The following is a 230,776-nucleotide window of genomic DNA, read 5'->3' as shown; positions in this document are numbered from 1 at the left end:
GCAGCCTGCTAATCACTGGCTAGCCTTTATAACAAGTGTACTGTGCTGATTTTTAAAATGAAAGATTGTTTGAAAGACCTAGGCCAGAACTAGTTCACTCCTCTGATTTGAGATTTGGTGTGAACTGACAAATGTATTTGCATGAGTGTTTCCTACTAACAAAGATTAAACTGCATCTAAATTTTTAGGATGGGAAATTGACATCTGCAGTACTGGGTAAAGATTTGGTTTTGATTCTATCATTTGGGAATTGAAACTGTGATGCTGTTTGCCTTTCTCCACCTGGATGGTCACAGCTGGCCAAGTTTGGGCCAGATGTTAGATCTGTGCATGATATAACAAATATGAATCTAACCACATGTCAGTTACTAGAGACATGGGAACATGCATATCTAGTACAGTATGTGAAACGCCCTATCTAGGATTCCTTGTAGGCTTTTAGCTACTAGTCCAAGTCAGCCCTGTGATGGAAATCTCCTGATTAGCTTCACCTTGTTGCTTCTGAAATGATTAATATTGATGCTACAAAGATTATGCTGAAATGATTGACTCTACCAGGATTAATGCTGCTGCTGATTAGCCTTTGTAGAGTGTTTTTTAAATAATTTTAGTGTGTTGTTATACGATATATATAACTTTGATCTTAGCTGAAAGACAGAGTTAAAATAAAGAAATATGAGGAGTAGCTGAGAAGCTGCATAACTAGCAACCAGATGCAATCATGCATCTGCCTTGACATTGTCCATTGTTTGCACTGATAAATATGTGTACACAACTTTCCCAGCAGTACTGTGATTTATTAATCAGAACGTCAAATCACAACCTAGAGAGGCGTTCCTGTTTCGTGATTCTGACAGCTCCATCTCGTACTATCTGCTTTTCCACATTTAGGTTGAGTTTCCTACCATGCTCCCACCAGAAGGTGGGATTGTTTGCTATGAAACACATATCACATTGACAAACATGTAAACAGAGATATTCTTTCAAAAGTATGAAATCTATGGTGATTTTTTAAGGCAACGTTATGATAATCAAATCTGTCAAATTACCAGTGTGTGTGGATGCAGCCTTAATTTTAAGCATCCAGAAAATAAATCTAGAGGCCACAATTCAGCAGAAATTTGGGTTCACAAACACTTTGATTTCATGTTTTTAGATATGTTGTAAGCCGCGCAGAGTGGCTGGGGAAACCAGCCAGATGGGTGGAGTATAAATATTATTATTATTATTATTATTATTATTATTATTATGAACATAAGAAGATCCCTGGTGGATCAAACTGAGGGTCCATCTAGTATAATATTCTGTGCATAGTGGCCCATGGAAAGCCCACAAGGAGGGTGTGAGCGCTACAGAACTCTCCTCACTTATATTCCTAAACAAAGTTGGTGGCCATTACTAAAACTCATGGTAGAAAATTCTATCATTTTAGTGTGGGTTGCCAAATTAAACATGACACTATATTGCATTAATGCAATTAATGTGTCTAGGTTTTGACCCTTTGGGAGGCTTAACCCTTTCCTCACATGTTTAAATCCCAATGAAAATCATCCCTCATCCCACCCTTTCCAGTGAAGTGGCTATTATTCATAGGAGGGAAATGCAATGCTATTGCCAATTCAGTGCAGCAAATAGCATTCTTCAGTCCCTATAGAACAAACTAGATGCATGAACACAGGAGATGCATGAATAGTTTCCCAACACTGGTGATTGCCAGCAGTAACAACCAGTGGCTTCGATCTGGAACAAATGGCCTTCCAAATGGTATTGGACTACTGTTCCCATGACCCTGACCATTGACATGCTGGCTGGGGCTAATGGGAATTGTGGAGTAACAACAGCTGGTGGGTCCCTGGCTTAGACAGAGATCATATATACAGTATTCACGTTGGAATAGATTTTTCAAGAGCTTTTAGCCATGATAGCTAAATGGAACTTCTGTGTTCAAAGGCAATGTGTTTCATAATATTAGGGGTTCCCCCCCAAGCAAGGAGCTCACCCACCACTTGCCCCCCCCCCCATTTCTGAACTCTTGTCACGAATATATGCTGTTCTTCTTCACCCAGCTAGAAAGATACTTTGCCCCTCTGTTTCCAACCCCCTGCCCAAATTTCCCCATTATGCCACTGATTATTTCCCATGCTCTGTGACGTTGTAAAATAAGAGGAAATCCAAATATACCAGAGATGTGGCAATCCCATGCACAGGGAAATTTCTCAGCTTCACGGAACTGCAAAACCATACATCACTTGACAGTGAGAAAAAAATGAGAACCACAGCAGTTAACTAGCTCTTAGCCAACACCCAGCTTTCCGAGTTGTCACATCTGAGTTCCTCCATGGCTTGTGATTGTGGTTTCCTTCTTAATTGTGTGATTGGCTGAACCTCCTTGCGAGTGGGTAAAGGAGGGGGGAGTTGTAAGTGGTGAAAGCCTAGTGTGACAGTGAATGGCTTTGAAAAAATATATACTTTGCAAGGGTCTAGTCTGAAGGAGAGAGTGAGGCTGGTCATGTGTCATGGAACTCCATCATAGTTTTACTTCGTAAATTCTGCAAGGACGAGATCTAGTAAAGAGGAGCACGTCACCTCTCTTTTCCAGCCCAATCTGCTACCAGAGGTATGTGGTTAATGTTTGCTTATGATTAATGAACATTAGGCAGAATGGGTAAGACCTGCAATAAAAGGCTGCAATACAAAATGATCCTGCCAAGTGCTCTAGCCAGTGGGAATGGGGGAGAGATTCAAAATAGTTAGCATAACCTACATAATTCACCCTTTCCAAAATATGTGGGCCAAAACATCCTTCAAAATTTGCACTTTTCCGAAATTTGCACTGCAGTTCTCCAGTTAAGCAACAGGTACAAAATGCATATACTAGGATAAAGTGCGCATTAAAAAAATGAAGATATTGGTGAAAATAACATACAAAAACACAGTATATTACAGAGAATTGCCATGCAAAAATGTATATGTAATGCAAAACTGCATACAAATGCGTAAGTTAGGCTACATTCATGTTAAAATGCTGATGAATTTTCATGAGGTCTTAAAAAAAAAATACAGACTGATGTGGAAATGTGGAGAATTGAACATAAGATTGGACAAACGAGAAACTGGTAGATATTGAAATTGACAGATTTGTCCTTCTCTACTAGCCAGCCATGTTTTATTTCAGGATATTCCATTCCATTCTGCCTCTCCCACCAAAGTTTTCTATTTCTTTCTCCCCCACCCCCTACATTCCCTGGGTGCTGAACATGCTCAGTCCTCACTTGGATTTTTTTTTGGGGGGAGGGGGGTCCCCCTGGGTTTACATTTCCAAACAATTCCTGCCCCCACTTCTGCAAACCTTGGGGTTTGCATGTTGATAGCTGCCTATTGTGTCCATTTTGGCTACATTCCTAATTCCAGATCTGAGCCACGCTGTTAGGGTCGAAGCAGATGTGATACTTGTCACATAGCTTACCACTGCAAAGTTAGATTTTATTTAACAAATAGCTGGTCTTAGGGCAGGGTGGGGGATGTGTGTGTATGTGTGTGCACCACGACCAGATCAGGACTATGAGTTGAGAGATGGGGGGGTGTAACTCTCTGCCGCTTCCACAGTCCTAATCAGAATCCTCCCCCCACCCCCAGCAGCTGCTATGCTGCAAATGAGAGCTTGCACTTGTTGCAGACGACAGGTGCAATGGCTCCTGATTCAGACTGAGACTGTGGTGGCACAAGGGTTAAAACCCCACTCCCCGCACAGTCTCAATCTGACACCCACCACTACCGCCAGCTGAACCTAAAAGCTAAGCCAGCAGCTTGTCCTTGTGCTGCTGTTTTGTTAAATAAAATAAAGCAAGACAGCAGCACAAGGGCAAGCGACTGGTTCAGCCCTTAGGGTATAGGCAGGAAAATACATAGAAGAAAGTTAGGCAATGTAGAAGAGAATCCAGCTTCAAACCAGCACCAAGTAACCTTAGCCCTGGAAAGCTTTTCAGCTGTACATGTGGGGATAGTTTGGTCTGGGTCATAAATTGACCAAATGACTTTGTATTTGCACTTAGGGCAAAGGGAAGACAAATGGGCTGTTGAGACTTGGTCCCCAAACAAACATAATTAGTTCTTTGAAAGTCATTCTCAAATTTCAAAGCACATTATACCTAAGGGAGGCAACTGCACCAGGATGTGGCATGCTGTGAAATTAGGTCAGGGGTGGCTCACCTGTGGCTCTCCAGGTGTTGTTGAACCCCAGTTCCCATCAGATCCAATGGTCAGGGATGACGGGGTGTGTGGTGTAGCAATATCTGGAAGGCACAGGTTAGCCACTGCTGCAGCAGAGTATCTGCCGTGCGGAAACTTCATTCTAACCCCCCACCCTGCCCTGCTGTCTTCTGCTGGTTTTGCACAGTATGAGAAGTTGGTTTGGTTCTTTATTTATCTTCCCTTGTACAACAAACTGTTGCTCTTTCAATGGGACAGCTGTTCAAAGCAGATGAGGGGATCACTGTCAGGTTTATAGTTCATCCCTTCTTATTGTTGTACTTTGGAACGGCTTTTTTCAACTTGTTGAATCGGCTGGAATGATTCCTGCATTGCCTGGGGTTGGACTAGATTCCCCTTGGGGTACCTTCCTGTTCTATGATTCTAAGTGAGATGAAAGATGCCGCACACACAATGTCATTTTTATGCTAGTGTGATATTCCCAATATTATGCATTATTGGAGTGGAAATAACAGTTTGTGTTGGATTAGAGCTCCTTGGATGACCCACCTTCTTGCCTACATTCTCATCACTCTTTATTTTTTGAAAAAGAAAAAAAATCGGGGGAGTGTGATTTTATTTTCCTGTGTATTTTTTATTTTTGCTGCTCTTCTAATTTAACTTCTTGAATCACCGGGTGGATCACTCTGTTACTTGTGTTCCATCTCTCTCTCCCCCCCCCCCCCAATCTCCATTATCTTCAATTGGTTCAATTTACAGTTCTGGGTTATTGCTATTTTTTGACAGAGTAAATTTAATCCTCTCCCATTCAGACCATTTTCTCCTTGTGGCAATGGGGCCATCCCAGAAATTAGCTAGCTGACTTAAGAGGCAGCAGAGTGCCATCAAACACAGGAAGCTGTAGCCAAAGCCCCATGATCCACCTGGAACAAAAAGGTCTGACGCAGTGTCAACTGCATGAGATTCCCATTCAGGCATTAATTTTCTCTCACTACCTTCAAAAATGCAATCTCCGGTGTAGGTAATTGCTGAAAGATGGCCTCAGTAATGCCAAGAGCTTTGGCTGTTCACTATTATTAGCTCCCATCAAATCTGCAGGGTCCTAAGTTGTTACACCTGTTGTGATTATTGCTACTTCTCACCTTCCCCCTTCTGGGCTTCCTTTCAGTTTAAAATGCCGCCCCCCTTGTAGTAACCCAACTTTGACTGTCAATGCAGGTCATTGTCTGTCAATTCACCTGACTAGATGCCAACAAATGAGCTCACAGATGGCTTTAGGTCAGGAGTCCCCAACCTTTTGGGACCTGCCAGGCACATTTGGAAATTGGTTGAGGGAATTGTGAAATACAGTGGTACCTCGGGTTACATACGCTTCAGGTTACATACGCTTCAGGTTACAGACTCCGCTAACCCAGAAATAGTACCTCAGGTTAAGAACTTTGCTTCAGGATGAGAACAGAAATCATGCTCCGGCGGCGCAGCAGCAGCAGGAAGCCCCATTAGCTAAAGTGGTGCTTCAGGTTAAGAACAGTTTCAGGTTAAGAACGGACCTCTGGAACGAATTAAGTACTTAACGTGAGGTACCACTGTACCTTTTTTTGCAGAAGAAAATCAAGCAATACTCAGAACACCCACACACACCTAAAGAAACAGACAAAACAACTATTGGCCCCAACAATTAAAACACAGACAAAAGCAGACAACATCCCCCCCCCAAAAGGCACACCCATCAAATAACAAAAAAACCTATTTAATTTTAAAAATGGGATGGGCAGGTGCTAAGAGTGTGAGGGGGTGCTTAAGGGCACTGTTGTTCTTATTTGAATTTATATACTGCCCTCTACCTGAAGGTTCACAGCACAAAATCAAAATATAAAACCACAAAATAAATAATGCACACAGGTGCCACATTGGGGACCCCAACCTTAAACGCCTGCCTCTTCCAGTCACTCAACAACACACACACTTTTATTTAGCATTTTTTCAAAGCCATTTAGAATTTAAATTACTAAAAAAATGATACAAAATCAAAACAATAAAGGAAGAATTTTTAAAACATTCCTTGTGATTTGGTGTATTTTTCAAGATCACCCTGGCTTGGCCTTCTCTTCCCTAGTAATAGTTCACATAATTCCAGCAAAGGGAAGAAGGAAGGCTTTATTACTTTTGCTTTAATTGCCCATGAGTCCTGTAAACTTGCATTCTCATTATCATGATCCATTAGCCTGGGTGGATTAAAATGAATAAATAAGCCGAATGTTGTTATTCTTCAGGTGCGCATGTTGAGGCATTATTAAGAAGTGATATGACAGAATCGTACAGCAGTGGTTCTCAAATGTTTTTCTCTGAGCCACACTTCCAAAATAAAAATTTGCTCCCTCAACACCCAATTTTTTATTGATAAATACATTGGAAAACAAAAAGAAACAACTCCTTGCAATGCTTGATTTATAACATAGAACACAGCTACTTTATAATATGATCAGGGGACAGCCAGAAAGTATAAAACAATGTAGCTACACAAGAACATGAATCATTTCCAAAATATAATTATAAACAAGCCTTTTACATACTATATGTGCTTTAAGTATTATACAAACTCAGTGAGAGGTGTGAGCTTGCTTTGCTGGGTAATCTCATTTACATTAGGTCTAATTTGAGAAAAATTCATCTCCTCAATAACACAAAGAAGCCTTTCTCTTTTCTGATCTTGAAAATACCTGTTCACAACAATATGTCATTAAGAACTGTAGAAGTAGCCAGTACTCTTGAAAAGAGGCATGGATACTGTTTCTGGTTGTATATCCAAAATGAGTTTAGTCACTAGAGCAGGCTTCCTCAACCTCGGCCCTCCAGATGTTTTTGGCCTACAACTCCCATGATTGCTAGCTAGCAGGACCAGTGGTCAGGATGATGGGAATTGTAGTCTCAAAACATCTGGAGGGCTGAGGCTGAGGAAGCCTGCACTAGAGGCTTAAACTGGGCTGCAATTGACTTCTAGCTGTTGTGGCCATTGGTTGACGAAGATATCATTCCATATTCTGCAAATAAAATAAAAAAATACTATACTATACTATACTATACTATACTATACTATACTATACTATACTATACTATACTACGGTGAAATGTTTAAATATTTCTTTGGTTGTCCTTGAATCTTCCTGTCACACTTGTCATCCTCTCCTGCCACACCCTTTGAGAACCGCTGTCATGCAGCAAAAAGGCTTGAGCATAAATTCCAATCGATTTCAATCTGCCAGATAGTGCTGCTGTTGCTGTTTATACATGTGCTACATATGTTGGCATCTTTCAAAACCAATCTGATATTATATGACCTTCTGACTTGACTAGGGATGGGGAAACTTTGGCCTCTTGAATGAAGTTGTTGGGGGAGTGGTGCTGCCCAGAAGACTTGCATTCCGCTCCCAGCTTCGCTTGGCGGGCTTCTTCCCCCTGGGATCCTGCTCTCACTTTGCATGCCCTCGAAATAAATTAAAAAATTGTCCAGTGGCACCTTAGAGACCAACTAATTTTGTTCTGGGTATAAGCTTTTGTCTGCATGCACACTTCTTCATGCAAGCTTATACCCAGAACTAACTTAGTTGGTCTCTAAGGTGCTACTGGACAATTTTAAATTTTTTTAATTAATTTTATTTATTTATTTTGACTGCGTCAGACAAACATGGCTACCTACCTGAATCTTTGCATGCCCTACCCTTTTAATCTGCTCTCCCATCTTCCACACCCTAGCCATGACTGGGTCCTCTGATAGCAAGTTCTTCTCCTTTGCCCTTTCTCTTTTGCCCCGCCACACACATCAGATCTGATGGGACTCTTGCTAGTTTGAAATAAAAGCATACAAACATAGGAAACTCTCTTACACTGAGTCTGGCCACTAGTCCATATAGCTCAGTATCATCCATGTTGACATGCAGTGGCTCACCAGGACTTCAGGCAAGGGATTCCTCATCCTTCCTGGAGATGCAGCAGATTGGATCTGGGATCTTCTGCATGCAAGACAGTTGCTCTACCTCTGAGCTACATCCCTTCCCCAACCTGTACAGCGAAGTACCGTACAACACTGGCTGAAACTAGATAATAAAATAGTTGCATTGGTTAATGGCTTTCAGCCTTCAGGATATTATCCCTGCAGTATAAGAAAGGATGTGTGGCCTTATTCAAATGCTTCCAGCATTGACTTCTGGCTAGATGAGCTACATGGAGCCTGCTAATTAAAGCAGCCATGGTTTTGTCCTTGTCATGGGAAAATGATCATTATCATCAAAGCTAGAGTCAGTGGAATACTGTTCTCCTGCAAAAAAAAAGAGTCAAATCTCTAAGGAAGCGATTGCCTTTGCATTTGAGCCCTCTTTGAAAATGTAATTGTTATCATCAGATTAGGCAGGCCTTTTCAGAACCATTTAAATATAGCAGCAGAAGAGATTAACTTCAGAGGCTTGTTGAGAAATATACATTATTACGCCTCTGAGATCACAGGTCAGCTATGCAGAAATAAAAAAACAGAGAGAATGTTAGCAGCCTGCCTCAATTCCAAAGCTAGCATTGGTGGTGTGAACAGGGAAACATCATTTATTCTCTTGGTGGCAAGCACCCATTATTTGCAAATAACCTTTAACCTTTAACATTGCAGAAATGCTAACACCTAATAGTAAGACTAATAGCTGGATGCCACCTATTTCCCCACCTTTCCTGCTCTTGTTTCACAGTTGTCTAAATGTATTTACCGCCACAGCTTCATTTAAAATAAGGCACAAGCGACTTGTCTTTGTTTTCAAATATACTTTGAATTCATTACCATTGTAGCAAGATGTTCTTCGCGTAATTTTCAAACAGAAAAAGCAGAAGTTTAACAAGTGCAGCAGGAGACAAATTTGTTAATGCTGCCTTGTATAAATCCTAACATACTTTGAGCAAATTGCTCATCGGGGAAATCCAATGGTTTTATACTTGTAAACTACATTTTTCCTCGGAAGCATGTGCATGGTGTCTTCCACTATCAATCCTTCAAACTGAGGCCATTAGCATGATATTTACTCATCTACATTTCCTCCAGACCACCGTGATGAATATACTAAACAGAGAGACATTTCCAGAAAAATCAGTATGCAATTGTTTTCCTGTGGAACTATCAACTGGTGTTAGGCTTCAAGAAAAGAAAAGAAAAGCTAACTGTCAAAACAAAACTCACAAATACCCTCTAGCTATTCAAAATTATATCTGTAAACAGCTTAGGTGTCTATCTTGGTATTAAGCAGTATATAGAATTATTATTACTATTAGTAGTAGTAGTGTTGGTAGTAGTATCTTAAATTACTTGCCACAAAAAGTGCCACTATGCTACCTACTCCTACTGCGGTAACTACCCTTTATATTAACAAATGTGTGCTTTGCGCTTGAATTTCTGTGTTTGGGGTTCCCCTCGTACTTTGGTGCTGCTGCTTTTGTGGTGTGCTTTGTTGCATTTTTATTAAGGCTAGCATGAGCACTTGGTATTCTAGCGCAGCTGCCAGGCCCCAGGTCTATGGCACAGTCTAGCGCTAATACTTTCCCTGAGATCACCTTTAAAACAACATTTCCAGCTCCCACCCACTATTTTGATTCCCCTAAATGCCCTGGTGGCTAGACTCAGCTGGTTTGCACTGCTCAGAAGGCTGCATCTCCTTCCTAGCACTTCCTGCCAATGTTACCAGGTAAGCCACAAGTACTTAGCAATGGAGGAGGGAGACCACCAGGTTGGTCTTTACTCAAATCCACATCCAGCCATGTATTTTTAAGAGCTTGAGCCTAAAGTTCTGCATAGCTTGGCCAACACACTAAACACTGTGTGCTGACCGTACTGGGGAGGAATCATGTGCCAAGGTAGGGAAGGGTGTGGCAAGGTATCTCTATGTCAGCTCCGATGCCTTTGTAACTTATCATCACTTTACAGGTAACCAGCCAATGGCTTGTGAGGCAGTTCCCTGGAGGGTTGCCCTGCTGAATACCACTGTGTGGTGGAGGGTACCCAGCACTCTAACAGTAGGGCATTGCAAAGCGCCATTCGAAGCACTATTGAATGTGTTCATCTTTCAAAGGATTCAATATGCCCATGCAAAACCTCGAGCGTTGCAGTTGTTTAACTTTTCCCCAAGACTGAATAACAGGGGGGGGGCACAGGGGGAGTGGTGGATTCTCCCCCACAGCTGCAGCCCTGCCAGCTGCTGAAGCTCAGGAGGGAACAGTATTCCCACCAATATTCTCTGCACCAACTTCAGGCTTGTGCAGTTCAGGGGTTCACACTGGGCCCCTTTCCGATAAAGGGACCAGCTTTGGATTCAAAGTCTGCATCATCAACCCCCCTCCTCCCTTGTGACACCCCATTATAATTGTTCATTAGCACCAGTAGTGTGCCCCCCCATTGCACTTTCAGCAGGCAGAGTAGGGATTTCTGCAGAGTGTGGCCAAGCATGGCAGAAGGAGACTGCCCACCACATCCTAGCTGCCAGCAGCTGCATTGATCTGAAGTCGCAATTGCTCTGCTGTTTATTATACTGCTGTTTGGCATGAAGGGTTGATTGGATACTTACAAGGTGTTTATTTTGCTTTATTTTGCAATGTTGTCCAGTTTCATTTTATATTTGCTGTCTTTTCTTTAGTATAGTGAGATTTTTCTACTATCCCCCCCCACCTTTTAAAAATGAATTCAGTACCCAGGCACTTTCTATACCTTATTATGGTTGCACATTATGTGAGCATGGAGGTTTTATATATTGTTGACATCATTACATCAAGTAATTTTAGGGATTCATTAATTTATTGGCCCGGATGAAGAGCATGTTGTTTAACGTTTTGCAGCAGCACCTGCAGCTTTCATGTTCCTCTGTCAAATATGGGTAATGCATAAATTGCCTTAGAAATTAGTGCTTGTTTTGATTACAACATAGAAAGTTACTGTGGTGTGTGTGCGTGTGTGTCAGGTGTGGTGGTCCTTTTGAAAGCTTGGCCCACTTTTGTATCATAAAAAGGCTGCCTTTCCCAAAAATATCTCGGCTGACAAAGAAAGTCAGAAGGGATTCATCTTTCCCCCAAAGTACAAGAGAAACAGAATGATAAAGGCTCGAAAAAATGACAGTGGGTTGAGAATAGCTAGGAGACCAATGAAGCAGCTACACCTTATTAGATGAAGCTTGTAGGTAATAATATAAAATATTTCAGAATGTTGAGGGAAAGGCAAAGTTCATCCAGGTTATTAGTTCCTGAGAGGGCAAGTCGCTCCATAATTGGATGTGGGAAATGACTTGCATTTTAGATATTGGACTTCCAAGTCAGCCAAAAGGAAGGACAGCAGAAGTCCCCCAATTTTTCCAATTTCTGATATGAAAAGCCTGAAAAAAGAGATGCCATCAGATGGAAACTGAATCTGAACCTTGTCCAAGTTCAGTGCCTAATCTTCTGTATCATTATTCTCTCTGTGTCCTATTAAGGACTATACTTTTCCAGGAAGCATAATTATTCTGCAGAATAATAGCTGACATTATAGCCTTTTGTATTGCATAAGGCAGCACATTCCTCATAAGCTTTTATTGCACACACCTATACGAAAATCTAGCTTCTTCATTCAGTGCACAGGGGTTATGAAATCCATCATGTATTGGACCCTTTCAGAAAACCAGATCACCCTTGATTCCATTCACCCAATGACTGGGAATGCCAACATACAGAAAGGAAATTTTCATCTTCCAGGCAAAGAATGAAAAGTGCTGGTGGAAAGCTTGGTTCCACGCCAGCAGTTTATTCTGGAATTGGCATTCCTTCCCGCCTCCTTTAGTTTTAGCAGAACATCTAGATGACGTGCAGTTGCAGCACTAGCCTTACAGTGTCGACTGGCAAGGTGCTAATGAGACTTTCCTGGACAGAAAGTGTTTGTAGGATGTTGTACCTACCTGTTGTAAGATACTGTCTTCGTGGTTTTAAAAAATAATTGCCCCTCTGCTGCTGCTGAATATGGGCCACTGTTGGTCTCACAATAAATTATCTCAGCCTGGAAATGGCTGCCAGACCAGTTAGATGACAGCCCAGCCTTTGCCAACTTGGCTCCTTCCAGATATTTTAAACAACTTCGCTGACTGGGGCTGATGGGAGTTGAAGCCCAAAACATCGGGAGGGTGCCAGGTTGCCAATAACTGTGTTAGTCCTGCAGTGGGCAGGGCTTCCTCGCCAGGACTGATGTCCCCTGCAGCTCCTGGCTCCTGGGAGCAGACATAAGAAGCGCTGAGGGCAAAGGTACTTACTTTATACTGATCTCAGTTGTTTCATCATCCCCCTGGTGTAAATACAAGGGCAAATCATGCACATCCACCCACCACCATTTCCTTAAAGAGTCCTGCTTTCATATCTTATTACTGCTGACCAAGAAGCTGTTTTACATTATGCTGCATCTGAAAATAGTAAATGGTCGTATGTTTTAAAATGATTTTGATGTAGTTAAGCTTTTACCTATTATTCCAAAGCATTTCCTATTGCATTAATAAATGTAATTTTCGTGGTAAGCCACACAGCCGGATCCTTTCTAATTAGTACTAGCTATGTAGCAAAGCAGAAAATGTAACTAGGGTGTGGGTGGGGGGGTGGGGGTGTTCTCCAAGATTCTGTATTGGGACTTCCATTATTTAATGCATTGATGAGCAATGTGAGCAGGAAGGTGAACTGCAAGCCAGTAACACTTGTAGGGTTTGCAAAATTAATGAAATAGTCAAGTCAGAAGCAGAGTATCATGAATTACTAGAGGGTTTTGCAAAACTAGGTGAGTGGGCAATAAAATGATGAAATTCAGTGTTGATGAGTGTAAAGTAATTTACATTAGGAAAAAGTAACTATACATATAAAATGCTGAGTCCTCAGTTTGCTGTTACCATCAAGCAAGAAACTGTAGGCCTCATTATAAATTGTTCACTGAAAATGTCAGCTCAGTGCACAGCAACATTAATGAAATAAGAGCAGGGAATGAACAGTATTAGGGAGTACTACAAAGTTGGCTGGAAAATATTACAACAACAAAAAATCACAGTGCTAATCAGTGGCGTAGCGTGGGGGGTGCAGGGGGGGCCGGCCGCACCGGGCGCAACATCTGGGGGGGCGCTTTCGCACTCGCAGCTCTCTGCCCCCTGCTAAAATCCACGGGTTAGGGGGCGCAAATTACTTGCCTTGCCCCGGGTGCTGACAACCCACGCTACGCCACTGGTGCTAATGCATCCACCCACCATGTACACATATTTGTAATACAATTCAGAATTCAACATTTTAACTTAGGATTTTGCCATTCAGATTTCCACATGAATAGTTTAATTTGGGAACAATGTCCAGGTGTCATCCATAGTGTGTGTAAAAATATATATAATTCTTCAAGCCTACGCCTTGTTCTTATCTTTCTATATGTCAGGATGGTTCCCTGGTGTGTGTTCACTTTCATGGCACCATTGATGATCTTATTTTACTTGTTTTTCTCCAAGGACATCCCAACCATCATATTAAGGCAGACTGAGAGACAGTAATCTGACCATAGACACCTAGTGGCCTCCATAGCTGTGATAGAATCTGAAGCCTGGCCTCTCATGTGCAAACCCCTAATAATCCAGCCAATGCACAGTAGTTAGTCTCTTATATGTTCTAGCAAGTTCAGCAAGGGCACGTGTCAGGTGTTCCATATGAAATTTGTAAAAGAAAAATCTGTCCATTCTCAGCCAAAACAATTAGGGCCATCTAAAGATTTTCTGTCATCCTATGTGGGATGCAGAAGCACAAGGAAATCCTTATGTAAACTGACACTGCAATGCTATGCACAGAGAGAGTAAGCCTAGTTGAACTAAGTAGACGTGGATAGGCTTGCATTGCGAATGTGCCTGGTAACCATTGTACAGTGGTACCTTGGGTTACAGACGCTTCAGGTTACAGACTCCGCTAACCCAGAAATAGTACCTCAGGTTAAGAACTTTGCTTCAGGATGAGAACAGAAATCACGCGGCAGCGGGAGGCCCCATTAGCTAAAGTGGTACCTCAGGTCAAGAACAGTTTCAGGTTAAGAATGGACCTCCAGAACAAATTAAGTTCTTAACCCAAGGTACCACTGTATATGCTTTAGGCACACCTACCCTGTGCTGCACTTGTGTACACTCCCACAAATTACAAAAATGGCAGGCAATTAACTGGTATATAGCTAGGTTCATATACTGTGTTTGCAACCTGGTGCCCTCATAAGCTTTGGGTTACATCTCCCAGCATTCCCAGCAGCACAACTGCTGGCTGGGGTTTATGGGAGTTGTAATCCAAACTCATGCTGGCTGGAGATGATGGGAGTTGTAGTCCAAAACATCTGGAAGGCTCCAGGTTGGCAAAGGTTGTCATAGGCAACATGAAACCAGTGTGGCATAGTGGTTAGGTTGCTGGAGTCAAATCCTACTCCAGGGTTCAAATCCCTGCTCAGCCATGAAGCCTAACATACCTCACAGGGTTGTTGCTGTGTGGATAATAGGGAGAGCAGGAGATCCATAGGCACTACCTTGAGTTCCTTGGATGTAAAAGCAAATAAATGAATGAATCTGTATGCTCATCCTTACTGCTGCAGACAAATGACCTGGTTAATTTTGACACCCTCACTCAAAATACATGCATGCAGGGCTGGCCCCACACATTGAACAAACTGAGCATCTGTCCTTGGTATCAGCCATGGAGGAGACGCTTTTTGTTGTCCTTCACATGCTTCTTAGCAATCTATTATAACTCTGCAATGGCACTTGAAAGCTAGCTGCGTAAAATTCTGCTTCTTATACCTTTGTGCTGCTGCTACTACTACTACTACTTCTCTTAACATCTATGTCACTAGTAACATTTCAAGAGGAGGGTTGCTGCTTATCCCTCCCCTTCTTTGGTCCTGGGGCTGAAGTGACAGCAGCTGGTCCAAGGTGGGATGGTGAAACAATAGGAGGGGCACAGAGTCACAGGGGAGGAAGGGAAGATATGTAGAGGCAAATCCTCATCCAGACCAGTTCAAGGTCTAGAGCTTGTCCTTTATGCTTGCAAGCACTTGCTCCCACATGTACAGAGCATCATGCTTTAACTCGCATCACCTTGAATTTTTGCATCTATGCAGCATGCAGAATAATTTCTTCGTACCGGCTGAAAGTATAAGCGTGGATAGTGTATTGAGATTAGAATTAAAGGTAAGCACTGTCTTCAGTCAAGCTGAAAATGTCAGATGAGTCATCATGCACTTTGCACAAAGTTCCAATTTTTGCCACACACATTCTAACAAAGAGGCTTGAAGACCTTGTGGTTCCCTGCTGCAGATCCTCATCAGATAAGATCTCAGAGAAGTGGTAGATTGCTGATTACTTTTGCAATGTGTGCCTCAGCTGCACAGTGAGGCTGCAGCTAACCTAAACTGGTGAACAGGCTGCAACATCATTGTCTTCACTGTTGTCATGGGAATGAAAAACATGCCATGAATACTAAGAAAAGGGCATCTATGCTTATCTTCTTGGCTAACAAGAAACTGGGTAATTCATTGATTTTGTGGCTATGGCCACAACCTGTCATAAGCTAGTGGGTAGGGCTGCCATACATCTGGATTTCCTGGACATTACTGGGATTTCAAAGGCAGAAGGGGGAATTTCTGGAAGGCAGCAGTTTGCCCTGGATCTTCGGCAAGTAAACCAAAAATTTGCACTGCACTTTTGCTCTCATTCACCTTCTGCGACTAGAAGCCGCTCTGAGAAACCTAACTGGGATTATCATGCAGAATTACAGGCATTTAGGCACCAGTTACATGAGAAATTTTCACCAAAAAACCATGGGTTTTGGGGCATTATTGGGGTCCTTTTTAAAAAGCTCAACAATTTTCAGGGTGTCCTCATTTTTCTTTTTGAAACAAGGCAACCCTACTAGTGGGTGACCTGGAGAGGAGCCCACTGTTGTTCATAGCACTGGTCCATTACCTAGCTATAGATTAAAAGCCATGGTGCAGTTAAAGGAAAAGGAAAGAAGATACTCTGAATGGCAGGCATAAGAAACAGAAGTAGCAAACCAGATGACTGGATGTGTTTCTGAACAGAGTCAGTTGCAATCTAAGTGCATAGCAACAAGACTTCATGAGATGAAACCAAACAATGGAGCTAAACTCCTGCAAAGCCTGCTTTCGTCCTGTATCACTGGATAGCTTTTGCAGTTCCTATACTTACTTCCCTGCTTTGCTCATCTGGATTTAAGGCCCAGAAACCATTACTCTTGCTACAGAAACAATTAATTTAATATTGATAAAATTGCTTAGTCGGCAGATATTAAATCTCAGTGCATCTCCTCTGCCCAGAAGCTACTTTCACTAAGCTCGTTTAATTTGTTTTGGCACTAGAGTTCATTTAGGAAAAGAAAAAGTCCCCAAAGAGGGTCAAGTTGTAGGCTTTCTATGGTAACTGAAACAGCTACCAGCCCTACTTCCCTTTCCCCCCACCCACTCCCTCATCCTGCTCAAGGCTCACCCACCGCCACTGCCGGCTGCAATGTGCACCGCTGCCCTTTTAAGCCTATGCACACACCCTCTGCTTCTGACTCCCAGCAGTGCCCTGGCAAATGACATCATCAAGCTGTGCCACCAAGTTTGGAGTTGGCCACCATGTTGCACAAGGCAGAGAGGCAGGATCCACAGCCAAGGTGGCGCTGGGGGGCAGAGACAAAACCTCAAAATCACAACACCTCACTTTCAGATCAGAAACTGTGGTGGCTTTATCAATTCAGGGACTGTCCTGGCAGAATCAAGGCAGTTGAGGGGTAGTTTAGAGGAAGAAAAGAAAGATGTTTTAAGCACATTTCTTATTTCAAATGATGCATTTTTCAGTTGCTGACTTTTAAGTAGCAAGTGTGAAGCAGAGTGGGGTCCACTACATAACAAATAGTTAATGGGAGGGAGCATATTAACTTTGCACTCCACATAATAGATAAAAGGTTAATCTCAGTAATGCCAGAACCCAGATCATGGTAGATTAGTGGTGTATTGTTTGTCTTATGAAGAACATTAGAATAAATTTATCATGATTAAAGCCACATGAGAGAAAGAGATCAGCAGGTGGGGAGGGAAAAGGAATATCATCCTTTTCTGGTGCAAAGATGAAGGCTTAGCAGACACCACAGTCACAGACCACTCATCAGAGGGATAATTTACATTCTGGAAAAGAATCTTTGGTTGAGTGAATCAGGCTAGAATTGCAGAGCAGTAGCGAAAAGTCTCTCTATCTCCCTCTCTCTCCTGCCGACTAGCAGAAAAGAAAATCAGCCACCCATGCAGCACATTTTAATTTTGTTCTGGTGACTATGCTACCCCTGCTCAGTTTAACAACAGCTCAAACTGTTATCAGGGAATACTGAGAAGGCAGGATCGACCATTATCATTGTTGCTCAGGTCTATGGACCTGCCAGTGATAGGAATATCATGATTATTTTCATCTGCAAGCATTGATTTCCCCCTCACCTTGCAGCTGAATTTTCCTGTTTGTGAACATTTTCCTCCACCCTGTCCTGCAAAGAGAGTGATGCATGACTGATGGGTGGCCAGTTGTGTTACGTTCCTTCTCTACCATCCATCCACTACTGGAATTTGGAATTTTATGTGCAATCCTTACTAAAGTCAGCTTACAATCCATATATAAATTCATGAAAGATCATTCTGTCAACAGCTATAAGCCACAATAGTTAAATGATACCTCCATGCTCAGAGGTGATATAACTCTTATTACCACTAGTGATGGCCACCAACTTGGATGAGACAAATTCATGGAGATGGCTACTAGCCATGATGGCTGTGCTTTGACTCCACAGCGGGAGGCAGTAGTGCTTCAGAATACCAGTTGCTGGAAACCACAGGAGGAGAGAATATTCTTGTGCTCAGGTTCTGCTTGAGGGTTTCCCACAGGGGAAACAGACTAAAGGGGCCACTGGCTTGATCCAGAAGATGCTTCTTATGTATTTATGTTCTTACCAGTTGCTGGAGTGCAGGAGTGGGAAAATGGAAGAAAAGGCATTTGTCTTCATGCCCTGCCTGTGGGCTTCCCTGAAGTACATGAAAACCAGCATACAGGCCATAGTTCTAAATAAACCCTTAATAAAGACTTGGATTGATTACTTTCTAAACCCCATAATAACCATAGCAATATTCTCAACCCAGAAAGCATGCAGTGCAAGTAGATAAAGAGGTACTGCTCCAGCGGGAAGGTAAATGGTGTTTCCATGCGCTGCTCTGGTTCACCAGAAGCGGCTTAGTCATGCTGGCCGCATGACCAGGAAGCTTTATGCCAGCTCCCTCGGCCAGTAAAGTGGGATGAGCGCCACAACCCCAGAGTCATCCGCAACTGGACCTAATGGTCAGGGGTCCCTTTACCTTTAGCTTTAATCCCATTTAATGATTTTAATACATAGTCACTCAGGGAGAAAGCTAGGTGTTCCTCCTGAGTATCACCTATGATCTGTAGCAGCAGCAGCAGCAACAACAATTTTATTATTTATATACTGCCCATCTGACTAGGTTGCCTCAGCCACTCTGGGCAGCTTCCAGCAAAATATAAAAACACAACAAAACATCAAACATTAAAAACTTCCTTATGCAGGGATAATAGTAGTAGTAATAATAATAATAATAATAATAATAATAATAATAATAATAATTCCATTATTTATATACGAGAGGACTCCCCCACCACCCCTCTAAATGATTCCAATATTTCTATGGGGCTAAGGTCATTATTCTTTGAATTTTACAGAGGAGAAATTGAAGTGCATGAGCCAGCAATTAAATTAGCAGTCTGTAATTGGAGTGGGGTGGGCTAGGGTTAATAAGAAGCAGCCCATGGTGGAATGTGCTTACAGGTTTGCAATGAAGTGACTGGCACAAATGAATCCATTAGACCAGATGTGAGTAGGGCAGCCGAAGCATCACATTCCGAGATTTGAGGGCAGAATCCAGAAAGCAGGCGCTGCAGTCGGCCTTGACAAAGATATATTGGTAACGCTCTGCACAGACACACATGCCTGCCCTGTGTACTTGATCCTTCTCTGAAGCAATAACTGCCCGTTAATGACTTGCCATTACACATGTCCTAAACCAGCTGTCCTTAGTCAGAGATGCTACAAGGAAGAGGATGAATTGCTGTATGTGGGACATATCTGTGGGACAGGAATAGATGGAAGATGAAGAAAAGCTGGACAGCTCCCATTCATAACCCTCCACTAGTTGTGAATTTGCAGTCCAACACTCTTTTATCCGTTGGCTGATGAATTGTTGCTCACTACAAAACATGACAACTGAAAATCCTCCCACTTCCAAGATCACACCTTCTTAGGCTTTGCCTCCTCACTTCTTGACAGTATTACTTTCCTGAGCCAAACTAATTAAGAAATGGCTGGGCCAGTTTAGATCTTAAAAAGAGAGCCTGAGGACCAATTAACCTCAAATGTTAACTAAAGCAACCTGAGCTGGGGGAAACTTACACTCTTGTTCCTCTCAAAATTTACTTTAATTTTTTTATAGCTATTTTACATTTCAAGACAGAAAACCAAAAGGGTTAAAAAGATACACACAAATGACTTTACCTCCTGACACAAAGAATTTGTCAAGAAATCAAAGACTGTAGAATCGTTACTCAGAAAGTGCTACCTTAGTGAGATATTTCTGTTCCTGTTTTGTATATAATATTCTTTTTTAAAAAAAGAAACTCAGTTGTGTAACGGGAGTCTCAACCATTTCAAAATGGTGTGTGTGTGTGTGTGTGTGTGTGTGTGTGTGTGTGTGATGAACTGACAGGATGGCAGGGAGGAGGAAGAGAAATCCTACTAAAGGGTGTAGCTGGGACTGGGACATACTGGGGCAAGCTGGGGATGGGGGAGGAGAGATTGGTGTAGGAAGTGCTCATAGGGTGACAGAGGGTGGTGAGGGGATGGGGGTCAATGCACAGGAACCAGAGCAGCAGGACCCAGAGCCAGAGGGGCCCCTGTCTCCACGAACATGGTGGGTTCTGATGCATAGGGAGCAGCGGGAGGGGCGTTCTAGGAAGCTGAGGCAGGCAGGGCCTAGAGCCCAGTTCCCTAGCTAGCCAGGTGGGGCTTGTTAGCTTTGGGTGAAGGTATGTGATTCCTCAGCTGAAGTAGGCTCAAAACAGGTGAGGGTCACCTGCCTCGTCAAGCCCAGATGCTGCAATCAGCAGGCAAAGTACAAAAGGGGAGCCGAGCTGAGGGGCTGTGCTTGCTCAACTGCCCAGGTTGATTGGACCATGGCTTGGATGTTCCAGAGAGCTGTTTGGGGCTGTGTGTGTGCAGGACTGACCTCCAGATGCCCTAACCCTTGGATCATAGTTGTAGAGATGGGAATTTGCCTGCTGGGGCTTTGGACTTGTTCGCCTGCCGGACTGTGTGCTACCATCTGCTATAGAATTGTGCACTCAGCGGGACTTGCTGCCAGGTACCCTGTGGTTCAGGATGGTGTGTGTGTGTTGGAGTTCTGATTTCTGGGGATCTGAGCCAGCGTTGCTGTATTGGTAACAATCGTCTGTGCAAGTCCTCTTTATCAGACACAAGTCTGGATCTCATCTCCAAGCATCTTTGGGTCTGTTTGTTTTTTAAAGTATAATCACGAAATGAAAGGCCTTGTAAATACTCATACATGTCTACTGGTTTAATTGTTTAATTTTGTTTGTTGAAATTAATCTGAGTAAGCCACTCTTAAATTCAAAAGTGTATGGCCATCCCTTGTTCTCAGTCGCATAAGTGTAAATTTGCTCCCCTTGTTAAACAAAAGTAGCTCAAGCACTAATTGGATGTGATGGTGGCAGATCCTATATTAGGAGGCAGGTTGCTGGTGAATTTCTATAAAATCGGAAGGGTGTTAATACTTAATGCTGGAAGAAAGAGGGTACAGAATTCTTTCTCTGCCCTCACTTTCCCTTTGAAATCTCTCCCCCATATGTTTTTTCCCCAGTGTGTTTCTGAGTAGTAATCTAAGAGAAAGTAGACTTGGGGGGAGGTAGTTTGGGAGGAAAAGTACGGGTGCCTGTTGCATATATGCTTTCAAACCCTCCCACCCTTAGGTTATAGAATTTCAACACAACCTAGATACTGACACATTGTGCCACCATAAAGTGTAGCGAGCCTGTAATATAGTTGCAGGTGTGGTATAAAACTGATGGTATAAAACTGCACAAACCTATATGAAAGGTGAACTTTAAAATTTTTAAAATAGTGGGGGGTTTGCCCACAATGCATTACTGGTTGTTTTCATTTGTATATATGAAACAGAAATCAATTTTGCTTCATGGATTAAATAAAGGGGGCTTTGTCGTGAGATGGTGCTTGCAGCTGTATAGGAAATTATCCAGCTTATTACATTGCCAGATGGCTGGGCTAATGGGCAGTTCACAGTACCTCTCTCATTGGAATGCTCAGTAGGCAATAGATCCAATCACTGGAACCATACAGTAAAGAGCTCGTTTGGGTCTGGTAGGAGGTGCTCTATTCCAGATAATTCCCAGGTCATGAAAATTAATGTAGCTTCAGACTGATAATACATTGAGAACATGTATCAAACTGACCTGGCAAAATGCTGGTGCTTTTAATGATGCATAGAACAGCCCCTGACATGGCCTTTTGCTCTGTGCAATAGACGGGCTGGCATGGACGTCAGTTAACCAGATATGCAAGTATTTGGTGGTGCTATCTCTCAATTGACCTTTAAGACTCTCCTTTTAATGAAACTTGGAATTTGTTTGGTTGCAACATATAGAATTTTGGGAAAGGTTGGACTCAGCCATGCAAAACATGGTTGCTCCCTCAGCTGGTGTAAAGCTACTGCTTTGTGGGAGGGGGGCAACAATTGCTGCATCAGTAGACCTTTATCTTGATATTGGACATTAGTATCACATTCTCCCATACCTTTATGCCATAGCTGTCTTGCCAATACGCTTGTCCAGCTCAGTGTTGATGGAGAGGTTTCTTGATTATGGTGGAGCCCAGGTAGACAAAATTGCCTACTACCTCAGGAGTGTGGGTCACCAATGCTGATGCATGGAGTACTGGTGATGTCTTGACCAAGGATGTTGGTCTTCATTAGGCTGATGGTAAGAACCAACTCCTTGGAGTGTGGTATCAAGGCTGCATCATCTGCAAACAACATCTCTCAGATAAGGACCCACCACGCTTTTGTACAGGCATGGAGACGGCTAGATTGACCAGACCCCCATCACTTCTTGGAAGACACTCTCTTCAGTTGAGCTGAAGGCATAGGAGAGCAACAGGGAGGAGAATATGCCAAGGGGAATTGGGGTGAGAACATAGCCCTGTTTCACACCACTCTTTATAGGGAAGCCATCCAAGGATGACCTGTCATACAGGACAGCGCTAGGCATGTTCTCATGGAAGGACACTATCTTGTGGAGCTGAGGTGGGCATCCTATTTTATGGAGAAAAATCATTTTTGGCTGACAAGGTCAAAGGCCTTTGTCAGGTCTGTGAAAGGAATGTACAAGGGGTATATCAGCATTTCTCCTGCAGCTGACACAGTGAGAAAATCATGTCAACTGTTGATCTCTGAGCTCTAAAGCCTCATTGTGACTTGGGATACACTGTCAGCGAGTGACTGTAATCTGTTGAGAACTACACCGGCAAAGGTTTTCCCCACAGTACTCAGCAGGGAGATAGGTAATTGACTATTGTAAATTATGGCTGGGTGTGTATAATAATAACAGCAGCTTCCTTTACAGAGCTATATATTGTATAGAATCAAACAGTTAACTTTGATAGGTTGCAAAAATGTATGTGAGACTCAGCATAGGAAAAGGCAGGATTTCATTCACAGTGTGAAAGGGCCTTTGATATCATCTTGGATAAAAGGTCCTTGAGGAACGTAAGTAAAGACGAAAGCAAGAGGAAAGGAACCCTCACAAATGTCAGGGTGGGGAACTGTTGCATATGCATAGAGAAGAACAAACCATTAACCGGAGGGGGGGGGGTCAAAAAGAATCCAGTACTGCTCTTTGAGATCCACAAGGAAATATTTAGGGGTTGCTTTAAGTTCATTTGATGAAAAGTGTTATGCAGGTTTCAAAGGCAAAAATACTAGTCAGGAGCAGTGAAGTAAGCTGAAGAAGAGCTTTAGGTGCTGGTATTAGCACAATTTTTCAGGCCAAGCTGAATAGCATATATGATGTTTCAGCCACTTGTAAATCCAGCCCCTGGCAATAAAAAATAACAGCAACCACATTTAATCCATCTGTTCGGTTGTTTCAAGAGGGCTCTGTCTCAGTCTCTCACTGAAGTTGGAATCGGTGAAAATGAAAACAAGCAAGAGTGGTCCTTTTACGCTTCCTAAATGCTGCTCCTTTTAAGGGATCCTGCCTCAACTATCATTAATGTCTTTTTGGAGGTTGGAGTTTTAAACCATCTTTCCAAAATGCATCTTTAAAACCTGTAATCCCTACTGGGAGTTATTTTTCAAACTTATTTTTATTCAAGAAGGGTTAGTTACTGCCACTAGAATCTGCAGATAAAAGATTCTACTTATGCTAAGGCTGTGTTTTCATAGAATTGTAGAGTTGGAAGGGACCAACAAGGCTCATCTAGTCCAACCCCCCTGCAATGCAGGAATCTTTTGCCCAAAGTGGGGCTGGAACCCATGGCCCTGAGATTAAGAGTCTCATGCTGTTCACATTAATGACAGCTAGGTCATTCTTGTTCTCAATACCGGTTGTAGCTGGTTTGGAAGAAAGCACATGAAAACACATTATTTTGCAAGAAATTGCAGGAAAGATGCGGATTGTGGCTAATGTTGCATGTAATGGCTTAAAATGCAGGAGGATGGCTGCTCTACCCCACTGTTTCAAGTCTCATCTGCAGTTGCTGTACACACCAGAGAATAGGTGGGGATGTCTTCACCCAATGCACATTATCTGTTTGGTTTCTCTGCACCTGCAAGCCCCCTCCCCCGCAAACCCGTATTCATGAAGCTGTCATCTGTGCATGTGCAATGGCTATCTCAAATGTACACACCTCAGCTTAACAGCAGCATATGTTTTCAAATCACATGGAAATTGCTTTGAAGAAAGATCCATTGGCTAATATCATATGAGCAGGGCCTTCAACCAACTTAGTGGGAGCACACACTGGAATGGGAAGGATTGTTAATGCATACATAGTTTTAGTTAAAGCAAGTCAGCAGTACTTTTGCAATGTTACTGTCTCTGCCACAGTGACCACCTTTCAAGCAAACAACTCATCCATGGGTATATATGCTCCTCATCTTCCCCTTGATCACTCGGAGAACGCTGCACATGATTTCGTACACTCGCATGCACTCATGCATACAGAGTGTCCCAGTGCACCTGAAGAGTCAGTCATGATCAAAGAAATCACTAGACCAGGCATAGACAAACTCCGGCCCTCCAGATGTTTAGAACAACAGGGATGATGGGAATTGTAGTCCCAAACATCTGGAAGGCTGGAGTTTGCCTATGCCTGCACTAGACAATGGTGTTCTTGACTCATTCATCAGCCAGCAAGCCAACACATGCCTATCCTGAGAACTGCCTTTTCAACAAGTTTATGATAGCTCTTTTAGCCTGCAAAGGGTTTTTGAATATATAGCCAGCTCCTCAAGATGTAATAAAAATCCTTTCTTTCTGACTGTGTAATTGTCTTAAACTATAAGCCGTTAAGCCATTTTACAGGCAAGAGATGAAGGATAAATTACCAGACACATATCTTCATGGGAGTTTCCCATGTGCCTGTTTTGATGCCTTAGCAAAACTTTCCTCCACCAGGTGCTCTCCAGATGATTTGGACTATAACTCCCATCAGGTGTTGCAGTCCAATGCAACAGGAGACTATCTTGGCATATGAGCTTCTTGATAGATAATGAATGATGTGGCATGGGAAAGCCAGACAAGGGTGTTGCTTCAAGCATATCGGTCTGTGACCCATACATGCCCCCACCATCTCCTGTGCCTGCGGTACAGAATCTCCAAGTGTCCCTATTTTCCTGGGACGTCCCTGATTTAGACAAGCCATCCTGGTTTCTGATTTAATCCTGGAATGTCCCACTTTTCCTTAGGACGTCCCTATTTTCATCTGAGAAATGTTGGAGGGTATGCAAATAGGTGGGCAGAGGCTGTAACCGTGCAGGGATAAACTTGTCTGCAGTGCAGTTTGCAGGGACCAATAACATAACCATATTCCTGCTTGGCAGGGGGTTGGACTCGATGGCCCTTGTGGTCTCTTCCAACTCTATGATTCTATATACAAGCACATGTGCATGAGCTACTGGTTTATAATTAGGCACAGAAAATAAGTATCGTACACAAAAAGTGCAATTGCAGTAAGAAGGGAGGGTAGATTTATATTCATACATTATTCGTTTCATTTAAGATACATCCATGCAAAGAGATTTCTCATAAAGCTGTAAATTTCCAATATGCTTTCTATCATTAGGAATGTTACGAGATTATGTGAAGATTCTATAGCATTTTATTTATTCACCCCAGCAGGGAATTTAATTTAAGACCAGGATTTTGGGGCTATCAGAAACCAGGATAGCCCATACCTCTAAGAGATGCAGCATAAGGACAGTTAGCTATTTAGGGAGCCATCCAACCCCCCAGGGGGACGCGGGTGGTGCTGTGGTCTAGGGCTTGCTAATCAGAAGGTCGGCGGTTCAAATCCCCGCGACAGGGTGAGCTCCAGTTGCTTGCTCCCTGCTCCTGCCCACCTAGCAGTTCGAAAGCATGTCAAAATACAAGTAGATAAATAGGTACTGCTCCAGTGGGAAGGTAAACGGCATTTCCGTGCGCTGCTCTGGTTCGCCAGAAGCGGCTTAGTCATGCTGGCCACATGACCCGGAAGCTGTCTGCGGACAAATGCTGGCTCCCTCGGCCAGTAAAGCGAGATGAGCGCCGCAACCCCAGAGTCGTCCGCAACTGGACTTAACACTCAGGGTTAAGCACAACGATTGAGCTTGGATTGTTCCTGATGCTGTCATGTGATCACATCAGGGTTAGCTTGGGATCCAGTGTATCCCAGGCCAGCTCAGACTTCTGCCTGACTGCACGTGTGGTGGGCAGAAGGGAACTCTGTGCCAATGGAGTGAAGCTGCCTCCCTCTGCAGGCAGAGACCAGCAGGGTCTTAGGGAGGCCAGGAGGGGCTGGGTGAAGGATGCAAAAGCAGGTTGAATTGCTCTGTTAATACTGTAGTGTCCACAGGGCCGTCTTTAGCATATGCGCTGCCGGGGTGCAAAGATCGGCCCAGAGCCTCCAAATTTAGTTTAGCCACCCCCAGATTTTGGGGGGGGCGAACTCAAAGTTATTGAGCTTTTTGGGGAAGGGGGCAGCCAAAGTTGTTGACCTTTTTGGGGGAGGAGAATTGCAATTGCTCACCTGTAACAACGACGCAGCGGAAATAACTGCTTTCATTTTCCTGACTCGGCAGGAATATTTGATGCTACAATATTTGACGCTACAGAATAACAGAGTGACAGAAGGGGGGGGGGACTTTCGCTCCATTGCTTTTCACTGCCGCCAATCGAGAGGGACCGGATTACAGTAGGTATACAGTGGTACCTTGGGTTAAGTACTTAATTTGTTCCGGAAGTCCGTTCTTAACCTGAAACTGTTCTTAACCTGAAGCACCACTTTAGCTAATGGGGCCTCCTGCTGCCGCCGCGCCGCCAAAACACGATTTCTGTTCTCACCCTGAAGCAGTTTTTAACCTGAGGTACTATTTCTGGGTTAGCGGGGTCTGTAACCTGAAGCATATGTAACCCGAGGTACCACTGTACATTTGGCGCCTCCCAGAATTTGGCGCCCGGGTGCACCACACCCCTTGCACCCCTGGGTAAAGACGGCCCTGAGTGTCCAACATGAAATTGCGGGGTTATAATTTATCAGGAAGTTCAACTATGCAGCTATATACAGGGTGAGTCTTTTAAAAGAGACCCTGCAGAACATGTGTACTCTGCATCCACAGGGCCTCTTTTAAAGGACTCATCCTGTATTACTGTTTTCATGGTGCTGCAAGGCATTTTTGCCACACCAGATTAACACAGCTACTCTTCTGGAAATTGTTATTTAATGGAGAAAACACTTAATGGTGGATTGTGGTAAGATACATCATTGCCAATTGTAAGCTATGTTTACATTTTCTGTACAAAATGAGTAAGTGTACTGGCATCCATGATGAAATAAAAGTTTCCAGAATGATATAAAAACAGGTCCTATGCATGGTATGATTCTAATCATTGACAGAATTTAATAAATCTCCATTTTGCCGATATAAAATTTTAAAACTCCCAGCCCTCCAAGCTTGTTGCCGCTTCTGTGTACAGTGCTTCTTTTATTTGACTGATAGTAAATCAACATCTGTAACTACTTTATTCTGCATAGCTCTTAGCTTTCGAATCTCTCCAGTCTGCACTCTTTGCTGGCAGCGTTGGATTTCATGGGCTAATCAGGGAGGGAGCGAGGAAACTGGCAGTGACAGCTGAAGCACTGGATTGAGCTAAATAGCCTCCCAACTCTCTGGATCTGCCTTACTGGCAAATTCTTAAGAGGCTGCAGGAGCTACTGCCATTCAAGGCAGACCAAGCTGTAAGGCTGTACAGCAACACGGCATGTGCATCCCAGTAACTGCAGCCTAAACAGAATGCTGAACAACAAGGTCACATTGTGCCAGCTAATCTGGGTGTCGGCTGCCAGACGCCTGGCCTCCATTCTGCCTGTCTCGTGTTCAGTCACATGAATTCAAATTCATCTAAAATAAGCAACAAGGAAACAGAAAGTGCCGAAAGACACCCAGGAGGAAGTGTGCGAAGAAGATCCTTTTTCTATTTAGGAATGACAGGTGATAACTCTCAGTGATGCGTCTCCAGTGGACCATTACCTTAAAAGTGATGAGGTTCCCCCCCCTTCACATAACACTTGTGCCTTCCTCACTAGCATATTTTACTTCTGCTGTGAGAGGAACTTGTTGCCATGGAAGTAGCCAGGATTTATTGGGGGGGGGGGGCAGGACACCTACCTGTCCTGTTCCAGAACCTGCAACGTGATAGGTCAGTTTGCGGAAGCCATACCTGTCACTCAATCGGGTTGCATCGCTAGAATGCACCACAACCTCATCCAAGTGACCTCAGAGAACATTTCTGTTTCAAATATTCTAATTGTTTCTACTTTTAGTTACGTCTTTTTTTTTATTTACTTAGGGGGGTGCAGCTGCCCCCCGGCTACGCCCTCACTTCTTGCTAAGGGACTTTGGGCTGGTTCATAAATGGCCTTGACATGTAGCTTCTACATGTGGTAGAGCACAGGCGTATGCCTCTGACTCATGCACGGGGATGTGTCAGTGCACACACACAAATGCACACAAAGCAACTTTAATATGCTTTGAGGTCTACGAGTCCCACACACTGACACCCTTTCTTCTCCGCAGATAGATCTCGTGAGTTGGGTTTATGGTGTTCATGTAATTTAGCAGCAGTTGGAGGGGGCCGCTCCTTGAGGTTTCTTTACTGTAAAAACAAAACTTCAAGGCAGCTTATACTGGTAAAAACGATGTAATAAGTAAAAAGCAAATTTTAAGCAACAACCGGCAAGATGGGAGCAGAGCAGGAAGATAAAACAATGTAAGCTGAAGACAGAAAGATAAAAACAGCAGCTAATACTAATGCAGTTCTCTCCATGTGTACTCAGAAGTAAGACCCACTGAGTTCAATGGGACTCACTCCAGGTAAGCATATATAGGACTGCAGCCTTAAAGGTGTTTTTCTTTTGTTTTTGTTTTTGCAAATGTCATTTATTGATAAATGTCATTTATTTATTATTGCATAATAAATATTCATCAACCTACAACAGAACAAATAGCGAGGTTCCTGTATGGTGCTCTCATCCTAGGTGGGTGTTCTGTTTTAATTTTAGTAAATCTCTCCAGAATGGATGTCTTGGAGGCCCAGTATTTTCCATTCTTCTATTATATATCACAAAAATGGGCCCCAAACTTCTTCAAAATTGTCATGCCTCATCACACATGCACCTCACCTCACAAGCCTGCTATGGTGTTTTGTCTCATGCATGTTGGTTCTTATAATTTACAGCACATTATAAATGGCTGTCGACCCCTTTCAGTGTTCCCATATTTAGGTATGAGTCATGTATCCTAAGGCAAGTTGGTTCATCTGTATGTAAATTTCCCATGCTCTATCATGTTTAGAACCTACACAAGGGGGGTTGCAAAGAGGAGTGAGATGGCAGAAAATGAACAAATGAATCCATGAATGATTTCCAGACTCTAATTATTCTCCTACTGCAGATGATGTACAAGACTCGAAGTTGGATGTAAAATTGTCAAGTTTGTGGCGTATCAGTTACAATTTTAGGCATTTGATAAGACTGTTTTAGAGCAGGGATGGCTAACATTTGTTCCTGTTCTTCTAATTATTTTATTTATTAATTGCTTTGCAAGAGGCATCCCAAAGCAATTTGCAGTATTTTTGGAATATTCTAACTTTATGGAAATGCTGTGTTTTTGGAATATGGTTTTTTGGAAAATTTATATTACCCCGATCATTGGCCATTCTGACTTGGGCTGTTCAGAGTTGTAATCCAACAACATTTGGAGAATGAACACAATGCGCCAGTCGTGTGTTCTCTCATTTGTTCTCTCTCTACTTGCGCATCTGTATCATCATAAATATCTGGAAAACCAGCTTTATTATTCTTGTGAATGTAACATACCACGCCAACCTTAGCTTGGTTTGTTTTAGTTTTTATGTGTTTGTTTCATGAAGTTCTATTTTTAAAAAAAGAAAAAGTATGAGCACAATGCGATAACAAAGAATTATGGGTAATGAAGCACATTCTGTAGATTTTTGCAAGGGCCATGTTATCTATTTCTCAGCTGCTGTTCATGGTACAGCCTCTCACATGCACTATAAAGTGAGCCACTTCCTGCCTTGCTCTTGGCAGCTTGAGCAGGGAAGAGCAGCAGATTGAGGTAAAGGGACTGTTACATCGATAGTCCTTTCAGATCATATCACAACCCTGCTAGCAGGAAATGGTAAGAGGAGCTTTCCTGTCCTTTATCCTAGCATCATCGCTTGCAAACGTAAAAACAAGCCTTTTTGTCTGCAGCACAATCAGACCCCAGTGCATTCATCTGAGGTACGTTCAAGTTCTGTATATTTGATCCATCTGAACGCATTATTAGAAGACAGAAACACAATAGTGTACAGTGATACCTTGGTTCTCAAATGCCTTGGTACTCAAACAACTTGGAACCCAAATACTGCAAACCCGGAAGTAAGTGTTCCGGTTTGCGAACTTTTTCAGAAGCAGAACGTGCTCCATTTTGAGTGTTACGCTGACGATTTGAGTGCCACGCTTCCGTTTTGAGTGTTACGCTGAGGTCTGCCTGGTTTTGCTATTTATTTAGCATTTTTGTTTTTGAGGCTCTTTTTCTTTTTTGTTTCTGTGACTGTGTGGAACCCAGTTCAGCTACTGATGGATTGATTGTGTAACTGCAGTACATTGTTTATTGCTTTCATTTTATGGATTCAATGGTCTTGTTAGGTAGTAAAATTCATCTTAGATTGCTGATTTAGGGGTTGTTTTTAAAAGTCTGGAATGGATTAATCCATTTTGCATTACTTTCTATGGGAAAGCGCACCTTGGTTTTGGAACGCTTTAGTTTTGGAACAGACTTACAGAACGGATTTAAGTTTGAGAACCAAGGTACAACTGTATTCATAATGGTGTCTTCTTTCACAATGGAAACTCTGGGGAACTTCTGACCAGCCAGATATTGTTAGACTCCAACTTCCATCTTTCCCAGCCAGCATTGTCAATGATCAGAGCTGATGGGAGCTGGAGTCCAGCAACATCTGGAGGTCCACAGGTTCAACACCATTGCACTATGTAAATATCTCTATTTGGTGCCAAAATGGAGTTCTTGTAGAGCTCATGTGCACCTGCAGGTATTTTGACATCATTGCAGCAGGGATGGGAAACCTGTGATTCTCCAGACGTGATTGAACCTCATTTCTGACCATTGGCCATGCTGGCTGTGGAGGGTGGGAGTTGTAGTACAACATCATCTGCAGGGTCATAGGCTTTTCCATCTCTGATTCTGACATTTGTGAGAATTGATAACCTGCCCCTTGTCTTTATTTATATTTCTCAACAATTTTTTAATCCCAGAGGATATCAAAGCCATTTTCTCACTGTGGTCTGGGCTGCCTCTTTCTGGTTCAGCTGAAACCCCAGCTGATCCTTCTCATGGAGACATGTGTTTTAAGCATGTACAGGCAACGTCACAACTAACCTATTGTAATGCAAGGTTCAGAAAGTTGCTGCCCTTGAAGACCATTTGTAAACTGCATCCTGCGCATTCTTATGGAAATTCTCGTGTGGAGGCACTGCTCCTTCAGCAAGCCTGAAACCCTCCTTTTGAGAAGCATATGGTTTCTCCATATGCAACACTATGTACATAGTGTCTCTGTACTGGTGTCTCTTTCTGGCCACTTGTTTGTGCATTTTGCAGAGGGTGTGTGTATTTGTATACTAGGCTGGAAGACGTAAATGGAATTATCTGGCCATTGGTGCATGTTGACTGATAGTACCTTTCCTGCAAGGATGATGATGCCGCCCAAGATAATGATTGATTTGATGATGGGGAAGGCTGTGGGAATGTATTTCAGTGTGACGATGCTTAGCTTTTCTGACTTTGGCCAATTGTACTATTGACCCTGTTACAGGTTGAGTTGAATTTAGGATTGTGACTCGATTATGCTAGTGTCCGTAGTGGCATAACAGTCTAGTCAGACCTGTCCAAGTGGGGAAATACTTATAGAACAATCTCGTCCAAAGATCCCCTGAGTAAAAGGGCCATAACAAGCTTTCCTGTGTTCAGTACAGTTCCACAAAACAGATATTAATACTATACTAAGCTTTACCATTGATCCCTTCACAGGAGACAGTATGGAAGCTACTGCAAAGTTTGACTTCAATGCAACAGGAGAGGATGAACTGAGTTTCCGGGCTGGGGATGTTCTGAAGGTAAGTGCAAACCAAGGTTTCACCCAAGTATTTTCTCTTTTAACACTGTAAGTTCTGCTCAATGCTTATGAGCTTGTATTAACAATCCATCCCATAAGACAGCAAACCCACAACTGGCACTGGTAGATTAGTGGTTCACTGATAATTCCCAGGTTGCATAGTAAAAAGAAAATCCTTCTTAGTCCAAAATTTAAATCTGCATTTCAAAGATGAACAAGAAGAACAAAGACTCAAAGTAGCACCTTCTACAAGGACATTAAGCAATCACAAACAATGGGAGAGTTATGCACAAGGAAATCATTTGGGACAATGTGGGCACGGGGGGGGGGGTGTCTTGTTTACCAATGTTCTTTAAATCCTATGACTGCCTTCCCCAACCTAATCCCCCCAAATGTTTTGTACTACAACTCCCATCCCCTCTGACCCTTGGCAATGCTGGCTGGGGCTAATGGGATATATAATCCAGCCAGGTTGTGGGAAGGCTGTCCTCTGGAACAGTAACCTAACTGTGAAATATCTCTATTTCACACAAAATGTACATACCAAGTATCAGGCTGTTTTTGAAAAGTGATATGGGTCGCAGCCCTGATGTGGAAAAGATGAAAGAGGCAGGAAGTGTGAGGCCCACTGACAGGAGGAAAGCTATCTCCTCACTTCAACCCCTTCTTTAGAAAAATGATCAGAAGCCAGCCCTCCATGCACCAGGGAAATTGATTGCTCCAGATACCTCTTTCCAGGAAAGTAAGCATTAGACAGAGGTCGCCTTTAGTATTTTTACCGTTTGAGCATTGGCCCATGGGAAGATAAACAGCTGCATTTATTTTAAGTGATATTTAGTTCAGCCACTGGCATAGCTAATCTAGCTGGTTCCTAGCCACACATATTTTTGGTAGTTTGGCATGAGGTGCCATCACTAAGGTTCACCAGATGATTACGTTGTAGTTATTTCTGTGAAGAGCAAAAATAAAGCGAGATTTTCTACGATGAATGCAGATATATTCATTTACAAAAAATTCTAGCCTGCTTAATGGTTTAAAAGTCTTTGTGTGGTTTACGCTATGTACAGTGCAGCACAACATAACAGGAATTATCCTCTGTCTAGGCATTTATACCTGTGTGTGTAAGGAAGTCAAAGTGCTACCAAATTCAGGAAAGGATTGGTGCATGAAGAGGTAGAGCCAAAACACAATGGCCACAATTCAATGTAGGCATCTAGACATTGAAATCAATGCATTTCTCTACATTGACTTGAGCTTGGTAAATCCATGGGCAGTGGAAAACATTAAATTTCTATTGCCTATAGTGGGCACAAGTTTACAATTCTTTGAATTCTTGTTGGTCCAACCAGCCTTTGGGACTTTTTTGATTCCGTGCCTCAGCTGCTTTAGTGCAAGGTCAGCACAAGTAAAGCTGCCATCTTGCACACACTTACCTTGGGGAGTAAGTCCCATTTAAGTCTGTGGGACGTCCTTCCACATAAACATCTATAGGATCTAATGCAGGCATTGCTCTATGGATCAGGGGGCTTTTTTTGGCCGCTCTCCACCCTGTTAGTTAAATGGAAGGATTTGTATTTTCCTGGTGCAGACCACTAAAACCAAAGCAACCCATTAAAAAAACTCTCACACAGTTCCTTAAGCCCCCTGTAAGATCTTCAAAGCAGAACTCTTTCATCACAGACATATTAGAAATACACATCCAGATCCCTCCACCATCTGAACAAGTCTGCAGGAATTTGGGCAAAACTAACGAGCACTTCCTCTAATACCTCTGTGTCCTCCTCGTAGTTTTACTTCTTCCAAATGCATGTTTTGCTCCCACAGTGGCTGCTTTTCTGCAAGAGCCCTTGATACCTATCCCGTCTATGATTGTCTTTTCAAATTACTTGCTTTGTTTCCTTTTTTCTTGCGACGGCATTGCCTACCTTTGAAGTCTGGTTCATTTGCTACAGGGATGGATTAATTATTATGCTAACTACATTGCAGAGCAGGATACTACTTGCCAAGTGGGCACCTTTGCAAAGTGGTTTTGCAGTGTGAGAAATGAACCTATTCTGCTCCCTCTCTCTCTCTTTTATGGTTCCCTGCAGGCAGCAGGCAGTGACTAGGGAGTAGCTGTGTGCCCCTACGCACCCACCCAACCTCGTGGCAGCCTTAAAATCCCTGGGCCTGCACCACTTGCAGATCAGAAAATTCTGTCTGCTGTACTGTCGTGTGAAATTACCACTTCAGAACAGAGGAGGGTCGCTTGTCTCTGTGGCTGAGTGACCATATCTGTGTGCAGACTGAAAAAGCTGTGTTATCAGGCAGGACTGAAGTAGCACTGTAATTAGTCACTAACAAACAGCAGCAACTGTTAAACAAGGAAACCAATTTACTGAGATAGCAAAGTCCAGTGCAGCTGATGAGTCTTGCAGAAGTCTTCCACGCTGGCCAAGTATCTGTATGTGTTTGTGTGTTTGACTCCTAAAGATGTCTGTATTCTCCCAAGGTGAAGCATTGTTAAGGCATCAAATGAAGCATAAACTGAAAGTCCTACAAGTCTAAGACCCTATACATACCACTTTAAGGAGAAGGGTTATCGCCCCTTGAACCATTTTTTCCGGTAACCAATCAGTGTCTGGGAAAGGTTTCACAGCCTGCTTCCTAATTTGGATAGGTTCCAGCTAGGACATGTTTTGAGGACATGTCCTCAACACCCCCACTCTGCCTTTATTTTGGGAACCTTGCTTCTATTACTGGAGTTGCATCCTTGTATCTTGTGAACACTTCAGCACCCTTCATACATTTTATTGTGTTATACAAGGGGCAGCAGGGTTACACCATTGCTGCTACCACCATCCATGGACATCTGCAAGAGCAGAGCCTGAGCATTTATACCTCTACATGGGTAGGTTCCTGTAGGAGCCGGAATCCTGTGCAGTCAGGGTTCCATCTCCTAGGGAAGCCCAGGTATGTAGAGCTCTAAGTGCATGGGCTTTCCACCTGCAGACATTCACACCGAATGTGTAAACACTGAGGATGGGAGATGTCATGCATCCTCTGCAGCAGGGACAATAGTGCATCTCCACTGTCCCTTGACTGGGTAGAGCACCCTTCGCATGCAAACTGCATGAATTGGGCTCTCAGTCAGGCACAGTGGCTTTGCCATATCATTTCTATAAGGCAGGTATGGTGAACCTTTTGGTCCTTGGGTGCTGCTGAACTACAACTTCCATCAGCCTCAGCAAGAATAGCCATGGATGGTAGGAGTTGTAATTCAGCAACACCTGGAGGGCCAGTTTTCCCACACCTGCTCTAAGGAGAGAAAATTGAGGTTTTTCCCAAAGAACTGCTGAAGCTTGGTTCAGAACCTTGTGGGCAAGTTGACAAATGTCTAACAGTGGGGCGTGTGCCAGGAGGGGGACATGGGACATTTAAAACCCGGGTAGCATAAGACCTATATGTCCTTTAAACTAATACTGACTCTCCTTTTGGTGCATAGATTTTAAGCTCTAAGGAAGAGTGGTACAAGGCTGAGCTGAATAGTTATGAAGGATATGTCCCAAAGAATTTCATAGATTTTCACAGACCCAGGTAAGTATGTCAACTCTTCTAGGTGTTTAGCTTGAGTGTGTCCTTGTACACTGCGGTCCTGATGAAAGTCAGGGGTGAGGGTGTTCCTAGAATTAACATTTTGAAAACTTCTGCTAGACACGCAATTAAAGCGATGTTTATTTTGATCTTCAGCCCTGTGCACCTGCTCCATTGTAAAAAGAGGATTTATTGTGTGCATGAGGCAGAGAGGGACATCTCAGTCATTTGTTAAGTGCAGGATCCTGCTTTAGCAGTCCTTAAGTAAATTATGGTTTGCACCAAAGCTGCTAATTAAACCACGTTCACAGTGCCCAGGCATAAACTTCTCAGCCTCTTGTGCTCATATGCTGTGGTACCATATGCAAGTTTATTATCCTTCTCTGCAGATTTAAAGACAACAGCGACAATCAAACTACTTTGCATCCTTTTTATATAAAAAAGCTTTCCCCCCCTAAAGTACTGTGTTGTAGCACAGAGTACACCTGGTGGCTTGACTTCAGTAGACTACATGCGTGGCAGTGCAGACTTCTAAATAATTATTGGCATATTATTAACCTGGAGCAGGTGTGCGAGGAACAATGTTTGTAGGCTCTGGGGGATTGTCGTTGGCTTGTATGTGTTGCACCACTGGCCCCTGCTGGATGGAACCAAAAGGAACTTTTTGTATAGAGCAATTTCATCTGCTGGCAGCTGAAGGGTAAGAACTCAAAAAACAAAGTGCAGGCCTATATTTTATTTCATTTTTAGACAAAATTCATCCATTTTTCTCTTGCAAGTACCTGTGCCTTGGGTTGTACGTTAGGGTGATATAAGCTCAGTTCTATGAGCCTTCTGAACTGTGAGTCTCTACACGTGAATCTAAGGATCTGATATAGAGGGGCATACTACATATAGTCATGACATTTAACAATAGGAATGGCATACTTCCATTTTCTGAGCTTTGAAACACTGTGAATATAGAGGGACATACTACATATAGTCATGACATTTAACAATAGGAATGGCATACTTCCATTTTCTGAGCTTCGAAACACTGTGAATATAGAGGGACATACTACATTTAGTCATGACATTTAACAATAGGAATGGCATACTTCCATTTTCTGAGCTTCGAAACACTGTGAATGTTGAAACCCTTGAATTCATGCCCCCCTCCCCCCTCTTTGGATGGTCATGTGTATAGCATATGCCAGCCCCACAACATACAGGGGCCCACCTGCTCATTCTGGTGAGTGGGGCCCTGGACTTCTGCCCCTGTGTCCTGCCCTGGTGTCATCACATTTCTTGATCTTTGTGAAAGCAGCACATGAAGGAGTTTGGGGTTTCCAAAATAGGGGTGCATTTACTTATTTTTACTCAGTTTTTCCTTTAGCAAATAGCTGGGCTGTTCTATTTCAGAATCAGTCATGTGGCATTTTCTACCACTGTACCCTCTTTTCTTTACTTGGCTCACTGTAAATTTTCTCTCCAATTTTTTCCCCTTTATCACTTCTTTCTTTACTTCTTTCTTTCTCTGTCTCTCTTTTTCACCACCTACATTCATCTCCATGAATGCAATCTGTTGCACTTTTCAGCTGGTTCCATGAAGACGTATCCCGCCATAAGGCAGAGAATATGCTCAGGGGCAACAAAGTGGGCTCCTTCATCGTCCGAGGTACTCAGAACCGTCCAGGCGACTTCTCCATCTCTGTCAGGTACTTGTGCTTTGTAGCCTTCTTACCTGCCTTTTAGGAAAGACTGGCGTTTGGGACTGAGGAGGTCTCCCTCCAGCTGGCATCTTTAAACAGGTCTGTTTTCTGTTTCTCTGTATGAAGATCTGTTTAATTACAAATCTGTTATCCTGCTATCTGCTTCCAATGAGGCCTGACAAAATAGCTTACAATATAAAAACATCAGCCAATAAAATATATAAACGATGCAATCCTTTACTTATTCAGAGAGCCAACCAGGGAGTCAGGCGACTGGTCTGGAGACCTCCAGTCCTGTGACTGAAATGTCTAGGTCTGAAGGTGTATCGGGGTCACTGGCAGTATGGTCTGTTGGGGGTCCTGCTTCTCCTCCTCCTCTTCCTCCAAGGTAGCCCTGTTTCCAGACCTGAGAAGGACTGAACCCTGACATGCAGCTGCCCACTGTAGCTCTAGTGCTCAAGCAGAGCTCAACCTATACCAGACCCACACCTTATTTCCCTTCCTATTTTTGTACCTGTTCTTACTTTTATGTTCACACAATGGCATCGACATCAAAACAGCAGCTTGTATTCCCCACCCCCTTTAATACAGATTTACACTTTGCAGGGGAAATCCAGTAAATTAAAAGTCCTGCTGCTAATGTTTGCGGAAATGAATCATTTGCAGTATTACGACTTGATGGGGAAGTATCCTATATTTCTGAGAGAACTTAGTTGGAGAAGGAGGCTCTCATGCTGGCTGCAAGTCATCTGTAGTTTGCTAAGGATGGTAGTATTTGCAGCTCAGCGAGGGGTAAACTTTCCTTATTTTTACTATTGTTTAGTAAATTTGTATACTATGCTTCACCTGAAGATCACAGGGCAGTTCGCAAATTAAAAATACAAAACGAGAGCACAGAATACACAATAAAGCAAAAAACAAACAAACCACCACTGCAAGGCCATCTTGCCCTGAGAGGGAGAGAAGCTACAACAGCCTGGAGAGCTCTCAGTAGTTTACCTGAGGTGGCCTCTCCCTCCCGCAGGATCACCACAAAGCTGCCTAAGGAACCATCTTGCCCTGGGAGAAAGAAAGATTTTGTGTTTGTTTTTTCCCAAAAAAAGAGCCCTCCACCCCACCGCAGCTCCCCAAGACACCTTGCCTTGGCTGTTTATATAGCTTTGAGTGATGCTTACTGTTTTACCTGTTCTACATAAACTGCTTTGCGAGATTCGGCTGCAAAGCAATATATAAATAAATGATAAATCAAAAAAGATCAGCAGCCTTCTTGCCCAGTATGGACCTTATAGTCCTGGCTTGCATGCTGAAATGTTTTTTTCTCTCAGCCTCCCTCCCTCCTTCCCCACTCCACCACAGCCATCCTTTTGTAATTGAAAACAGAGCACAGCATCTCTCAAAAGTGGCTGTGTGATGCTTCCTCTTTCCCAGGTAGATCATTATTCCATCTTTTCAAATGTTTATGAGTTGCCTCTTTGCCAAAGCACACAACATGACTTCCAACAATAAAACCAAAACGAAATGAAACATAAAACAATAACAGGTAAATAGCAACCATCTCTACAGTAGCAGCACGAAGCCCTCTTTGAAATAACAGCCAATCAATCAAGCTAACGACATACAAGCTGAAATAAACGTAATGTTATTTCAGCCTGTACAACATACAAATATATAACAAGCTGGGACATGGAGCAGAACCACCCCATTAAATCAGAGGTGGGAACCTTGAGTCCCTCCAGACATTGTTGGGGTATGTACACATTACCATTTATTTTGGCTCCAGTGGGCTCCCACTGCCAGTGTGTGAAGCTGAGGCATGTGACACTAGCCCCAAGCCATCTGTAGATTTTTGAGAAATACTGTTCACAGTATCAAATGATCACCCTAAGCAAGAAGACTCCCATAGCCGTTGCCTTTGGACAAATTATTTTAGTTATTGATTTACTATATTTATTCATTTGTTCAAGGAGCTTGAGGCATCATACTCCTCCATATGATCTTCACAGCAGCCTGTACGAAGCAGAGCCTGGATAGCTCAGTTGGTTAGAGCGTGGTGCTGATAACGCACCTGGATGGGACAGCTGCATATTCCTGCATTGCAGGGGGTTGGACTAGATGGTCCTCGGAATCCCTTCTATGATATTTCTGTGATTAGGTTGAGAGATAGTGACTGGCCCAAGGTCACCCACAAAGCTTCATGGCTTAGAGGAGATTTAAACCCTGGTCTCCCAGATCCTAGTCCAGCACTCTTAACCATACTGGTTCAGACACTGTCAGGCAGCAACTTAAAACAGGAAGAAAGCAATGTGGGTGGGAACCTGACTTTGCCTGCTGAGTTGCTGGAGGCAGGTAAACAAGCACAAGACAAAACTGGCAGCAATTCAAATGATAGGGAGCAGTTCAGTTGCTCCACTCGCTCTTAGGCTACTCCTTCAGCCGCTTTAGCAACAGGCATTGAGAGAAGCTTAAAACAGGGAGGAGCCCAGAGTGGTGTCCCACTAACAGCAAAGTATGGGTAGCCGGTGGGTGGTCCTGCCTCGGGCACTTTCATGCTGGCTTTGGCCTAACCTGCATGTGCTCTGCCACTGAGCTATGATTCCTCCAAGTGACCTACCTTATTCTCAAATATGACATAACCAAGGTAAGAGCAGGGACTTTCCTTCCTGTATTTGGCAACGCAGAAACCATGAAGATAGTTTCCTTCTGCCCTGACCTTTTATAACAGGGGTGGGGAAGCTCCTCCCGCCTCAAGGCTGCTTCTGGACAACCTTCTGAGGGTCAAATGCCAATGAGGAGGAGCACCAGAAGGTTGAAGCAGCAAATGGAAAGTTTAGCTTTGTACAGTCAGCTAGTTTGTACATGCACACACTCTATCTCTATCCTCCATCCCAACAAGCAAGAGGCATTATCAGAGTTCAAGGAGACATTCCAGGCAGGCAAAAGCACTTAAGGAATAATGCCTCAACAAATGAAACGGATTTGTAAAAATGTTACATGGGGGGAAAAATACGAGGCATTACACTTACACTGTAAAACAAGAAAACCCTTAATAATTTTTTTTATTAAAAAAAAGCACTCAAGGAGGGTATGAAGTAGGAGCCAGTGAGGGGCGTGGCCCGGGGGGGAGAGTCCTGAGGGCCAAACAAATAGAGTGCAAGGCTGCATTATCCACTGGGCCTGAAGTTCCCCATCCCTGTTTAGCGAGTACCCTTACACAAAAAGGCTGTGGTTTATCCTTCATCCTTCTCTGTTGGGCCAGGCATCATACATGCTATTCATGGGAGCACTGATGCTTGTGTTAGTGGGCTTCATATTGGCCATTGGTTTAGACTGACTTGTATTACATTGGTTTAGCTATATTAGAACAACAGATGCCTAGGAAGTTACTGCCCCGTCATGTCTCCTCTGGTGATAGATGTTAATTCAAAATTGCCTTGATGATTTGTGTGATTAAATATTTAGTAAGAGGGCCTGACTGACCATTTTCATTAATACAGCACCATTGCTCTTCATAAAGGCCTTTCACAGGCCTCTAAATGCTAAGGATTTTAAGCATAGCTTTAGTGCTCTATCCCATGCTGGTTTCTGCCAGCGCTGGAAGCATTTTCACAACTGCTCCAAAAACTGCTTTTCATCCAAAATGTTTCCTTTCTGAATGTCATTAAAGTAGGATACAAAGCAAAACAAAACCATTTACAAATTAAATGAGTGGGAATCCCAGACTGTTGTCAAATGTTTTGTTTTCTCCCTTTGGTACCCAGACATGAAGAGAACGTACAACACTTCAAAGTGATGAGGGACCCAAAGGGCAACTACTTTTTGTGGAGCGAAAAGTTCCTGTCACTAAATAAACTTGTGGAATTCTACAAGACTTCTTCCATCTCCAGACACGCACAGATCTTCCTGCAGGATGAGACCCAGAAAGAACAGCAGGTAAGAGCAGCAGGGAGCTGCATGGCCAGGGAAAAAACAATGCTATCCAGGGTTGTAAAGACTGCAGAGAGAATAATTGGGTGCACTCTTCCCAGCTTAGATCAAATCTATGCTGCCAGGTGCCATAAGAAAGCGGCAGAGATAGCGCAGGATAGTATGCACCCCGGAAATGATCTCTTTCAGCTTCTGCCCTCTGGAAGAAGGTATAGGGTTATAAATGCCAGGACTAGCCGCCTGAGAAACACTTTCTACGCAAATGCAATTCTGGTTCTAAACACAGCTTAAGGGGTCTCTATAGTATAGTGTATTTTAAAATGGGGTTTTAGAGTTTTTAGGGGTTTTTGAATGTTTTATGTAGTTTTGTGGTAGTTTTATGTAGTTTTTCAATTTCATTGTTCTATATGGGACAATGACAATAAAGATATCGTATTGTATGGTATGGTATCGTATCGTAAATCTCAAGGAGCTCTGTTTTTACCAAGCCAGGGTGAATGAGTACATATGAGGCAGAAGCATGTAATTAGGAGTCCTAATGGACTTTTTCCGTGAGACAAACTTGTGCCCAATCCCACCTTTTCTTTTCTTTTTTGTTAGTTTTAATGTTATAAAAATCAATTGATTTTTATGGAGACATTTATAAGTGAACCAGGAAGCAACCTTTCCAGACCAAGCAATGTAGTAAAATTCATGAAATTTGACAATGAGCACGACTGGGAATTGCCCCTCTGGGACGGCTTGCCTAAAAATAAAGGTCTTCAATGGAATAGAAGGTGGGGACTATGGTGGAACTATGGGAAGAGCATTCATGCTGGTTCATTGAAAGGATACGCTTTTTGTTGAAGATGAAAATCTCATTTCACTGCCGTCTTCTGTTTTGATTTATTTTACTCCTAACAGCAATCTACACAGAATGCAAAGGAGGCCTTGAGGTTGGAGACAAGAGGCATGGTTTAAGCATAGTGATAAAAAAACAAACCCAGAATGAATGGAGCACTGAAAGGAGGAGAGAAATGTCACATCCACACCACACATTGAATCACACTTATACCACCTTAATAATCAAGGAGAATCCTAGAAACTAGTTTGCTAAGGGTGCTTAAAATGTATGGTGTGGGTGTGACCTGAGCGCAAAAGGTAACCCTGGGATGTAGGTAGATCCCACGTTGCTGGCAGCTTGTTTCAGTCTGTGCCAGAAGAACAAAGAAATGACCATTACTCACAGTGCAGTACTGAGAAGGAGGAGGTACGGTAACTACAGTAACCAGAGAGCCCTGCTTAACCAGGATGTGGACTCTGATATTAAATTACCAGGATGTGAATGCTGAGGCAAAGCAGAAAATAGATTGTGCCCACAATAGTAAGGAAGTTTTGTAACCCACATTGTGCAGGGAGGAGCACTTCCTTATCCGCTTCGAAGAGAAGCAATGACACACCTGGCAGAGAGGATCATGTTGCTGACCTCTTTCCAGCAGTTACATCCATTTTTAAAAGACTGTCTTGGAAAGTAAAGAAGTGTGTTTGTGTGAAAGGACGGGTAAATGGCATCAAGTATTTGCATCAGGGATTATTCAATTAGAAAAGAAGCATGAAAGCATTTGACAGGGATCTTCTTTGGCGATCACTCGTCACTGAGTAGATTGTCTTCCATAAACACGGTTTTAACAATGAGTCCGTAAGTGACTGTGGAGGCCAATTCTGGATCCACACACCCTTCCACAGTGGGGACATTGGTTTCTGGGTGGGAGTTGATCACGGTGTGGATTTGCCAAGCATGCCTTCCTCTTAGCACGTTTCTCCCTTGCGTCCTGAGTTCGAATGTCGGAACTCATCCCAGACCACACGCTGCACCTGCCCTGCTTTGCAGTCTCCTCAAGTGTCTTTGCTTGGCTAGAATACATCCTTGAACTTTGAGAATGCTTCTTATTTGCCAGGATGGAGGACAGCAAGGGGTGTGTGAGTGGAAACAATCCTGGTGTACAATCCTAGCGCTACCTCTCTTTTAAATCAGAACCAGTGAAGGCGGTGATTGTCCTGTGTGAGTGTATGGAGGCAGTTGGAGGATGGATGGCGGCGAACAGAGTGAGGTTGAATCCTGACAAGACAGAAGTACTGTTTTTGCAGGACAGGGGGCGGGCAGGTGTGGAGGACTCCCTGGTCCTGAATGGGGTAACTGTGCCCCTGAAGGACCAGGTGCACAGCCTGGGAGTCATTTTGGACTCACAGGTGTCCATGGAGGCACAGGTCGATTCTTTGTCCAGGGCAGCTGTCTACCAGCTCCATCTGGTACACTGGCTATGACCCTACCTGCCCACAGACTGTCTCGACAGAGTGGTGCATGCTCTGGCTAACTCCCGCTTGGACTACTGCAACACGCTCTATGTGGGGCTACCTTTGAAGGTGACTCAGAAACTACAATTAATCCAGAATGCGGCAGCTAGACTGGTGACTAGAAATGTCCACCAAGACCATATAACACCATTTCTGAAAGACCTACATTGGCTCCCAGTACGTTTCTGAGCACAATTCAAAGTGTTGGTGCTGACCTTTAAAGCCCTAAACGGCTTCAGCTCAGTATACCTGAGGGAGTGTCTCCACCCCCATCATTCGGCCCAGACACTGAGGTCCAGCTCTGAGGGTCTTCTGGCGGTTCCCTCACTGCAAAAAGTGAGGTTACAGGAAACGAGGCAGAGGGCCTTCTTGGTAGCGGTGCCCGCCCTGTGGAACACCCTCCCATCAGATTTCAAGGAAATAAACAACTATCTGATGTTTAAAAGACATCTGAAGGCAACCCTGTTTAGAGAAATTTTTAATGTTTGATGTTTTATCGTGTTTTTAATATTATGTTGGGAGCAATCCAGAGTGGCTGGGCAAACCCAGCCAGATGGGCAGTGTATAAATAAATTATTATTATTATTATTATTATTATTATTATTATTAGTTTGTTTGTTTGTTTGTTTGTTTTAAAGGTAAAACTAACATTCATTGCTCTTCCCAGCACTGGCATGTGGCCCTCAGAAGGTTGGCCAGAAACGAATGTGGCCCTTGTTTACCCAGCTCTAGCCAGTAAGAGACAGTGTTGGGGCTGAGGGATTTTTTCATACCAAGAATACTCTAAAATGGAAAGGGTATGAAAAAATCTTAATTGAGGGAGGGAAAATTATAGGAAGACAGTGATTTGGGAGAGAATGTCATACGGACAACACAGGAAGCTTACTATCCACATTAGAACAGAGGATCTCTGTGCCTCCTTTTAGTACCTGGCAACCCCTCCTCCGCATTTGCCTTAAACCATTTTTGCTTCCTTCATTTTGTATTGCAAATAAAAAGCCTATGTGAATCTGAACTGCCAATTTGCATTACAAAAGCATCTTTATCCGCTATCTCTTCTGCATTGGCAAGGATCCCTGGCTAGCATAAGCAGAGCAAGAGAGGCTCAAAGGTGATTTAAACCTCAAGTGTGAAAACACCAGGAAGCAAAGCTGACAGCTGGCACAACCAACATATACAAAAATTAAAGGATAGGGGTCTTTCTTTCTGACTCCACTGTTGTATATGCTTGTTAGGATTGCAGGAGCTGTAGAAATATTGGCAGATCCAGTTTCAAAGACAAATTAAGCCTAAAAAGCTTAATTTTAAAACACAGTCAAATCACTAATGATTAAGATTAGACATTCCTGAAGCTCTCTGTGTGTGATTAAACCCTATGAAAAATGCCGGAGTTTTCCAAAGAGTTAAATATGCCACAACTTGCAAAAAAAGATGAGCGTAAAAACTATTATTAAAAAATTAAATCTAACAATTGACCATGGCTTTGTGGTGAATCTGTGCCATGTCTTTAGAGAAATGAGTCTCCTTTGCACATGTTTATTACATAAACTGCCTGCCATGTAAAATATTAAGTTTTATATATACACACACATAAACATACACATACGTTCATTGTATGTGTGTAGATTATTGGGGTTCTCCATCCAAGTTGCTGATCAGGTCTCCACCTCCTTAGCTTTAGTAAAGCAGTATTACCTATTGTTTCTAGTATCAAGGGGGCAGTAAAGGGTTTGAACATGTCAGATTTCTCAGCACAAGGTCTCAGATAAGCTGCAGCTATGAATGTTTTTGGACACTATCTCATGCTCTAGACACGACTATAAATGAGGTGAGGGACAAAAACAACAACAGCAGAATGAATACATTCCTTTGAGTGGTGCCCAATGGTGTCAATAGTAACTGTCAGGATAGTGATGAATATCCATGCCTTAAGAAAATGGAATGTGTGGAAGATAAGGTGCCAATCACACGCAAAGGGGATGGGAATGGTTCTGAGTTATCCCTTTGATATGAAGCCCTTATCTGGAAGCACTCTGGGAAAGAATACCTAGAAGGACGAACAAAACGTAACAGGATAAACCTCTTTCTTTCCAGGAAGCCGCTGTATGGAACCTGGCCAAAAAGACACAGGAAGTGCTTCACCTGAATGGAGGACATGGGAAAGAAGCAGGAGCATCAGGGCATAACAAAGATGTGGATCAATCAGCATCTTGGCAGCATAAGCAGGTAACAGAAAGAGATGGACCTGAGTTGCTCTGTCCTGCTTGCAGACTTCCCATAGACATCTGGCTAGGCACTCCAAGGCTGCATATGCACCGTAACTTTAAACAACATTCAAAACATATCCCCACTTCACAAACTAATCTGGGAACTGCAGTTTACCCATCACAGAACTACAACTTCCAGCACCCTTTAACAAATGACAGCTCCCATTATTCTTTTTTGGAGGAGAAATGTGCTTCTTAAGTGCTTTAAAGCTATAGTGTTTACATAGCCTGAAAACAAGATGCTAGACTAAGCTAGACCTTTGGTCTGATCCAACAGGATTCTTCTTATTTTATTACATGTCTTCCTGCATGATCTTGAGATTACACTCGGTCATGCTGAGCTGTGGTGGGAATTGATACACCTAGCCTCAAAATAAATTCCTTGCCAATCTTTTAGGCATAACTGTGCAGCTCAGGACATATAAAATATATTAAATAGTGTGCTTCCCCCCTGGCTCTTCTCCAGGTTGTCCATGTGGCAGCAATTAGAAGGATGCATGTAAAAGAAATATCTGAGAATCCTATCTGATCTGGGGGGAGGGGAGGAAAGTCACGTACTGGAGAAAGCTGGAAATACTGCAACTTAGAATGTTCCAAGGAAAGGCTGTTCTTATAACAGAGTAAACATGCCCTAAACTACGCTGTGTGTACACAAGACAAGAGTGGCCTCTATTAAAGGATGGAGGCTATATCTCATCAAAAACAACCATGCTAACTATATATGAGTCATATGTCTGACATCAAGCAGAAACGTGAACTACACACACACCTGGTTTAAAGTCAAACTGATTTTGACTCACTCTTAACATCTCTAGTGGGGAACAATTGACATACATATCTGCACTGAGTCGCACTGACCTTTTGTGCTGGCTGAAAGGCAGGTAAGACACCTTCAGGGGCAGTTTGAAATGTTACATTTAGTATGAGGAAATTGGAAAATACTTCCAGTGCTACAAACAATAATCTTAGCAGTTCTAAAGGGCAGTAGTTATTTTATGGACAATAGAGCCTGCCTGCCTGCCTGCATGCCTTCAGTACAGCTTTCATCAGCGTGGCGCTCCCCAGTTGTTTGGGGCTACAACTCCCATCAGCCACAGCCCAGCATAGTTGTGCTGGCTGCAGCTGATGGGAGTTATAGTCAAAAACATCTGGAAGGTGCTGGGTTGGTAAAAGCTGTTTCAGTGGATAGGTGTAAACAACAAACCTTCCTGACAAAAGCTTTACTCCAAATTGGCCAATACATTTGACACAGTAATGGATTTTGCCACACCTCTGATTGCCTCCCACATTGTGCAATAGTACAGGTATCTAATAAGTGGCATTTGATAAAGCTGATGTAAGACACTGCTCAGTGCTGGCCCAGGACATTTTTCTGCCTAAGGCAAAAGCAAATTGCAGTGAACTGCAGTGTAGGCAAGCATTTTGCACAGAGGTGGAAGTGTTTGCAGCCTCAAAGAAAAATAGGAACAGGATTTCCAGTTGTCCAGTTAAAAATAAAATAAAATAACCAGGCACAAAAACTCAATGCCAGTCACTACATATATATTCCATTGTGTGACAGAAATTGTAATAAATGCCTTGTACACATCACTGGTTACTCCAGTGCCCTCCCACTGCTGGTGTTTGAAGCTGAGTACGCATGACAGTACGCATGACATTGGCCACAATTCATACGTACACTACAGTCTCTTGAGAAATTCTCCTGCTTCCATCCAATTTGAAAACTTAAGACATATTCACTTTGAAATTAAGCTGAGGTGTGTACATTTGAGATAGCCATGGCACATGTGCAGATGACAGCTTCACAAAAGGAGTACATGGCAGGGGCAGAGAGTTGCAGATGCAGGGAAACCAAACAGGTAATGCACATCGGCTGAGGACTTTCTTTCCCTCTCTCTGTTGTGTGCAAAAAAGTGCTAATATGACTTGCAAAACAGCAGGAGGAAACAATCTCACTGTGTTTTAAGCCACCAGTGTGTACATAGCCAAAGTGTTTCCTGTTCAGCAGGTAACTATGAAAGTATCAGATCCCCAATAGAACAGATTCATCATTATCTTATTCTCTTCACATTCTAGGACCGACGTGGCAGGAGTCTGGACATTAAAGATACGTCTCAGAGCCAAAGACACCATGGAGAAGGGAGTGGGCCATCTGTGTTCCGGAGACACACCGATCCAGCACAGCAACCACAGGTATGGCAGGTCCCTGTCTTTCTTGAGAGGCAGAGTCTAGGTCTAGGGGAATGTGAGGCATGTTTCTATTCAAAGAGCAACACTACATGTATTATTCTGCATATGCCACTTTGAAATAAAAGTTATGCTAAACTTTTATGCAAGTTCAGGAACTTGGTTCTCTTGTTAGATCATTGGTGGGAAAGGAGTAGTAACATCACTTTATTTTTAGATATAGCTGTGACATTTTAAATAGTTTACACTGTACAAAGTTCCTTACATATTATTATTATTATTATTATTATTATTATTATTATTATTATTATTTTGTAAAAAGACAGCCTGAGTCCATGGTCAACCAAGAAAAAAGGGGGAAACCATAAGAAATACAAAGGTATCGGGGAACTGATGGCTATCTAGGACAAGTGTCTTATTTTCCCCAAAACAAAATATTTCATTTGCTGGGTATGTCTATGCAACAGATGTGCAACCTTGAAGGAGGATGTGCACTCTGTTCAACAAATGAGACTCAACCACACCCATACTTATTGTGCAAATATAGCTAGTTAGAAAGGCCATCAGTGGTTTGGTGGGGGCATGTTATGCTACAGCTGACACTTTCTTTTGTCTTCCTCTGTTATTAGCGAACACAATGGGTCCGTGCCTTGTATGACTTTGAGGCAGTGGAGCAAGATGAGCTAGGTTTCTACGCTGGAGATGTCATTGAAGTCCTGGACAACTCTGATGCATTCTGGTGGAAAGGCTCTTTACATGGAAAATTGGGTCTCTTTCCTGCCAACTATGTAGGGCCAATGTCCTGGTAAATTTACATGGTTTGTGACTGTCTCTGTTTTAATGAGAATGCACCATCTTATCAATACCTTTCATGCGCAATCATAGCACCAACTATTCAGCACTCAATATTAAAAGAGCTTATGCTCTTTTATTTTTTTGTTCTTAATGGTAGCAAGAGTCTTAGGTTGTCTAAAAGAGCTCACTTAACTTCCTATGAACTGTGTCTCATTTCACAGATCTACGTTAACATGCATCTTTCTTTCAGTGGCTATTTCTTAGGCAATTCTTCAGAGAAAGTTTTGGTTTCACCTCAAGTACCCTGTGCGCCATCCCAACTTCATAGCTGTTCTACTGCCACAGCTGAACTATGAAACTTCATGTCAATTGGGTACAGTTCTGTCTTCTAAGAATGCATGCAGATGTACATAATTTGAGCTTTTTATGTCACCATCTTGAGTTCAGAGACCAGGCAGTCATGTGTTTCATATGGAAAGTGCATCATGTACAACTCTGATTGTATCCTCCTTCGAACAGCTTTTCAACTATTTTATAATTTATTGTTTGCTTTCAATTTTTAAAAAGTGGATGAAGGTATGTTTAACTTTATAAGTGTACATACAGTGCTTGAATTTTATTTATTTTTTTAACTTCAGGCTGCTCACCTGAAACATAGGAAGAAGCCAGGCAAAAGAATGAATCGTTGTTCAGTTCACAGATCAGTACACCTGTCATTTGCATTTCAAATTCAGGAAAAAGCACGCCCAGTGGGGGGAAATGCAGTGCAACTCCTGTTTTTGTTTTGTTCTGGGTATGTATTTACATACCCTGATTCCCCTTTATTGTAAGATTATAGAATTCCCAAGTAAGAAATTTTTGCATTATTGTTCTCTAGTTTGGTTGCCCTTTCAGCCTGTTGCAAAGGTGTCTATGCATGCTTACTTTGTTCAGCAATTCAACATCTGAGAACACTGCAATTCTGTTGTCTTGGACTGGACTTGTGATTTGCTGTTGCTGTTTTGTGTTTACCAGTAATTTGGATTGGGCTTCGGCTTCCCTAGTACTAGCTAAAGAACAAAAAAAAGCTCTTCTTTACAGAGCTCTTCTCAGCAGTCAGCAGCAGGAGCCCCATTTCTGTGGAGCAATTTATATTGCAGGCATTTGGTTTAAGGCCATTTGATGTACCATCACCATTGTCTCAATAACCATGTGGATCCACATAAAGACATAGGGCCATTCCATGTGGCAAACGTGTATTGGTTTTCTACCAGTTGGTGGTGGCTTGATCCATTAGGGCTTCTCTTGGTTCATTTGTCATGCTAAGCCAAACCATGGTATGGTGCAAGCATGAGAGCTATGGGACATGATATTGTGGTTGCTTTGCTCTTCCCCAGTCATTCTACTGCTATGCTGAGCTAAACCACAGCTTGGTTTTGCATGTTGTCCAGATCATGAGTTCTGACAAAGGTTTTTCTTTTCTGGAAGGACTCATGCCCATGGCTGTTTGGGTTAGCATGGTGTACAAGCAATGCCATTATCTTTAGCTGTTGCCTGTTAGGTGGGGTTGCCGTATTTTGAGGAGCAAAAAAGAGGACGCTATGACGGCCATTCAAAGCAAATAAATGCAATTTGTCTTGAATTTTACCCCTGAAAAAGAGGGTGTGTCCTGGAAAAAGAAGACACATGGCAACCCTACTTAGGTGACAATAATCCAACTACATCCCAGAATCCATAGCCCTGCCTTTTTTTTTTGTGAAGACAAACTATGTACTTGCTGTCAAAAAAGATTTTAGTGTTATATTATTTCTATCTGTTGGAGTGCTGCAGAAGGGGCTACTCCATAATCCTGAGAATGTATAAAGTTATACTCATTAAAAATATATTGAGTTTCTATTACTTTGAATAAAGATGGTTATTTAGCAGTACCGAAACAAAGAGGCAAATATACAACCAAAGGGCAACTGGGGTTGTCATAAGTACAATAAAAAAATAAGTTTAAAAATCCTAAAACCTGAAGTACAGTAATTGTGCATCTTAGCTGAAATTTAGCTAATTGTGTTCACCCAATCATATCATTCAGTTCAGGAAGTAATAATTAAGTGTTAAGCTATTATTTCATTTGAAATTAAAAAATCAGCTAGCAAAACCATGCCAGTTCCTAATGAAATTGACATACCCATTGTCAGTCTAAGCAAACAGAAGTAAAATCAGGTGATTCCCACCCCACACCCAGCACTCACAACTAAAGCTTAAGTACATACTGCTATGGTCAGATTTGTAATGTTGCTTACCCTTCAGCAGCAAACATGAAAGAAATGTTTTGTTTATAGAACTTTCCTCCAATAGCGATGACAGTATGTGAGTTATATAAAGTAGATATCTTCAACCTCATCGTCCACGGGACTGAAGACCCACTTTAAACCCAAACATGCATTTTGGGACCTATTTCTCCATCTTTTACTATATATTTACATGGTTGCAACCCACCTTGGCTCAGGCCAGACTCACTAGTGAGTCACAACCCACCAATTGAAGACCAGTGACACACAATGTATAAGAGCTGAGGGAGTACATGGGAATGAAGGGGAATTTTCCTCACAGGAACGAGATAACAAAAGCTAGTAAGAAAGTGCTAATTCTTTTAATAGTAAGTGAAGGTTTGGTTAAAGCACAGGTTGTTAAGTATTGCTCTCAGCTGGGTTGTTCTTGAGACTACCTTTTTGCCCTTGGAATGATAGAAATCCATACTTTCATTTACAGGGTCCCTGTGGTTAATAAAAAGGAATTAAATGAAAGCTTTAATGTTAAAGGAGACTCCAACGCTATTGTGTGCTGCCAGTAGAGTAATACTTCTCTCACAGTCGGGCACAGGGGGGAAATGGAGTCCTTCTGCAGCTTGCTTGCGGTGCTACAGAGCCACAATGCAGGAATGCCAACTTAAATATAAAATATTGGGGGAGGGGAAGGTAGTGCTTTTTTTCTAAAAAAAAATATATGTTTAGGGATTATCTCATTTTGACTCAAGAAAATCACTATTTTATAGTTCAAATCGGGATAAATAAATACAGTAAATGGACAAAAGTACAAAAATTCACAAAATGTTTAGGGGTATGCGTACCCCTGCATACCCCCCAGAAAAAAAGCACTGGAGGTAGGTATGCCCTGTCCCGTATAAGCAATTACAAGACACAGTGCACACATACACCAGTTGAATGGTAATGCCCATCAACTTTGAGGGGCAGCAGGCCCCCTCAAATACTTTATGGGGGTGGTGAGGGGACCTCAGCCCCTAGGAGTTGGCTCCTATGCCACAAACTTGGGCGCTGTGTGCACTATTTATTTAAAGCAGTATCATACCACTTTAAATAGTTATGGATTCTCCCAAAGAATCCTGGTGCTGAGGGTTATTAGAAGGCCCCCATCACCCTTTACGGAGCTACAGTTCCCTAGGGAGAGGGATTGGTTGTAAAGAACTCTGAGAATGGAAGCGCTGTGAGGGGGAATAGGGGTCCCCTAACAACTCTCAGCACCCTTAACAAACTACAGTTCCCAAGATTCTTTGGGGGAAGAAGCCATAACTGTTTAGAATGGGATATTGCTGCTTTAAACGTGTAGTACAGATGGGGCCTAGGGCATGTCAGTAGTCTCTTCGTTCTGGGAGCTTTTTCAGTCTGAAGGATCTCATTACCTCAGAGGGGCAGAGATTATGGTGGGCAGGGTTGGAGCTAAACATGGATGGTTGCACTTCTTTCTCTTACAGCCCCACCCTTTCTTGTTCTGCTACCCCACCCGCTCCCACACACTCCTGCTCACTTGGGGCTGAGGCTAAGGAGGAACATCTGGGCTAGTCAGAGGATCTTGTGTGCCACATGGGCCTCCATGGGCCTCATCTGTCCTATAGGCCAGCAGTTCTCCCCCCACCTCTATGAAAGAACCTCTGGGCCCTTCCCGTTCCTCCTCAGTGCCGCTGCTGCTTGCTTACTCGCTCTGAGTAGCTGAACCATGAGAGAAATTTACAGAAGGAGCAGTAACTGTAACATAACTTGTCCTATCTGTCTGGAAGTTGGTGCAGTTTTGCAGTTTTGCCCCAGAGGAAGAATTACGTGAAAGGGCAATGGCAACAGTGTTGGTGAGATCTCACTCAGAGAAGGTGGTGACCATCTTAACCAAGGCCCCCCCCCCCGCCCAATCCAACTTGGAACCAGCACACAATAGCGTGCTTGATTATTTATTACAAATACACATTTGTTGTGCCAGAAACAGTGTGTTTGCTCTGTATTGCCTGAATCCTTCCACCTATAATTCATTTTGCACAGATGTTGTGTGTTTCACCTGTGGCCCTCCAGATTTTTGCAAAAGGAAACAGGTAGGGTATCACCATGTTATACAATATTTGTCAGAGTGGCAGAGCACTGCCAGCTACTTTCGCTTTCAGAGGAGTCTTTAATGTGACATTTTTGTGAAGTGGGTTAATTTGCATGAAACATGAAAGATGCCATTTACAGAAATAGAACTGACAACCGGAAAGGGCTGTATATGTAGCTGTCAGCTACTAGTCTGTGGGAAATAGACAAGTGAAGCAATAACTCATGATCAACCCAGTGCAAAGGAAATGTTCAAAGCACGTTGTATGTATTAGTGAGAAATCAAAGCCACAAACCTGACAAAGAATGTACTAGAAAAGACGCATAAAGTATTGCAGAAGACAAGTCATGACAACTCTCTGCCTAGTAAACCTTCTATGGTGCCCATCTAAAAGAAAGATGGAATTTTGCCAGTGTGAGACAAAAGAAGTGGAAGGAACAGGAGCTCTGGTCCAGATATACAGTACCAGTGTTTTTTAAACACTGAGCAAACTCTTCTGAATTTATTCTACCTGTTGCTTCCTTCCAACTAAAGACCAACGGATGATTTTGAGAAGATTCTCATGAGACGCTGTATACAGACAGACCTGCCATATGCAAGGATTTGTGGATTGAGGTACTACAAATTCAGTGTTTAAGGCCTAGTTGTTGGAGGGAGGTTGACACCATCTGTCTGAGGATCTTTGTTGTTGTTTAGTCGTTTAGTCGTTTTCAACTCTTCGTGACCCCACGGACCAGAGCACGCCAGGCACTCCTGTTTTCTACTGCCTCCCGCATCAAATTCATATTGGTAGTTTCAAGAACATTGTCCAACCATCTCGTCCTCTGTCGTCCCCTTCTCCTTGTGCCCTCAATCTTTCCCAACATCAGGGTCTTTTCCAGGGAGTCTTCTCTTCGCATGAGGTGGCCAAAGTATTGGAGTCTCAGCTTCAGGATCTGTCCTTCCAGTGAGCACTCAGGGCTGATTTCCTTAAGAATGGATAGGTTTGATCTTCCTGCAGTCCACTGGACTCTCAAGAGTCTCCTCCAGCACCATAATTCAAAAGTATCAATTCTTCGGTGATCAGCCTTCTTTATGGTCCAGCTGAGGATCTTACCCTTCCCTTAAACTCCCCCCCCCACCTTCATGTGCCCTGCATACATGCCACAAAGCAGGAGGGTGCTGCTCCACAGTTTGACAATTGCTATGCTCTGTGTGCATACATGTGGGAAGCCATTGTTCTGACAAATCTGTGTGAAATATTATGCTTACTGTTGCAGTAAAGATAATAAACTGAATGTCAGCGACCTGTACATCCTGATGATTGGATACTGACAAGCTGGAATTAGTTTGAACTAATCCCATGATCATGCAGTTAGCGGAATTTTGAAGGAACCATCAGGAAATGAGTGTATATGGTGCTGTGGGAGAGATGTTATCAGAGCCGTAGCTAGGTGATCTTGCGCCCCTGGCAGAACCATCCAGATTGTGCACCCTAGCCACGTACAAATTAGCGCTTCTTTCCGCCTCTCCTCCAACCCCTCAACCCCCTGCACCCATTCAATTCACCCTCTATAACCATTTCTAATGAGGCAATAATTGATATTTATATTTATGGATATATTTTTAGCTGATTTTGCACCACCCCTATTGCCTGCACCCCTGACGGGGGCCCACCTCACCACCCCGTAGCTACGGCCCTGGACATTATGGGGATAATGTTTTGGGGGGGCATTAGCACCAGGTGGCTTGGGGTTCTGCTAGAATGTCAACTGAACCCGTGGCCTTTGTTTCATATTGTAGGGAGGCATCTTTCACACAGTTGTTTACAAAGACATTTATCCATGTATCACATATCTCATGTAGCAATTATAGCATTTAACTAAGCAGTAGCAAAAGTAGCACAAAATTAGAATAATCATTAATTATTTTTAGCAGTAAATGTCATCAATTATTTTTAGTAAGAAAAGGAGGTGGAAGGAACCTTGCATGAAGAGGAGGAGGCATAAAAAGTGGGGAAAGACAAAGGAAGAGTTAAGTGGGAACAATCTAACACAATTAGCTTCTGTGGTCTTGGTTTAAAATGAGGTGACACTAATGGCACTAAAAAAAACACACCCTTGATTCCAGTGTCATCTGTCTGTCCTATGAGGTGAGGTCTTGTCCTGGTCTGACCAGAAGAGGTCTAGTCCTACCTGCAAGAGTGCCTCTCTCCCAACTGTCCAAGCGGTGCATCCAGCAGCAGAGGCCCTACTGGCTTCATGCACACCATACTTCAAAAGCGCATGATATCTCCCAAAGAATCCTGTGAACTGTAGTTTGTTAAAGGAATTGTAGCTGAGAATTGTAGCTCCATAGGAGGGGTAAACTACACTTCCCATAATTATTTGGGGGGAAGTAATGTGTTCATATTATTTTTCAGCTAACTTGACCTTCACATAATCCATTATTCTAGTTGCAGGTAGGTAGCCATGTTGGTCTGCCGTAGTCAAAACAAAATAAAAAAATTCCTTCCAGTAGCACCTTAGAGACCAACTAAGTTTGTTATTGGCATGAGCTTTCGTGTGCACACTTCTTCAGGTAACACTCTCTCTGCATGGAGAAGGAAGATCCCTGCCTTCCCCTGGCCTACGCCTTCTCTCCACCAATGAACAGGGGAGGGGGATTGGCCGGTGCTATGTGCCTCCCCTCCACCTGCAAAATACCCCACCTAGAAATGTGGCTGCCCCACATGTGATTGGTCTACATAACAAAGAAGGCTGGCTACAGGGCTGGACCCCTGGGTCAGCCCAGTTAAAGCTTGCATCCTATTTAAAACAGAAAATCAATCGAAGTCCTTTCATTACATAAAATATGATTGCACTCAGAATCTAAAATGTATAGCTTCTGCATCTCCGTACCCTCCAAATTCAGTTTGCCCAAAAGGTTGCTTGTTTGGGGGTGGGAGAGGGAATTAACAAATGCTCATTAAGATTTTCTGATTGTGCTCCAAACTAGTTCAACCAGAATGTCTTGTTGCTGATACCCTTTTGGGTTGGGTGCAGCAGCTATCTCTCCTGCTGATCAGTCAGTTAAACCCTCCAATGCTTACACATCAAAGTCTTGAACATAGCATGAGCAGAATTATAGCCGGAGCCTATCATCTGGAATCTGCATAGTTTTCATTATTCTAAAAGCATTGTTACAACAATGTTCTAATGCTGACTATGAACGTTTCACTATCACTTCTGATGTTAGGCCACAAAAAACAAGTTGTCAGCTATGGCTGCTTTCTGTTTAGATAAACCATTGAATTCACAAGATAGAAGGCTTCATTGGCTCTTATGGGACAAGAAGTAAACACTTTCTACTTGAACTAGGAAAAAAGAGGCGGAGGGAATTAATCTGATGAAAGCAAGTAACTGCTGGCCTAGGAAGTAGGCACTTGAGCATTGTGCAAAAGCATTTTGTAGCATAAACTGATTTTATATATGTTCCTGCATTTCTATTGTTGATTATATAGTATTCATTTAATTGTGAGTGCATATGGGGAAGTGGGTGTGTTCAAAGAATTATTCAGTTGTGCCTTGTACATTCCCCATCTGTTAAAAAAAAGTGGGATAATGATACTCAGTTACCTTCCTTGCAGGGATGTTACACAGGCAAATTAATGATTTGCAGATGAAGAAGATTCGGTATAATACTGTGTAAATACTGTGGTGGGAAAGTTGTCCTGATTTCACTCTCTCAACATTTGAAATGTAGCCACTTGTCCAAAAGGGCTAGTGGCTCTTGAGAAACACACACACACAGAGAGAGAGACACACAGAGACACACACACACCCCTAGTCCAATGTAAATAAAGACCGAGGGCGAGGGAATATCTGCTTGTTGGAAGAACAAGTTCTCCAACAGGTGCTGAGAAGATAATAGAGATTGCACCCATCTGATATGCAGTGAGAGGGTGTTCCAAAGGACATGTAGACAAGGGACAAAATATGCCACACTACTCCAGGTGATGAGCCATAATCTCAATATGGGTCAAACACTTCAGGTGTGTCAACTGACAAGAACTATATTAACTCATGCTCAGCAAGTGTTCTCTATTTCCCTGTTATGGTTATGCCATCAACCACATGCAGCAAAACCACATGCAGACCAATCCTGAACACCTAAAATGAGCACTTGTGTGTTTTAAAACCATTTGCAGTGCAGTGGTCACACAGGGATGCACAGTGACTGCTTCATTTCACAAAAGTTGCTAAGAAGGGTACCTGCACATTTTGCTTAATAACTTTTTTTTAGGTGGGCTAGATGATTTATTTTTATTTTTTAAAGAAAGTTTAGTGTATGGGGCCTGTGGCAACCTATATGTTCTGTTGCTGATGCTTTTGTTGATAATTTGCTTTGGGATGTTTCATGGGAAGTGATTCAGAAAATAAATGCCTAGTTGTTCCACATGTACACCTAAGGAACACAATTTGCATTGTTAGCTTAGGTCATGGTACGCCACAGCAAGAAGTGGTATTTCCTGGAGGGAGGATTAACAACAGGAAAGTCTCCTAGAGTTTGGATGGCATGCCAAGACAAAGCTTTTGGTTTGGTTACAGCTCATGGTTAGTAAGGAGAGAGCATAACCACAAATATTGTTTTCCAGACAGGGTAGTCATTGATTGTTCTTTTGTGTTTTCCCCTCTTCCTCTACACACACAGACACACACACACACACAGACACAGACACAGACACACACACTGTATGTACCTATTTGTTTGTGGGAATTTTTTTTTTAAGTTATTGTTCAGACTTAGGGTTGCCATATTTCAAAAAGTAAAAACCAGGACACCCCAAAATTGTTGAGCTTTTTAATTCCCTCCTCCCAGACATCAGTTCCGCCTTTGAAATCCTGGTAATGTATGACAGCCCTAGACAACATGCTAATCAAAATCTTGGCTTAGTCCATTGCAGTGTAGCACAAAGCATCAGAGAAGATCAAAGTGGATCTTCTCCAGAAGCCTTCATATTTGCACAATTTGGCTCAGTATCTTGTGTAAACCAGGTCAACAAATCGGAATATAGAGTCCTCAAATACAAGGTTTATTATATGAATATGTAAACAAAACACATGTGAAGCTAGACTGGCAATGAATGAGTCAGAATCATAGAGGAAGCCCATGCCTTGGCAGACCAGGCAGGAACAAATAACAGATGGGAAGTATATGAGATCAGGGCTTTCCTAGAAAAAATTGTCTTTTATTGAGAAAAATACAACGAAACAGCAATGAAACGGCTAACAAGGCAGCTTTTCAGATGGAGAGAAGGGTTGTTCCACAGGATGACATTAGGCTGCCAAGGAGTTGAAACAGAAAAAAGGGAGATTGCAGCATAAGTTGGGGGAAGAGGGCAAATGTAAGGTATGCATTTTTCAGTTAAATATCTGGCACATGGCCAGGTTTGGTTGCTACTTCATGCATGGTGCAGGCTTATAGTACGAAATAAAAAATGTCGTTTAGTCACTAGCTCAGCTCAGACAATGGAGCAGTGAATCAAGATGCAGGTACCAACTGCAACGCTAAAGCGTGTCCTCCCTAAAAGAGGGCATGTGTCTGGGTGAGACCTGCAGACCGACCTCCTGGTTTTGGATGGGTCTATTGGATAGCCACAACACCCGAATTGGTTGGTCCCTCGTTGCTGGGTGTAATCTGACCAATGGGGTGAAGCCTAAATGATTTGAGGGACCTATTTAATCCCTTGCATGTGACCCAGAGATTCTCTTTCGGCTCGTGCAAACACTTCTCCCTATATTTAGGGTATTTTGTGATTGACCTTGCTATGCCGTTGTGTGTCATCTGTTGTTGGGACAGGGGCATGGCAGGAATTTTCCCCACTTGGCTGATTGGCTGTTGCCATTTGGGTTTCACTTGCCGCGTAGCAAATCGTCACAACTTGTAAGGTTGCGGATAGGCACTGGTTCAGGTGATAGGGATGGGAGAACGGTCTCGCCATCCCTATGTGAAGGGTATTCCGTTAAAGGAATCTAGGGACTCAATTTGGTTTGGTCAACCCCCGAGAAGGGGTTGTGCCCGGGCCTGAGTCCAGGGGAGCATCTGGGAGAGTGGACAGAGTCTGTTCCCGGGCTTTCCACCTACCTCAGATGTTCACCCTTGGCTGATGTATCTTGGTGCCCTGGGTCAGCACTACCTGCAACGGTGTAGGGAGCTAGTCGAACCAGAGCCTATGCAACCACTCACTATTCTGTAATCAATAAAGTTGTGGCCTAAATTCTGCCAAAAACCAAAACTAAAATTTGAGTCAAGTGTGTTTTTATTTAGGGGGGAGGTCTCCGGGTCTGAACATGCAAAACAGGTCTGCTAGGAAAACTAACTTGTGGAGGCTGAAGAGAGACACAGGGCAGAGTGGAAGGAAACCCTATGCAGAGTATGAGGCAAGAATGGTGTTTCCATTCCAGGCACACACACGCAACAGAGAGAGTTGTTCTCAGAATGACTGACAAGCTGGTGGAGTGGCAGGTGGTTTTTTTCCTTATTTTTTATTTGACAGTGGCCTATTTTTAGGGTGCGGCTTTTCCTCGTACAAACTAAAAGTGAAAGGAATGTAGATGACAGTGGTGGAATTTCCCTCTGCAGGCAATGAGTGCAGAGTGCAAGAGGAGGTTGTGTATACCTTTTGGGTGGAGTCTCCAAGCTTGAATGGGTGTAATTGCTTTTAATGGAAGCTGCCAGACAACTTGTTTGTTGAGCATTCATTGTGATTTGTTTGCAGGGAGGCTAGCTGACATTTAAGTTAGTTCTTGGTATGAGCTTTCGTGTGTGCATGCACGAAGAAGTGTGCATGCACACGAAAGCTCATACCAAGAACTAACTTAGTTGGTCTTTAAGGTGCTACTGGAAGGAAAAATTTTTTTTTTTGTTTTGACTATGGCAGACCAACACGGCTACCTATCTGTAACTAGCTGACATTTATTTATTTCACAAAATTTATGTATCATTTGATGGCAATGAAATCTCAAAGTTGCTTACAATGAAAACCACTAAACAATAAAATTATCAACAGAAAGTTTAAAAACAATAAAGTGTTCAAAACATAATTTAAATCCACAATAAACTAAAAACCAGATTAAAACATGCTTTTTATCTACTGAAGAGCTTCAATAGCACATTTCAATCCTATAAATGCTGTTCCCTCCACATGCATACAATGCAGCTAGCACGTTTAAACAAAACAAGCAAAAGCCTTATGCTCTGGATCGCTGAAATAGCATCCACTGATTATGAAAGAAAGAAAAACACCACTGTGTACTACTATGTGTGACACATTCCTAGTATAATCATCATGCTATATTTGTTCTGCAGTTTATTCCTTAATAAAATGCTGACTCATTCAGGTACTGGTGCTATTTGTTCCAATTTGCCTGTTGCACAAATGTAATTTGCTCTGTAAGCAATTCCGATTGAGGTCAAATAAAAGCCATGTGGCCTATTTAGTTCCGCAACAAATAAAGAGCTTAGGAGAAGAAGGCAAGGCATGCCACATGACTTCCTGAGGTTGAAACCTGCATGAAACCCTGGTCCAGCAAGGCCAGGCCACCCAGGGGGCAAGGTGATCCCAGTATTTATCTTTATCTCCCCACCACCACCACCTTGTTCCTGATGTAGAATATGTACAGTGTTGGGATTGTACAGTTAAATATATGCTGTATCCAGTTGATTAGAGGAGCAGACTTTAATCAGTGTTGCTGAGAGTTCATGTTATTTTGCTTCTGGGAAGTTAGAGCAATAGAAAATGAGAAAGGAAATATTAATTAATGTGCATTCCTTTGTCAGTGAGTGGTAGCTTTCCCTTACTAAATTATAAATCAACCTAACCCTTCATTCAGTATCATAGAAGAGTACCCATATTGAGCTTTTTGATAAATCAGGGCAAATTAATTTAAATTTAATTGATTACAGCAATTAAAATGGCCATGAATGCATTATATGGGTGAAGAATTGGATTTTCCAGGTATAAGATAGTGAACTTTAATTGCTATGGAGATTGGGGAAGAGGAGGAGGAAATCAGATATCTCTACTATAATAATTCCATCAACATAAAGCCCTACAGGGTTGAGACATAACTAGCAGCTATAATCTACAAAAGTAAAATAACTGCTTTGCCCCAAGGGACAATGGCACCATCTGTACTATACATTTAAAGCAGTATCATACCACATTAAAGACTCACGGCGTCCCTCAAATAATTCCTGGAACTGTAGTTTAAGAGTGCCAAGAGTTGTTAGGTAACTCCTCTTCAGTTCATGGAGCAACAATTCTCAGAGAGATTGACTGTTAAACTACTCAGGAAGTTGTAAATCTGGGAGGGGAATAGGAGTCCCCTAACAACTTTCAGGGATGCGGGTGGCGCTGTGGGTTAAACCACAGAGCCTAGGACTTGCCGATCAGAAGGTTGGCGGTTCGAATCCCTACGACGGGGTGAGCTCCCGTTACTCGGTCCCTGCTCCTGCCAACCTAGCAGTTCGAAAGCACATCAAAGTGCAAGTAGATAAATAGGTACAGCTCCGGCGGGAAGGTAAACGGCGTTTCTGTGCGCTGCTCTGGTTCGCCAGAAGCGGCTTAGTCATGCTGGCCACATGACCCGGAAGCTGTAGGCCAGCTCTCTCGGCCAATAAAACGAGATGAACGCTGCAACCCCAGAGTCGGTCACGACTGGACCTAATGGTCAGGGGTCCCTTTACCTTTACATAACAACTTTCAGCCCTCTTAACAAACTACCGTTCCCAGGATTCTTTGGAGGAAGCCATTATTATTTAAAGTTGTGTGATACTGCTCTAAATGTATAGCACACATGGGATCCCTGCCAGCATTTCTAAACTGTATAGTGCCCTTCTCCAACCAGGTGCCCTCCAGATGTTTTGGATTACAAATCTTATTAGCCCCAGGCATGTTAGGAAACATTCCCAAATGCCAACAGCTGATATATCTCACAATTTAACAACAACTGAAACACTGCCATGAGGGAAAGAATGAAGACTTTGTGAAATAAATGAAAAACAAATGTGAATTTATTTATTAGCGCCATAAAGTAACAGTGATGCTTAAAGGGAAAAAAAGATGTTACCTTAATTACCTATACTGAAAACGCTAGAAGAACAAGCAAAAGACCACATACATTCAGACTTATTCCCTGTGGGCGCTATCTCCAATTTAAGAACCTCCAAGAAACATTTGGCTTGAAAGACCTTTTTGTTCTTTCTTGTTCCCATTAGAGGACTCCCCAGTCAGATCCACAACTCACCCCTTTGCATAGGAACAGGAGGTGAAGAAAGGGATGAAAAGCCTGGTTTTCCTGGGTTATAGATGGAAAGAGAGAGGTCATGTGAACACAATGTGACTCAACTAGAGCAATTTTCCAAATCAGCAGTTTGCTTTTTCTGCCAGGGGCTGAGCAGCAAGACAGGTAGAAAAACATCTGACACTTTTTCTTCCTTCAGTTAAGAACCTGTCAGCCTCTGTCTTGCCACATAACTATATCCCCTCCCCTTTTTGTTTAGATTAGACCTAGGAGTCTTGAGCTGGGGTGGTGGAAGCTCAGGCTTGGTGAGGACTGAATATGGCCCTCCAAACCACTCTATCTGCCTTAGGGACTCTAGCTATGCTCCCTCCCCAGGCCACACCTCCTGCACATCCTCCTGGAGGGCTATTGTCTGGCTGGGATGTTTTTATGCCTCTTACTTGCCTGGATGAAAGATAGAAGACTATGTGTATTTGTGTAGAAGCCTCCAACTTTTGCATGGGTGGAATGTAGCGTGTTGTACAAAGGAAAGTCACATCCCTTGTTCCACCCATTTTCCATTTCTGGTCCCAGCCAGTTGATGTCTCTTGCCCTGCTCACCACTGTCATGTGCCCCTTGGAGCATTGCAACAAGAGATTGTGTCTTTGGGGCAGAACATCTTGGGATACTGGTGGCAGAGTAGCAGTAGAGGACCTTTCGCACTTTCCCTTCACTATACAAATTATGCCTGATGGGACCAGCATTTCACAGTTGTTGTTTTTTACATAGTTACTGATTATGGCACACACACTCCTTTTTTAAGACGGGGACTACATTTGCCCACCTCCAATCTACAGGGACCTCACCTGTTCTTTAATAATTCTCAAAGACAGGGATCAGCAACCTTTTTCAGCTGTGGGCCGGTCCACCATCCCTCAGACCATGTGGTGGGCCAGACTATATTTTTTTTTGGGGGGGGGGGGGAATGAACAAATTTCTATGCCCCACAAATAACCCAGAGATGCATTTTAAATAAAAGCACACATTCTACTCATGTAAAAACACCAGGCAGGCCCCACAAATAACCCAGAGATGCATTTTAAATAAAAGGACACATTCTACTCATGTAAAAACACACAGATTCCTAGACTGTCCGCAGACCGGATATAGAAGGCTATTGGGCCACATCCAGCCCCCAGGCCTTAGGTTGCCTACCCCTGCTCAAAGATAAGGGCTCTGATATTACATCCGCAAGGTCCTTTAGTACCCTTGGATGCAGCTCATCAGGCCCTGGAGATTTAAATTCATTTAAAGTAGCTAGGTGTTCCCTTACTACCTCTTTTCCTATCTTGCGCTGCAGCTCCCTCCTTACATCATTTATTCTGTTATCACCAGGTTGGGCATCACGTTCCTTTTGGGTGAAGGCAGAGGCAAAGTAGGTGTTGAGTAGTTCTGCCTTCTCTGTGTCACCCAACAGCATTTCCCCGACTTCTCCACACAGAGGACCTACCGCTTGCTTGTTCTCCCTCTTGCTTTGGAATGGGATGTTAAAGCACAATTTCATCTATTAATGATTATATACAAGTTCTCTCATTTCATTGAGGGATTTGCTTTTAAAACACTGCAGGCTATTGTGTAAACAGCTGTGAAACTTCACTAAATACTGCTGTAAATGTGCTGACTGTTCAGCTATTGCATATGCAAAATCTTCTTAAGAGGCATCTGCCATACAACCAGTTTAATATATAAGCATCTTTTCGCTTTTGGACATAGCTAAGCACTTCAGTCTCTGTTGACCATTTAGCAGATCAAAGGCTTCATGCTGTAATAGGAATACCAACTAAGACACAGTAATGTCTCCACTTATTGGTAATTGCATGCCTGATCCAAAAATTAGACCCGCAAACACCTGCCAGACGGTAATAAAATGGAGTTTCCCTAGGACCAACCAGGCAACAGACTTCCAATGCTCTTAGTTTTCAGCTTGTGCAATAAAATTGAAAATGTAGGAAAAGGGAGCAAAGTGAGTATCATGAGGAAAATACTGGCACCTTTGGTTCCCAAGACACACATTTTTAAATCTATCAGTATACTAGAACAAGGGAACATAGAAGCAAAGCAATATAATAGCTATGTGTATTTTACATTCCTGACATAGGGTTGGTTGTATATTAACATAATTAGTCTGTATAACCTAGGTTTAAGCTTTGCCATTATACTGGCAGCTCCCACACTGCAGAGTGAGCTATCAATTTCCCACCCCTCTTAATTAGTATAAACAAAACGTACAAAATTGCACTAGTGTGCTGACATGCATTCTTTCATCATTGACATGCAAAATAAAAGGGAGCTAAACAGCCAAAAACTCCTCAGGCTTTCTGCAATTCTTTGGTGGCTAAACTGAACATTCTGACATCTGATTTTGGGGAGCTGGGTCTTGTGGTTGGCAACTGTGGGGAAACATGATGCAAAATTAGACAGGCTTCCACCAAATAATCACAAGAACTTCTTGACACTAAATCTCAGTCTGTGGGATGAGTGTCCCTCTTTTTACAACTACATGTTGATGCCTTTCAAGCAGGGCAGATTCTTTTTATGGTCTCTCAAGGTTAAATTAAAACGTGTATAGGGTTGGCAGCAGTGGATCAACTAATAGCTCCTTCATGGGCAGTTCATTTCCTCCCATCCACCTCACCTCACATGGAAGAAAATGACAAACCTTTTCCTTTGTTGTTCCAAGTTTGGCACAAGAAAATATAACATCCTTTCTTTCTCCTGTCATCTCTCTCCCTTTTTATCCATCATTTTAAGTGCCGGACAAGTGCACTTTGAATGTCATAATGCACAAAGTGGTCTGTCTTACTTTTGAGTCTGTCTCATTTGCAGGAGGCGAGATTAATGTTTGAGGGCAGTGGGTGGGGTCTGCTTAGGTTCAAGACTGCTGTGATTATGGGAGAAAGCAGAACCTCTTGGGGTATGAATGCTATGGACCCCATCATTATAGGCTCAGGTTGCTTATGTGTGAATAAACCATATATCATAAAGACACCACAGTCTTCACTGTGCCTCATTTTCCAAAGGAAGCAGACCCTGATGGGTAAGGTGCACCATGAACTCCCTGGAATCTCAAACCACTTGGAGACTGGGGGTGGCAGGTAACAATACTCTGTTGTTGCTTGCAGGGGTCAAGCAATGTTGTGCGTTGGCAGAGCTTAAATGAGACGGGGACTTATTGGCAACTCTGGTGGACTTGTCTAGACCCTTTGGGAAACAGGTGGTGAAAGAAATCGGGGAAAACTTGATATTGGTCCCCAAGTAATGTTTGTTGTCGGTGTTTGAGAAGAAGAATGTATATTGTGGAGAAAGAGCTAGTAATTTAACTGTTGCAGCTCAACTGGTCATTTCACAGAGCTGGAAAGATTCCTCATAAGTTACTTTGAATACAGGGTATTCAAAGGCAAGGTTATTGCCATTTTGGAGGCACTAACCCATCATTTAAAGACTCTCAGAGGCCAGGCACCCCCAGAGGATTTTGCAACAATTTGGTGTAAGTTTATTTCACACACGAACAAAGAACCATTTTGGATTTTCATTCCATCAAAGTATGAGTTTATCTGGCCCCTTTTGCCCGTCCTTCTTATCCTTGCCTCTGTTAGCTCAGTGGATACCCCTGTTGTTATCAGATGTATTGGAAGTATTTATTATGACAATTGTTTGGGTCACTCTCTCTATATTTATCATATGCACATGCTTTTCTTCCAAAATTAAAAGGGTTTAAAGAAAAGAAATATTTTTTAAAATAACATTTTTGAAATGAAATGAAATGACAATTAAACATACAAAGAAAAAAGGAGCTACACACTGAGGTTGTTGATTGCATTCACAGTCCGTGGGAAGAATAATAATTATTGGTACTGGAGGGTAATAACAGTTTTTTAAAAGTGTTTGTTGTCAACCACATGGCAAACCATTATTATATATATATAAATGATGACAACAATGTTCAAATGCCTCTGGTGAAATATGCTACTATTTGGAATTCTTAGTAATTCTCCGGCTTCAAAGAGATGGTATCACAAGACCTCAAGGGCAATACTGTGATACTCAGAAAAAGCAGGGCTCTTATGTTCTTAACCACAACCAAACATGTGACCATAAACTTTTGGGTTACTGCCAAAGCATGAGACCAAAGGTATGAACCTCACCGTTCTTCAGAGATTTGTATCTCATCCTAATCACTATTCACTTTCCTTCTCAAAGCTCGCTTTTATTTGGCATATTGCACTAGTTGTTTTTAGCATGGAAACTGTTTATTGGTACATTTGAAGTGGAGCGGGGAGCTAGCTGTTAAAGTGAAAAGGCAGCAAATGAGGATTTTGCATTTGAAGAACTGGGTATCAAAAGTTTTATAGCAAGAGTTTGTGACGGAAATTGCTACAAGGAGGAAAAGAAAAGAACCACTAGGGAATTTAACTAAGAATATATCATGAGGCAGGCTATTTAGGGACTAAAATTACACAGGAGAGACTGGCAAGGGACACATACACTAAAGACAAACACAGCTACAATTAAATGTTAAATATAAGGTGTCACATCTTTTATCTAGTAGTACACAACCTGCAAGCCGCTGCAAAGTGAAGTAATTAGGGCCAAGTAACCAGAATATACGTGGGAGGCATTTGGCAGAGGAAGGTTCAAAGCTAAGTAATGAGAAGATTTCAATGAGAGGCCATATTTCTTGAAAGGACATTTTAGTAGCTTTGGGAATTATCTGGAACCAGGCCAGGAACATAAGCATACAGCCAATAAGATTTGCCTGGGAGAAAACCAGCATATATAAAGGCATGAAATAGGCCTTCTTTTCTATTATTTACTCCATACATCTCCTGATCCCATTCCTGTTAAAGCCAATGTGATAAAAAGTAGATGGCATGTAAAGAAATGGATCCAATTAAAAATGTAGTAGGAGGGAACAGAATACATTATTTTGTACTTTTCGCATCTTCAGGTTTATTGCCTGCTGAAAAATAAGGTTTATCTCCATCCCTGTATTGTAGCAGATAACTCAGAACACATGGGTAGAGCCTTCCACTGAACAGAGGGTAAAGCAGAATTAGAAGCATTTTTGCCCGTAAGACTTTAATGGCCACTTCGGAGCCTCTCTCTCACTACTTATGTGCAGCTTTTGTTTATGTTAACATGGAATGAAGAGCAGAAGAGACATTTATAACTTAGATGTGCATTATTTTCCATGTACAGTGGTACCTCGCAAGACGAATGCCTCGTAAGACGAAAAACTCGCAAGACGAAAGAGTTTTTCGTTTTTTGAGTTGCTTCGCAAGACGAATTTCCCTATGGGCTTGCTTCGCAAGACGAAAACATCTTGCAAGTTTGTTTCCTTTTTCTTAAAACCGTTAATACCCAGGGTGCATTGCTTGAAGAGGTGCAGTTGCGACTTGACTTAGAAAATGTATGTACAGTACTGTACACTTTGGTGATTTTTAAACTTTTTTAAAAAAACTTTTTTTTTTGCTTCGCAAGACGAAAAATTCGCAAGACGAAAAAACTCACAGAACGAATTAATTTCGTCTTGCGAGGTACCACTGTACGTTTTACATTCAGATTACAAACTGATTTAGGCAAAAAAATGTTGAAGTCTTGTGCGTAAAAAGCCTTGTGCCATGGGAACAGCTCTTCTTCTTGCCACAGCGTTGTTTGGTGGGACTTGGCAAGTTTCATTCACAAAGACCCCGTAAGTCCCAGACCGATTACTGAGATCATCTATAGGGACTCCCTATTAGCGGTTCTCCCGCGGACCAGAAGCACAACTCATGTCAATGAGGAATCATGCCTTCATTATAGTGGGTCTAACTCTATGGGACTGTCTCCCATTAGAAATCAGGCAGGCACTGTGGTTTCTTGTGCGTGGTTAAAACAATTTTATTTCAGGAGGCTTTGGCACTATGAATGGTTTAATTTTATTTCCTGATGTTTTGAACTACCGTATGTTGCAAATTTCGTATGCCCTGTATTTTTTTCTTGTAAGCCTCTCTGAGACTGTAGTCCTGTACAGTGTGGCTCATGGGGAAATTGGGGATCGGAGGCAGGCTTCCAATCATCCACAGCTCAGTAGGGAAGCACATGCTGCACATGCAGGCGGTTTCCATTTCAATCCCTGGCAACTCTGGTTGGAGTACCAGGGCTGGGAAAAACACCTGTCTCAAACCAGACAGATAATACTGGCCTAGACAGTCCAATGCAGCTTTCATATATGTTCAAGCTGCCACACATCTGAAGCTTAATGGGACTACTTTTACAAGAAGTGGGAACAGGCCAGGTTTTGGCCTTCTGTCTCATTATTTGCATACAATTAATTTATGTGAACAATCCCTCTTAAGTCCCTGGGTCTAATTACCTGCAGGCGGTGAAGCACACCTGTATGGAAGACAGAAGCCCAAGGTTTCTGTGAACTTCAAACAACAAAATAGTTAAATTAGTATTGTTACTCAGTCAGAAGGGTGCCATTTTGGTTCATCTCCATTTATTTTTGTTTTAAATTATTAGGGCTTAACCAGATGACTCATTTAAAACATACTTCTGTGGCATCTTTATGGACAGTCCAGCAATCCTATATTACAGGGTGAGGTGCAATGTATGGAGCAAGAAGCAGAGAGTGTTGAAATGCTAGAAAAGGGGAGGAGGAAAAGGCCTATAAAACAAAGCACGGGGAAATCATGGTGTATTGAAGGGTGGCTTCTCTGGTTTAGGCAATGGTACAGCAGTCATCCTCTAAAATTTAACAGGAAAACATAGGAAATAGGCTATATAACTCACAAAATGCCATTAGACTTGGAGACAGGAAGAGTTGCATAGTTCATCACTAGCGACAGAGCAGACATTAGCCAACGAGTGACCTGATACTTGTGCAACTACATTCCACAATGTATTCACAATCCAAACAAAATATATTTCCATCACAAATGGGAAACGGGGAAATGCATTTTAACAATGAGTTAAACAATGAGTCTGCCTTGGGTTAATTACTGGAACGATTAGATTTCTGCTGTATGGAAACCCCTAAGTTACCGAGGGTTTGGCTACCCTCACCTGGTTTAGCTGGCAAGTTAAAGCTGTTTCCTGGGGTGTGGCCACTGTCACATGTGGACAGCTTCTAGGAGCCACAGGTGAGAGCTAAGTGTAGGGTGGACAAAGGTGGACAAACTACCCCAGGAGCACAGTGTGTCCCCCACCAGAGGTACCATGTCTCCCCTAACACCCCATACAACACCACAATACATTATATTTCAAGCAGATGACAACACAAATGTTTGTTTGCTTATTGGACAGTATAAAAGAAAATAGAACCATAAGAACAGTTAAAAGCAGCAGTTTTAAAGGCCTGGAGCACAAAAGTAAGGATCAAGGTATTGATCTCACTGGCTTTAGTAGAAGCAAAAGCTGTTTAAATGCATGCCCCCACCCCATCCTGTAGGTCCAATCCAGCATGGTTAAATTTGGAATTTCTCTTTTGCATTGGTACAGGCACATCTATTTTCTTTTAAAAGGCAGAGATACAAAGTGATGCTCTCTAGCGATCTTGCCACAAAAGTGGACTGTTACGAGATGGCCTAAGCGTACAATGAATGCACATGGCAAATAAGCACACACTGATGCACCAGTGCCATAGCAAACATATTTGACAAACTACAAATCTGTACTATAAATTGATTTATCAAGCACATTTGCCGCCTTACCAACCTTTGCCATGTAATTCATCTACCTCTCGATTTTTCCTCTCTACTGAGCAGCCTGTCAGACAGCTCGGCCATCTAGGTTGTTAAAAATAAAACAAATAAATCCTGCAAGCCAAAATGTTTGCTATTTTCCTCTCTCAATTTTTCATCATCTTCTCCCAAGAAATATTACTTGTCCAACACATGCAATGAGCAGTTCAGCTCAGACTCCAGTTTGACATGATACTACCCCATCAGAGCATTTTACACTGTAAGATAAAGATAGAATACCTTTTATCCACCCATAGAAGGCAATTCCTCCCACTTCTAGCAACTGTAGTGCCATTAAAAATCACAGAGCACTTGGGGTGGGGGGGCAGAGTGCAATCCATCAGGAACTGGGCTCTCCCACACAGCAATACATGCATGGCACTGCTGTACCAGGCAGTACTATTGACACAAGTGACCGAATTGTTCCCTTGTAACTGCAGAGAGACTTACATAGAGACTCCTATAGAATGGCTGCCATAAAAATAACAGGGCAGACATTGATCTATTGGACTGGAGTACTTTTAAAAGTAGTTTCTGCTGTTATGCATTTATTTAAAGAATTCATTAAAGGATGGAATCATAAACAAGAAAAATGTAATAAATAGTAATTATATAGGAGGCGTTATTGTTTTCATTTGTTGTTACGGTATGTATTTTTGTGTTTTTATATTGTAAACCGCCCTGTGATCTTTGGATGAAGGGCACTATAGAAATGTAATAAATAAATAAATAAATAAATAAATAAATAATAAAATAAATATACACTTCTATACATGTCTACTCACAAATTACTTCAAATGATTGGGACTTACTCTTGGGTAGGTGGGTGCAGGATTGCAGACTAAAGCAAATGTCAGAATATCACCCGCAAAAAGAATTTAAGTTGGGCCCTGGATTTGCTTTTCTCCCTTCCACATCCTTTTTTCCTTTCGTGCTGCGTCCTTTTGACTGCACTAAGCCTGCAGGCAGGGACTGTCTTTGTTTAACGGATTGTATGCCAGTTGCTCTGGGTGCCTTTTTGGCTGGCGAGCAGGTTAAAAACACTCTCGGGTCAACAAGTAAATAATAAAATATGAACTGCTTTCATGCGTAACACACCCACCCACCCCACCTCTTAGGACAGAGCTCTCCTGAATTGGCTTAACACAGAACACGTACAAATATAAAGTACAACTTCACATTACAAGAAAATCCTTTAAGAGAGCAGTAAAAGTAACAGGCCAGATAAGAATTGAATATATGAATTAAATTTTGATGGTGTGTGGATGTCAGCGTCCCTCTAGTTTTGGCCAAAATAAGAAGGGCCGAAGTCAGGCTAAAAAAAGCCCTGGAGCGCAGCGGGGCGCGCTTGGCTTCTCCTTCCCTTTTTGGGTCTTCCCACGCGGAGCATGAGACGCGCGCCTCAACCCGCGGCCCTTTGCTGACTTCGCGGCTCCCGCGCAGCGCGTTGCTGGAGGCGAGCGCCGGCCCAGGTGAGGCGAGGCGGGACATGCCGGCTCCTCCCCTCCTCGCTGGGCTCCAGGTGTCGTTGGCAGCTCGGCAGTTGAAGGAGCCGTGGCTGCGGCGGCGGGGCGGCGGGAGAATGGCGGACTCTCAGCTGCTGTGCCTGGACGACGCTCACGTGAACGAGCGGGTCAGCGAGCACCACCCGCGCTACTACTACAGCGAGGAGCAGCGGAGGGCGCTGGAAGTCCTGCTGGCCAAGGGGGAGAAGGCGTACAAGGAGCGCCTGAAGAAGGACCAGCTGCGAGACTTCCTCTCCAGCCGGGAGCTGCAGGCCTTGCGGGGCGGTTGGCGCGCCTACGATGCCCACCTCGAGGGGGGCAAGCCGGTGGTCGGCCCTTCGGGGAAGCCCCTGTCCTTGGCTTACTGGCCCGAGAGGTCCGACACCGAGATCCCACCGCTGGACATGGGCTGGACCAACACTTTCTACCGGGGAGTCAGCCGCCTCGGGCTGTATACGCACCCGCGCAAGGAAGACAACGCGCCTCACGTCAAGCAAGTGGCGCGCGAAATGATCCAGCAGGCGCAGAAGGTGGGTATCTCGCCTGAGAGACCCTCGCAGGCCGCGAGGGGAAGGCGCGCCTCTTCGGAGGCCTCCACAGCCGCCTGCTTCGTGCCTTTAGAAGCGCGGATTAAGGGGGCCGCGTCACTTCTAAGTGTTTTTAGGTGAAAGGGGACTGAGGCGTCAAGAGGAAACTTCTTACTTAGGGCAACGTTCGTTTTCAGCTCCTCAGGACCCAAGGCCGCTTCTCCTTCCGTAATAAACAAGCACTTTCTTCTGCTAACAGGCAACTTTTTAGTTTATTTTAAAGGGTTGCCTTTCTCATAGAATTGTAGAGTTGGAAGGAACCCTGAGGGTCATCTGGTCCAAGCCCCTGCAAGGCAACGCAGCCCAAGGGACCTCATAGATATGCCTTATTATGGAACGACCCAACTCCACAGGACAAGCCCCAACATGATTTTGTAGTGTCCTGTATTTTGAGTTTTTCATCCAAGAAGTTCCTCCATTATGCCATGTGGATTTCTCCTGCAGAATATAAGCTGCAATCACATGCCCTCTTCAGAGGAAGGGCACTTGATAATAACCATAAATCTACAATCTGTTGTGCTCTCCTCTTCAGGTCACGTTGAAATGAATTACAGGTGTACTAACCAGCCATTGTTGTGCCCTTCCTGCTTACTTTGTTTTATGGCACTTTTATCCCTTACTTCCTCTAATGGGTTTTCCCCATTTCCTTAATACCTCACAACACTTTGTTAGGGTGGGCCTAGAAGTGGCGAGTGGCTGAAGATTATTTAGTGAGCCTGGCTGCGTAGAGACTTGATATTAGGTCTTCTAAGTCCTCACATCCTCACCATACATTTAAAACACTCTTTACTATCAGACTATCACACAGTCATGGCTTTCCTGCAAAGAATCCTGGGAACTGTAGTTTATGGGTGCTGTGAAGTGTAGCTCTGTGAGGGGTAAAATATAGCTCCCAGGATTCTTTGGGGGAGAAACTGGATTATTTGGAGTAAATGATACTCCAGCCAATACACCAAGGACTGCTGGGATAAAGAAACAAATATTGGGTGAAAAAAAATTGAAAATATAAAATCCAGCAGCTACTCACACATATCTCCACTGCTTTCTCTGTGTTTTAGGATTGTGGTGCATGTATGTCAAGGCAGTGGCGTAGCGTGGGGGGTGCAGGGGGGCCGGCCGCACCGGGCGCAACATCTGGGGGTTAGGGGGCGCAAATCCACGGGTTAGGGGGCACAAATTACTTGCCTTGCCCCGGGTGCTGACAACCCACGCTACGCCACTGTGTCAAGGACTGCATCCTTACTTGTTAGTCTTCTATTGGGCCACAGTCTTAGACACACTTAAATACACTGAGTTTAGTGGACTTTATTTTCTTGTAAATAGGCCTAGCCATGAGCAGACTAAGTCATAAGACATTGGTCACAAAAGGCATTTTTTTATATAGGGAAAATCCTGGAAGTTTTGAAGAGCACTGAAGTAAAAGACAGTCTGAGGAAGTGTGAAATATAAAATAGGTTCTAGACAGGAAAACTGGCTGAAATGTCCTCTTTAATAGAGGGCAACTAACAACTTTAAGGGCACCCTGCAAATTACTCAGAAGTAAATATTCCTAGACAATTTGCTTATAGTATGTTTAAGAACTTCCTAAAATTATAATAACTGGTACTTAGAGGAGCCAATTTTAATCATTATGACCTCATTTGAAGGCTCTAGATTCTGTTTTGACTTGTATGGCGTTAAAATACCACAAATGAACTTATTATTTCTACTACATTTGTAGTGTTGTTGTTGTTGTTGTTGTTGTTGTTGTTCAGAATGTCATATGTGGTTCTCCCCACCACCTTTGATACTCTCACAAGAATCCCATGAACTCCACTAGACTGAGAGAATAAGTCTGCGACCCTGTGCACACTTACTTCAGTAGATGCTGTTGAATACGATAACACATACTTCCTTCCCTAGAGACACCTGAGTAGAGACTACTGCATTCTGTCAGAGATACTGTACAGTAGTTTCAATATTCCTTCATTAAGCAGGGAATTGAACTTTCTGATCTCCAAGGTCCTTCTATTTATTACAATTCTATTCTAAACACAGAGTGGATTGCACTGGGCCAGGGTCACCCATTGACATTCATGAGTCTGAGCAGGCATTCAAGTCCTGACCTTCTTGATACTAGGAACATAGGAAGCTGCCTTATACCAAGTCAGAACCATTGGACCATTTAGCCTGTACAGTATTGTCTATACTCACTGGCAGCTCCTCTGCCAAGATTTCAGGCAGGAGTCCTTCCAGCCCTACCTGGAGATGCCAGAGATTAAACCTGGGATCTTTTGTATGCAAGGCAGAGATCTACCACTGAGCTAACCCAATATTCTAACCACTACACTACATTTGTGCTACTCATATAGTTAAAATTAAACTGTATTCCATAAAAGTATGAGTACTCTGATGTATGTGTTTTGTGGATAGCAGTCTTAGGCCTAAATACTGAGCATGCACTGCTTACTCAGCTTCACATAAGACAGAGTAGTAACACCTCAGACATCCTTTTCCTGGAGACTGTCAGGATTGTGTAGTAAGTATTCTATTCTAATTACACAATTGTTAGTATAGAGTTCTAGATTAATTAATTCATATGAATTTTAAAGGTGTGATCCAATATGCAATTGTATATACAGTACATGAAAATTACTATTGTATCCACCCCTGGATGTGTAATCTTGTTTTGATTGGTTGGTAGCCAAGCCATATTCAGAGTAGACCCACTGAAATTAATGGACTCAATTTAATCTAATTCCATTTCATTAATCTAATTCCATAACAGAATAAGCAATGGAAGGAGAGAGTTACAGCCCAAGATGGGAAAAGAGGTGGTAAGGGAACACCTAAGTACTTTAAAGGAATTCAAATCTCCAGGGACTGATGGGCTGCACCCAAAGGTACTAAAGGAGCTTGCAGGTGTAATCTCAGAGCTTTTGTCTTTGAAAATTCTTGGAGAATTGGTAAGGCTTAAGAGATAAGTTATTTGCTTTTCAGATCCTGCTGTTTCCATACACAGGTTCAAAAGTGCCAGGTGGAAAGATGGAGCAATAATTTGTTTAGTTATCAAAGAGATCTCAGCAAACACCTTATTCGAAAAATCAGCCAGGCCACATGTGCTTATATGTGCCACCTGCACAGCAGCCCCTCCAACACTATGAATATGTACCTGGGTGCACAAAGGAGAGCTGTCGTTGAGTAAGGTACTAACCATGTACCAACCTGAAAGAGGGTTACTGAGTTTGTGACTACAAACTTCTGTATGTCCCAACTGGATTCCCACCATAACTTTTGACTCTGGGCCCCAAAAGAGACATTAATAAGGAATTTTATAAGTACAATATAGAGACCAGTGCCTGTGTCATGTCTTTAACTGATTGTTCAAAAGGAGTTCATTACCTAGTGTCATCTCTTTTAGTAGTGGGATGAGAAAGGACCTCAGTTGACAGCCCAGTAGCCATGGAAAGGTTTTATCACCTCTATATGGTTTCATATCAGCTATAGAAAGGGAACTGTTTCTGTATAATAACTCATTAAGCAACATAGTTTACAGGATTTCCATGACACAATATCCTAAGATATCCCTTTGATCCTAAAGACTGGATGATACTGTAGTGGTTTAAGCAAGGACAAGCCTGGTGCTAATTAATATCATTGCCCATTTAATCCAAACCTGAAAGGTCATTAGAGAAAACATGCTGGTTATCCATGTCAGGATCTAAATTTGTACAAACCTGGCAATGGATATACTATGTTCATGACTACAGTGTATTATTAACTAATTAACTAAGGCCAAAGTGGTGGGACCACCATTGAATCTGCAGTCGTGCCGCTCATTGTGGCCATGGCAGAGGGTAGGGTCGGGACCCAATTGCTGCACCAGCTCCTGGCTGGTGTGTGATGAGGCCTGATGCCATTGTGTAGCAGCACTAAGACAGTCTCAGGATCCAACAAACCCAAGGCTGGCTTAGCCCTGCCCCCTCCTCACTCTTGGAACATGACAGGGAGAGCAGGACTGGGAATTCTCAGTACCTTTCTCTCTGCCTCCTGATTATTTTGATCCTTGTTCAGATTTCCTGGCTTCCTTCTCAAGTGTCATTGGAGGCATTTCCAGAGAGCTTTCATTGTCAGGACCTGAGAGTATTGTTCCATACTTGTTTAGACAAGTGAGGTGCTTTAACTCTTGCTTGTCTCTGCTGGGTCTATACAGTGGACGGGTCAGTGTAGGCTGTGCCAGACATACTTTGGTTTCTCATGCTTGTTGTTGGCCAGGAGAGTGGAGTTACTTTGCCTTTCCCTAGGACACTGCATGCTTCCAGGGACCTTCTCTGATCTTATAATTGAGACTGAGGAGGCTAGAGTTCCGCTCTGAATGGAAATTCATTTATTGCAGCTAATGCAAAAATAAACTGTATGCCTCAGAAATTTTCAGAAGCCAGTAAATGCAAAGTAAAGTTCATGGAATGAGTTCTTTTCCATTAACTGTGCACCGATGAAGTTTAGTGTTATTAAACCGGTGCTCAGTGAAGCCTCTGTGTATCTCTTGCCACTTCATTAGTAATCAAAATAAACTCAAGATGTCTTACCGTGTCACGTAAGTGGTCTATCTGGCTCAGTTTCCTCTGCACTGATTGGTAGTAGCTCTCCAGGATTTGAGACCAGAAACTTTCCCTCCCCAATCCAGAGGTGCCAGGAGTTGAAGGTGGGACCTCATACATGCAAATCATGTACTTTACCGCTGACATATTTCCCTTCATTGAACTGTGCCATTGCATCTTAAAAATCTGCTTTGTAGCCATATACATAGGTTCCTGCCTGCACCTGAGATCTTAATCAGAGGATTTCTTGGTGTGTCTGCTTTCGAAGTCTGTGAGGTGGGCATTCACAAGAGAGATGGCCTTTTTCAAGGCTGGCCCACCCATGAGGCAAGGTGAGGCAACCACCTCAGGCAGCTGCATCCACGGGGGCAGCAGGTATAGCCTCCAAGGACTGTATTGCCCGTTCCTGCTGCTGGTTGGATCTTCTGTTCAGCAGCGCCCCCCTCCCATGCTGCCTCTACAGTGGCCTGTTGGTCAATAGGAGGTGTTGCTGGTCTTCTTCCATCCTTCTTCCTGACGTAGATCTTCACTTACTCCTTATTCCCTGACTGGGAGGAGGCACCATTTTGTGATTTGCTTCAGGAGCCAAAATGTCTTGGGCTGGCTCTGCCTTTTCTGCACTGGCTGCTTGCCTTTGGAACTCCCTTTCAGTAGAGCTGCAGTGGGCAGCTATACTTCAGGCTTTAGGGGAGGCCTTAAAGACTCATTTGTTATCATAAGTAAACCCCACCTGCGATCACTGGATGGAGACTGGAATATTATGTCTGAGTCTGTTTCCACCTTCTGTGAATGCTGTTTTATTGATGGCTTTAGTAAGAGTTTTTATATAGATGCTATGGAATTTTAAAATGGAACACATTAACTCTCAGTATACTAAAGGTTTCCTCTTCAGATTTTTCAGTTTCGGGTCTGCTCATCTGATGCATGACCTTTTGGCTACACAAGTCTCCTGGGAAGCAGACCAGTGGCAAAAAAATGTAGAGGATTTCATGTTACATGAATGTCAGATGCAGCTAATTTTTTCATGGCTTTAAGAATGGATGATTTGTAGATTACAGTCTTAGTGAAGTACTTGCAAAGCATTGGGAAACTGCCTAGAGTCAACCTGGATACCAGGAAAGGTTGCATCCTTCCTTCAACTCTATAATTTTTCCAACTCTTCTCAAATTGTCTTCTGTTGGAAATGGGGCTTAATATTTTCCTCTGAATATACCCTGTCATTTGAAAACCAAGCCCTCTTTCCATCCCCATATTGTTTCTGTCTCTTTCTGCCGCCTGCTCTCCCAGTGCTATATAATATCTACCACTGGAGTAATCATTCTTGCTTGAGCCATAGCAATGCTTTATATTTCAGCCACTGATACACTGGTTTACAGTGTGTTCATTTTAATAATTTCAATATTTTTTGCTGACTTTAAAAAATGGGAAAATCTCCACCCAGCATTCTGAAGGTGGTTACGTTTAAGAGAGTAATCAGCTTTCTTAATAGGTTGGCATCTGTTTGTCTCGTGAGACAATGGAAGAGTGCGCCTTCAGAAGTGAAGTCAAGCTGTTGGAGAGTTACAGCGCCTGCTCTGGCTGTAGAGACTAATACAGAAGAGACCTGTTTTGTTACAGCTGGGGCAAATGAAGGCGTCCAGTTGTGCTGATGCAGGAGTACTATGGCATTTCTTCTTTCTGCGCTCCTCCCAGCGTTTAAGAGAGCAATCAGCTTTTGTAATAACTGCTCATGTTACCACATCCTAAGGCTCTTCTTTACTCCTATAGAAGTGTTGAGATGTTCGCTGCCATTATCTGTGTTAAAGCGTGAGTCCTATGAGGAAGGTTTGGAGGAGTTGGGTGTGTTTAGCCTGGAGAAGAGATGATTAAGAGGTGATATGGTAGCTTTCTTCAAATTCATTTTCTGTTGCTCCAGAGGGTAGGAGCCAGCAGGTTCAAATTACAAGGGAATTTTAACTCAACATTAGGAAGAACTTCCTTAACAGTTTAAGCTGCCCTTTAGTGGAACAGATTGCCATAGAGAGAGGTGTACTCTCCCTCGTTAGGGAATTTTAAGCAGAGATGTTGTAGCATTGAATTTCCTTCATTGGCAGGGAGTTATGCTAGAAAACTTGTGAATCTCTTCTACCTCAATGGGTTGTAGCCAGTTCTGTGCAAGAGCATACGGAGTTTCACTCATGCAATGTGACTTCCATTTCGTCTCCTCCTATGCCTCTCCCCCAATCTGCTCTAGAGGGTCCACCAACCCCCTTGAGCTGATTTTGAGGAAGCGGGGAGGGGTTGGAGAGGATAGGACAGTAGTATGTTTTGCATTGTTGGAATACAGTTCTATGATTATCTTAAGTACAAATGTTACATCACAGAGTTTGTGGAGATAAAATAACTTGGTCTACACTTGTAGGCATATGCAAGTAATTTTTAATCTGAGCTGTTTTTGGGAATTGAGGTATGTTAAGGAATACCGTAACAACTGAATATCCTTAAAGAAAAACCTACTGCCATAAACTCACCACAAACAGTCAGGCAGGTGAGACAGAGACCTCCATTCAGATAATCTTCAAAATAATGTTTTGGAGAATTGGGATTCCATTTCCTCTGGTATAGTGCTAACATGCTGCAGAAGGGTACAGTTCTGCAGTGAAGGGAAAGCGGAGAGAGGGAGTGCTGGATTATTTTCATTTGAAATTTGTCTTCCTCCATTTGCTTTTGTTGATTTATCTTCCAGATTATCTGCCATCCTGTTAAACATACTGATTCTGTTATACCTCTTATGAGAGGTATCACCTTTACAAAATGTGTGCTGTTCCACCACCAAGCTCTAGTTAGAGTTGCACATAATCTAGAAAGGCTAAGTAATTTAGCTATGGCTACCTTGCAGAATAGTACATTGTTTCTCAGTCCTACGCCCAAATACATAAAAAGAGATGGTTGTCTTTGTTGTAAGAATCCAGTGATGCAGGGTACATCAAAACCCCCAGAGCAAAGAAAGAGGGATCCTATTTAATAAGCAGTGTCTGGGCTCTATGACGCTTTCAAGTTCCAAGGTAATGCATTTCCTCAACAGGTAGTGTATGTAGCAGTGCAGATTGGCCTCTAGGTCTGTAGAGCACCTCCCTGTTTCTCACTTGTTCTTGCTGGCCCTCTATTCTGCTTGTATGGTCCTGTCTTCATTAAGGGGAGTATTTAACAAGTTCCAACCTTTCTGAAACCCAGTTGACCTCCATCAGGATTGGCAGCCCTGCAAGATTTGCGCAGGCATGACTTCCAAAGAAAATGCCTCTAATTTAGAAGGAGAATGCAGCTAATGGCAATCTGCCCCAAAGCAGGACTAATAAGTAGTGTTGCTAGTATTTGAGTTCAAACAGTTTTTGTAACACAAACTTGTACAATGTATTTTAGATATTAAGGATGGGCCAATATAGCAAAATAGGTGCTCTTTCAAATAAGTATTACTAATCCAAAAATAGTGTAGTTTATCTGAAAAACAAGTGAGCTCATGTGCACTACACTTGGGTATAAGTCACATTGAATTCCACGGGACCTATGCGCACATGTATATAGAACTATAAAAATCCACTTAATGTTACATATCACTACCCAAAGATAGGAAAGAAGCAATTTAAAAACACTTTTTTTTGGCGGGGGAACATACTTTAAAATCTCCACTGCAGTATGGAACCAGCGGTATTCATTTTTGAGGCCTCCACAGGAAGTTCAGACTATCTGTCCATCTAGCCCAATATTGTTTGCTTTGATGAGTAGTGGCTCTCAGTCCAAGTTCTTTTGCATTACATGCTGTCTAATCCTAGGAATTGAACTTGGGATCTTCTACATGTCCAAGCATGTGCTCTACCACTCAGTTATGGACACCTGTATTGGTGGAGCTCATTATTACCATTAACTGCTAAAATGGTCAATTGTAACATTCCACCTCAATGAGAGGGTGAGGACTGTTAAAAAAAGTGGGGGATATTTTGACTAAATCCTGCACTAGGTGTTGACTAGGATTCCTATTAGGCGGATGAATACTAGATTGGGTTTTTGGGAGTGGGTGGGTACGTCACTTCCAGAAAACGGGTCAAATCATTGTGAGAAGTCAGGTCATGCAGTTTAGATGAGAGCAAATGCTGTGTTTTTCAGACACTACTCAACATGGAACACTCAATGAAAACCCTAGGGTGGCTCTGAACAAGAACTAACAAGCTTTCTTGTCTGTTCAGGCAGTAAAAACCACGCTGTCAAATAATGTACTCCTGAATATGCTGAAGCATATGTTTTTCATAGCGTGTAGCGTGTCATGGGTGTATGCGCTAAGCCCTGGTGGCATAAGGACAGAAATCTCTGCCTTATTGCAGTATTGCTTTTTAAAATAACTGCTTGTTCTCTTTCTGTTCGTGGCCAGATCATTGCAGTAGTCATGGACCAGTTCACTGACAGGGACATCTTCCGGGATATCGTAGATGCATCATACAAGCGCCGGATCCCCGTTTATATAATCTTGGATGAAGAAGGCTCTAAATTTTTCCTGGAAATGTGCAAAGGCATGGAGCTGAGTGATTTCTATATCCGGGTGAGCTGATGCTGTGCACTGTGATTAATGAGAATCCTAGCTGAGAGGTATCAAAGCACAGTTTTAATATAAATTTTGAGTAGATTGAAGAATTATTGTCTTGATAGAGGACTTGATTCTTTCTTCACCTTCTATTGCCACTGATCACCTAGCCAGGTGTCCCCTCCATCTTCTCTTTGTGCAGTTGGTTCTTCCTGTCTTAAGCGTAAAACCTTGCATTTGTCCCTATTGGGATTCATTATTAGTTTTGACCTGGTTCTCCAACTGTTAAGGTCATATTGAATCCCAATTCTGCCTTCTGTGGAATTAGCCATCCCTCCCAGTTTGGTGTCATCAGCAAATTGGATGAGCATCCCTTCAGTTCCTTCATCCAAGTCATTTATAAAGATGCTCGATAACAACAGGCCCAGGACAGAAGCCTGCACTTCCCCACTTGTCACTTTTCCATGATGATGAGGAACTATTAATGAGCAGTCTTTTTGTGTGGTTGTTTCACATTTCATGACTTTATGCACATCTTGTTGTTCATAAATTATTTATTTATTTATTTATTTATTTATTATGGAATCAGTCAGTGATTTATTGTATTGTCACAGACCCATTAAAATTATTATAGAATTGTTACGTGACTTACATTGTAAGCAGGGTTGAGCACAAGTCACTTCTCCACCTTTGTCCTCCAGTGTCCAAGTCACTGGAACCTTTGTCCTCCAGTGAAGACGCAGGGAGAATTGTTGTAATCTTAATGGGACTCGAGCAAAGGTTGCAACATTTTCAGATAGTGGAGTACCACTTTATGAGGCAGCTTTTCCATCTTTTCCTTTCCTTTTTAACATGAAAGAAAGGCAAGCTTCTATACTCAGCACCAGCTGCCAGTTGCTTCTAAAATTGTTTCAGAATGGCACTGGGAACAGTGCTAGATGATGGCAGAGTGTGGTTTCCAGCAATTTTGTATGAAAAGAAAGATGGAGGTCCATATGTGCATCAGGATTTATTGTCACTGGTTTCAGTGGCCATTGTTTCTGAATAATTTTCTCAGCATTGCAGCCTTAGCTGCAGTGCTCTGTAATGCTCTGGTATTTGCTTCATTCCCTCTGCAAAAAAAGGTGTGCGGATTCTTTCTTTCTTCAGTTTAAACATTCTCTGTAGATTCCCACAAGTTTTATTGCATGAAGAGGTGCTCTTGCTTTCTTCTAAGACTGAATAGCATCTTTGTTCACTGACTTCCACCTTTATAGATCTGGTCAGCCTTTTGCAATGCATGGTCTCTGATCCTCTGTTCCCCCAACTGTTACATTTGAATGTCCATTGTCTACTTTTGCAGAACTGTTCAGAGGAATGAAGTAAGAACTGTCAAGCACTTTTTATATTCAGCATACTATGGAAATTATTATTGTTGATAATTATCACCACTTTTTTCAGGTACAAAGAACCTTCCCTAAATTAGGGTGTTCCTAATCATGAAGGTTCTCATTCTTCACCAGACAACTACTTTTCCAGGCTCAAACAAGTTTACCTTCCTTCCTTTCTTTCTTTCTTTCTGAAGACGGTTAAGGAACTTCAGCTGGGTCAGAATTTGGCAGCCAGGTTGTTCACTGTTCGGCAAGATTGTTTGAGCGTATTATACCGATCCTGGCCCAATTGCACTGGCTGCCAATTAGTTTCTGGGCCCAATTCAAAATGCTGGTTTTGATCTATAAAACCTTAAAGGGATCAGGACCAAAACACTCCAAGGGGCAACTCTCGGCATATGAACCTACCCAGACCCTGAAATCATCATCTGAGGCCCTTCTTTGTGTGGCTCCCCGACAAAGGGTCCAGAGAGTGGCAACACATGAACAGGCTTTTTCTGCAGTGGCTCCCTTGTTGTGGAATGTGCCTTCATAACATATCTTTAGGCTCCAGGCAAAAACATTTATCTGTAACCAGGCCTTTGGCTAATTAACATTCTGTGACCTTTTACATGTGTTTGTGGGAGGGGAGGTTATTGGTTTATTTTAATTTTATTATGTATTTTGGGTTCTCATTTTGTCTTTGTATGTTGTGAACTGCTCTGTGATCTTCAGATGAAGGTACTATATAATAATAATAATAATAATAATAATAATAATAATAATAGTAATAATACTGTGCATTTTCTTTCTGTCAGAATATCCGTGTGCGTTGTGTGACTGGAGCTGGGTTCTACATGCCATCAGGGAAGATCCAAGGCAACTTGGCTACACGCTTCCTGATGGTGGATGGTGAAAAAGTTCTTACTGGATCATACAGGTCAGTTGCTAATTCAGGGTGGGCGTTCCTTTTACATATATAGCTACGCGTGTAACTTTCCCTCTGATAACTGGAACACAAAATGTGTCCTAATCCTTTCGTAACTTAGCTTAATCATTTGTTCCTAGTTTCACACATGAAGTCAGACCTTTGGTTCATCTAGCCCAGAATTGTTCTGACGTTGCCTATGTTTCTAAGTAAAAATGCACAAGATTGGGAAGAATGAGAGCAAAGCGGGATGTAGAAGGAATAAGAAACACAGAACAAAGGTAGAAAGGAAGAGAAGTATGTGAGCAATATGAAGCAGGATTAAGAGGGGAAGAAGGGACATAAGAGAAAAGATATACACAGAAATGACAAAAATGTTTGACTGTCACCTGTCTATCTTCCCAGTACTTTCTCTGCTATGTGCGCCTACAAATTAACAAATGTACTTGGATAATATATATGCTTCCTGATTACTACGACATGTTTTCCTAGATGGTATGAGCTTAGATGTGAGAGGGTAACTGTTTCTGATTGCAGTGCTTTTAACAACAATATCTCTTGTTTGATAGTTTCACATGGACCTCATCCCACATAGACAGAAACATGGTCTTGTACTTGACCGGGCAGCATGTAGAGATGTTTGATATTGAATTCCGTGAACTCTATGCTATTTCGGAGGAGGTCAACCTCTACAAGGAGCTGAACCTTCCATGCCCTTTCCGCCATGGTGTCGGGAGAATGGGATTTTCCTCTTCTACAGTGGCCCGGAAGGCCATCAGCCCAAAGTATGGACTGGTAGTGGCAGTTCCCCCAGGGGAAATGATGCGCTGGGCTTCCCGCCAGAGGCACGAGTCACAAGGGACTCAAGAAGCACAGGAAGAAGAAAGTGAGTCCAATAGGCGACTACAAACTTTTCTGAATGACCTTATCACGGTGGAGCAAGTGCTGCCAGATATTGAGCCTCCACTTGAGGACCTGAACAGAGGAAACCGGAGTCCTCAGAAACTATTTTCCCTATTAAAATCCAAATCCAAATCCAGGGAGTCCATCCGTGACCTCAGGAAAGATGATGTTGCCAATGGGGAAGCTGGTTCCAAACCAGTCAAGAGGTTTGGCAGTGGATTTTTCAGACGGGCCAAGCGGCCACCACCCTTCAATGCTGATGCCAGTTCTATTGCCAGTGATATTGCTGAAGACTTTGTGGTTGTGAAGACAGGAAAGGAAAGCCAGGCTAGCCCTAGCCCTGTCAGCGTCCGTAGTAGTGGGGCTAATTCAGGTAAATAATCCTGGGGAAGACTCTTTATTTTTTGTTTTTACCAACAAAATAGTTACTCTTTCAGGATTTTTTTCCCCAGAAAAGCTTGCCCTTCTCTATTCTGCTTTCAGATCCCCAAACTTCTATACTGGGTGATAGACCAGTCAGTGTATGGGCAGAGTGAAAGGAGGGCAGCTATATCAAGTATTAGTATAATCCTGAAGTCTGACACTAACATCATCTGATAGCTTTGTTTCTAGATGAGTTTAATTTAGGGGGCTAATGGGATAATTTCACATTTCTCTCTCTTTCATAAATTAGGTTCATAAATCAGGTATTTTGATTCCAAGAAGGAAGCTGATTGTCATTCTGTGTTGCGTGAGTGTAATGTAGGTTTATTAGCAAAACTGAGATGCCTCATGCCACTTAACTTTATATGACTGGGAAGAGAGTTGCTGTGACAATCATGGAAGGTATTTGTATTCAAAATGCGCCCCTGGATGCACCAGCCGAGGCTTAAATAGACTCCGCTTATGTTGTTTGACTCTTTCATAAGACACCTTGATACATTTAATCTGCTATCTTACACTGTTCAAGGGTGAAGGGTGAAATTCTGACGTCTTTGTTTTGTTAATAGCAAAATATTTTATCATGGGGTTGGGAATGAGACATGTCAGAGCAGACAGATCCACTCAGCATCTACCGTGTGTGTGTGTGTGTGTGTGTGTGTGTGTGTGTGTCTATGTATACACATGTGTCCCTATCCTCTGATGAACAGAACCCCAGGAGAACACACTTCCCTTCCCTGGAGCTCTCATTTGCAGTGTGGTTTGGAGAAGGAAACAAGTGTTTAAAAGAGACTCCAGGTGGTGTTTTTTTCTGCATTTTTCATAACCTCGCATAAATGAGGCAGTATCCTGCCTGTCCCCTAAGCCCGCTGTGCATTCTAGAGGGGGAAATGCTAGCAACAACCATTAAAAGGGTCTCTTGTAATAAGCTAAGCCAGCATTTGTGGAATCTTTATATGAGGCCTTTTGGAATTCCCTTATACCAATTCTTTATTGTTTATAATTACTGGCTACAGTATGGCTTGCAGTTGTTTAGTCTTCTTAACTTTGGGGGGAGGGAACTAACCTGTGGCCCTTCAGATGTTGATGGACTCCGGTTTCCATCCGCTCCAACCAATAAGGCCCAATGGTCAGAGATGGTGGAAGTTGCAGTGCAACAATTTGACTGATGGTCAGTTTTGTAGCTTTTAATGACTGAAGTCCTGTAGCTATTAACTACTTCCTCTAAAGCAGACATGGCTAACCCATGGGCAGCATCTGTCCCTCAAAACATTTTTGTGAGTCTCCAACAGCCCCCGCTCCACATCATATGCCAGTTTGGGGATGGAACTGGTTAGTGAAGTTTAAACAACAGCCTTGCTGTGTGTGCCAAGTTGATCCTTGCACAAGGAATGCAAGGATACCCGGAGCCTTCCCTACAATTTGGGTTTTCTGCAGATTGCCTTTTGCTCCAATTCAGCTTTGAAGAGTTAATTTTCGCAGGGAAGGCTCTGGAGCAATAAAAAAGTGTGCAGGAGCTTTAAAATGTGCACCATGCTTGGAAAGCGCATAGGAAAAGTAAGTGTGGATAAAGCCCTAAAAGTAAGCTGTTTTGTAGTCATATATCTCGAGAAGCAAAAGTTCTGTCCCATAGAATCCAGAAATTTGATTGACTTTTGAAAACAACATTCTTCTCTGCAAAGATTCAGGTATGAATTGTCTCAGTAATGTTCTCTCCACATGCATGGGAACATCCTCCATTTGCGTGGGTACAAAAATTTCTCATAGTAAAATAGCAAAAGTCTGCTTTTTGCCACCTTGCATCACAGGCCCAACTTGATGGTCTTCATGCTTCCTGTTAGCAAAACCCATTCACACACAAACTTCATGCATGCCTGTGGTTTCCAAGCAACTACTAAAGCTTGTCTATTGTCCTTGAGAAGTAACTACAGCTTCAAGGCTGAATATCTTACAAAAGCTAAGCTTCAAACTAGGTTACAAACACAGCTTTGCTAATAATGAAAGGATAGCATTGAATTTGAGAGGTTTTACACATTTTAAAAAAGTATTATATGTAATAAAGAAAGAATATATCATAAGCATAAATGTCTCTCGCCAGCATTAACTTCCTAGGTTACCAAATACACAAGTTGGCCCTAGTGCGTCTGCTTGTTAGGGCTACCAAGTTACTAAAACCATGTTTCAAGATGCATTTTAATCATGACACTCCCAATGAGTCATTTGTTTTTTTAAAAATGAGTTTAAAATTATTGTTGACTCCAGGGGGGTCTCCTGCTGTGATGGCATGATGCCAGAAGGTTTTTTTTGTGGGGCCCCCATATCCCCCTGAAATTTCCATTAAAATTAAATAATAGTCTTTTAGAATTAAATAAAAGATTTGCTGCCTGCTTCCATATAGTCTCCACAGGTGCTGCTTTGTCGAATTTAATATAGAACAATGAATGGTGATGAAATGTTTTCAAATAATGTAGAATGGCTGATGGTAGTGCTTGGGAAGGCAGTTCTTTGCCACGGCTGTTTTGACCCTTAGGGTTGACCCTGGGTCAGTGTGGCCCTCAGTCCAAAAAAGATTAGCTACCCCTGCTCTGAAGTTAAATCTGTTCACTGTCTAGCCTATCCTCTAACAGTGGCCGTGTAGGATGAAATAGAAGGAGCTGCAGAACCAGCACAAACTGTGGGAGAGGGGAGAGCTGTGCAGTAGTCAGAAGTTTCTATACACGCCCCGCTCCACATCTCACAATCTTTCCAGGCAAACAAGAGGCATAGTCACAGTTTAAGTACCCATTCCAGCCACACTTGTCCTCCAGGCCTGAGCTTTCCTTCTCCTGGATTAGAGACTTTGGTTTAATCTTTGTATTCTGCTTTTCCAACAACAAATGTTGAGCTCAAAGCAGCTCACAATAATCACAGCAGCATTTTAAAAACAAGCATTGCAATCACTAACACCGCAGTATATAAATAAAGCAAACAACAAATTCATCAGAGCAATACAATTCAATAAATGGAATCCCAGAGTTGATACAGTATGTGAAGTTGTCTCAAAATACAATATACACTAAGCCGAACAATTTCAGATACTTCAGTAGGAAGGAACCCACTTAAGGCTGTTGAAACTACTAATCACCACAGTTCAGAATTTGCTCCACTTGCCTTTGCATAAATGTTTTATACTTGCAGCCAGTGCAAGAAAGCACTTTGTGTTTCACTGCCAATGAAGTAATCTATGGCAGCCTGAGAGACCTATGGCACATAGCAAGCTAAAGTGAGAAGCCAGCCATATGTCATGTATAAATCATTAAGCTGGCTACCAGACCTGGATGGTATTTGAGAAGATGGGAAATTGGGTAACAGGGCCTAAGCTGTGCTAATATTTCTAGGTATACATCGAATGGTTATCACTCACAAGACATCATGTAACTAGAGTTTCCCCTATTGGAATATGCATGGGGAGGTTCCCAGCTGTTGAGGAAAGGAAATAGGAAGATGAGGAAACTCTGGTTGGATAGCTTGAGGTTTCTGCCATTCTAGTGTGGAAGCGATGGTCAGAAGCACCTCCCCCCTTTTTTTTACTGGGGTATAAATTGTAACACCGAAAGTTTATTTACATTTCATTTTATACATTTTGATATCCTTCTTGGAGATGGGCAGTCTGTTTCTTTTGCGTTGAAATCTGCATAACACAAAACATGCACAGATTCAAACATTGAGTTCACAGCAGAGGAAAAAAATCATTTATCATTTGTAACATTTTATTAAAGTTGACCAGAGGGCATGCAGCAACCCCTAGTGATAAAACTAGAAAATAGCAGAGGCCCGTATGGATATATAATCAAAAGTGAAGGTTATTAAAGCTTTCTGTATGTTGAAATTTTTCATTCTGTGTATGCAGTGAAAAAAGTTTTAGATTGTAGCAATTAGAGCACAAAAAGAACAGCTCAACTCAGGTGCCAAATGAGCAGGTTGATATAGTGTGTATGGAGGACCAGGGCTGAATCTAAAGCTTAAGTTTTGAACGTGGACCAGTGTCCTGGTACCTATCAGGACTATTCAAGTAAATAATGTCTAAATATAAGTTACATGAACGAAGTGGTGCATGTGTGCGCATGCAATGCCTGGTGGAGAGCGCTTCCTGGACTGGTTGCCTTTCTGGCTACTTACCCAGTTAGGGGATTCTCACTGGTATTGTCTGTGGCACACAGAGGGAGGGGGACTGGGGACTGCTTTTCCAGGGCACCAGCTAAAGAGGATGAGAACAGCAGGGGAAAGCTAGGTGGGAAAGCCAAGAGAGGCTACTTCCACCCTTAGCATCTGCTGCCTGAGGTGATTACCTCATTCTTCTTAACTACCCTTAATGTAGTTTGCAATTATCTAAATAATTTTACTTTGAACGAGATGCATTTTAAAAAACGTTTTTGTTAATGTTGCTTCTTATAATCCTGAAAAAAGGAATTGGCCTTCTCAATGGCCTTCATTTGATAACTGTATATATAATATGATGCTTAAATACTGCTTTATTTACAAGAACTGTTCAAATGCATACAAGTCTATAAAAGTATTAGTAATTAAACATGGTGCCTTGGTGGTATCTGCACCTCTGTTAATAATCTCAAAAGACCATATTTTGTGGCGTAACGAAATTTGTAAATTAACTGGGAATAAACAATCAAAATAGTTTGAAAAATGCCTTCACTATGGAAACATTTCTGGAATATGTTTCCTGTGGCTGTGGGTGGGGATCATGAGTTGCAGAAGGGAAAAGGAAAACTGAGAAGGTATGCCTGAATGTGTTAATTTTCTTTTTTAAAAGCACACTTGAAATCTTTTAATTGGAAACATTTGGTTCATTTTCTTTTTTCTGATACAGAAAGAATGAGACCAAGCTCCCCTTCAGGGGACAGAGCCAAACAGTCCAACTGTGTGGTGTCATGATCTGAGGAAAACAGCGACGGGAAAACTGAGAACCCAAAGAGACAAGTGTGGCTGTGGAATATACAGCTGTGGGCTGATTTCAAACCTACAGTCCCAAGTTCCTCACAATGGTCTGTATCAACACTCTACTGTCAAGGTCGGAGCTGGTACATCCATCTAAAGTGCACATGCAGAGTAAAACACATGACATGGAAGATTCCTATGTGGAGAGGTAGCAGCATGAATTAAATAACAGTGATAAGTGGAGTTTGGAGTTTAAATCTGTGTTGACATACATGTAGGGGTGCTTTCTATTTCTATGTGTTGCTTCTTAAATTTGGTTACAGGCTTAAGAAGAACACGGTTATATTGTTGATAATTGTACTGTACTGCTGTTGGTTTTGTGAGTCAGAAACACAAATCAGAGTTAAAAGGTAGAATCCAGAGAAGATGGTCAAAGCTGGGGATTTTGTATGTCTGAGGCAGCATTTCTCAAACATCCAAACATCTCCAATCATCTACACACCTTTAACATTTACTAGATCTTCTGCACCTTCCATAACCTTTTCTGTAATCCTAACGTATGGATAGCCACCATGTGGCAGTGACAAAGACAAGAAGGGGCTGTGGAATTGCTAGAGAAGGTCTGGTGGGCTCATGCTCCCGGCTGTGGCACAGAGTTGGGCCTATGCTCCTGCTTCCTTCTGCTGAGCTACACAACTCCCTACCTGGACTAAAACAGTTATGCTAAGGACCTGGGAGCTGCATGTATATTGTACAGTGGCACTAGTTCAGAACCTCAGGTTCATGGCCCATATGCAACCCTTCAGGCCTCTCCATCTGGGCCAGACCCCTTCACCAGCCACACCCCCTGCCAGACCTGCTTTGCCCCCTCCCTGGAGTGTTTTTGTCTGGTTGGAATGATGTGTCCTTGAAGCCTGCTGTAACAAACATAAAATTAACATTTGTTGCTGAGCCCACCAGTGACATGTGGCCTCTGGAAAGTTGCCCAGGAGGTAACGTGTCCCCCTGCCCATCACTAATCTAATGGGACTTGCACACTTACAAAAATGCACTAAATTATATGTGCTGCTCCCACTTCCTCTGATGACTCCTGATTTCCATTTGGGGGGTGGTGGCCTAAGGATTTCTGTACATGTTTGTTTCTCCTCTTCAGAAATCTATTAAGATTGCTCTAGGCAATGATGAAAGAGTCAGTGAAATTGATATCCAATTCCTCTTCATTCCATATAGAGCTTGACATTTAAACAAATTTTATGCCCTATAATGGTTATTTGGATGAAAGCATGGGTCATAATGCCACGTGATGCTTATTAAGGTGTGCAGGTGAGATTCTACATGGTCTCTATTAAAAAAACACAACTTAAAAGATGCACTAATAAGAGTAGCAGGTGGCAAAACAATGCAAGATTGGTATAAATGAAATCATTTAATCTTCCCTTGCATCTCGTTACTTTTGTCCAGATTTATAATGACAAATGATTAAAAGTACCTAATTCAGTTCCTTATTCCAGCGCTTTAAAAGTCAAGGTTGTCAGTGCAGAGTCACACAACATTATACAAGCCCAGTGGATTAATTCAATATACGGACATTTGTTTTCCAGACAGCTGTCCTATAGTCATTCTGTGGTTTTATGCTGCCTTAAACAGTAGCTTTCAGGCCCTACCAGAGGCTGTCTGCCTTTTTGTATCCAGCCTGTCTGTTACAGAATACTAATCAGCAGAGAGTGAGGTGCAGAGTTTGCCTTGTTTAACACACATGCTAGCTCTGTTTGAGAATGTTCAGTAAGAAATACATCCAAGAGAAAATGTCACACACACTGTGCTTTCGAATTGCCTGCTGTGTCAGCTTTTATAGCAAGGGGTCTTCCAGAAATTGGATTACGTTTGGATGGCTGAGGGGTTGCGGGTGGGGGAGCTCATGCCTAGCCAACCATCTATTTATTAGTGCTATTCAACATTGATTTAATGGTATGCGGGGCATGTGCTGTACTCTGCCTGGAAGCTGTTCATTACAGCGATTTCCCTTCTTCTGTACACATGGCTAGTTAAACTGGATTCCATGGAGATGAACGGTGTATTAAAACCGCAATGGTATTCACCCACTTCTCCATCTATATTCAGATGGCCAACTTTCAGCCAGACGTGGTATATGCACGCAGTACATTTAACTTCCAAGTGGGATGATTGTACTTCAAAAATATATCAATGCAACTATTGTTGTAATAGTCACAGCCTCTGCCTTCACTCTGCTGAACATAAGCAGTTCACTTGTGTCAAAACTGCCTTGAATCCCTTGAAAAAGGTAGTCTGCTTTGATTTGGAGTAGCTCCAATTGAAAAATATGTACATATTAAAACATCAGGGCAAATTTATATTTAAAATGTAATTTATTTTTAAAATCTAATTCTATATTTTAATTCCATGTGCACTTGTAAGTTTTTACAGGGCTCAATCATGCGTTCCAAAAACGATAAATCCAAGTAGGTTTTGGTTTTGGTTTTGTTTTTAGAACAAGTCCCATGAATTGTTTCCATTATCCCCAGGTACTTTTTTTGTGGCTCTTGTATTTGTTCATGACCTTAAAAAGCCACTTGATTTCAAAAGTGTTTCATGATTGTGGATATGTATTTTTAAATGTGATACTTTTGTTGTTGTTGAAATGCAGAAACCACAAAATGAAATGAAACTAAATCTTGAATATCATGTTTTTCTACAGCCACAGATAATTTGAAGGGACGGACTGATGTGTCTGAATGTTTTAACACCCAGATGAAATTAAAATTGATGTGGTACTGGAATTGTACTTTAGAATGATAGTAATACCCATTGCATTGCAATGCAATTCAAAATATGCTTAGGTGCATACAGATGTGCATGTAAACAAGGCCTGAATTGTTTCTATTTGACTGCTGAAGCCCAGTTTCCCCTATTTGATAGATGTATCAGTCAGCAAATCAATTTCTGATCTAATACTCCAGCGTTAGTCAACCCAGGGCCCTTCAAATGTTGGATTCCCCTCCCAGCATCACTGATGATTAGACATGTTGACTGGAGCTGGTGGGAGTTGGAATCCGACATCAACTGTGAACCACCCTGAGATCTTATGATGAAGGGTGGTATATAAATGTAATAAACCATCTGGATGGCACTACATAGCTACTGCTTCAATAGTCAGATCTTGGTTCCCATGTCCACCATTTTAAAATGTACATTTTTAAACTTTGAAATTGCTGCATCTACATGAGCATGCGTACATTCATTCACCCCATGAGCAATGTGTGTGTAAACATTGGCAAATTGTTTTGGGGGAGGGGGAGATGAGTTAGTGATGATACCTGTTTAGGGCCAATTAGTACTGCGCTTTTGCTGCAAACGCTAATGGTTTCCTCTGAACTTGACCCAGAAGATAAATTAGTATATTTTAATAAAAACATGAGTGTGTTTTGATGATGGGTTTACCACTCAGATTATGTTCATATGTGCACACCCTTCTTTATGGAAAGCTTCAACTGCAATTAAATTCTCTGACAATCAGATCTACACAAGGGGTTTGCACATTGACAGTGGTATTGGGAACAGAACTTTCATGAGGAAGATGTACAAGCACATATTGCACAAAAAACCCCAATGCTACACAAATTGCATTTTGGGATCTGTACAGATAACCATTTCAGAACACATTCTACCAGAGATGTGTAGCAAAGTTCTCCTTAACATTAAGTCAACTAAACTATGCCTGGGGTGAACAAAGTAGCCTGTCATCAGGTATTCTAGTCTAGGGTGGTTTAGTTGGGTCACTCTGCCCGAGTCATAACACCCACCATGAACTTTTGGGAAGGGATTGTGGCATGGTGTTGGGCTTTGCACCCAGAAGGTCTCAATTTCATTCCCTGGCATCACCAGTTAAAAGGATCTTCGGTAGCAAGTGATGAGATAGACCTCTGCCTGAGAAATTGTGGAGGTGCTGTCAGTCAGAGTGGACAATACTTGGCTAGAGGAACAAATAGTGTGACTTTATGGAGCAATTTTCTCTGTGTGAGAGAGAGGGAAGGAGGGTCTGGCTGACTTGGTGAGAGCACAGAACATCTACTTACTGAAGTTTTTAATGACGTCTCAAGCTGATCTATATTATGCTAGCAAGCAGACCTGGTCATTGCTGAGGCTTTGATATATGCAGGTTATAAATCTACACATAATAATACGCACCTAAGTTCCATTTAGGTTGGTGTGATTTAAGAGGGCATAAAAGAGATCAAGATTTCAGTCTGAGTTTGCAATTAATTGATGATCATCTTATAAACATTTTAGGACCCATTCGTTCTAGTCTCTCCCTGAAATCTGGTAGCATAGTGGAACTGAATTGGCCTAACTCACCCTTGTGAATGTTATGTAAATGATGTTTAGTGATTTTATTTGTGCAGTATACTTCTTCTGTAGCTTATGCTAAAAGTGTTGTGTATATTTGGAATTTATTTCATTACATTGCACAGGATTGAAGATAAGTGGATCTGGTCATAATTATAAAATAATGTCTTTGAAAATTCACCACTTTTCTTCAGTCCCATGAAACTTTTTGTTTCTCCATGATGAACAGATTTTGATTAAAAACTGGTCTCAGGAGTTTATTAGAAGATTCATCTCATAGCCTGTCGACTTATTGTATACCCATCTTCTGAGTAATTTTCATCAATATTTTTAAAGGTCTTCAATACTTCCTAGTTATCCAGAAATTATTTGCTGCATATTTCCCATTAAGGCTAGGCTTAAAAGGAAATCTTTCAGCTGACTTTCAGCTATTTAATTTAACCCTGTGCTCACATATAAAATTACTGAGTGCTTCCCTGATTATAAAACCTCTTGGTCCACTTCATATACAACATGAAAAAAGGATATGGATTATCAGCTGCCTTTCTATGGGGGTGGGGGGAGGAATACTAGTGCAGCCAATACCTATGGAGGGACACTTCTAAATAATTGGATATAGACATAGGTGGATCAATAGTTTGACGGTATAAAGCAGATTTGTAGGTTAATTTTTGAGGTGCAGTGTGGTCTGTTATGAATGCACAGACCTGCACACTTTGGTTACAAGCCTCAGTAAAATAGTTGTGCTGCAGCCTAGGTTCACCTTTTTCTTACACTGAGATGGGAAAATGTCATGTGGAAAGAGGACTGTACACTAGAGCAATTCCAACAGTGCAGATTTAACATGAAAATATGCTTTACTAGTCCTCTCCCATCCACTTCAGAATCTGTTCTTGAGTGCCTTAATCTTGAACCTCTTCCTAGAATGGATCTTTAGTGGATCTTGAAATTGGTTTCTCTGTGCCTAAGCTACGGCATTTAATCTCAGATCTTATTACACAGTGTTTAGCTTTTTAACATTCCTTTCTACACTTTATGGATTTTGTTTAACTTTCGCGACACTTGCTCTCTTATGCCCTAGTAGTCTTTAATACCAATTTTCTGCTTTGACAGCATCAGCTGAAACTTTTTCTGCTCGTGTTGAAAGCTTGGATTTACTTTTGACTTTCTAGTGTGAAGTTCAGGTCTTTGGAGCATGTAGAAATTTATTGACACATTAAAATAGTGCTGGCAGCTTCCGTGAGACCAGGGATGGGCAACGGTGGTGGTGATGGAAATAATTATGATTTATTTTGGCCAGTGCCATTTATCATGTGTCAGCACTTGAGAAATAATGTGGCAACGGGAAAGGAAAACGTAAGCCTCAGGGTACATCAGGTCTGCACAGAACACTTGCGGCGCTTCTTGCTGTGGGACTGTAGCACCAGGTTGGAGGCATGAAAAACAAGCGTGGTATGGCACAAGCAAGCCCTCAGCCTGCACCATAGGTCAGATCATGACAACTTCACATTCTCTGCTGGCTCTGGAAGCACTTTTCTGCAGTGCAAATAAGTGTGTATGTGGTGGTAGAGGAACATTCCAGGCTTGAAACTTTGATATATGTGAAGGTCTGATGTACATGACTCCTCAAAAGAAGCCCACCACGATCCAGCATGTTGCATTCCCAGCATTAATTTGCTGAGTTGTGGCTTTTGCTCAGGGAAACTATTTGAAGTGCCATTGGATAACAGTCCCTCCCCCCTTCTTCTTATATCCTTCCTTGGTGGAATAGACTGAGCACATTGCAAAGCAGCAATGTTGTTCACTTTCCATGGGCTAAGGAAGGGATCTGTAGTTCTTCAACCTCTTTCCCTTTTTTGGGCTTACAGTGCCCAAGTTGATCATGCCTTGTAGCTATACGGACTAGAATAATCTACACTGGCTGTTGCTGGCAACAGCAGACCCGGGTTTAGTGGGCAGCCTTTTGACAATATGCCATATTGTTGCGCGTAAACATACTTGTTTGGTGTGTACATGTGCCTTACTGTCATAACAAATGCATTTTATACAACAAATAAATTCAAAACTGTTTTAAGTAGCCTTGTGTTTATTGGCATGGTGTCATCTAACTGAATGTGATAAATTCTCTCTGATTTTGTAATGGATTATGGCTGAACATGTGGGGCACCTCTTGAAAGATAGGTATTTTGGTGAGCGATACACAGCTCTGCTTACAAAGAAATCAAGGAAAGGGCATCAGCCCTCGAGGGAAGTTCTCAAGAGGCCAGGCAGTGGCTGGGGATTAGCAGCTGATTAAACCAAAGTAATTATATAACTACCACATATGTCAGGATTATTGTATATTATAACTTAATAAGGTTTTTGAGTTTGGGAAGGGGCCTCAAGATTGTGGGCCCTCATGCACCACACCCCATACGACTGCCATTGTGGACAATAGTAAGGCTGCTCTGCATTGACTTTTATTTTTTACAATCAACCTTTAATCACAAGGAAAACAAAACTAACTAAGATACAGGGGGAGATAATAAAGGGGATTTCACATTACTAAGGAAGTATATATTATAGAAAGGTGTCCTTACTACTTGTTTAGCCTGCCTTAATTGCTGGGATAATTTTTTGTGCTGTTTTATCTTTCTGCTTTTCAGAGAAGAGGATGTAAAATGAGAGTGCAACATAGAGGCTATTTAAAATAAAAAAAATGGCCATTGAAGATTACCACCCTCTCTAGGGAAGTAATCTGCACACGCCCAAAGGCATTCATTATTAGTATTAGTATTTAGACCTATTTACTTCTTATCCGAAGATCTCCAGGCAAAATACAACAATTTTTACAGCACTGGGACCTGCCTGAACTTGTCCTAGGTGCAGGGGTCAGCAAACTTTTTCACCAGGCGGCCGGTCCACTGTCCCTCAGACCTTTTGGGGGGCTGGACTGTACAGTATTTTTTTTTTTTTTTGATTGGGGGGGAATGAATGAATTCCTATGCTCCACAAATAAACCAGAGATGCATTTTAAATAAAAGCACACATTCTACTCATGTAAAAACACCAGGCAGGGCCCACAAATAACCCAGAGATGCATTTTAAATAAAAGGACACATTCTACTCTGTAAAAACACGCTGATTCCCAGACCGCCCGCGGGCCGGATTTAGAAAGCGAGTGGGCCGCATCCGGCCCATGGGCCTTAGGTTGCCTACCCATGTCCTAGGGCTACCATCAAAAAGGATAGGCAAGCTTTTTGGGGGGAGAGACTTATTTGAGGCTTTCTACATGAATAGAGATTTTTATCGTCATGGAGGGTATATATACTTTCCTATATGTTTGACAAGAAAATTGCCCAGTCTTCAAAAAATATTGGCTTAGCTGTTAAAATATTTGACACGCTCTTGAATTCAAGAGAAACAAGCACTTTGTTATCTCCAACCTGCCAGGAACTCTCTCCCATCTGCCAACAATACTTGCACTGAGCACTTGCAATTGAAAGGCAGAGGTTGGGGGGGGGGAGCAAGTCTTAAAATGTGATCACTCTTAGCTGTCTTGCTAAGTATGCTGCATTTGTACAGAAAGATCAGTTCTGATTCAGCATGGACATTGCCGACATTGTACTGCTGCTTGAAAGAATGGGAAGATGGCTCTGCCTTAGTGCGCTGAGGAAGAACTGCAACAATCATAGGAGAGGGGAAAGCATGGGGGTCATCTTGTCCATTACTTTTCCCCAGTGCCATTATTCTCCTCAGTACATTTTCTGCCAATCTGTAAATGATTCAACCATTTGTATTTCTCAGAAGTCTATTCCCCGCTCTCTTGCCCTGTCAGAAAGTTACAAATAACATGGACTGAATTACTCAGTATGTAGAAGCTCTGATAGCTGAAGCAGTGAAAGAAAATGACTATTTCCCTCCTTCAGCTTACCAAAGTGTCTGCTTTTTATGTCTTCAAGATAGGAGCATACTAATAAATGCAAAGCAAGGGAAATGAATCCAAGCTAAGGAGCACTTCAACAAATCACAGGTTTTCTAGGAAGAAAGGCTGGATTTTTTTTTCTGGACTTTTCCAAACTTTAAATGGTGAAGTTTGGCCAAAATATATTCTTGCTTTCTATTTTTAAATGGACTTAAATAAAGTTCTTGAATAAAGATAACATGCAGTTGCATACATGGGAGCATATTTTCTCTCTTGTACAAAAGCTACATGCATTTTCTTGTTGCAGGGGCCATAACTTGAAACAGGTCTCAAATTTGTATATAAATAACACTCTCTGATAGGGAAGCATCTCTTCCCCTGCATTCTTATCGCTGATGTTTAGGAACTCTATAGCATAGTTAATTAGTAGTGAGATGAATGAATTTATTTATTTAGAGTATTAATATCCCACCCTTCAATTAATTCTTCTGAGATAGGGGGCAGATGAGGGGTTAGCTCCACAAGGAAAGAGATCCATAGGTGGGTCTGAGACCTCAACCCCCCCCCCATGCCCATTTATCCTAAGAGCTACTGGCATGAAGATATTCCCCTATCTCATTGCCCCTTCTTTTTATCTTTCGGCAGTCTTTGAATCCTTCAGCCATTACAGCTTGTGGTATGGGAATGATTTTTCTGTCCCAAAGCATGGAATTTAAAGACATGCCACTGTGTGGATGATGCCAATTTATGGATGTATTACTTGTATGTCTAGCCAACTTTTCACCAAAAGGTCCCAGGGAGAGTTATAAAAATAACACAATTTTTTAAAAAAACAAATTACATTAAAATAACAACATACACACACCAACAGTAGCGGAAACCTCTATATTCCCTCTGAATCGGAAGAGGCAGCTGAGGTGCTAGACCAGTGTTTGCAGCGAGTGGTGGGCTGGATGTGGGACAAGAAACTGAAACTGAATCCTGAAAAGAGGTGGGAAACTGAAACATCCTTTAATTGTGGACTTTGTTTGACTTGCGTCCATTTATTCTTTTGTACGGAATTACCGTACTTGTTGGTCTTAAGTGGACAGAAGAATGGCGTTGTTGACAGGTGCTGTAAGAAATTATTTTTAAAATACTAAGCGGTTTAGAAAGTGGATGTTCAAAATCTTAAGTGGTTTTTAAATGCTAGTAAATAAACAAAATGAGCACACTGAACAAACTCACGGGGCAGTCTTGGACATGTCTATTTATAAGTAAGCTCCAGTGTATTCAGTAGGGTTTACTCCCACATAAGTATGGGATATGGGATTCTCTTTTTAAAAAGTTTGGGGGCAGTGAGGGTTTACTCCCTATTTCCTCCTGCTATACTGCCCTTTAAAGCTTCTCCACCCACCCTTTGTGGTAGTTCAGTACAGGGGTAGCTAGACAGCACCTACTTGTCTCTCAGGTGTGAGGTAACTCAAGCCTGGGACTTGTGGGCCTTACATGTAGTACCTTACTTGCCTAATGGAACAACTATCTACTAGTATAATAGTGACACACAGTGGCTAAAGGAGGCAATGCATTTTCTTCACCTTTAACTAAAAGTAACAGCAAATGGGACGCGGGTGGCAATGTGGGTTAAACCACTGTGCCGCTTAGGCTTGCGATAGTCATGCTGGCCACATGACCCGGAAAAACTGTCTGCGGAAGCGGACAAACACCGCCTCCATCGGCCTTTAAAGCAAGATGAACGCCGCAACCCCAGAGTCGTTCACGACTGGACTTAATTGTCAGGGGTCCCTTTACCATTACTTTTAACAGCAAAGTTAATGAAACAACATTGGGAGTGGGGACATGTTCAGACTTACGTAGGCAATTAAGAATACATCTTTCCACAATAGTTACTTGATTTCTGATTTAAACTTTAAATACGATTTCGGGGTGGAATTTGGCCTTTCAAATTTTAGCGGTGCCCTGTGCAAAGCCAAAATTTGTCATGCGTCTCACCTTCTATTCTCAATTCACTACATCATAAATGTGACACCCTACGCCAACCCCTAAGCTCTGCGCCTAGTGTGGCAGAACCGATCGGCTGCCCTAAATCTGCCTCTGGTTATTTTTATTGTATGGTTTTATGTACAACTGTTGTAAACCACTCTCAATTTTTTAATGATTTGGAGATATATAAATATTTTCTATAAACAAACTACCACATGACTTTTCAGCTTATGACAAAATTCTATTTCTCCTTCCTTTTTTGAAGATTTCTGTCAATATTTTTCAAAAATGTGAGCCTCAAATCTATTCATACCTTAATCAGTAGGAAGACCATATGTTTATCTTCTGTTGGATAGTGCACTAGACTCTCATATGTGAAATCAGAAATCATCAAAGTTGAGCAGTATACACCTCTGTTCCATTGCACTGAACAGTATTCAAATATTGCAATGGGTTGTGATCTGAGAAACTGGCTTGTACTGCACATGGGTATGGTTAGGGTGTTTCATAATAGAGGAAAAGGAGGTGCAATTAACACTAGCACCACCGAAGTTTTAAAAATAAAGTTACTATAAATGAACTAATACATAGGTTGCCAATGTGGCTACACATACACCCACAGAGGCCTTCCTTGGTGACTTCAGGTTGCCTTCCTTTGCAGGTATTATGCTTGAATGAAGCATTCTGTGTTAGCCAATATAATTGGTTGTTGGCTATGTGTGGTGCCCACAACAGTTTCTCCCTAACCCAGTGGTTTTCAACCAGTGTGCTGTGGCGCCCTGGGGTGCCTTGAATTATGTTCAGGGGTGCCACAGGCAACACTGGCCTCCACCGCTCTTTCCTTCCCTCCTTCTTCTGATGCCCTCTTGCATTTCTGCCTCTCAAAGGCTTGCACAGCTGTTTGTTGCAGCAGCCCTGGTTACAAGCTCCCCAGGCAAATGGTGCCTCTGGGGCTGGCCGGGCTCCCATTTCCACCATGTAGGCCCATGGCGCCCACTGCTGCCTCCTAAGGTGAGTAGCATGGTTGGCCTCAGGTTTACCAGTCTTCTTCAGGCTGCTAAGACTGCGGCATCCTCTTCCCAGGCCCCTGTGGGACAGCGTGAGGCAGTGGCGTAGCGTGGGGGGTGCAGGGGGGGCCGGCCGCACCGGGCGCAACATCTAGAGGGGTCGCGTTCGCACTCACAGCTCTCTGCCCCTACTAAAATCCATGGGTTAGGGGGCGCAAATTACTTGCCTTGCCCCGGGTGCTGACAACCCACGCTACGCCACTGGCGTGAGGAGGCAGTTATGGGGGGGGTTCAGGGACTAGGGGTGGCTGTGGCGGCTCCCTGGAAGACTCCCAAGGAGAGGGGAGAGAAGAGGAAGCTGTGGGAACACAGGGAGGAGCTCTGCAAGCAAGGGGTAACATAACTGGGCTTCTGAGGCTTGGAGCATGTTGTTCCATGGGGGGGGGGGTAGAATGTGGTGGTCAAGGGAGCCATGGACTCAAAAAGGTTGGAAAGCTCTGCCCTAATGCTTTTCTTTTCTCAGAGTATTTTCCTTACATACTAGAGCCAAGCTGATGAGCCCAGCCTAATTCTTCCTGCCACTGTGAATGTATCTGACCCTCAGATCTCTCTCCAGTCCCCACCTCTCTCTCTCTCTCTCTCTCACACACACACACACACACTCCCCAGATCTCACTCCTCACTGGCCCTGCTTCACATAAGTGCTTTTGCCTGCCTGGACTATGTCCTTCAACTCTGATAATGCTCCTTGCTTGTCTGTCTGGAGGATAGGAGAGGTGTGTGTGTAGACATTAGTCTACTGTGAGAAGGTAAACTCTGCATTCATTGCTCTGCCCACTTTTGCCTCTTGCCTCTCCTATCATGGGTAAATGCTGCTGTGAATGTTGCCCAGAAGGGGATGCAGCACAATCCACATCCCCGAACCATAACACCAGGGGGATAGGGTGGTCCATCCTTGAACAATTCCACCAGCTTTTGCTCACAGAGCTGTTGACACAGAGCTTCCTGTTCTGCCCACTGAAAGTGTGTGTGGAGAGACGTATCACCTGTGGAACTGCCCCTTGTAGTATTATTATTATTTATTAAATGATTTGGTGATGATCTTTCTTTCTTTCTTTCTTGGGACAGAAATACAGATGAAACCATTGTGAATGAACAGTGAAATTCTCCTAAGCATACAGTTGGTGGAATATACAAATACCGTAATGTATAAGGTACAACATTTATTACAAAATTGTGAAGGGAGAAAATAACTATGACACATAATACAATAATAATAATTTATTATTTGCACCCCATCCACCTGGCTGGGTTTCCCCAGCCACTCTGGGCAGCTTCCAACAAAGATTAAAAATACATAAAAATCTAATACATTAAAAACTTCCCTAAACGGTGCTGTCTTCAGATGTCTTCTAAATGTCAGGTAGTTGTTTATCTCTTTGACATCTGGTGGGAGGGTGTTCCACAGGGAGGGCGCCACTACCAAGAAGGCCCTCTGTCTGGTTCCCTGTAACTTGGCTTCTCGTAGCGAGGAAACTGCCAGAAGGCCCTCGGTGCTGGACCTCAGTGTCCGGGCAGAATGATGGGGGTGGAAACACTTCTTCAGGTATACTGGGCCGAGGCCGTAATATTACAATGTATGCATGATTGTTTATTAAAAACATGGAAATAAATAAACATATACAACCAGGGACTTTTTACAGCATGGGTAGGCAAACTAAGGCCTGGGGACTGAATCCGGCCCAGTCGCTTTCTATATCCGGCCCATGAACAGTCTGGGAATCAGCGTGTTTTTACGTGAGTAGAATGCTTCCTTTTATTTAAAATGCATTTCTGGGTTATTTGTGGGGCATAAGAATTCGTTCATTTCCCCCCCAAAAAATATAGTCCGGCCCCCCTCAAGGTCTGAGGGTCAGTGGACCCGCTCCCTGCTGAAAAAGTTTGCTGACCCGTTTTACAGCATGTTAGATACAAATTGGCTAATGCCTGCCACCAACAATGAAAAGGAAAATGTCATTGGTATTTAACAGGTCCTTTAGCAGAGCGAATGAATGATACATTAATTAATGAGTGCCAACAATGTTCAATAGGACCTCAAAAGGGAAAAGAAATCTCCAGCTCTACTGGTATCTAGTAATTACCCTGTGTTTTGTTTATTCTTCTCCATGTGTTCATTATGACAATTCAGCTGGCATCCCCTGAGTGCCCTATGCATGCTTTCAAACATTTATTTATTCCAGAAATATATTTGAATAAATCTGAAGCCCCATAGCTCCCCTCTAAGTGAACTTCATTCAATTTTAGGGCAGGAGGGATGCTATACAATAATCAAGAGGACCTCTTTTTCTTCTCTTTTTTGCCATGGTAGTACCATGAAGCACTGGAGTTGTGATGTTTAGATCAGGGGTGGGCAGAATATAGATCTGGGTTGAGTTTTCAGAAGTTTGGGTGATTTTCAGAAGATTGGCAAGGATTTCTGAATCCCAGTGGTTTAATAATAAAAGCAAGAAATGACATGCACCCCTTTAATAACACTGCCAAAGTGAAGAATGCATGGGGGTACCCATGGGTAGATTTTAATGTGGCAGCACTTGAAGCTCCATTTACTTCTGATGTTTAAAAAGATATTCATGGTGTCAGAGCTACCCTAGGTCCCAGCTCACAAAGGACCAACGCTGCTTCGTTGTTAAGTATAAAAGTCTATATTGAAGTTCAGTTTCACTTCCAGAGCCGCAGCGCGCAGCCCCACGTCTAAAGTGTCAGACCACTGATGCTCCGTCTGAGTCTCCTCCCCCTTGACACCAATTTAAGATTCTAGCCTTGCTCCACCTTCTCCGCTGCTCCTTCCTCCTCTGGGTCCGCCTGCCCGCCGGGGTTCCGCCCTTTCTAGCCTCTTCTCCCGCTGATTCCCCTGAGCCTTCTCCCTCCCTCCGGCGGGCTTTAGGAGCTGGTTCCCCATCCGGGTCTCCTGCTGTTCCGCGCGCCTGCACATTTGAACTTGGCGCGCGCGCCCAGCCAGCAGCTTTCCTCCTGACCGTTCCACTGCTGCTGTCACTGCTTCCCCCATCGGGGGGGGGGGCTAGCTGCAACTGACCTCCCCTCCGTTGGAGGCGTGGTCAGCCCTGACTCCCTCTCTGGAGGAGACACTGCTCCTGACACATGTGACTCCTCCCCCCCACTACGCTCTGGTGGGGAAACTGGTCCCGATCCTCCACTGCTGCTTTGGGGTTCCCCTCTGGCTCCTTGTTTCTGGTGCGTCCCCCCTGGGACCCCCCTTGCCCTGACCATCGGCGCCCCCTTCTGGGAATCTTCTGATTCGCTGGAGAAGCTCATGGAATCTCTCGGGCCACTGTCATACTCCCCTACGCTGCCCTCGGATTCTTCCCCTTCGCTCTCCCAATCCTCTCTCCCTAGTGCTCCTGCTCCTGATTCCCTGACACATGGGAATTCTTTAATTCTAATTTATGAGTTTAGCCTCTGGTTGGCGGAACTTGGGGGTTGTAGTAAAACAAGCACACACATGTAGATCCTGCAAATCTGGTCTGCTCATCCAAATTAAATTGTGAACCCACTGGGAAGAGAAATTGTTATTGTAAGGAGCCACTGGCCATGGGTGGGGATTGTCCCCACAACCACAACACCCAGCTTTTTAAAGAGGAAGTTTCTTGTATTTGAGGCACTTGACATATGAACAAAACATACAGGCACTATTCTATTCTCAGAGAAAATCGCATGCTTCCTTTCAGTGCTTTACTGCCCTTTTAGGAAAATCTACCACCCAACTTTAAGACAGAACTCCTGCCTGTCATCTTGGTTCTTCATAAAGTGTCACATACTTTGATGGTTAATAAAATAATAATATACAAGCAAGTGTGCAGTGGTTTGTGTGTCAAACTAAGATTGGAGTGATTTATTGACAGTCATAACTGACTAGCCAAACCTTCCTCCCAGGTTGCTACCAGGATAAAAAAATGAGGGAAGAACCACATGTGGCCTCCAGCTAACTTGAGGAAAGGCAGGATAAAAATATAGTTAATAAACCAGGCCGGTTTTGGACACTGAGGTGTGATTGATCATATATTTGGCTGGTTAAGTAAAACCACATTAGAGTTGTTTAGTGACTGAGTGGTCTATAAATGTTGAATAAATAATTAAAAATTAAAATATCACGAGGATTTTTACTTCCTCTCCCATCATTGTTCAGCATTCTTAATTGTTGTCGCTGCAGGTTGTGTGCTAGTTTGGCAGGACTAAGTACCGCACTAAGTGAGGCTGTCCTATGGAGAGGGTGACCAGCACGTAGCTAGTCATCCCCGTGCCAAGGGAGAGCTCCACGGTTGGATACGGGGACTGAAAGGACCAAGCGGGCTGAGGCGCCTCAGAGATCCGCAGAAAGGCAGCGCGTCACCGCCACCCAAATGGACGCCGGCTGTCACCGTCACGTGGAGGCAGCCCAAGGCCACGTGCGAACACCAGACTCAAGGACTCACGTGGTACTCCAACTGCGCACAGCGCGGGGCACTGCGGCTGCGCAAACCTGGCTTGTTATTACAGTATTTGCCTCTACGGCCCTCCCTAATTCATAAGAAGGCGGGGCTGTTCATGGCAATCTGAGGGACCGTGGCCTATTACCCAATCGCAGGTCGCCTTCTGAGAAATTAGCCCCACCCCCGTCAAGCTGGTCGCCTAGGCGACCAATGACGTTTCCAGTCTTGAGGCCAGAGAGGTACGCGACTCGGCTGTACCGAAGGCTTCTAGATCTGCGATTAGCCGGTTTCAGGTTGATTGACATCTTCAGGAGCGAAGACCAAGCGCACGCGCTTTGAAATATTTATTATTATTTTCGGCTCCGTTTTTACGGCGATGCGAATTCGGTGCCCATGATTGGCCGGCTGTAATGACGAAATATGTAGCCAATAGCCTTGCAGTAAGGAACAATATGGGTGGGACAAATACGTGACTTAACCAGACGAGCTGTGGTTTTGTCCAATTGGAAAAAAGCTAGGGCGGAGAAAGCAGAGGAGTGCAAGTTAAAACAGCATAGGTAGCTGGTTTCACCAATAAGGAGTCGGGTGGTTTTCACGCTGCCCAATTATTATCATAAACTTATGAGGCGGAGCTTTGCTTGATATGCAGCCACTGTGACTAATGCATCTTGAGATGGTTGAAGAGTCGTCCAATGGGAAATGAGGAGGGGGATGGAAAAGGGGGCAGGTCGCCTTGAGACGGCCAGGTAACTTCGCCAATCAGTGATAACATTATTGCGGTGCTAGCCAATGGGCGGCCATTGAGGGCGGGTCCCGATGTGTTTGGGTTCGTGCTCCTCAGGGAGTGAGACGGCGGCGACGAGGAAAGTTTATTTTTTGGTGGCGGTTGACCCCCCCTCCCCCCGCCATTTGTTTTGATCTCTGTATCTGGCGGCTGGATTTCCCCGGCGGGTAAAACGGGCGGGAAAAGCGGCTCCCGCAGCAGCGCCCGTGGAAAGGAGGTGGGCTCTCCGTGTGCACCGCTGCGGGCGAAGAGGCGACGGCTGCGGCTCCTCGTAGGTGAGTGGCGAGGCAGGCCTCGGGGGCCCACTGCGCGCTTCTGCGAGGCTGCTGGAGCGGGTGAACGGCGAGGCCTCGTTGCTCTCCTCTCAGAAGACGCCGCAAATCCCCTCAGAGGGGCCGAACGGCTCCTTCGGGCCCCTCCAGCTGTCTCTCAGCGCCGAGGGTGTCATTGTTGTTAGTATTATTATCATAATAACATGTGTGTTGAGGTAATGATGGTTCCTGGGGATACCTCTCTGGTTCCAGTTTCGCGGCGGTAGCTGCAGGAGCTCCGTTGGGTAAATGAATTTGGGGCTGTTTAGGATCGGGGCGCCGGTGGGGGGGGGGGCGGCGGGAGGAGAGGGTTTTCCATCGCTTTCACTTGCGCGTGCGCAGTGGCGCTTCCTTCTCTGAGGGCATCGGCGGTGGAAGAGCAGAGGGGGAGTTTAGTATACAGTATTTGGAGTGGGACGTGAAACTCGCTCCTCGGATAATGACGACCTGAAAGGGTAACGGGGCTTGAGAGTTTTTCTTTCTCTCCGACCCCAACCCGAGCTAATGGTGAGATTTTTCTCTCTCCCTTCACACCGTCCAATAGCTCGGGATGGAAACTCAGGTTCTGTGGTGCAACCAGTCAAGATCGGGTGGAAACAGCCAAGTACCCCGAGTGTTGCCGTAAAGGCTTATTTATAGCAGCGCTGGTTGTAGCAAGCCCCAGCTCTACCCATGCAGGATGAAAAATGATCCTAAAAGATATAAATAAACACAGCCGACTGGCGGCCTCTTGCTTTCTGCTCTCCTTTGCTTCCGTGAGTGGGGCTCTCTTCCACCCAAGGGGCGATGACCACCTCGAGCGTAACTTGTTTGGCATAATAATATTTGAAGCGGATAAGAAATGTTAGAACTGTTGACTCGCGGTGTAGCGTTGGGTGCCCACTCCTTAGCAGGGTCAGAGCCTTTTAATTGAGAGAGGCCCGTGGGAATAGTTTAACATACAGTGGTACCTCGGGTTACATACGCTTCAGGTTACATACACTTCAGGTTACATACGCTTCAGGTTACAGACTCCGTTAACCCAGAAATAATGCTTCAGGTTAAGAACTTTGCTTCAGGGTGAGAACAGAAATTGTGCTCCGGCGGCAGCAGGAGGCCCCATTAGCTAAAGTGGTGCTTCAGGTTATGAACAGTTTCAGGTTAAGTACGGTCCTCCGGAACGAATCAAGTACGTAACCCGAGGTACCACTGTACGAGGTACTGTCAAGCTACATATTCTGGATTAACATTAGTGTGTAAATAGGTGGCAAGAGAAGGGGGTAGCAGAGTCAGAAATGTTTTTGTTTTTGGTACTAAGTGTTGTGAGGACAGCTCTTTCTAAAGATGAAGGAACAGCTGGTGTTATGCGCCTCTGAGAACCCCATTTCTGGTGCATAACATTTTGCTGTGTGTTTTGTGTTGTGTACTGATCAGGACTGAATTGGAGCTACTGGAAACTTGGAGGCAATGATCTCTTCCCATACCTCCTCTGCCTTTCCAATGCCATGGGTAGTAGAGTAAAACTGGCATTTATTTGCTCTTGTGAAATAACATCAGTGGTGGAACTTTGTTTCAAATCCACATTTCAGGGTTAAATCAGGCCATAACCTTTATTCACTGAAGTTATCTAAACTCTTAAGAACATGTTGTTGTGGACATAGAGTGGTAGGGTAGTCTTATTCTCTCATTACTCCAAAGTAATGCTAATTATTTACATTGAGCTTTGTTAGATTCTGTGCAGCACTCTTGTATTTCAGAAGTATTGTAGTGTTAAAAGGAAATGCCTATCTTAGTGTAATTGGGTTTCCTGTACAATTTCCTTCAGAGTCCATATAGCTGCATACCCTTGGTGGGATCCTATTATTTTTAATTAGGTGACCTAGGGATTTTATTATGAAGTAAAACCTTTTTATTTTTCTGTTCTGAATTGGGATAATACATTTGGGGTTCTTTTTTGAATATAAGAAGAGTTTTCTGCAGCATTTGTGCCGGCAATCCAAGCTTTAACTTTATAAAGAGTGCTTTCATCATGTTACTTATGCTTTAAAAATGACATTTCTACTATATCGAAACAAAATATATCATAGTTATTCATTTTAAAATTGTAATACAGTATTTATTACTTTGGTATATTATCAGCTACTTTGTAGACAATTTCCTCTAAGTGGATTATAAATCCCATAATTTTTCTTTTTTGCTTTTATATGTGTCATAATGCTACCAAAAAATCTTATTAGTTCAAACTTTTTTATTTGGATTGCTTGCAGTGTACACTATAGGGTAGCCAAGAGCAGTGTCTTCTCTCACCCTGCTAATTCTGATATGGGGTGGGGAGTGGCAGAATTAGTGGAGGCTGGAAAGGTGTTAATATACCCCCAAACCTTCAGAATTTTCTTCTCCTGCATGTCCATAAAGGCCAGATCAGAATTTTGTGGCTAAGTAATATGGAGTTGATTAGTAAGTTGCTTTTTTCAGATAGTGATGTTGATGTTATCAAGTTCTCTTAATCACAGAATTCTTTTTTGCCAACAAAGCACTTTCATTGCCTAGCATAAGTAGAGCATTGGCTAACAACAGTGCTGTGCCTGGTCATTCACAATGGAAGTGGGTTAGCCTCCTTAGTATGAGGGTTAGCCTCGTATGTAGGGGATGCAGTTTGCACTGAGGATAGCTCATAGCAATTCAGACAGGGGTCCTGTGAAATCAACATTGGTTAGTGTTAACCATGGTTACAATCCGTACCAAAACATTCCTTAATCATGGTAAAAGTTGGGGATGGACTTCTAGTTGACCTAAGTGCTTCATATTGCAGGTGGTAGGCTGGAGAAAGAGAAAAGATTGGATGTTCTTCATGTATCCACTTCTGGTGAGTGCACATAACCTCAGCTAAAAGCTGGTGTGGTATAGTAGTTAAAGTTCTGGATTAGGACTGGGAGACTAAGGTTGAGAACATCATTCAGCCATAAAGCTCATTTGGGTGACCTTGGGCCAGTAACAAGGTTGCTGTGAGGATAAAAGGGAGAGGAAGTGAATATTGTATGCTACATTGATCCGTTTGGAGAAAGGTAGGATATCAACACAGTATAAATAAATACAGGATAAAACTAGCATGTGGATAATGCATAGCCCATAGGCCTCCATACTGTATGACTTTGTAAGAAAGGTAGGTGCCTGGTAGCCATTATGTAGTACAGTGGTACCTCGGGTTACAGATGCTTCAGGTTGCAGACGCTTCAGGTTACAGGCTCCGCTAACCCAGAAATAGTACCTCGGGTTAAGAACTTTGCTTCAGGATGAGAACAGAAATTGTGCTTCGGCGGCGCGGCAGCAGCGGGAGGCCCCATTAGCTAAAGTGGTGCTTCAGGTTAAGAACAGTTTCAGGTTAAGAACGGACCTCCGGAACGAATTAAGTACTTAACCCGAGGTACCACTGTACTTGATTCCCTGAACCGAAGTTCAGACTGATCAATTTGTCCGAGTTTGGATATAATGATAGAATCATAGAACTGTAAAGTTGGAAGGAATACCAAGGGTCTTCTAGTTCAGCCCCCGGCAATGCAGGAATCTTCTGCCCAATGTGGGGCTCAAATCCACAACCCTGAGATTAAGAGTCTCAGGCTCTACTGACTCAACTGTCCCTTCAACATAAACTGTGGTTGGTTAAAAAGCTTCCAATTTCCCTGTGACACTGCCAGAGGAGAAGAGGCAGTACTTGAGCCTGAGCTGATCAGCCATTGTGCCTTCTACTCCAATTTCCCCCAATTGCTGTGGGGGGAAGGGAAAAGTGAAAAGGTGACTGCAAGCCAGATGGGGTGGTCCTACCTATCAACCAGCAGACAAAGGATTCCCCACCACTTTTTAAAAAATATAATTTGACTTACTCAGGGGGGAGTGCGTGATTTTTCATGTCTGGTGAGCATACCTAGTACTTCATATGGGAATGAAAATACTCACCTTAGCTTATCTGTGTGGATTTGCTGAAGAGGAGACTCAGAAGGATGGTGTGTGTGTGGAAGGGGAGTAATGGTGTGTGATTGTTTTTGTCTGGCTTCATCATATGCTGAAATGCCGCTCCCAACACCTTTACAACATGGAAATGTAACTTTGGGTCTGAAAAAAGTTCCCCATCTTTGGTTTAAATTTTAACCCCCTGTTACTTTGTATAAAGAATAGTGGCTACCATGAGAGAGTGTACCATTTTTTGTCATCAGCTCCAGTTATTTTGCTGTTTTTAGAGCAGTCATCTTACCAGCCTCTGTGTAAGTTCCTTAGGAAATGCAAAATTTATTTTTAAATATGCAAATACTTATTTGCATGTATGTTAGTAGATAGAAGGCATTTTGCTGTTCTGAAACAAGTTGTCACCTTGGAAAATATAGTGGCATATACCATAAAATTGATTCTGCATTCATCTGTGATAGTGACTACCTGTACAGGCTTGAAAACACTGGACAGTGCTGCAACCACTCTAGTTGCCTTCACTTATCTTTATGCTCCAGTGGCCAGAGGCGTAGGAAGGGGTGTGTGGTGGGTGCAGTCCGCCCCAGGTGTCATGACAGGGGGGTGACAAAATGGCAGGTGAGTGGGCAGCACACCTTGTGCCCGGCAGCAGCAGCCCTCCTCAGCCATGGCGAGGCACACCCAGCGGCGGCAGCTCTGTTGCCGGGTCATGTTTCACCCGACTGCAGAGAGCAGGAGGAGAGTGAGCAGCAGCTTCCCAGCCCCTCTCCTACCCTGAACTGTGGCACATGGGAGGGCACCTGCTGCGCCCCCTCAGGAGCCCGCCCGCCCTGGGCAGCACAGGTATATGCTTGGCCACTGCCAGTGACTAACAAAATGCTGCTGTTGCATTGTATTAGGCAAGAGTATTTGTTTTCCAAACTTTTCTGCAATCATTATAGCTGAACAATTTGCTGTTCTTCGAAAATTAAAATGTTCTAACTCATATGCTATGTTAACATATACCACATGTGCTTGATATTAGTGTGAATCTCATAAAGAAACTATTGCTAGTATGTAATAATGTTAATCTATGTCTGAGCATAATATACAGGTGAGAACATTCACCTTGCAATAGATCTCCATTTTCATTTCATATTTAAAATCAGAAATCAAGCCACCCAAACCAGCACTGTGGTAGTATGCCTGCATTCCTTTTTAATATGGGTTTAACTACACAGAAAGCTTGATTGATGGAAAATCTGAAATGCTTGTCAGCAGTACACCTCTTTGGTGTAGAGGTTTGAAGTGAGGTCTCTGAATATATATATTCTTTCCCCTGAAACATGTTAACGTTCTTTAATTTGCCATTTCCCTTAACTACCAGCTAACATGTTCCCTTATGCAAATATGTATTTAGTGCCAGTCCTCTTTGGAATCAAATGTATGTCAAGGTAACTTTTTGGGAAGAAAAATTTAAACTTACAACTTGATTGATGCTTTCCATTCATGTCAGGGTGCAAAACTGCATGTTAGTGGTTCCTACTATGACTTTCTGGTTACCATCTTTTGGATTCTTTTGGTGATTAGGTGCTGCAGGGTATAATTTAGTACACTACTGAGTATGTGGAAATGTTCGATCTTAACAGCCACAATGCATTTTGGCCAGTTCCATTATTATACAAATTTGTAAGACAGTGTTGGAATGCAATATTTCTTTTCAATTATCAAGTCTAACTACAGACTTTGAATTTCCTGTCATCTTTACCAGGTGTAAAAAAATACCAACTGCAAAAAAAGCAACCAGGATTGCTTATGTTGCTTCGTTTCTTGAGAGGAATTTTTGTATGTTATGCTTATGTGCTTTGAATAATAGTATTTTTTTCTTTTTCTTTTTTTTTTTTTGCAGTGGTTTGACTTTTGCACTGAATGTAGCCGGGATGGGTCCTTTCGGGCTTCAGCAGCCCTGAGAAGCTGTCGAGGTAATTTCTGTTTAAAATACAAGTGCACTATTAGTAGAAGGCAGAGGTGGGTAGAGAAGGTAAAGGTGTACAAAACAGTTGTTTGATCTTTGGACATACCGTAAGTCATGAAATTGAGGGAATACATTCTCTCTTTTACAGGGAATTATGATACATTGATTATGGTCTAGAGAAGTCACACAGAATGCCTATTATTAGAGGTGTTTTATGTTGTCCTGTTTCATGTGAAGCTTTGTATGTACAGTTTAAGCATGTCATGTTAAGATAAAAAAGATTTTTTTTACTGCCAGTATAAACATGCTTTCAGTAATACAGTCATTGAGACTTCTGATAATTTTTTGTTCAGCTGAAAAGCTGTGGCATAACTGAATACTGGAGAGAGTTGTATGCATTTGGAGACTTCAGCACAGTAGGCATTAGAGATGGGTTCCTTATCCTCTAGTTTATGGGTTGGCACTCTCCAGCATGGGGGCCTAGTTAGGCCTGGCATGAGTCCTAATTTGGCCTTTGAGGACATTTCCCCCAAACCTTGGCTACCTGTTCTTTCTTAAAACTATTTAATCTGAAATAGCCATATGATTAGCAGATGAGTGAATAACTACTAGCCTTTCCAAAGACTACATCTACCAACTCCAAACTACTTTATGTGTGTGTTTCTCCCCACTTGTCTGTCTGGGCCCCTTGTGCCTTTACTCCTGAGACATTTGTGCCAGTCACTGAATGTCCCTGATTGCAATCTGGGTGATTTTTTTTTAATGGCCTAAGAATCCTCAGTATTTACAATGTGCAGTATGACTCATAAAATTTCAGATTCCAACTATTTTATTATAACATCCTTCATTTTATTTATTTTTAGGCAGAATTTCGTGTTTCAGCAGAGTTTTGCACAGATTCTGTTCCCATGCAAACTGATGAGGGAGAAATTTTGTCGGAAGCTGGTTCCAAGGTCAGTGAATTCACAGAATGAGACTAGGGTAAATGTTGATACAATTAACTATTACTGTGAATATGTAGGTTTGAAACATGAACATGGTGATTCCAGATATAATTCATTGTATTGATAAAGATTAAATACATACAAAGTCTTAATTTAGTCCTGTGCTGATATTAACAATACCATAAAATGTGGCAATTAATACAAGAATATTGTTTCCATGGGAATATTTATATCTTGGAGTCTTTCCTCATCTTTGTGCAGCAATTATTCCTGATAAATATACACATTTCAAATGGGGATGTAAATAGTCACTCACCTGGTTGCTTGTGACAAGAAAATGTTGCCTTTAGGCAATTGGGCAGGGAAGATTTTGTAAACTGGAAAGAGCTGAATGTTCCTTCTAGACCACTGATGAACTGTAAATACTATAGAGCTGTATATAGACATATTTTATTGGTTAGTAACTTCTGTGGACTGGCTTAAATCAACCTTTTAAGAAGCTTATCTACTGAAGAAGTGTATACTGTATAACTCATTTGAACCAATTCACGTAACACTTAGGGTAACATAAAATATCTTTAGTTTAGCTAGTTTTAGCTAAGTTTCAAATGTCACAAATTATTACTGTTTTCTTGAACAAGTACTTGATGGAAAGTGTATAAAACTCATTCATTACAGCTACTATTTGAATTGGTAACTGTAGCCCATCTTGAAAATGCAGCAGCATAAATCTGTATTCTGAATAAGCCTTTTCAGTCTAGATAAAGGTTGTAGAACAGTTCATATTAGGCTACCAACACAATCACAAAACACTGTTCCCTGATAATTAACAGTAAGTGTTACACTCCTGCTTGCAAATTTTGCAGTGTTCACCTATGCTTCTCTGGTAGCCCACTTGTTACCTGTGATTTGAAATTAAGTGTTGTGTGATAGTAGTTTTATTTAAGACTAGAGGGGGTGGAGCCTTCACACATTCTTCAGAGGTTTAAAGGCCAGAACACTGAGGCCTGTTAGTGCAGCTGTCATGGTGCTGGTTCCCCAGCTTGGCAAGCATAGTGCTCTGCTTGCAGCCTAGGCATGTGCAATTTGTTTGTGGTATTTACAAGTAATCCTTCTGGTCAAGTGTGTGAGGTGATATGCAAGCATTTATGTATGTGTACATAGCCACTTATCTGAGGATAACTGCTACTTGCTACAGATATCTAGCAAATTGCTTGGCTAAAATTAATATTGGAAGTATGGTATTGGCACTAAACATATTAATCTGCTTTTTATGGAGTCTGAGCACTCATCCATTTGGGCCAGTACCATCCATTCTTGCTTTTACAGCTTTGTTACCTGATCTTATAACTGGAAGTGTTTGAGTACTGTAATTTGTGCAGTGTGTCCTATCACTGAGCTATGGTCTTTCCCACAATCAAATAAACACATTACTACCTTAATTTGGATAACACTGAATGGATTGTGGTACTGAGAGAGCGCAGTGATGGGATGTAGATATTACAGGAGCTAAGGAGTATGCACATGCAAACTGGTTCATCATCCAACCTTTGGCTATCTGAACATGGACTTTTGCATTTCAGTATGCTTTGGAGCTTTTCCTGAGTAATTGCTAATACTTGCTACAGAGACCCAGAGCAGTCAATTATGTTGAATGATTTTAGTATCAGTTGTGCACTCTAAATTATTGCTCAGCAATTTTCTTCAGAGTCTTAGGCAAATTACATTCTGCCCCAGTAAAAGGTAAATTTTTATAATTGGTTATTGAGATGAATGAGGCATAGTTGTACACAGTACTCTTTTTCTAGAAAAAGAGGTGCCAGAACTCACCTCCTTCGTTCTCTTAGAATGGCAACAGTGCCCACATGAGAGGTGCCGGAACTTTGTTCTGGTGAGTTCCTGCTGAAAAGAAGCCCAGATTGTACAACATTTGTTAAAGTAAAAGTGTTGTAGTAATATTTGTTTGAAGTGATCCAATCCAGTTCTTATTTGATTTTATTTGAGATATTCCAAGCTAGCTAACCTCTTGGAATCAGTTGTCAAGCTGTGCACTTTACATTTGGGCTTTGTTTCCTCTGGGCTCACAAGGATGAGTTGGCTTGTGCTTCTTTTGCTCATGCTGGAAAAATGTTTTGTTTCTGTTAGTCTTGTGTTTGTAATGGACAAACACTTTTATGAAACCCTTTAGCTATTAATGCTATTGTGGCTGGTGGAAAGGAAAGAAACTAGGTTGTAAATCCTCTCATTGTTAAAGCATCTCCAAAGATACTGACCATAGTACATAGGAAGCTGCTTTGCTTCATGACTTTGTTCACATTACCTTGCTCCCCCTCCCCCGAACTTTTATAACAGCTATCCCCAAAATCGGCCCCTCCAGATGTTTGGGGACTACAACTCCCATCATCCCTAGCTAACAGAACCAGTGATCAGGGATGCTGGGAACTGTAGTCCCAAAACATCTGGAGAGCCGAGTTTGGGGATGCCTGTTTTATAAGATCTGTTCTTATCAAACATAAAAAAGACTCAGAGGATGCAGGTTCAAATCTCCAGTTGGCCGTGAATTTCACTAGAGTGACCTTTGGCTAATGACACACACACACAGAGAGACAGCTATTGTGAGGATAAAATGGATGGAGGGGAATGGAGAGGGAAGGGGACCATGTGAACCACACTGAACTTGGGGGAAGGGTATGATAACATAAACTAAAATATTGTAGGGTGATGATCTCACTATGTACTTGATACAGTCTAAAGCAAAACATTTTAATTGTTTTAAAATGTTTTTATATTGCTGCACACAAGTAATTTATGAAAGGCTGATATATAAATATTTTTATAAGGTAAAAAATATAATTTCCTGCTCTTGGGGAAACCATTCTTATGTTATTTGCCTGCCAAATGTGTTGGAGTGGCTCTGTGACAAATCCGAAGCTCATTTTATGGCATACCCTTGGTTTGTATGATATACTGGCCAGGCCTGTTGTGCTTAGCAGTTGCCCCTGGACAAAGTGAGTGCACCGTTGAACTTGCCTAATATGCTCCCTGCCCCCCCCCCCCCGCGCGCAATTGCATATTGGTAAATAGTAAGCAAATTGCCCAGAAGCTATTCACCTATTACAGTCGTTCCTCGGAAGTCGAACGGAATCCATTCCGGAAGTCCATTTGACTTCCACAATGTTCATGTACCAAGCCGCAACAGACATTCGGGTTCCAAAGAATGTTCACAAACCGGAACAATCACTTTCGGGTTTGCGGCATTTGGGAGCCAAAACGTTTGTCTCGCAAGGCGTTTGACTTCCAAGTTACGACTGTACTGTACGACTGTTTTCTCAGGAACCCTAGGCCTTTCTACCCCAATAGTCTACCTGAGACAAGTGAAAACGGGTATTTTTGGAAGGGAAGGAAAAGGTGTAAGTTGTCTGTGAAAGAAGAATGGGAGAACAAATTATAAAAGATAGGTTGAGAGGCATGTGGTTGTGGAAAGGGAAAATCTGTAAGAGCCTCTGGATCAGCATGTTTTGCCTAAAATAGGGAGGCTGTCACAATACCTCCAGAGAAATGTTATGCTTAGCCTGAGTAAAGGTGAGCAGTGGAACTCCTTTCCATGAGGAAATGTGGCAAATAACTTTAGCAATTTCCAAAGATGGGTTAGTTAGCAGGAGAACGTGATGATGTTGGTGCCCTCCCATCAGATGTCAAGGAGATAAGGTAACTGTACAACCTTTAGAAGACATCTGAAGGCAGCCCTGTATAGGGAAGTGTTTTTTTTAAAATGTTGAATATTTTATTATGTTTCTATATATGTTGGAAGCCACCCAGAGTATCTGGGACAACCCAGTCAGGTGGGCAGGATGCTTACCACTACTACTACTATTAGTATTATTATTCCAAATTGTACCTCCATCCTTTTTGTGACTAGCAGCCTCTGACATTTTTTTCATTCCTCTTCCCTGGTTCTTTTACATTCACTTCTTCCTCCCATAATAGCTTTCCTTATTTAACTCCCTTCCATTGTAGTCCCAGTTTGTTTTCTTATTTATTATTACATGTCAATGTTTATCTTATTTTCTTATTTCCTTTAACACCTCCTCTTTCCTTTTCCCCTCAGAGGAGGGATACCTTCCTTCCTTCCTTCCTTCCTTCCTTCCATCCATCCATCCATCCCTCTCTCTGCCGGAACCTCTCTGTCTTCTGGTCGCCAGCATGCAAGGACCTGCAGGTGGTGGCATTAGTCTGACTAAAAGACTGTGGCAGGGCTAGGGGGCACTGAGCAGGCTATGACACTGAAGCCCACCTGAAAATGACCCAAGCTCTATTGTTCAAGAAACACTGCCATAGAATGTTGGGAAAGATGGTAGTAACTAAATAAGACACATGCTTAATTTTGGGATTACATAACCATTGCTTAGGTTTTAAGAAGGACCAGTAGAATATCCTCATGGAACATTGTGGTCAAAAGTGGAGTCTCCTACAGTGGTCTGTGTAGATGTGCACATTCCTGAAGTAAATGAATACTATTTGTTGGATACGAAAGTTGAGTGAATACTGTACTTGCCCATGGCCCTTCATCTGATGCGTAGAGACTTTTAAAACGTGGTTACACTTTATGGTTCTTTTCACATGTAAGGGAAGTGATAATTTCTGCCACTTTTGTGCCCAAGTGTCAGGTTTGTGCACTGTATCCTCCTCTTGTGAGGGGGCAACCTAAGTACACATCTTTGCATAAATCATTGTATCTTAAACTGGGAAGACAATTTAACTGCAAACAGAACTGGAAGCCATAGTTTGAACGTAGATAAACTATGGCTTGCAGAACTCAAAACTTTGCTGGTTTCTACAAAGAAGTAAGTGAGTGAATTGAAGAATGCAAGGTGGGAGAAGAGTAATTAGCCAGACCATGGTTTGCCATTTAAAGCGTAAAGCAATGCAGTACTGGTGTACACAAAATAATTTATACCCATGTAAGTGAAGGGAAGTAGCCCATTTTGAAATTTTAGACTTCTTACTCTTTGGTGTTCAAAGCAATTTACACAGAAAAATAAAATACTTTTTAAAAGAAAAAGCTGATATGGTGTATTTCATATGCTGCATTACCCCTTGAGATAATAGTCATACAGCCACATTTGTACTCTTAATTTATTCTTTGACCTATGGCAGATTTCTTTCATCTTTATAATAAGTTTTTAAAGTGAATTCAGATAAATTGGATTCTAACATTTGTAAAGCAGCAAGTAATGACAGTCTTCCTATTGGTTATGCAAGACAGGAGTTTAAAATTGGCCAACTCATGTTGCACAACCAAACAGTGGATGTCTGGAGATGATAAGAGCTTATCTCTAAAGCCCAGCAAGGTGTTAGGCTCATACTTAAAGCAGAGGCTCCTGAGTTTTAAGAATTCTGGCAATGCCATTGGGCTGAAGCGGTTAGAGAAATATGGAGAGTAAATAGTTGGTGAAATTTTAAAAGGTAAGGGATTTGTAGAATTTATTAGTCTACTTGGATCAGAAAAGGAGGTGCCTGTTATGAATCATGTATGGCTTGAAGACCAAGAAATATTGTTAACCCTTATTTCCAGTAATTCTTTAGTTTTATTCTTTAATTGTATGCCCTCATGTACCCCATAACTGGTGACTTTTTTTTACCATGTATGTCTTAATTATAGAATCATAGAATTGTAGCGGTGGAAGGGACCCTGAGGGTCATTTAGTTCAACCTCCCGCAATGCAAGAATATTTTGCCCAATGGGGCTTGAACCTACAACCCTGTGGTTAAGAGTCAGCTAAAGCATCCAAGACAGATGGCCATCCAACCTCTGCTTACAAACCTCCAAGGAAGGAGAGTCCACCACATTCCACTGTTGAACAGATCTTACTGTCAGAAAGTTCTTCCTGATGTTATCTAGGAATCTCCTTTCTTGTACCTTGGAGCCATTGGTTTGTGTTGTGCCCTCAGTAGCAGGAGAAAACAAGCTTGCTCTATCTTCCATGTGATATCCCTTTATATATTTGAAGATGGCCATCATACCTCCTTCTTTTTAAAAAAGTAATTCTGTAGCCTTCCTAGAAAGTAAGTTATGGGTAAAGTGATTTATTTGAAATGAGAGAGGTGTAGCTACCTTGTATATTTTTCCTGGTACTGAGTAATGCTCCCTGTTGTTATGCAGCAGCAGCATCTCTGTGTGTGTGTTCGTTCTCAGTATTCAGAACCAGCAGGACATGGAATAAAATTGTCAGGGATGGTTGTTTCTGTAATTTTGTGTTATAATATGCTCCTCATTGCAACCATTTTGTGAATGGTCCCCCAACTCTCTAAAAATTCAGAGTGTACCCACTAGTGCAAAACATTTGGTGACCTCAAGAGTAAGAGTTTTTTCCCATTTGAAAGTCAGCCTAAATTTGCATCTAAGCATATAAATTAGCATAATACTTTATGTACATGAGTCATGGACCTGTTCCCTTAGTCTTTTAAGTATCTAGCAACACCACTGTTAAGGTACGTCTGGACAGGGTAAAAAGCTGAAATATATGGCCCGGTTTGCTAGAGAACTGAATTTTGGAATTCTAATAACTTGTACAGGAGTATTGGACATCATACTACCCAGCCCTAGAGGCGGCACATGTAAATAGCTCCAGAAACAACCAAGAAGAAAAATACTTTAAATCTTTTAAGTCACTGGAGTAGCCAACATGATGCCCTCCAGATGTTGATGAGTACAATTCGTATCATACCATGCTGACTGGGGCTAATGGGAGTTGGAAGTCAAACAACATCTGCAGGACACCTCTTTGCCTATCCCTGCATCATGTCTATTCTGAAAGCAGACCCTATCAAATACTTAAGCACACAGTTACAAATCTGTGAACAAATACATGGTCCAGTGCAAGCGTAATGCTGCATAATCTCTTGTCTATAACCAGATGCACTGAAGCCAGTGCTAGTCATGATTAGTTGGAAGTCAGAGTTTACAATCTTAATTCTTTCTATTCATACTTAATAAGATTGCAGAACATGTAACACTAACCGTGGAGGGAGAAAACATTGTGGGATGGAGACTTGGAATCATAGAATTGGAAGGGACCTAGAGTCATCTAGGTTTCCTAACAGTTAAATTAAAACATTGTTTCTTAACCTGCAAAAACAAACTGGTAGTCACACCCAAGTGATTGGTAATGTTCCAGTTTTTTTTAGCTGGTGTACTGTATTTCAGCCATTTTTCATCTAATCTCTGGAATTTGGGTAGTACGCACTCATCACCGAAGAGATGCCCCATGATTAAAAAAAATAGTGATGTGACCAATCTCAGTTTTCATAAGGAAAAGATTTGGTAGTTTACTAGAAAATGTGAAATGCCTTAATTATGCAGCTACTCCTGTAGCTCTATATAATGTTAGTGCTAAGGTTTCTAGCTAGTTTCTTACCCACAGGAAATTTTGTTTGTTTGGAGAAGCATTCAGTTATTTGAGTCTTTATTTGCAGTCTGAAGTGATGTATACCAGACACAGGTTTGCCATCTCAGTAAGAACTAGACATTGGATGCCAGGGCAGGATGTGGCCTTCAGCCACATCATAAGTTGTGGAAGTTCTGCGAATTATTTGCAAAAATAGTGTCAAAAATTCACCCTTTCACAAGATACCATTTCCACGTCCATATTTTTCTTTCCCCACTAGCTTCTCCTCACACTGTTGCCCAGCCTCTGCTTTCCCATATGCTTTCAGTCTCTGCCTGTGTCCCCAAATCAAGGTTTGTTAAACCCTCACTATTCATACTTGAGCATCTTTCTAATCTATGTATGAGGGGAGGGAATGACAGCAACATTTTAATCTCTCCTGGGGTGACACAGTACCTTGGCCATATCAGTGTGAATCAAATTTCCTGACACCCACTCCTCCACCCATAATGACTGTTGCCACCGAGCATGCGTAATATAGATGTACTGTATAGAATGGGAGATGGAAAGTCCACAATGGACTTTAAATTCTAAATGAAAGGCAAGCCTTAATAACACATTTAAAGTTTTGAAAGCATCAATCGCTTTGGCAGATGTTAAAGCCTTCTTAAAAGAAGATGGTTTATTCTTAGAGGAAAGAATCCTTCTGTCCCCAATGTTTAAATGATACTCATCTGGCTATTGTGTCCAATTAAGTTTGGGAAATTCAGACTCTTCACTGAGGAGAATTCTCTATACCAAATTTAGAATGGTCAGACAAATATTGATTTTTAATAAAGAAAAACACATCTCAATGTATATAATCTGCTTATACAACTTATGCAGAATAAAAATATGGAAGCCCTTATATGAAAAAGTAAAGAATCTAGGTCCCATATTTACTCATTTCATGTTTCAACATATAAAACTTTCTTCATGTTTTGGCTTATTGTAACTATGAGTGATAACCATGAGAGTGACAATATGACCGTGGGGTGTGCATTTGTTAAACTTCAAATGGCAATCTCTTGGTTAGAGCTAACAGTGGAAACTGGTGATAAATTCTGATATGGAAAAGGGCCACTTTGGACAAAATGTATTTTGCTCCATCAATGCTGACCTGCAATGCTTGCCTTCGCAGATGGAACATGAGGATTTTGTAATGGAAGGGCATGGCAAGACTCCACCTCCTGGTGAAGAAAACAAACAGTGAGTCATGTTTATTTAAAAAGGGCCTTAATCAGTAAATTATACAAAACATGCAGGATAAATGTGTCTGAAGCATTGCTTCCTTTTTAACATATTCACAGTTTTGTTGTTTTACGATTAAATCTTAAGTGGCTAAAATAAGGGTTATAATCCTAAACACACTTACTAGGGAGTAAGCCCAATTGAACACAGTGTGCCAGGTTCAACTAATGAGCCACACTCATGGAAACCCAGACAAGGACCTGCTAGGGCAGTGCATTTCCCCCTGCCCCCCCCCACATTGGCTTTGGTGTGTGTGTTGAAAGAACCCCCAGAATAGCACAGGGAAGAGAGGAGAAGAGGGATCGTTCTGTCTGGCAAGCTGAAATGCTTGGGCTGATGGAATGATTGTCATAGTGCTACATTAAATACCTCCCAGTAGAACTTACTTTTGAATTGACATGTGTAGGGTGGCCTTTCCTGGAGAACATAGCATATTGCTAGTGGTGTGTGCAACTTTGCATCACTTTGCTAGAGAAATCACAGCAGTATGCAAGGTAGGGCCTCCCTATTAAGTTTATGATGTTTATCTTAGAAAGTATCCTTTTTCAAATGTGGGCCTTACCTTTCAAAGGTAAATTTGGATTTTTCACTTCTAATATGCCCAGACATTAACATGTATTCCGGTATGGTAGCATAGTGAATTATTTTTGGCAGTGCGCTCTGATTTTACAGTTTCTGCAGGAGAAAATTGTTTACATGCTCAGAACCACAAGAAGGTATGTGGTTGCATTGATGGATGCATTAGCCTTTTATTCCTCCACCCATTGTTCTTAGATTCCTAGTTCTCATTCCACACGGTCTTCTGTCCCCTTCCAGCTACTCAACTTCTGTACCCTGTCTTCTTTTTCCTCCCTCGTAGGCATGCAGATTGAACTTTCTAGCCCTCAACCCTTTGAGCTGTCCAACGTCCTTGTCTCTGCACTCTACCCCTCCCAACAGTGCATGGCTGCCCTTTTCCCTCTCAGTGTTTCCCCCCCATTCTTGTATGATATTCACTGTTCTATCTCTGTTCTATCCCTCCTCTACTACACTTTGAATGTTCTTCAGTATTACTGATTCTCACCCCAAAAGAGAGGGTGGGTAATAAACATATTCTTTTATATGCTTATGGATGGGTAACCTGTTCCAGTCAGAGGACCACATTTCCTCATGGACAGCTTCTCTGGGGCTTTGTGCCAGCAGTGAGGTGGGTCTAGCTCAGGGATAAGGGAACCTGTTGGGCTCCAACTCCTGCCAGCACTAGCAGGCATGGGCAGTGGAAAAGGTTATCTCTATTTATCTCACCAGCTCTATTTAATGATTAAAACGTATTCAATTCATTTAAACATTTTTAAAAGAATATCCTCTTCTCTCATGGTAATACGACTGAAACCTATGATTTCCTACACACTGTTGAAATTGAAACCAGACTCAATACAATATTTGCTTCTTGTGGTGTTACAGTTTTCTGATATATTTCCAAACAATGCTATCTGCAGTTCTACTTTTTCCCTATATTTTCCAGCAGCTTCAGTAAAATACATGCTGCTATTCATGGTGATATTATATTATATTATATTATATTATATTATATTATACACACACAATTTCACTAGTTAAGAACTGTGTGGGTACTGGAAAAAGAGCTGGGTATGAAAGCATTGAATCCATACTCCTGATTTGCTTAAGACTTCTGTATCTCCTGCATTTTTATTTTTTTGTTTTAAGAGAACTCTGTTTTGGGCTACTTCTACTCATGACAAAAAAAAAATCTACTGGTGCCAGGGAAGGAAGAATCTGTGGTAGAAGATAATCCAAAGGCCTACTGATCTTTGGCTAGCACAGAAGTTGTGGGAAGATGGAGGGAAAACAAGGACACCAACCAGCTTTAGGCCTGGCATGCTTTTCCATCCCAGGGGTGTGTTGGGGGGTGGGAGGGCTTCCCATACAGACACCCTTTCCCTTTTACTGCTGCTGTGTGCTGGCTGCAGAGTTTCCACAGTCTCACTAAGAGACTCCCAAGAGTGGTCCTCCAAGAGTGGTCCTCCTTGGTGCAATACAATATCCTGTGGCTCCCAGAGGCTGTGGAACTGCACTCTCAGAAACCCTTGGGCTTTGAAATTGAGGATATTTTATAATAGACAAAACTTCAACTAGTATGTGTAACTTTATCTTTTAAGGTCTCCTACTTTTTGCTGAAAGCAGTGGTTTTTTTTACTATTTGCCATTAAAGTATGACAGTTGTTCTGTTTTTTTGGATAAAGTCTAAGGAGCAGGAACTTCTGGATGGGACATAGAGCACTCATTACAAATTTGGCAGAAAATAGTAAAATACACGCCTGTTTAAAAATGCCTTTAAATTTGTTTGGTTGTCTGCAGTGGATTCCACTCTTACGTTGCAGCAGTCTAAAGTTGTGCAGGAATAACACGAATGTGCTTTTTTAAGGTTTCAGGAGAGTTAATAAATGTAATTCTTAGGATGTACATGACTATCTAACGTAGCCTTTCATAATTTTCTATCTCTCCTACTTTCATAGTCATACTTTAAAATAGCACCTGGAATTGTATAATGAGGCAATGCGGAGACTTGAGTACACATGGCCTCCATCAGCCTTTCCCCATCCTTGTGCTCTTCATATGTTTTAGACTACAGCTCCTATCATGACCATTGGCCATGCTGGCTGTGTCTGATAGGAGTTGGGCGTCCTACCACTTGAAAGGCATCAGATTGGGAGAAAGCTGGTTATGTCATTAGTTTTGAACTGGAGGATTTCTCTTCATTTCTGAGTCTTGGTGACTGAATTAAGTTGCATCAGCAGTTGCATTACTATTTTTGTTTCCTCAATTCTTACTCCTCCTTCTTGCAAAAAGAAAAAAAGAACATGAGCAAAGATGATAGCCCTAAATCAAGATTTTTACTTTTACTCTTAAAATTACAAGGGTTTTTTAAATTTATATATGTGTGTGTGTGTGTGTGTGTGTGTGTGTGTGTGTATATATATATATATATATATATATATATATATATATATATATATGGGTTGCATTGGAAGATGGGTTTTAAGTTTGGATTAGGAGAAGCTGGGGTCTGCACTGTTAATCATTTCTATAAGACTGTGGTTTATTTTGTATAATGAACTCTTTAATGACAGTGAAATTAACAATCCTTTTACATAAATTGGGCCACCGAATAAGGCTGTTTAGATGTTTGTTTTCCTCTGCTGGGGAAACAATGGTTTCAGTATTCAGGGTTAGGAGTGACCTCTGTGCAATGGCTATGGTTTTGATGTTCACTTCTACATGTTGTGAGGGAACTGAGCGAGGAAGCATGTGAACTGCATGCATGTGTGGGGAGTAGCATCCAGCAACATCTTACTAACTTGCTCAAAGCTGTCATGTGAGTTATAAGGTTAGACCGATTAGTACCTAGGACTTCCTTGTCCCACAGCTGAAGTGATACAGTGCAGGAAAATGTTGAGGTCATCACATGCTGACCCATGATTTGTCTCTGTGTGGAACTGCATTCTGTATCATACTGAGCTTTGAGGTAAGTAGAATAACAGCACAGCGTGGAGGTAGTCTTTGTGGGCAATTATTGGACTGATTTCTCTTGGTATTTTTTAAAGAATGAAAGACAATAATAATAATAATTTATTTGTACCCTGGGTGGCTTCTAACATACTGGGTTGACTGGGTTACTCTGGGTGGCTTCCAACATATATAAAAGCATAATAAAACATTTAACCTTAAAAAGCTTCCCTATTCAGGGCTCCCTTCAGATACTGGGGAAACCCAGCCAGATGGGTGGGGTATATTATAATAATAATAATTATTATTATTATTATTATTACTATTATTATTAATACTGCTTTTGAGCTTTTCCACGTCATGCAGAAAGAGTACTGTATTTTACCTGAAATTTCATTTCCCATCAAAGCATTTGCTTTTGAAGTAAATGTGTAAATACAAGCTCTTGATTGTGACTGTACAAATGAAGTAGGCATTCAAATGTTAGCCCCTTTATCTAGAAGCGGCAACAGTCATTTACTAAAATAGTCCCTTCATGAGCTTTTGAAGCAGAAGAAAAAATAGGATTCATGATGTCCAGACCTTTTTATATAGGTTCACGCAGGTGGTTATTCCTTCTGTCTCAATGGAGGCAAGAGAAACATCACATAAACAGTAACTATTATAAGGAAGCTCATTAATCAGCTGTGATACCTCAGTACACTGTCAAGTGACCTGGTAACTGCCATGCCACACTATATTAGTAAGGATTTGTGTGTAAATGTCTGGTTATTTAGAAGGCTAGTGTAGCTAAAACAAATGAAAACAAAATTGGGGGCTTGCAATGGTATCTTGTGAAAACAATTAATGTAGCACACCCATGCATTGCTTTTATCATGTCCTTGAATTGAATACTAAAATGTTTTTTGTGCAAAACATGATAACATGTCCATGCTGCAGGGAACTCCTAAGTAATTCTTGTTATCCCTTTTTGGGGGAGGGGTAATGTGTGTTGTTGATATAATGAGTGAAAGAGCCAAGGTTTTGGATGATGATGATGATGTAGATGTAGATGTATAGTCTGGTTAGAATGTTCTAATGGAAGAGGAATGGTCTAGTTTGGCTGGCACTGATGTGATGTACTTCCCTCAACTTAACCAAAGTTCACTCATGCAAGCGTGCACGCACCCCTTTCACTCACGCACATACAGATGCCCGTACTTTCATTCTCACTTCTCTGGTGTAGTGCTTACTAAGGCATTACAGTGGTACCTTGGGTTACATACGCTTCAGGTTACAGACTCCACTAACCCAGAAATAGTACCTCGGGTTAAGAACTTTGCTTCAGGATGAGAACAGAAATCGCGCTCCGGCGGCAGCAGGAGGCCCCATTAGCTAAAGTGGTGCTTCAGATTAAGAACAGCTTCAGGTTAAGAACAGACCTCCGGAACGAATTAAGTACTTAACCCGAGGTACCACTGTAGACATATTGAGCTGCAATGTGCTTTTCCTTTTGAGTCATATACGGCTAACAAAATCAGAAGTGCTGCAGGAAAGAGCCTTGGATTTTCCCCAGTTGTTGTTGTTGTTTAGTCGTTTCGTCGTGTCCGACTAAAATAGGTAGTTCTGTTCTGTTTTTAACCATTCTATTCCTCTCTGACCCTTATTCATTCTGTTCCTCTATGTACCATACTCTTGAGTTGGGTACTGCCAGCTGATGACTACTAGATAATTGCCTCGTATTTGAAATCAAAGCTTCATGCAATGAGTCATCAGTTCAAGAGGTTTAGGATGAATAGTTCCAAGATGTATGAAGTTGTTTCACTTAATTAAAAATAGGTCTTCAGGTAGTAGTTGCTGTTTTGAGGTGGGTGGGGGTAGATCTAAGAACTTCCAAATGGCTACAAAATGATTCCAATCCCAATGCTAGGAAGGATTGTGTGTTTAAACTTGAAAAGAGGCTCTAGTTTTTAAGAAATAACTTTTTTTGTAAAATTCAAGCTCCCATTGTTTGGAGCCATCAGTGGTTTACAGCGGTAAAATACCATACATTCTTAGCTTCCATATATAATTTATTTCTGATAAAGTTCAGAGCTTGCATATACAAATTGATAAAAATTGGTTTATCATTTATTAGTGAGTTTTTTTTGTTTATAGTTATTACAGATGATAAACCAGATTTAATGTCCCTAGTTATCTAAACTTGCAGTGGTGTTTGCTATACCTGGGACACGTTCTGTTTGTTTTTATGGTATTTTTAATAAGGATTCCCAAAACTGTGGCTAGCGTAGAAGGAAGGCATCTCTCTCTCTCTCTATCTCACTTTCATCGATTATTGCATGTGAAGGTTTGTCTGCATGAACTAAGTACCCCAGTACTTTTTCATAATCAAAATCTGAATATCCATTGATTGAATTTTGACTGTTTAGGGCACATGTAATGATCTTTAAACTTGCTAAGTTTGACATTGCTCCGATACTCATAACCAATAGTCTAGTTGCAAAGCTTCTCTGGCTCAGTTGCTTTAGGCCTGCTCAGGATTCTGATGCTGATTAGACTTTCTAGAAGGAGCAGATAATAATACACAAACTAAAACAGATGCTTTATTTGCATAGCCACTTTCATCACAGAGCTGCTTTTTTGTGTGAAAGCAAATATCATGCAACTATTGTAGTTCTTGTAGTGGACAAGTGTTCCTTTTTGTCCTGAAATGCGGAATTGTGTGTGAACAACCCACAGTGTAAGTGCATCATATAAATGATGAGGCAGAGTTTAGTTGTAAAGGTCTGCATACCGTACTGTTTACTCATAAGTAGCAAGCTTGGCCTACACAGTTACAACCCAAGCCAAAATCCATGGAAACTGACTCATAGAGGAGCATTCTGTGTTTATATGCTGCCCACACCAACCAATAACTAAACATTTGTTTTCAGTTTCTGTAAAAATGTGATGGTTTCATCTTTCCTTTGCTGTTCCTTGTCTCCTCCCTCCCCTGCCATTCTCACATTGGTGATAAGCTAATTGCCAGCTACACTTTAATTTAAACTGTTTCTTGTAACAGTACCCACACTTTGGAGATCCCTTCATAGATATATTTGCTTTATTTTATTTTGGGTCACAACCTTTGAAATCTTCTCTTGTATACTGATATGTTTCTTCAAGATTCTCTGGCTGTTTTGGCATTGTATTTATTGGTGCCTTATTTATTGGTGCCTAGTACATTGTTGTGTATTCTCACTTTGTAGGTTGCTTTTTGTATGTACATACATACATATATACATACATAGAAAGAAAGAAAAATAGAAAGATGTGGGAGAGGGAAGACTTTTTAGAGGGTGAAAATGCATTTATTTTTCTAAACTTGGAGGAACTACAGTATGAAAAGTGAAATGGTCCCTGTTAAAAACATACAGTGAAAGAAAGCTCCAAAGCAGCAACACTTATAGTTTCCCATGCTGGGCTGACACCACAGTGATCCCTGCCCATCCTGCTGGTGGTGCTGTGGCAGTTTGCCACCGTTTGTTATTTAGCTTTTGCAGTTTAGGGTTGGGTGTATATATCTGTAGGAATCACTCTGTTGCCCTAATAAGTGGTGAGACCTTTCTTTTTGGTCTAGCCAGGTTCAGATTTTTATGTGCCTCTTGACTGGGCTGAGCTAGATTACTACTGTATTTTATGTTTTTAATATATAAAAGCTATTTAATAGCCTTCTCTACAAATAGCCTGTAGTCTTTTGGGGTGTTGTAGTACAACAGATCCAGATCCATATTTAATCTATATGCTTCATCTTTGTGGCCTTATCTCAAAGTACCCTCAACTAGCATAGAGATCACGGGGACTGTAGTGCAAAGCATTTGGAGGAACAGGCTTCTTCAGATTGATAATGATATGCTGCATATTTTTGCTTTGGAGCCTGTTGAAGGTTCAGATGACATAGAACTTGACAATAGACCTGCTAACTGTGATACGTTGCTGGAAACATATTACCGTATTTTTCGCCCTATAGGACACACTTTTCCCCCTCCAAAAATGAAGGGGAAATGTGTGTGCGTCCTATGGGGCGAATGCAGGCTTTCGCTGAAGCCTGGAGAGCGAGAGGGGTCGGTGCGCACTGACCCCTCTCGCTCTCCAGGCTTCAGGAAGCTCTGCGCAACCCTCGGGAGACCGGCTCCTGATGGCCGCGCAGAGCTGCCTACAGTCCCGGCTCAGCACACTTCTCCCCATCGCCAGCCCCACAAGCTCAGGGGACAGCGGGGAGGCGGAGTGCGCCTTCCTGCTGTTCCCCGACCTGGTTCTTCCAGCCCCGCACCTGGGGGGGAAATAATTTTTTCCCCTTTATTTCCCCCCCAAAAAAACTAGGTGCGTCCTATGGGCCGGTGTGTCCTATGGGGCGCAAAATACGGTAATACATTTCTAGTTGTCCTGGCACATTTCAAAGTGCTGGCTTTGATCTTTAATGCCCTAAGCTCCTGGGGTAGAAAGTATCTTGCAACAACTTCCTCCCCTGCATCTCCTACAAGTTTAATTTAGTACATTGAGTTGATTTTTAAATGACAAGTAACAATTATCTTTAATTTATACAGCCTGAAAAAGAGTTCTGATGAAGTGGAAAGCTTGCTCACTGCTTATTTAAATTGGTTCTAATGTTGCATTTGTATTTTTCCCAATTGGTCTTCAAACAGACCAACCACTATTTTGGAGTAAGGGGAGTGGAAAGCATTTCCTCAAGGTAGGTTTTAAAAAACAATACAGAAAATGTGTTATCCTTCTGGAGCTAAGAAAGTTTTTTTTTATGGAACAGGATTGTTAATGAACTATTTCACACTTTGAAGTAGTTGTCAATTTCTGGATATGGTGCAAATTTAGAAGCATTTGCAGGTATGTGTGGTGCATTACGTTTTTGCTATTTACTAATAGAGCTTTCACACACACCATACAAAAGTCCTGTGGAATGGAATAGGCTTCAGATACTGTCTGGAAGAGATAGGGAGGAGACCTTCAGGAGCACAGTTAAAAATGTGTTAGGGCAAACGTATTTCATAATAATTCTCAACTTTTTCTGTAAACCATTGTTGCAGCTTGCACTATTGTGGCAACAGTGGTTTACAAACTAGGTTGATAACTGTTATTCAGGAGTGCCTCCAAAGCAAGGTTTACGCTTAAACTTTTTGGGCTTACTGCTTTCCTGTGCACATGGAAGTCTCCTCCCTATTACTTCCTGTTGTTAGTGCCTTCCTGTTTGTCATAGGGCCAGGGGGAGAGGTAGTCCTGAGTTTCATGGCTGAAAAGGGATTTGAAGCTAAATCTTCTAGTCCATGTTCATTTGGTCCACCATATCATGGAGAGAACGTAGCCTTCATGGCTATTATTTTTTTATTCCATAAATTTGTCTAACCCTCTTTTAAAGCCATCCAAGTTGATGGCTTTCACTGCCTCCTGTAGATGCAAGTTCCATAGTTTAACTCAAGGGTCAGGAAACTTATTCAGCAGGGCGCTGGTCCACTGTCCCTCAGACCTTCTGGGGGGCCAGACTATATTTTTTTGCGGGGAATAAACAAATTCCTATGCCCTACAAATAACCCAGAGATGCATTCTAAATAAAAGCACACATTCTACTCATGTAAAAACACCAGACAGCCCCCCCCCCAAAATAACCCAGAGATGCATGTTAAATAAAAAGATACATTCTTCTCATGTAAAAACACGCGGATTCCCGGACCATCCGTGGGCCGGATTTAGAAGGCGAATGGGCCGGATCCAGCCCCCAGGCCTTAGTTTGCCTACGCATGGTAACTATATGCTGCATGAGGAAGTTCTTTCACCTTTCCTGAATCTTCCAATGTTCAGCGTCATTTCTAGTGTTAGAGGGAGAAAACTTTTCTCTGTTTCTTTCATGCAATGCATAATTTTATAAACTTCTGTCATGTCACATTTTCTCTAAACTAAAAGTTCCAACACTGCAGCCTGTACTGATATGGGAGTTGCTGCACCCCCTTGATCATTTTTGTTACCCTTTTCCAGCTCTGAATATCCTTTTTGAGGCAAGGTGGCTGGACCTGCACACAGCATTCCAGATGCAGTCACACCAAAAATTTGTATACTGGCATTGTCATATTGGCAATTGCATCTTCTATTCCTTTCCTAAACATGGGACAGGACCTTCACATTTGAGATCCTCTGCTTGTAGTACTGTACTCTTATCTCTGAATACTACTTGCTGGAAATTGCAATGGGTGGAAGGACTGCTGTTACCCTCAAGACACGCATGCAGTCTTCCTGTGGGCATCTGGCTGTGCACTGGGAACAAAGTGCTGAACTAGAGGGGCCTTTGGCCTGATTCAGCAGGGCTCTTCTTATGCTCTTTCCCCCCAGGGAAGCTTGCTGGACACCCGCTCTGTCATTTGAGTGTCTGATTAAAGATTCACATTTTCCCAGGCTTCTAACTTTTGAGATAGTTTAAGTTTGATTTTATATTTTGTATTATGACTTCACAGTTTTCATTTTTAATTTTGTAAACCACTCTAGAAATATTTATACTGAAGGCTGGGTTCCATTAATTATCTCATGTTATGTAGAGCTTGCTTTTGGCTTGAAACATAGACTCATTCCACCATGCAGCTCACTAGTGGCTTCTGGCAAGTCACAATATTTCAGCCTAGCCTATCACAGGGGAGTTGTGATGACTAATGAGTATTTCAAAAAAGTATTTTGTGCACTGAAATGGACTATAGAATATTCAGCCTTTATGGTTGGTAATAGCAGTAAGTGTAAAGGCTACTGAACAATGGATAAAATGTATGTCCATTCATGTATATGCCACTTCCTTGCCAAAATGTCTTCTTAGACTATATTAGTAAAGGACACAATTTAAGCCATTTTGTGCAGCACTGTATAAAATTTTGCAGTATAGTGTGCCTTCATATATAAGTAGTTACTGAATATGCTAAATTATAATAATACAAATGAGTAAGGACTACATTGAATAATATTGCAGTCACAGGACTTGTATCGCAGTGCCATAAAGTATCTGATCCCTTTTTCCATACATTTGGAATCTGAATATTGAAGAGTGATTTTGATAAAAGTGTTGGTAATTTTAAATTGCAAAGAGTAACTCTTGAGTTTGTTTGAAAAGCTGGATTTTTAGTTATTAACCACGCAGAGTTTGTTGCCTTTATTGATTGAGCAGCTGACAGAAGTGATGGGGTACAAATTATAACAGTAACAATGTTATTTGGGGTGGTATTGCTGATACCAGTTAATTGTATCGTGTGGATTTATATATTTTTGGGTGTTGGTAAGCATTGGTGAGAAATGCAAAGTGAAATTGAGAAGCTTAAAATGATGTCTGTCTATCCATCCTCCGATGTGTCCTAGACGGCGGACGACAAGGACTGCAGCTTTTTACGGGATTATTATTTTAGAATGTGTAATACTGTTGATTATACACTTGAGGAATAGTAGAAAACGTGCGCTGTTGCAGCTTTCACAAACGGGAGCGCGCGAGAGAATGAAAGAACTGCGTTTCCTTTAAGATTCTAGCTTTCCACCCTCCTTCCTGATTGACAGCGTGCGCGAGTCACATGGCCTGCCTCTATTTGAAGGTCACAAAAAGCTGCTTCCTTTATAGAGACGGAGGGGGAGAGCGAGGAAGAGGGAGTGTGTTGTGTGCGCGCGCGCGCGAGCGAGGGAGAGAGGGAGTTCAAGCCAAGATGGCCGACGGAGTCTCTGCTGGCTTTTGAACATTTCAAATTGAAATCATAGAAATATAGCAAAATCATTTTTGAGATCTCTTAACTTCCATTTTTACCCTGTATGCCTCAACTTGCTGGATTTAAGCACTGTTGCACTTTATGAGGTTAGTAGTAGTTCTATCTTTCTTTGTCGCGTATTGATTTTTTCTTTTTTAGGGGGTGCGTTTAGTTTGACGGTTTCGTCTGATAATTGCAGCACGACGTTTGTCTCGCGTAAGCGTCTGTGAATCGCTTTGATCTTAGATCAAGTGCAGTTGCCAGGATTTAAAGAAAAATCTAAAAGAAATACGTGGCATATTTTGGGAGGTTTTAAATGCGTTTAAAATACCTTTGCATAGAAACCAGCTTTATGTGTTAAATCTTTTCTTTTCATAAGGTTCTCAGAGTGCCGTCTACACACACTTGAGGCTTGTAAATCTGCTGCAAAAATTAGCATAAATTAAATCGTCTTGCATTCTTGTTGCTAGGATTGGCATATTATATAAACCTATAGTTCTTAAGAGATTCAGAGGGCAAAAATAATACAGCAATGTTTGCACGTTTCTTTAAAACACGGCTTTCGAATTAGTATTGAAGCAGTTTGAGATTTTTGAAGATGCCTACGTTCAAAATCTACCATGCATAATGTATAGGAGTGCACATTCTCTTGCGTGCGGGTGCACCCCCTCCCCCAATGTGACTGCATCCCCTCCCCCTTTTCCGTTGCAACCAGATGCATTTTATTTGGATTGCAATTGGAACTAGATGGTCGCACTCTGTAAACATAGCATGTAGAGTTCAGAAGAGGCAATCTTACTAGTTAATGTCAGTTGAGAAAATGGTCTCCTGCTTTAGAATCCTTTCTTTTAGCGGCTTTCCCCTCTTTTTTCTGGAAGTTTTAAATCTGGCAATGTTGGCACCAATATTTTTAAAAAACAACAGTGGAATGTGAAATAAGTACTTTGATTTTACATATTTAATGTGTTTGAAATGAGAACTCATGAGAAGAATAAAGATGATACAGTGTATTACATGGATTTAAAATTCTTTCCCTTTAAAACTAAGCCCTGTGTTTCACATCTCTCCAAAGGAAGCAGTTCAGCAATGGGGGATCATTGTAAATCTTGCTTTCTGTGGGCAAGCCCTTCCCCCTGCATTGTGTGAATGTGATGTAATGCACCTCTCTGTGGGGTAGAATTGAATAGGACAATGTGAATTTTGATTGTCATGTATTTTCTCCCTCTTTCTGAAAGGCCTTGTGTTCTGTTTGTATTATGTTTATTTCTATAGCAAGAGGATGGAGCTAGTCTGAATTTCAGTTCTGTAATTGATAAATTACAAGAACATTTAGCTGACTTTATGGCCCTCACTGACTTAATATGTTTCTTGCAGCACACAGCACAAGTCAAGTAAAACTTGAAGCATCTCAACAGTTTTTTAACCAGTTTACACAGCTTAATGACACAATTATCAGTATTTTAAGCAATGTTGTTTCAAGCCTAGTTCTATTGAGAGTCTGTTCCCTCCTTGAGCTTGTTATGTACTTGTGTGTGCGTGCACACATGTATGCAAGTGGGTGACCTACTTAAGACAAAGTAACCTTGGCTCAGTTTTGAGGGTTAACTTGATTAAGTATGCATTGCAGCTGGCATGCTTCTGTGTCACATATTTCTGTATCATGTAGAGAAGGGCATAGAATTAACCATTTAAAAAGAAAAAGAAACACTGTCTTTAGAAGTCAGCAAAGATGATGGATACTGTTTGAGCCATGAAGGCCATCATACAGACTTGGTTAATATGAACTGTTTCCTGGGAGAGGGGTGCAGAAAGCTATGGCTAAGGTGACTGAATTTAAATCATCTAGAAAAGAAGACTCTACCATTTTGAAATTCACATTTTCTAAACAAATATGCTGGTTACTATTACAAGTAAATTGCAAGAAAACAAAGAGTTTATACAGTCTAAGAGCACAATCTAAAATCTCTGGTCATGCAGCCACATGCAGTGAGAATGATGTTTGCTTAGGAAATGAGGACCGGTATCTTTGTCTGTGTGTGGATCACTTCCTTGGATAGAAGCAGCAAACATATGGACATGGAATTCTGAATAAACATGTGTAAGGCCCTAGGTGTTTAGAACATTCGACATGCAATGGCTAGTGCTTACCGGGCAATGTATTTCTTAATGAGATGGAAGGTTAGCTGTACATGCTATCTGGTTAATGGTAAATATTCATATTGTAGTATTTTGCTAAGTTCTTGTAGTGAAGGGCAGAAAACAGGAGTACAGAATAAGAACATAGCCCTGTTTATTCAGTCCAGAGGCCTGTCTAGTCTAATGTATTGGGAAGACCATAAACATGGCGTTAAAGCAATAGCTCTCCTGCTGTCAGCTACCCCCACAATTGGCATTCTGTTATGTACTGCCCCTGAACATGGGAGATAAAGGACCCCTGACCATTAGGTCCAGTCGTGACTGACTCTGGGGTTGCGGCGCTCATCTCACTTTATTGGCCGAGGGAGCCGGTGTACAGCTTCCAGGTCATGTGGCCAGCATGACTAAGCCGCTTCTGGAGAACCAGAGCAGCACACGGAAACGCTGTTTACCTTCCCGCCAGAGCGGTACCTATTTATCTACTTGCACTTTGACGTGCTTTCGAACTGCTAGGTTGGCAGCAGCAGGGACTGAGCAACCCCGTCACAGGGATTCGAACTGTCCTAGGCTCTGTGGTTTAACCCACAGCGCCACCTGCGTCCCTAACATGGGAGATACCTTTTAGCTATTACTATGGCTGCCGTTCTTTTCCAGCTCACCCATTTCAACCACATTTCCAAGATCACTTATATGGACTCAGTAGGTGGCTGTTCGTCTGATAGGAAACTCCCTGTAATAAATACAGGGGCCAACAACACGGTACCTGCAGATGCATATGCACCCCAGAGACTTCCTCTGGTGCCTACAGGGGTCCCCCCCTGAAATTAGATTTCAAAGGAGCTGGTTGGTACCTACAACTGTTTCTTCTGATTGCAAATGGAATCAAAAAGCTTAGTGACTTCTGACTTGATCATGTTTCACTTCAGTTGAACATTCCTCCTCATAGCAGAGGTTTTCAACATTTTTGAGTCCATGGCTCCCTTAACCAACTACATCTTTCTGTGGCACCCCTGTGGGGCTTAGGAGCCCAGTTATGTCACCGCTTGCCTGGTCTCTCAACCCTTTTTTTGAACACACTCCCTTTGTGGAGTGTTCCCCCAGCCTCCTCTCCCCTCTCCTTGGGAGTCCTCTGGGCAGCCACTGCTGCTGCCCTGGTCTCTGAGCTGCCCCCCCCCCACCCCAAAGAGAGGTACCATTCACCTGCGGAGGTTATGGCCAGGGCTGCTGCAATAAACAGCTGTGCAAGTATTTGGAGGCAGAGACGCAAGTGGGCATCAGAGGAGGGAGGTAAGGAAAGAGGGACAGTGGCCAGTGTTGCCCGCAGCTCCCCTAACCATCAGGATTCAAAATTAGCAGGGCGCCAGGCACATTTTTGCACTTAAAGATTCTCCAAGCACCTCAGAAAGTCTGGGTGCCATTAATTCATGCTTATCAAAATAATAAATAAAAAGTGTTGCCTCCTCTCCTCTCCCTCCCCTCCCACAACCCAGGTCCCAGAAGTCATTTGGCTCCTAGCTGTTCTATCCCAGTTTCTAACACTGCTGACCATCATTCAAGGCACCCCAGGGTGCCATGGCACACTGGTTGAAAACCATTGCCCTATAGTGCAAAGCAACCGGTAACTGAGTTTTAAGAGGCTATAGCCCAAATCCTTGTGTTATTAGACTGTGGACAAATGTGCCCACATTCTCCTGCCTTTGCTTTGTGATCTGTAATGGGACTTTGGGGTTAGTTAAGCCATACTTTCCCATTGCTTATGAACTGGGAACCTGAATTAATCTTGAACTACAAATGGGGTCTGGTTTTAGAGCTTGGTTTGAAGTCCAAGTTTAAAATACAGTTTCCTGGTTCATATGTAATGAGAGAGAGAGAGGTTTACTAAACCACAGAAGTATTTTATTATGTTTTGTCAGAGAGCAGAATTTAGATCTTAATCAGTGTGTAGGCTTTAACATGTTTTGCTTTATATTGAATTAAGATTTCATTGCACACCTGGTTTATTTTTAAATTTAAATGCATTTTAAAGTTTAGTCTCAATTAAAACTGTTCATCTATATTTATAGCAGACAATGTATTCATTGGTCTTTGACTTCCCCTCATCCTATTAGTTCATCTCCTCGTTTTCAGCTGGGTTGATTGGATGCAACTTTCCAACATGAAAAAGGATACGAAATTGAAAACTTCATTCTGTACTCCCACTGGAATGTACCCTATAGAAATGTATAATGGGAGTAGTATTCAACATTAAGCAATTGAAATATAAACTGGTGTGTGTTTTGGTGCTATATTGAATAATACTATGAATCCTGTTGGAAGAGTTGATTAATAACCATTAAACGATCATCCTTGGGAGAATTGGATTTTCTTTTTCTTTTTGCTCTGATGGCTGTTCCATTGAGAGTACATAATTGAAGGTGAACTGGATTTAGCTTTATGTGCTAAATAGTGAAAATGCTCTGTTACCTTTTCATGACTGGCATCATGTTCTTTGACACAAAAATTTGGAAGAACAAAGGTGTGTGGATTCTCCACAACTACTGCTTTTCAGAATACACCAGATCTCTTGGTTTTGTCCTTCTCTATCATGGCTTTAAAATCTTCCTATCCCTGACATTTCATAATCTAGTCTGTGCCTTCTATTTCTACTAAGTCGTGGTGTTTCTATAGAGCAATTTATTGCTACTTTCCCTGCAGCATTCAATACTCCCTAAGGACTAGGCACATTTTGCAACTTGTTATGGTCCTATTGTGACCTATTTTAGATGTATGGGCCCATGTATTGTGTCTAGGCCCTTTCCCTGCTTGGCGTACAAGCGCTGTCCTCCAAGCTCCTAGCAGCGTTGGAAATTAGCCAGTTGCCAGTCACATTTTGCAACTGGTAACCAGCCTTTTGTGTCTGGATGCAGATGTCCAGGTGCCACCCTTGGCACCTAGCATCTCCACTGGTTGCAGTCAGCTGGTCTGCCGGGCACAGCAGCAGCAAAAGACATGCAACTTTTTCTGTAGTGCTACCCCCACCAAATGCCTGATTTGCCCAGCAACACAGTAGCAAAAGACACATCCCCCCCCCCGCTGTGCTGCTGGGTGAATCAGGTGTTTGGTGGGATAGAACATAGCAAAAGACACTGTTGCGTTACCCTGCAGACCCCCTGGTTTACCACCAGCAAAATAAAACAACATTTAAAAATTTGCTCCTACGCTGGCTGGGTGAATCAGGTGTTTGGGTAGCAAAAGCCGCTTTTTCCTACCACTCTATCCTGCAGTGTAAGAGTGAATTGGTCAGACTATGAGTGTAATTCTATGCATGCAGCCTTACTCAGCAGGAAATCCTGTTGAGCTCAGGTAAAACTTATTTTGAGGTGTGTTGCAAGATTGTGGCCAAAACTACATTAAGTGTGAGGAGTTGTTGTTGCTGCTGCTGCTGCTGCTGTTGTTAAATTTGTATATCCCCCTTCATCCAAAGATCCAATGGCTGTTTCATCATATTTTACAGTCTTGACTACTTTTGACTAAGAAAACATGTTGGATGTTTATAGGGCATAAAAATTGCTACGTACCTTTTGTTCACTAAACATAAGGCAAATAAATATTCCAGGTCAGATTCTAAATCTGTTTAAAGCTTTGGGATACTTTTCTTATGAATTCTGAAATTTTCTGCTCTTCATTTTTTAAAATGCTGCTTTCTGGATTTTTTTAGAATTGCTTCTTTTTTACTCCCATGACTAAACCAGACTAAGGCAACCTTGGGTGAACTGTAAATCCAACAGTATGAGGGAACTTTTTTCCATTGTTCAATTGCTATAGTTAAAAATAACTTACATATGCTTTCTCTTTCATTGAATAGTTGTTCTCAAGCTCGGTGATGAGAGGGGTGTGGTTTCAAATGTTCTTAATAGCAACCATTGAAATTCTATCCTATCCTCCTCCTAGTCCCAGTGCTCTACCTGCATGGGTGGTTGCTAAGGAGGCGATAGTAGAATCAACCCTCATTCTCAAATGGGACTTAATAGACATCTTTAAGATATGCTGCTGCCATATTCATAAATACCCTGTACCCTCTTCTGGTATAGTCTCCTTATTCACAGATGTCATGTTGCTGCTCTGTTTAAGGCATGAAACATTGGTTTGATAATCAAGTCCTCTTTCCCTTGTTTTGCAGATTGAGTCTGCCACTCTTGTCAAGAAAATAATATTTTTTTCCAGAATGGAGTGGTAATATGTGCAGGACTAAAAGCATGGCCCTGGCTCTCCGTCAATACTGTTATGCCCTGCATGTGGGGTACACATGAGTACATCATAGTCTTCTAATAAATCTTTGTTAAATAATAAGGAATTTACTTGGTGCTTTGTGTTTTGAAATGTACGAAGTTCTTACAAATAGGGCACATGCAAATGCGTGCAGGAAATCTCCTATGCCAGCTCACACATTAATCTTCATAGCAGATTATAGGGTTAATATTGCAGGAAAGGGTCGACCTGCTATATTAAACTGCTTGTGACCTCTGTCTGTCTGTCTGCTTTATCTCTGCAGATTAGATGACCATTTCATAGAATAGTCAGGGACTTAACTATCCTGTCTGTTACCTAAAGTACACTTCCTTCAGTGCCTTTAAAGAGCCCTACCATGTTTATTTACAAATTGCAAAATGACTGTGGTGGTGAGTAGAAAGATTATGTTGCTTTCGGAAATTGTGGCCATAAGCATTTCCAGCTAAGATGTAGTGAATGCATTTAGTCTGGCGATTTTTAACTTGCAATTTAGCAAAGAAGATCCTTAAAGTGGCTTACAAACAGATAACATCAGTAGGAAATGCCTTCTAGATTAGAATAACAAAGCTAAGTAATAGCAGTCAACATAGTCTATCACATGTCACCCCTCTCACTGCAGGGCTGAGGAGGTGTTCAGAAGCTTGAGCTTTTGGTTAACTGAAGCTTCTTGTGTTGTCTGGACACAGAACTATTTTTAAACATAAAACTAAACTTTGTTAAATAAGTCAACTTCAGAAACTGGCAGTTTTGAAATAAAGACAATTTGTTGGCCTTGAGGCAAATGCTTCTCAGTCAGGGTGGGGTGGGGATAGAGAGTGTAAAGGGAGGGGACAGTAATATTTTATCAGATAATCCCTGCTAATAGTTTTTAAATTTAAAAAGTGGGGAGTGGGGAATTCTTTGGCAGGCTGTAAAATGACAACAAAGCAGATGAAATGCCAAGGGAGCATATTTCATAATTGGAGCACTATCACAGAGAAGACCCTTTCCTTGGTAGCCAGCTACAAAAGACAAAAGGCACCTAGTAAAAAGAACTTAATGTACAAGTGACACAGACAGACAGCCCTTTAAGTACCATGGTCATAAGCTGTAAACAACTAATTCAAGATCAGCAGTGGGGAACTAATTAGGCCAACTAGCCCTCCTTATTTGGCCTATGAGGCTATTTTGGGCCAAGCCACAGCTACCTGCCCTGTACTTGATTCCATTTATGATGTCAGATGTGGAGCAGGAAAAGTCATGTTTTTGTAAGAAGGGTTTGCAGGCACCACTGATAGCATCTGCAAAATGCTGTGCGTAATGCCATGTGCACCTCTTTGCTAGTTCAGTGATCTGCTGATTGCTGATGTTTTGAAGCCCAGATTATCAGCTGATAGTTGGACACTGGAAAGGGCTCCCATTGTCTTGGCTTGCAGAGTAACACTTGAAGGTACGGCTTCAAAGCACTGTGCAGGCTTGTCTGCAAGCATTGATTAGCAGCTGATCATTAGAGCTGTCGGGGACCTTAACAAGCATTTTGTTGCCCTCACAATCAGGTGATAAGGCTTTAAAGTGCTGCTTTGAACTCCTGTAAGCACTGACAGTCAGCTGGTTATTGGAGGTTTAAAGCACCCCATACACAGGCCATTGTGATGTCTGGTGTTTGACAGTTCTGCCTATCTATCAAACTTGGCTCATGAGGAAATTGTTTAATGGTTATCAAATGCAAGCTAGATTTTTTTTTAAGAGGGCAGAAAACTGGGTGAGAGGAGGAATAGAGGGGCTAGAACATTTTGTTGGAGATCTCACTTTCTGTACTCATAATGCCCAGCCCTATTTGGTAGTCTAGCTGCTGCACTCACAACTAATTGCAGTTTTAAAACAGTTTTGAAAGGCAGCTTCATGTAGAGCAGAGCTTTCCAAACTGTGTTGTGACATTATTTGTGTATCGCGACAGGTTGGTGTTTTGGCTGCAGTGTGTAGGTGTGTTGTATGAATGCTTCCCACGCTTCTCTTGGGGCTGAGAAGGGGTTTATTTAATCTTTGGTTTGCTAGTAAAACTGGATTACTGCGTTGCAAAATGATGCATGTCTTAAAAGTGTATCACCAAAATGAAAAGTTTGAAAAGCTCTGATGCAGAGTATATTACAGTAGTCTAATGTGAAAATTAGAGCATGGATTGGGACACTAAATGAGTGGAATTAATAAGTTGAGATTTTTTAGGGTTATTGTTTTGTTCACTTTCTTTGGAAAAGATTTGTTATATTAGCTTTTGAAACAAATCCATATAAATCTGTGTGAAGGAACAAACAATAGGGACCTTCCTTTCTTGCTTGGTTATGCAGAAACAAGCGCTAGTCAAGATGTGTTTGGTCTAGTGTTTCCCTGGAAACAGGAATAGACATTGAGCTTACATCCTCTGCTGTGCAATGGTTCAAATAGAAAAGCTGTTGGGACATGTTGACGAAACTAACTTCCTAACTGGCAGGATGCAGTAAATACTTAACTTTCTCCTTTGAGAGAAGTAGCGCCTCTACATATCACTCATGCAGGCATAAGATTAACAAATAAGTGATAGTTTTTTATTATTTTAGAATAAACCAATAACTTTCAGTGGGAAAACTATAATGATATTATGTTCTTGATATGCATGTTATTAGTCCCTGTAATTTTAATTGATCATACACTTGCTGCTTTTTAAGACTAATATGCACTTTTATGTTTAATGCATATTGTACAGTGCGTACCCTGAATTAACACACAATATATTTCCAGTGGTCTTGTTTTGGAATGCTATTCAAGCTGTAACAAATAAACAACTACTTGCTTTTTTTCTTTGTAAATGTTTCGTATATTGAAATTAATTTTTGAATTACTTTCTCAGGAAAACTGCTTCCCAGTGTTAGAAAAATTATACCCCCAAAAAACTGAATGGAAAGAAGATGTTCTAAGGTACAGCTCAATGATTAGATGCTATACTCTGGAAGAAACGCTGATAAATACCTTTACTACAAAGGACCTAAAAGGTTTAAATGGGGACTATGTTTATTGGATCGCAAATTGTCTGATCTTGCTGGATGAATAAAGTTCTTGTCAATCCTCTATTTCTTGTTTTGGAAGAGTAGAAGAAAGATCAATGGCCAAATAACACCCTTCCACTTTAGTTGTTGTCCCAGTACTTGATTCATGTCTTGAATGTAGCTGACCACCAAATTGTAAGGAAAATTTATTGTCTTTGCATGTACAGTGGTACCTTGGGTTACAGACGCCTCAGGTTACATACGCTTCAGGTTACAGACTCCGCTAACCCAGAAATAGTACCTCAGGTTAAGAACTTTGCTTCAGGATGAGAACAGAAATCTCGCAGCAGCCGCAGCGGGAGGCCCCATTAGCTAAAGTGGTGCTTCAGGTTAAGAACAGTTTCAGTTTAAGAACGGACCTCCAGAACGAATTAAGTTCTTAACCCGAGGTACCACTGTGTCCTGAAATAAAGAAAATACATGGATTCAAAAGTGGAACATCAAAACATTCCAGTAGGGAGCTGCAACTGTTGCAGTAGCACCCTATCCCTAAACAGCTGTAACATACCTGGCTCTTTAGAGAAGTTAATAAAATAACATAAATGGAAATGTTAAGGTCTGAGAAAGTACTTCTTCACATAGCACATAATATTTTAATACAGTCTGCGGAATTCGTTCCCCCAGGAGGTAGTGATGGCCACCAACTCTGAATGCTTTGAAAGAGGATCAGATAATTGTGGTGAATAAGGCTATTGGCTACTACTAGCCACAATATCTATGTTTTTCCTCCACCATCTGAGGCAGTATACCTCCGAATGCCTGTTGCTGGGAATCACAAGTGGGAAGAGTAGTGTTGCACTCCGGTTATGCTTGTGGGATTCCAATGGACATATGGTTGGCCACTTTGAAAACAGGATGCTGGACTAGATACTGGCCTAATCCAGAAAGGCACTTTGTGCTATCTTGTTGTGTTGAGTAGAACTTACTTTGTAGTTGCATGTACGTTAACACTAAAAGGTGGTATTCTCTTTCCCTGAGAACAAGAGCAGACCCACAGAACCACAATATTTAAATTCAAGAGACATTTGATAAGACTATACATACTAGCTGGCTACTGTAACAATTAAATACATCTTGTTTTGCCACTCAGATATCTAAGAAGAGATGGATTTCAATGTGATTCTATCCATGGAATAATACTAAGTAGGATCATTTACTTGAAAGCCGATCATAACTGCTGATGATGTGTGCCTGGATCCAGTAGAAAACTTGTATAATAAATGTAGCACATAAATTAAACCATTGGTTTGCATTTGGTTTACAGCAGTGTTCAAAAGCTGAAACACGCCTGAGTAAGGCATGTGCATATCCCCAGTGACCTGTAGTTTAGTTGTTAATGCATGATACTGAAATAATAGGTGCTGCCCTCCTCCCTTGCTGCTGGAAACCCCCCAAACAAACCATGAGTGGTAAAACAAAGAACAAAATTTGACTTCTGCTTAGGGTTTATTGTTTTCTCCACACAGTGAGCCCAACATGAGAAGCCAGACCATAGCCTTTTCCCCATCTGGACCGGGAGAGGAATGAAGTGCAGCCACATTTATTAGCACATTATGCCATAGTAATAAACTATAAAATATAGTTTAATACGATATGAGAACCAGGTCAGGGTATCAGTCAACCTCAGGCAGATATCCACCTTTAGCCTAATCTGTTTGGATGGTCATTATTCTGTTTTAAGTTAATACGTGTAGACCTTACTATTGCCTGTATTTAAATTTAGGTTTTATTTTAAACCAGGATATTTTAAGAAACATTAATATAACTCAGATGGCAAAAGACAACCTGTTTTGTTGTTTCTTAATCACTGAGACTACTTCCCCATGAAAAAAGCAAACCTTTTGGATTAATATACGTTAAAGAATTCAGACCCAATCCAGCACTGTTAATTGCCTGACAGTAGTGCAATACAGGAGGGTTCTTCAACCTTTGTGCCCAAGATGTTGTTGAACTGCGACTACCACAATCCCTAGCCAGTTTATCTGATGATTGGGGATGATGGGAGTTGTAGTCCAACATCTGGGTACTGAAGTCTGAAGACAGCTGCATTAAAGGAATACTAGCATTCTGATTTGGGAGTGGAAGATTCCTTCCTGACCCTAATGTTGATGGCTTGAGACTAATAGAATTTGTCCACTAAGTCTTCCTGGGGAAACAAAGTCTGTATTTGTTTACATAAAGTTTTTTAGTGGGTTATTAAATCATATATATATTTTTGCTCTTTGCTAGTTAGGGCTCTAAGGGAATGCTGTTTTTAAAAAGCTAAGCAAGGCTTAGCATGTCAGGTTGGGAGCAAGATCAGACTCTTACCTTAAAATACGTTGTTTTTTGTTTTTGAGAATGTCTATGATTATCCTTGCTGACACTTTTGAAGAGAGGTAGTATTGCAGCAAAAACAATGAAGAGTTTTGTGGTACATGTATAGGTAAGAGCCAGGCTCAGCTGCTGGAGTTCATCATATGCATCACCTAAGTACACATGCACAGCCTGAGTAGAAAGAGGAGAGAACATTCTCTTTTGAAAATGAGACCAGGAGGTCAGGCTGTGTAAGAGATAGCAATAGTTGTGACAATACTATGCAGAGAATAAATTACTGTGGAATCCAATTCACATGGGTGTGATCAGCTAGTCAGAAATGGGCCACTGCCATATGTATGGGATCTTTCATTCATTTGATTGCATTTTCATTGTGTTGTTACACAAGGTACTATTGATATTGAACTACAGTGGTACCTCGGGTTAAGTACTTAATTCGTTCTGGAGGTCCATTCTTAACCTGAAACTGTTCTTAACCTGAAGCACCACTTTAGCTAATGGGGCCTCCTGCTTCCGCTGCGCCTCCGGAGCACGATTTCTGTTCTCATCCTGAAGCAAAGTTCTTAACCCGAGGTACTATTTCTGAGTTTGTTGTTGTTTAGTCGTTTAGTCGTGTCCGACTCTTCGTGACCCCATGGACCAGAGCACGCCAGGCACTTCTGTCCTCCACTGCCTCCCACAGTTTGATCAAACTCATGCTGGTAGCTTCAAGAACACCATCCAACCATCTCATCCTCTGTCGTCCCCTTCTCCTTGTGCCCTCCATCTTTCCCAACATCAGGGTCTTTTCCAGGGAGTCTTCTCTTCTCATGAGGTGGCCAAAGTATTGGAGCCTCAGCTTCACGATCTGTCCTTCCAGTGAGCACTCAGGGCTGATTTCCTTAAGAATGGATACGTTTGATCTTCTTGCAGTCCATGGGACTCTCAAGCATCTCCTCCAGCACCATAATTCAAAAGCATCAATTCTTCGGCGATCAGCCTTCTTTATGGTCCAGCTCTCACTTCCATACATCACTACTGGGAAAACCATAGCTTTTACTATACGGACCTTTGTTGGCAAGGTGATGTCTCTGCTTTTTAAGATGTTGTCTAGGTTTGCCATCGCCTTTCTCCCAAGGAGCAGGCGTCTTTTAATTTCGTGACTGCTGTCACCATCTGCAGTGATCATGGAGCCCAAGAAAGTAAAATCTCTTACTGCCTCCATTTCTTCCCCTTCTATTTGCCAGGAGGTGATGGGACCAGTGGCCATGATCTTCGTTTTTTTGATGTTGAGCTTCAGACCATATTTTGCGCTCTCCTCTTTCACCCTCAATAAAAGGTTCTTCAATTCCTCCTCACTTTCTGCCATCAAGGTTGTGTCATCTGCATATCTGAGGTTATTGATATTTCTTCCGGCTATCTTAATTCCGGCTTCGGATTCATCCAGCCTAGCCTTTCGCATGATGAATTCTGCATATAAGTTAAATAAGCAGGGAGACAATATACAGCCTTGTTGTACTCCTTTCCCAATTTTGAACCAATCAGTTGTTCCATATCCAGTTCTAACTGTAGCTTCTTGTCCCACATAGAGATTTCTTAGGAGACAGATGAGGTGATCAGGCACTCCCATTTCTTTAAGAACTTGCCATAGTTTGCTGTAGTCGATCCCCTTCATGGATCACTGCCCCTTCATGGATCACTGCCTTGCCATGGCGAAGGGGCTTGAATAACTCAGAGAAGCTATGAACTATGCCGAGCAGGGCACCCAAGATGAACAGGTCATAGTGGAGAGTTTTGACCAAACGTGATCCACCTGGAGGAGGAACCGGCAAGCCACTCCAGTATCCCTGCCAAGAAAACTCCATGGACAAAGACAACAGGCATATTTCTGGGTTAGCGGAGTCTATAACCTGAAGCGTATGTAACCCGAGGTACCACTGTATTGATATTTAATGATCCAAAAAATCATATATCTAGTTCTGTATGTGCAAGTTGGTTTTGAGCCTGTTTTTCTTTAGCAGCTTCCTATTCTGCATAGTGAACACCTTTAGAAATGGAGCGTTGCTTCTAAAGCAGCTGGTGTTGGGTGATATATACAGGTTTGTTGCTTAATGAGGAAAGTCAGAAGTCCTGTGGGGTATGTCCCAAATGCTTGACTACACATAAAGTAGCTCTTTGCAGTCTATCTAGCATGTATGTAATATAACAGAAGACATCACTGAATCCTGTGATATTATTATTTCTTTTCTATTGAGAAAAGAGATGAGACACAATTTTCGCTGACCTAGAGTGGACATAGTTACAGGGATAGAAAAGCTTTTCACAATTTTCCCGTGTATTTTTCATAAAAAGAATGTCCTTCTTGAGCACAAGTTGAAATATTGGGAATCACAAAGTATTTCTCAAGGGAGAAATAACTGAAGTAAGAATATGCTCTTGCACATAAACTACATTTAGAGAGTTTTGGTGGTAGAAAAGATACACTCATGTTTTGTATAGCGCCTGAAATATTAGGTTAGTCCAGGGAGTGGTAAAGTCACATTTTGCGAGGCACTTTGAAATGTGTGGTGGTGCTTCACCTCCTCAAGGGGTGCTCCCTGGATCCTGAGGTTTTGAGCAATTATCACCCAGTTGCCCATATTCCTCTTTGGACAAGGTACTTGAGGGAGTTGTGGCCAGGCACTTTGGACACACTTTGATGAAGCAGATTTCCTTGACCCATTTCAATACAGCTTCAGGGCTTGGTTTGGCACTGCAATGGCTTTGGTCGTTGTGGTTGGTGATGTGTTTTTGGAGAGACATAGCAGTGGTTCCCTGTGGTCACTCATTAATCTGTTAGCAGATTTGATCCTATTAACCATAGCATACATCTGGAGCAGCTGTATGGGTTGGTGACATGATGATACAGTGGTTCTGTTCCTGCTTGCAGGGCTGTTTTCAGAGAACCATAAGAGTGACATGCTTGGATCTGTGGCAACTGTGATGCAGGGTTCAATTCTGTCCCCAGTGCTATTTAACATCTATAGGCCATTGGGTGGAATCATTGGGAGTTTGGGACTGAGTTTTATTAACATAATATTCAGTGATATGTTGATGTTGAGCTGGTGTTTAGCGGCAGTAATGGGCTGGATGAGAGCTAGTGAACAGAAGCTTAATTCGGACAAGACAGAGACATTGTTGGGTAGTTCTTGTGTTTGAGCTGCTGCAGATGGAGTAGCACTCCCGCTGAAAGAACAAGTTCATAGTCTGGAGATTCTCCTGGATCCATCTCTGCATTGTAGGCTTAGGTGCTTTCTGTGGCAAGGAGAGCCTAGTTCTAGCTATTGGCTGTTCTTCGACGCAGATAGGTGATAGTTTAGAACACTCTGATAACCTTCTGTCTCAATTATTATAGTGTGTGCTATGCAGGGTTGCCCTTGAAGATGGTCCAGAAATTGTAGCTTGTGCAGAAAGCAGATACTAGAGCAGGGGTCAGCAACCTTTTTCAGCCGTGGGCCGGTCCACCATCCCTTAGAGCATGTGGTGGGCCGGACTATATTTTTTTTGGGGGGGGGGAGAAATGAACGAATTCCTATGCGCCATAAATAACTCAGAGATGCATTTTAAATAAAAGCACACATTCTACTCATGTAAAAACACGTGGATTCCCAGACCGTCCGCAGGCCAGATTGAGAAGGCGATTGGGCCGGAACCAGCCCCCGGGACTACCCATGTGCTAGAGTACTTGTAGTACTTAGGCGTTCCATAGCATCTCTCCATTCTTGCGGAACCTATGCTACCTGCCTGTGCCCAGTGTTCAAAACTAACCAGGCACCAGACATGTTTTGCAATTTGTGTGGGTCTAATCGCTACCACATGGAGATCTCCAGAGGCCAGGTTGGCAGTTGACATCTTCATCTGACTGGCCCCTCCATCTTTCTTAAGCAGAATAGCTTATTTATTGCATTTATATCCCAACCTTTCTTCCAAGAAATATATGGTTTACCCCCACTTCAGTTAATTCCTACAACAACCCTGTGAGGTAGGTTCAGAGGCTGTGACTTGCCCAAGGTTACTCAGTGACCTTCATGACTGAGTGGGGATTTGAACCCTGGTTTCCCAGGTCCTAGTCCAACACTCTAACCGCTACACTACACTGGCTTCCTAGAGTACTTCTGCTATGGGGCAGCAGTATAAATAAAGTAGGTAAATAAATATGGGGGAAGCAGGGAAAGATGATGCGTTCTCCACCGATGTGCAAGGTGACCCGGAATATAACCCCCACACTATTGGGGGGTTGCCTGTATATTTATTTTATTATAATAATTAAATTTATATACCGTCCCTCATCCGATGATATCGGGGCGGTTCACAAGATAAAAAAATACAGGACAAAAGCGTGCTGATGAAAAGTACGGTTACGTGAGTGCCTTGGCAGAGGGTGTGCTTTAATCTGTTGTAACCGTTGTAAGCTGAGAGAGATTCTCTATTTGTGGTTTCAAAGGAAATATTTAACTGCCGTAAGATATTAACTCATTCATTTTGGGTAAACAGAGTATTCTAGAGTATTCAGTGTGGTGAAGTTTTCCATCTACATGGGCATAATGGCAAGCTTGAGGACTTCTGGTGGCTGCAAATCCTTTCACCTCCTCCTCTTCATTATAAGGTAGCCATGCTGCCCCCACCCTTAAAAAAGTGCATAGAGCTGAAGGAAGAGTGGTGTGTTCACACCATTTTCTTTCAGATCTACAGGCTATTTCTAATTGTGTCACTCAGCTGGTGGTAAAGCTTCATTCAACAGAATGAGAGGGAAGCACTGGATCTGTGAAGTGATTTTAAATCTTCAGTCTATCCAATATTGGCTTTAATTTTATGGTGGTACTGGGGTAACTTAGGTAAAGTCATGGAAATTTAGGGGACTCTATTATTCTACTGGATCTGATTTTTACCCTTATCTCATGGAAAAGCTGTGTGTGTGTGTCTGTCTGTTTGTCTGTCTGTGTGTAGGGGCATGTGCATGCCCTAGCACATTTTCTTTCTGTCTTTGGGGTGTGTGTGAAGCAGTTAGAGAGCATGATGCCAAGGGCACTCTCTCAAAATCCCAAATACACTCATTGATCCAAAGACATTGGTGATCTCTCATCTGTATGTTGCATGCTATTGGGTTTTCTTGCCTAAACAATACCTGCATGGTGAACTTTGTGAAAAAAGAATGAAGCTTATATTAAAACTGGAGCTACCGCTTACAAAGTATGTTTAGAAATGTGTATTGTTCGGGGCTTCACTATTTACAAAGGGCTTTTTTCTAATTGTGTCACCCAGCTGGTGGTAAGGATTGATTCAGCAGAATGAGGGGAAAGCAGTGTTCACCTCTTCCCCTCTGCACCCCTGTATTCTGCTTTGGAGTCCCCCAACACTTCGGAACAGATTGCCAAAAATGGCATCCCTCCCAATTGTGCTGAAGGAAACCTTGTCATCTGACTGGTACCATTGGATACAAACCGGAGGGTTTTAAGTAGATGGAAATTCAGTACTTTATTTTTAACTATTGTGTTCTATATAAAATACTTAAAATGGATGTGAGTACTCTTTTTGACTCTTTAGGCACCACTGCACTCACAATAAAAATAAAAGTAAATCTCTCTTCCTTTTCTTTTTTAAAGACGTAAGGTTCCAATCCTAAACATAGCACTTAGGATTTCACCACAGTGATGCTTAGTTCTGAGTAAATAACATATGTTGGATTATGCTGTAAATGTACCTCCTTTTAGCCAAGAAGCTACCAGTATTTTTGTCACCGCGGGATAATGTGGAGCATGTTCTTTAATTAAAGTTAATTTTAAAAATTCCTCAAGTCCTCAAAAGTCCATTTTAATATTGTCTGGAATTGATTTTAGATTAAGACATTTCTGATTATACGTTCACATAGTACTTTGGTTAGGAACAGTTTTATGGTTAGGAAAGAAGTTACTGAAGAATTCGGAATGTTGCATTACCTATTGAAGACATTAAGTAATTCTGACTTGCCAGGTCCTGCTTTTTAAAATGAATTATAACATTCACAGATCATTTATTGCTCAAATTATGGTTATTTTAATCTTATGGAAACAAATTTTGTTCATACATACACCCCTAACAGTGAATATCCATTCCCTTAAACATCTATAATTATCCTAAGCATGGATGTTCAAGCCATTTGAGTAAACAAGACAGCATTGTTGCATTAGTTAACTGCTTTTAAATGCATTGTGTTTTACTAAGAGTGCCATATCACTTGTTCTAGATACACTATATAAAGAAGGCAGACTCCTTGCTGTGATGCTACTTCGGATTTCTGCCAAGAAACAACAAGCATTGCTTGTTGGTGAACAAATCTCTGCCTCTTAGAGGGATTGATTTAAATTAGTTGGCAGTCCTGATTTAAACATAGCTCTGAAGGATCTTAATTTTCCCTTTGTACACTCTCTGTTACATCTCAGATTGCTTCTCAAATCTCAGAACTCTCAGAACCTTAGGGAATTTTTAGCCGCAGAGTAGTGTTCATTTCATGTCTATCTCTCTTTACCCTACAACACAAAGAACTGGGGAAGTATAAAGGGAGATGACCTATTTTAAAAGTATTTGTTTGCCATTATATTTTAGGGCCCCTGCTGTAATACATAGATCCCAAAGGGGCAGTTAGGGAGCTTTTTAGACGTTGAGGAATTCCAAGGAAAAACCCTGTGCAATACACTAAAGTTATAAATCCTGGCCCTCCATAATGTTGGTGTTCTTCAACAGTAGGTGAGATAAGTGAAGACTACGTGGAGAAGTGACTGACAAGAGAGAAGCAAGTTAAGTAGTTCTTGGCTCTGGAGGACTTATAGTGGTTGCCTTTTAAAAAGACTTAGTAATTGGCTTTTTATATAAAATCTTATCTTTAAACCATTACAGTATACAATTTTGTTTTTGTTGTTAATGCTGAAACATTGTTTTGTGGAGGTTATTTTTCAATCCATTATAGTTTCTCTCAAATCTATACATATTTGGTCTTTACCATATTTCACTATGAAATGGCATAACATTACTTTGTGCTTATGTAACATGAGAAATTGTCACCATGGGTTGAGCTCATAAACCTTACATTCAGACTTTAGACTTCTTCCTTGCTCATCTAAAGGTTGATCGTAGCAAAATGCACATAATGACTTGTATTATAGGAATTAATCATGGGAATTAAGCAATAAACAGTTTATTCCACAGTTTATTGTCTTATTGGAGGCAGTTCTTCTTTCACATGTTGCTAGTTGAATATTTGTTTTATTTGTTTACTTAGGTCTAATGCCTCAGTTGTACCAGTGTATCTGGAAATTTGGTTATGTAGCTACTGTTGGTTAAAAGTGAAATGAGGTTATTCAGTTTTTGCACAGTAAACACAGGAGGGAGAATGGAGTAGAAATGCACAAGGATCTTTTAGCTACCTTTTAGGGGTTGGTTCACACAGTCGTATTCATCACTAAGTACCTGCAGCATCAGTAGTCTGTTTGCCTGTGCGAATGAGTCATCTGATAGTGAAGTGAATGGCCCAGTGCTGACCAGTATGGCAATGAAATAGGCCTTTTCAGAGAGAAGTGGGTAGTTTCTGCATGCCCATAAAACAATCTGGGTATGCAGAAAAACAGTTAGAAAAAACAGAAGTGAGAAGACTGATGACTTTGCATGCATATATATTGCAAGCCATTTGTGTGCCCTGTGGCCATTAGGCCAAAGGAAAACATGTGGCTTTCTACTTTCCATTAAGAGCAGTGTGGGGGACATGATGGGCATGTGGCATTCTGCATATCAAGGTCATGAGGTAGAATAGTAGCTTCTCAGTACCAGTTTCTGGGAATGATCTTGGATCATTATTACTATGAGAGCATTAACAGCCAAAGGATGGTATGTGTGTACATGGTGGAGGACCATGCATATGGAATTTTCCTTTGAATTTTTGCCTGAGCAAAGAGGCAAACCAGCTGTTAAGTTTAAAGATCAGTTTGTATTTTGACTATCAGTAATGGTGAGGTGTAAGCTTAAAGGAAATCAGAAGCTCTGCAAATTCTCCTTCCAGTTTGCTTGCAGTTTTTTGGATTTATGCTGGTATATTAAATAATTTGTGTGGGAATCTAACTCAAAAATTGGATCATATTTTGACTTTAGACCCAAAGCGGACAGCCTGCAATTGATGATCAGGATTTTTTGTTGCATTCATTTAATGCAGTCTACAAAATGTCTGTAAGCAACGTACAAATATATAAAATGCTGAATAGCTTTCTCAGTAATTTAAAACCAAATATATAGAATAAAATACAATAGAACAAACATTTATAAAGGTTTTTATTTAACAAGAATAAAAATGACATATCCTACCCCATCCCACTGAAAGAAGAATATCATGGATATAAATCATACTACACTATGCTCAAAGACTGAAAGCCTGAGCAAGCAGGAAAGCAGACATTGTTGGTGTGAGGTGTGTTTCCCTGGGGAGAATTTCCCACAAATGCGGAGCCTTTCTCTTTTTGCTACCCTCCGTACCCTCCAGTGACAGGCTTCTGGTTGATTTATATGGGAGGGCTGACTCTTCAAGTTAGGTATTATATGGTGTTTTACACAGTATAGAGGTAGCCAGCATCTCTTTTCTATTGCAGAGGATTTGGCTTTTTTTGTATAAAGCATATATTTAGGAATAACTTTTTAATTTTAAACTTTTAACAGAGAGAAGGAGCAAGAAAAGGAAGAACAGTTAATGGAAGACAAGAGAAGAAAGAAAGAGGATAAGAAAAAGAAGGAATCTACTCAGAAGGTAAGCCAGGTATTTGTTTGATCATACTTTGTAAGGTCATCCAATTATAATAGCTGACCGGTGAGCATCAGGCACTATGATTACTGCAACTACTATATTCTCACTCACCCATCCCAGCAATGCTGCATGTACATCTCAGCTCATCTTCTGTATTTTCTAGTTAGAATCCTTTTCCTTTAAAGCTAGAAGAGGATTTATCTTGAGGTTTGCATGCAGTCATCTCAGCCATGCCATATTAAACATAGATCAGTGTTGATTGAGCTGTAAAAGCAGCTGGTTTCCTCTGTGTCGTTTATAACTTGGGTGCTTGTCTGGCAACAATTGCTGCTTTCTCAGACATGCAGGTGAGTAGCAAATTATAAGATTGCTTTAAATAAATCTATTTATGGATCCGAGAAGTGTTCCCAAGATGTATTTTACATTGGTAAGTGTGAGACCCTTTGTGCTTCTCTTAGCTTTCTTACTTGAGCACATGAATTGAAACTGGTTGGAGTGGTTCCCAAACTCCTGTGGCTGAGGTCCTGGGATTATTGACTCATACATTGCCTTCATTAAAGCACATGCAGAAACAGCGTTTTGTCTACAGCCCATGTTGGGGGGGATTATTTTAATTTTTACACTTGTACCCCACATTTAAGAACATAGGAAGAGCCTTCTGGATCAGTCTAGTGGTCCATATAGACCAGCATCCTGTTCTCACAGTGGCCAACTCAGTGCCTGTGAGTCCAATGGCATTCTCCCCCCTTATGCTTCCCAAAACTGGTAGTCAGAGGTTTGCTGCCACCAGCAATGGAGACAGAACATAATAGTCATCTTGGCTAGTAGCTTTTTATAGCTGTGTCCTCCAGGAATTTATCTAATCCTCTTTTTAAAGCCATCCAATTTGGTGATCATCACTGCCTTCTAGGGGAGCAGATTCCATGGCTTAACTATGCACTTGTGAACAAGTGCTGTCTTATTTTTGTTCCAAGTCTTCCAGCATTTGACTCCAATGGATGTTCACGAGTTCTAGTGTTATATGAGAGAGAGAGAGAGAGAGAGAGAGAGAGAGAGAGAGAGAGAGAGAACTTTTCTATACTTTCTCTGCACCATGTATAACTTTATATACCTTTAAACAAAAAAATCCAAAATGTTGTAACCTTTCTTTATAGTAGAGGTGCCCTTTCCTGAACCCTTTCCAACTCTATAATACACTTTTTGAGGTAAAATGACCCAGAATGGTACACAGTACAGTGGTACCTCATGTTACAAATGCTTTGGGTTTCAAACACTTTGGGTTACAAACTCTGCTAACCCGGAAGTAGTACCTTGGGTTGAGAACTTTGCCCCAGGATGAGAACGGACATTGCGCGCCGGCAGCAGCAGGAGGCCCCATTAGCAAAAGCACGCCTCAGGTTAAGAACGGTTTCGGGTTAAGAACAGATCTCCAGAACGAATTAAGTTCATAACCTGAGGTACCACTGTATTCCAAATGCATCACACTATAGATTTGGATAATGGTATTATGATATTGACACTTTAGTTTTCAACCACTTTTCTGATGATTCCTAGCATAGAATTAACCATTTTCACAGCTGGCACACACACAGTTAGCTGCTTCATCAAATTCTTCATTATGACCCATAGGTCTTGTTTCTGATCAGTCACCAACACTGCGTGAACAAACATGTGAAATTTTACACTTGCTTACATTGAAATGTATTTGCCATTTTACTGCCCGTTCACCCAGTTTGGCGATAACTTTTGGAGATCTTCACAATCCTTTTTGTTTTAATCACCTTCAAGAATTTAGTATCACCAGTAAAAATGATTACATCACTGCTTGTCCCTAGCTGTAGACTATGATCAAGTTAAATAACACATGTCTCAGTACTTATTCTCGGAGGACTCGATTTTCCACATTTCCATCTTTCTGCTTCATGTTTCTTGTCAGTTACTGATCCATAAAGAGGACCTTGCTTCTTGTTCATGATTGCTAAACATACCTGAAAGTATTTGTGAAGTACTTTGTCAAAAGCCTTTTGAAAGTCAAAGTTCATAATGTCAGCTGGATCACCTCTATCTATATACTAGTTAACAGTCTCAAATAACTATAAAAGGTTAGCGTGATGGAAGTTAACTTTGCATAAGCAGTTTCAGAAAGATTCTGGGGCACTTTCTTCCAAGAAGCTGAAGGCGGCATACACACACCCCGCCTTAATTTTATCCTTACATTAACCCTGTGAGGTAAGTTAGGCTGGCACAACATAATTTAGTGAACTTCATGGATGAGTGGGGATTTGAACACTCTAGTCACTCTCCCATGCTGTATTTATTACTATTACTGTTTAAATTTGTGTAGTATATGGTTCTTCATCTGAAGATCACAGGGTGCTTCATAACATAAAAATGCAAAATGAGAACACAAAATACATAAAAACCAAGCAAACCAGTAATTCCAAAGACACATTTAAAAGGCCATATAATGTTTAATCAGCCAGAGGGCTGGTTTTAGAGAAACATTTCCACCTGGCGCCTAAAGATTTGTAATGAAGGTGCCAGGTGAGTTTCCTTGGGGAGCATATTCCACAAATGGGAAGCCACCCTAGAAAAGACCCATTCTTGTGTTGCTACCCTCCAGACCTCTTCTGGAGGGGGCACACAAAAAATGGGCCTTAGATGATGTATCTCTTCAAGCAGCAGCATCTAAAAATTGTTGAGGCTTTTTCTCCTCTTGTTGGTCTACTTCCCCAGGACCTGATATGTCAGAACAATAGAATCTTCAGCCTTAGAAAAGCACTCATAAAGATTTGTTGTGGCTAATGATGTATATTTGAACAGGGCCTCTTAAATTCTGATGAGCAAAGACCTTTAAAGTAAAAATTGATGGCATTTTTACATCTTTTTATGTTGCTCTTTCTGGTTTACTGTACAAAAAACTAGCTCTTAATTCCTCAGACCTATTAAATGTGAAGTTTGACGTAGGCAGGAATATTCAATACTGCCTGAAAAACCACCCATCTTTTTGATCTAGATCTTCTTGATGAGCCAGGAGAGACAGAACATCGATTTAGCACCAACCCATTCTCTTTGAGATGACTGCAGAGACAGGAGGTGATTTCTAAGCACTGTCACCTGGAGGCACAGGCGGGGCAAGGTGTTCCCATTAATAGTGTAATAACAAACCACCTTTTTTGCTGCTCACTGGCCTTCTACATCAGTGCTTTATACTGTGGCTCTTTACAGATGTTAGCTTGCTGGTCCATAGGTACAGTACTCCATGTATGCAGTGTTGAAAATGGGCTATAGAAGCTTCGAACCCTTATTGCGTATTTATCGCATGGTACCTTAAGTCTTCAGAGATAACAGATTGGAATCAGAGCTTCCGTTATGGCAGCTGTCAAAGGCACCTTAAGTCATAGAAGTAATAGAAACTTTTCAGTAACTTAGTGAGTCACTTTCCTGAGTGTCTTGGTGGTACTGGATCATTCCCCCCAGCCCTACTCCCAATCCTATGAAAATACAACACAGAGGATACAGGTACTGATTCTGTTGTCAGCCTTGGGAAATGGCATCTTGATTCTTTATGTTGGATCTTCTTCAACCAACCGAGTTTGCGCAGCTACTGAGGCGATGGAATTTTCCCACAATATCTTTGCTTATCTTTATTTTTAAATAATAATCAAACAGCTGCAAAACACCCCTTCTCACCACCTTTCCTCAACAGTCCTTAACAGTATTCTATAACAGTATTCCTTAACAGTACACACTACACCATTTGATCAACTTAAATACAGGCTTCCCTCCTTCACCCCCCCCCAAACTGATTTTCAGCATCATGCTGCCTCTGAGCTTGGAGATGCTATTTAACTATAGTGACTGATAGCTTCCATTATAATTTTCCTCTAGAAAGGGATTAGACAAATGCATAAAGACATCTAAGCCACTGGCCATCTCTACGTATTATGACAGTGAATTCCATGTAACCTGTACTTTGTGTAAAGCCCTTCTTATTGTCTGCCCATAATCTATTCCCAGTCAGTGGTAAGTGACCTCCCAAAATTAGCGTTATAAGAAAGATGACATTCTTTCCATTTTTCACTGTCTAGTTAATAATTTTATGAATGACAGTCATGTCCCCCCTTAGTCTTCCCCCCCTTTTTAAACCAAAAACCCATGGGATTGACGGGGACGGACAGGACAGTAGTGAGAGTCTTAACTCAGTAGTGGGGGGGGGGGGCTTGTCCCTTGTGCTTCCTGAGCCACTATGCCACCAACCCAGGTTAAGAATCTGGACAAATCATACTCCCCTGGTAAGAACATGGCCACAGGATCAGGGTTAGCAGCGCCTACTCTTGTCTGGGGTCTCCCTCTGTTCTGAAGTCCTCCTGAGTGAGTGAGTAGATGCCCTTACAGCCATTGTAATGTGAGCTTGCAGTCCCTCCTGCCTTGGGTAGGAAAGTGCAGGGAGGGTGCTGCTTGCCTGCATCCTCTTTTGGACAATTTCTCCCAGTATTGGAGAGGAAAATGTGTTGGCTTCTCAGACGGATTGGCACACTCTGCCCCAACCACTCTCCTGTGACTCTGTTAAATTAAAACAACAACAACACCGTGCCAGTGTCTAGGGCAGGCACACACCAGTTACTGCTGCACAATTTCTTCCCACCGCTCTCTGAGCTTTTCTTTTGACTGCTTGGCCCCTTATGCCCTGTCTTGACTGAGGCCTTCCCACCCCCACCCCCACTTTCCTGTTAAGCAAACAAAGTTGGTGGGTTGGAGTTGGGGCAGCGCAAAGGTGTGAATGGGTTTCCAGTAAAAATAAATAAAATAAAAGCAAAAGTAAAATACAGATTTATGCATCTGCCAAAACTGAGCACTATGTGAGCTCAGGAGAACCACGATCGTTCACTTGTGAGACAGGGCCAGTCTGGGGAGATCAGGGTGGTTCCTCCTCCAGGAAGCATCTTAAAGCATCCTGCATAACCCACCAGAGGGGAGGAGCCTTCGTCTTGAGCTATTTGAGGAGCGATGACTAGAACCTGTGTGTTCTCTTCAATACTTGTGCTCAAATTGGCCTCTCAAAGGGTTTTTATTTCTGGATTTGGAGCTCATGTCTGCTTGCAGCCTTTTAGGGCCTGCTTCTTGAATGGTAAATAAACAGGAAGCACTCGTTAAAAAACGGGGTCCTATAGCCGTAATCTTTTGCTAACTCTTTTAAGCCCCATTACTAACGTAAATCAGGCAGAGTTGTTTGTGGGCAGTCCTGTATTAAATAATGAGGTGAATTATACTGTGTTTTTCTCAGTTGGCATGATGGACATGGGAAAAGAGGTGTTTTGCGTGAACTGGCGGAGGAAGAGGGGTGCGGGGGGAACGCACTGCCCCAGGCAGCCTGATCCTGGTGGGGTGCCATTGCGGCTCCCCCCTCCCCGCACGCACACGCTGGGTACCACGCCGCCGCAGGCGGCACATCATGCCTCCCGGGACGTGCACCAACCACTCCCCCACCTGCTCTCCGCCCCCAATGCCGGAGCATGAAGCTCCGCCATTGTTTGCATGTGTGTTTATTTTACAAGAGAGATTTGGCTAGGTTGGTGCAAACAATAAACTCACATTGTACTATACTGCAACACTGCACCAACCACAATGATTTTAAGAAGAGATAGTTAAAACTCAACTATTTATTTTTTCCCCATTGTTGTGTAAAGTGTTCTTTACCAAAAGGTTCGAAGTTTATAATAACACAGAGTTTAAGGAAAGTTCCTAGTCGTAGAAATCTTGAATAATTGTATTCAGAGTCTTGTTTTCTAAGCATTTTATTCACATTGGTTTGACTTACTGAAAAGCTTTTAGTGGCATTGTGTTTACCCTAGTCAGACTTTCAGCACAGTTTGTCCCTGCAACATTTGTTGATTGTTGGAAATCTAATAGTGCTAGAATTCCAATGTTTTTTCACTTGTGACCATTCAGTGTTGGAAAGCCGTGGCGTATGTGCTGCATTGAGGTAGCCCCTTCAGGTGTTACGTTGCCTTGTATAAGAATCTGTATCCTTGCTCATGTTTGCTTACTTGAAATTTGTTAAAGCAGTGGTTCTTCAGATAATCTATTACTGGGAAGAAAATAGGCTTGTGCTTTAAGATGCTCTGTTTCTTAGAACGGGGGAGGTGGGTGGCACTGTGATCTAAACCACTGAGTCTCTTGGACTTGCCAATCGGGAAGTTGGCTCTTCGAATCCGTGTGTTGGGGTGAGCTTTGTCCCAGCTTCTGCCAACCTAGCAGTTCGAAAGCACACCAGTGCAAGTAGATAAATAGGTACTGCTGTGGAAGGAGGTAAATGGCGTTTCCGTGTGTCCTGGCTTCCGTCACTGTGTTCCATTGCGCCAGAAGCGGTTTAGTAATGATGGCCACATGACCCGGAAAGCTGTCTATGGACAAACACCCGGTTCCTCGGCCTGAAGTGAGATGAGCGCCGCACTCCATAGTTGCCTTTGACTGGACTTAACCATCCAGGGGTCCTTTACTTTTACCCTTAGCCATTTCTTACAGTCCTGTTGAGCAAACACTTCAGTTGTTAGACAAAGTAAATTTTCTTGCCTATCTTGTGTCAAATATTCCTGTTATCTGGGTTCTAGTACATACATTAGTATCAGTTTTCTTTTATCTGCTTACTTGCAAAATGAAAGAAATGCCTAGATATTTGAAAAGGAGGAAGAATCTTTTGCTAAACAAAATGTATAAATACTGAAAAAGACAAGTTGTTTGACCATTTTAATATTTGTATATGCCTAAACAGGTTATGTTTAGGCATATACAAATATGCCTAAATGTAACACAAGTTTACCTTTAACACAGGCTTAACTTAGTTAATGTTAATAAGGCTATTTTTATTTATTCTTCTCATTTCACTTACAGGTCACAGATCAAAAAACCAAAGGTAAAAGACTTTTAATTTTTCTAAAATTTACAATAAGTTTTTTTGGTCTTTGAGCAGATCATTTTCCACTTCTTTCTTAAAACAAAGTTCTTCTACCCTTATTAGCTTCATAGGATCAGGGCATGAAATATATTTTAATACTAAAAATGTTTTTTCATAAATAATTTTAAATATAGCCTTTCATATTGTTCAGCTTGCAAAACAATTCAGAACACGTATTTACATATTTTGTTGTAGTGCCCGAAGCGACGAAACCAAGTTTAAGCCAACCAGTGACCGCCAGCCCAATTGGCAGCTCTCCATCGCCACCAGTCAATGGTGGCAACAATGCCAAAAGGGTGGCAGTGCCGAACGGTCAACCGCCAAGCGCCGCCCGCTACATGCCTCGGGAGGTGCCGCCGCGATTCCGTTGCCAGCAGGACCACAAAGTGTTACTGAAACGTGGGCAGCCCCCTCCGCCATCTTGTATGCTCCTTGGGAGTGGAGTAGGGCCACCTCCTTCTCCAGCACCTGGAGTAAATCCAAACAACGCACAACTAGTAACAACAGGAGTGCTGCTGCCATGTGACAGTGGGACTGCAACAGGTAGGAAAGCTTTTGTTATTTCCCTTTGGGTTTGAGTTCGACATTATGTGATCCTAACCCTCTATTTTCTTGCCAAATATCTTCAAGAAAAGGCTAAGGAGTAAACCCTACACAAATCCAGAGTGGAGTTCCTAAGACTGTTGGATGGTAAGCCTCCTGGCAACTCCTGCAGCCAAGCTGGTGCCAAATGTATTGCTCTGCTTTCCTTTAGACCACATCAGCAAGGCTGAGGGTGGGGGGTATTGTTGTCTGGGCAGCCCAGGACCTCCATACACACTGCCCAGGCTTGCGCCCTGGGGAGGACACTTCAGTGCTGATAAACCGCAGAGGCACACTCCATTGTCTGTTGAGACAGCCGGGTGCCAACAACAACAACATCCTCCTGAATTGTTTCAAGACAGTTTTTGATTGGGTAGATAGGGAGGTAGCCCATCTTAAAAAGTGATGTTGTAGGAATAGAAAAAGGGAAATTAAAATCCTTAAACTCTGGGCACCTTCCTTATATGTGGATAGTCTAATGAATTTGGAGTCTAATGAAGGCGAGTGTTACATTTTTTTACAAAACGATGAACGGTGACAAATATGTATAAAGTAATTTTTCTTTAATTATAATGGAAGTTTGCTTCTCCTGATTAAAATTGGTTACCAGAACATTTAGGTCTGACAAAAGGAGGTACTTCAAAATAGCACATGCAATTAATTAGCATGGAATTCACAACTACAAGATGCTAGGTTCATGGCGTTCAGGTCTCAACAGGTGGTAGCCATGATAGCAAAAAGAAAAACATGTTCACAGTCTGCCTTAAATATCTTTTTATAATATTTTGTTTAAAAAGCATTAGTAGAATTAAAATATATACACATTAAAGATCACATACAATAAAAACATCACAGCACTAGCCCTTTCCTTAAAAGTAAGTGGCACTAATAAAGAAGAAAGTTCCAAAGTGCAGATTGCAGCAAGCTGCTGATTCTGAAGGTTCATCCTATCTGTACTTAAAAACAGTCATAAAAACAGGAAGAATAAAATTACAAGATAAGAAAATAATAATAGAAAGTCTAAAAGAATGAATTATATAAATATATCTTCCGTATTTTTACCAAGCATACCAAATATTCATGAATGTTGCCAAATAAATGTAGTGGGACTGTGTCAACCATTATGTTGTTTAGTCATATAAATCACAATTTTTTTCAGAAATGCACATGACTTTTAAAATAATAAGATGCACTCTTCCACATTAAATATTGGATACTAGGAATAAACAAGGAAAGAGCAGCATGTTTGCCCTTTGCTTCCCAAAGATAACTAGCTAATTCTTCAGACACAGAAAGCTGGATGAGATAGATATTGGTTCTAGAAGGCATTTATTATACTGCTTTCAGATATCTATGGTAAACCTGATTTTTCATTGCCCTTTTACCTTGGAGAGAGGCTTGCATGCTCAAGACTTGAGATGGGCTAAAATTTCTCCCCAGAAGGTACCAAGTGAACAGATCCTCAGTGTGTTTAAAGGGTAACTGAATGTAAATGTTTTAAGGATTATTATTTTTATCTGCAAAAGATGTTATCTTTGGGGAACTCTAAACAAGTACTGTTATTTTGTTTTTTCATCTAATTTGCACCTCTCTCACAAGCTAACCTGGAAAGTTAATTGGTACAATTGATGATGGCCCAGTTATCAATTTGCAGGACTAGGAGGTATTTTATTTGGCCTGATATGATACTCTTCCTTACTGAGTATGGCACATAATGCATACAAAATTAAATGTGACATTGTTAAGAACATTAATGTAGCCCTTCTTGATCAAGCCAAGGTCTACCTAGTTCAGCATTGGACTAGCTCCATGCCTCTGGAAAACCTATAAGCAGGCCTGAAGACTGAAGCCTTCCCATTGTCTGTCCCTATCGATTGGAATTCAAAGCCATACTGCCTCTGAACATCCAGGTGCCATTTAGGCTATGAATTTGTTAAATTCTTTTAAAAAGTCATCTCAGTTAGTGGGTACCATAGATTTTGTGATTGTGAATGTCATAAATGATGGCTTGTAAATACTTTAAAATTCAGAATAATGCAAATAACTGGTATGTGCTGTTTATCGTTCTCCATGTGTTTATGTATAATTGTGAATAAGTTTCATTCTTTTAGATTCAACAACTGGAGGTGGTGCTTCTTCAAATTATGCAAATTCCACTTGGGGTCCTGGAGCCTCCTCCAACAGCACCAATGCCAACCCAACTCACGTCTGGGACGCGGTGATTGTAGACAGGTCTGACATGGAAGAGTGGCCTTGTATTGCCAGCAAAGATACTGAGTCTTCTTCCGAGAACACCACAGACAACAACAGTGCCTCGAACCCTGGCTTGGAGAAGAGCACTCTGCCAGGAAGCACCACTAGTAACAAAGGAAAAGGAAAAAACCAGTGCCAGTCTGGAAGCTCTGGTAACGAATGTAATCTTGGGGCCTGGAAATCTGACCCTAAAGCTAAATCTGTTCAATCTTCCAATCCTGCAGCAGAGAGTAATAGTGGTCTAGCAAGCTGGAGGAACTTGAGTGGGCAGGACAGAATTGGCCCCAGTTCTGGCTTCAGCAATTTCAACCCAAATAGCAACCCATCTGCTTGGCCAGCACTAATTCAGGAGGGCAATTCAAGGAAAGGGACTTCAGAATCTGATAATGGTGGCTCCAATGCACAGATTAGTACAGCAGGTCAGACATCTAGGGAACAGCAGTCAAAGATGGAAAATGCGGGTGTTAACTTTGTCTCTGGCAGAGAACAGGCTCAAATTCACAACACTGATGGACCAAAAAATGGAAACACTAACTCCTTGAACTTAAGTTCACCAAACCCAGTGGAGAATAAGGGAATGTCCTTTGAAATGGGCTTTGGGAACCCCTCCAGGAACACTGATGCCCCTTCACAAAGCACTGGAGAGAGAAAGACTGGGAGTGTTGGGTCTTGGGGTACAGTTAGGGGGCCTTCTGGAATGGACAGTGTCTCTGGTCAAAGCAATTCTGGAAATCATGGGAACAATGGAAAGGATAGGGAGGACTCGTGGAAGGGAGCTTCTGTTCAAAAATCAAATGGGTCACGAAATGATTCTTGGGATAACAGTAACAGGTCTACGGGTGATGGGTCTTGGACCATTGGCCCTCAACACTCTAGTGAAAACAAATGGAGTGAAGGGAACAAAATGACATCAGGGGTGTCTCAGGGAGAATGGAAACAGCCGTCTGGGTCTGATGAATTGAAGATTGGAGAATGGAGTGGTCCAAACCAACCAAATTCTAGCACTGGAGCATGGGACAATCAAAAGGGCCACCCCCTTCCTGAAAACCAAGGCAATTCCCAGGCTCCCTGTTGGGGTAGATCTTCCAGCTCTACAGGAAGTGAGGTTGGAGGTCAAAGCACTGGAAGCAACCATAAAGCAGGAAGTAGTGACAGTCACAATTCTGGACGTCGATCATATAGGCCTACACATCCTGATTGCCAAGCAGTCTTGCAAACTTTGTTGAGCAGGACTGATTTGGATCCCCGAGTGCTTTCAAATACTGGCTGGGGTCAAACTCAAATCAAGCAAGATACTGTTTGGGACATAGAAGAGATGCCAAGGGCAGAGGGAAAGACTGATAAAGGAACTGAGGGGTGGGAGAGTTCTGCCATTCAGACAAAGAGCTCAGGGGGCTGGGGAGATGCACCCAGCCAAAGCAATCAAATCAAGTCTGGATGGGGTGAACTCTCTACTCCGACAGAGTGGAAAGAGCCCAAAAACACTGGAGGATGGAATGATTTCAAGAACAATTGTTCTAATTGGGGAGGAGGAAGACAAGAAGAAAAGGTGACAACATCTTGGAATGAGAATTCCAACAAAGACCCTGGGTGGAATGGACGACCACCTAATCAAGGGTGGTCTTCTGGAAAGAATGGCTGGGGAGAGGAAGTTGACCAAACAAAAAATAGTAACTGGGAAAGTTCAGGAAACAAGTCAATGTCAGGCTGGGGTGAAGCTGGTCAAAATGAGATTGGGACTTGGGGTAATGGTGCAAATACAAACTGTTCCTCAAAAGGAGGGTGGGATAATAATAAAAGAACTCCAGCATGGAATGATTCTGGTAGACAAGCCAATTCCTGGAATAATCAGCAACAGCAACACCATCCGCAGTCAGAAGCACCTGGCTCCTGGGGCCCACCACCACCACAGCCTCCAGGAAATGGGAGGTCACCCAATCCTAACTGGAACAGTGGGCCACAGCCAACTGCCTCAAAGGATGAGGAACCCAGTGGCTGGGAAGAACCATCCCCCCAATCAATTAGTCGAAAAATGGATATTGATGATGGCACCTCAGCGTGGGGAGATCCCAGCAGTTACAACTACAAGAATGTGAACCTGTGGGACAAGAACTCACAAGGTGGACAAGCTTCACGAGAACAGAATCTGCCAACTCCAAGGCCCAGCAAAGTAGCACCCTCAGGTATTCCTTTTATTTGCCTTCTTCATTGTAATGCAAACTAGTAAATGCAGATCTAAATATGGTGAGAGGGTACCTGCATTCTGTAGCTAGGTCTGTGTCATTTGAAATTTTGGAGACACAACTTCATATATCAAAGAGGTGTCTGTTTAATTATGGCTTCGTGTGAAATGTTCACTGTTCACAAGTAAGGCTGTTTGCTGTGTCAGGGAACTGGGAGAGGGGAGCCCCAATGTGTTTAACTTGTGAAAGGGGGAATAGTGTTAACACAGAACAATCTGCAGCCAGTGGTGCTTGAAACTTCATCTGTATGTCACCACAAGGATCCCATCCATGTGCAGTCTAGATCCTATTACAAGCTGAATGTATGTGTATATGTGCAAATACACCTGCTGAAGCTATGCCCTAAAAGGGTGTTTTTGCAAGCTACCAGCTTACTGCCACTAAAATTTTGAATTAAGACATCCACTTGTTACTACCAAGGGGATCTGTGAACAGTAGAAGGCTTCTACAGGGTGAGTCCTTTAAAAGAGGACCTGTGGATACAGAGTACACAAGTTCCACAGGGCCTCTTGTAAAAGACTCAACCTGTATATGTGTATTTGCTGCTGAACCAGGAACTTTGTGCATGATTCCCATAGCTGGATCCCATTGTTTAACCTCCAGGACCACATGTACTATTTTAGTGCTGAATTGGGGCCTCATGCTGATCACTGTCTTGGGGAATGGTGGTGAAGGGTCTGTGGGTATTGAATTCAGCTCTCTTATCCAGCTGGTGATTGGTGCTTTCAAAGCTGACTGGTATATGCAGTCTGTTGCTGTACACTATTATCTTTGGATTGTGGGTAAGGGGACTTGTCTCTCAAGATGCATCATTACCAGTAATGGTGGTTTTTGTGAGTCAGTTTGCATCCTTGTTTCTTCAGTAGAAATACATAGCTTCATCTACAGGCAGCATTGGGCCTGCAGTTAATTTACAGTAGGGGTAGGGAATCTTTGGCCCGCATGCCAAATTTGACTTGCCTTATCTCTCCATTTGGCCCACCAGGATGTTTTATCCAAGCCATACCCAACTACCCCACCAGTGGGGCAGATAATTATGGGACTTTGTCAGAGTTGCAAAGTGCTTGGGAGGCGCTGAACACAGAAATTGCAAAACTCTTCACATAGCACTTCCAAAACATTCAACGATCACCTGGTTATGACGTCAGATGATTTACCAGTGGATGGTCTTGCTTACCTGTCAAAGTTGGAATTGGGGGAGATCAAGATTTGGCCTGCCAGGGCAAACATATTCCCTACCTCTGTTTTAAAGTAACAAATAGGATTAGTTAATGATTCACATTATCCAATTTTTCTTGAATTACTTTGCTTTCCCTAGAAGTGACAATGTAATTCAGCAGCATTATGTAAAAAGCCATTTTTTTGTTGAATGTTCAACTGCAGTTAGGTGCAGCAAAGCACCCAGGCCCCCTTCTGTGTTGAGAAGGGTGATGTGCATCACAAAATCAAAGGGAGTGCTATCCTTCCTTGCCAGTCACCTCCCCTCACCCAGTTTCTCTTACTTTCAACTATTGCAGACCCTTGGTTTTTCTAGCAAACTGCAGATGTCTGCATATACAGTTTGTTACATTGCAATGTAACGTGATTTTCCTCTTATATTACCATTTTTCTGACCTCATTCAGGTATATTTTTAAAACATTTGCTTAAAGTCTTTGCCTTAGCATATAGAACATCTGATTACTGACAGAGCTTGTTTTGCGGATAGGGTCAGACTCTCATTTTAGTACAATAATATTACATCATCACACTGTTTGTGTGTTTTTCTTTTACACTAAGAACCATGTGGTGTAAGAGTCAGAACAAACACTATAGTATGACAGAATGGGGTCGGCAGTATAGAAATATGTAGATTTTTCTCAGTTGATGCTGTGCTAAATGTCAGAAAGCAACTTCAATTCATTAAAAGTGCATAATGAAAACTCTTTCTATATGAAGTCTGGAACAAAAGCACACCTCCTGCTCCAGATAATGGTACAGCTGCTTGGGGTGAACCAAATGAAACCAGCCCTGGATGGGGTGAAGCTGATGATACAGGGGCTTCTACAGGTTGGGGAAATGGACCCTCCACTGCACCAAATGCCATAAAACCTAGTGAGTACTTGCCAGTTGCCATTTCTGTAACAATTTTATGTACTTTTAGATAAAAAAAACAAATAGGTTTCTGAATGAGTGTATGGTGCTGCGCCCATGTCTGGTGTTTATTTTCAGCCCTAGCATGGTAATAGAGGAAATTTTTACACACCTGATTGGATTAGTACTATATCTTGGGCAAAGATGGCATGGTAGGCAAGGAAGCAATGGAGGACCCCCCCCCTTGTCAATCTAACACAAGGTAATTAGTCACTAATTGAAGCTCCCTGGTCCCTTGTAAGGTAGATAACAGAGGCAAGGTAAAATGTCAGTATTCATCAGAGTAGACTAGGCTGTTTGCGTCATTAAATGGTCAAGAAGCATGTAGTGCAGGGGTGGGAATCTCTGGACCTCCAGATGTCAGTTAGACTCCCATCAGCCCCAGCCTCATGATGACTAACAGTCAGTGATGATGGGAGTTGTAGTCTAGCAGTATCTGGGGGATCACAGATTCCCCATCTCTGATGTAGGCACTATATTCTTCTGCTGTGAATCTTATGTGTGTTTGATGATAATTACCATTCCGATAAAACAAAGTCTAATATACCTACTCCATGTTAATGCTTTTATCTGCCTGGTCAGATTATTGAAAATGGCACAATAATAATTCTGTTGGAGGGTTATGTGGTTAGGAATTGGAAAATGGCAGTAATCCAGGTGTATCTCTAAACCAAAGCAACTACTTCAGATTACCGTATTGGCCTGAATATAAGCCTCACTTTTCCCCCAAATTCCAACCATGAAAAGTTAAAGTGTGGCTTATATTCGCAACCTTACGGTATGCAGCCAGGAGCATGGGGAACACAGCGTGGCTCCCCCCCCCCCAAAGTATGCAACCAGGAGTAGTGAGGAATGGAGCAGCTTATATTTGGGTATTCTTCCCCCCCCCCCCCCCATTATAAAGGTGCGGCTTATTTTGGGTGCGGCTTATATTTGGGCCAATACAGTAGTTCTTAATATAGGTGGCTGCACTCCTACTAATTTATAGTGTACAGGTATAAAATTATTTACTATGTTAGAATTACTGGGTTGAATTCAATGTAGCACTAAGGAGACCGTTCCATCAGCACAATTATTTTTGCCTGCCTGAAGGAACTATCTCCCCTCCATACTCAGTGTTCTGGGGATTCGCCCAACCCTCCAGAGGCGGAATTGAAGGAGGCATGGGGAAGGAGATGGGGTGGGAAGGCCCTTTGCACTAGCAAGAGTCCTTGTGCTGGCTTCTGCTAGCATGGTGGGGTAGTTGAAACCTATCATTCTAATGCACTTTGTCAGTGACCTTAGTGTACCAGCATTAGGGGAGGGGTAAAAGATATTCAGATTATTTCATTAGCAAACCAATTGCAGAAAACGCATTCGGTTTAGAGTTGATACATTTACTTAGCAGGAGGAGTGTCTGCACGTTTTTTACTAGCTTAGATAAACGTTCTATCTGGACAGTGGTAGGTCAGATTGGAACATGATTGATCTTCTTCCTTCAGTTCTAAAACTCCATGCTCTTCAGCAACTAAAACTACAATCTTAACCCCAGGTAGAAACCCCTCTTGAATTAAATGGGATTTTTAGGCAGCTAGAATTGCCTCCTAAATATGCTTTTCTACAAAATAGATAAACAGGAAGTCATATTGGTTGATAGAACAAAGTTTTCAACAAAATACAGATCTCGCTAAAACAGAGTCTAAAGGCTATATTGTTAAATGTGAGGAAGTGAGGGGAGCATGACAACTACCCCTTTATGGTTTCTACCCCTTGGTGGTCAGAAGTTACAAATTTTATTTTGTGCATATATATAGGTGAGTTTTTCCAACTCTAGGAAGCTGAACTTTTAGGGTTATGTATCAGCTTAGTGTTGTATTTCAAATTTGCTATTGAAGGGCATCTTACAGGATTTTGAAGCCTCATTAGTGCATTAATTGGAACACAAAAGTTTAAGCTTTAAGACAAGTGTGGTATAAAAGAAATCTCTAGTGGATGAAATTATTAATACAGTAATACTATTGGGGGCTTTTAAAAGTTACAGTGCCAGTATCATACCTCTGTACTTGCATGACATTAAGCAGAATTAGACTGCAAATTAGCCATTACCTTGATATCTAGTCACTAGTAGTAAGGGCAGTTTTCTAGTGCAGATGCAGGCAACATGGTGCTGTTCAGATATTGTTGGACTTCCAAGCAGTCTCTGGAGGGAACCATGTTGTTCACCCCTGTTCTAGGGTTTCTTTGTGGCTACTTGCCAGCTTCTGACCATTCTCCTTTCATGTAGTATTACATTTCTGTAGAAAAGAGGTTCTCCTTGATAATTCAGCTAAAGGAATATTTTACTTGGAAAAAAACAACACAGTTTTTATAACTGCTGCTGTAGAATATGAAACTGAAAACTATTTCTGTTCATTAACACCCAGACCTATGTCTTGTGATATTTGGTGTCTTTTTGTTCGTCTCCTTTATTCCAAATCAGAAACATTAAGGCTATTATCCTATGCACACATCTTTGAACTAACTCGAATTGAAATCAAGGAGACTTAACTTCTCAGCAAATACTGAGTTGGGGGGTTATAACTTTGCTGTCTCCATTGTGGCTCCCATGGGCTCACTAAGGCAGCCAGCCCTTCACAATCTTTTGATTTTTTTGCCTTTTTTGAGGGCATTGCCTGTATGTTCATGTTTTGTTTTGTGGTGTGTAGGTGTTCTTCCTATTTGGGGAGTAAGGTTCTGACCATTGTCATTTCTTCTTCTATAACATAGGCATTTTTTTGTGTCAACGGCAGTTTCTTAAACTTGCAAATGTGCCCCAGGGCCATAAAGGTTGAGGTTCTCTGCTGTAACCCCTTGATTTTGCCATGTGGTATAATAAAGTCAAGCAAGTTAATAATTGTGATTAGCTTTTGACAATGTTTTCCTCCCCATCGAAGGTTCCAAACCACCTCAAGATGGTTGGGGGGATAATGATGGGCCAGTATCAGGAACAAGGCATTCCAGCTGGGAAGAAGAGGAGGAAGGAGGAGTCTGGAACACAGCAGGCTCTCAGGGAAGCAGTTCCTCCCATAATTCAACAAGCTGGGGACAAGGAGGAAAGAAACCACAGATTAAGGTGAGAAAATGCTTATATGGTGCAATATTTCTTAGATACATGAAACATCAAACCTTTTAGGGTAACTGCTAGCAATAAATAATCTTAATTATGCACACCTGTTGGTATTGAATGATGGCACGTGTAATGACTGCTTAACTTAAGAATAGCCCTGCTGAATCAAGTCATTTGGTTCAATATCGTGTTCTCACAGTGGCTAAGCAGATGCTCGTGGGAAGCCCATAAGAAGGCTTTACTGCTGAATGCAGTTTTACTGGTTTTATTGTTGAATGCAACACATCATTGTTTGTATCTTTTGGGGTTTGCAAAAGTCTTCAGGCGTGGATACTTTTCAATCAGTGTGCACATTTTGGCAGAAAATGCCCTATGTTGTTTATTTCACTTGCTGACATCAGTCATGCAGCCATTTTTTATTTTTTATTACCAAGGAAGGTGAAATATGTCTGGAGTAAGATGGGGAGCAAAGTGCGTTGACATCCTTAATGGGTTGCCCAACTAAAAACTGGTTTCGGTGCAGTACAGCCTTCTCTAGTCTAATACCTTTAGATGTTTGGAACTGCACCTCCCATCAGTGTCAACCACAAAGCCAGTGGTAAGGGGAATAGAGGTTGCAGTCCAAAGGATCTGGATGGCATGTTGGGGAAGGCTGGTGTAGTATTAATTACATGCATCACCTGGGAACATTTGTTTCTTCAGCTGTAAGTAACTGAAAGCTTAAAATCAGAGATAATTTCAGTGGCAAAAACACTTTTAGCACTTTTTAGCAAAAGCATAAAACAATGGACGTATCAAGGACAAAAACTAGCCCAATTCTCCCCTGCATGTCTTAGTTCACTTTCAGAAGGTATGAGAAATAGACACCTACAAAGCTGAAAGAGCTACCTAACAACTTTGTAAAGTAAGAAAATAATGAAATTGTAGCTTTTTAAAGACGATAAGCTGAATTTATTTTGAGTTTCTTCAAATGTGATGAATTTCCTACGTTAGAAAACGTGTGGAAATTGGTGTAGGTAACTGTCCCTTTTTTGCCTAAAGATTGGAGATTGAAGTTGTTTCACTACACACAAGTTATACCCCAGGGCATGATCTGAGAGCACATTTTGCAGCCACCTTGCTGAAACTTAAGCAGCTCTGTGTCTGGTCAGCTACTGAACCCCTTGTATACTGTATTCAGTTCCATGATGGTAGAAAGGCAGGATAAGTGTACTAAATAAATAAATATCTACATTAGAAATGTTATGTTGTTAGACTGATATGTTCGTCTTTGAATATGAGGGGTTGGATCCAATGCTGCAGTTCTACTTACGCAACAGACTTCTGTGTGCACAATTGTGCTTCTTTTTCCTCTCCTGTCCCTTCAGCCCCTCATATGACCTCAAAATCAGCTCTGTAGGCTTGGGGGACCCTCAGTAGATTTTGATGACGTTGAAGAGAGAAAGCAGAAGTCCTGTTGTATGAGTGGAGCTGTGCTTGCACAGCACTGGATGCAACCCTAAGTGTACTGTTCAGCTGATAGATGGTTTATGGGCCTGGCTAGTGTGATACTCTTTTTAACTAACATGTTTCAGTGCTAAAGTTAAAGGAATCATGCCAACCAGTAAATGCAGGGATTGTTGTCTTTTTGTTTCCTTCCTTGGGGTTTTAAATTGTTCTAATCCTTTAAGTTTGTATTTCATGGAGTTATTTCTTAGTGAATTACTTCAAATAATGGGTTCTGATATTTCTTTGGCTCTACTGACATTATGCTAACAGAATAAACCTGTTAAAGAGATTGAAGAGCTTGCAGCAATTTATCATCTGCTCCATTTCCTAAATTCTGTATACCTTAAGTTTCCAAGGAATAATAGTAACAGTATTTGGTAAATCTGCTTAGTATTTTAATAAACCTTCCTAACCAGCCCCCACTGTAAGGTAGGCCCTTTCACTAAAGAAGAGAGAACCAAGGCTTGAGCAGCATGTCTAAAGCTTACTGGGTTTATTTATGACATTTGATACTTGAAACAGGGAATTGCTTTTTTAAGCTTTCATTCTTAGTCACTGCATGGTGAAATAAACTGATAAATTGTTTCTTTGCTTTAGTGTTCGTTAAAAGGAGGAAGCAGTGATTCGTGGATGAATTCTTTATCTGATCAGATGTCAAATATGGGATTACTAGTAAGGCTTTTAAAATGTCATAATTATGTTTTATATAAACTGTTTACTGACCCGTATTTAACAGACTACAAACAGCTATCTGTCCTAGGCACCTCCATGAATAAGTATTGTCTACAGGTGACCAAGCTGGGAAGCTTTTGCCTTCTGGATGAGATACAGGGTGGAATTCAATAAAAGACTAAGGAGATAGTTCTGTTGGGCAAGCAGAAATGCTTGCACTGATGGAGCAATATCTTTTCTCCACCTATGGGCTTCTCCGGGACATTGCCCTACCCTCCAGAAAGGATTTGTGGGAACCTTTGCACTGGCTTCTGCTAGTGAAATCGGATAGTTAAATTTGGCCCGAGATCCTCAATTATTTATTTAGTTATTTATATAGTGTTTTATAGGTGCAATCCAGTTGAAAGCAGTGTGTAATATAAATTTAGATCAAACACAGAGTGTATTATGTATACATTCTAAGCTACTGTAAGTGAGGAGAACACAGACAAGTTTCTGTGCTGGACTTTATGGGGGGGCGGAGTTGGAGAACACACTGCTTGGCATATGGCGTATTTTTTTTAATAGCCAATTAGGAGGGAAGCTATTGTAGTGCTGTGATAATGCTTATGTTACTCCTGAGAGTCACCCAGGGTTTGGTAGCAAATACCATGTCAATCCAAACTCCAGCTCACTGGGTTAAATAGTTGCACCTTTCCAGAGTTACGGGAACATCCTGTCCCATACTGCCAACACAAGGATTACTTGGCAGCACATTTTAAGACTAGATGCATCTTGAGGATGAAGTAACATTCTGGCTGCTGTTCTCAGAATATAATCCCTTGACCACAGAAATGTCAGGATAGAGAGGTTTGTGTCCAGAGCAGCTGTCCAGCTATTTTTCTCTCTGTTTCTCTGTGCTATTGGTTCATACATTTCTGGCTGTATTTTTGGACACACATCACCACCAGCAATTAGAAAAGGCTATGCTCAAGGTTAGTTCAGTATGCTATTTTTAAGCCTGCCAATTCACCTCTTTAATTTATAAAATGCATGCCCCCCCCCCAAAAAATACTGGATTTTATATTGAACAGCATAATACTTTCTAGTGTTTTTTCTCTTTCTTTTCCAGAATCAAACTGAAGACACTCCAGGCAGTAAAATGGACTTATCAGTAGGTGTGTACCTAATATGGCAATAAGAAAAACTGATTTGGTTCATGAGGCTGAAGTGCTTGGCTTTGAAAACAGTATAATAAAGCAGTATGTGGCCTTTTGCAAAATGATTTTAGAACAGCTTAAGGACCTTTTATATAATTTGGTGTGTAGCTGATGACAATGAAAGAATGAAAGTTTGAGCTAGGATAATGGGAAGGGACTAAGTCTGGTTACTGAGTGCATTAATAAACAGACCGTCCTTGCACAAAGTCCGTTTGTGATAACTGGGTTTCATTCTGTTGAATAGTACATAATGATTCATGGACTTCTAGAGAAAATGTCAAAGACCTACTGTGGAGAAAGAAAAACTGATTTGCTTAGTGGTAGTATGAAGGGAGGTTTTTGTGTGTGTGTTTTTACAGTATTTATAGCCCACTCTTCATTGAATGTTTTCATTCCCAGAGCGGGGAGCAAATGAAAATAAACAGAAAAACAATATAAACAGTCCTCAAATGGCTGCGCTCGTTTCTCTCTGGTCGGGGACAGAGGGTGGCGCTTGGGGGGGAATTGTCATCGCGCCACTCCTTGGTGTGTGGAGTGCCTCAGGGTGCGATTCTCTCCCCGATGCTTTTTAACATCTTTATGCACCCCCTCGCCCAGCTTGTTCGGAGTTTTGGGCTGGGTTGCCATCAGTATGCCGATGACACCCAACTCTATCTGTTGATGGATGGCCATCCTGACTCGGCCCCAGACACACTGACCAGATGTCTGGAAGCTGTGGCTGGATGGTTACGTGGGAGCCGGTTGAAGTTAAATCCTTTGAAGACAGAGGTCCTCTGGCTGGGACGGGACGATATGGGATTGAGGGGGCAACTCCCATCTCTTGCGGGGGTGCAATTAGTGCCAGCACCGTCCGTTAAGAGTTTGGGTGTAATCTTCGATACCTCCCTCTCTATGGAGGCGCAGATTACAGCTATAACAAAGGCGGCATTTTTTCATCTCCGCCAAGCTAAGCAGTTGGCCCCTTATCTCTCTCGCCCTGACCTAGCCACTGTGATCCATGCGACGGTCACCTCCAGACTGGATTATTGTAACTCGCTCTACGTGGGGCTGCCCTTGAGACTGACCCAGAAACTCCAGCGGGTGCAGAATGCCGCGGCGAGACTCCTTATGGGGTCTTCGCTGCGAGACCACATTCATCTGGTACTATACCAGCTGCACTGGCTCCCGGTGGAGTACAGGATCAGGTTTAAGGTGCTGGTTTTAACCTTTAAAGCCCTATACGGCCTAGGACCCTCGTACTAGAGCCAGGGCCTCAACTAGAGCCAGGGCCTTCTCGGCTGCGGCTCCAATCTGGTGGAACGCTCTATCACAAGAGACTAGGGCCCTGCGGGACTTGACATCTTTCCGCAGGGCCTGCAAGACAGAGTTGTTCCACCAGGCCTTTGGTCAGGGCGCAGCCTGACTCCCTCCTCTGGCAACCCGCACAGAATTTTGTTTAATGGTTGCCATCAACTTGATTTTAATTAATTTTTATAATGAAATATTTTAGTATGTTGGATTATTTGATTGTTTGATTATTTGATTGTTGTTAGCCGCCCTGAGCCCGGCTTCGGCTGGGGAGGGCGGGATATAAATAAAATTTATTATTATTATTATTATTATTAATTTGTATATAAATGAGACCCATAAACAAATAAAAAAATTATCTCAAGGTAAACAAGCAAAATTACAACAACATAAATTAATATTTCCCATTTAACAAATACAAGCCTCACAGTCAGCTGGGCTGTAAGGCAGTGATGTGCAGTTGGGTTTGCTGGCCTCTCCCATCTACCTTCTCTATACTAGCTAGCACAGACGGTATTCAGGGTCCTCCAGGGTCTTGGGAAGAGGGTCTGTGGCCTGAAAGGCAGTCAGTAAACCACAGCTGATGTTTCTCTCCTGCTCAGTACTGGGGAAACTTGCAGGCCTCAAGATCAGCAGGACTGCCAGGTAGTGATGCTTTTAGGATGTTGCTTGTCTGAGTGGGTGGAATCATAGTTTTTTTTTCTGTCAACAGCTTAACTAAATGAAGCTTCCCCGTCTTAGAGAAGATTGTCATGACGGAGCCCTGTAAAATTATAACCACTTGAAGGAGAAACAGACTGATAACTTACCTAAATTGTCAGAACTCATTCTAGAAAGTAGTTATAGAGGGCTTATGCTTAGCCCCATGCAGGCATGGGGTCCTGCAAAGTTCCATCTTGCCCCTCATGTGCTTTAATGTCTATTTGTAGCCACTGGGGGACGTATTCAGAAAATGATGTTTCCCAGCATGATTGCAATGTCAGCAGTATGCTGATGATATCCAGCTCTGTTTCTCATTTTCATTTCAAGTCAGGTGAGGCTATGTGCTAGACCAGGTTCTAGAGGCAGCAATAGGGGAAAATAAAAGAAGGCTGAATCCTGACAAGATAGAAGCCCCGGTTCTTGGGTCTGGGAATTGGGTAGGTGAACGCACCCACAAACAGCAGGTGCAAAGTTAGGGGGTGGGTGTGTCAGGATTCAGCCTTCTTTTATTTGCCCCCATTGCTGCCTCTAGACACTGGTGTAGCACATTTTGTGCCCCTCAAGTCCTTGGGCCTCCAGTGTGCGAGTGCCTTTTTTTACTCTTGCTGGTTTGCCAGCTATGTCTGTTTCTGGACAGATATCCTGCCAGGGTTACCCACCCCCTAGTAATATTCCATTTAGATTCTAATACGCTGTACATGGGCACACCTTTGAAGATGGTCTGGAAGTGACAGTAATGCAGAATACATTCTGTCAGAATGTTAGCTCATATCACATAAACTCTGATTCTGAAAGACCTGCATTGGCTGCCTGTATGCTTCCAGATGGAATTTAAGGTACCATTATTCACCTACAAAGCCCTAAATTGAGACCCAAATATCTGAAATGCCGTATTTACTCGTGTCTGATATGCCACTGAATCTAATTTGCACCTCAATTTTCAAAACCTTGAAACCAAAAAAAAAAAAAAAAGGATTTTCTGGCAAATGTAAATGTCCCATCAAATCTAATGTGCACCTTAATTTTTGCAACGTAATTTGGCCAAAAAAGTGAGCATTAGATTCGAGTAAATACAGTAATCATTGTCCCTTTATCTAGGAACTAGGCCCTCCCTGCACATCCCACCATCAGGACAAGTATATTCTGAGGTCCTCCGCCCCCCCCCCCCCCCCGGGTTATGGAATGCCATTGCCTTGGAAGTATAACTGGCACCAATATGTCTGGTGTTTCAGCAGCAGGTAAAGGCCTACTTGTTTGCCTGAGTCTTTGCAAAGACATAATGTGTTCTTACCTGCTCCTTTGATTTTATAGGAATTATTATAGCTGAACATTAGATCATATGATGAAGGGTAGGCTAAAAAATTTATTTAATACATTTATAATAAGGCCGCTAAGGAATTTTTGTAGTTATTGTAGTATATGAGTATAAGTGGAAAATACTTCATTTAGTAATTTATGAAGTGTTGCCGCAAACCTATAACAGCCACTCATATGAATGCTTCCACTTCCCACTTTTTCCTTTCAGGTGGTCTCCAAGATAAGAAATTTGATGTGGATAAACGAGGGATGAATCTCGGGGATTTTAATGACATTATGAGAAAAAGTCGGCCAGGTTTTCGTCCTCCTAATTCCAAAGACATGGGAGCCCCAGATAGTGGGCCTTACTTTGAAAAGGTAAGACACATTTTGCTTGTAAACATCTGCAGTTTATTCCAGATGTAATTTTAACATCCCATCAGATTTCAGCATTGCAACTTAAAGACATTGTTTTATTATGAGACTTTGAGGAGAGAAAAAATGCTTGTTTGGGGCAAATGAGAAGAAATGGGGTGAACTGAACACATGGGTGATCTTTGGAGTAATTATTACTGTTCTGGAAAAACACTTCAGGAGAGTCCTCAATCATGTGTTTGTATGAAAAAAACATACTGTATTTTTCGTCCCATAGGACGCACCTAGTTTTTTTGGGGGGGGGGAAGAAAGGGAAAAAATTGTCCTTTATTTCCCCCCCAAAACCAGGTTGGGGAAACCAAACCAGGTCGGGGAACAGTGGTATGGCGGCACTCCGCCTCCCCGCTGTCCCCTGAGCTTATGGGGCTGGCGCTGTGGAGAAGCGTGCTTCTCCCCAGCGCCAGCCTCCAAACCAGGTCGGGGAACAGCGGTATGGCAGCGCTGCGCCTCCCCGCTGTCCCCAGAGCTTGTGGGGCTGGCTGATGTCTGCCTGGTGCGCGGGGCGGTCTGCTTCAGGGCACCCCGCGTGCCGGGCGGCAGGCTGCTATCCGCAGCGTAGGGAGCCCTGTGGGAACTCCCGCAGGGCTCCCCACGCTGCGGATGTCTGCCTGGCGCGAGGGGTGCTCTGCTTCAGGGAGTCCCGCCCGCCGGGCGGCAGGCTGCTATCTGCAGCGTGGGGAGCCCTGTGGGAACTCCCGCATGGCTCCCCAGGCTTGCTGATAGCTTCCTGAAGCCTGGGGAGCGAGAGGGGTCGGTGCGCACTGACCCCTCTCGCTCTCCAAGCTTCAGCAAAAGCCTGTATTCACCCCATAGGACGCACACAGATTTCCCCTTCATTTTTGGAGAGGAAAAAGTGCGTCTTATAGGGCGAAAAATACGGTAACATTTTATTCTGAATGTATTGTACATTTCCAACATTTGCCCCTAAAAGTTACTGGATGGTTTTGCTAAGACTTGAGTGCCAAATTAAAAAGTACAACAATGATGAGACAATACTTTTAATACATGCAACAGCCCTTTCCTCAAAAAATAGTTGGTTCCCAAAGGCCTGTTGAAATAGAACTGTCTTCACCTGCCAGCAGAAGGACAGCAAGGGGGAAGTCAGCCTCACTTCTCTAGGAAGGGAGCTCAGGAGTCTGGGATAAGCGACTGAGAAGGCCCTTTCCTTCATTTCCACAAAGCATGCTTGTGAGGGTGACATGGGGCTGAAATCTTAATGGCGAGCCCCATCAGGTTCATATGAGGGAATATGGTCTTTCAGATAGCCTGAACCTAAGCTGCCAAACACTGAGTCAACCTCTTCACCCTGCTATCCACTATGATCCTAAGGTCTCATTCCTAGTCAGTCATTCACAGTTCAGACCCCAAGGGTGTGTATGTGAAATTAAGGTTTTCACCCAACATGCATCACTTTATACTTGTTAACACAGAATTGCATTTGCTTTTTTACAGTCCGTTCACTCAGCTCGTAGAGGTCCTTTTGGTCTTTTTAATGACCCTGAACAATTTAGTATCTTCTGCCATGGATTACCCCTAACTCTAGATCATTTATGAACAGGGCAAAAAGCACAGGTCCCAATACTGATCCACTTCCTGCATTTCTTAATTTGAAGAACTGTCCATTTATTCCCATTCTGCTTCCTGCTACTTAAACAATTCCTGATCCAAAAGAGGGACCTCTCTTATTCCATGACTGCTAAGCTTACTCAGGAGTCTTAGATGATGTACCTTTTCGGGGGTAAATTGAAAGTCCAAGTGCACGGTCAGCTGGATCACCTCTGTCTATATGTTTGTTGACACGCTCAAAGAATTCTAATAGTTTTGTGAGAAAGGACTTGGCGTTCCAGAAACTATGCTTATTCAACTTCAGCGAGACTTATTATTCCATATTCTTGATTATTTTATGTTTAACAATTCTTTCCACCAGTTTTTTCTGGGACATAGTTAAGATAACTGGCCTGTAATTTCCAGGATTGGTGTTAAATTAGTTACTTTCCAGTCCTCTGGTATGAAAACTTATCTGAGGAATAAGTTACATTTTTTTGTTAGAAGATCTGCAATTTCCCATTTGAGTTATTTGAGAACTCTCAGGTGGATGCCATGTGGACCCAGTGATTTGTCAGTTTTTATTTTGTCTATTAGGCTTACAATTTCATCTCTCATCACCACTGTCTGCCTAAGTTCCTCAGACTTTCCTCCTGCAAAAGTTAGTTGCAGCACTGGACTCTGTCCTATATCTTCCATTGTGAAGACAGATGCAAATAATTAATTTAACTTTGCCACAATATTCTCATCCTCCTTTTGCACACATTTGACTCTCTTGTCATCCAAGGGTCCAACCATCTCTTTACATGATCTCCTGCTACTAATGTATTTAAAGAACTTATTGTTGTTTGTCTTTGTACTTTTAACATAGTGCTCCTCAAATTCTTTTTTACCATCCCTTTATTGTCTGTTTGCCAAAGTTTGTGTTCCTTTTTGTTCTCTACTTTTGGGTAAGACCTCCATTTTTTGAAGGCAGTCTTATCTTCAATAGTTCATGTTATGAGGAAGCAGATTCCACAGGACACATAAATCAGTAATCTGAAGATGATGGAGACAGCAGGTCAGGTAGAGTTCCAACCTGTGATCAAGATCTAAGAGCATAAACATTGGGAAGTAAAAGGCACTACAAGGCAGGCATTAAGCATACATGTAGATCAACAATAACAGCAATAAGATGCAGAGTTGTCAGGATCCTGCTCAAGTCACTGAGAGCTGATTACTTGTTCTCATGGAGTCTCAGTTTTAACCAAGCCCTCACATATATATCCTGGCCCTGATTACCCCTTCCATGCGCTACCTACTTGGCAGAGGACTGGAGAGCCTTATAGAGGCAGCCCTTGAGCCAAGCACCCCATCACCCCTCCATATGCTCCCATCAGATGTTCTGCTTGTGTTGGTCTGAAAGGCTGGTTTTCAAACAGTGCGCCGTGGCACCCTGGGATGCCTCAAATGATGGTCAGGGGTGCCGCGGGCAACACAGGCTTCTGTCCCTCTTTCCTCCCTTCCTTCCCTCCCTCCCTCCCTCCCTCCCTCTGAAGCCCTCTTGCATCTCTGCCTCCCACACAGCTGTTTGTTGCAGCAGCCCTGGCTACAAGCATCCCAGGCAAATAGTGCCTCTGGGTTGGCCAGGGGGTGCTGGTTACCAGGAGCTGAAGTGCCTCACAGACCAGGGGTGGCTGCGGCTACCTGGAGGATTCCCAAGAAGAATGGAGAGGAGAGGAAGCTAAGAGAACACTCCACAAAGGAGGGTGTTTGAAAAAGGGTGAGAGGCTGCCAGCTCTTCAGGCAAGGGGTGACATAACTGCGTTCCTGAGCCCTATAGGGGTGCCGCAGAAAGAATGTAGTTGGTCAAGGGAGCTGTGGACTCAAAAAGGTTGAAAACCTCTGGACTAAGGAGAATGAGTCAGGCCCTGGTTCCTCTGGGGACTGCAGCTTGGGGCTGCTCTTTCCATTTCCAGCTCAAGGACCTTGTGTTCCAGAGTTTCCTGGCTGTCAGATTCAGGCTTGCCATTGAGATTTCAGCTCATTTCCTGTGCCACTAGTTTAATCAACCTAGCTGGTACCTTTTATCTCTGGCAGAATTCTGCCTGCTGTTCCAGGTCTAGGCCATGACCTCAACTATGGTTCCTTTGTCTGTTTTTACCCTGTTGGAATTCACAATGCAGTATACGCCTATTTCCTGGGACCCTGAACTTACTGAATTAGAGGAGAATCAACTTACATATTCTCAAAGAAGTTCTATCCAAATTTCAGCTTCATTTTGGTGGCAGATTTGAGGATCAGACACTCATTGCTACAGCCATACCCTCAGTGCACAGTGGGTTAGAAAAAACACAGTATGGATTTATTTGGAACCTGGACTGCTGGTCAATATATTTCCCTAAAGATTCATTAGAATCATAGAATCGTAGAGTTGGAAGGGACCACAAGGGTCATCTAATCCAGCCTCCTGCAATGCAGGAATATTTTGCCCAACTTGGGGCTGAACCCATGACCCTATAAGAGTCTCACACTCTACAAACTGAGCCATCTCATACTGGGACAGAGTTAAACTTTTAAAAAGTCCTGCTTCCAATTCCTCTGAATTAAGACATGTGTCATTTGGAATCAAGAAACATACTTCTAGTCAACACAAGTAAGAAACTTCAGAGCCATCAAATTATTTCAGAACTTGGTTATTTTTGTAACCATTTGCAATGGACCCCCTCCACCCAAGGTATCTGCTCTGCTTTTTAATGCCAGAAGATGTATCTCATTTACTTAACACTTAATCACTTAATCACTGGGTAATTTCTTAATACTACAAGAAATAATCAACCCAGCATTGTAATACACTTTTTACCAGTGCCAGATCCTCAAGTTGAGATGGTACCTAGTGTTGTTCTTTTCTGGCTTCTGGTAGGTTTGGTCCTGACATAACAAAACCATAATGTCCTCTGTTTAATTACTTAAAAGAAGAGAAGATCTCAGACCTCTGTTTCTTTGACATCACCTAAAGCTAGGAATTTACCCACAGAAAGAAGGTACCTGATCCATTTCCTTTTGATAGGATTCCAACCAAAATTGCAGTTTGCATAGAATCAAGTGTATCAGGTTATTAATGCTGAAGGACCCTTCAAAATTCTATACCTATACAATCTTACACAAAATAAATTTGCTCAGAGTCATCCCTAAAGTCTTCTAGTGTGAGCAGACAAGAATTTCAGTGTTCAAGTATTGCATCAGGTATACAACTTTAAAAACTTGGAGCACCCTTGTAGACTACTTTTCTTGGTTTTTGTCTGCTGTTTGGCCTGGTCTCTGGCTGTTGAAATAGTGGGGGGGGGGGTTCTGTACCTAGCCGTGCTTGTAAAGAACACAGCCAAATTCAAAAGCCCTGTTTGTCACCACTAAGTTTCTGTATTATTTGTTTTTTGGAGAATGACAAAGCCAATGGCTATTATAGAGGTAGCTGAAGCAGAATATCTCAGAAATATAATTTCTAGAAATGAGGAGCATTCAGGGAGCCCCAGAGTTAGGTCTCAAAGAGGGGACTTTGATGGCTATTTCATATTTTTGCATTTACATAAATAGCACTTCCATGAAACAGAAGCTAAGTTAGCCCTAAGCTGTCTTAAATATGGCTTGATTCTCACATAGGCAGTAGGGAATTGTATTGTCCAGAGTAGCCAGTGTCAACCTCAAGCTGAAAACAACAGCACTTCACCAAAACTGCCTCCATCTTCCTGGGCTATCAGTCTTTCTCTTCTGATCAGGGAGTGAGTAATTTCAGCATTCTACACTGACCTTGCTGGCTGACACTGTGCACCAGAGACAGATAAGGACGTTAACCTGAGAAAATGAATCAGTCAGTGTTTATTTTTTGTGTTTGGTTCTAAAGAGCTTTTGGTAACAAAATACTCCATGCAAGGATGTTCATTCTCTTGCTTTGTAAGAAAGATGAACATACTAGTGTCAGTTGAGTAATGCTTATAATAATGTACTGGATGGAAGATCTTTAAATTGCCCAAGAACCGAGATATTACTCTGATGAGATTTCTTTATTCTTCACCTGCCTGAATTCTTCTGCTTGCCTCATCTGCTCTAGGCGTTACTCAGTTGTAGATCTCCTGAAAAGAAATAAAATTTTGTCAGCAAATAGAAATATTGCATCTCTTTTATTGAAGATTATCACTTCCACAAGCAGGGCAGCATTAGCTATGGGTAAAGGTTTTTAAGTATTGAATTGATTGTTCTGACTTGTCTCCTTTTAGTCCATATTTCCAAAGTAAGTAGTGTACTTCGTTGGAACATATCCTTTTAATGGTTAAAATCATACTAATTTTGCATAATCTTGGTCATTCATGGTCACTCTCTCTCTTCTTGCATTCTGTTGCTTCACTAACCAACTCCTGCTGATTGGCTACTTATTTCTTCAGCTGACTTTGCCTTTCTCCAATCAAGATGGGTGCCTTGGGGATGAGGCTCCCTGCTCTCCCTTCTCCCCTTCTCCCAACTACAAGCTTTCTCCCTCTGGTTCCACACTACCCGTCTGCCTTGGGGCAATCGGCTCAGGGCTCAACCCCCAAAACTTCGCTGCTAGACAAGTAAGGAGGTCACATTCTTGGTTATATTACTTCTTGGCTGCATCCTATAGTTAATCCTTGTCAGCTTGGTTTTTGCACCCGTTTTTTAAATGTTTTTTTTTCATGGAAAATGTAGTAAGATAAATCTCAAATTCAGGAACCCACCAGTCTTTATTGCTTCCTTCCAGACATTCAATATGTTGCTTATGTCTGTTACTTTGATCCCTTACTAATACCTCACAACAGTCTGTGAGTTTACTTTCTCAAAGAAAGTAATTAAAAGTCGGGGAATAAACATTTTGGAACCCAGTGCAAGAATAAACACTTTCCCCCTTGTTCTAAAAAACAAATTTGGCACTAAAACTTCATACTACATTTATGCAGTAGTTACTCTGTTTAAATTTGTATGTGTGTTTGCTCTTAACTTATCCTAGAGCAGTTTTGAAACCGAAGAAGAGACTAACAATTCTATCAGTTTGGAAATCTCTAGGAATAACAACACAAGCTATAACCACATCTACAAATGTTTTTCTAAGGTTAATATGTATCGTGAATGTATCCCTGCAAAGGGACTAGGTCACTTCTACTGGAATTTGTTTTCAAATTGAATATGCAAGAGACACCTGGCACAAAATGTTGCAGTGTGCTGTGTTCCCTGTTCTGAATTCCAGACACCAGTCCACCCCACCACCACCCCACGCCTGTTTTAGAGTCGATTCCCCACACCTCCAAGCAGTCTGCATTACACGGCCTCTGAGCATGCTCAGATCCCATTGGGCTGTTTTGGGGTTTCCCTTCCCCTGAGTCTGCTGATACCTCTCTTTTGTATATGATGGTGCTGTTTTGACTGTGTAAGCAGTGGCGCGTTCTCTCTTAGAATATTGGAATTGCTTTACTGTGTATGATTAAATGCAGTTTGAGGACTGCTTAAGACCTTTGAGTAACTTTCCATATTAAATAAAGAAGCAGCTAAAAACAATGAAGTCCATCATATTAGGTAGTTCTTAATATTTTCTTCTGCTATATGTAATAAGTAATAAATACTGCTATCTACAGTATTCAAACACAAATCCCTTTAAATATAAACATTGCTTATCTTTTCTCTGCACCTTCTTTTCTCCTCTTTAAAATGTGTATGGCATACAATCAAACCTCTTAGAAGGGAATGTGTTTGAAAAAAATGCCAGGCAAATGAATCGAGATGAAATAAGGATGACTATCATTGGCATGTTACAAATTCTCATAGTTATATTAACCCCAGGCTCCAGCTAACATATATAAACAACTATACTCACAACCTGATTTGACTTTCTTTCATTCATTCATTTTTAGGGTGGCAATCAAGGTCTGTTTGGAAACAGCACAGCACAATCGAGAGGAATGCACCCACCAGTGCAACCGCTAAACCCTTCACCTAATATCCGGGCACAAGTGCCTCCCCAGTTTCTTTCTCCCCAGGTAAACAATTTTTAAAAGTTTCTTTGTAGATGGTTTGTTATAGTCTCTTCTGTTGTTCCACATATGGAGTTGGATTTGAGGACATCTGGTGGAGGGAAGAGGCTTTAGTCCGTTTCCCAAAGCTACATATTTTGTATGGCTCATCAGGAGCTAAAGAGCAGGTACAGTGTCTTTTTGCAGTCTTCTTTCTAATAGCATAAGCTTTTTCTTCATCTGCATTCGTTGTTTTCTGCTGTTGACTTTTTGATGTTAGAAGTATTTGGTTTCAGTTTGAAACTTGTGACAAGGGAATCCAGATGTGCCATACAAGAGTGAAAGTGCCACCCACTTCCAGTTTGTTTTAATTGGTATTTATGAGAGTGCAGTGGGGGCATGAGATTGATGGGTGCTCTTTGATGAGAGGGAGAAGTCCTCGTAGAGGGGATGTGTGACTTTGAACCTAAGTAAGGGAGAGAGCCTAGTTGGGTGTGGATTGCTATCTTAGAAAGTTTTCTAATAGGTGGGTAGGTGAGCTTTGTTTAATTATGGCTTTACACAAACAAGCAGTGTGCTGGTGCATGCTTCTCAAAGGTCTCTGCTTAGCTCCTCTCCTGCTTCATGTTGAGAGCAACAAACTATGATTGGTAGCCAAGGTTTGGTTTTGGGGTACCACTTATAGTTCCCTTGAAGAAAACAAACCATGAGCCCAAGTCTGCATAACAACAAGCCAAAACATGCATTTTGTTATTTCTGATGCTGCTAATTCATGTTAAATCCATAGGTAAACATCAACTGTGTTTTAACATTATGTATACTGAACCAATGGTGCTCCCACTCCTTAGTTCATCCTAAAGTGTAAAAAGGATGTAGCTGAGGAGAAGAGGGGCTAGCAAGAACCTCACTCTGTCAGAGCTCTATATAATGTTGTTGCACATTCAGAAAAAGCTCATCTTCCTCAGAGGAACAAGTTGCTCCTTCCTCCTCCTCCTTTGTGCATTGCAGTCTCTCTTATTCTCTTCTCCTTGCACCCCATTTCAAATGGTGTGGGAGGGTGTGTACATATACATGCACACATTTCTGTATGATGTACTGTTAAAGCTACTCATCCACCAGGGCCCTGCCACAAACTGAAATAGAATATGTTAACTCCAGAATCATGTTCCATATTAAGCTCAAGCTCTTTTCTTTAAATGTACAAAATGTTTGTGCATTGTTCAAAATTTCAGCCAAACAAAAGCTAGCCAACTCAAGTAATTGATTCCTTTCTGTACTCACATATTGCTATATGTGTTTGTACCATATTCTTTTATGTTCACTTTTCCTTTGTTGCATTATTTGTTGATGTTCAATTTCATTATGATTAAGATCACACACTTTCTGTTTTCAACAGAGACATCTTGCTTTTGCATACAGACCTGCTACAAATGTCTTTGTTGTTCTGTCAGTTTCTGGTTTGACTTGTGTATGCTTTTGCACTTTTTATTAAGGTTTCTGCCTCCATGCTCAAGCAATTTCCTAACAGTGGTCTGAACCCAGGTCTTTTCAACATGAATCCCCAGCTTTCTCCTCAACAGATTGCTATGTTGAGCCAACTTCCGCAGATCCCCCAATTTCAGCTTGTAAGTAACTATCCTACTACAGTAGCTGACTGAATTTTGCATACTCCTGTGACTGTTTTTGCAGCTTTAATCTTTTTGGGAAAATGTTGTACTTCAGATCTGTGGAAATATATACTTAGTTGTTGAAAAGGCACAAATAAGTCATACGCAGTTGTGGGAAGGGGACACTTTCTAGCAATGACTTGTACTTACCTTTACAGTAAATCAAGCTTCATACTAGAAGTACTGGGCAGAGGCACACCATACATTTAAACCACATGACTTTCCCAAAGTATCCTGGGAACTGTCGTTTGTTAAGGGTGCTGGGGATCATAGCTCTGTGAGGGGAAAACTGCAGTTCCCAGGGCTCTTTTGGCAGGTGAGTCATGTGCATTAAATGTGCATTAGATGTCCTTTTAAGTGCTTGGTGTGGATCATCCCACTATTTCTAATTAGATGTAAAAGGGAAGGCTCATCCATAGTCTAAAACGTTCATGGTAAGTTTCTTTTATTATAAAAAAAACTTACAATGCTAGTCATATCTGCTGAACAGTGCTCATTTGCCAGCAGTTAATGCCTATAAATAAAGTCCTTCATTACCTCCTCTACTTGCCTTCCAGGCTTGTCAACTCATCCTCCAGCAACAGCAGCAGCAGCAACAACAACAACAGCAACAACTGTTACAGAGTCAAAGAAAGATTTCCCAAGTAGTACGACAACAGCAAGAACAGCAGGTACAATATTTAATCAGCAATGTATGCGTGAGGTGTACAATAAAACCTAGCAATATACCAAGAAGATGTTATTGAAGCTTTATTATTGCTTGAAACTAATGTACTGTTCAAAATATAATCACTTGTTTGTACTAAGATAAACAAATTCTTCTTTATTTCATTAACTGCAGATTGCCCGTATGGTGAATGCCTTTCAGCCACAACAGAGGCAACCTGGCATGAAACATTCTCCATCCCATCCAGTTGGGCCTAAACATTTAGACAGCATAGTACCTGGTGGTCTGAATGTGAGTCTCTCAGATATACCAACCAAAGGGCAAATTTCTGGATATAGTTCAGGTAAGTACTGTAAATAGCTAAAACCCTGTGATCTGTTTTGATTTCTTAAGCGCTAAGAATCTGTGTACCAAACCCAAATACTGGATTTGTTGTTTGTGTCAGTTGAATTGCTGAATCAGTCTTGCTACATAGAACTCTAGCTTCTGTTCTTCTCTGCAGAGTGTACTTCAGCGTTATGTTGACTCACTAGCTTTATTTTCAAACAGCCTTGCTTATTGCAGGATATCATGTTACAAAAAGTATTTGTACAAAAGCATAAGACAGCGTTGTAGTGATGAGCATTTGCATCATCTCAGCCATCTATATGGTTTAAAAACATAATTATAAAGCAGTTTAGCTTAAAGCAGGGGTGGGAAATCCTTGGCCCTCAAGTTGTCATTGGTTTTTCACAGGTTTTGGTTCAAGTGGCATGGATTATGGCATGGTAGGAGGGAAAGAAACTGGAACAGAATCTCGCTTTAAACAATGGACTTCTATGATGGATGGATTGCCATCTGTAGCTTCCCAAGATGCCAATATGCACAAAAATGGTGAGAGATTCCAGCTTACGTTATCAAAAATGATTTTACAGGGTATATTTATATTGCCACTTTTTGCCTCTAGTGAAACACTAGGACAGCAACTTCTCCTGTATTGTTGTTTTGCTGTGAGATTGTTGTATTTTAATTGTTCTAAGCAACTGTTAGCAATGCAAATGCCTTTGGAAAGGTAATATAGAAATCTGAACAAATCATAATGGGCTTTTTGTTCTGGTAACCTTTTTTTTTAAAAAAAGGCCTCTAATTTTGTATCTTGTTTTTCTTACATTATATATATGCTATTTTCTCTCTCACTGTAGTGCAGGGGTTGCCACTGTGGTGCCCTTGGGCACCAGTTTGCCCTTCAGTATTTCCTGTAGCACCCATGAAAGGTCTTGGTAAATATCCCCTCCAAATTCCACAATGCATGAGAGACTGTTCACTCTTCCAACTTAGTTCCTGTTTGCACTGGTGTGTCCTCTCCTATATGCCTCCATGGCAGCCATTTTGTCTTATGCCACACCTCCACAGCAGTCATTTTGTGACTGCCGTCCACAACACTTTCACAAAATTCCAAATGTGCCCACTGGCCCTCAAAGGTTGGTGACCCTTGCTCTAGTGGCTTTATTGTTACAGTGAAACTGGTATGAATTGTCATTCTGCTTTTATGTTAGGTTTGAGCCCTGTTTCAGCTGCTACCATGATGTCCTTTTATCAAAATAATATTTTTCCTCTGCTTTCCAGGGACGATTGTGCCCCCTGGAAAAGTACGAGGGGCATCGCCCTATAACCAATTTGATATAATCCCTGGCGACCCACTGGGCAGCCACACAGGTCCTGCTGGAGATAGTTGGTTACCTGCCAAATCTCCACCAACAAGTAAGATTGGAAGCAAATCCAGCAATGCCAGTTGGCCTCCAGGTAATTTCAGTGTCCTTGAAAACTGTTCATAAATGTTACATCCCAGCTTATAAAATAAAATTTGTTACTGTGATCAATGTGTCACCACTGTCAATGGCTTTCTATGCGCAGCAGACTGGTGCTGTGCAAACATTCATTGTAAGAGGGGTTTTCCCCCCCAGATTTTGGACCATTTCCCTGTATGAGGTTGTGTAAAACTTGTTTCAGAGGTGTAAACTCCATTTTAAAGAAACCAAACTTCTTTGGTCTGTATAAATGACAAGAACTAAGCACTTTTTTATTTTGTATAGTTTATTTTTTGGGGAGGTTTAGGGTTAGGATAAAGTTGCTACACTGAACAGTAATGCCCTACTCTTGACCACTGGGAATGTTATACAGTAATACGTCTTGCGAGCGTCCGCCTTGTCTAGCGTCCATTCCGGCGAACGTCTGCAGCAAACCCGGAAGTACCGGAATGGGTTACTTCCGGGTTTGCCACATGTGCAGAAGCACAAACCACTCCGTACGCAGACTCAGCACTTTGCCCTGCGTCCTTTTTGGCTAGCAGCCGGGGCTCTGGAACAGATCCCAGCCGCAAAATGAGGTACGACTGTACAGCAATTTATTTATTTCTGAGACTTCACCAAGCGTTGCCTCTTTCCCATCATCATCATCATCATCACCACCACCACCACCCCAAATTTTGAAAATAGGTGTGCTTTAAGCCTACTCTTGAATTGGCATCTTTATTTTTTGTGATTTATATTGTAATGGCAATTGGCTACAGACAATAAAAATGTGACTGATTGACTACATACACACATATAGTAGCAATATTAATTTGTATGCTTTTTAATCAGAATGTAGAATAACATTTTAATTGCTATTTTTGAAAGGGTAGGAAGGAATGGAAGAGCTAATAAGGGACTAGGAAACACATGTATGCCTTTACATTTGTAATTAGATTCCTCTAATAACATTATCTGCACTCTCAAACTGATCTCCCAAGACCCCAGAACTAGAAACGTGACACCACACATTCTTGGACACCTCATACTTGTTGGAAGAATTTAACAACTTTAAGTCTTGAATATTTCATTTGAAATACTGTATGATTATTGTTATCTTTCAGAGTTTCAGCCAGGAGTGCCATGGAAAGGTATTCCAAACATTGACCCTGAATCTGATCCCTATGTGACCCCAGGAAGTGTGCTGGGGGGTACAGCCACATCCCCCATTGTAGATACTGATCACCAACTTCTGCGGGACAACACCACAGGTATATTTATTACATAATACAATTTCTGTTTACCTTGCAACTATTATAACTGGAATAACAAGTTGGATCAGCAAATACATGTGTGCTGATTATAAGTTGGGGCTGGGATACATTTGCAGGGGAGAATCAGCAAAATTGAGGGTGGTTAATCTCTCTACACAGCCAATTATTTTTCCTTATAACCTCTTCTGCCAGGCCCCTTTCCCCCCAGCCAGTCTTAGTCGCAGTTTTAGACTTAGCTAGAGGGGAAAATAGGAAAATATCTTATCTGGAGGGTAAGCATTGGTGAACCAAGAGAATGAATTAAAACCCTGTTTGCACTTAGCAAATTTCCCCCTGGAAATGTCCCTGTCCTGTATTAATGGCAGTAGGCAAATACAAACAACCCTATTCTGCTCTGTATTCTATTCTAAGGTTTGAAGATGCAGATGTTGCTATGGTTTAATTTATGTTAAGACTAAATACATGGATCTGCAATAGGTTTCTGCCATTCATTGTCATTGCTAGAAATGTCAGTTGTCACATAAATTCTTTATTAATCTATAATATTTTTCTTTACCTTTCCTTATTATGCCATAGGGTCTAATTCTTCCCTCAACACCTCGCTGCCTTCACCTGGTGCCTGGCCCTACAGTGCCTCTGACAATTCCTTCACAAATGTTCATAGCACTTCAGGTATCTGGTTTCCATTCTCAATGCACCCTGCTCACATTTTATATTGTAGATGGAAAACCTTGAGATATATAAGCATATATAGCAATGCTTTGTACAATAGATAGTTGCCTGGGTTTTTTCCTCAGTGTAACTTTTTTTACGTATTAAATAACTCCCTGGTGAAGTTTTTTCAGATCCGTGTACTATATTGTCACAAAAGCGTGTAAGCTGGATCACATGCAAATATACTTCGACAGACTAAAATTATGATGATCTGTGTTATGTGTATTAACTTTCACTAATTTATTGGCTTTTCCTTTCCTCTGTTGTAGCAAAGTTCAGTGATTACAAATCAACATGGTCCCCAGATCCCATAGGACCCAATCCCCCTCATCTCTCCAACAAGTGGAGAAACAATATTTCCTCAAGAAACACTACAGGGCTACCCCGCCCACCTCCTGGTCTGAGTAATCCAAAACCATCCTCTCCCTGGAGCAGCACAGCACCCCGCTCACTCAGGGGGTGGGGGGCACAGGATTCAAGGCTTGCCTCTGGTGAGTAGAATTTCCTAGCATTCTTATTGCTTGGCCCATGAACAAGTTCCACAGCATTACTAGTCTGCATATGATTAGACCTTTAGGTGAGAGAATGTTATAATTGCTCAACGAGAGAAAAGAGAATGTTCTATTTCTCTCTCTTAAAAGGGCTATGGGATGTTTGTCAGAAACTGCTGAGGAAACTGAGGGAGATACAGCTAGACCCTTCCTGTCAGATGAGGTCCTTGAAGGTTGACAAGCAACATGTATTGAATAAGTTGTGGGGGGGGGGGAGCTCAAGAAGATACAGTTCTTCATGTTGTCTGTGCAGATCCACAGACTTCATCCTCACAGAGTATCATTTAGCACTTTCTTGAAGGGGTTTAGGTGGAAAGCTAACCCCCAACCCTCAGTGTGCACACTCAAAAAAGGTCAATGTGGCTCCCATTTTTTCTGGTCACTGCAGCAAAAGAAACTCTCACTTACCCCTGAGAGAGCATATGAGCTAGGCCCTTCTTTTCCTTCACTTCATCTTTTTCACCTTTTTTTCTCTACAGTGGATTTTTTAAAAAAACAAAAAACCTTTGTGCTAATTCTGCAATAGTGCATGCCTCACTCTCAAGCGGGTGCTTGTGGTGCAACTGCAACTTTTTAAGAGGTGCTCAGTTTGTGGCAGCAGACTACCTCCTTAACTTGGTGAGGGACCTGTAATGCATATGGTTCCAGCTGTCTATGTTTCACTAGGCAGACACACAAAATCACTTGTTTCAGGCACAGGGAATGTTGCTGGAGCAGGCTGTCTTTGCTTTCAGTGCCAAGGTCAAAGTCTCCAAAGCAGCACAAGCTACACAACTTTGTTCCACTTCAATTCTGCTCATGTTGTTAATGGCAGGGACTGTATCATTGAACCGGTAGGTCACTTGTGCTATGGAGGTCTTCCCTAGCTTGCTTACTACACTGCCCTCTATGGGAACTGAATTGCCCTTTACATTGACCATGGCTGTTAACCTCTCCAGCCTTCCCTTTTGCCTCTGATTCTGGACTGCTCTCTGCCACAAACTCTTTCTTGCTCACTAAGCCCTGTTTCCTCTTCAGCTTCTGACACCTCCTTCCTGTATGCTCCCTCTGACCACTCATCATCATCCCACCACCAATCCCTGGGCTCTGAGTCTTGGAGGTTCTCCAGCTGGTTCCTCCCACCACTCAACATCCAGTCCATGACACCCAAATGTGTTTTTCTAAACTTCAGTCCCTTTTAGAGGAAAATACCAAAATCTTCCTCTGAAAAGAGATAAACTGGTACTCAATGCCTTGTGCATTTAGCATTTTTTAAAGCATTTTTCTATCCCCCAGAAGACTGAGGTCTTTGGCCACTTCTGGACCTTCAGGATGTGTCATAAGTCCAAAGATGTGCAGTATGGTAACCCTTGTCAAATTCTTTTAAGTGAAAGCAAACATCTTTCATGTCAACTTGGTCCACATCCACAGATTTGGAAGATGCTTACTTTCATATAGCCTTTCAGCCAAAACTTTGCTGTTTGCCTCACTTTGCTCTGAGTGAATGCAGCTTCTCTATAGGATTGCAAAGTTTTAGAGCTATTTAGAACTGTCATCATTGCACACTTCTGTCAGTAAGGGATTTTGATCTTCCCATAGATAGATAGCTGTCTACTTATTGCATCCACTCAGACTAAGTTGCTTTTACACTTTGCATTCACATCATTGAGCTTCTGTATCACTGTGGCAAAGTCTTACTTGTCTCCAACACATCACCCCATGTGCTCTTTTTGATTTTTGTAGAGGTTTATGACTCTCCTGTCCTCTGGCTGAGCTTGAAACCTTATTGTTGGATTGAGGCACCTCAGCCCCAGGGGTTGATTTCTGCACTCCAGGCCTTTCTGTCTTTCCCTTGGAACCTTCCCCAGGCAGTAACCTTCACTGGTTGTGCTTAACACCCCAAATGTTTTTGCCAGGCTGCAATATGTCCTTAAACTCTGCTAATGTCACTTGAATTTCTGGAGGGAGGATAAACAGAATTATGTGAGTGTGTGTAGAAACTAGATCAGTGTACAAAAGCTAAAAATTTGCATTTGTTGCTCCATCCACTTTTGCCTCTGGCTCCACCCCCACTGTTATGTGGCCCTTGGAAGATTGCCGAGAAGGAAATGTCCTCCTTTGACTGAAAAAGGTTCTCCCCTCCTGCCTTATTTGGGTGGCTGCTGACACGGCAGTTCAACCTAGATTCTGGGGCCAATGGCCTTGAGAACTGTCATCCACCCATCTGAGAATGCGTCCTCTTTAGTGTTGATTCCTGTATGTGTTCCAGCCAGGGGTCAACTCCTAGGCAAAACATCTCATCTTGTCTTCTCAGTTCTGCATTCCTGTCATGGTTTGATCCTCAGCAGCTATAGTTCCACCTGATACTATAACTGCAAATGTCATTTTGACCTGCTCTCCGTCTCATGTTTCTTTATATAGCTGCCGCAACAGGAAATTGTTGGGAAGGTAGAAGCCATACTCCTTTGAGTGTGCTCTTATCTTTTGAAAGTTCTGAATGTTACTTTGTGCAACTGCAGAATCCATATGTGTAGCTGCACCAGTGACCACTTGAACAACCCTGTCTTTCATGTTAAATGTGGCAAGTGAAATGGTTTCTATAAAGCACAGAATTCATTCTGGTTTTCTGTTTAAGATAAATTTTGAAGTAGGTCTCATCCAAATGTATCCTGCTTACTGTTTAATCATTTGCAGCCTCTACCTGGAGTGATGGTGGATCTGTTCGTCCCAGCTACTGGCTGGTTCTTCACAATCTCACTCCGCAGGTATTTCTGTCTTCTGCTTCCTTTTTATTACTGAAACAAGACTATTCTGAATTGTTGATTGTTTTAAATAAATATTGTATTTATGTAGCAACACAAGCTAACTAGTATGACAGTGTGTTTAGGACATGAGAGACCTATTGTAAACCACATTTTCAGCTTATTTTTTTTATTGGATTGTGAATTAATTGCAGTGCTTGTTTTAGTTAGGAAAGTAAGCAATTTTGTGAATGCAAAATATAGTGTTGTCGTTTTTTACAAAACTCCCAGTCTTCAGGATGCTAGGCAGAATGGCTAGTTTTCTTTCTTATGTTTTCATAGCGAAACCACAGAATGTTTCCAGCACTGCTGCCAAAAACAAAGGCCTGTAAGGTTCCTTCAACTTTTGTTTGTGTCTGCTGAGACACCCTGCTTTCTCAGTGCAGTCATACCTCGTGTTGCATTAGGTTCATGTTGCGTCTCTTCAGCTTGCGAACGTGGCAAACCCAGAAGCGTATACTTCAGGGTTTTGCCCCGCATGCGTGCACAGAAGCGTTCTGCACACTTAGCACATGTGCAGAAGCGGCACTCTAGTTACAGACTTTTCAGGGTGCAAACGCCAGATCGAGCCCATAACTAGAGGTACCACTGTATTTTGAGCTTAGTTTCTTTCTCTTGTGGCATTTACAGTAATTGCCTGATATTTTTGGTTTGCATATTAACAATACTATTTCAGGTATATTTACAAATGAAAATACTTACCTCCCCCCCATAAACCTGCTGTTTGTCTTTGTTCTTCCAATCTGTTCTTCACAAGATTGATGGGTCAACTTTGAGGACCATCTGCATGCAGCATGGTCCACTGCTGACATTCCATCTCAACCTGACCCAAGGCACCGCCCTTATCCGATACAGCACCAAGCAGGAGGCAGCCAAGGCCCAGACTGCACTGCACATGTGAGTTACACCAACAACTTTTCCTGACCACTTGCAACCTCATTTTGTCAGTAGATGGAAGTCTTGTGTGCAAGAGGTAGCCCAGCAATGTGTTTTGTTTGCCTAGTGCCCAGATTTGAAATGGCATTAAAGAGTTTTTTCCCCAGGGGCTCCTGGAGGGGCAGTGCTTACACTGGGATGGTTCCTCCCATCGGGCTGGACAGGCAGGGTCAGTTAAGGATGCTTGGCTGAGGGAGGCGCCATCCCCACTTTTGCCAGACCGGCCTTGCCTCTCACGTTGGTCAGACAGGTCTCTAGTGCTGAAGGCTCCTGACCCAGCACATTTTCCCATTCTCATTTATTTTCTTTTATCTTGCATTTTTCCATTTCTTATTTAATTTCTTTTTCCTTGTAATTTTCTTTAATGCCCTCCCTCCTCTCCTTTTGCCTCCCTGGCCAAGGAGGCAGACTTGGCCAGTTCTGAGGAAGAGCTCTGTATTTTTCATGAGGAGGCTCTCCCCCAGAGCCCACAGGAAGGCACCCAGGCGGCTTCTGCTGCCCCAAAGAGCTCAAATGCTCTACGCAGTGAAATAGAGGCTGGACAACTGATTTGTGCAGTAGTGCAACAGCAACAGTTCCCTGTTTCACAGTTGACTTGTGCGGCAGCAAAAGGAGCTTGTGTGTGCCATTTCTGGCTGGCACTGGAGTTTCTCCTTTAGTCTTCACCTTTCCCTGGACAGGGGAGCCCAGGGGAGAAGCACGGACACCAGGTATGCTAGACTAGATGGTCCATTCTCTTACGCAGTATCTAGAAGCTAGCGGCATATTCTGTTATCTGGCTGAACTGTTCTCACCTCCAGGCAAAGTCCATTTTGTGGCCTTCCACTAGTTTGGCAAACTGAAAAAGCAAACAAAAATATTTCAGGTAATGGTGTGCCTCTTTTTAAAAGCTAAATTAGTATTCTCTTTAAAAGCTTTTGAAATCTTTCTGTTAACTTAAAATATTTTAATATGGATCTCAAAAGGATGTTCAATTAGTATTCTCATTACTGTATCCAATTACATTTCAGTTTGGTTAACTATTTGAGTGAGAATAGAGAAGAGATTAGATAAGTCAAAGCTTTGATTATGACCCGATTGAGGCATGGCAAAGCATAGTTTGTTGTGACTTACTTGAACTACAGCAAGCCTCAGATTTATATGCTCCCTCTGCTCTTCCTTCTCTCTACTTTGAATGGGAAGGGGCAAGGGAAATTTAAAGCTCTGTCACTTTTTGAAAAAACTGCAGCTTCCATTTTCATCTGAATACAGGAAATTGGTTTATTTAACCATAGTTAATGAATTAATAAACTAGTATATCAAAGCACCATTTGATCCTGGTTTGATAAAATCAAATCTTGGTTTCCCATATGTAAATAAAAAGGGAAACATTTGGAAGAGGCATGGTTGTAGTTAGTTCAGTTACCCCAGGTGGATGAGATCTAGCTATACACCTCTGAAGTTTCACATTTGCACCGCTTCTATTCTGGGCAGGCATGTTCTTTACTAGCTTTTCCTTATCTTCTGTGCGCTTCTTTTGCCCTGTGCTCATGAGTTTCAGCTTAATTTGTTTCTTCTCCCCTCACTCTGGGGAAGAGGGCTGTCTGCTGGGGTAGGGGCCACCTCTGGCAGCTGGATGGTAACAGCTCAACAGGATGCTTGCGCTGCCTCTCCCCTCAGGGAGTTTTGAAGGATTATGTGAGAAGCATGAAATTTATGTTTCTTGCTTGTAAGTGGCTTTCTTAACCAAAAATTTTGGTTGGTATATCCATTCTTGTTTTCGTCCTCAAAGAAGAAATATTTTTGGTGCATGTTTCATGACAGCATTTACATTTGCAGGTTTTTTTGTACACGAAGAACACGCAAATTTTGTTGCTGCCATAAGTTTGTGGGCTCTTGGGGAAAGCAGTGGACTTGCACATTTGTGAGGTGACCATGACTGTTTGTAATGGGCTACAAACTGGGTCTTTCTTGCCTTGCAAAAGTATGCTGATATTTGGACAAATGTTAGGGCCCCAGTATGAATATTTGCGACTCTTACCACTATTCTCCGGAATCTCGTTTGTATATCAGCTTCCAAATTTGGAAAAACTTTTGCAAAAATATGCATACATGCTTAAACCAATTTTTTTTCTTTTAAAGTAAAAGAAAACAATATTAATTCTGGAAAACAAATGTAGTAAGGATGAGGGCACTATATAAATATTCTGCCGCTGACACTAATTTTCTTTGTTGAACACTCTCATATATATATATATATATATATATATATATATATATATATGTGTGTGTGTGTGTGTGTGTGTGTGTGTGTGTTCAACAAAGAAAATTAGTGTCAGCGGCAGAATATTTATATAGTGCCCTCATATATATATATATATACTTTGCAATGTTAAGCTGTGGGTTTGGCTCATGTTTCTGGGATATTTTTTCCTGTTAACTTTTGTTTCTGTTCATTCTACCCTATTTTTTTAGGTGTGTTTTGGGAAACACTACCATCTTGGCTGAGTTTGCCACAGACGAGGAGGTTAGTCGCTTTCTGGCACAAGCTCAGCCTTCTACACCTGCAGCAACACCCAGCACACCTGCAGCAGGCTGGCAGTCTCTAGAGACAGGACAGAATCAGACAGATCCAGTGGGACCTGCTTTGAATCTTTTTGGTGGGTCAACAGGGCTTGGGCAGTGGAGCAGCGGTGGTGGCAGCAGCAGTGGGGGTGACCTTGCTGGTGCTTCATTATGGGCCTCCCCAAATTACTCTTCAAGCTTGTGGGGGGTTCAGAGTGTAGAAGATCCCCACAGGATGGGAAGCCCTGCTCCCTTACTACCTGGAGACCTTCTAGGCGGAGGGTCGGATTCAATCTGAACTTAAAACTTTCAACTCTGACCTCGTGACCTTTTTTGGAACAGCAGCAGCACTAACTTGACCTTTTCTTTTTTTTCAACTTGCAATAAATACATTTTAAAAGGAAAAAAGAAAATGGAGAGAGAAAAAAAGGTGGGTCATTGACAGGACTGTCTGAGCACATAGTTGCCTCCCTTATAACTTCAGTTTTTTCGTTTGGAATATGAATCCAAAAAGAGAACATATCACTCTTGAAATACTTGAATCATGAGCGCCAACTTAGAAAGACAATGTGAAGCAAGTACACATACCATTCAAATCTAAACACAAAAATTTAAAAAAATTAGTTTCTAGTTTTTCACTTTTTCATGTTATACGGAAGTTGTTGCTACGAAACATATATACTGAAAAATAGCTTTTTAACTTTGTTTGCACTGGGTGTGTTTCCGTCCTTAGGTCTACTATGTCGGGAAGGGGCAGGGTTCAAAAGAATTGGGGGTGGGGTGGGAGGGGAAGACTTGACGGAGCCTCACTTTAAAAAACAAAAAAAGGAAAAAAAACACTTTGTGATTGGCTGGTTGATATATACCAGTATGTTCTGGCACATGTAACTGCCCCGTGTGTGTGTGTTTCTGTGAGAGCGTGTATGTGAGCATGATTGTGTGCGTGTGTGCGCATTTTTGTCTTGGAAAGCTGCATTGCTGTTGGTCAGCAACCTACCTGGCTAGACTCTTAAACTGAATAATGATGGTGCCTGTGACTGGTGCAAAATCAAATTGACCTGTGTTAAAATCTGTCGGTGGTATTTTTATTTTAGCAGGGTATTCAGCGCAGTACAGATCTTGTTCTGACCCTGTCATAGAGCAAAACACTGCCATATCCTAAGGATTTGGTGAGGGGGTGCAAGTGTGGGAGTTCAGGGTTTTATGGGTGGGGAGGGGGGTGATCTGTTTTGCCTAGAAGTGTATTTGTGTCTCTAATGAGACTTTTTGAGTGAACCCAAGCTTACTTTTTATGACAAGGCCTTTCACCTTTTGGGGGACACCAGGGGGTAATGGGCATCACATTTCTTTGTGACAAAGACCTATGTAATAGTTGAAGCTTCTGCAGTCCTTAAGAACCAAATCCTGTAGCTATTCCTCAAGTCTGCATACTAAGGTTCTTATCCTTTCATGGAAAATCCACCAAAATTCAGGCCTAACTGTATTTTCTTAAGTGGTCTGCTGTTTGTGACAAAACTAAAATGTCAGTAGTTTGCTGGCCTATCTTGTATTGTGAAAGCACATGCAGCAACTTTTGTTCTCCTTTCTCCATAGTGAGCGTTACCTGTGCCAGGCCTAGGTGTATTACAGCACCAGACCATCACTGACAGAAACGTTTACTTACGAATGTTCTTAAACCAGTGTGTACTTTGAGCATTTTTTCTCTGTGTATTTCCTGTGTATGTCTTGCTTAGGCTTTGCTTAGGCAGGCATATAACTAGCAAAGACTTCTTTTGTTTATAAAGTATTGCACCTTTATTATTTTTACTTTTCCCTGTACTGTTGCTTTTTATTGTCGGTATTTAAAGAAAGGTTGTATGTTGTTGATGTTGTTGTTGATGTTGTTGTTGTTTTATTTTTTTAAACAACAGTGTAGTAGTACTCTGGGCAGGATAGGGGAGACCTATACTTAATTCAGAAGATAGCCAGTGTGTGCACTGGGACAGAATTGCTTGTTGTGAAGAAAGCCGTAGCAAACATTGCCTTTACACAAAGCAATTTTGAAGATGGGCAGACAGGATAAGAACAGGGAGAAGGAGGCATTATTCTTTGAAGTGTTAGAACTTAGCTCTGGATTTTTGCTAGCTCTGCATTATACTGAATAACAAAAGTGCTGCAATATTCTGTACCAGCAAATACCTACATAACTCCGGTACTTGGAAGTAGCAGATCATAATGTACAGGATCACAACAGAAGATTCTTTCTCCTTCAGCAGTTTCATTTTTTAAAAAAAAAATCAGTGGTGTCTGCTATATAAGTATTGATAGCAAAATTAAAGCAAAAAAATTCCTCACATTTATGTAGAAAGGGAGGAGTTGTGAATTCTGTACATGAACTCGGTTTCACAGGAAGACTAAATAAGGGGATTACTGCATTTACATCTGCCTGTTATTTTGCTGTGAAGTTGAGTGGTAAACATAGACAGGTGTTGTGTATTTAACCTTCAGAATCTGCAGCATATGTGGATCTTTTAAGTGTTTCCCTATTTCTCCCTTTGTCATTGTATCTTGTAAGTTGAAGCAAAATGTTCCCCCCCATTCCTGCCAGTTAAGTTTCCCTTGCAGCCCCTACACATGCCTGCTCCTAAACAGCTGTATTTGTCTCTGGGGCCTCAGTGTTGAAAGCATGCAGGACAAACTATAATAAAAAAAAGCTCTGAGCTGGGAGGACATCGGAATACTGCACCTCATGGCCTAGAAAACAGCTATGTGCTCCAATATGTGACTTGACACACAAGCAGGTTCACTACTGTGTTATCACTCTCTCCCAACCTGCCCTACGGTCCCTTTGCCTGCACTTTGGATTTGTTGAGTTCATTACGATACTACGGTGAAAGCCGGGTGCTAGAGCCCCTCTTGTTTACAAGACATAATGAGGGATATGACATATTTAAAAAATGAAAAGCTAAAATGTTCTTCCATCACAAGCTTAAAGGGAAAAAATTAAAAACTTTTTAAAAAAAGACCAAAAAGTGCGTGTGCATATATAAATATATATATATATATAAGATGAAGACTAACTCTGGGAGCATTTAACAGTGTTTTTGTGTTTTAACATTTATTTTCCTGCTTTAAATTTGCAAGCATTCTCAGGAATTCTAGGGTAGGAAGCCAGTTTTCGAAGATGGTTTATTTAACCTTTACCTTATCCTAGATAGATGGTTGTTTCTTTCGTAAACTTTTACAAGTTCCTGAATCTTCAAAAAGTTTAAAAGTTTTTTTCTTTACAAAAAGCAAAAAATTTGAAAAACAAAATCTAACTAATACAAACTCCAATTGTCAGAACTGGGGATCAAAAAAATTTTAAAGTACAAATTGATTACAAAAGAATTCTCAGTAGCAGCAACACAAATTCATTGTATTCTTAAAAGTCCAAGTTGTGAAAAGATTTATACTTTTAGAGCTTAGTCTCAAGTGGAAGTGCATGTGCAGATGAGTGGGGAAGAGGATTGCGTATGAATGAAAGTATAATCATCTAGTTGTTTCACAGTGAACATAAAATCTTCCTCCAAGCACCTTTTTAAAATAAAAAGTAAAAAAAGAGTAAAAAAATGCATTTTGATTTGACTAAATCCGTCAACCACAGTTAAGAAGAATTGCTGGGAGTACAGGATGGTGCTTCTTGAAACCACTTTTAGATTGATAGTGCTTCAGAGATGCAGATCTTTATTGTGACCCAGTAATGGAGCTGTTTTAACTTTTACTAATTTTAAAACAGAAAATAGGGAAAGAAGAATGTGGGAGAAATCAGTGAAGTGTACCTGGGGGAAATGGCTTGGTGTATTTTAATCATTTTGAAGATTTTTTTTGTTTGCTTTTTCCATTTATCAACCAGAGATGTGTAAATGAGAAATTTTGGGAAGTGGGTTGGAGGTAAGATATATTAACTGCTGCTGCCAGCTACTGGGACTCCCATTCTTAAGAACCAGTTTCCTGCAGCTTTTTCCTGAGATGGATAGCTCAGAGCTTCCAGCACAAAGAGAGAAGGACTTAATGTGCTTGAAGCATTTTTGTTAGAATGAAAATAACAAGCCGCTTTAGTGCCTTTGTAATACATCCTTGCGTCCTACAAAAGACATATGCAGTCTAGTCACTCCAAGGAAACAAATGAACCCATTTTTCTAAAACAAAAAGCATTTCTCTGAGCATGCTGAATAGAAGCCTCAAAGGCCTGCCGTGCAAAGAGTTACATATAAAATAACATACATGTAAACATTTTTCTTTGAAATCTAAGGGCAATTTTCATGCATTACTACTTTCTTGTTTTGAACTACTCTTCAAATAGAAGTGTGAAGTAATGCCTGGTTTTCTGTGACATCAGTTGTGTGTTCTTTAGTTGTGTGTTGCATTGTTTCCCAAATTGCACCTTGAAAAAAAATGCATCAACTGATTCCTAGTGTGATAGGCCAGTGAGAGGAGCCCCCTTTTGTTTTTTTAAAGGAAGTTATTTATCTGAATGCTTTATCAGAGGCTTTGACTTATTTCCCCCTATAATTTTTTTTAAGTGGAAAATTACAAAAGCCTGTTACTTGGCTGACAACTGCTGAAGAAGGTAGAAAGGTAAATGTGTAACTCTGTCATATTTAAAGCATCCTTTACCTCTCAACATTTCAACCTATGCATATTGAAGTTTGTCATATTTTTGAAGAAGTGAACTAAAATATCAATCTTGGCAACCTTCCATCCCTGATGAATACCTGGAATGTTTAATCAGCCCTTTGGACCATAGCAATACAGGTTTCCAAACACCTTTTCTGTTTTGAATCTGCTATGTTCTCTGGCCAGTGAGGATGATACTTTTGGGAACTAAGCACTAAACTATACTTGAGAAAATGTTTTCTGCAGCTGTTTTGTGGGTGGTGTTACTATATTTTCATGTATGTTCTACACACACACACAAAAAGGCAAGAGGTCTCATGGGGTGTTGGAGACCTCTTCAGATTGCCAGAGCACCCTGCGCAGCTTGAAGCCACGTGTCAAATTTTTCGTTTTATAAAGTTGCTCCCTCCATGAAAAGGAGAAACAGTCCATATCAATGTTTTGTCCTCCTTTTTAGTTGTATATTTTAAATGCACATGCCCAACTTAAAAAATATCCCTATTTTGGTTCTATTCACTCTTTTAATATATGGCCTATATGAACCTACTGCCAGAACCAGCATCTAATTGGATGGCTCTTGCGATAACACCTTTCCTATAATAGTACTATTCCCAGAAAGCTGCTTATTATGACATGCCGAACCATTCTGGGAAGGTTGCAGTCTTTTCCAGTGCACCCGTATAAAGTGGGTAGAGTGAGCTTTTCCTTCACTCTTGGGTTCCCTTTGTAAAGGAATATGTTAAAAGCATGTTTTCCCTCTGCCACTTAGCCAAAGCAAAACTCTTCACCTTATCTTTGAAAATTTTAAAAATAAATTAGTGAATATAAACAGACAGACATTTCCTGTTTGATTTTCAGTGCAGGCATTTGAACTGGCAAGTGTAACAAGTATTAACACCTCTTTCTATTCTGTCCTCCACTGCCGTGGCAAATGTTACCCGATCTTCACTGTCATCCAGATAGTAGTGTTCAAATCACTCACCTTTATTTTTTTATAGTATTGGCTAACTGAGATACTCTGTTCTCCCCTGAGAAGGTTCTGTTTAGTTTAGCTGTATTGTTCCTTCATTATAAATATGCAACAGCAAAAACACTCTGCATATAATACAAATGCTACCCAAAATGCAGTTAAAATGATGCATTCTGAAATGAATACATGCTTTCCGAGGCATGCATTGATTGGAGGGATACTGACTGAAGGAAGATGGATAAAATCTATATTACTGGTTTCCCTAATTTTCCACAAAGCTACAGCTGTTCATTTGAATGCTGATTAGTCTCCATGTTATGATATGCTAATGATATTGGGAGCATTATGTAGATGGATGATTTGGTAGTAACAGTTATACCTGTTGAATACAAGGCTTAATCAGCAAAGATGTAATGTTGTTTATTCTTTATTCCAATAATATTTTGCAGATTTTCCTATGTAGCAATCCCTCTCAGAGGTTTAAAACTTTGCTGATTTTTAAAAAAGTATATATTGACTCTGATCCATACAATTTGGTCATACAGTTTTGATCTGTTACGAATTAGTAAATTTCTAAGAAAATTCTGTAGTGCTCTTAAGGATGGGTGAAAGGAGTAAAACAAACAAATTTTGTGCTGGAGATAGCTTTTATCCTCCTTCAGAACATTGCTAAAATGTATGCAAACAGTCGCCAAATTAAAAGGATTATTCCCCTCTTATGCTACAATAGGAAACAAAATTCTAACCTGATCTTCTGGCTGTCAGGCCTCATCAGATGCTAGCAGTTGTCAGACCAACCTTAAGTGCCCTTTAACTGTTCTCCATGGCCATGTCAGATACAGATAAGCAGTTTCACATGGCTGAGAGGATATTTAACAGGCACCATAGACGTTACCAAATGTGTGATATGGAACAGTGTCAACATACCTGCTTCTTAAGTTTGTGCAGTATGGCATATATTTACAAATTTCTCAGAGACATGGGCCATAGAAGGATCAAAAGAATCAACCTCAACTAAGAGCCAGTTTCTTCATGTACTTGGCAGTGGTGATAGCTAGAGTTATATATACCCTTGTCTTTTTTTTAAATGCATTTTTTTTTAGCCATAGAGTTTGAATGTGTTTTTACTTGAGCCTGACAACCATCCATTTTAACACAAATCCAGGTTATTGAAGTTAAAGCATTGTGCCAGGCAGCCTGTGGGTATATTTTGACATATGATTAGCTGTCCATGGAGCAAAATAAAATAAGAATATGGAGAAATGTTCCATGGGTAAACAACACAGTTGAACAGTGTCGAGCAAGAAGTGGTGTTTTTTTTTAAGCGCTTAGTGCCTCATCTTAGGTAATAGTATGCCAGTTAATGCATTCAAAGAACTACAGTTCCTCATTTCTTACCATGTTTTAATCAGAGAAAATAAATGCATATTGTCTTTCTGTATTAGAAAATGCAGCGGTTAATTGAGTCCTCCTTATAAAGATTGCTTTGCTTGCTGGATAATAATTTTTGTGGCATGGTTGTGAATATCAAGTGCTTTTCTTCTCCTTCCTTATCCCAGCCAGGCTGGCTCACCCTCCTTTTATATTAAGTGCTGAGTGCTTTGAAGTTTGGGTGGGAAGGGGCAGGGCATAAAGGAAATAAAGGGAGCCAAGTTAGAGCAGCCTTACTTTAGGGAGTAGCCTTACAACAGAGCTTTATAGTGAGGGTGTGCTGTATTCCAAATTGTGTAAGCCAAAAATGAAAAAAAAAAATCATTTATGCAAAAAGAGGCGTTAACTTCTTAACATAATATGTACCTTCTGAAGGTAGAATAGGGTCTCATGAAGTGATACATTGTGATGCTTCTTGCTGGGTCAGTAGGTATGGGATTTGGGATATAAGCGCTTAACATTCCCTTGTGGGTTTTTTTTAGGGTTGTGTTTTGTTTTTAGTTTTGAACAAGCAGTAAGTTAAATGTGGTATCTCTGAATGTGCCTTTGTGAGTATGTGACTGTCAGTCCGAGAAGACTACTTGGGCTTGACAGGGGGAGATGATAGTCAGTTTATTCTCTCTAAAGGTCAAATGCAAAGATTCCAGCCTGCTGGTACCTTTTGACAAACAGTGTCTTTTGGGGCTGGTCTCTAAGCTGCGCAGTATGCAGTTGTGTGTGGCAGATGCATCCAGGTGTGGATGGGTTGTAATTCACATGTTGACATTTTTAGGCTAGTGCTCCGTTGCTGGTTGAATTCGTATATGTATTATGTACCTATTACATTTGTGTATGTGGCTTGCTTTAACTTTTTTTTTTTTTTAAGCACTGGAAAATGAAACGCAGTGATGTTTGAGACACATTTATGCATGTAGAGAAGAAGGTATTTTGTAGCTTCTACCATTCTTGGGTGTAGGCACACTTTTGCCCTCTATCAGTGTCCTGATAATAGAAAGAAAAAAATCTACCCTATAACTTCTAGCACACTTATTGTTGCCATTTAAATGAACAGGGTATTACACAATAAAATAAGATGTTTTTGAAATGGTGAGGAAGAAGTGTTGTTTTTTAATCAAAAAGTAATTCTTTGTTTCTTTGAAGCTGTTTGTAGCTAAACATGGGAATCTGCAGTGTCTACTTTCATTTGTTTTTTTCATATATATTCCACCTCTTCTTCTCCCCACCTCAAATGCAAGGTGTACAAAATCAAGAGCTGCTGTAGCACCTCTCAGCAACCTTCCCAAATGAAAGCTCTAGCAGGCTCTCTTCATCTCCATTCAGGAAGACAAAGGGAGGAGAGATGCTGCAGCTTTCTTGCTTCGCTCTCATTCCTCTCTAATGGCCTTGAAATGTATTATTATGCAAATGTGAATTTTGATACTGAACTTTAAGAAGAGGTTGTTTCTTTTTCAAACAAAAAAAAGGTCCCATATGTGGTCAGCATTGCTTCTTTTTCTTGTAAGTGAATTGTAAACTATGCATTCAGCAAGAGATGGTTTGGGGGAGGAAAAGAGAGTCCTGCGAAACTGTTAAAAATGTTTCTGTGTCCATTGAATTCCAACACTGATGTAGGAGGAAAGAGGTTCATGTCATGGGAGGACTTAATGGAACCCATCTCTTCAGAGAAGTTGACTTATTTGATTGCCAGGCAGATTTGTTTTTGGAGGGAATTAAAATCAACTTCAGAAATGAAGTAATGTCTGCCTGTTTCACAGGACTGTGCTTTCTTGCCATGCAGTGTTAGACCAGGATCAGCGTGACACAAAGCAGCCCAAGGAGAGAATTTATCTACATAGCACCTCCTCCATTTGTTCAACCTCAGGAAATGGCACCTCATGCACTGTCTTTAAGGATTTACTCTACAACTTGTTCTCCTTTACAACTGCCCTTGTTCCTCAGGAGAATTACAATGTGGCTTTTCCTTGCATGCATTTCCAAAACTCTGTCCTAAAAGTTTCTACCAATTCCCATCGCAGATGAAACATAAAATAGCAATGCCAGCTTGGAACTGCTGTAGAATATATACTGCACTGGCATTAGTCAATTCCTTGTCTTCTAATGTTCATCAGAACTGTTCAAGGAAGACGGCCATGCTAGTCACCATCTGTGACTTCTTTGAGCTAATACTACCACTATTAAAATGGAGGCGAGTGATAGAGACTAGAAGAGGAAATTTATATGGATGCTTTTGCTGGCAAGAAGCTGCTTTGAAAGGAGAAAGATTTCACTTGCTTACTTTCCGAATGTAGAGGCTGCTTCCCATGTTAATGGAGGTGTGTTTCCTTTACAAGTCTCCCTTGGGTGTTGTGAACTGTGGTATCTGCCTCATTTCACCTTGGCATCATCATAGCCAAGAAATTCTCCTACCTATAATTCAGTGTTTTTTTCTCACACAGCAATTTTTTGTTGGTGTTCACAGTACTGTAATGAATAATAAATAGCCTTGACCGCTCATTCTCACATGCATACTTGCCTTGCAGATGTGATCTTATCAGGATTCTTATCTGGTAGATTGCCTTTTTTTTGTTGTTGTTTGTTGAAGGGGAAAAGTTTCCAGCTCTTTGTCTCAAAATACCTCGTGGTGCATATTTACCTTTAGCGTAACTGGCCTTGTATATTCTCTTTCATACTTAGTGAGATTATACTGTTCCTACATTTGTCCTAGTGGTTTGAAGACTGGATCATGAGGCTGAAACTCCTGAGTTCTAATCCTGGCCTTTACTCTTCCCTCTTTTTGCCTTAGGCAAGAGTCATTTAACCTTTGCCTCAGTTTCCCCATCTGTAAAATGGGGATAATAATACTTACCTACCTCACAGGGGTTTTGTGAGGATTGACTACAGGTTTTTGTGAAGTGCTTCAAAGAAAAAGTACTTTTTATAAGTATTATTATATGGAGGTGTAACTAGCAGGCTACCTCCTTTCCCAGTCTTAGACGTACATCTCAGGGATGTGCAAAGAGGAAATAGGAGAGGAAACGTATTTTATTTTTTACTTGTTAAGCCATCAAATACTTTAAACTACTTTTAACAAGAAGGAAGGAGCTAAAGAGCTGAACTATTCACAAATCTCCCTCGAGTTCCACATATAGCATACAGAAAAGCCAGTCTTTTAACAGACACATTTTAAAAATAAAGTACACTTCCTCTTGAATTGGAATATGTAAAGTTTGCCATCTTTTGTATGTCCCCCTTTTAATTAGACATGGACTTTTTTGTTAGATTAACAATGGCAGCACATCTGCTGCATTTGGGAAAGGAGACATTGCTGTGTAGTTTATATGAGTTCTGTAAAATGACAATATTTGTCAAGTAGTTGGCTTAAAGATGGGGACACTATCCAAACTTGCTTTCCTGTTTGTGTGTTAAACATATGCTGCCTCATTCCCAATATACACAAGCCATTGTATGCCATTAAAACATGGAAACACAGTAATGTTCATTAATAAGAGCTGCTTGTGAATATGCCTTACAGCCTTCTCAAAATCTTTGGGAGGAAGGGTGGAATAAGAGGTTTGGGGTAAATTCCATAGTTAGGGAGTCTTTGCTGCTTCCTCCCTTTTCTGATCTATTATGGACACCATTCTCTCTTCAATCTTAGACGTGCATCTCAGGGATGTGCATATTGAGCCCAGCATTCGGATCTTGGAAAACCTAAGATTTGGTTCCATTCTATATTTGAAGTCTCCATGTTGGACACTCCCTTAATCTTTTTCATCCTTTACTCCCCAAGGAGCAGCTCTGTCCACAACTGTTACGTGATTAAAAGTTCTACGGTGATCAAATTCAACAAGATTCAGGTGTATTTGTATCTGTATCTCTCTGTTTGTTTTCGTGTGTGTGTGTAGATACATGCATACATATACGATTGCTCACTCAAGATTCCACCTTCCACTAGTTGGGGCAAGAAAACTGAAGTGGAGATCACCTAACAAAAACAAACAGCAGCTTTGCTCTGCTAATACATATGCACTGCTTTCTTTAAAACAAACTTTTTTTTTTGAGGGAGGGATGAAAAAAGCAGTGGAGTTTAGAACTACTTTAGCATCCACTGGTTAGACAGAGACTTGAAATGCTGCTTTAATTTCAGAGCTCCTCTGGGGCTATGTTTACAAAGAACTGATCAGGAAAATGACCAATTGTGGATATCCAACTTAGTGAATTATGCTTCATTTCTGGTGAGCAAGCCATGTAGTGGAAAATGTCTTAACGGAAAATGAAAGAAGTTTAACTCCACCTAGCCTTATTTGTGAAGTAAACAATATTTTATGTCCAAAACATCTTGATTAGAAAAGGCAGCTTTTCTACTTTGCACATAAATAGGTAATACGAAGGTACAGCTGAAATGCTATTGCCTGAAACACTGTCCCTTCCCCCAAGCAGGCATAATAGTGGATACATGTATTGAGGCTCTTTGCAAAGATACCTATTAGTATTTTTTCCTTATACTTGAAATAACGTACCCATCTCTATTTGTCAGTTGGGCATCCAAGAAGGGTGGAATAGTGGAAAATAGGAAAAGGCACAATATGTTTTCATACTAGAGTTTGCTTAGTTCTCTCCCCTCCCCCATAGTGCTTTTATTTCAGCTTACTTTCTATCCTAGGAATTCACATGGACACAGAAACACAGCACTTTATGTGCTCTTGCATGGCATGCTGCCCTCCCCTTCTCCCTCTCTTCTCTATTTTTATTTTAGTATAGTGGTACTTAAAATCACTGTTTCACTTAAAAAGACAATAAAATGTTTAAACTCTACTAATGTACAAATAAGCTGAAATGTTGCATTTATGTGTATTTTGCCATAGCAGGTACTGTATTTCTCATGCTGGATTTCAAACCAACAAAAGGGTGATGTTTTATTGGAGTGTGACAAGTTGAGAGTAATAAGGAATTAAGTCGTCGTCATTTCATTGAAATTGAGAGATGGTGTAATACATATTACGTTTTCTGAAGGTTTTTGTTTTTTTGCTTTTAAGCAGCTTTTGTTTTTATTTTGTTTTTGTTTTTTAAGATATGATTGTATTATGTGCAACTCAGTTGCTTACATTATAACTACAAAATATTTTTGGGTTCCTGGAAAAAGAAAGACTAATAAATGTGTTTGGCTGCTAAGCATTTAATCCTGTGACTCCTTGTCAATTTATTTTTGTTTGTTGATTTGGTCTATAAAATGCAGTTGTTAACTATAATTTCTTGGCTGTGCATTTTCCCTTCAGGAATTCATACTCACTATTTACACAGTCTTGCAGCAATAAACTATTGATAGTTTATTATTTTTATCTTTAGTATCTCCTCAGTCATGTAAATAATTGTGCACACACATTTTACCTAGGTTTGGAGGCAGCTATTTTTATTGAGAAATGGCATCTTGGCTTATCACAATAGCACATTGTTATTCTGGTATCAGAGAAATTCAAGGGTTCTAGAATCTGATTGAGCTTTACTGGATACCAAGGAAACCAGACAGATGGACACTTGTCAAACCTACTTGCCTACTCTCAGATATCTGTGCAGGCTGGGCAAACTACAAGCATTATTTAGCAGGAAGATGTGAATCCCCTTGATATCTTTGTTTGTTATATATTGGAGGAGGAGAGCTCAAATCCATACTGGAATCGAAATGAACTGGGAATTCAGCAACACCCAAAATAACTTACTTTAGCTATGTGAGAACTCCCAAGGTGGCTAGGAAAGCCCCTTCTCCCCCTGTCCATGCCACCCACCCTGAAGATGTTTTTCTTGATGGTACATTATAGTATATTCAGGGTACCATATGGGTTATCATCTCCCTGGTTCTTCAACACAATACACATTGAACATGACAATGCTTGTTTCTTCTAACAAAATTATAAAAGGGTTGCATTTCGAAACACTGCTCAAAGCAAGCTATTATTCACCACTGGGGGAAAGTATGCAAAGCTAGTGTGATGTAGTTGCTAGAGTCCAATATAAACCTGCACTCTGATGTGACACTCATTAGGTACTCCTGAGCAAGTCAGATCTGTGACAGCAAAAATTGTTGCTTTAATCTCCTTGGAGAAACAAAAGGTTACAAATCTTATATGACCTTGTTATGTCAACAACAGATTCATCATAAGTGATGTCAGTTGTCAAGGAATGGCCACATCATGAACAGCACACTTTCATAACCCTGGAAACAAAATTACCTAAGATTCAAAATTATAGATACTGTACTGAACTTGCTGAATCCTTGGAAATAACTGGCTTATAAAATCACTGGAATCAAAAGTGCAACAGATTTGCAAAGAGACTGTTACACGATAATTCTTTTCCTGTGTCAAACAAAGATCTGACTTGTCTGGATTTGGTTTCCAGCAGTGACCAACCAGCTGCTTCTGGAAACTTCCAAGCAAAGCGGGTGATGGGTCATATTTTGTATCTTGTACTCAGAAGTGTAGTGTGTCCATTTACAGACACTTTCTGTATAGCTATAATGGCAAATAACTGATTTGACCTACACACAAATTGTCTCATTCTGCTTTTAAGCCATCTGAGCTAGTAAAGGACCCCTGACAGTTAAGTCCAGTCGCGGATAACGGGGGTTGCGGCACTCATCCAGCGTTACTGGCCGAGAGACTCGATGTTTGTCCACAGACAGTTTTTCTGGGTCATGTCGCCAGCATGACTAAGCCGCTTCTGGCGAAACCAGAGCAGCGCATGGAAATGGCGTTTACCTTCCCACTGGAACGGTACCTATTTATCTAATTGCACTTTGACGTGCTTTTGAACTGCTAGGTTGACAGGAGCTGGGACTGAGCTTGCCCCGTGGGGATTCAAACCATCGACCTTCCGATCAGCCAGCCCTAGGCTCAGTGGTTTAGACCACAATGCCACCTGCGTCCCATCTAAGCTAGTAGTCCTCTCCATAACTTATGGCAGTGAATTCCACAAGTTTATTTTGCTATGTGAAGTACTTCCTTTGGCCTTCTGTGAATTTAATGCAAATCTGTTCCTGTAGAGGAATGTCCAAGTTCTACTGTAACGACATTTATGTTATCAGTACATCCACATTACATATGTTAATAAACATATGCAAAGGCAGCTCATACAGATACTACTTAAAATCTAATCTCTCGGGCCTTTGCTTACATGGAAGATTCTCTTATCTCTTGCTGATTTTAGCTACCACCTTATAAATTATTATTTGCAAATGTGACAAGGAAAGGAAACAAAGATAAAAGCAAACAAGGTAAATTAAAGTTGAAGAAAGAAGAGGAAAATTAGTATACAAATAATACTAATATCAACGGTAGATCACCATTGGTACACAAATCGTAAACATGCAAGTTAATACATACGGTAAGTGCTCCAGATAGCCACACAAAGTTGGGGCAGTGAGATCTTAAGACCATTTTGTAATAGACCCATGTCTAATTCTTCCAACTCCACCATAAACTGGGGCAAGCAATATTCGAAGCAGGGCCACAGCATACTGTACTTTATATTTAAAAAAAAAAAAATGGAACTGCCAGGCGTTCCCTAACACGGAATATGCCTCCCCTAACCCCACTGCAACAATGGAAGCTATTTTCAGTAAGAATTTTGCCGAGACCCCTCAAAACTTCTTCGGGAGTTGCTGCCAATAGGGACAATAGTATACGTGGGGAGTTAACTCTTGAGGGGAGCTAGGGCTGCAGTGCAGCCTCCCAAGCAGCAGGGGCCGCTGCGACCCCGACCTTGCCCCAGTCCAGTCGCGGCCGAACCGGAAGGGGGCCGGGGATGCCGGAGGTGAGGTTGAGTTGGGGGCGGGCCTGAGGGCGGGACCTCTCCGCTCCCTTTATTACGGTCCTGGGGCAGCTCCCTCCCTTTCGCCTGCGGGTTGCAGCTGCTTCTCTCGAGGGTGTCGCTTCCCTGCGCGGGACCTTCTCCACGATGGCCGAGGAGGATCCTTTCTGCCGCTACCGCTCCCCTCTCGTCTCGCGCTACGCCAGCCCCGACATGGCTTTTAACTTCAGCGAGAGGAAGAAGTTCAGCACCTGGCGGCGCCTCTGGCTTTACTTGGCCAAGGCTGAGAAGGTGGGCGAGCGCGGGTTCGTGGCTGTGTCAGACCAGCCCATTAAGTGGAGAGGCCCCTGTCCACACACACACACCCGCAATTTAATGGGGGTTGTGGCATTTGCAGTTTTACTGACTCTGCCACACATACACAGAGCTAACAGATCTCCTTCTGCGCAACAGGTGAAGGGGCAACATGCCTGTTCTGTTTGACGCCACTGTTTGCATACCTACATGTCCTTTATACTTCTCTGTGTGTGTGCACATCTGCCCAGTTTTGTTAATAATGCACTAGAACTGGAGAGTCACCCACTGAAGCTGAATGGTAGGCAGCCAAAATTAATCCCCACCCCCTGCCCCTACTCAGTACCGTGGTACCTCGGGTTACAGACGTTTCAAGTTACAGACTCGGCTAACCCAGAAATAGTACCTCGGGTTAAGAACTTTGCTTCAGGATGAGAACAGAAATTGGGCAGTGGCAGCGGGAGGCCCCATTAGTTAAAGTGGTACCTCAGATTAAGAACAGTTTCACGTTAAGAACGGACCTCCAGAACGAATTAAGTTCTTAACCCAAGGTACCACTGTGCTTAGTTAAACTAGGGAATTTGCTGCCACAAGAAGGTAGTGATGGCTGCCACTTTAGGCAGCTTTAAAAGGGGATTTTACCCATTGGTAAGGGTTATGGCTGTCTGTGTATTCAGGTGATATTGGATGTATTATGGCCTAAAGGATCCGATCGGATATAGCACAGCTTTGAATATTGATCCCTGGGAAACAAGAGCAAATGTGTTGTTATGCTCGCATCTTGTTTGTAGGCATCCCAAAGACATTGGGTTGGCTTCTCCAAATTGTCGTGTTTTGTTAATAACACTTTATATAAGTTTTTGATACTGTTGCACAGTTGTAAGGCTATATTGTGCTTAGCAGCAACGGTTGCTCAGAAACAAAATAAAAGGAGCATCACCACTTAGAACTGTGATCAAGCAGTATACAAATTGCAGAAGTAAAATCGTTGCACTCGACTTCTAAATTTAAATGTTTTTTTACTTTTGTGCAACACTGTAATGTGTGGTACTTAGGTCTAGTAAATGTGCTGTGGTTCTTCATTTCTCATCAGATTCTAGGATCCTATTCACCTGGAAAAGGTATTTGGCTAAGAATTCCAATGTAACTTTTTCATAGGTGTTTGCTCATATTGCAAGTGTCCATTGTTGCATCAGGATCCTTATGCAGAGTTACATTTTTGCCATTCTCATCTGATTACAACAATGTGACAATGGACATTTGCTAAAATGGTTTCTAGAAATGTACTCAGAAGCATACTGTCTCTGATCATGGAGGCAGAACATATTCATTGAGGCTAGCAGCTATTGATAGCCTTTACCGCTATGAATTTGTCTAATCCTCTTTTTAAAGCCACCCAAAGACTCTTCTCTTCTGATTACCATTCTCGAGGTCACTGCAGAGGTGGTATGTTGTAAGTGTGTGCATTTCAATGCAATTTATCAGTCACCAAGGGGATGGAAGCAATATTCCAAACATGTTGGTTGCACAAACCTCTGTACGTCACTCTAAACCATACAGAAGATACAAGGTTGTTTGCTTAGCCGTAGGTAACATTTCATATGCCCCATCAGCCCAGAGGGGATTGACCCTGACTATCAAGCAATAGCACTTTATCTCATGTGTATTATACCTCACAAAGTGATTTTGTCAATCAAGAATAAACAAAGTGGATTTTAGCTTCTGATCCAAATGTTAAACTATTACAACTCTTAGTGGGATTCACTTACCCTCAAAAAATCTTTAAATGGTACCATGTGGTCCTTAAAGTATCCTGATCCAAGTTTTTCGGAACTTTCTAGATCTTTTTTTTAATTTTTATTTATTTCTGACAACCCAAAAGTATTAGTAGCAGGGTGCTACATTGTACCATAAAGAAACAAACAAAGAAAAAGAAATTGTAACACACCAGTATACATTGAGGCATCCATGTTTCCCAGGCTAGCATGGGTGGTGACTATTGCATGTACGTTCAAAGCATAAGAAATAAAATCCTGCCTAATGATGTAGAAGTGTTCTGGGTTCTCCCATTACTCTGGAGACACACAATAACCAAAAGTCCATAAGTTCTTATACCACAAAGACCAATGTAGATTTTTTCTAAGCTTTCCATAGCTAGATTATTGAAAACCTAGCACCAGCTAGGATCCATGTCAAAAATTCTTTAGTGTGACAAGCTTTCCTATTATCAGTCCACAAATTCATTAGTGACAGTTGTGGATAAGCCTGAGCAGATGATTTAATTATTTTAAGTATTTCTTTATAAACTTGGGATCAGAATTATGAGAGCAGAGGGCATTCCCACCAAAGATAGAAAAATATTCCCCGGAGCCCACAGGCCTGCCAGCAATCCTGTATTGATTGCGGTATAATATGAGACATCTGCACAGGTGTACTATTCCATCTGTGCACAACTTTGAGCATTCCTTCACAAATAATGGAACAGATAATAATAATTTTGAACATTTAGATCTTTCTCCTAGTAAAGCATAAAGCGAACCAAGGGACGAGTGGTATGCTCTGAAAGCTCTTCATAAATAATAGAGACCAGTTCTTTATCTCTGATAATAGAGACCAGGACTTGTGTTGATATATAATCAGCACAATAACTTTGAACCTGGCCCAAGAACATGTGGGAAGCCAGTGCAGATGTTTTAACAAAGGTTGTCACTTGCTGAAGTACAAGATATCATAGTAGCTATGAAGTTATGCCATATAAAGTTTTAGAGTGTGTGATTTACAACAAAGGGCTCATCTATGCTTCTCTCCACTTTTCTATTATTATTATTTAAAAAAAAATATTAATTTTGTATACCACCCTTCATCTGTAGATCTCAGGATGGTTCACAACATAAATTATAATATAAAAGACACAAAATACATAATAAAAATAAGAACAAAAATACCCCAATATTCCCCCTTGCACAAAAAGGGCATTGGATTTCAAGGCAAAGTTCTCTTTCCAAGCGCTCCCCCCCGCCATGCCACTTTCTCTGTGAAAACCAAATATTTATCGCTACATAACAGCAAACGGCAAATGGGTGAGGGTTTCTAGATCCTTCACCTTACGATTATTTTATTATATAGCAGTGTACATATTGCTTTACCAAGTCACATAAGCAAAAGATAGTTCTCCTATCTAAACAGAACCATGTTTTCAGAAAGCATGGCAGATGTTGTTGTAACATATCTTATGCTTTAATGTGAGTTGGGGAGCCTGTTATTTTTATCCGTATGTTCACATTCCTGAGGAGTTACAACTCTGGCCTGGATCTTCAGCTGGAAATGGAGAGACAGACACACAGCACCTGTTCGTTTCAACAGGGTTCTGTCAGATTGCTACTAACAATCCCCAATAGATCTCCCTTCAGTCCGACATGGGATATGATTAGATTTCTAGTTGTAGGGGATTCAATGTAGTGAAAAGTGTGTAACATTTATGTGTTGTTTACCTTTGTTTTTATATAAGCAACATTCCTGCTTGTTTTTTAATTTAAATTGCATTCACTGGGAACAGCAGCAGAAGGTAAACGAGGCGCCTAAGATTCTGCAGGCGGGTTAGGATAATAGATGTGATGTTACATATAAATCATGGAAAGGCAAAGCACAACTTTATTTTTCCTCTGAAAAATTGAAAAGGGTGTAAAAAGACGGTTATGGAGACTTTAGTCGATTACAGTAAATTCTGGGTAGTGTTTTCAGAAAGCCTAGCAGAGTCAAGTACAATGGCTTCCTTTAGAACTCTGAAAAAATCCTTTGTACTGTAGGTAGAGCATTGTAGTGCCTTTTCATACAACTGGGTTGACATTCAAGTTTGAGGCAACTCCAGTCTTTTTAGTCTGCTGTCTCTTTCCATTTTTAAAGCTATTTGGGACACTTACTGTCAGAGACACAACTGAAGTAACTGCTTGAATATCGAAGGTAGAAAATGAAATAAACTCTATAGTAAATCAGCCAAATTCAAAAAGAGAAATTACACAGTTCTTTTACGTTTTTATTTAAATCAAATTGTTGTGATAACAACAACGTAAGAATAACGTTTTTTCTAATATTAATTGCAGTGAAGTGTTCCTTTAAAATTAACTCATTTGGAACAGTAATACCCTTGGGACTTTGGATTTTAACCTCAGTAGTTAAAAGCTAATCTTGCATAAACTGGGCTTTTTGTCACCCATCCCTAGTTCTGAAAGTTGCATAAGAATAAGATCCCAGTCGATTGTGTAAATTCAGTGATCTTACTAGTGGGGGTGTCCTTGAATAGGGGGTCATGTGTTAGTTAACTTCAGGTTTTTCCCTCCTTGTAGTCACTGGGTCTGCCCATCACAGATGAGCAAATACAGGAAATGGAAGCAAAACTGGACAGCATAGATTTCAAGATGGCAGCTGAGGAGGAGAAGCGGTTACGTCACGATGTAATGGCCCATGTGCATACATTTGCCCACTGTTGTCCAAAGGCTGCAGGAATAATTCACCTTGGAGCAACTTCCTGCTACGTGGGAGATAATACGGTAAAACAATGTTATGAAATTGTTCTCCATAAGCTGGACTGAATCACTATACAGTGGTACCTCGAGTTACAAACGCTTCAGGTTACAAACGCTTCAGGTTACAAACTCCGCTAACCTGGAAGAATTACCTCAAGTTGAGAACTTTGCCCCAGGATGAGAATGGAAATCGTGTTCCAGCGGCAGCAAGAGGCCCCATTAGCAAAAGCACACCTCTAGTTAAGAACAGTTTCAGGTTAAGAACGGACCTCCGGAATGAATTAAGTTCCTAACTAGAGGTACCACTGTAATGGTTCTTTTCTATCCCTGCTTTACTATCTGAAATACCAAGCTTGTAAAGTATCAGCAATATTTTTTCTTTATTAAAAAGACGAAGATAAGTATGGTATAGCTAAAAATTCAAAACCCAGTAAAGTTCTGAGTGAGATAACGCCCCCCTCTCTCGTCTCTTCATTTTCACCCTCTTTGGTGGCACAGAAGTAATGCTGATCCCTTTGAGGCACAAGTGAATTTGAGAGTGACCAAAGTAAATGCTTGTGCACAGTAGACTACTTGATTCCTTGATACACAAAGAGAATGTTAGTTATACCCATTTGTCTTTATGGAAATTGCAAATTACCCTGAAAGGAGAGTGTAGATAAGCATGTGGCTAGTGAATAAAATTGTGACTGACTGACCGTTTTATTCCTTTTTTCTGTTAGGACTTGATAGTTCTCCGGGATGGATTCAACCTGCTTCTTCCCAAGGTGAGACGCACAGTTTTTAAGAGTTGGGTGCTATTGATTCCAAGTGGCTGTCTGCCAGAGTTAACTAGAAACAATTAGGAGCTGGCAAGACACTGAGAAAAAAGTACAGTGGTACCTCGGGTTATATACGCTTCAGGTTACAGACTTCACTAACCCAGAAATAATGCTTCAGGTTAAGAACTTTGCTTCAGGATGAGAACAGAAATTGTGCTCCGACGGCACGGCAGCAGCAGGAGGCCCCATTAGCTAAAGTGGTGCTTCAGGTTAAGAACAGTTTCAAGTTAAGTACGGACCTCCAGAACGAATTAAGTACTTAACCCGAGGTACCACTGTAGTTATTCTACAAGGCACCTGATCAGTGTTGGATTCCAGTTGTGTTCATACAGAGTTCATAATATAACATGAATTGATTTTATGTACTGTATATGCTCTTGCTTTATACACACACACACACACACACACTGTTTTCATGTATTCAGTTGTTTTAACTGTTTTATATATGTTCTGTTATAAATCCCTCACTCTGCAAGGGTCACACCTAAATGAAATAACTACTACTAGTAGTAGTAGTAGTAGTAGTAGCAGCAGCAGTAGTAGTAATAGTAATATAGAGGCATCATATTAAGTTATATATTTTTCTCTCCAAGCATTTTACAATTCTTCTTGGAGAATGATTCAGACTTGACTGTCAGATTCTCTCTCTGTATGGAATGAAGAACCTTGTATTCTGCCCTACCCTTCTTGAAAGCAGAATTGGATAAAAATGTAAATAATTATTTGGTGACTTCCCTTGTGTTTTCCTTCTTTCATTCAATCTTGCTAGCTTGCCAGGGTGATCAGCCGTCTTGCAGACTTTGCTGAGAAGTATGCTGACTTGCCCACCTTGGGCTTCACTCACTACCAGTAAGTAATTCATACAAATACTCATTTATTTCTGTGGATGCTGCTCCCATTTCTACCCCATTTCTTTTATTCACCCTCAGATCAGCGGCCTTTAATTGCTACTGTGCAAGATTAAACTCTAGAGAACTAAATGAATCACGGCTGTAAGATTCTGAAAGAAACTGTGATAGAAATGCTTGCAAAGCATCAAGTGCAAACACTGTATAGTAACATGAATGAAGCTGTACAGGCTTATTCTTGAGTAATATTCTGTGTTCTTTTAGGCCTGCCCAGCTGACCACTGTGGGTAAACGCTGTTGTCTGTGGATCCAAGATCTCTGCATGGACCTCCACAATCTTGAGCGGGCACGAGATGAGTTGAGATTTCGTGGTGTGAAAGGCACCACTGGCACACAGGCCAGCTTCTTGCAGCTCTTTGAAGGAGATCATGATAAAGTACGTATCCCCAGCAAGTGTCAGTTTTGAATTGCAATTAGTTTGGGAACACTTGACTGTTGTATTATGTGGTGGTAATCACAGGCTGCCATTCAACCTAAACATCCTGAGCAGTAGTGGAATAAATTATTGAAACAGCATCTAAAAACAGCAAAATCCCACAGCAAAACCAGTAAAAAAATAGTTCTAAATCAGCTGTCAGAATATCCATAAAGTGCACCTTATGCCCCAATCAAGAAACTAGCAAAGTTGCTTCCTGGGACATTTCACTCTAGGGCTTTTGCCAATATGAAATTTGCATGAGGCCTACGGAATAATTTTTATTTCTGTGGGAAGCAGACAGCAGATTGAGCATAGGGCAATATAGTGATTGCATCAGCAAAACACCTGTAGTGCTCAGAATGGCACAATCATTCCCACTTCAGCCACTGCATTCTGAGTGAGGTTCCTATCATATTTTTCCCCTGAGGTGGAGGAGCTGGACAGGCTGGTGACTGCAATGGCGGGATTTAAGCGGTATGTAAAAAAACAAAACCCCCTCTCCTTCCTTGCCTTTACTGCTTTAAGAACACAGAAATCTGCCTTTATACTGAGTCAGACCACTGGTGTTGTCTTACATTTAGTACTGTCATATCTGGACTAACTGACTGGCAGCATGGTTTTCCAGAGCTTCCAGCCTTACTTGGAGATATCATTGATTGAAGCTGTGATCTTATATGTGCAAAGCCTATCCATTAAACTGTGGCCCTTCCGCTTTCTTAAGATGAGCACCTCTGGACCTATGTATAAATTTGGATTCTGCTCTGCAATTAACATTCCTGCTGTTGCAGCTAACTGCTAGGACCTATTACGGGAAAGGTTGTTCTTACATAATCTACTCCATGATGTAGGTTTGTAATGGAACTTCCTCCCATCTTAGTCCTTTGCAGTCTTGCTCTTCTCCATGTGAGTGCATGTTTCGCCCTTTTTTTTGCTACCCCTACTGCATGTTAAACTGAATTGCACAGTCACACAAAGAATTTCTCTAGATTGTTTCAAACGAATACTGTACCTTCACTGGATCAGGAAGCAGATATAAAATGAGGGACAAGGAACCAGTTGATGTTGTGTGATATTCATTCCTTGTTGCATGCTCTCTCAATCTCATTTATAGGCTCTGTTAAACTTCATGATGCTTTATCTTTATGTTTGGTTTCAGCGCTTATATCGTCACAGGGCAGACATACAGTCGCAAAGTGGATATTGAAGTTCTTTCTGTTCTGGCCAGTCTAGGGGCATCTGTACATAAGGTAAGAACTACTTCAAATTCTATATTCAAAGGCACCACTGAGAATTCGGGCTCAATTGGATGCCTACATGAATTGCACAGCCACATAAATTATTTCTTTAGAGGTTTCAAGCTTCTAGAAACTGTGGTCACATTCTGATGTTTTGCTTTTCTCCTGTGTTTAACACAGATTTCTGTAGTATACCGGATATCTAGGAGATATCCTAGATCTATTGAATTATAGATGGCTGAAAAAGTGAAAGCGAGTCCACCATTCCTGCTGCTGCGCCTGCACTGCCTTGCCTCTCTCTGCCAGTAAGCAGAAGCAATGCACAGTGTTCAGAAGTTGGGAGAGTGACTCAGTGGGGGCACACATCTGGGAAAAAAGACTTTGGCAATCCCACCCACCAGTGAACCCAATGTGTTTTCACTACATGTGATTTTGGCTTTATGTGCTATCCCCAGAATGTAACCCCAGCATAAGTTGAGTGTCACTTGTATAATAGGCTTGAATTCAAATCTGTATGTTTTGGGCTGGAGAATATGTTTATAATCAGAATTTCTCCTATTTCCTTTAAAATAAGATGATGAATTTTTTTATACTATTTCTTTGTATCATAGACTCAGGGCTAATTATGAAATCTTGCATGCAGTAAGTCTGTGCCTGCATCTGAAATGAATTAATCTCTTTTTCTCCCCAGTGGTTAGTAAAATGAACCAGCTCCAAGATTTCTGATGGATATTAATGCTGCCCAGAAATAGTGTCTGAACTAATTAGAGTTGTTTTTCTCCAGATATGTACTGATATTCGCCTTCTGGCCAACCTCAAAGAATTAGAGGAACCTTTTGAGAAAGACCAAATTGGTAAGCAATGGCTGTAGAAACAGAATTTTGTTGTTTTTAAATTAACTTGTATTGATTGCCCTTTTGAAGTTGAATGATTGAAATTAGAATAAAAATGGAATATGTGTAAACATGTCTCAGAGTGGATCAGCTGGTACATTTACATCCCATTTTTATGTACAAGACAGTTAAGGAGTACATGCATGCATACAGTTACCAGCAAATTAAATTTCTGAAGCTACTGCTTTGCTAGCTATCCAACAAGTTGCTGTAAGGATTCTGAAACTGTGACTCCTGTGAGAAAGTGAGATAATGGGCTGCTTTAGATGTAATTCCAAACCATGCCCTAATGCTATGAAACTGAACAATCAAGGAACCTTGGCTTCACACACTACTCTCTGTCTTTGCATGCAGTGATTCCTCATTGCTTGTTCTGAGGCAATGTGGAAATCTATATTTTACACTTGTGTTTCAAACAAAGAATTAAAACCATAGTTTGATCCTGGTTTCCAGTCATGGTTTGCAGGCAAAGTACAAGCCACAGTTTGTCTCAAGACTTGTTCTCTGGAGGGCCCCAGACTGAAATACAGTGGTACCTCCACTAACCCAAAAATAGTACCTCAGGTTAAGAACTTTGCTTCAGGATGAGAACAGAAATCGCACGGCGGCAGCACGGCGGCAGCGGGAAGCCCCATTAGCTAAAGTGGTGCTTCAGGTTAAGAACAGTTTCAGGTTAAGAACGGAACTCTGGAAAAAATTAAGTTCTTAACCCGAGGTACCACTGTACTAAGGTCTTTTCAACCCCTTACTGACTTTTCTTTTGTTTTCAATACAGCTTTTTAAAAAAAATGTGATTAATTTATGTAATATATGGTATAATTGATATAATTTTCGCCATTGTTTACTTTCAGTCTCCATCGTGATTCTGTCTAGTTGGACTGTGCTTTATTGCTTAATTTTTGCCTTGTTCTTGGTACTATTTTGTATCACTTTAATAAAAATCCAAACTGTGGGAGGCAGTGGAAGACAGGAGTGCCTGGCGTGCTCTGGTCCATGGGGTCACGAAGAGTCGGACACGACGAAATGACTAAACAACAACAACAATAAAAATCCCAATAAAAATTATTGCAACCTCCTCCCAGAAACTACTACTATTATTTTATTGAATTTATATACTGTCCTATACCTGGAGGTCTCAGGGTGGAAACTACGGTTTATTCAAACCAAAATCAGTGTCAACAAGTCAGATTCAAACGATAGTTTTAGATCCCAATTTGCTAGTTAACCTTGGGTAGAACAAACCACAGGTCCCCAATTTTGAATATAATGTGAAACTCTGGTTTGTTTTAAAGCGAGAGTATGAGTTTTCACTCTTTTCCCTTCTGTGCAAGAGGGGGTAGTGTGCAGGCTAAAAGCTCACTGCAATCTGTTCCCAGTCTACATTGGGGTGGGAAACCTCTGGGCCCCATGATGTTGGTGGACTTCCATCTCCCACCATCCTTGGCCATGCTTAGGTTGATGGGAGTTGCCCAAAACATCTAGAGGGCCATAGGCTCCCCATGCCTAGCCTTAAGGATAGTAATTTTGGTACAAAAACAGCTGCTAAATTTAACTAAGCTTTAGAAGTAGCCTAGCTATGTTGTGCTCTATCCAACTTACCCCATGGGCCACCAACAGGTGGGAGGCCACCCCTTTTGTCATCTGATGTCACCATGAAGTTAGCCAACCTATTTTCCTTTGCGCCCCAACTTGAACACCTGAATCTATACATTTTTGTGTGCAAGCTCTGCTATCTGTTCAAAATTATTGATACAGTGGTACCTCGGGTTAAGAACTTAATTCGTTCTGGAGGTCTGTTCTTCACCTGAAACCATTCTTAACCTGAAGCACCACTTTAGCTAATGGGGCCTCCTGCTGCTGCCGCGCCGCCGGAGCACGATTTCTGTTCTCATCCTGAAGCAAAGCTCTTAACCCGAGGTAATATTTCTGGGTTAGCGGAGTCTATAACCTGAAGCGTCTGTAACCTGAAGCGTATGTAACCCAAGGTACCACTGTATTGTTGAGGATTGTGTTTGCTGATAACCGGAGCAACTTTTGTAGATGGTGAAAGAACTTTAGAAAGGCACACTATGTTTAACATTCTTGTTTTTTATTCTTTCTCCTTCTCATTTGCACACTCTTCCTTCTCCTGTTGCCCATTCCCCTCACCCCTCCCATTGTACAGGTTCAAGCGCTATGGCTTATAAACGGAATCCCATGCGTTCGGAGCGATGTTGCAGTTTAGCTCGTCATCTTATGATTCTGATCCAGGACCCCCTTCAGACAGCATCTGTGCAGTGGTTTGAGCGCACTTTAGATGATAGTGCAAACAGGTACATTCCTGATTCTTGTCGCTAGGTCATGAAACAGAGAGATTATTTCTTTGTTTTCAAAATCCATTTATAAACTGTGATGGGATGTTGAGCTGCTTGTGCGTAAAGTTCCTAGTCCCTCAGTGTTTGGCTAAGTCCACAAACCACTGTCTGTAACGGAGCTCCATGAGCATGGCTTCGTCAGTCGCTGGCAGAATCCGACAGTGGGCGTTTACGGAATTTCTTCCAGCATAAAAGCTCCTTGATGGAAACACGTCTTCTGGACTCTCTACGTGACAGTTTCCGGCGAGGAGTGGGTGTCCCTATAGGAGGTCCTGAAACCTCCCCGCTGTTCTCGCTGGAATTGTCTCTGAGCCATTCTTCCGACTCGCTTTCCCTTGGAGCTCTTTCTCTCCCCCTGCTGGTTCCCTCCTCCGCTGATAAGTCTCTCTCAACCTCTGGGAGCCCTTGCACCACCGGTTCTTCCGATGACAGTTCCCTGACATAAACTAACAGATCTTTCTATGATATTGTGAACTGCACCCAAAATATTAAACATACTTACTTGGAAGTGAACCTCTGTGATTTCAGTGGAACCTTTTTTAACAAGTATAAAATGTACAAGGCCACTACTGAAGGATGTAATTTCTGAAAGCTAAGCTGGAGGTGCAGAGGATTCTTGCTCATTTTGCCCCCATTGGATTCATGTGTGACTCAGAACTTGGATTTGTGGATTAAGACACATAATCAATGAACAAATCTATGCCTGCTTCTGTAGTGTACTTAGGAGTTTTAACGTTTCTTTAAAACTTGACCAGCTACTTAGAGCAGCCAATATCTCCTCCAAGGCTACACAGTAAAGAATCTGTTTTAAAATGCTCCCATAAAGGAACTGTATATCACAACATGCAGAATTGTACAAAGAAAAAGATGGCTGTTCCCATGCAACGAAGGAAGTGTTCGGTTCCCCAAGTAGCTGTAAAATGTTGACAAAAGGGGCAGCCCTTGGACCATCTCATCATAAGCAGTTATTTCAGTAAAACGGGGCAGATTTTTAAAATTAAAAACATCTATCCATAAACTGGATGCCATGGAGTTAGTTTTGTGAATACACAAAACTGACACAGGACAGAACTGGGATGATCCGTCCACCCCAACAAAATGTTCCTTAAAACACTGCCTAGTGTGGAAAATAGGAAGAGTAAGCAAATTAATGAGGAAAGGAAAAATAGTACTGAACTGTTTAAAAAGTCCTTTCTGTGGGAATGCTGCAAATTCTCCCTCCCTCCAATTCTGGTACTCTGTGACTTTTTCCACAGGCGCGTGTGTTTACCTGAAGCCTTCCTCACTGCTGACATAATACTTAGCACCCTGCAAAATATCTCTGAAGGTCTTGTGGTATATCCCAAGGTAAGAAGACTCAGAGGAAGTGTGAGCTATCTCTTACTCCTGTACTGGCGGTTTTCAAACTGTTTTCTGGAAAAAGCCTGGGGTCCCTTGGAAGCTTTTCAGGGTGTTGTCACCTGAAACACAGCTTGCTTCCTGTTATCAGTCTTCCCTTCATAGCCACTGTGAGTTGAATATGTATTTTTAATGCACACTTGGTTAACACAGGGGTGACAGCAAGGACCAACAACCCTAGCCACAACTCCACGTAACTAAGCATGGACACACACACACACACACACACACACACACACACAGCAGGGCTTCCTTTGCAGACATGAGAAGAGTACTTTAAAGACAGAAAATTTCAAAAACGCTACCATAAATCAGCACCCACTTCCAGCACTGGGCATGTATGAGGAAGGAAATAGCTCAGCTGGTAGAGCATGAGACTAATCTTGGGGTTGTGGGTTACAGCCCCACTTTGGGCAAAAGTTTCCTGCATTGCAAGGGGTTGGACTAGACGACCCTTGTGTTCCCTTCCAATTCTATAGTTCTATGATTCTAAGCTTTTACAAACAATCTGATTCATGTCAACTGTTAAATTCCACTTAGCTACATAGTCGAGGTTTTACAGATGGGTAGGTCACAGTCACTATGAGGCAGATACCCGGTGCAGGTCCAATCTAATGAATGCTGGGCACAGTTAAGTATGGGAACCTCTATCCAAGGGATTAAGATAGCAGTTTCAGGAGTCTGCAGCAGGTTTCAACTGTGCACATTCCCAGTGGACTAGCTTTTATAAGAAGAACCCATCCCCTGAATAGTTTTTACTTCTCTTGTAATATTGAGAAAAAATCATTTAACACATAACTGTTTAAATTAATAAATGCATGTGTGGCATTTTAAAAAGTAAGAGCAGGCATACAACTCCCTGAAGTATGGTGGTGAGACAAAACTGACAACTTGAAGCATTTTTAAAATTCATTCATTACTATATTATTTTTACTCTGAACAAGAGTGGTAGCTGGCTTGCTCCACAGGAGTGGGGAGAAGTTGTTTTGACTTCCTGTTTTAACATTAAATCTGTGTGCGTCTGTAAGGAGACAGTATTTTTTTTCTTCAGTTTTAATTAGGAATGAGCTATTAATATTCATGAGGTGTAGCAGAGTTTGGAATGATATAAAATTTGAGGCTAATGAAGGACATGCCATCTAGCAGTAGAAACTGCTTTCTAAATGATGAATCTATTTGTCCTTGTATCCCAGTCTTATCTATTCTGACTGGCAACAAACAGTTCTTCAGGGACTTGGGCAGAGGTCCTTCTAACGTTCTACTAATCTGGGGCCTTCTCTATTCAAAGCATGTACTTTTATTGCCGAGCTGTTATCTCTCCCCTGAATAAATAAAATAATGAAGAGTAACATAGAAACTGGATTTTCCAGTCCATTTTGTAAATACTGTACTTATATTTGATGTTTGATTTAGGTTATTGCGAGACGTATTCAGCAAGAGTTGCCTTTCATGTGTACAGAAAATATTATCATGGCTATGGTGAAAGCTGGGGGCAATCGCCAGGTATGCATCTAACTGTAGGCTCTCATTTACAGGCCCTTAAGGGGACTTTTCATGCCAGGAAGTAGAGGGGTTGGAAGAAAATTGTGACACCAGTATCTTGAACTCTTTGCTGTTTCACAATCTAGCCCTGTTGTTATGCACATCCTCTTTCTCTCATCATGTTGCATATTTCTAAATTTTACAAGTTCAGCTACCAGGGAAGGCATTAGTTTTGTTTTATCACCAGTTTTAGTGTCACTATATTAGTATTTAGAAAGCAGAGATGGAACATTGCAATGTGCCTATCTTTTTCAAATTATTATAATACTGAATGAGGATGCTTTTGGAAATAACTTATAAAATTCAGCACTGACTAAGGTTGCTTAAACTGTGGTTCAGCACTAACTCGTTCACTTCTTTACCCAAGATCCCTGCTGCCTCTAGACTTGTTTTCTTAGTATCGTATGAATGTTAGCGATTAGACAAATTGTCACCCTGCACATTTTTTTAAAGAGAAGTCTGAAATAATTTTTGTTTGTTGCATTGTTTGCTGCTACTTTTATCTTATTTCTGTACTTGTTATGCTCCCTTGATGCATCTAGAACTGAGAAGTTATTGAGACAATATTCTGCAGTGATCGGCTACACAAAATACTGAAAGTTTCAGAAGAGGATGGAATTTTGCTATTTCTTATTGCAGTTTGTGTGTAATTAAAAAGAGAACTATTATGAATGGACTGAATGATAAAAAGACCCACTGAAGAGAGAATTCAGGCATTGCAACAATTCTGTCACACACAGTTCAAATGTTGTTCATTTCCAGGTAGCCCAGCTTAGCCTCTTTTTGATGAGTTCCTGCACTCCATCTTAGGACCAAGACCAATTCAGATTTACTATGGCTTAAATACTAAGCCACTTCCCCCACTACGCTCTTTTCCCTCTTCCTCCCGGACTATATTCTGACATTTTGGTTGGCCTAATAGATACAGCCCTACAATGGATTTTGGATTTTTTTATCGTGAGCCACAACTACATTAGCTTTTTGTAAATCCTGTATATGATACTTAGGATGTTTACCGTGTTTGCTGATGGTTTGTAATGTGATGTTGACTTTTTCATAGGATTGTCATGAGAAGATAAGGGTTCTGTCCCAGCAGGCAGCTGCTGTTGTGAAGCAAGAAGGGGGTGATAATGACCTCATTGAACGTATTCGTGCAGATCCTTATTTCAGCCCTATTCATGGAGAACTGGAATCTCTTTTGGAACCCAAATCCTTTACTGGACGTGCTTCCCAGCAGGTAAGAACAGGAAAGTTCTTATGAGGTTGCCGTGGACTCTAGTCCACCTAAAGCTTTATGTTCTCTACCTGTGACTGTTTCTTTCTTTGTCTTCCTTTGTAACCTTTCTCACTCCATTTGAAAAAAATCATCTATTACTCCTTGTTTTTGTTTCTTCTGCCATAAGCTCCCCTGCGAATGAACCAGTTTCCCCCTCCTTATTCTATTTAGACGTTTCCTTCATCCATTGCTACCCAACCTTCCTCTAACTACATATTCCTGACTTTTTATTTTTGCCTGCCCCACTCTGTCTTACTGATTCAGTGCAGATTGTAGTACAGTAGCCTGTATCAGCCAGTTCTTCATTTACCCGTTAAGAAAGCTAGGCTTTTAACAAGAGCAGTCTGAGAAAGATTCTTGGCATATCTCCCATATCTGGAATAATTCACTTTCTGTACTTCTAACATTTCCTTTTCGTTGTTAATGGTGTGCTTTGGGTGGGGACAAATCTAGTCTTTGCCTTATCTGGTTCCTGCGTGTTCTGAGTTACAGGGAAGTGTGCAGAATAGAGTAATTGGTTAATATGCTAAGGCTAAACGAGTATTTGGTCCAAATTATTCTTTTAATGCCTTTTTCCTCCCTTCTTCCATAACAGGTAGCAAGATTCCTAAAAGAAGAGGTCTACCCCATTCTTACCCCTTATAAGAGCAAGATGGATGTGACAATGGAGTTGTCTCTTTGAATTAGTATTCAATTATTATTTCATCAGGGTATTTGTGGGGAAGATAATAAAATATATTTCAAAACAGACGTGATGTGTGAACTGAGTCTTCGAGGTTTCTGTGGCAAGTCTAGGAAATCTTAAGGACGTGTAACACTTCTGGGAGAAGGATATGCAGTTGAATTAAAGCTAAAACTTGTATTGCAATTGTCATGGGGCGTGGAGTTGGAATTTGCAAAAGCAATTGTTGTTTGAAGTGGGAGATCTGTAGGATAAAGTGTAGTGTTTCTTGGTGTACAGTGTCTTCAGCTTCCTGGCTATAAAATGGGAGTGGCTGACATACAAAGAGATGAAGCTATTTTATGGTTAGACTGAGCTGCTCTGAAATTATAGAGGTTGGTGCAACTTCAAAGAGTTCATGCACACAAACAAATATTGGACTCTTGTTATAAATCACTCATTTCATTCA

The 230,776-nt window shown here is 41.7% G+C and overlaps 4 protein-coding genes across 27 annotated transcripts; all 4 read left to right on the top strand.

The window, feature by feature from the left end:
• The first annotated feature begins 2,386 nt into the window (after positions 1-2,386).
• On the top strand, positions 2,387-50,979 carry GRAP2 (GRB2 related adaptor protein 2). Of its 3 annotated transcripts, none has more exons than XM_083573902.1 (8): positions 2,387-2,617; positions 32,246-32,331; positions 35,815-35,906; positions 37,481-37,600; positions 41,353-41,524; positions 45,947-46,078; positions 48,196-48,312; positions 48,936-50,979. In XM_083573902.1, exons 2-8 carry the CDS (start codon positions 32,254-32,256, stop codon positions 49,113-49,115), a joined length of 891 nt encoding a protein of 296 aa, XP_083430028.1. In that variant the 5' UTR covers positions 2,387-2,617; positions 32,246-32,253; the 3' UTR covers positions 49,116-50,979. The 3 variants fall into 3 exon arrangements, with proteins under 3 accessions (XP_083430028.1, XP_083430027.1, XP_083430029.1); XM_083573901.1 differs by lacking the exon at positions 2,387-2,617 and adding an exon at positions 28,855-29,008; XM_083573903.1 differs by lacking the exon at positions 2,387-2,617 and adding an exon at positions 30,416-30,438.
• Positions 50,980-68,368: 17,389 nt separating this feature from the next.
• On the top strand, positions 68,369-96,673 carry FAM83F (family with sequence similarity 83 member F). The gene is made up of 5 exons (XM_083573519.1): positions 68,369-72,513; positions 81,553-81,720; positions 83,870-83,991; positions 84,549-85,255; positions 90,167-96,673. Exons 1-5 carry the CDS (start codon positions 71,968-71,970, stop codon positions 90,229-90,231), a joined length of 1,608 nt encoding a protein of 535 aa, XP_083429645.1. The 5' UTR covers positions 68,369-71,967; the 3' UTR covers positions 90,232-96,673.
• Positions 96,674-106,471: 9,798 nt separating this feature from the next.
• On the top strand, positions 106,472-211,358 carry TNRC6B (trinucleotide repeat containing adaptor 6B). 22 transcript variants are annotated; one of them, XM_083573735.1, is made up of 28 exons: positions 106,474-107,039; positions 109,867-109,920; positions 112,903-112,975; positions 113,832-113,921; positions 122,481-122,548; positions 143,096-143,163; positions 154,302-154,389; positions 161,281-161,302; positions 161,540-161,887; positions 164,038-166,362; positions 168,359-168,514; positions 171,466-171,644; positions 173,724-173,798; positions 174,910-174,955; positions 178,512-178,660; positions 184,681-184,848; positions 186,160-186,285; positions 187,752-187,883; positions 188,483-188,596; positions 188,767-188,935; positions 189,328-189,465; positions 190,198-190,374; positions 191,486-191,632; positions 192,212-192,307; positions 192,619-192,840; positions 195,574-195,644; positions 196,438-196,577; positions 199,071-211,358. In XM_083573735.1, exons 7-28 carry the CDS (start codon positions 154,333-154,335, stop codon positions 199,456-199,458), a joined length of 5,445 nt encoding a protein of 1,814 aa, XP_083429861.1. In that variant the 5' UTR covers positions 106,474-107,039; positions 109,867-109,920; positions 112,903-112,975; positions 113,832-113,921; positions 122,481-122,548; positions 143,096-143,163; positions 154,302-154,332; the 3' UTR covers positions 199,459-211,358. The 22 variants fall into 22 exon arrangements, with proteins under 22 accessions (XP_083429844.1, XP_083429857.1, XP_083429863.1 ...); XM_083573731.1 differs by lacking the exon at positions 122,481-122,548 and having other exon boundaries at positions 106,473-107,039; XM_083573736.1 differs by lacking the exon at positions 109,867-109,920.
• Positions 211,359-213,996: 2,638 nt separating this feature from the next.
• Positions 213,997-230,396, top strand: ADSL (adenylosuccinate lyase). The gene is made up of 13 exons (XM_083573815.1): positions 213,997-214,275; positions 218,622-218,825; positions 219,524-219,568; positions 220,392-220,471; positions 220,735-220,906; positions 221,376-221,422; positions 222,105-222,195; positions 222,968-223,037; positions 225,241-225,388; positions 226,687-226,777; positions 228,242-228,331; positions 229,431-229,607; positions 230,242-230,396. Exons 1-13 carry the CDS (start codon positions 214,132-214,134, stop codon positions 230,326-230,328), a joined length of 1,446 nt encoding a protein of 481 aa, XP_083429941.1. The 5' UTR covers positions 213,997-214,131; the 3' UTR covers positions 230,329-230,396.
• The last annotated feature ends 380 nt before the right edge of the window (positions 230,397-230,776 follow it).

The sequence above is a fragment of the Podarcis filfolensis genome (assembly GCF_964270895.1).
Source record: "Podarcis filfolensis genome assembly, chromosome: 10".
NCBI lineage: Eukaryota > Metazoa > Chordata > Lepidosauria > Squamata > Lacertidae > Podarcis > Podarcis filfolensis.
Note: the sequence above shows the minus strand (reverse complement) of the source record. Positions and strands in the feature narration are given on the sequence as shown.

Bases quoted from the DNA above. Each gene is read 5' to 3' on its own strand.
- TNRC6B (XM_083573731.1), top strand. From the start codon at position 113,877: ATGCAAACTGATGAGGGAGAAATTTTGTCGGAAGCTGGTTCCAAG. The intron at 188,597-188,766 runs GTACAATATTTA...CATTAACTGCAG, and splicing joins GACAACAGCAAGAACAGCAG to ATTGCCCGTATGGTGAATGC. The intron at 191,633-192,211 runs GTATATTTATTA...ATTATGCCATAG, and splicing joins TCTGCGGGACAACACCACAG to GGTCTAATTCTTCCCTCAAC.
- GRAP2 (XM_083573901.1), top strand. The intron at 46,079-48,195 runs GTAACAGAAAGA...TTCACATTCTAG, and splicing joins CATCTTGGCAGCATAAGCAG to GACCGACGTGGCAGGAGTCT. The intron at 48,313-48,935 runs GTATGGCAGGTC...CTCTGTTATTAG, and splicing joins ATCCAGCACAGCAACCACAG to CGAACACAATGGGTCCGTGC.
- ADSL (XM_083573815.1), top strand. From the start codon at position 214,132: ATGGCCGAGGAGGATCCTTTCTGCCGCTACCGCTCCCCTCTCGTCTCG. The intron at 218,826-219,523 runs GTAAAACAATGT...TTTTTCTGTTAG, and splicing joins GCTACGTGGGAGATAATACG to GACTTGATAGTTCTCCGGGA. The intron at 220,472-220,734 runs GTAAGTAATTCA...GTGTTCTTTTAG, and splicing joins TTGGGCTTCACTCACTACCA to GCCTGCCCAGCTGACCACTG.
- FAM83F (XM_083573519.1), top strand. From the start codon at position 71,968: ATGCCGGCTCCTCCCCTCCTCGCTGGGCTCCAGGTGTCGTTGGCAGCT. The intron at 83,992-84,548 runs GTCAGTTGCTAA...CTTGTTTGATAG, and splicing joins GTTCTTACTGGATCATACAG to TTTCACATGGACCTCATCCC. The intron at 85,256-90,166 runs GTAAATAATCCT...TTTCTGATACAG, and splicing joins TAGTAGTGGGGCTAATTCAG to AAAGAATGAGACCAAGCTCC.